The 243,793-nt window shown below is 38.8% G+C and overlaps 1 long non-coding RNA gene across 1 annotated transcript; it reads right to left on the reverse strand.

The window, feature by feature from the left end:
- Window positions 1-80,762: 80,762 nt before the first annotated feature.
- On the reverse strand, window positions 80,763-219,967 carry LOC110344036 (uncharacterized). Its single transcript, XR_002386310.2, has 5 exons — window positions 219,766-219,967; window positions 216,478-216,538; window positions 158,477-158,600; window positions 82,165-82,365; window positions 80,763-81,471 (listed from the first exon to the last, which is right to left on the reverse strand). It is a non-coding gene; the product is annotated as an uncharacterized LOC110344036 (long non-coding RNA).
- Window positions 219,968-243,793: the final 23,826 nt, after the last annotated feature.

The raw sequence follows: 243,793 nt of genomic DNA on the forward strand, positions 1-243,793 counted from the left end.
CTTCTGTTCCAGCTGGTTCAGTGTTTCTGTTTTTATATTTAGATCTTTAATCCATTTTGATTTTAGATTAGTGCATGGTGAGAGATATAGTTGTAGTTTTAGTCTTTGGCAAGTTGAAACCCAATTTCTCCACCAGCATTTATTAAAGAGACTATCTTTCCTCCAGCAAGGGTGTTTGGCTCCTTTGTAGAAAATGAAGCGGCTGAGTGCGTCTGGAATTGTTTCTGCATCTTCCAATCTGTTCCACTGGTCTTCAGGTCTGTTTCTTTGTCAGTACCATGCTGTTATTATCACAGTACCTTTGCAGTATAGTTTCAAGTTGGAAGTTGCCATAGCCCCTGCCATGTCTCTGTTACCTAGAATTGCTTTTGCTACTCTGGGTGTCTTCTTGTTCCAAATGAATATTTGGATTGTTTTCTCAAGGTCCATGAAGTATGCTGCTGGGACTTCAACTGGGATTGCATTGAATATATCTAGCAATTTTGGAAGTGAAGCCATTTTCACTATGTTGATCCTTCCTACCCAGGAACAAGGGATGTTTTTCCATTTCCTGATATCCCCTTCAATATTTTTTTCCAAGTGCTATAATTTTCAGAGAAGAGGTCTTTGATTTTTTTTGTTAGGTTGTTTCCTAGGTATTTCAGTTTTTTGGATGCTATTGTGAAAGGAATTATTTTCCCTATTTATCTCTCAGTGACTCTGTTGTTTGTGTAGAGAAAAGGTATTGATTTTTGTGTGTTGACCTTGTATCCAGCTACTTTGCTGAATTTGGTTATTAAGTCTAGAAGACTTTTGGTGGAGTTCTTGGGGTCTTCTATGTAGAGTATCATGTCATCTGCAAATAGTGACAATTAGATTTCTTCATTTCCTATCTTTATTCCTTTTATTTCTTTCTCTTGTCAAATTGCTGTGGCTAATGTTACCAAAATTACATTGAAGAGGAGTGGTGATAGTGGACATCCTTGTCTTGTTCCTGATTTTAGTGTGAAGGATTTCAGTTTTTGACCATTTAGTATGATATTGGCTGTTGGTTTTTCATAGATGACCTTGTCAGATTGAGATGGAGACCATCTATTCCATTTTTGTAGGGTTTTTATCATAAATGCATGTTGGATTTTTGTCAAATGCTTTTTCTGCATCTATTGAGATGATCATATGGTTTTTGTCCTGGTTCTATTGATATAGTGTATTACACTGATTGATTTGCATATGTTGAACCATCCATGCATCCCAGGGATGAATCCCACCTGGTCAGGGTGTATGATCTTCTTGATGATCTTCTGCATTCTGTTTGCCAGCCTCTTACTGAGGATTTTTGCATGTATGTTCATTAGTGAGATTGGCCTATAGTTCTCCTTTTTGGATTGGGCCTTTCTCTGCTTTGGGGATCAAGGTGATGCTTGCTTCCAGGAATGAATTCAGGAGTATTGCTTCCCTTTCAATTTCATTGAAGGGTTTAAACATTAGTGGCAGTAGTTCCTCTCTAAATGTCCTGTAGAATTCAGCAGTGAAGCCATCAGGATCTGAGCTTTTCTTGGTTGGTAAGTTTTTTATTATGTTTTCAATTTCATTGATTGATATTGGGTTGTTTAGATTATTTAGGTCTTCTTCGTTCAACTTTGGAAGATCATACGTGTCTAAGAATCTGTCCATTTCTTCAGGGATTTCCATCTTATTGGAATATATGTTCTTGAAGTAGGTATTGATGATTCTCTGGATTTCTGCTGGGGCTGTTGTAATTTCACCCTTTTCATTCCTAATTGCATGGATTTGGGCCTTTTCTTTCCTTTTTCTGATAAGGTTGGCTAAGGGTTTGTCAATTTTGTTTATTCTTTTGAAGAACCAACTCTTGTTTTCATTGATTTTTTGTATTGTTTTCTTAATCTCCATTGCATTGATTTCTGCCCTGATCTTTATAATTTCCTCCCTTGTATGAGCTTTGGGTTTGTCCTGCTCTTCTCTTTCTAGAAGCTTGAGGTTCAGAATCAGCTCTTTTAATTGAGCTTGCCCTGTTATCCTAATATGAGTATTCACTGCTAAGAATTACCCTCATAAGACCACTTTCATTGCATCCCATACATTCCAATATGTTGTATTGTCATTGTCATTTAATTGAAGGAACTGTCTGATTTCTTCTTTAATTTCCTCTGTGACCCATTGGTTATTTACAAGTGTGTTGATCAATTTCCATGTGTTTATGAAGTTTTTGCAGTTTCTTTTGCTGTTGGTCTCCAATTTCATCTCACCATGGTCTGGTAATATACAGAGGATAACTTCTGTTCCTTTGCACTTACCTAAATATGTTCTATGAGCAAGTATGTGGTCTATTTTGGAGGATGCCCTGTGTGCAGCTGGAAAGAATGTGTATTCTGATTTTGTGGGGTGAGACACTCTGTAAACACCTGTTAAGTTCATATGTTCAAGGGTTTGATTGATTTCTAGTATTTCATTGCTTGTTTTTTGTCTAGTTACTCTATCTATTTGTTACAATGGGGCTTTGAGGTCCCTCACTACTATTGTATTAGTGCTTATATGGTTTTTCATCTCCGTTAGTATTAGTTTTAGATAGTTGGGTGCACTAGTGTTTGGTGCATAGATATTTATGATTGTCATCTCTTCCTCTTGGATTGTTCCCTTTACAAGGATAAAGTGTCCTTTGTCTCTCTTAATCAGTGTGCATTTGAAATCCACTTTGTCTGCAAAGAGGATAGCTACCCCTGCTTTTTGGGGGTTCCCATTACATGGAGTATTGTTTTCCACCCTTTAACTTTCAGTCTATGAGTTTCTTTTTGAATTAAGTGTGTTTCTTGTATGCAGCATATTGTTCAATCTTGCTTCTTGACCCATTCTGCCAGTCTATTTCTTTTGATTGGTGATTTGAGACCATTAAGATTGATGGTTATAACTTATACATATTGAGTTACCTTTGTCGTGACTTTTTCTTTTTGTTTGATCCTCCCCCTTCACTTTTAATTTCTTGTCATGCCCAGTGGACTCACTCTGCTGGGCTTCCTGGAGTTGTGATCCTCATTGTCTTTTCCTAGAATTTTGTCTAAAATTTTTTGGAGTACTGGTTTGGTATTCATGAAGTTCCTAAGGTGCTCTTTGTTAGTAAAGTATCTTATTTCATCATCAATTTTGTAAGATCATTTTGCAGGGTACATCAATCTGGGTTGGAGGTTGTTTTCCTTTAGGGCTTCAAACACATCACTCCAAGCTCTTCTTGCCTTCAGGGTTTGCACTGAGAAGTCTACTGTGATTGTGATGGGCTTTCCTTTGTATGTGATTTGTTTCTCTTCTGTAACTACTTGTAGAACTTTGCTCTTCTGTTGTGTTTCTGGAATCTTAGGAATGATAGGCGTATGTGTAGATTTTTTTGATCAAGGCTAGTTGGAGTCCTATATGCCTCACTTATCTGTATATCGAATTCTTTTCCTCTGTTTGGGAAGTTTTCTGCCATCACTTCTGTGAACAGTTTTTTTTATGTCATCAGCACTCTCTCCTGTTTCTTCATTGACTCCAATCAGTCTTATGTTATTCTTCTTTGCATCATCTAGCAGTTGCTGGATTGATTTCTTGTGGTCCCTTACAATTTTAAAGAATTTTTTCTTTTCCTAATCACTAATTGCAATCTTATCTTCTATATCTCAAATTCTGTCTTCACATTGGCTCATTCTGCTGCATAGACTTTCAATGGAGTTTTTAATCTCCTGGAAATCTGTTTGCATCTGTTTTATGGATTCAATTTGTTTCCTATGTTGACATTCCATCATATTCCTCAGCTCCTCTATTTTTTTTATCTGTATCCTCTCTAGATTATTAATCATGTCTCGGGCTGGGGATTTAGTTCAGTGGTTCTGGTGCCTGCCTTGCAAGCTCAATGTCTCAAGTTCAATCCCCAGTACCAAAAAAAAAAAAAAAATCACGTCTTGCACTATGGGAAAAATCTTTACTGTTATGTGAGAAATTATTTCTGATTTCATTTTTTCCAGAACCTCTTTCCTTTCTAGTTCAGGGAGTCCAGGTGGTTGAGTATCACAATGTTCCCTCTTGCTACCCTTTGGCGTTGCTGTAGGTGACCTGTAAGTCTGGTTCTGTGGCTTATTTACCTGTCTTCTCATTTTGACTCATGGGGGGGTGGGTAGGGTGGGTCTGTGTTCCTGGCGCCGCCCACATGTCTCACCTCCTCTGGGCTCAGAGCCGTAGCACGCCTACCCAGGAGCCTCCTGCTGGCTGGGAGCCATAGTGCACCAATCTGGAGGTCTCCTCGGGGCTAGGAGCCATGGCATGCCTACCTGGAAGCTTTCTCTATGCTGGAAGTCTAGCATCATTTATTAAAGAGGCTATCTTTCCTCCAGTGAGGGTGTTTGGCTCCCTTATCAAAGATGAGATGGCTGAGTGTGTCTGGAGTGTTTCTGCATCTTCTAATCTGTTCCACTGGTCCACAGATCTGTTTCTTTGCCAGTACCATGCTGTTTTTATCACAGTAGCTTTGTAGTATAGTTGCAAGTTGGGAATTGTGATGTCCTTTGCCATGTCTCTGTTACCTAGAATTGCTTTTGCTATTCTGGATCTCTTATTGCTCCAAGTGAATTTTTGGATTGCTTTCTCAAGATCCATAAGTATGCTGCTGGGATTTCAATTGGGATTGCATTGAATCTATATAGCAGTTTTGGAAGTATGGCCATTTTCACTATATTGATCCTTCCTACCCTGGAGCAGGGGATATCTTTCGATTTTCTGGTATCATCTTCAATCTCCCTTTACAGAGTGTTATAGTTTTCAGAGAAGAGGTCTTTGATTCCTTTCATTAGGTTGATTCCTAGGTATTTCAGTTTTTTGGATGCTATTGTGAAAGGAATTGTTTACCCTATTTCTCTCTTAGTGAGTCTGTTCTTCATGTAGAGGATTTTTGTGTGTTGACCTTGTATCCAGCTACTCTACTGAATTTGGTTATTAAGTCTAGAAGACTTTTGGTGGAGTTCTTGAGGTCTTCTATATACAGTATCATGTCATCTGCAAATAATGACCATTTGACTTCTTCATTTCCTATCTTTATTCCTTTTATTTCTTTCTCTTGTCTAATTGCCGTGGCTAATGTTTCCAAGACTATATTGAACAGGAGTGGTGATAGTGGACATCCTTGTCTTGTTCCTGATTTTAGTGTGAAGGATTTTAGTTTTTGAGCATTTAGTATAATTTTGGCTGTTGGTTTTTCATAGATGACTTTTATCAGATTGAGATATAGACCATCTATTCCAATTTTTTGTAGGGTTTTTATCATAAATGTGTGTTGGATTTTGTCAAATGCTTTTTCTGCATCTATGGAGATGATCATATGGTTTTTGTCCTGGTTCTATTGATATAGTGTATTACATTGATTGATTTGCATATGTTGAACTATCCCTGCATCCCTGGGATGAATCCCACTTGGTCATGGTGTATGATCTTCTTGATGATCTTCTGCATTCTATTTCCCAATATCTTATTGAGGATTTTTGCATGTATGTTCATTAGTGAGATTGGCCTATAGTTCTCCTTTTTGGTTGGGTTTTTCTCTACTTTGTGGATCAAGGTGATGCTTGCTTCCAGGAATGAATTCATGAGTATTGCTTCCCTTTCAATTTCATTGAAGATTTTAAACAGTACTGGCAGTAATTCCTCTCTAAATGTCTTGTAGAATTCAGCAGTGAAGCCATCAGGACCTGGGCTTTTCTTAGTTGGTAAGTTTTTAATTATGTTTTCAATTTCATTGATACTTGGTCATTTAGAATTTTTAGTTCTTCTTCGTTCAACTTTAGTAATTCATGCATGTCTAGGAATCTGTCCATTTCTTCTGCATTTTCCATCTTCTTTGTGTATAGGTTCTGGAAGTAGGTATTGATGATTCTCTGGATTTCTACTCTGTCTGTTGTAATTGCACCCTTTTCATTCCTAATTGCATGGATTTGGGCCTTTTCTTTCCTTTTTCTGACAAGGTTGGCTAAATCTTTGTCATTTTTGTTTATTCTTTCGAAGAACCAACTCTTGTTTTCATTTATTTTTTGTATCCTTCTCTTAGTCTCCATTGAATTGCTTTCTGTTCTGATCTTTATAATTTCCTCCCTTGTATGAGCTTTGAGTTTGTCCTGCTCTTCTTTTTCTAGAAGCTTGAGGCTCAGCATTTGGCTGTTTAATTGGGCTCGTCCTGTTTTCCTAATATGAGTATTCACTGCTATGAATTTCCCTCATAAGACTGCTTTCATTGTGTCCCATAGATTCTGATATGTTGTATTGTCATTGTCATTTAATTGAAGGAACTGTCTGATTTCTTCTTTAATTTCCTTTGCAACCCATTTGTTATTCATAAGTGTGTTGTTCAATTTCCATGTGTTTATGTAATTTCTGCAATTTCTTTTGCTGTTGGTCTCCAATTTCATCACACTATGGTCTGATAATATACAGGGGATAACTTTAATTCCTTTGCACTTACTTAAACATGTTCTATGTATGAGTATGTGGTCTATTTTGGAGAACAACCTGTTTGTCCTGCTGAAAAGAATGTGTATTCTGATTTTGTGGGGTGGAACACTCTGTAAACATCTGTTAAATTCATTTGTTCAAGAGTTCGATTAAGTTCTAGTATTTCATTACTTATTTTTTTTCTAGTTGATCTCTCTATTTGTGAGAGTGGGGTATTGAGGTTCCCCACTACTATTGTATTAGTGCATATATGACTTTTCATGTCCATTAGTATTTGTTTTATATAGTTGGGTGCACTAGTGTTTGGTACATAGATATTTATGATTGTCATCTCTTCTTGTTGGATTGTTCCCTTTACAAGGTTATAGTGTCCTTCTTTGTCTCTCTTAATCAGTGTTGGTTTGAAATCCACTTGGTCTGCAAAGAGGATAGCTACTTCTGCTTATTGTCAGGTTCCCATCACGTGGAGTACAATTTTATGGTTTTCCACCCTTTAACTTTCAATCTATGAGTTTCTTTTTGAATTGAGTGTGTTTTTGTATGAAGCATATTGTTAGATTTTGCTTCCTATCCCATTCTGCTAGTCTATTTCTTTTGATTGGTGAATTGAGACTATTAACATTGATGGTTATAACTGATACATATTGACTTATCATTGTCATGGCTTTTTCTTTTTTTTTTTTTTTGGATTCTCCCCTTTGCATTTAATTTCTTGCCATGCCTGATGGATTCATTCTGCTTGGCTTCCTGGCTTTGTGATCCTCATTGTCTGTACCTATGATATTATCTAAAATGTTTTGAAGTGCTGTTTTGGTATTCATGAAGTTCCTAAGGTGCTCTTTGTCATAAAAGTATCCTATTTTTCCATAAATTTTGGAAGATAGTTTTGCAGAGTACATCAATCTGGGTTGGAAGCTGTTTTCCTTTAGGGCTTGAAATACCTCACTCCAAGCTCTTCTTGCCTTGAGGGTTTGTCTCGAGAAGTCTGCTGTGATTCTGATGGGCTTTCCTTTCTATGTGATTTGTTTCTTTTCTCCTAACTGCTTGTAGAATTTTGTTCTTCTGTGGGTTTCTGGAATCTTAACAACTATATGTCTATTTGTAGATTTTTTTTTTTGATCAAGGCTATTTGCAGTCTTGTATGCCTCACTTATCTGCATGTCAAGTTCATTTCCTCTGCTTGGGAAGTTTTCTGCCATTACTTCTGTAACAGTTTTTTTATGTCATCTGCACTCTCTCCTGTTTCTTTGTTGACTCCAATCAGTCTTATGTTATTCTTCTTTGCATTGTCTAGCAGCTGCTGGATTGATTTCTCATTGTCCCTTACAATTTTGAAGCAATTTTTCTTTTCCTGGTCACTAATTGCAACCTTGTCTTCTATATCTGAAATTCTGTCCTCACAATGGCTCATTCTGCTGCATAGACTTTCAATGGAGTTTTTAATCTCCCAGAAATCTGTTTGTATCTGTTTTATGGATTCCATTTGTTTCCTATGTTGGCATTCCATCATGTTCCTCAGCTTCTCTATTTTTTTAATCTGCGTTCTCTCTAGATTTATTAATCATGTCTTGCACTGCTAGCACAATCTCTGCTGTTATCTGAAAAATTATTTCTGATTTCATTTTTTCCAGATCATCTTTTGTTGCCAGTTCAGGGAGTCCAGGTTGTTGAGTATCAGAGTGTTCCAGCCCATTTCCCTTTGGGGTTGCTGCATGTGATTTGGAAGTCTAGTTTTGAAACTTGTTTACCTGTCTTCTCATTTTGACAGCGGGGGGGGGGGGGATGCTATTGTCATGTGCAGCTCACCTCCTCTGGGCTGGGAGCAGTGGAAAGGTGCCCCGGAAGCCCCTTCCCCTGGGCTGGCAGTGGTGGAACAGCGGCCCAGAAGCCTCTTCCTCTCTAATCACTGTTTTTTACAAAAAGAGACACCAGAATGCCCCCCACCCCAATTCCATGGTTTAATATTTTGACACGTAAAACTAATTATCATAGTTTAATAGCCATAGTACTGAGGAAATGCTGTAAGAGAACACAGTGAGAATGTGGCTATCTCTAACCCATGAAGAAAATTCTCACCAGAAAAAGCATTTAAAGGCACATTGACCATGGGCTTCCCAGCCTCCTGAACAATGAGAATACAAATTTCTATTGTTTAAATCAACCAATCTATGGTATTTTTTATCACATCTCAATCAGACAAAGATACCCCATGTTCTTGTATTGGGGTTCTCAAGGAAAGGAGAACCAGTAAAATAGATGACAGAGATACATAGGTAAAAGATAGATAGATAGATAGATAGATAGATAGATGATAGATAGATAGAGGAATTCGATTAAACAATTATGGAGTCTGAGAAGACCCAAGATCTGAAGATAGCAAGCTGGAGTCCCTGAAAATCTCATAGTATAATCTTATCCTGAGGGCAGAACACTGATGTCCCAGTTACAGGTGGCCAGGCAGAGAAAGCAGTTTTTTTGTTCTATTAGACCATCAACTGATGGTAGGAGGCCCACCCAACAACAGGGAAGGAAATCTGCTTTGCTCAGTCTATGAGTTCAAATATTACTCTCATCCAGAAGCACCTCACAGGTGGACCTAGAATAATGTTTCACCAAATATCTGGGAATCCTATGACCCAGTCAAGTTAACACATATAGATTATTAAAGTTCTCTTCATGGTACAGTTGCTAAAATACATTATTTGCTGCACATCATTCTAGTTCAACAGAATGTCATTGTCTTATCATCTTTGTCCATGTTGTTTGCTCCTTCTGCCCTGAATGACTTTTCTCTGCATCCCTTCTCTGTTCACTTGGAAAACTCCCACCCTTTCTTTATACCCATGTTTTCATTTCAGCTCAAGTGCCCTCTTTTGATTTCTTCAAACAGAATTGACATTTTCCTCCACTCTCTCTTTACTCAACCAATGAAAAACCCTTATCATGCATCATTGCAATTTTTATTTATAAATATAAAGACATATTTCACTAGATTATGAGCTCCTCTTGCTCAAATGTCTTTTTTATGTTATTGAATATAGACTACATGCATCTATAAAAATACTGTAACAATTTCCCCATGATTCAAGTAATGTTTATTTGAAAAAAACACAAGGTTAGAAATCAAAAGACAGGAATTCAAGTCTGTGACAATACTGCCTTGAACATTCACTAGAGGCTTATTGCCAGGACTCCTGGTGGGAGAGCATAAGGAATGTTCCTTTGCCTTGCAAACATGAGCACTCTATCCAGTCCCTGTGACATTATCCCATCTCCCCCTCTGCTCCCATTCCCTCTATTTTGTCAGGTAATGAGTGGGCTCTCTCAGAAGCTATGTAGAAGCCCTCAACAACTTTAGCATCTGGACACTCCAGACAACTGGAGAATACATTTCTCCCAAATATCTCCACTTGTAAGGAGATGGAGTAGAAAGAAGAGCCTAATTGAGTCTACTAGTATCTAAAATGTCATTACTCAGGCAAAATAGGGCACAAAGCCCAGTGAGATTAAACAAGAAAGCCTGGTAGATGAGTCTGAAATCATCCAGGATGGGGGAGGATGATATGTAAGGAAACAGAAATAAAGGGATCTCTTCTGTCTGAAGCATTGTGCTCCTACACCCTTCCTGCTAGGCAGGAACACAGGTGCTGAGCACAATGGCATCAGAGCAATCTCACTCACAAAGCTGGAGAATCTCCCACGTCTCAGGTCTGAGAAACCCCTGGCAGGAAGCACAGTGCTAGATTTCAATTCAAAAACAGAAAAAGACAAGTAAAATGGGAACATGAGTGGGGTCCAGGCAATGCATTTGACAGAATTCCTTGGTAGAGAAGACAGGACTCCAGCCACTAGACTGAAAGTACCAAAGGGATAAGCAGACACTCACTGAAGACCGCTCCATGTGGTCTTCAATCTCCATGACCACCTTGATGTTCATATTGTGGATCACATAAATTCCCTGTCCTGAAATGCCCTTCATTACATGATAGCTATCAATGAGAGCTTTAGTCTGCTCAATTTTAATGTAGACCTTGACTTTCCACTGTTCCTGAGCCACTATGCCTGCATCTTGGAAGCATATATATGCCTTCTTTAATTTTTAGGGAAAGGAGAATTTGTCTCTCTTTCCTGATTAGAAAATATGCAGCCAGTTATTCTTTGGTGACTTTCTGGGCACTTGTATACAAATTGGCCTACGTGGTTACAGTAAGTATACTCATCCTAACTGGGTGGCAATACTATATTTCAGGTATCAAATGGCTTCAGTGGAAGACATAAATTACTTTCCTTCTCCTCTCAGTGCAGATATGTATGTTGGAATGGAGGAAGAAAACTTCCAGTGACAGCCAGAAGGAGAATAGAATCTACAACTCTATCCCTCCCCATGCTCAATTCACACACAATACAATATACCCTAGATGTTCAAAGGGCCAGAAAATAACCTTTATTAGTTCATCCTGAAGTGTTTGCTGGCCTGGTTCTTTCTACATATTATTTAGAGTGGTGGAATCTAGTGGCACTGGTCTGCTGTATGCTGGGCTTTTGGGTCAATAACTTCAGTGTAACAGATACAGCTCAGGAAATCCCATTACGACTCAATGCAACTGGTGTTGTGGTTGATGCAGTAGATTATCTAACTACCGGATTTTAAACAACTAGTGAGAAATAAGTCCTGTAACAACTTACATTTGCTAGTGGAGTGGGAGTTCTGTAAAACCAAAGAAAAGAGCATTTCCTCAGCTGCTGGCCCCTCTATTGTCTCTACCCTGAAGCTGAAGCAGAAGTAGCTGAAGGTGGAAGGAGTTCTGTCTGGAAAAAAGACAGTTATGGCAACATAAATTCTTGCTCTGACTGCTATCATCTGAGGTCTCAGTAGTCCCTGTCTGAAATTACCAATACTATTCAGGTTTGCAATTCCATTGATAACTATTTAACAATCATTTAAATCCCCATCCTTCACAGAAAGTCCAGCCTTTTATAGAACATTCATTCTCAATGAATTCTGGCAATTCTTAAGAAATGCTTGCCACCTGTCCCACTGTGACTTTTCAGCTCAGGCAAGCATCTATTTCAGAATACAACACTGTGTTCTCCCCTTTATCATCTCCTTTCAGACCATGACTGATTCTTGTAAATACATAACCACAGCTGCACTTTGTGGACATCACTTAAGGAGCAATGGAGCCTCCTTCAAACAGTGGCTAAGACCAGGCTGTTAGTTTAAATTTTCTTTTCAAAGATTACAAGAGATTATAGAAGAGATTTGTAATAGGGAAAGTCCTTGACACTGGTTATGAGATGAGAGAATTTCTGTACCTCCTATACAGCTATCCCCACAATAGAAGTACCTTGGACATTGCCCCCTATCTGAAGTACTGAGTCTTCTATGGCTTCTCTAGCATTATTGGACCTATTATTCCAGGTAATCCACAGATTGGGGGGAGTGGTTCTCATTCTCACCCTCACATTCATGCCCTAGTCTGCCTATTAGTCTACAAATGTTCAGCTCTATCCATGATGACACAGATTTATAACATGAAGCTGAACATATTATCTTCTCTGTTTTACCTACATATAATCCACAGATTCAGGAAAGTATTCCTTCCACTAAAAAATAACATCTGGTGACATTTTCTTTTACTGAGATATTACTATAACCATCCTAAGACCATTATATGTGTTAACAAACTTAATGTCCACAACAATTCTAATAACTGATTCTCATTTTCCTGGTTAAATGCTTTTCCAAAGCAAGAAATTGAAGTAGCAGCTAAATATCAAATGGAAACATCGAGTGAAACAGACCAAAAATTTGCTGCAGTTTTAGAACAGTCGCATCCCTTTCTCTTGTCATTCCGGTCCCTGACCCATCCAAGCTCTCCCTCTAGCTATAAAGTGTAAGTAATAACTGTATCTAGTCTTCGAGCCTCTGTAGAATCCTGAGAGTAATTTGCTAAATTCCTCCCTGCCACAGGAACACTGTCATTGGATAGTGAGTTGTCTTTTCCATGAACAAGGCATACTGTGCCTAGGCCTGATGCTCCTCACTGCCACCAGTGTTGTGCAGTTGGGTCTGAAGCCAGATAAGTTTATGGGTCCCTGCTGTAGACCACGAACTCTCCATCCTGGATTTCTCCACTCCATTTCTGATTCCTTTAGGCATGGGTGTCTTTGCACAACCAGAGTTCTTCAATATGAGGGAAAGACCAAAGAGAATCTCTTTCCAAATCTTTTTCCTAGATACAGTAAGCTGATTTAGGGTCAAATGCAATACCAAGGTGAAGGAGGCTTTCCCCCTTGACTCCTAATCCAGTTATAGTCACTACATTCTCAGGAGGTGAGCGTACCTCTGAATCTAAGAACTCCATGTAGTAACCTAAGATCCTTTCAGGACCAAAAGGAAAGGTTTGGGGGTCTAGATTCAGAGTGAGCACCTTAATAATCATCAGAAACTCTTTCTGGCATGATTACACAGCTGGACATGCAACATGAAGGGATCCCATTACTGGGATCTATTGACCAAGGGAAGGTAACTGGGTTTACAAGTCTCCAGTGTGCTGCATTACTCAACCCTAGGTACCTAACTGGGGGCTATGAACTTTAGGGAACATGAGTGTCTCGCTGGCCTAAAGCACATGATGGAATTGAGGGGAGATGTAAACTAAGGAAGCATCAAATAACGAGTAGGAATTCAAAAAGTGGTCTGTTGAATAACAGATCAAAAGCACAAGACCTTTGTATTGCCTAAAATTATTCTATTATAGAAATGTGCTGCATAGGTATGATTTTCCCAGTTGCTACACATTTGGAAATACCATTCCACATTAAAAAAACCAAGAGTAACATACTGATACAATTATGTGGAGGTTTCTCAAAACATTAGGATAAGTAAAAGAATCCAGAGACCAAAGACTACATCAATGATTATCTGGCTGAGGTTGGGGTGGGTATGGGATTTGATTGCAAAGATACAGGGGAGAGAGTTTTAGAGTGATAGAAATGTTCTGAATTTTGAAAGTGATCATGGTTTCATGCCTGCACACGTTTACTAAAATCCATCAAAATGTGAACTTAAAACAGATGAATGTTTAAAGTACAATCCTGGGTCACATGTCAGTGACGGATGACTGCATATACAAAGGTGTATAGTCTAGGTTTATCCCAGCCTCTTACATATAGTACACATCAAGTCCAAATCCAAATCCGAAAGAAAATTTTTAAGGAGGTATCTGAAATTGGAGAATGAATAAAGAGAGATTAAAGGCCAAATAAGAAAACAGAAAACTACAACTTGCAGGCTAAAGGGTACACAGAGTTCTCTCCTGGAAAGCAAAATGTAGCTCACAGTTCTGAAGTACAACTCAAATATGCAAAAACTGCTGGAAACTGACTAGAGCTCACTTGACAGCAAAACCAGCTCTGAAGCACCATTAGGCTACTTATATAGTATGAATATTCAGAAGTTTCAATTCAAAACATGACTGTTTATAGGTTTGTGTTCCAGATCCCACTGTATATACAGCCATCATCTTTCTGAAATCCAGCATGTCAGAAACCTTATCTAGCCCCAAGATTTTCAGGTAAAAGATTGTGGGCTTGTGTCACACAAGAAATATTTTGTAGTCTCAAAGGCTGCACTAGAAATTTCCTGACCTAAACAGATAAGAAATTGGGTTGTCATATGTCCACTCAATCTCTGAGCACCCCGTCTTGCTTAGACATCACACACACACACACACACACACACACACACACACACACAGTGACAAATCTTCAAAAAGTATAAAGTCATTTGATGAGAGTAAAAGGTCAAAGGAAGATGAAGATGAAAAGAAGAGCAATGGATGGAGTGAAAATTGTATGACAGCACACAGATAGAACTATTGTCAAACATCGCCATAGATTAAACTTAATACAGTCCCCTAAAGAACTATGATTGGCCCTTAAATTCTCTAAACAGTGATGACGTCAGATGAGAGAGAGAAAACACACTTTGATTCAGTCAGAATTCTGACTTAGTGTATAACAATTATGATGCCAATCATACACATTATTGAATATCTGTATTTATTATCTAGATCCCATGCCAGACTAAGTCTTCACAGTGATGAATAGAATCTAGCACTTCCAACCAACATAAACAAGATCTTCTCTGCAATACTCTCTGTCAGCACTGTCGCTTCAATGAAACAGATCTGATTGGAATAGGACAAATGGAAGTGATAGGTTCAATGGAAGAGACAGCATGGTAAAGATGAAATATACATGTATACCATACCTAAAATATTCTCTATCCAGTTAGAACCAGTATGTCCTTGGACTAGTCACAGTCTAACTCAAAGCTATAATTCTTTTGTCTCAAACTTTATTTGCAAATACATTGTATTATTGTGCAGCTGAAATCAAATAATAAAGGTAAAAATGTCACCAATATACCTATATACCAATTCTATCTACATCATTATTTTAATGGATTTTTATGGACGAACTAAACTTACTAAAATAATCCATAATTGTTAACCATGTTGTTTCCAGGTTTATATCTCATGAAAATAATGGGATAAATTTTCATATATATCATTATGTACTTATCTAATTACTTCCTTCAGAAAAATTATAAAATAGCATTAGTACAGTAAACCTCTTTTTAAAATATCATTTCTATTGAGATAAAATTATGTAATATAAGATGTTCATGTAATAAGTATACATTGTACACCGAGTTTTAACAAATATATGCATTCATGTAATCACCACGAAAATTAAGATATAGAATGGTTTAATTAATTTTCTCCTGCTGAGACAAAATATCCACACCTAAAGTTAAAAGAAAAAAGTTTTATTTGACTTACAGTTTGTAGAGGTTTCAGTCCATGTTCAGCTGGCTCCAAGGCAGCATGGCATGGCAGAGGGGCACCACAGAGGAGAAACAGTCCATAGAAAAGCATGGCAGGCAGAAGGCAGCAAGTAGCAAGCAAATTACAAGTGACAACACTATCCCTCTTTCTTTCCCTTATATTTTATATAGGCTGCAAATGGCATTCAGACCCAGGGTGGGGCACCCTCAATCCTACTAAGAACTGTGCCGGCCAATCAGTGGACTAATTTAGTATTCACACACTCTTGATCCCAGCGTGACACAGTTAATCCCAGCATCAAACACTCTAGAACCAGCCACCTCTGAAAAGCCCCGCCTATGACCACATGAGGCTTGTGGGGGACATCTAGATACAAGCAACAATAGAAGACAATGCTATAATCCATCCAGTTCTATAACCCTAAATTTCTTTGGGCTGGTATATATTTATATTAGGAAGATAATAAAGCAAAATTATGAAGTTAGATTGTAAATGTATAACTTTATAGAATGTAATTGCATTATTATCAAGAATAATTTATTACTTTACATATTTCACCACCAATTATGAGAGTTCCAGTTGCTACTCATCTTCACCAAAATTGGGAATTATCATAGTCTTTTAACGAATTAGACATTCAAGTGGATTTGTAGTGTTACACCACCATGGTACAAATTTTCATTTCCCTAAGTAGGGATATCAAGCATCATCTCATGTACTTACTGACAATTCATAGCTTCTTTTTTGTACTGTCTCTTCAAATTCTTCCCACATCAATAATCAGGTTGTTTATTTGTTTGTTTTGATTATTTGAGTTTTTCATATATCCTGGATAAAACGCTTTCTTAATATAAGAATTGTGACTTTCTTACCATACAGCTTGCTTTTTATACACTTAAAATTTCATTGAGAGAGCAGAATTTGGATCAATAGTTGATCAAAATAGATAAACTATGTAAAATAGCTGATCAAATTGATCAATTTAGATAAATGAAATACATTTTATCAAATTAATCTTTTCCAATTTTGTGATTGGTATATCTAATTTTTATTTCTGAGAGACATAAAAATTGTACATATTTATGGGATAGCATGTGATTTTATTGTTTGTTTGTTTTTGTTTTGTTTTGTTTTGTTTTTATGTATTGCAGATCAAACTCAGGACCCTGGACTTGTGAAGCAGGTGACCTCACCACTGAGCTAACCCTGGCCCAGCATGTGTTTTTTGTTACAAGTATATGTTGTTTAATGTTTAAATCAGGTTAAGTATATATTATTTATTTGTGGAAAAAAATTATTTAAAATCCTTATTCTAACTTTTTTGAAATAGACAATATATTATCATCAGTAGTTACCCCACTGTGCAGTAGAACAGCAGAACACACTTCACCTATTCTGTAACTGAGGATCCACTGGCTAACTTTTCCCCATGTCTCCTCCAGAGCCTTTTGCTTATCCCAGGCTAGCAACAATTTTCTCTGTATTTTTAAAGAAAATTTTATTTTGTCAATTTGGTTTATAATTTATTTAATGTATGTTCTATTTATTTTATGTTTCTATTAACACAAGCTATCATCCAAAAAGAGCCATAAAAATATTATTAGACATATATGGAATAAGAAGATTTGCTGCACAAAGTGTCATATGGAAAATAACTTGGGATAAAAAATTTAGATAACAGAAAAGACAAATATAGGTGAAACTAATATATACGCATACATATACAAACATATATATGCACTGTATATAATTCATATTGTATATATAATGTATACAGATTTTATATGATGTATAAATATATGGTATTTGTCACATATAAATATATATATGTATCAGATATTTTTATGTTGGGGTTTTGTTTTTAGTAGTAACTACAGCAAAGCAAAAGAAACAAATACAAGATTAATATATCCCTAGTACAATAGAATTAAAATCCTTTGATGATACAGATATCACTTTAAAAAGAAAGATAATTAAAATGACATAAAGAATTAGATAACTTGAAAAGCATAAAAAGATGATATATTGCAACATACTTTTCAATTATTGATAGAACAGGTATATAACAAAAATTTGAAAACTGCAAACAATATAACCTTGAACTACTGTGGTCATCTAGAACTTTGCAAGTCATAAGTGCACATTTCTCTGAAACACTAATCATTTTCAAAAGTATAATGTCCCAAAACAACAGTAAATCTCAATGAACTACAAAAACAGTCTAATTCCCATAGGTACATGGCTTTATACATTCATATTTTCCTCTTGGTGATCCTAGATCACACTCTTCCAAGTTCTAGTTAAAGGAATTGTTTTTTGCAATATGTGGAAGACAGAAAACCATGAGTATACATCAACAGTCCCTTTTGTCTTTTGTCATTCCACAGTTCCACCTAGTTACAATACGCAAATATCAAAGCCAACACTCTCTCTGTACATGTGTTCAATGTAGCCTCACATAAATTTCCATATGTGGCTATATTGGGGTATCTCTTAGTAGAGCAGTACTCTTTTATCTTAAAGCAACCAAAAAAGGTAGATGAAATACTAACAAATAATATTTGTGAAAACACATAGAAAAGCTTCTGAGGCAACAAAGACATTAGAGACCAAGAACAAATTTAGAGCTCCCAGCACAAAGGAGACCTCCAGGTCAGCATGCTATGGCTCCCAGCCCAGAGGAGACTTCCAGGTCGGCATGCCACAGCTTCCAGCAAGGAGGAGGATTCTGGGTAGGCATACCACGCCTCCCAGTGTAGAGGAGGCTTCCAGGTGGGCGAGCTGCAGCTCCCAGCCCAGAGGAGGCCTCTGGGTCGGCATGCCACAGCTACCAGCCCAAAGGACACTTCCAGGTTGTGGCTCCCAGCCCACAGGAGACGTCCAGGTCAGTGTGCCACGGCTGGCAACCCAGAAAAGACTTCCAGGTCGGGAAGCCACAGCTCACAGCCAGGAAGAGGATTCCAGGTAGGCATGCTGTGGCTCCCAGAAAAGAGGAGGCTTCCAGGTAGGTGTGCTGTGGCTCCCAGCACAGAGGAGGTGAGCCATGCGGGCCCAAGGAACACAACTCACCCCCATCAAAATGAGAAGACAGGTAAACAAGGCTCAGAACCAGACTTCCAGATCACCTATAGCAACCCCAAAGGGAAATGAGATGGAAGAATCTGATACTCAACCACCTGGACTCCCCGAACTAGCAATGAAAGAGGATATGGAAAAATTGAAATCAAAAATAATTTCTCACATAACAGTAAAGATTTTTCCCATAGTGCAAGACATGATTAATAAATCTACAGAGGATACAGATTAAAAAAATAGAGGAGCTGAGGAACATGATGGAAGGCCAAAGCAGGAAAAAAATGAAATCCATAAATCAGATGTAAACAGATTTCCAGGAGATTAAAAAAATCCATTGAAAGTCTATGCAGCAGAATGAGTAAATGTGAAGCAGAATTTCAGATATAGAAGATAAGATTGCAATTAGTGATTAGGAAAAGAAATAATTCTTTAAAATTGTAAGGGACCACAAGAAATCAATCCAGCAACTGCTAGACGAGGCAAAGAAGAATAACATAAGACTGATTGGAGTCAATGAAGAAACAGGAGAGAGTGCTGATGACATAAAAAAAACTGTTCACAGAAGTGATGGCAGAAAACTTCCCAAACAGAGGAAAAGAATTCGATATACAGATAAGTGAGGCATATAGGACTCCAACTAGCCTTGATCAAAAAAATCTACACATACGCCTATCATTCCTAAGATTCCAGAAACACAACAGAAGAACAAAGTTCTACAAGTAGTTACAGAAGAGAAACAAATCACATACAAAGGAAAGCCCATCACAATCACAGTAGACTTCTCAGTGCAAACCCTCAAGGCAAGAAGAGCTTGGAGTGATGTGTTTGAAGCCCTAAAGGAAAACAACTTCCAACCCAGATTGATGTACCCTGCAAAATGATCTTTCAAAATTGATGATGAAATAAGATACTTTACTAACAAAGAGCACCTTAGGAACTTCATGAATACCAAACCAGTACTCCAAAAAATTTTAGACAAAATTCTAGGAAAAGACAATGAGGATCACAACTCCAGGAAGCCCAGCAGAGTGAGTCCACTGGGCATGACAAGAAATTAAAAGTGAAGGGGGAGGATCAAACAAAAAGAAAAAGTCACGACAAAGGTAACTCAATATGTATAAGTTATAACCATCAATCTTAATGGTCTCAAATCACCAATCAAAAGAAATAGACTGGCAGAATGGGTCAAGAAGCAAGATTGAACAATATGCTGCATACAAGAAACACACTTAATTCAAAAAGAAACTCATAGACTGAAAGTTAAAGGGTGGAAAACAATACTCCATGTAATGGGAACCCCCAAAAAGCAGGGGTAGCTATCCTCTTTGCAGACAAAGTGGATTTCAAATGCACACTGATTAAGAGAGACAAAGGACACTTTATCCTTGTAAAGGGAACAATCCAAGAGGAAGAGATGACAATCATAAATATCTATGCACCAAACACTAGTGCACCCAACTATCTAAAACTAATACTAACGGAGATGAAAAACCATATAAGCACTAATACAATAGTAGTGAGGGACCTCAAAGCCCCATTGTAACAAATAGATAGAGTAACTAGACAAAAAACAAGCAATGAAATACTAGAAATCAATCAAACCCTTGAACATATGAACTTAACAGGTGTTTACAGAGTGTCTCACCCCACAAAATCAGAATACACATTCTTTCCAGCTGCACACAGGGCATCCTCCAAAATAGACCACATACTTGCTCATAGAACATATTTAGGTAAGTGCAAAGGAACAGAAGTTATCCTCTGTATATTACCAGACCATGGTGAGATGAAATTGGAGACCAACAGCAAAAGAAACTGCAAAAACTTCATAAACACATGGAAATTGATCAACACACTTGTAAATAACCAATGGGTCACAGAGGAAATTAAAGAAGAAATCAGACAGTTCCTTCAATTAAATGACAATGACAATACAACATATTGGAATGTATGGGATGCAATGAAAGTGGTCTTATGAGGGTAATTCTTAGCAGTGAATACTCATATTAGGATAACAGGGCAAGCTCAATTAAAAGAGCTGATTCTGAACCTCAAGCTTCTAGAAAGAGAAGAGCAGGACAAACCCAAAGCTCATACAAGGGAGGAAATTATAAAGATCAGGGCAGAAATCAATGCAATGGAGATTAAGAAAACAATACAAAAAATCAATGAAAACAAGAGTTGGTTCTTCAAAAGAATAAACAAAATTGACAAACCCTTAGCCAACCTTATCAGAAAAAGGAAAGAAAAGGCCCAAATCCATGCAATTAGGAATGAAAAGGGTGAAATTACAACAGCCCCAGCAGAAATCCAGAGAATCATCAATACCTACTTCAAGAACATATATTCCAATAAGATGGAAATCCCTGAAGAAATGGACAGATTCTTAGACACGTATGATCTTCCAAAGTTGAACGAAGAAGACCTAAATAATCTAAACAACCCAATATCAATCAATGAAATTGAAAACATAATAAAAAACTTACCAACCAAGAAAAGCTCAGATCCTGATGGCTTCACTGCTGAATTCTACAGGACATTTAGAGAGGAACTACTGCCACTAATGTTTAAACCCTTCAATGAAATTGAAAGGGAAGCAATACTCCTGAATTCATTCCTGGAAGCAAGCATCACCTTGATCCCCAAAGCAGAGAAAGGCCCAATCCAAAAAGGAGAACTATAGGCCAATCTCACTAATGAACATACATGCAAAAATCCTCAGTAAGAGGCTGGCAAACAGAATGCAGAAGATCATCAAGAAGATCATACACCCTGACCAGGTGGGATTCATCCCTGGGATGCATGGATGGTTCAACATATGCAAATCAATCAGTGTAATACACTATATCAATAGAACCAGGACAAAAACCATATGATCATCTCAATAGATGCAGAAAAAGCATTTGACAAAAATCCAACATGCATTTATGATAAAAACCCTACAAAAATGGAATAGATGGTCTCCATCTCAATCTGACAAGGTCATCTATGAAAAACCAACAGCCAATATCATACTAAATGGTCAAAAACTGAAATCCTTCACACTAAAATCAGGAACAAGACAAGGATGTCCACTATCGCCACTCCTGTTCAATATAATTTTGGAAACATTAGCCACAGCAATTTGACAAGAGAAAGAAATAAAAGGAATAAAGATAGGAAAGGAAGAAGTCAAATGGTCATTATTTGCAGATGACATGATGCTCTACAGAGAAAACCCAAAGAACTCCAGCAACAGTCTTCTAGACTTAATAACCAAATTCAGTAAAGTAGCTGGATACAAGGTCAACACACAAAAAAATCAATAGCTTTCCTCTACACAAACAACAGACTCACTGCAAGAGAAATAGGGCAAACAATTCCTTTCACAATAGCATCCAACAAACTGAAATTCCTAGGAATCAACCTAACAATAGAAAGCAAAGAACTCTTCTCTGAAAACTGTAGTACTTTGCAAAAAGATATTGAATGGGATATCAGAAAATGGAAAGACATCCCTTGCTCCTGGGTAGGAAGGATCAACATACTGAAAATGGCTATACTTCCAAAATTGCTATGTAGATTCAATGGAATCCCAATTGAAATCCCAGCAGTATACTTCATGGACTTTGAGAAAACAATCCAAAAATTCATTTGGAACAAGAAGAGACCCAGAATAGCAAAAGCAATTCTAGGTAACAGAGACATGGCAGGGGGTATAACAACCCCCAACTTGAAACTATACTACAAAGCTACTGTGATAAAACAGCATGGTACTGGCAAAAAAACAGACCTGAAGACCAGCGGAACAGATTAGAAGATACCAAAACAACTCTAGACACACTCAGCCACCTCATCTTTGACAAAGGAGCCAAATACCCTCACTGGAGGAAAGATAGTCTTTTTAATAAATGGTGCTGGAGAAACTGGGTTTCAACTTTCCAAAGACTAAAACTAGACCTATATCTCTCACCATGCACTAAACTAAAATCTAAATGGATTAAAGATCTGAATATGAAAACAGAAACACTGAATCGGCTGGAACAGAGGTTTGGTAGAAGTCTTGAAGACATTGGGGTGGGAAAAGACTTTATGAACAAAACCTCAGTTTCCCGTGAACTAGCACAAACAATTGACAAGTGGGATCTCTTTTTACTGAAAAGCTTGTGTACAGCAAAATAACCACCAGCAGTGTGAAGAGACAACCCACAATGTGGGAAAAAATTTTCACCAGTGGTCCTTCAGACAAAGGTCTACTATCTAGAATCTATAAAGAACTTGAAAAAATCAGACTTCCCAAATTTAAAGACCCAATCCAAAAATGGGCATCTGAAATGAACAGACATTTCCGCACAAAGAAGTAGAAATAGCAAATAAGCATATGAAAAAATGTTCAACATCACTGGTCATTTGAGAGATGCAAATGAAAACAACACTGAGATTCCACCTCACTCCAGAAAGAATGGCTGCTATCATGAAATCAACCAACAAAAAGTGGTTGCAGGGCTGTGGGGAAAGAGGAACCCTGCTCCACTGCTGGTGGGAGTATAGACTGGTGCAACCACTGTGGAAATCAGTAAGGAGATACCTCAAAGAACTAGGACTGGAAGTCCCATTTGACCCCACTATTCCTCTGCTGGGTATCTTCCCAAAAGAATTAAAAGTATCATAGCACAGTAATATATGTGCACCCATGTTCATAGCAGCACAATTTATAATAGCCAAAACTTGGAAACAGCCCAAATGCCCATCAACTGGAGACTGGATAAAGAAAATGGGTTTTTTTTAATAAAATGGAGTACCACTCAGCCATCAAAAATGAGAAATTAGAGACATTTATTGCTAAATGGATGCACATTGAGGCTATACTCTTAAGTGAAATAAATAGGACACACATGTGTAAACACCGAATACTTTCTCTAATGTGAGAAACTGAAAATATAAATAAGGACTAAAAGATATAATAGATAATGTGAAATAGGAAGAAAAGGGGCAAAGGGGAGGGGGAAGTTGGAGGGGTAGGGGAAAGGAAAGAAGGGAATGGAATTAATAGGAGAAAATTAAAAAATGGAAACAAAGACTTTGTAAATAGGGAGGGATGGAGGGGTTGAGGGGAGGGCAGGGGAAGGGGGAAAAATAAGAACTAAGAGAATATGTAAAGGTGCATATCTCCAATGATGAATGTCATTATATTGTACACCTAAAATGTACCAATAGAAGGATATAGAAAAATCAATAAATAAATAAAATAGAAAGGAAGTTCAAGGAATTTGCCAGATTCTAAACAATGCTGACTAAGGGTGTGGCGATTGAACCACGGTTTGTCTATAAGGGACAGAAAAGGCAGAAGAGATTTTTATCAACCCTTCAGAGCTAGAGAGGCCAAAGTTGGGCATGGGCTATGAAGGTAACTGGTCTTAGAGGGAGACTGATATCCTTAAAATGAATGAACACCAAGGAATTTAAAAGTTTGATGTATCACCCATTAGTCTCATGGTTCTGTGGAGGAAAGCTGGAATTGATAACCTTTCCAGAAACAGATTCCCTAATAAAAGTCCCAAGATCTCCATTTCAAAACCTGAAGAACTACAACTAGGTGTAAGGGACAACTAAGATATGTAGGAAGACCGACAAAGTATTGAAATCAGCTTTGAGTCAGCTCCCATGATGATTGGGTTGAGGTAGTATGTTCTCAAACTTACTGCCTGGTAAAGAATGAGATTCATCCTCTATGGAGGAATATGTTTTCCAGAGCCTCTGCAATTTTTTAATGAAAGAGTCCATCATCCAATCAAGAAATCTATCATTCCAAGAAAACAGACCAAGGGTAAAAGAGATAATAGTAACATATTCCCATTTTTTCCAGAAATAATAATATATCTCAGGTTACTCCAAATATTAGAGTTATCACATATGGACATTAAAATATTGATGACTGATATGCTCAAAAAATAAATGATAGAATGAAGCATTTCACCACAGAACTGAAAACTTTAAGAAAGAATCAAATGGACATTCTAGAATTGAAAATTACAGTGTCTGAAATTAAGAATTCAATAGAGGAGGTTAACAGCCATTGTGTTACTATTGCTGAGAGTGAAATGAAATGAATGACAGTTTAGTGGAAAATAATTGAAACAGAAAAGTAAGTTAATGAAAAGTATGAGAGAAAGAAAGACAGAGAGAGAGAGAGAGAAAGGGAGAGGGAGAGACAGAGAAATGTGTCATGGTAAAAAAAAATGTAATAAATGGATAATTAGGAGTTGTAATCAGTCAATATGATGAAAAAAATATTAAATAAAAAGAAAGGTGTTTATTACAGTAAAAGACATATTGACATTAGTTCCCCCCAAAATACTCCCTCTCACTTTACACAGAATTATCCCATCTATCTTGCCAGTTTCTGAAGTAGTTCTATAAGTCTTCTTTTGTGAATGTCTTTCAACCCTGTCTCAATGACCTGAATTGATTCAGAATATTTCTCTCAAATAAAAACATAATAGTGTGTCCTCGTCTACCTTATTCACAAGTTCTGGCTCTATGAGACTTCTGGCTCTTCCCCAAAGTCAAAATGACCATGAAAGGTAAACATTTTGAATCAATTCCCAACAGTGAGGCCACCAGGACAAAAGAGAACTCAAGAAAAGACTTCCAAAATTGATTTAGAAAGTGGAAAGAACAATGGGATAAGTGTATTTAAAGCAAGGGACCATATTTCAGGGGGGTTTATGGAAATGTGTCCTTTAATGTAATAAATTTTTTAATTTAAACATCTGCCATATGTTTGATCATGCCTTTATACATATATGTATAGAGAGAGAATTTCTAAGAATTTTCCAAAAACTATAAAAATTTTTAAATGACAGAATTAGTCTCCACAAATCCCCTAAGAAAGAAAATACACCTGCATATATTACAGCAAAACTTCTAAAACCCAAAGACCAAAAATGAAAACCTAAAAAGCAGTCAGAAAAACCTTTGAGTGAAAAACAGGAAGATGAACACTGACATCTCAGAACGCACAGAAACCAGAGAATAACATAATGATATCCTTGAAATGTCAAAAGAAAACACCTGCTAACATAAAACTAAACTGAATGAAAATGTCCTTCAAAAGTGAAAGTAAAATGTGTGAGGTCTAATCAAACAAAAACTGAGAGGACTGTTAATGAACACCTGCACTAAAAGATATACAATGTTAGGGAGAGTTCTGGAGAAGAAACTTTATCAAACATACTCAAAAAGAAAAGAAAAAAGTAGAAACAGAATAGAAAGTGGTAAATACATTAGTTAATATAAATGATCCCTACTCTTTCCCCATCTTTAAAATTTTTATTTTTATCATGTGATGCAAAAATTTTAGATGATTTCTAGGCTTTGCACTATTCTCATGAGTATCTCCAACCTATATTTGCAAATCTTGCTCTGAAAGTGCCAAATCTAAGCTGTATTATGTGATAAAAAAGTTCTACTTCACAAGTATAATCTTTGTATGAATGAGCTCCATGCTCAGTCATAATATTCCAATGGTTCCTATTTGGTGGGAAATCACATAAAAATCACATTTTTTAAATGAACTAATGGTAATCCATGACTTCAGGCTTTCCTGGCCCCTTCTCTTAGTCCCACGCTTACATGGGTGCAGTTCTCATCTTCACCACCTCACGTCATTAAATGTTATGAACACCAATATACTTCAGTTTGGTACATTTCTAAAAACCTGTTTGAAGAGAGTTCCCAGGACTTGCATTATGGACTTTCCATTCATTGCACCATAGTCATCTGAACCATACTTCATTTCACTCTGCTAAAGATGACCAGACCTGGAGAACTGACTATGAATTGCCACAAAATAAATCAGTTTATAGCTCAGATTATTGCTGATATTCCTGGCATGCTATCTATCCTTGAAAAAAGCGAAATCCCCTGGTACCTCGCATTCAGCTATTGGTAGGTCCAGTAGCTTTTCTTTGTATACCAATATCTTAAGATCAGGTAAAATCAGTTAAGATCAACATTTACCTTAAAGAGTTGAAATTTATTCTGATGTTTTCTCAAGCTATGTGAACTCTTCTGATATCTATCATAACCTATCCTGTAAGAACTTTGAATATATTGAAATACTGTATAACAGTACACTGTTCTCTTTCTTTAATGGCATCATTCTGACTGGTTTGTGTGGCCAAGAAGTAGCAATTACCTTAGAAGCATTACTAACATCTAGGTGTCCAAAAGGCTAGGAGATAAAAACCACCAAAACCTATTGATCTGACTCCTGGATGACATTACTAGGAATAAAGTGGAGTTTCCCCTTAAACAAGCTCTCACTTGAAAGTAAGCACAAAATACATGTTGATTCCTTTAGATCTTAGAGACAACATACATGGCATTTGAAGGTGCTGATCCCACCCACTTATTACCCAGCTAAAAGGCTGAGTTGTGAGTGAACACTGAAGCTGATCCATGTTATAGTGGACACTGCTGTCATGTAGGCTTTGAAATACAATGAAACACAGCATAACTGTGGCAAATAGAAATGCTAAATGAAGTCTGGAATTTACCAGTAAACAAATAATAATGCAATCCCTATCTGATTACAAGACAAAACTAGTAACCTGAATTGCATCATGAGACAGGTGTTTTCTTAACTCCTTAGTCATAAATTTAGGGATGTGCAGCAGCACTCCACCATCAAGTAGAAGTATTTTTATATCCTCTAAGAGATTTTATAAAGGTTTAAAGCATAAGGAAACTGCATGATCTGAAGACTTTGAATATCCTGGCTTTTCCACAGTTGCACTATCTCTCGCAACTCCTTTAACAAACTCCTATGGTCTTATGGTGTGATCCTAATGATCAGCTCACAAAGGAAGAAAGAAGTCTGAGCTAGTTTGTGAATAGTTCTATTGGATACACTGTCACCAGTCATAAGTGTTACTAGTCAACGCCAATCAAGACTGTCTAAAAATGATAGCAATGATAAGAAATCTCTCTATTGCCCCCAACCTTGGGGAGTATATCTAACTATTTTCTTTGCATGGATGGAAATATAGATATTTGTACTGTTAACTATCTGGCTTAAGGGTCAGGGATTTAGAAAGTAAACAGATCTGTGGATTAATTATGAGAAATTCCAGGAGAAAAGCATGGGATGACCCTTGCAGGTGAACATAGGAAAAGAGGATATATTTGTTCTATGTTACTCATCACAAAAGGATACTCAGAACAGAGGAAGCTTTCAAATATTAGGCAGACAATTTGACCATTCTTCAAGACATTAGCTAGCCTTTTCTCTTTCATACTGGTAGTTATGCAATGAAATCATATTCAAACTTCGACAGAAGTAAAAATGGAAAGTTATGTGTAAGTCAATCATAAGGTGTCACCTAAGTAAAGAAACTTGTTTTTATCACTGCTGAATATTTAACCTTCCAATAGGCCCAATGGGTCACCAGTTATCAAGGGGACCATCCTAGCCACCTAATGGCAATTTTATTGTATAAAACATTTACCTATAATTTTGGGAGGAGCCATATACCTGCAATATGGCATATATCCTGGTAAGGATTTTTCTTCCTCATTCCAAATTTTTTGAGTACTACCACCTATAAACCATCACCAGCTACAGAAGTATTCACCATGGTGCTATATCAAATAACACAGATTCCAATCAAGCAACTCATTTCTATGTAAAATGTAGCAATGTATTATTCCCATGACATTCACTTATCTTATGTCATATATCCCTTACCTCAGATTCACATAGCTGAAATAAAATGATAAAATGTCCAGTTGAAAACTTGCCTTCAGAATATACTATGTGCTTTCAACTTCTGACCAATCTGTGGTACTACTTCCTTCATAGTGTAATGCATATAAATGGAGTTCTTATACCTAAGAACTCACATAGTATTTTCTGGTCTAGAGTTCTTAGTTCCCTAAGTAGGAATGCTACCTGCAATAGTCATGACAAAGGTCCCTTTGAACTAGAAGTGGAGCTTGCTACCTGACCATTTTGGGTTTCTCTTAATATTAACTCAAAAGGTACAAAAGAGAATTATTGGGCAATGTGATTGTCAAAAGGAAATAGGATTGTTATAAAATAAAGGCAGGCAAGACAATGGCTGAAACACAGTGGGTTTCCTGGCATACTTCCAAGGTTTTAAATGTCATAAAAGACAAAAGCCACCCAGTAAAGACAAAGCCATTCCAAGGAAAAGCATTGAATCACCTCAAAAGGTAAAATACTCTAATGCTATACTCGATGAGGGCAAAGGAAACCTAGAATAAGTGAAAGAAAAGAGTTCTAAGTACCAACTATGGCCTTGATACAAGATACTGAGACAACAGCCACAGCAAGAATAGGGATAGTTTTCCTTCTCTATTGTTACTCACACACCAACACCCATACAAATATGTGACACTGCGGCCTCTTATTTTCCTCTATTATTTTATATAGAATATAGATGGTAGTTTCATTTTAAATTTGGTGTTTCAGTTACATAATAGCTTCATGGGCTTGTAACTGAGGGGAAAAATATCGAATTTCACTCAGGGCAGAGGCAGAGATTGATTGATAGAACTTGGTCTCTTCTAGTATCTTACCCAGTGAGACCACGAGCATTTTCCTATGTCCCAAGGAGAATTAGATTTTATTAAATGGAAGCATGATGTTAGCATGGCTGTGGTACAAGAAATGTATGAGTAGGAGATGAAAGGATGCTGAAAATCCTAAGTTACTGACCTAGACCTCTGCACTGCTCACCCCTGCTCTTTTTAATTCTGCTCAGTAATGCCAGGGCTGGAGTCTGTCTTTCCCTGTGGCTTCCTGTAGCCAGTAGGAGGTATTGGTAGGGTCAGAGACAGGAATAGGGGAGGAGCTATGCTTCTCAATCCCTAGAGGCATCATAGGAGGCATCTACCACCCTGGACGCAGCCATGATGTCCCTCTTCAAAGTTCTAGCACTAACGAGATGGCCTTTGCTCAGTACCTTTTGGCCCCAATAACAACATGTCCTCCCTTTCTTTCTACCAGTCCTATGAGTTGTAGCTATTACATTTATTAATTTCTGAGCCACCTCCTCATTCTCATTCATTGCCTCTTTGAAATAAGTAGAATGTGTTCAATTTTTCTTCCTGTCATTATCCCATTTTTGTCTATCCTACATGGACATTTAAATATCTCACTTCTTCTGAGTCAATGATTTTCACAGTTTCTTGAGGTCTTGAGAATTTCCAGAAGCCCCCTCAAGGTTTCGGCTGGGAAAAAGAAAAAGAAAAAGAAAGGAGATTTGAACTGTTTGGAAAATACTCCGTTCACATCAACTGTATTATTTCTGTTTCATCTCATTTGTTTACAGTTCTTAGAGGGATTTCATCAAAACAAAAGGCTTTTGCTTATAATAAAATGTTTGAAATCGTGGATCTTTGCCACTGATTAACATGTTGAATAGAACTTGGTCAAGGATAAAAATTTGGCAACTGCCTCAGTAGACTCTGCTTTGTTCTAACCAGGAGATGAGGGAAAGATTCCACCAGAAGCCAAGTTCCCTTCCTTTTGTCTCTTATCCTACTTCACTAATTACAATTTTATTCCATGGCCCTGACCCTTTGCCCTCTGTTTCTGGGGTATTCTCACCCTCAAAAGCCTGACTGAAAATTTCCCTGAACAGACTGTGTATCAAAAGACTGAGTGCACCCAGAGAACCTGCAATAAAAATAACCCAAATAAATGACAACTGCGTCACATGTCCTATTAGCAAAGTACTTGTGTGGGAACAAAATGTTGTTGTTGGTTTTGTTTTCATTTTTTTAATACAGTCAAGGCCCCAATGGGGCATGAATGTGGAATATCATCCAATTTTATAATATATGCACCATAATCTTCTTAAAATGAGTTTTCACTTCAAGAAACATAAGGACTTAAATATGAGCAGCCTGTTTTGAGCGCTTGTGTGTTTGGCATCTCATTACACTTCAGACCATTTTGTCTTCTTAGAACAATTGAATATCATTAGTGGAGGCATATTTTGTTGCCAGAACTTGCTTGGTTGTCATTGTGCTCGTTAAAATGTGTCCATTTGCCAGCTGATGGATGGGAATTCTGAAGGGTGCCCGGTGGGTGAGCATTTGAATATCAGAACTTTCATCTCTTTCTTCCAGGGGGAAAAAAATAGCTTTACTACCAACCAACTCGAAGCATGAATTGTCCTGGACTTCCCCTCCCTCCTTTTGTCTTCTATATGACACACAGTTTAGCTCACTGAGTTTCTATCAGGCACCCAGAACTGTTCATGATATAAAAACTTCAGTCAGGCAAATCGGGAAGCAAATGCCGGCACCTCTTTCTTTGCACTGTGACCTCCAATGAGTCACCTGACCTCTCTGGACTGCAGGGTTTCAATTTGCAAAACAGGTCTCCAAATGCTTTTTTTCAAGGTCACTACAAAGAGAATCCTAAACTCATTACACAGTAGATACTTAATGACCAGGAGCTGGCTGAATTGACCACCAAATAGATGCATCCAACAGTTACAGAGGAGCTCAAAAACAAATATAGTGCAGCAATAATTAAAAAAAAATTAGCACTAAAATATGAGGTAACTCAAAATAAATCCTTTTAGAGATAAGACTTAGAAAACAGCTGATTCTCATTACTCTCAGTACTGTAATGTCCAATAAACTCAACACCAGGAACACGGCATTAGCCTTGAATTAGCATAAACCACTGAACCATGTTCCTAGGGTAAAAATATGGTTTGGTTCCTGTGAGCTTCTAGTCACAACATCCAATCAATACATACCTTTGATGTGTGTTTCTATTTAAGGACAGCTTGCTTAATATATATAATTGACCATTAACATTAAAGTCACAGGCAATAGCAGTATAATTTATGCTTAAACGAGGTTTACCTAATGGACCTATTTTCTCCATAAGGTATATCACAGACTTCTTACTTATCTTGCTTAGCATCACTAGACAACAATTCAAGCAATATGTTTGGAAGGGATTTTAAGCAGTTAAAACACAAATGAAAAACATAACATGCACAAAAGTATCAAAAAGTCATAATAAAAAGATCATGAAAAGGACTTTGGTTTATAGTATGAGAGTTGAAATAATAAGACAGTGTGTCACCTTTTCTAACTTCAACTAGGAGTACACACATATGGTGATTTGAAATTTTCTATGTGTTGTATATGCACATGTCCATAAATTACCATAAAATGCTGTGAATATTACTTTAGGGGTTGCAAATAATAAGTAAGGTGTGTTAGTTAATCTTTTTGTATTCATCGTTTATTGGTATATTTTAGGTATACAATATGATGGCATTCATCATTGGAAATTTGTACCTGTACGTGATATACCTTGGTTATTTTTCCCCATTCCCCTGCCCTCCCTGCAACCCCTCTATCCCTCCCTATTTACAAAGACTTTGCTTCCATTCTTTCCTTTTCCCTACCCTCCCACTTCCCACTCCCCTTCCCCTTCACCTTACTCTTTACCCCTTTTCTTCCTATTTCACATTATCTACTATATCTTTTAGTTCTTATTTACATTTTCAGTTTCTCACATTAGAGAAAGTATTCGGTGTTTACACATGTGTGTCCTATTTATTTGTGCTGGTTAATCTTAACTGTCAATTTGACTAGATTAACAAACTTCTGGGAAAGTGGATGGATTGAGAAGGAGCTAACCTCATTAATGCCTTAGGGCAATGATGGTGAACCTATGACAGACATGCAGCAGCAGGATCTTTGTATCATTGAAAACTCAAAAAAGTTTGCCTTCACTGCCTTATGCACTGGTAAGTGCATAGCTGAATGGGCTATTAGGAGGTGAGGCCTACTTAGAGGAAGTGGATCATGAAGGCATGACCTTGGGGAATATATCTTGTCCCTGGACACATTCATTCGGGCACTTTTCCAACTTTCTCTGTTTTATGGCCACCATGAGTCAAGTAGCTTTTTTCCACCAGGCCCTTCTGCCATATCTCTATCTTGGAGTTAGTTGACCATAGATTAAAATTTGTGAAACTTAGTCATAATAAACCTCTCCTGATTTGCGGTGTAGATTTCAAGTATTTTGTTCCAGCAATGGAAAATTGACTAATACATGGGTAAACTTAAAAAACTAGAATCATAAATAATGAAGATCAACTTGTATTGTTTACTTCCAGGAAGGGCTTTTGGACAAAGGAAGAGGCAGCTCAAAATGAAAGAGAAGTGCGAGTCCAGTCAGAGAAAGCCTCATCAGCACAGGGATGAAGATACTTCACAGTGGGGAACAGTGCCTGGGAACAAGTCATATCTGCCAAGAACCCTCTTGGCCCAGTTCCTATGTGCCACAAACAGCTCACTTCCTTCAGATCTGACCAAATGTCCCTTATTTAGAGTGACCTTTTCTGGCTTCCCTATCCACAAAAGCATCAACCTCTAGTACTTTCCTCTTCAGTCCTTCCCATTCCTTATTCTCCAGAGAAGCACACTTCCATGACTTGCCATGTGTGGGTGCTTTTGTTTTTGCTTGTGGCAATTGCCTTCAGGTCAGAATGGAGACCTCTTGAAATTAGAGACTTCACTGTATTTGCTAGCCCTGACATTCACAGAGTCCTTGTGACATTGTGGCTGTCACTATCCATTGAATGAAAATATGAATTTAATGGTCTGAACCATTGTGCACATTAGGAAATACTCCTTTAAGAGAAATAAAGTCATTTGAGCAGTCTGATTAGATGTGGAAGATTTATAGTCTGATACTATATGCAAATGCAAGAAGAGAAAGTTGTTCCTACCCTCACATGGTAGGGAAGAGATGGGGCGGGGGAGACAGACAGAAAGCCACTGTGTAGAAAACAACTGTGCAGATCATTCTCAGTTTGCATCAGGCATTACAGCTAAATGTAACCATTTATGTAAGAAAAATTCTTTTGGTGAGACACAGGTTTTTGTGGTAGTAGAGCGAAAGAAAGGGAAATGTAGATTGTTCAAATTGTATACGCAAAGTGGCAACATCTACCTACCAAAACCAAATAGACACAAGTCTTTATCTTGAAGCTTTTCTGAATGTTTACACTCAAAAGCACCACAACCCCTAGACAAATCCCATTGTGTCTATTTCAGTTGTAATTGCAAACTCCATATGATTTTAAGAAATCTGGGACTTCATTATCAAGGATGCCTAAATTGAGAATATTGCAGAAACTTTGGGTTCAAAGGGTGTCTTAGTTACTTTTCCCCTGGCGGAGACAAAATACACAACATCCACAAATTAAGGGAGGAATGGTTTATTTAGCTCACAATTTATAGAAGTTTCAGTTCATAATCGGCTGGCCCCAAGGCAGGGTGGCATGGCAGACAGGCATTGAAGAGGAGAAACAGTTCATGGCGGACAGAAGGTAGCAAAGCAACAAGGGACAACCACAGCTCTATCTCTTATATTTTATCCAGGATACTTAGGGTAGATATCACTCACACCTTTAATCCTAGTGCCCTTGATCCTGACATTGCACCATGAATCAATTCCAGCATCACACACTCCAGATCCAGCCACTTCTGAAAAAGCCCCACCTATGATCACATGAGGCTTAGTGGGGGGAGCCATTTAAACACAGGCCATAACAAAGGACTTTCAAAAATTCCACGGTATCTGAATAACGAATTAAGCCATTGTCAGTCATTAATACTTTAGTGTAAATTAACTTATCTTGGAGTTTGAAGCAATAATCATGTAATTTCAAACTATAATCTTAGAGAATGAGAAAAGTGAGATCCATAATGGGAACCTAGTTTTATAGCTAAGTTAGTAATATGAGACAGAACAAAAACTAAGGTCTCCCAGCATTCAATTAACTATAGCATTCTGATCCAAAACCTTTCCAAATGTGACAGCTAGTTGGGGTGGTTATACCATGCCTTAATGAAATTTTCAATTAGTAAATCCTTGTGAGGAAAGGGTATAAGCCCCTCAATAAAAAGCAAATATCTTTACTGAAAAAAATGCAAATAACTTGGAAAGATATCAACTCAACCGGTTAATTGAATTAGCTGTTCTCACAAGTCAAGTTCCATCTAAGGCACAGTATACTCCTATAGAGGATAAATTGGGTTGAAATGTTTTTTGATGGGGGAATGATTCAAGAAAGGGTTGGAGAGCTGAATAGAATTATATCAATGCACCAAAAAGGCAAACTATGAGAAGAGGGGCAGAGAGAGAAGGTCACAGAACTAAATGTAAGAACCACCCAAAGCACATGAGCTTAACCATTCTTCAGTGCTCGACTGTGACATGTTCACAAGAGTCCAGGTCCCCACAAGTTGGCACATAGTTACAGGGTACCAATTCTTACGGAGTGCACACTGATTGCCTAAGAGAATCATAGAGAAGCAACTCAGAAAAGTAGGGACTGCAAATGCTCACGAAGAACCCTATTACATCGACCGAGAGGTGACAGAAGAGCTGATTCCTTAATAGATGCATTTGGATTTGTCTGAAATTGCTCTGGAAACAGCTCATTTCCATGCTGCCCATATCTTTAATACATTCTAGCATTGTTTTCACAGCCATATTCTCCACCGCACACATACACACTTGCACACACATGCATGCACACAGAGACAGAGACAGAAAGAGATAAAGACAGAGAGACAGAGACAGAGACTGCCAAATCTAAATATGAAATTTGTTTCTTCCCCCTATTCCACAACTCAATAAACCCTTGTCTCACAGAAAAGGATATTACAAACAATTAAACTTACCTATTATTGCTGGATGCTGCCTTGGAATAATCTGTAAAATTCTGTCTTCAACCTGTTTTTGCTTTCAATAATTATCGCTCATGTTCTCTGGAGAATCATCAAAATGAAATTTTCTCTTCTTACTCCATAATAGTAGGAATAACTATTCTCTTTTCTAATTTGAATAGAGTATCAGAAAACACATTTTTGCTATGAACTAAATTGGGCTTCTAAAGGTGAAATTTCTAACAGAAGATCAGTATGCAAATTCCTTAGGGAAACAGGTTCTTTTTCTAGTACCTTCCAAATGAAACTATATTTGCCATCACAGTTTTATGTGTCTCTCAACAACCTTTGATCACAGAGATTTTGAGGACCAATCATAACATCTGCAAAGTTGTAGGTGATTCAAAGAAACATTTGGCTTTCTATTTGAAGAGCTCCACTTTCCTTATTTCTCTTTAAAGTCTAGGCCATTGTCTTAGGGAGTATCATTGCTCTGAACCGTGGGTCAACATACCATGGCCCTTGGACCAAATCTGGTGAAACAACTGATCTATAAAGACTTGTTCTTGGTACACAGCTACCTTCATTTATTGACATATTGAGTATAACTCTGCTTGTGGTGGACAAGCAGAGACAAGAAGGAGCTATGGAGACCATAATGGCCCACAATATCAAATATATTTACTATTGGCCCTCAACACAAAAAATTTGCCAATTCTTTATCTAAATCAGTATATCAGGTTTTGGACATAGGTATTTATGTTTTTAATGAGGCTTCTAGGAAAGTTTGTTATCTACTGGTGTTTGAGAAATTCCACATTGAACTGTACATGTGTCAGGCTCCAGGGAGGACTACAGAATGATTGGAGAAGGGACACATTTAGAGACTTGTCCAATAGTCAGAATCTCAGGAAATCCTACACAATATCCTCCTCTTAACTTTTTGAATCTCATGTTTCCTCCAGCATCCTGATTTAGCCTCATATTTGATGATACAGATTTTGGTACTTTTCCATTTGGCTCTTGCATCTTCTTTTTAGGCAGCCAGTATTTATTCTTGGCATCACTCTTTAGTTCCACTCTTGCCACTCACATTGTGTATGTTTATCTGTTCTTGCTCCACTGCCGACTCCACACATCCAATTCCCATCTCAGTTTGAGTACAAGCAAAACAACAACAACAAACATTCTTCTCGGTTAAGAGATTTATCTCTCAGGAGGTCTCCAATTCTTAATGTCTGATGCCAAGACAAACATGATATTGAAACACCAAAACAATTATTTTACCCAGTTATCTCAAGGTCAATCTGAGCTCAAGAAATTGTGATATGGGATCATCCATGGGCACATAACTCAATGGCTCAGGAATAAACTCTGTCAGGTGTGGAATTATCTGGTATGCTGGTTAAATTCATAAACCATATCATTTTCAGATTAAAGGAAGAAACATTTCTCCCCAACTCTGTTTTTCCAAAGACTGAGAGAAGACTGTGCACTCAAGTGAGGAGAAGAATTGGCACTCAGGTTTGCCTTGTTGAGCGTAGAAAGTTAAATGAGATTAGATTCTCTACGGATAACCAACTCTACCTCCACACATCTCAATGGTCCAATCTTCTTTTGGTCATCATTAAGCTATCCTAAAATTTGCACTGATAATTGTACCATACTGAAAAATATAACATTAAACTAAAAGTATAGATCTCTAAAAATTTAAAGGCTCAGAATTGGGGACATATCTATTTTTATTAATCAATACAGGTAATAATATATGCATGTGTCAATCTATATTACGTATACTCCTATGTACATACAAATGCATATATGGTATTATAGTGAGTAGATATAGGTACACATTTGGCAGTAAAACTGCTGAAAATTGTTATCAGAAGCAAGAAAACATCATTTATAACATAACCAGGTGATCCTACTTACCTTAAAAACTCCCAATAATATCACTAAATTAAAAATATAAAGTAATGTATACTTATCATAATGACCTTGGAAACTGAATAATAATTTCAATTATGGTCAGTGTTTCCTCTTTAAGAGTTAAAACATTCATAAAAATTTTTGCAAACATATCTAAAATATTAAACTGTGAATTTCCTTATCAAGAGAACACTGCTCTACTTATGTGGCCTCAAATTGAGAAGGCTTCCAAAACCATTGTTCTCATGAATAACTATTTAGACAGAGGCTTGTTATGACCCTCTGAGGGCTCCATGAGATCTGATCTGTGTCACATTCGTCATTACATCATTGATGTGTGACAGCTGGGGAGCCCAACTCCTTCCAGAAAATTCCCTCAGCTTTGTCCTCTTTGGGGGGGGGGGCTGCAGTTTGCATCAGGTAGAATTATTCCCCATCTTCCATCACCAGGCCCAGGAAATCTAGGCTGTCCCTACTCAGGACCCTAAGGTCAACTCAACCTCTCTCAAGCCTGGTCTAACCTAACACTGGTTTTGTTCTCATCTGTGAATGTTTAGAGTACCTTGGAAATGTGCTTATTCAAGATATAATACCTTCTCTGTAAAATTTGCATCACCCAATTGTTACTGCCTCTGGGAAACTATGAGCCACTTCCAATAGTTCTTTCTAGGCCCCTGCAGTTCCTCTCAAGGAGATAATGAAGACATGTGTCAAAGTTAAGTGAGAGTAAACTCTAGGGAGTAAGAGCAAATGCAGCCATTGAGCAAGATAGAAACAACAAAGGCTCCAATATAAAGACAAGCTACTGACGGTACCTGATGATGTAGACGTATGCAGGATTGTGGAAGGGAAAAACTTGAGCCAGATTTCAGTCAAAAGAAAAATAATAGCAGAAGAAATAATGCAGCAAAATATGGTTACTGCCAAGAAAAAGTGGTGAGGGCTTTTTCCAACCACTGATGATGAGGGGGATACCCTGAGCCATCTGTTCATCTGAAGGGATGTCTGACAAGACAGAACACAGACTTCACTGCTAGTGACCTTACATAAAATGGGCAGGAAGGGCGCATGGACAGCAGGATAGTTGAAACTAAACTGACAGGAAAAGATCAAGGTTTGCATGAGATGGGGAAGAAGTAAATATTAAAAGAAATATATTTTAATTATTTTCATCGGGCAAGACTTGTTTTCTCACCTAGATTGCCAGTTTCTACCAGGCAGGGACAACTCTTTGTGAGTACTGGAAACACAACACATAAAAAAATCTTGTCCAAATTCATAAACTAGTCCAAATTTACATGGCTAGTAAATACCTGAACACATTGACACTAGGGTTCCTACCTAAATCAAATGTATTTTTACATGATAAACATTTTACATATGCTACATTCTTGGCTTGATTTTAAATCTCTTCTATTGTTTATTCTTCATTTCCTATTCTTAATGTCTTATATTGTTAGAGTTTATAAATCTCTATAACCCATCTGATGTTCTTTCAGGTACAAAATAATCAACTGAATCGAGGAAGAATATTATTTATAGGGTACAAATGTACATTATTATTGTTATTATTACTATTATTATTAAACTCTATGTGTTTCCCCCCAGATGAAATGATTTGCCCTTAACCTACCTTTTGATCTCTGGGAATCTTGAAGCAAAATTCTATCTTTTCACATTTCTTAATAAAAAAATTAATTAGGAATGCAAGTAAATGTTAAAACCCCCATTGAAATCTGGAATCTACCTTTAATGTAGCTCTCTTTCAAATCATCCGTCTTAGTTTCAAGGTTGTCCATTTCCTTGGTGGGTCTTTCCTGCCACCATTTCATCACAAACAAGTTCAAAGGACTCAAAATGAAGAAAAAGGGACCCTCAGGATTTTTAGCCCTACACATCTTGTATTTACTACATTTTCATTACTTCTTATTATTGAAAGGCATCTTGGCATATGGAAATAGAAATTTAGATTGAGTAATTTTCAGCAATGTCAAATGAGTAACAGAACAAAACTCTACAGTACCTTGGTTTTTCTTTTAATATGAGTTTCAAGGTCTCAGCACCACAAAATGACCTCTGAATTTAACAAAAGCCTACCAATAAAAAATAAATAAAAATAATAAAAGTGAGAAATTTAATATCATAAATGCATACAAATTCACCTCAAAGATTATTAATCAATCATTAAATAATTAAGGAGGGCACAATGTTTAGTTCAAATGATCCTAGGCACAGTTGTGAATGAACAAATGGTAAAATTTTAAACCACACATAATTGTTGAAAACAGAAAAAATGAAATGTTCACAAAAATGGAAAAGTAGGAAGAAAATTAAAAGTAAAAGTGCTAATAATGTACACAATAAATTTTATAGCAACTGTGGTCCCAGCAAAGTGTCCTTTGGTAGACTAAGATACAATCCAGATCAGAGTGCACTAAGGTTAAGCTCAAACAGGGTTTTCTTTTTGAAGTTCTCATATTCTGAGCCAGGCATGGTGGTGTATGAATGATGGTAATCCTAGCACTCTAGGAGGCTGAAGCAGAAAGATTGCAAGTTCTAGCCCAGCTTGGACAACTTAATAATTTAGCAAGACCCTGTCTCAAAATAAGAAATATACAGGGCTGCGAATGCAGTCCAGTGCAAAGGCCCCAGTACCTTAAAAAGAAGTGCTTAGAGTACACAATAGTATGAAAGATAGTATAAGCAGAAAACTACACTATTGGATTAGAATTCTTATAACATGTTACAACATTGCTTTTTGCAAGGAAGATGCACAGCACAGTGAGCAGGGCTCCATGATTTGAAGATGAAGAAAGACCCTGATGCATTTATGTGTCCCATGGAGCAAGTTAATATTTCCTTAGAAATATTATGACCTGAACAAAACAACAAAAGTAATATTACCATCTAAATCAGTGGTGGGGGGATTAAGTGAAATAAGGATTTAATAAAATGTAAATATTCTGATATTCATATTTAACTGGATCTGGGAGAATAGCAAAATGCTTGTCATTAATTTGGAAGAGATGTCACCACTCCCTGGAAAACTTCATTGTTAAAACTATCTTTAAAATGTTCACATGATCATACCAGGTAATTACCTCTTAGCTACAATCAAACCCTTATTCTTAAAAGTAAAATTACCCAAAAGTTAGTCATTGTGCAGAACTATGTGTTCAGCCTTCATGTTACTCCATCCTGCTGGGAGGAGAAATCTCTGTGGTTGGTTCTATCCAAGTCCGTCCTCTGTCCTGTGGAATGGGTCTTATTGTCTTCTTTCACATGTAGGTGAAAGTGAATTCTTCATCTGAAAAAGTCTGCAAGGTTTTTCTTCTTCTTTTCTTTTCTTTCTTTCTTTTTTTCTCTTTTTTCCTTCTTTTCCTGTCAAACTCTTTGAGGGCATTGGGCTGACAGTTCTGGGTTGGACTGCGTTTAATCTTTTCCTTTCAAATCAAATTATGGGGGAAAATGCCAGAGAAATGGCTCCCTAACAGCTGGCATTGTTAAGAAATCACTGAGCTTGGTGAATTTGTAAGATAAGTGTCTAAATTGTGGAGAAAGGCAGACAGCTTCTCCTCTTGGGCTGATATCTGAGGAACTAATGACTAAATGACTCCATTTTGCTCTTCACACAATGGCCTGCCCAGAAGACTGGGGAGGCTCTCAGGTTCAGAGGCCTCTCCAAAAATCAGCCTGCCTAAAAGCTGGCTTGTGCTCTCCTCCATGCTTCTGCTCCTTATTTAATAACCATATGACTTGTACAATTGGTGGGGCTAAAGGAAGATAGATTTGTGCTTTAATAAATATGAGATCCACAGAAACCTCCCTATCAAGAAGCTAAGAAAAGTGACAAAGGAAATAGAAAAAACTCAGGACAAAAGGCAAAAAGAAGAAACAACTTTTAAAACATTATTGGAGAGGCACCACGTTTGCATTAAATACTAAAATATTAAAATTGATTGAGGTTGTGAAATAAGTGAATTACTTAGTCTCCCATGCATTAAAATTAATTTTTCATCTTCTTCTCCAGGCCACATCCCACTGGCTTTTGCTGAGCCCTCTTAATATTTTATTTGCTGAAGGGAAAAGGTTCCTTTTTGACATATTGGCATTCCTGGGGTTGGTTGACTATCTCACTGCCAACTCCATGAGTGGATTTCTCAGTCCAAATAAAGCAATAACAAAGAGTAAGGATTTGCTACACATACTGAGCTGGACACATTTTTTGTAACCACATTCTCCTCTAAACTCTTCCATCTATGTATTCATTTTTTTATGCTTTTCAATGCAATCTTTCTATTTTCCCTCCAACCTCTCCAACCATTAGCATATCAGTAATGCATCCAGAAAAAAAAAAGGAAAAATAAACTTAAAGAGAAATTGAGGCCATTACATTTAAGCTATCAAAACCAGTTTGTATTTTTCTTTATTTTGGCCTCTTGGAAGGAAGCTTGCCTTTTCAGGGATTGAGATCAGACAAGGCATGATGGTCCCCAATCTCCGAACAAATATAGATGGTCTCCTGTAGTTAGGAGGTGAATTCTAAGCTGATAGGTGGTCAGAACAGATGCTAAAAGCAAAGTGGACAAATGACCCAATGAATCAAACAGTCACTTGAATCACTGGAAACAGGTTTTGGAGACTTACCAGAAAATTAAACATGAAAACTTTCACCTTTAGAGTCATATACTCATCGACTAATCCAGGATTTCTTGCTGTAAGAAAAGTCCACACTTGTGAGGAAGTAAGAAAAGAAATACTCAATGTCTCTTTGGAATAAAGTGGGGTTAAACTCTCCATCACTCCTTCCTGAGTCCCTTCTTCGTGATCACAAGAGTAGAGCAGAGATTTTGTTTATTGTTAGAATCATCAATGGTTGATTTAGAGGGGAATTTGACCAAGGTCTATTTCTACAATCCTCCTTCCAACTACAGTATCATGAAACAGTAGCAAAGAAAAGGGAATGGACTTGCCCCCCCGCCAAGTAAATGCAGAGTTAATGCCTGATTTCACACCAGAACCCTGCTTCCCTAGTTCCCTATTTTTGACCTTTGTACATGTAGAAGAAGAAAAAGCCATTTTCTCCCCAGTGTAGTGACTGGGGGCTAGCAAATTAACCAGATGAAATACAGAGTTACAGAACAAAAGTCATTTTTATTATTAGTATTTTTATATCCATGAGGATTTCACAGAAAAGTGAAAGCCCATAGGTATTTATACTATTTTTAAAAGGCTGATAAATTTCGTATATGGTCCTGGATGAAGGGAAAATAGTTGGGGTTCTTAGAGATTGAAAACTGTATAAGGTGTACTATATTGTAGACAATGGTTGTTTAGCACAATTTGTTATGAAGACTTGAGTCTCTGGTCCAGAGAATGGTACTCCTCTTCCTAATATGGAAGATGAAAATGCCTTTATAAAGGGAGATTTATGCCCTGCTTTTAGGCAGAAAGAAGAGACCAGAGAGCACCTCTTATATGTGCTGCTTCACAATGGCTTCAGCTCAAAATAATCCATATGCAAAAGTAGCAGATTTGAAGGTAGCATAATCCTGACTCCCTTCACAAAGGTCATTTTTAGGATGACTGATAACCATGCTATCTTCTTACTTTGTTTGTATGGTACTGGAGACTTAAGACAGGGGCTTCAAACTGAGCTATACCTTCAACTCATTCTCTTTCTTTCTTTACTTTCCTTCCTTCCTTCCTTCCTTCCTTTCTTTCTTTCTTTTTATCTTGAGACAGGGTCTTACTAAGTCTTCAAGTTGCCTAGGCTGAGTTTGAATTTAAAATTTTCCTGACTCTGCCTCCCAGAGTGCTAGGATTACCAGTTTAGGCCACCATCCATAGTTTGTCTTCTTGTTTTTAAAATGTATTTTTTTAAAAAATCAGAATCACTTAAGATTAGAGGTCAATGCTGAAGCCATGTTATTTCAGGTCACTCAAGTCCAGAGACTATGATACAAAGAAATTATCTCATTATAATATTACTCCTGACCTGGGTCAGTATTCAAATTAAATCTCAGTATACAAAACCAGTAACCATCCTTATATATATCAAACCACCAGTATGGTAGCTCAACCCATTCCTGTGGTCCTCTTAGAAGTCAAAAGTCATCAGCCCCTTTCAGCCTATAAGAAAATGTTATTCCAGCTACTTTATTCACTCAGAGTCATGTTACTGGTCAGTTCTAAGGGTCAGAGCTCAGCTGCCCAATTGCTCCTTCTAGGCTCTGTCCACTGTCCCCAAATGAAAGGAAAGGAAACACAACAGTATTTATTTAGTGAAGGGCTTTGCTTAGGTGGAAGATTCCCAAAGCGTCAACAAAAAAGAACACTAATAACAACAGTGGTTATAGGAATCAAGGGAAATTCTATAACAATTTGCTTGGAAAACTAAGCTAAATAAAATTAACACATTTTTGTGCAAAAGAGTCTTTCATATCTTTTTGAGCTTTGCAAATACTTAAGAGCCACAAATATTAAGCCTACTGCAAGCACATAAGACCCTAGAGCCATCCATTAAGAATTTCAAGAACCAAGAGAGACTATGTAAAGGTGCAAATTTCCAATGATGAATGTCATTATATTGTGTACCTAAAATGTACCAATTATTAGAATGAATAATCGATAATGTAAAATAGGAATAAAAGGTCCAAAGGGGTAGGGGTAGTGGGAGGCACAGGGGAAAGGAAAGAAGGGAAAGGAAAAAATCATGAGAAATGGAAAAAATGGAAATAAAGTCTTTGTAAATAGGGAAGGGTGGAGGGCATGAAGGGAGGGCTAGGAATGGGGAAAAAATAAGAACCAAGATGCATTATATAAAGGTACAATTCCCAATGAGAAATGTAATTGTGTTGTATACCTACAATGTACCAGTAAAAGAATTAAATACAAAAAAAAGAATTTCAATTGATTGCTGATACCTGGTATACACTTTTAAAGTCCCGGGTTACTTCCTGTGACATCACACTATTCAGGTTTGCAGGAAGGATGGAGAGGAACAGGGATCCAAAAGATTAGTCCTCTCTAACTCCAGTTGCTTTTCCTAGTCTGTACTGAATATTCTTCAGCACTTCAACAGCTACTTCACTGTGAATGTGTTAAAATCACAATATACAATTTTTCTGATCAGACCATAGCTTTCACTTCAAGTCTAACCCTCTTGATCTGTTCAGCTTAGTTGCACTATTTTTACATTAATTGCAACCAAACTCTTTGATCTTATCACACTCATCCATTTTCTGTTCCCATAATGACCATGAATCTTTTAAGCTCTTGTCTTTGCTTATATTATTCTTCTTATCTGTAATGAATTGTTTCCTCTTTTCTCTCACATTAGCACAGTCCTCACTGAGGTGTTCTTACCTCCTGTCTCCAGCCTATGCCATCAGTGTTCCCAATGTAGAAGTGAATTTCTTCTACTATAAATATCCATGGTATCATCACTTTCTACCTACTTCTACTAGTTATATTTCACAGATTTTTGCTTTGTCTGATATTTAGGTTACAGAGTCTTTTGCCTAACTTTGATTCTCTATCAGCACAGAGCCTGATGTCTGGTATATAAAACATTTCAAGTAATTGATCATTTAAGTTAAATGAAACATGGGAGTTGATGTTGTATCAATAGGCTGAGCTCAGACTACAGAGGGTTTTGAAAGCCACACTGAGGACTTAGAAATTATGATAGGTATTTGGAGATGTCCTGGATTTCTTCTTTTAAAAAGTGGTAAAACAAAAGGCACCATGCCTCACTGGACAAGCAGTGTACTTGCTATTCCATAGGCAACTGTTCTGAATTATACCTCTTAAATCTGACTCCAGGATCTGTTTTAGCTACCTATGTGACCTTGGGAAAGTCACTAAATCTCTCTGACTCTCAATTTCCTCATTTGTAAAATTAGAGTGGTTTTATTACTGGGGTCATTATGAGGTTTGGATGAGGAAATTCACATAAGTCCCTTAGAGCAATGCCTGCTACCCAGTAAGACCTCAAGAAACATTAGCTGGCATTAAAATTAACCACATGGATAAGTGAAAAGGACATTGATCTGCACATCAGGGGACCTAGGCTCTCCTGAAATTTGGAGAAAAGGTACAAAGTGAGGTCAAGTATCACCAGTTTAAGAGCTTGGCTGGCAACCAAGAAAAGAAGACATATGGTTGGTAAATTCCACTATTCTCTGTACTTCAGACTTGTAGAATAACAAATACATTAATCAAGCTTGCAGAGACAATCTATACAACACAGGAGCCCAATTCATTAATTTACAATGAGAAATATAACTATTAAGTAGACAAGATGTCAGTATTTATGGATAAGTATGGGCTTTCCTTTTGGATTAGTATATCTAGGAGACATTATAATGTAAGCATTGTTTGAAAAGGAGAGAAAGGTTTCTTAGTTACTTTCTCATCACTGGAACAAAAATACCTGATGCCTACAACTTAAAAGAAATCAGGTTAAGTTTGGCTCACAGGTTTTAGACAATTAAGTTCATAGTCTGTTGTCTCCAGGACGGAAGGTCATGGTAGAAGGATCTGGTGGAGAAAACACAGCTCATATCATGGTGACCAGGAACCAGAGAGAGAAAAGAGGAGCCAGGGAGAAAGATACATTCTTCCAGTCAAGCAGCCAGTAAGCCAGGTCTTCCAACCAGACCCGTACTCCTAACAGCAAGTTAGCTACAGTGTTCCCACGATCCAGTTACTTTCCAAATGGCCCACCTCTGAGTACATGAGGCTTTTGGAGACAGTCTAGATTTAGACCATAACAGTGAGTAGTCTCAATCATATGATCAAGCTGACAGCCAGGTTTACGCACTCTGCTGCAGGCACATACCCACCACTGAAGGCATGCCAAGACATACTCTGTACCCTACTCCTCCAGTGAGGGACGGTACTTTCTTCTCTTTGCTTCTGAGAGTCCCTTCTCTAGCTATCGAGTATACCCTTGTTGTCTGGTTGAAAGAAAGTCATTTGGATAGATGATGCCTAAATACAATGAAAAGTTACCTGGAGTTTTACCTGAATGCTACGATTGAATTCTTGATGTTCACAGGTCAATTGTTAGGACACCTTTAAGACAATCTTCTCTCTTAAACTCTTGGTAGGCCTCTAGCACCCCTGAGAGACTCAGAAGAAGAAATTTCTGTATCCATTCCATTTGAGCCTTCTTACATTTATCCTTAAATAACATTATCAGCTCATGTTGTATAGTAAATGATCCCAAAACCTATTATCTAAAAGTGCTCATTTTAAGCCCCTTTGTTTGTTAAAGGTTCCAGGGAGCAGCAATTGGGGCTGATCTCACTGAGCATACCTCTCACTCTTTCCATGATATGTCAGCTGCTGTCACACAAGTCTGGACTCAGTAGCAGCCCTAGTGACTGGGGCTCTCTCCATGTGTCTCCCATCCATCCTGTTCTATTAGGCCATGTCATGAGCTAAGTCAGATTCCACCTCCATGGAGAAAAGCTACAAAAAAAAAAAAAAGAGAAAGAAAAAAAAGAAAGAAATCAGTAACCTGATTTCCTAAAACCTACTGTGAGTAGGAATAAATTACAACTGATCAAGTTAACAAATAAATGAATGTGTCTTCTGAGACTCAATTCCTGTCAGGTACTCTAGGTAGTTGAGTTGGCAGCTCTGAAACCCATGAGTCCAGGAAGCCTACTCCTCCAGGCCACAGCAAAAAGAATTTCAGCCTCCAAAAGAAGTTCAGAGGAGGCAAAATGCATTATTCCTCCTGACACTAAAAGTTTATGATCCTTGGAATGTAATCAGCAGGGGAGGTGGAAGCCCCTAAATGGAGGCTGACATCAAGTGACCCTTCCTTAGGAAGCTGACACTGACCACTCCTGCCCAGTGATCGGATTTGATGGGTTTCATCATCTTCCTCCTGTGTCTGCTTCAGCTGTATCGATTGCATCACTTTCAATATCTCTTTTGTGGTTAAAGGCTGCTCCTGAGACTGCCCTATCTGAGTTGCCTAGTTTTGTCAATTCCAATTCAGCCAGACATTCTTTTACCCTTTCGTAGACAACAAAGCTTTCTGGTCGATGTTTAAAAGAAAAAGAAAAAAACAGGAAAGAAAACTTGTAGAAGACTTAGAAGTCTCAGAAAGTCATACTAAATCCTCCCTTCCTGAGGACCAATTCCCCTGCCTGGGTTAAGGAGAATAGTTCTCTTTCTCCAACCATAGCACATGGTCATCTCCTCTTGCAGCTTTGATATTTTAGATACAATCTCCTGTTCTATTTTTCCCTTTCTTTCTGAAAATTAAAAAAATGTTTTATTGAACATAAATATAATCTGGACATTTGAACTCTGTACATTTTATTTACTTTATTTTCTTGATCAGAAAAATATGAACTTTCTGTTTTATGCTTTACTCCTACACGTCCCATTAACATAGGCAAGCCCAACTCATGGTCCACAGCCTACATGTGCCCTAAGGCAGCTAATAATCTGGCCCCACAAGATCATAAACTTGTAAGATTTTTATGTAGGTTTTAGAAATATTTTTCATGACTGGATTATGTGGTACTCAAAGTGTGGACTGTTTAGGAGATAATAAAACACTGAGTGAGTAAGGGTACCATGCAGCACAAATTGTGCTTCCTTCACTCACCACATAGTCAAATTGAAACTAGCTTGTATCAGATATAAAATGCAGTTGTGCTACTTAGCAAATAAAACACAGAGATTACCTATAATAGTACTTCCACCTACCTATACCCTTGTACCTGTGACAATAGGTATTTATTGTTATCAAGCAGACATGTAAGTTTTCTTGCTTAATTATTAAATTTAGACTTGTTGGGTTATTTTAATGTTTTAATAAAAATATTCAAAGCAAGTTATGTTACTTGTATGCATTAATTATTCTATATATTCTGTATGCTGCCCAAGACAATTCTTCTTCACTCAATGCAGCCTAGGCGAGGCAAAAATCAGACACTAAGGCTTTAGGATGTTGCAGAATGAAGTCTTCAAGATGGGCTCCAACTTACACCCTTAGGAAAATGTGACCATTATCAAGGGTCTCTCATGGTGTTCTGTTTGTAACTTCATGGTAGATGTGAGTTACATTTTCAAAAGCTAGCGCTAGATAGAGGTCCTTAACTGTAGAGTAAAATTCAATTACCTTACCATAAAAATAAAAATAATTTAAAAACTAAGATCTTATCCCTGCTGACTTGTTCAGGTTAAGCGTGGGCCACCCCATCTGTCCACTGTGTACAGGAGCAACATTAGGCCACTCCATCAAAACTCTCCACCATCCACCTCTGTGAGCCTGAAACTGCCGGTTTTCTCCCTAGAATTTTCTCCCTACTCATTTTCTCAGAAACTCCCTTCTCACATTTTACTCCACACTTCTGGCAATCTTTTCTTAACCTACCTATGGAGTTGTGCTCTTCCTCATTTATAACAGCACTATGTGTAGTTTACTTCCATTGACCTCATTGTACTGAACATGTTGTACTCATCTATAGAGGTTTTACACTCTTGTCTTAGCATTTTAAACACACCACTATGTTATGATCTTAATTTTAAATGTCCTCTAAAGGCCACGTGTTGAAGGCTTAGTTTCCATCCTGAGGCATTAGTGGAGGTGGTGGAGCCTTTGGGAGGTGGGGATTAATGGGAAGAAGTTAGGTTGTTGGACTGTAGCCTTGAAGGGGACAAGATAATGGGAAGCCAGTTCCTCCCTTTCTGTCTCTTTTTTTTGCTTCCCAGCCCCATGAGGTGATCATCTCTGCTCTGTCACGTGCCCCTCACCATGATCTTCTGTCTTGCTAGAGTCGAATGCAATGGACCCAGTGACAGGGACTGAAGCTATTGAATCCATGAGCCTAAACACATTTTCTCCTTTAAGTTGTTTATCTTAGGTGTTTTATTACAGTGACCCTGTACTGTCTCAAAAGAACTTCTTTATAATATACTGTTGTTTTTGTAGCACATTCTTTCTACCATCTCACTACATCTTATGTTCTCTTCATTTTCCAATATCCCCCTCCATTAGCATGGTAGCTGCACACTATAAACATTATCTAATCTTGATGCTAAAGTCTTCTTTTTCTCTCCTTGCTCCTCCACTAAACTCTCTATCATTCTCCTTTAGCTGGCTACCTAGCTCCTTAAAAGACTAGCTGGCACCTTCTGTCTAGAGTCTCCTTAAATCTTTGTCCTCACAAAGACCATAAATTATTTATTTGCAAAGAACATAAATATCCTTACTCATCCATAGGTACCATAAGTATTCAATTTTAAACTACTCTTACTATTCTTAATCTTTCAGCAGCACCCTCTTCTCAGCCATTGAGACCTCAGCCTTGATGACCTTGTACTCATCTCATTCTGGCTAAAAGCAGTAAGACGCAGTACAGTAAATGACATTCACTTCATACTTAGAAATAATTGGTGTTTTCTTTTATGCCCAAGTCATATTAGATGCATTTGCCTGGGAATGAATTCTCTGATTTTCTGTGTACTTCTGCTCCCAGTCACAAATTTCATATTCACTGAGTCAGTCATGATTATAACCAAACATATTTTTGCCATTTGGACTTATTATAATGACACATTTTAATTGAATAATATATCAACCAATAAAATATGAATGTAAAGAAATATAATCATTTCTTTCATCCTAAATTGAAAAGATTTGATGAAGGCAATTTTAAAACAGCAAAACAAAACAAGCCCTGTTAAATTAGGATGAGACATTAGTTGTAAGGGGAAGAAAAATTATAAAACTCCTAAGTGTCATCCTCCATAACATTTAACATCACTTTAAAGAAACCAAAATGGAAAATCCAAGATAAGACTGTTTGGCTATGGTTTATGCAGCCAAAGAATAGCATGTTTTTTGGCTGAATGTAAAATGCTGGCAAAGAGGAAAATTGGAAGATGTTAGAATTTAAAGATGCGTTACTTCTGGAAAAGGAATTTAAGTGTTTTGATAAACCTACAATAACCAGTCCCTATCTCGCTGCGTAAGAGAGCTTCCAGGACAAGGTTAGTGCTTAGTACCTTATACAAACAAACGTGGTATTAAATCTAGCTTGGCCACTTAGTATTTGTGTGCACCTGGGCAAATTACTTACCCTCTCCGAGCTCCAATTACCTTACATGAATAAAAAAAAAATAATAGTTTACCTACATTGCTGTTCCGAGTTGCAGCATAAAATGGCCAATCACACAAAAGATATTTAACTTCATAAGTATGTAAAGTTTGTTACACAGTTTCTGTTCAATAAATGATCATCACTCATGAATGTCACCCACTGTTTTCTCCCTTATGTACATCTTCACTGTGGCCATATGGCCTGTACTCAGTCCTTATTCCTTTTCATGATAAAATGCTTCTTTAGTAGGAGGACCTATCACCATGGCATCAAGGTGCTGCCCTACCTGTCACCCCTCTGTTTGTAAAGGTCTGGATTACATGTCTATTATGTGCAAGACCCTGAGAGTGCAGTGCAAAACTGACAGTGACCTGAAGAGGTTCTTCTCCAGGACTGGCTAGCTCAGGCCAGAGTTACTTCTTGCAGCTCTGGAAGTACTGTCAATACCTCTCACATACAAGCCTGATGACATTGTGCATTGATTTGTAACAAAGCTCTTTTAGGGTGCAGATATTTGTATGATCTACCTTTTTTGGGTTTTAAATTATTTACTTGCTAAGAAAAACTACACACACACACACACACACACACACACACACACACACACACACTGAAACATTCGGTCTAATACCAAGAGTACTTAGCCTTAACTTCATGTTTAAATTCTTGTCTCCTCCTGATTCTCACTTTTGTTTGAATTAGGCTTTATGCTCTTTGGAGCTATCCTTTAATAGGCAACAGTACTGGCATATCAACCTTGACAATTCCAGAAGCTCTGAAGCAAATGTGAACCTATTTCCACCCAAGAACGAGACAAGACTACAATCATATTTGTAGGTTCACACCCACCAGTGATTGTAGTCTCTTGGTGTGCTACCAAATAGTGTTCTCTAAATATCCATGTACTCTTTATCTGCCTCCTTATTCCTTTCTGCTCTGTTTATTCAATCTAGTATCTACCCCTTGACTTGGGTTTCCAGTCATTCATAGTTCCCAGGACCCTGGAAACATCAGGAACTTGTCTGGAATTTCCACACATTGTGTTCTGTCACGCACTGGCTCTTACTGCCCTTTGAACACCTCATCCCATCATGTAGTTCTTTACTGTTAGATATGTTCATGTGAAATGTCTCCAAGAGCAAATACTTTAAATTGATGAAATATACCCAAAATTTCTTACTAATGAGTCCTTTTTAGCAGAATGAGGCCTTAGTATATAAGTTCTGGCCCAAAAATAGAATAAGGTCACTACAGCCTTTTGGAAACCAGATGGAGTATAGCCTACTGCATTTTTAATCTGTCTAGGTTGGTACTCTGCATGACGGTCTACACCATCTCAGTTTTTTCTGATTCTGCTATCCCTTATTGCTGCTGAGAATACAGCATGTCTAGTGCCTTTCTTAACCCATGTTATAGTAGTTAGCAGCTGTTAAATTATTGATAATAAATCGGTTGATCCCATTTAACAAGCCCCAAGGGCAGCTAATACATGGAACATTCACATTGAACACCAGGGAGAGAGGAAAAGCAGGGGTTTCTGTTAGCTTGAAATTGCATCAAATAGAAGGCTCAAGAGAAGTCATGCTCTGGATTAGCTCATGGTGACTTTGAGGGCCAAGAAGTAGGGAAGGGTAAGATCCTCAAGGGATAGTAGCTATAAAAGAGAAAGAATCAGTGTCAGCAAAATCAACCATCCCTACAACTCTAGGGCAAGGGAGTGTTAACATTCCCTGTTAATAAGAAGGCAAAGAAGAAAGGATGAACATATGGAAAAATCAGCAGGGAAAACTTAGTGATTCTTTGCTCACAAGGAGCTGAATAATTAATGGTAGGAGGCGGGTGCACTGTTAATGAACAAAATAAGAAAAAACATTTTTATGGAAAGTGTCAGTGAGGTCAGTGATAGGAGATGAAGGAACTTTATAATCAACCCAGATTCTTATGGACATCGAAGTCAGGAATAAGAGTTTAGGAACCACACAGAGTGCAATTATGTGTGATACTAATGGAAAGGGAAAAAGCAATCTTTTGGGGGTGATTCACACAGTGAGTAATTGACTCTGGGTTTGGATTGTAATTGCAGAAATGGCACCTCTGGACAAAATGATGAGGCTGCAGGGGTTGCAATCAGGCAGGTCCTAGATCCGGCAGCTTCCTGGGGGATCAAGTGGAGCTTAGAAGGGAGAAACCATGTCCTGTCCTTATTTGTCCTCCTGAACCTGGAGCCCGAAAGCCAAACTCGCTGACACAGCCTCCCAAAGTCAGGTCAAAACACCAATGGGCAGAGGTTGCTTCCTCACAGTGCAGATGGAAACAGTCATCTCTGGCTGGTTGAGGGGTGGATGAGCTCAAGCAGGAATGGGTCCCAGAGATACTCATAAGCTCTGCTTCCAGATGGACATGTTCCTTGCTTCCTTCTGAAAGCCCCTTAGTATTTCGGCTCCCACTATTCATCACAGCATAAAATGCACTCCCTTCTCCCAGTTTCCCTCTTCCAAGGATAAACAGAAATGTTACTCCTTCAGTAAGCCTTTTCCAGCTTCTCCACCCTACAGACTCTCTCTTTTCCCTGGCTTTTCAGTCCTTGTGGTCTAGTAAACAGTGGTAATGTTATTGATTACAGTTTGAGTCTTATCACTCTAAAAGATCATATAAGCTTTTTAAAATCCAGAGCTGTATCCCCAACAATATCCACAATAGACTTGAGGCATTAATTGCCTAGTGAATACATATTGATCAATTGATTATTTAACTCACTTAACACTTTCACATTACTTGGCTTAGGTATCTGATGATTACAAAAAATTCAGTGGAAGTCAAACTGATTTAATTCTAATTAATGAAGAGTAGAGATGTGACAAATGGCTTCTTTGGAACAATAAAAATAAACTTGAAAAGTGAAATGAACAATCACATAAAAAGGTATTTAACCCCACTAGTAACCAGAAAAAAATACATTTTAAAGCAATAATGAAAGGTCATTTTTCTCACATTTGTTTTGCGAACAACAAAGAATACTGGTGTGGGTAGATGGGCACTAATACATACTATATAATGTGGTGAAATATAAACAGAATCTTCATGGAACTTAATCAGTTGTCTTATTTTCAAAATTAAAAGTCCTAATTGTATGATACTGTCCTAAAGATAAATATATGCAGGTCTCAAATTGTAAGCACCAAGAAGCAAACCCTTTTGCCATAGGAAGAAATTGGAAACAATTTAACTGCCCAGAATTATGTTGCATAAATAAATCTGAAGGCTTTCTTATTACTGGACATCAAAAGAATGAAGGCAACTGACAAGGAAGGGTCTTTAAGGTATATATTTAAGCAAGAAATTAACCAATTCATTAGAATCATATACAGATGCTCCTTAAGCTACAATGGAGTTTTATCACCCCAAAAGTCAAAAATATCCTAAATTGAAAATACATTTAATACACCTAACCTACCAAGCATCATACCTGAGCAACACAGTACACTGTAGAGTAATGATTGTTTATCCTCATAATCCCATGGTTGACTGGAAACTGCAGCTTGCTGGTTTTGGACAGCATATCAAGAGACTATTAGGCCACGTAGAGCACAGATCAAAATTCAAAATAGAGTTCCTACTAAATGCATATCACTTTTGCACCATAAAAATCCTAAGTCAAACCATAGTAAGTCAGAGAACATCTGTAAATGTAAAAGATCCCATTTAGGATTACACTGTGTATGAATGTATATACACAAATATATATCTATATCCCCTACATATAGAAATGCATACAAAGATAGCTGGAAGGGCAGTCAACAAAATGTCCACAACTGTTTGTACCTTTCAGAGAAATGAAATTAAATAGAAGGAGAAATGAAGAAGTATTTCTTGTGTTTCTATACAGAGTATGGAATTAAAATAGAAGACTAAATCCAGGAGAGTTCTGCCCTGCCCTCAAGAAATCTGTGGTAGGGCCAGGGATTAAGCTCAGTGGTTCCGGCACCTGCCTTGCAAGTGCAAGGTCCTGAGTTCGATCCCCGGTACCAGCACAGCACCCAGGTGAGACCACCAAAGAACTGAGCTTTGGCATCATATGGAAGACAGCCTTCCTTCCCACTTTCCCCTCACTATGCCTGCCATGCCACGCTCAAAGCTGTGCTTCTTTCAAGGCCCTTTGTGTTGCCTCAATCTCTATTGATCTCATTCTCACAGAACTCCTATGGCATCTGTCTATAGTAATCAATTGATAATTAATTATGAATGATTTTGTCACTTTGGAGGAGGTAACTTTCAAACGAGCTACTAAGCAATTCCTCTATTGTCATGTTTACAGTTTTATTTGCCTCTTTAGCAAGTGGCAGAATTACACAAGCCAATTCTCTCCCATTTTCCTCTTTGTATTCCCTTTTCGCTCAATTCCCCTGTCCCTCCTCCTGCTCCCATTCTGGGGATGTTCCACTCAAAATGAAAATACAAAGTACTCATTTGGGAAGAGAGTGAGGATGTTCTCTCTCCCAGCTTGCCAAATCTCAGTTTCCCCCAAGGTACAAGGGTAATATGGCACTTTAATTAACACAAAGGCCTCTTCCTCTGATGGACCTCGTGGCAACAGAGAAACTAAACACCTTCCTGTGGTAAAATGACCCTGGCGAATTAGAGAGCCTAAAATCTCATAGGTGAGCTCAGCTAGAGTTATATAACCATATGAAAAACAAACACTGTAACAACAAGAGTCCCATTCCAAGTGTTGATTCTAGGTATTGTGACTCTGAGTTTTAAAAGCTGAGAAAATAGTTCTTAAATGCTAGTCAATCAGTTTGCATCCATTACTTAGCCTCCATTCTAAGGAGGTCAGACCATGTAGGATTGCAATTGGTCCCAGAGTGGCCTCTGCCCAGTTCAACCAGTCCCCATGGATTCTGATTGCTGTGTTTGTGGAAAGGAAGGGAGGCTCTTAAAGATTCACCAACTCCTCAGGGTCTCCTTTGTTTTCCTAGCTTCTCCTTTTTTACTCAACTGTCGTTGCCCCGCAATTTCCCTAACTCCTAGAATTTCATAATAGATGCACAATACATTTTTAATGAATTAAATTAACATTTTTAGCAACATCACAGAAATAAAATCTCTGCCTCAGGCTGAATGTGAAGTAAAAAGTTGCTGCCTAAAATTTAAGTGTTATAGGAGAAAGAGAGAGAAATGTTTGATTTGAATTCAGGGAGTCTGTATTTGAGAAGATAGAAGATAGTAAAAAGGTAGACATGAGGAAAATCATGGAAGTTTATGCATATCCTTAAAAACTTGGTTCTATCATACAGAAGACCAGTGAAGGCTTTTAAATAAGAAAAATCATATGAAAAATGTTTAGGTTTAGGTAGCTCCCTCTGTAGTAGTGTCAATGACAGACAGATAACTAAAAACTTCAGCAAAAGGTCTAGCAAAGAGCCCATAGCAGTGACCCAAGCAAGAGAACGTGTTCTAACACAAGGCCCAAGGGTTACAGGTAAGGCTTGATCTGAGAGATGGTGATAAACTTGTGGGGGCCTGGAACACAAGGTGACAGAGTGACAGAAAACCTCACATATAGTACTTTGATGATGACAGTGTCATGAACACAGACAGGAAGTGCAAGTGTTGTTTAGATGGGAAATTGTTGCATTCTGCTTGGGCACTGCAATTTTGACGTGTGCAGTGTGAGAAGTACAGGGAGACATAAGAAGTGGACAGGAGAGATGTTGAATCCATAAGCCCAGAGCTCACATGAGTGGACTTAGAGATGTGAGTCACAGGTGAAGAAATGGGTCTGAAGCCCAGAGAGTCACGTGTCACCCAACCACAGAGTCAAGGAAGAAAAGATTGAGGGTGCATCTACTAATAACACTCAATTTTAAAGATCACAGAAAATCAAGAATCCCTCTTGGCTTCATCTTTCACAACCCTTGTTTAATGGAAGTTTAATTAATGTTCTGCATTTTTCACATCTGAGATGAGTCACATCCCTTTTCAAGGCTCTGTGTCACCCTTGAGAGGTGCACTTCTCAGTCCTAATTCTTTTTTTTTTTGATTGAACTCAGGACCTTGAGCTTTTGAGGCAGGTGCCAGAACCACTGAGCTAAATCCCTGGCCCCCTAATTCTGTTCATTCTTCCCCAGACACACCTTGAGACACCTTTTTCTTTATGCCTCCTCTGGCTTTCTATGAAGTTACTCCAAATGTTTCTCATTTCCTTGAAGGATCTGAATGCAGATGGTATAGAGATGAGGGATATTTGAGGTTGAGGAGGCTAAAACAGAAAGTGGACCCAATTTCTTAGAAATTAGCTTCAAAAATGAAAGAGCTTTCTATGTGAATTCTCCTTGATGATATTTTAGAATCTATTGCCAATATTTTTTCAATTATATAGGTGCTATTATATGTACATCAAAGGATCCTCAGCCCTGAAGCAGTATTTCCAGCCTCAAGTGTTTCCAGCACAGTGAGAGCTTTTAACATAATTTCAACACATACTGTAGATATACTGATGCCAATTCATCTCAATCTATAATACTAAAAATAGAGTCACTAATGAAATAAGGCAACATAAAATTTCAGTATGACATTTGTAATGTTTTTATCATATCTTTTGAAGACACTTAGAAATGTACACAAATCAATGATTTTCCCCCACCAAAATATGTTTGCTGCAGCCCAAGACTTGAGTATTCTATCAAATCCAACCTTGTGGAGTTCCAGGAAAATAGCTGTAAACATTCTGTCTGGCATTCTGGATGTTTTTTTGCCTCCCAGCCATCAGGAGGCAACTGGTATATAAATGTACTATCAGGAAAAACTTTATCCTCAGGTGGGCTGAGAAGGTTTGAGGGGTGGGAAGCTGCAGCTAGAGCCAGGATTGGAGGTGTTTGACTGGAGCAGAAGAGAAGATGAGGACAAAAGAAATGAAGACCACCAGAATACCTGCAAACCTTATCTGAGAGGGCATTTTAAAATGGTTTGGGATTGTGTAACAGTGGACCAGAAATGTATTTTCCAGTGAATAGATATGAAAATTTAAAGAAAAAAAGGACGAGACTGTGAGCATGAAAAGATGTTAAATACAGGCAAGTGGTTGGAAAGTGTAAAGGGTTGTGGGAAAGCAGGAAGAAGGAAAGAGGAAGTCTATTTAGGGTGGAGTGACTCAGGGCCTCTGGGAGCAGCCCCGAGCCCTGACCGAGCCTTCCAGGGCTTGCCCTTCTCCAGTCACTTAATTCCCCTTTGCAGCGACCTGTCAATCATGCCCCTGAGGGAGCCCAATGGTGTGAGTATGTTCTTCCCAAGGCACTCTTTCCATTATCCTCGCTAAACCTGCCTCCGCCGTAGGGATGCACGCAGATTGCTCACATTAAGAAGCAAATTGATTATGAACTGAGTTTTGTCTACCAACAATTTTTAATATGTAATCTTGTCATGAGTGAACGAAAGTCATTAATAATACAGTAAGCAAAATGTGCTACAGTTAACCTTAAATTATAACTTACAAAGAGCATTCTTGCAGTTTCTTCTTTGATTTATGAGCTCAGTTTATTCTATGCAAATTCATGCACAGTTTCTAATAAGAGGGAGGAGGAAAGATAAAGGAGCTCTGAATATTTTATAAGCTTTTTCCACTTACCTTAATTTAGAATTATGAGGCTGAATATGTAAGTAGAGAATAATTACCTATTACTAGTCTCCCACATAGTTTATCTATTTCAGCCCTGAACATCCTGAGCAATGCAAAGCATAACTGTTTTAGTACCTGTACCCCGGTGAATATGATAATTAGGCCTCCTTCATCGTTACTTGTTGCTGACACATGAGAAGATAGACGCTGTAATATAACCAGACAGTCCTCACTGTTGTTTAATACCCCCTTTTAAAATAATATACTGGTTGTTCAATATTTCATTCAATGCACATAGTTAAAGTGAACTTTTTAACGAGGTTTGGGCCCTGAAAAATTCCCTTGCCTTTCTTCTCCCATTGCTGCACTCTACAAGCTCCACAAATGCAGAATTAAGAACATGAAGTTCTACCGAAAAAGGTAAGACAAGTAGCTTTTCCAGGAGCAGGAGAGCAGCTCTGCTTTTCTCCTACATCCCCACCCCAGGCACCCCATTTCATACAGCAATGGTCTATCTCCAAGGTCTCAGCTTTAGACCACATCAACAGCCAGGTGAAGTGGATGAAGAGAAACAGGAAAAAACTCAAGGTTTAGGAGACTTGGGAAGAAAGAGCTGAAATGGATGAAGTTAATAATGCCTCTAGGTAGAAAAAAGTTGTTCAACTGTTAACAGACCACAAAAGGAAGGAAATACCTTTCGGTGTTACCAGAATTTGACTAGGTCAGGAGAAGAACTTAGTGACTAGCTGATGCCTCCACAGGAAGATGATGCCTCAGGGGAGCAGAATTTCTTAGCTAAGGGCTCCAGAGCACTCTTTTGGAGTAGGTACCTGCCTGGGCCAGGTAACTCCCACAAGTTTCCAGACTTCAGTATTCACACACTCTCCCAGGGAAGTTACTAGTAATGGTGGCTTTGTTTTTTTAAGAAATCTGGGCCTGGGGAGAATATTGAAACTGACCAGCCCATTTAATTTAGGAAATGGAATAGATTGGATGGCCAGGTCTTCAGTGCTGTACACACAAATGGATTCAGAGCCCACAGAAGAAATAATGCCCTGGTCCCAGCCCACTCATCAACACACTCAGCCAAAGTTCCTGTTTGAAAGGGTATCTCACATTTGTTTTGTCTTCTTAGATTACCAACAGAAACTCTTAAGCACACAGTGATGTGCTGAATTATCTGAAAAATAACATGGATTGAGAGTGAACTGTCCTTTGCATAAGTTAGGGCTCAAAGGCAACATAGAGCTGTGGTCTCTTCTATCACAGCAAATGCTGATCAAATTTAACAGAGAGCAGGCAGCTTCCAATAAAGAGAGAGAAGAAGGTTTTTCTCTCCCAGGAAATTGTATCATTGGATTTTGTGATAATTAGCACTTCATATTGCGTTATAGTGATGGTGTCAGAACAACAGCCAAAGAGAACTAATGACTTAAATATCTGTCGGTGGGGTGCTTTGAGTCTGATTAAGGCCACTGCAGGTGTGTATATTTCTCTCTTTTTTTTTCCTTGTCGTCAGTATATTGAATTGTCAAGACTATTATTCTATTAACATCAATTATCAATGAGTCAAGAAAGTTATCCATTCTCTTGATCACGGGAAGAAAATTTTGGAGGATAATAATTGATACAACAAGAAAGAAAGATGCACTAAAATGAAATTTTATAACCTCCTCCTTAGTGCCTGATTTGAGGAAACCAAGGAATGAAGTATGCCTTAAATCATTCATTCTTGTCCAATTGCTGCTTCAAACTCTGTGACATACAAGTTTTGGGTAGTGAGCTAATCCTGGGAAATAGGAGTTTACAAAGTTTCCCCAAGAATCAGGCTCTTTATTTTGTACTTTAAATGTATTGTTTATTTAATCCTGATATCAGCTCTATGATGATATTTTGTTACAGTATTTTGTTTCTGGCAAGGAACTGCAACATCATTTAAACAACTAATATTTATTAAACACTTTCTCCACATCTAATTGCATGCTGAGCACAGATTAAGGAAGAATATAACAGAAGAGGGAAATACCACCCTGGCCATAAAGGATGTTTGAGTGACATTAGAGTTATACAGTGAAACATGAAGAAAAAATGGATAAAAAACTAAAAACAGAAGAGGGAAATAACGATATGGCACAATGTAATATCAGAGCTGTCAGTATGCATTATATAGTGGGTTGTCAAATGAGTGGCAGAGATAGAAACTGCTATTAGTTTAGAAAAGAAAGAGAAAATTATGGTCTAAAGTGGTCTGAGAAGATTGAAGGAGTAGAAGAGAGCTGACCTTGGTCCTGAAGGATGAGTAGACTTCAGATATAAGGCCAGCAAGACACAATGCAGTGTTTCAGATGGCTTATAGGAAAGAAATGCCTGAGGTAATTAAGCACAAGCTCTATTTTGGAGGTAAAGAGTTGTTCAATCAGCTAAGAGAAGAGAGCTCAGACAAATAGATAATGCAATGTAAGGTGGAAGACATTACTCAGTAGGACCTTGAGGAGGAGAAAGAAAAATTTGGATTATATTCTTGTAGAAAAATTTAATCATCTCAATTTTAATCAAATCTATTGTTAGTACCTGCTTGCAGTTAATTGCCCTAACTGATCAATTTGGTCAGTAGTCTTATACTTTGCCTCTCAGATAGCGTTCTCTATCATATCAAATACTTTCATTATAGATTTTGAGCTTCAAATTGAGCTCACTTCCAACAGTATTTGATCATCTCTGTCCCTCTGTTTTATATATATATATATTTATATATAAATATATACTGTATTATATATATATATATATACTGTATTCATTTCTGATATCTATGTAGGGGCAACAAGCTCAATTTTCAAATACACACATATTCACATACATACTATAAATTAATACACCATATTTATCATAAAATATACATTAAAATATAAATTTAAGAAACATTAACAGAATAACAAAAATTGATATTTTAGTTTATTATCAGACTAATTTAATATCAGACTTTCTGCTGCAATTTCACATTATTCGTAATAATATTTTCAGTGAAAGCAATGAGACCAAATGTGCCTCACATTTCACAAAGCTTTGGTTTAACACCTTGAGATAGAATAATTTTACAATCTCGCACTGATTGCAGTTTGTTTGGGTCCTGGGTTTTTTGGCTTCTTCAACTGTAAAAGTTACCTCATGAAGATAATGCCCAGAGAAGAAGGGGTAATTGACTCAGGCAACTTGTCATGAACACACTTTTCAATATTATAAATCTATTGGGCCAAGATATTTGTCAGAATTTTGCTAGTCAATTTCCTGTTTACTTAATGTCAAGTAGGTTAGAACATTTTGTCTTGATATTTTCAATGCATTAGGATTGAAATTTTCATCACCTTTTTTTGGTAAAATGATCATGCCAGGATGGAAACCTCCTTTCTAATCATCCATTATCAAAATGGACTTTCCTTTCCTGCTCTTTGACTTCCCCTCTTTAGATCTAATTAGATAGCTTTTATTTTACCTGGCATGGGGCTGAGGAAGAGAAATTTTGACTCCACTGTGCCTTGACAAGTCAATTCTCCTGGACTTCCACTGTGGGCACTATCTCAGTCCACAGTTTCCTTCACAAATCTACTTACCTGGGTATATATAAATTAAAAGGGAATCAAAGAGCTTTGGCGCCCCACCAAACCCTCTATGCTATGGAATCCTCAGCCTTCAGACATCTTGAGTCCACTCTGAGTCATATGACTGTCTAACTGAAGGACTCAGGGAGCTCCCGTGACAAATAAAAAATTCAGTGTTAGAAATGTAATTCTTTTACTAGTACAATTTCTTGTTTTCTCTTGCCATATCTCCACAGTACTTATCTTTTGATTATATCACTCTGAAAACAATTGTTCTGCACTTGTTTTGGGTGTGTGGCATGTGAAGGGAAAGGAATTTGGTTTTGGATCCAAGAACCACAACCATATTGTGCTAATGCGCACACTAGAAACACATTTCTACACACAGCACTATGCCCACCAGGGGGTCATTGTATGCCAGGATTTCACAAGAAGGATACACAGATAATACAGAATCCCAACTGAAGTTTCTGTTTTATTTTTGTAATATCTTCCTCATTCCCTGACCACTTCCTCCCTACCTTACAGACTAACTTGGTCAACAATTTACCCTAGTATGCATTCAATAGATATTTTAGATTTAAATTGAATCTAAAGCATTTTCATAGAGTAATGAATGGTTAACTCAAATACATGTTCACAAGCACATACACAAATCATTGTGCAGATGATAGTTTTTCCTGTGACAGAAATGTCATCTAAGGGGACCCTAGCCCAAATATATCTCCTAAAGGCCTGACACAATGTCAGAAATGTCTTCTATCAAAGTTATTCTTAGTAAGTTCTTTTCATTATTCTCTCCTACTTAGGATATAAGCTTTGTGTACTTGAAGCAATAGTGCATAACACATGCCATGTTAAAATCATGTTATTAATACCAATAGCTGAGTTTAAAATTCAGAGTTTAATTATGAAGCTTAAGTTTTAAATGTCATAGGAATTAGAAAAAGAAGAGATGAAAATGAGTTGCAGAAGCAGGGGATATTTTTCTGGAGAAGGGTCAAATTAATCTGGATTTTGAGAGCTGAGTGGGACTTGCAGAGTTGACACAGGGACAGCAGCTCCAGGCAGCAGAAGAGCACTGTGACAGGATTTGTCTGCAGGGTGGGGCCCATCCGAGACTCAAAGGCCCAGGATCAGAGCCCTAGAGTCCAGTGTGCTGTGTGCTCTCCTGGGCCTTTTTTCCTAGCGACAAATTTCTTGCCTATTTCAGAAGAAAATACCCTCCTAGAAGTGTCAACTCTGTCGACTGAATTTTCATATCTCCCCATTAAATAATCAGGATGTGATTGGGATGTTACATTTATGAGGCAGATTCTGAAACCTTTTTGAAGATAATTGTCAGTTACTGCAGTGAAAAATGTGCCCTTCGTGTGACTCCCCCTAAAGTTCTCCAACTTCACAATCTGATGAGTGTGAAATTCTTGGTTGTATTTTTGCTTCCCATAAAGACTAAAATAGAGGGTGATTTTGAGGGACTGAAGGGTTGGTGAAGAAAATAAAAACATGATGCTCCAGTTAAAATCATTGTATTTGGAGGAATGAGGTAAATGGTGCACCTCAACATATATGCAACCCACCTCATTCTGAATACTACTCTGGCTTCTTTGATTATTCTCTGAAGGAATGTAGCATCCTCTGGAGACTAACAGCCTTTCAGAAGTCACTTTTCTTACCTTGTAGCTAAGGCATAACTGTTGTATATACAGAACTAATCCTACATTTTCTTCAGCTATTTAGCATTTGCCTTTCCCCCGGCATGCCTATGGACATGGCTTAACACATTTGTTTACCAGATAATCACCATGTTCTATATCTTACACCATCAAAAAAACAAACATAGGGCTGGGGATTTAGCTTGGTGGCACAGCACCTACCTCACAAGAGCAAGTCCCTGAGTTTGATCGCCAGTACCAAAAGGAAAAAGCAAACATAACGGATATGGGCTGGGAAAATACGGCCACTGCATTTAAGGGAACTGATTCCAATGTGCTCAGGGAAATGAATGTATTTTACCATAACATATACTCATAACCAGACCAACATATTCTTGACCATGATAAGTTTTCTGCTTCTTCTTGCAGTGCATACATGATGGATGACCTTGAATCATTATATACAATGCTTTCCTCTTTGATTAATTCCTAAAGAATCAGTGCAAGCTTTCTTGGACACTTCAAAATATTCAGGTTTTTCACTTTGCTCTTTCCCTTGAGGTTTTCCTGTTTTCCATTCACCTTCACTCTTTTTTGTTGTTGTTAAATTCTTTTATTGGTACATTGTAGGTGTACAACACAATTACATTTCTCATTGGGAATTTTACCTTTACATAATGCATCTTGCTTCTTATTTTTTCCCCATTCCTAGCCCTCCCTTCACCTCCTCCACCCTTCCCTATTTACAAAGACTTTATTTCCATTTTTTCCATTTCTCATCATTTTTCCTTTCCCTTCTTTCCTTTTCTCTGCCCCTCCCACTACCCTTACCCCTTTGGACCTTTTCTTCCTATTTTGCATTATAGATTATTCATTCTAATCATTGGTACATTTTAGGTATACAATATAATGACATTCATCATTGGAAATTTGCACCTTTACATAATCTCTCTTGGTTCTTATTAAGAACCTTCACTCTCAATTAAGGTCTGTAAGTTGTTGTTTCGTGTATACATTTCTGCCTCTACTGCATGCAATCTGAGAGCATAGGGTAGTACTTCATCTTTTTAATTCTTAATTCTCTAAATCAAAGATACACCTGAAATGATGTATCCAAGGACACCTACAGGCATCTATACATAATGAAGATCACAGTACTATGGACTTACACCCGCATTCCACAATTAAATGAAACTTTTGTGATCTTAGAAGGGTGAATTTATTTTTCATGTGAAAAAGATGTGAGTTTTTAGGGTCAGAGAGTACACTGTGCTAGGCTGTTATGAATCATGTGTCTCTGGATTCCTGCTTTTATATTTTCTCCTATGTTGATTTTTTGATTCAGCATGTGATTTTCCTTAGCCAGTGGGGCATTCACTGACCAAAAATAGAGGTTTGAGAAGCCTGAGAAATGAAGCGGACTTTCTGAGAATGCTCTCAATACCACTTTAAATATCCTAAGACCATTTGTTCAATAAACATATCCCAACTGACAGTAAGAAATTTTGACAAGATGTGAGAGGCCATCTATGACCATCCAGTATGCATTAGCTGTCAGATTATCAGATGACTATAACCATGGAATGAGATAAGAAGAAAAACCATTTAGTTGAGCCCAACCCAAGTTCCTGACCAAAAACCTAAATGGTTGTTATTTTAAGCCACTTGTTTGGAGGATGTTTTATTTCTCAGCAAAGAATAACTAACATATTTTAAGCTGAATGGTAGCATGATCTAATTAAAGTTATAAAGGTATCTCTCGGGCTATTATATGCAGAATATGTTAAAGAGAAGTAATAGTGGAAGCATGGAGGTTCTAGCTAATAGGATTAAAATAAACATGATGTAGAGGCTCAAAAATGCTTTAGCATGATTGATTACTCCCTTAAAGAGCTGTTTCCAACATATAAGGAGATTGATTCTTCTGTCAGAGACATGTGGCCTAGAATATATCCAAAGCCAAGGAGCATACATGTGAGGTATCTCAAATCATCCAACCTGAGACAAATTATCATATTACTATAGCCATAATGGGGACCCCAGGCTAAACCTATATGATAAATATTCACTTGAGCTCATCTGAAATTCCTGACCCACAATACCAAAAATAAATGAAATCACTATCATTTTAAGTTAGTATCCTTTATGGTGTTTTACTACAGAGGAACAGTTAACTGAAAGAGAAATTGATACCAGGAGTGAGGTACTAATGTAATAGATAGTAAAATATGTACCACTGGTTTGGGAACTGGGCAGAAGATTGCATTTGAAAATAAAGACAAACCTGTGATACACAGTGACAGAATTAACAAAATATAAAATACTGTTTGTAAAGGCTTAATGATTTTGTGGTTCTGACTAAAATAGAGTCTGAATATAATGTTTAAAATATCAGCTTGATGTTTCTAACTTTGGATAATAATATATGTCAAGACAAGAATATATTAAATAGAGACTTATTTGTCAGCAAATTTGAAAGACATATGGAAGGAGACATATGTCAGAAAGGGAAATAAAACTATTTTTCTTCCCTAGTCTCTGAAGCCAGCCAAAGATTGTCAAAGAATAAAGTGGCCTCTTTATATATAACAATTTAAGGATGTGGTTATTATATTGTTTGTTAAAAGCTCAGAAGACTACAAGTGGCACCTTCTCCACCAAAACATATATCTTTAGGAATCTAAAAGTTTTGTTCATCACCAGCCTAATATATCCCAAATAGAGAGACTGATCTTAAACCAAAATGTGGGTGTGGCTTTTTCATATCTATCAGCATGAGATCAATTTTATAGTTAAGAAACTTACAAGGTCTATAAAGAAATGATTAATGATTAGAGAATTAAGTGAATATTAAATGAGTTAATATGAGGAAAGCACAAAGTTCAGTGCCAGAAGCACAGAAGCACCATATATGTGAATACTGTTATCATTATCATCATGACTTTAATTTCTGTAGTGTAAAGCTTAATTACAATTATGATAAAAAATGTAGGGAACCGAGGATGTCTAGAAACGGTTTCCTAGAAGAGATAGTCCTGGGTGCTTGGGGAAGATCCAGTCACAAAGGCAACTGCTCCAGGCTGAGGTACCACCTTGCACAGTGGCACAGGAGGAAAAGGATCTCAAGAGCAGGAAAGCATGTTAATGACCAGTGGTGACCTAATGGGCTGACATTACACTTACTTGGTTTTAAAGGAATCTCAGGGTATATGGAGATCTTGGAGGAAAGATCAAGAGAGCATTTCTTAATATAAATTGAAATAAATCAGATACATAAGCTTAAACATCTCATGGTTTCTCTTATATGAGAAATCCTAAACATAAAGAGCAAAATGTACATGTACCTACTCCATACAAGAAAGGCAAATATTATGTACTGAAAACATGTATGGGAATAAAAGGAAAGGGATCAAGAGGTGGGAAGAAGGGAAGAGAAATGGGGTGAAAAAATGAAGGAAGATGTGTTATGTACATATACCAATTTCCCACAAGGTGTATAAACATTATGTACTACAAACATGCACTAATACAAAAAATTTTAAAGACAGAGAATGCCCTCGGTGGAGGAGTGATAAGGTGAAAAAAAATCTACTTTCTGATTATTAGTTCATTATCTCAAAAGAGCTCCCCCTAGGTAAGAAGGGCCCTCCCTACTGGATAGTGCAGGGAGTGTGAAGCTAGGTGAGATCCAATCCACAATTTCAGGAAGCACATCCTGGTGAGGGAGCTGAAGCATGAATGCAAAGACCTGCAGTGGAAGGCAGCTGTGCTGAACATCCTTGGGTTTAACAGGATTCTGAGCTTCCTTTCTGCTGAGGTGGCTGGGGAGAACATTTTATATTAGCGGTGCTAGCCTTGTGGCCTTGAGCCTTACAGGGCAAGTAGATTTCTTACGCAAAGACCTGAGTGAAGATAGATCCAGGGAGAAGAGTGGTCACAAATGTACATGTGATATTTAGCAGGGGAATGAAAATAGGCTTGAAGAACAAGGTTTAAAAGCAAAAGAAGTATTTCTGAAATACATTCCCAGAAACACTAGTTTTCCAAGATGGTAAGTGGAAAAAATGATTTTTTAGTGTGTGTATTTGCACATGAGTGCATAAGTAGGCAAATACATTCATGTTTGGGCATGTGTGTATACATGTGTGTTAAGTAAACATTAAATGCATCAGAAAACTAAAATAAAAGATAAGTGGTACAGATATGGCTAGAAAGGTAAGTTGAGAACAGATTGTGGAAGTCCTTGGAAAGACTGAGCAGAGAGGTGACATGAAAATAGCAGCACGCAAAGATCCACCTGGAAAAGAGATGAAAGAAAGAATAAAGCAACAGATATGAAGCAACAAGGGTTTATTTTCATAAATAAGTCCTACCAGAAGGCTAAGGCAGTGTTTTGTGTATGTTTTAACTCATTTTTAAGCCCAATCTCCATTCTTTTTCCTCTTATAAAATAAATGTATAACATGGAATAGAAGAGCATTTTAAATTCTCATTGCCTAGATGACAGCCATTCTGAGAGCTCAGGTTTTTGTAAGGATGGAGGCAATAAGATGCCCTCTAGAGATCCTGGGAGCAAGAAGAGAGATTGTTGCCTTCTGTTTTGGTGCTGCAAGCTCAAGACTCAGAGTAGCTCAAAAGATGCGCAGCGCCAGGACCCAAGCCTAACAGAACATCTTATTCTTTTGACTTCTCATTCTCAGCTGGTTCTCAAGATTATCTCATTTTCCTCTCCCAGAGCCATTAATGCTATCATCCTGAATTCCGGGTAAAGGGCATCCCTTGCATGGCTTGGCATGGTTCCCAGATATGTATTTCATCCAAAATATAGAGACCAAATTACCAATAAAGAAATTATGAGTGACTGTCGCTGCTCTGTCTCTGTCATCCTCCTCCACAGTTGAATACTCTTCATTGTTAGGGACTCATTTTTTCTTGCAATTCAGCTTAAATTTTCCCTCACTTGGCTTCCTCCCATCACTCCTAATTATAGATTAATAAAGCCTTTGGATTACTGTGAGCAATTTTCATCCCGCCTTTCTCCCACCTCAGCTTTTCTCCAGAGGTTTCCTGGGCCCAGCACTGGATTGTACAAAATGGTGACCAAACTGTGCACACTTATTCCACAGAATTAGGATCTGGGGTGTGAGGCTTTATGCTCAAGAGTTGCTCTCTATTTTCAATCATTCTTGCTCCTAGTTTAAGAAAACTATTCATTATAAAGTTATCTTGGCTGAACATTTCCTGAAACAAGGTGGAAATCATAGAAATGGATCAGTGGAAGGGGCTTGTAGGGCAAATCTCAGTGAAGGGGAACATATTTGAATTGCTGAACTCAGGCCCGCCGCTTCAACATTGCCTGTCTACTTGCACCTACTGGAAGGTTTTGATTTTTCTAGTCACAAAAAAAAGGTGTACAATTCACACTGTATTCCCAAGCTGGCCCCTAACCCACTCCAACTTGCGTCCTTAGTGAAGTTTCTTCCCTGTCAAGATCAAAGAACCTCACAGAATAAAACATTGAGGGAGAGTTTAGGAGCAACCATGGATTTCTAATTGTATGATCTTTGGAAAGTTACTGGACCATTATTTTGAAGTTTCAAGGAAATATTTTATAAAGACTCATCAAAGTGAAATATGAGGAAAGATATGATTATTGTTAAGCCAAGAGCTAGTAACACTCACTGGGAGAGAAGTTCAAAAGAGGAAAGCTAGAGGGCCGAGGATTTAGCTCAGTGGTTCTGGCGCCTGCCGTGCAAGCACAAGGTCCCAAGTTTGATCCCTGGTACCAAAAAAAAAAAAAAAAGAACCCTAAAGACTAGAATATTAAAGGAGAGCTTTTTGAGAAGAGAAGGTATTCAGGACAGAACTCCAAGGAGAACTAGAATTTAGTAACTAGAAATCCTGAAGTTGGGCATCTCAACCAGGTAAGCACTATAAACAAAGCTTAGTGTTTCCTAAAACTAAGGCCTTAAATCACATTACCCTTCCCCCTTATCTTATGTATGTACTCAAAATTATAAAATGTGAATCTAATCCGAAACCTCACAGGGTTCTGTGGATCACTCCAAATAATTTTGGACTAACATTCTTCTATTACCTTCCCTATTTATACTTTTATTTTTAGGAGCATTCAGTCTAAACCTCCCAACCCTGTTAGTGCCACAATCATTACCTACCACTCTTCTCTACTTATCTTACTCCTCCATAAATCATAAAGACTTGCTTAAATTGCACTTTGTAGAATGAATAACGAGAGATAAATAAAGTTGGTTTTATTAATGACCCTAGATGGGGGGCAATGACACGGGCTTTCCAGTGCCATGGGAATCAATCAGGATGGCCTGACTCTGGGGACATTTCGACTGGCTTGCAGACACCTCTGATGACAGGGGAGGTGAGGAGAAAGCCTTCCCATTGGCTTCCTCTGGCCTAGAAATCAAACATCATTTATCTACATTAGTGGGCTTCATCTTTGTCTTATTATCCCAGCCACATCTTGCGACCCAGGCCGACTCTCCTGCCTTTTAATAAACAGATTTAATAGGACTGATAGTTTGGTAATTTGTAGAGTAAATTAGATTTAATTTGGCCTGAATGCCACTGATTTCTCATATTGTTCAAAACAATCTTAACAGGGATGCATGTCATCCCAACACATTCTCTTCTGATGCAGCGGAAAATAGCTGACTGACAGACTTGGCTAAGTGGATGTTCTCCAAAAAGGCTGTGGCTCTCTTCCTTGTTATTTCTGACTTAATTCACTTAGAAATAAGGCCCAGGAGATTGGGTATAGTAACCATGATAACAATAAAGTCATTGATAATTCCATTGTATATCCACTATTTGATGCTTTTGCAAAATAGAGAACTGAATAGTGTCTTTTTACATATAAAACATCAATATTTGGGGGATTTGTCGCAGAAATAATTACACAATTCAATGCAAAAGTCCAAGCATTCTTAAAGAATGCACTGAGCACAATTTTACTTTTGCTTGGTGACTGGAAACTGGTTTCATCATCATGTGCCCTACAAAGCAGCAAGTAACCAAGGCTAGTGTGGTTGAGCACCTACTCTTACACTAAATGGCCCCACTCTTATAGCTCATATTCTGGTCTTTCCTTTGTCTTTTCCCTCACAGGCAGCTGGTATTCTTCGGGGTTATTGGGCAGCCTAACAGTTACAGCCTTCCTCACCTCTGGTGTACTCATTGGCTCTGATCACCAAAGTATTCTGGCTCTGGTACCTTTAAATTATCTCAGCTCTTTCATGTTGAGAGCATGTGGCCCAGGCCTGTCAAGTTCATCAGAAATAAAAGCACCTTTGATTTTTTTCTCTGCCCTTATGACTGGGATCATTCTACAGGTATGTGTTTTGTCACCATGGACTCAGAAACAAAGTCCCCTAGTTTACCAACAATAATAATGGAAAGAAATGTTGTATTAAACTATCAGGATCCTGTGGCTGTTTGTTAATGAAGTACATCCTATCCTATCCTGGGAGATTTACTTCTCCACTATGTACTTTAACACTCTAACATAGGATAAACCTTTCTCTTTTTTGTCTAATTTTACATAAAATTGACATAAGTAACCTTTCATTGGGCTCTTATACACAGGTAAAATGCATTAAATGTGTCAAATTTATGGTTTTTGTTTTTAATTGTTAGAATTTTTCAGCCTGTGTATCATTCAGTGAAGAATCCATATAGAGATTGTGTTTTCCAGTAAAAACAATGAACTTCCCCTTCTCTAATGGAAGCAGGCCAATGTAATCAACAAGCCTCCAGGTAGCTGGCTGGCCACCCTGGGGAATGGTGCCATATCAGTGTTGGTCTCTGTGGCTGGCAGATTGGGCACTCAGCAGTGACTCTAGCCAGGTCATCTTTGTGAGTGGGAGTAGACATTGCTGAATCTATGTATATGCACCATCCCTGTCACCATGGCCATCTTATTGATGAACATATTATGCAATGACAGGAGAGGCCAAAGAAAAAGATTAATACCTACAGAATGGGTCATCCTAACCACATGATTATTAAAATCCTACCCTGTTAGGAGCACTGTTTGCTGATCATTCACACAAGGCACAAAGTACCTCTCCAGCTGAGTCTTCCTACATACCTCTTACCATACCTTCTTGTCACCAATTTTCCATTCATACTCTTTATACATCCCTGACTGTTCAGCTAAACCATTCATAGTGCATGCATTGGTATAGAAATGTAATTCCTGGCATTTCTCCTTCTGGGCACTACCCAATATTCCATTACTGGGCAGGCTTCCCTTTCTTGTGATCTTTCAAGACCATCTGGAATGAGGAGGATATAACAGCCTTGTAGTTTAAATGATGTCTGTGTATCATGAAGAACCATCTGTAAAACACGTGGCCAAGATTTTCTTCTTCATTTACCTGGTCCTAGAGAATTCCTTATGAGGCCATATATTTAAGAAAAAAGAGTATAACATGAGTAAGAGCCATGAATATTTGGGGTACTTCTTCATGCAACTTGTAATGTCTGAGATGCTTCAGCCTTACCTCTTATATATCATTTCTCTTTGAAGTCTGCACGTGCAACTTCATGGCCTTCTGGATCAGAAATACCAGTTTGTGATGGGGAGCTTAGATTGCATGGTATCTCAGTGGCCCATGGTCAAATATTCATCTGTGAAGGCCGAGTAGCAAGTCAAAATCTGTATCTCAACATAATTATAGATATGTGAAGAGTAAATATGGTTTTGTTCCAAAATCCTAAGGTCTGTTCTGTGATTCACCTATAAAGTCTTGCTATGGACTACATACAACATTCTAATCTGCCATGGACACAACAAGGATCCATTGTTCTGCTGGATCATATGGTCTAAATAGCAAAGCAGTTTATGTGGCAGATCTATTATAGATCTTATTCAGAGCCCCACCCCCAAATCAGCAGCTTTTTATGTCCCTCAGTAAATGATCAGAGAAGAATAACCAAAGAATGCTGTCACCAAATTCCAAAGAGTCCCATAGGCATTATGCCTCCTGCTTAGTGATAGAAGGAATCAGATGCATCAACTTCTCCACGTTGAAAGGAATATTTTGACATGCTTCAGACCACTGGACACTTAGAAATTTAACCGTGTCAACCTTCTCTTGATTTTGTAGGATTCATTTCTCATCCTTTACTATTCAAGAGTCTTAATAATGTGTATAGAGAAGGGGCTACTTGCTGACTGCTTGCTACACTGGACAGGTCCAAGGAGTGCTTTCAAAGAGGAGGTGGATATCTTAACACAGACCATTGTGTAGGTTTTTTACTATAATCACTAAAGGAATTTTAAGATATGACAGTGAGAAGCATAGAAATGTTTTATTAGGAAGAATTAAAGAGACAGGCAGGTCTGCGGAGGCAGTCCCAAGGTCACCAGTCTCACTGAAAACACCGAATCAGCCCCTGCCCAGGCAGCAATCCACTGAACCCCCCCTCCCCCTGCTCCTTTGGCCTCTTCTCTGTACAGCCACCTGGTTACACACTGCAAAGACGCAGAGGACACCAGACCACCAGACCACTGTACTGAAGTTAATCAAGTCCTCAGCATTTAGAGAATTCCTGCCCAGAGATAGGGGACTCGGAGCCCCTGTCCCACTGCTCCTGGTCCAGAGGAAGGGGCTTCTGGGCCGCCAAACATCCCACTGCTCAAAGCCCAGAGGAAGGCGCTTTCAGGCCACCATCCCTACTGCTGCTCCAGGCCCCTGGCCCACCTCTCCCACCTCAGAAGAGGTGAGCTGCAAGGCTGCCAACAGCACCCACCTGACCCCCCCGTCGAAAAGAGAAAACAAATAAATAAGTCTCAAAACCACACTTACAGATCACCTACAGCAACCCCAAAGGGAAATGAGATGGAACACTCTGATACTCAACCACTTGGACCCACTGAACTGGCAACAAAAGGGGATCTGGAAACAACGAAATCAGAAATAATTTCTCAGATAACAGGAGAAATTGTGCTCCTAGTGCAAGACATGATTAATAAATCTAGAGAGGAGCTGAGGAACATGATGGAATCCCAACATAGAAAACAAATGGAATCCATAAAACAGATGCAAGTAGATTTCCAAGAGATGAAAAACTCCATTGAAAGTCTACACAGAAGAATGAGTCAGTGTGAGGACAGAATTTCGGATATAGAAGAGAAGATTGCAATTAATGACCAGGAAAAGAAAAATTGTTTCAAAATTATGAGGGAACATGAGAAATCAATCCAGCAGCTGCTAGACGATGCAAAGAAGAATGACATAAGACTGATTAGAGTCAATGAAGAAACAGGAGAGAGTGCACATGACATAAAAAAGACTCTTCACAGAAATAATGGCAGAAAACTTCCCAAGCAGGGGAAGAGAGATTGACATACAGGTAAGTGAGGTATATAGGACTCCAAATAGCCTTGATCAAAAAAAATCTACACATAGGCATATAATTGTTAAGATTCCAGAAACTCAACAGAAGAACAAAGTTCTACAAGCAGTTAGAGAAAAGAAACAAATCACATACAAAGGAAAGCCCATCAGAATCACAGCAGACTTCTCAACACAAACCATCAAGGCAAGAAGAGCTTGGAGTGACACATTCTAAGCCCTAAAAGAAAATAGCCTCCAACCCAGATTGATGTACCCTACAAAACTCTCTTTCAAAATTGATGGAGAAATAAGATACTTTCATGACAAAGAGCACCTTAGGAACTTCATGAATACCAAACCAGCACTCCAAAGAATTTTACACAATATCCTAGGAACAGACATTGAGGATCACAACCCCAGGAAGCAAAGCAGAATGAACCCATCTGGTATGACAGGAAGTTAAATGTAAAGAGAGATAACCCAACAAAAAGAAAAAGTCAAGGGAATGATAAGTCAATATGTTTCAGTTATAATCATCAATGTTAACGTCTCAATTCACCAATCAAAAGAAATAGACTAGCAGAATGGGTCAAGAAGCAAAATCCAACAATATGCTGCATACAAGAAACACACTTAATTCAAAAGGAAACTCATAGACTGAAAGTTAAAGGATGGAAAACAATGCTCCATGTGACAGGAACCCAAGAAAAAGCAGGAGTAGCTATCCTCTTTGCAGATCAAGTAAATTTCAACACTGATTCAGAGAGATGAAGAAGGACACTACATCCTTGTAAAGAGAACAATCCAAAAGGAAGAGATGACAGTCATAAATATCTATGCACCAAACACTAGTGCACCCAACTATATAAAACAAATACTAATGGACATGAAAAGTCATATATGCACTAATGCAATTGTAGTGGGGGACCTCAACACCCCACTGTCACGAATAGATAGATCAACTAGACAAAAAATAAGTAATGAAATACTAGAACTCAATCAAACTCTTGAACAAATGAACTTCAAATATGTTTACAGAGTCTTCCATCCACACAACATCAGAATATACATTCTTCTCAGCTGCACATGGGTCATTCTCCAAAACAGACAACATACTCACATTAACAACAGGTTTAAGTAAGTGCAAAGGAATTGAACTTATCCCCTGTACATTATCAGACCATAGTGTGATGAAATTGGAGATCCATACCAAAAGAAACATGAAAAATTTCATAAACATATGGAAATTGAACAACACACTTCTGAATAACCAATGGGTCACAAAAGAAATTAAAGAAGAAATCAGACAGTTCCTTCAATTAAATGAAAATGACAATACAACATATCAGAATCTATGGAACACAATGAAAGCAGTCTTGTGAGTGAAATTCATAGCAGGGAATATGCGTATGAGGAAAACAGAATGAGCCCAATTAAACAACCTGATGCTGCACCTCAAGCTTCTAGAAAAAGAAGAGCAGGACAACCCCAAAGCTCATACAAGGGAGGAAATTATAAAGATCAGAGGAGAAATCAATACAATGGAGACTAAGAGAACGATACAAAAAATCAATGAAGTCAAGAGTTGGTTCTTTGAAAGAATAAACAAAATTGAAAAACCCTTAGCCAACCTTATCCGAAAAAGGAAAGAAAAGGCCCAAATACATGCAATTAGGAATGAAAAAGGTGAAATTGCAACAGACCCAGCAGAAATCCAGAGGATCATCAATACCTACTTCCAGAACCTATACACCAATAAGATGGACAACACAGAAGAAATGGACAGATTCCTAGATACATATGAATGACCAAAGATGATTGAAGAAGACCTAAAAATACTAAACAACCCAATATCAACCAATGAAATGAAAATGTAATTAAAAACTTACCAAATAAGAAAAGCCCGGGCCCTGATGGTTTCACTGCTGAATTCTACAAGACATTTAGAGAGGAACTACCACCACTACTATTTAAACTCTTCATCAAAATTGAAAGGGAAGCAATACTCCCAAATTCATTCCTGGAAGCAAGCATCACCTTGATCCCCAAAGCAGAGAAAGACCCAACCGAAAAGAAGAACTATAGGCCAATCTCACTAATGAACATAGATGCAAAAATCCTTAGTAAGATACTGACAAATAGAATGTAGAAGATCATCAAGATCATACACCTTGATCAAGTGGAATTCATCCCAGGGATGCAGGGATGGTTCAACATATGAAAATCAATCAGTGTAATACACTATATCAATAGAAGGACAAAAACCATACGATTACCTCCATAGACACAGAAAAAGCATTTGAGAAAATCCAACATGCATTTATGATAAAAACCCTACAAAGAATTGGAATAGATGGTCTCTACCTCAAACTGATAAAAGCTATCTATGGAAAACCAACAGTCAATATCATACTAAATGGTCAAAAACTGAAATCCTTCACACTAAAATCAAGAACAAGACAAAGATGTCCACTATCACCACTCTTCTTCAATATAGTTCTGGAAACATAAACCATGGCAATTAGACAAGAGAAAGAAATAAAAGGAATAAAGATAGGAAATGAAGAAGTCAAATTGTCATTATTTGCAGATGACATGATACTCTATATAGAAGACCCCAAGAACTCCACCAAAAGTCTTCTAGACTTAATAACCAAATTTAGTCAAGTAGCTGGTTACAAGGTCAACACACAGGAATCAGTAGCTTTCCTCTACACGAGTGACAGACTCACTGAGAGAGAAATAGGGCAAACAATCTCTTTCACAGTAGCATCCAAAAAACTAAAATACCTAGCAATCAACCTAACAAAAGAAATCAAAGACCTCTTCTCTGAAAACGATGGCACTCTGAAAAGAGAGATTGAAGATGATATCAGAAAATGGACAGACATCCCTTGCTCTTGGGTAGGAAGGATTAATATAGTAAAAATGGCCATACTTCCAAAACTGCTATATAGATTCAATGCAATTCCAATTGAGATCCCAGCAGCATACTTCATGGACCTTGAGAAAACAATCCAAAAATTCATTTGGAGCAAGAAGAGACCCAGAATAGCAAAAGCAATTCTAGGTAACAGAGACATGGCAGGAGGTATCACAATCCCCAACCTGCAACTCTACTACAAAGCTACTGTGACAAAAACAGCATGGTACTGGCCAAAAAACAGACCTGAGGACCAGGGAAACAGATTAGAAGATGCAGAAACAATGCCAGACACACTCAGCCATCTCATCTTTGACAAAGGAGCCAAACACCCTCACTGGAGGAAAGATAGCCTCTTTAATAAATGGTACTGGAAAAATTGGGTTTCAACTTGTCAAAGATGAAAACTAGACCTATATCTCTTGTTATGCACTAAACTAAAATTGAAAGGGATTAAAGATCTAAATATTAAAATAGAAACTCTGAACCAGTTGGAACAGAGGATAGGTAGAACTCTTGAAGACATTGGTGTAGGAAAAGATTTTATGAACAAAACCTCAGTTGCCCGTGAACTAGCACAAACAATCAACAAGTGGAATCTCTTCTTATTAAAAAGCTTCTGCACAGCAAGAAAAACCACCAGCAATGTGAAGAGACAACCCACAATGTGGGAAAAAAATCTTCACCTGCTCTTCCTCAAACAAAAGTCTACTATCTCCAATCTATGAAGAACTTAAAAAGATCAGACCTCCCAAATTTAAAGACCCAATCCAAAAATGGGCATCTGAAATGAACAGCCATTTCTCAAACACAGAAGTAGAAATAGCAAATAAATACATGAAAAGATGTTCAACATCACTGGTCATTCAAGAGATGCAAGTGAAAACAATGTTGGGATTCCACTTCACTCCAGAAAGAATGGCTGCTATCATGAAATTAACCAATAACAAATTCTGGTGGGTCTGTGGGGAAAGAGGAACCCTGCTCCACTGCTGGTGGGAGTGTAGACTGATGCAAGCACTGTGGAAATCAGTATGGAGATACCTCAAAGAACTAGGACTGGAAGTCCCATTTGAACCCGCTATTCCACTGCTGGGGATCTTCCCCAAAGAATTAAGCTACTCCACTGCTGGGGATCTTCCCCAAAGAGTTAGAAGAATCATACCGCAGTGATATATGTGCACCCATGTTCATAGCAGCACAGTTTGTGATAGCTAAAACTTGGAAACAGCCCAAATGCCCATCAACTCGAGACTGGATGAAGAAAATGTGGTTTTTTAATAAGATGGAGTACTACTCAGCCATAAAAAATGAGAAATTAGAGACATTTATAGCTAAATGGATGCACATTGAGGTGATACTCTTAAGTGAAATGAATAGGACACACATGTATAAATACCAAATAGTTTCTCTGGTGTGAGAGACTGAAAATGTAAATAAGGACTAAAATGTATAATAAGTAATATGAAATAGGAAGAAAAGGGGCAAAGGGGAAGGAAGTGGGAGGGGTAGGGGAAAGGAAAGAAGGGAATGGAATTAATATGGGAAAATGGAAAAATAGGAACAAAATCTTTGTAAATAGGGAGGACTGGAGGGGTTGAAGGGAGGGCAGGGCAAGGGTGAAAAATAACCAAGAGAGATTATGTAAAGGTGCAAATTTCCAATGATGAATGTCATTATATTGTATACCTAAAATGTACCAATGATTAGAATGAATAATCTATAATGCAAAATAGGAAGAAAAGGTCGAAAGGGGTAGGGGTAGTGGGAGGGACAGGGGAAAGGAAAGAAGGGAAAGGAAAAATGATGAGAAATGGAAAAAATGGAAATAAAGTCTTTGTAAATAGGGAAGGGTGGAGGGGGTGAAGGGAGGGCTAGGAACGGGGAAAAAATAAGAACCAAGATGCATCATGTAAAGGTAAAATTCCCAATGAGAAATGTAATTGTGTTGTATACCTACAATGTACCAATAAAAGAATTTTAAAAAATAGAAAAATTATGTCTTCCTCTGTTTAACTGATTAGTAAATAATATTTCAGTGGAAAAAAAAAGAATTAAAAAGTTCACACTTGAGAGAGGCACACTGTGATCTGGGGTTGGGGATATATTTGTGTTCTTAAAAATGTCCTTTAAAATGGATGATCAAAGATGTTTTGCCAAATAACATTCTTTGAACCCTTTGAAATCTGGTTCTCTCTCTTAAAGTCAAGTATCTTCCCTTAAGCTTCTCAACTAAGCCAATTCACAGACTATATATCTTTAAGGAATGTTGGGTATGATGGACCTGGAACAAGAAATAAACAAGACTAGGGAGCATGAACAAGTTTTGGGAATCCATACACAGAATACATATATGAATAGCATTCAGAAATTTTGATTACAACCTGAAGTTGCAGTTTTATTCAGAGTATGAATTTTCTTTGTCTCCTCTTTACCTGTCTTTATTTCTTCTATCCTACTTCACATTTAGCACAATGTTATTCACGTAATGAGCCAGTGTGATATTTTGTGGAAAACAAAGAAAATCAAGATTCCTGTGGGCTGGACTATAACATAGGGTTGGAGAGCAACAAAAAGTTGAAGTGCACAAGCATGAGCTGCAGTCTATGAGGACAGAGTGACATTTATGTGAGTTCTTATTGCCTCTAGCCTTAGAAGCGTCCTGCAGAGAGAAGGGTTCTTTGTCTCAGAACTAGGCGGAGCAACTACACCTGTCTCCCAACAAGGGGAGTTAGGAGCAGTTGACAATGTGTGTGAGATACTAAATGACTGCCACTTCTTTTCACCCTTCCTAATATCCCTTAAAGTCTCTTTTGTGGCTTACCCTAACCAAAAACATACAGGAAATGGAATCCAGCCTAGCTGAGTTAACACATTATAAAACCAACATAGACTATAATCAGATACTCTGGTTGTACGCTTCTTTTTTATATGAGTTCAGCAAAAAGGGATGTATAATGAGAAGTAGATCCATCCTTTCCAAGGAAAACACCATCATTCCATGATGTAAACATGTCCTCCTTTATAATCACAAGAGGCACTCTCCTTGTCATATTTTGGATTGACAACTGACCATTTGGACCATACAGTGACCAATTAATTTTCCACCATTCATCTAGGACTGCGTAACCTGATACTGCCAGCAGATGGCTATGAGGAAATAAATAGTTCGTGGAATTCTGGATATATAGGGTTCAAGGTAAGAGCAATATCGCAGTAGAATTTATGCCCCTAGTAAGCTGTTAACTGTTTGAATGTCTCCAGAAAGAAAGGGAAAAAAGGAAGGAAGGAAAGAAGGAAGGAAGGGAGAAAGGAAGGAAGGAAGTCAAAGAGAGGCATAAAGAGAAAGAAAAGATAAAATTGGTTTAATATGTGATTCTGGTCTGGCCTGGCACCTTTGAGTTACTCAAGCAGGAGCAGAATATTGGGTTACTATAAAAAGTGATTTAAAAATATTTATTAGCCCACACTAAAGAATTTCTCCTGATTGAAAAATATAAAATATGATGGAGTCCTCTAAGGCACCTATTTTTTTCTTGAAGGATATGCCTGAAACTTCTAGAACTTGGGACACCTTATATGAAAGTAATGTCCTTCTCCTTCCTGCCCAATGACACAATCCGATACCAAAGAGAGTGAAAAGAGAGTCCCAGCAGGCTCATAGGTGGAATCCAAACCTCTCTTGCACCTGGAGTGCTTGTGTGAGGTATCCCTGTTCTACCAATGTTCTGGTCTGGCATGGTATCCCTGGGCCATCTACAGAAGTCCAAAGTGGTTCCTTTACCCTCACTTTTCTAAAGAGAAAAAAGAAAATGAGAACATAATTTTAAGTATGAGAAAAAGATCCAAGACAATATATTTAATTTTTTTAAATTTAGAATAAAATTCGTATTTTTAACAAGAATTCAGCTATCTGTGATATTTAGCTCTGAAGAATCCCTCAGCTCTCAAGATCCCTAAGTGTGGAGCTTTCAGAGAGTAAAATAGAACAACCTTCCTTTGTCATTCCTTTTAGATGACTCACCATTATTTGAAATTCCAATTGCTGTCTTGTGCACTGAAGCTGTGTTATCTGTGAGGACTGAGGCCAGCCACCTAATATGGGCTAAGGGAGACCCTAGGCTCATGTAAAGTGGACCCTCAGTGTGCAGCTGCAGAGCTGAAACCACACAGGTGAGGCAGCTCTCCCAAGACCATCCAGGTAGGTCTATAGCCCCTGAGCCAGGCTCAGGGGCTACCTAGTTGGTGGCACTCTTGCTATATCTCTAGACACTCCGGTCACTTTTGACAAACCCCAGCTTTGCAATGCATTGTCTTCCTGTTTGCCACTGTAGGACCGAGGGCCTTACCAAACGCTCCGAGGAGCTGACTGCAGCGACGAACACCCGGGAAGGAACACACCGGACAAGTTGGAAAATAAAACAGACCTTTATTAGTCTGGCCAGACGGCACTCCCAAAGCAAAGTAGCTAAGAGAGGCAACTGGCTCAGAGTTCGAGGCTGTTTTATAGGGGGTTGAGGGGGAGGTTAACATGTAGATTTACGATAAAAAAGGAACAAAGGTTAGTGGTCGACTGTCACATACTGATGATCTGCAGACACACACACTAATGGTCACGACCGTCACGTACTGATGGTCAGCAGACACATTGATGGATTGTTGTACAGGTAGTGGGCCCGGGAACATTCGTTCTCCGGACAAACAAGGGGTTGAGCAATTTTACATAGGAACTCTGTTTCGTTACAGATTCTATTATCCCAGAACTAACAAGCACATTTTAACCATTAATTTACAAGTACAATAGAGGCTAGGGGAATAATTGATTTTGGAATCATGCAGTCCCACACCACCACTGGGAAAATTAAAGGGACCCCAGATGGCTCTACATCAGGAAGGGGCTTCGGGAGTAGTCCCATAAGCCCTATGAAGGCAATAAAAAGGAGGACATCTACTCTTAAGGAACTCAGGGCTTCTGCTTCATCGTCATTACTGTACTTTGATCACACCACAAAGTTATGGTATTTTTCTACTTCCAGACAGTGGCCTGTTAAGGACATCCCTGATGACTTTCCCCGGAGTTTAAGCCTTCAGGCACATAGCTTGAGAAGACTGATTCATCTAAATGAGAGAAGGTGTGGGAGGGAAGAAACATAGGGAGTGATTAAAACAGTATCTTCATTTCTCTCTCCCTCTCCCATCCTTCCCTCCCTTCTTCTCTCCTGTGTCCCTATAGAGAATCAAGACATAAAACTGACATCCCCAGGAGGAGCTCCAATCCATGAAACATACAGCAACATATGACCTCAACCACTTGACTGCCAAAACATGTAGTCCAGGTAACACATGGCAGAGGACAGGGAGAATCAATTTGTCCTGGAATTCTTGAGGTGTCCCTTGAGCTAAAATGCCAACCAGGAAACAAAGGAGAGAGAAGCACTAGGGTGGTGTGTAGCCCAGCAGCTACTGATGCTAAGGCTTACTGGAAAGAGTTCATCTAATTTGCAGAGTGACTCTCAGGGCTGTGTTATTGCTAGGATCCCCACTTTACGCATAAGGAACCTGAGGCCCAAGCCTATATCAATCGCCACAAAGTTACACCATTCATATTTAAGGCATCAAAGTGCAGGGCTTGAGCAATTTGATCCTGTTTCTTACACTCTGCACAAGGTTGATGGCTGAGGGCTTAGTGAGGACAAAGTGAAGTCCCATATAGGACATCAGAATGAAAGCAGCTACGGTCAAATTTCCACAGCTCTCAAGGAAGCCTACCCTGTCCTGGTTGGCTGCTTAGCCCAAGCCTGATCCACTCACTCTGTAGATGGCTTGGCTCCATCCGGCTGTTAGCACTGGGGAGCAGATGCTCACTTAATCCTTGGGATTAGTGCCAGATCGTGGCGAACAATCAGCAGTCGGCCAAGGCGCAATGCAGGTGGCACCTCGCACGCACACACTTTTAGATCCAGTTTCCCAAATCCAAAGCTGGCATTGCAAGTTCTTCCTTTAAATTCTTTTCTGGAATGCATAGAGGAAACATGAAGCTCAGGCAAGACTCACCAAAATTCTGGCCATCTTACCTGACAAAGAAGATCAGATGTCTTCTTGTTTGGACAATGTTTTGAAATCCCTAAGAGAATAATAATGTGTATGTCTGTGTGTGAGAAGGACAGAAACTGATTGAAACAGAATGAGTTGGAAGAAAGGAGGAAACATACCCAAAGATAATACCACTATGTTCTTAAAGTATAATCATTCTATTTTTGATATATTAAATATGTCATATCCATGAGTGTGGAAATACCTATCTTTCTTATGAACCAAATATGGAGAGAAATATCCTGAAACCAACAGATGCCAGGGACCCCAAAAGAGCTGCATGACCCAGAGCAAGGGACCCCCAAGACTTAGCCTCACCCTCATCTCAAAGACAAGCAGAGCAGCATTTGACCTTCCTGTAGTCTAAGCTCATGGTGAAAGGATCTATACGTAAGTACTTTAGAAAGTAGAAAATGCCAAATAAATGAAAGGGGTAATTATCAGTAATCACCACCACCATCATCATGATTTAATCCTGAGGATGACAGGCATAGTTGAAGAGAAACAGACTCCATTATAATTATCTGGACAACACAGCCAAAAGCACATTTAAGCCATATTTCCCACCTACTACATTGCTTACTTCTGTACTTTCTGTTATGAATCCCAGAGATTCATTTGGGAGAATTGCTGATTTGATACAGTAAGGCAATAGCTGGCATAAAATTCACAAATTAAGAAGGAGCCCTCCCTGTATTCAACTATCTGTTTCTTGAGAAAGGTGTACATTTATACAAAAAAAAAAAAATTCCATGTGGCTTACTCTTTTCAGAACATGTATGCCTCCCTGGTACAGGGTCCAATTCCATCTCAGGCCTCCCATCAGCATTCATGTCCTTTTGGAAGGCTCTTAGTAACCCTGAGCTCCTCCCAGTACAGCTTCTTTGGTCTGGGAATTGACTGGTGCTCATCAAATTGGGAAGCCAAGAAAACAAGCAAACTTTTAAACCCCCAAGCCTGCAGGGAAAGGTAACTCCCCTACTTCTTAAAAACTCTATGGCCTGTGGTCTAAGTAACACAGAAAGGGAGAGTGGCTGCTCACCCTCTGACTGATTCCTCTCCCTTTGGAATATCTCCCACTCTAAAGCCTACTCTTACAGTCTTTATTCAGGATCAGGTCTCTGCATGACCTTGGGGAAATTTTGTTAAAGAAGGTGCGACCCCTTTCTTGTGGGATTTGAGATTATCTTTTTATTTCTTCTACATTATTTTTCTTTATTTTCCAAGTGTTTTATGTGGAACATGAATTGTTTTCAAAGAAAAAATACAATAAAGTCTCTCTCTTTTTCCCTTCCTTTGACAAACATCTTAGATATTTACTGTCCTGTTTCATTTCCTTTAGAGGTAAGCTGACTTCAAAAGATTCTACTAGAGCAGTTTTCTCTGCTTCCTCACATTATTTTAATCCCTTTTAAAGTAATGTTTTCACATCTGATAAACCCTCTTTGACCATTACATAATACTTTTTACTTTAATTATGCATAGAATATTAATATTTCCAATACTAATTTCCTTTCTTTCCCATCTCCTATTTTGTCTTTATCCCTGTCTTTTATTTCTTTGCCATCTTGCTTAGGTGATTTTTTTCCCCTTAAATTTAGTAGTTACTCAATAGGAAAGGCATCAAATTTAATCTTGGATGTTAAGGCATTTTTAATTATTGGAGTAACGTATATCTTGCCCTACTTATTTCATGTAACTGTTTCAGGATTCTTCTTACTGCTTTGGTTTTTTTGGTTTTTAGTCTATAGATATAAACTAATTGCCTATGAGATCTTTGGTCATTTGTAAATAAAAATTAACAGTTTTTGTTTCTAGTTATTGATGAAATACATAATTAAATTTCTCTGATTATTAAAATCAAGATAAAATCAATGCATTTTGAGCTATTTTCCACCATTCCTATGTTAGCTCCCCTTCCTTTTTCAAGAATTATTTTCTGGCTTTTGCAACTTGAGTTTCTGTACATTCTTATGTCTACTACGTATTTTCTTATTTCTGTTAGCTCCTTAGTTCCTGATATCCCCTACTCCAATTGCATGGATGCCCGATTCTTTGATGTCTATAACAACACACGTTTCCTGCTGTCAGAATAAGCAGCAAACTGAAAACATTTCTGTTTAACTTGAGAAGAAACAGATATTTTAAGAGAGCAAGGTCTGAATGTGGGGCAGGTGGAAAAATAGCTTCTGTTCCCATCAAACTCCAGGGCAGGTCCCTAGTCATCTCAGCAGAAGAAACTGGGTAGGTGCAAATGCAGCTATGCAGTTTCTCAGCAATATCTGGGTGAGGCTCTGCTTCTAACTCACCTGTTTTGAGGTCTTTAGGATGGAGAACTTGGAGAGGATGTTCATTCCTCTAGGTAGAGTCATTTTCAGATCTGTTTCTCTGCAGCATAAAGCCCAGCAAAGTCCAGACACTGCTCCCTGAACCCAGCCAGGGTGTCCACAGTGGGTGAGAACTTAGGCGTGGACATACCAGTGAGCATCACAGCAGGGCAGGTGAATGGGGAAAGAGCCATGTGGTGCTTCCGGGGAGATAGACAGCTCCACTAGTCATGAGTTACTCTACTGAGAGTCTCAAAAATAATGTTTGCAGTGCTGTCTAAGGTACTGCTACATATGTAGGAAAGGTTATTGAGCTCCTCCTGTGGGCAAGTTCTAAAATACATATCTCTTGACTAATAAGTTGGATGGATGTCTTCCAGGCTAGTAGTTGTTTTCATGTTTAAACAATTTTTATAGCTATGCTACTCCTTTAGTATTCAAGGCACTCTTTGTTGTACAATTATCAGACACAAACACACACACACACACACCTGTATCTGGTAGCCTACATGTTGTTCCATGCTCTATTAGTTGATTGCCCATGTAGGCTTTTTCTGATCATCTATGTTGTGATTTGTAATTCCTGAGTACACTGTGGTCATTTTCCCTCTGTTCCCTTTCTCCTGATGCTGCTTCCAGCTGGAATGGCTCTTCCACACTTATTTACTAGCATCTCAGAGCTATTTGCCTTATGTAGCCTTTCTGGTCCATCTTCCAAGAAATGCAGTTCTTCCTCCTTGTGTTCTTGCTTGACCCTATGCAAACCTCTATGACAGTGTCACAGACATTGTTTTTAGTGGTTTTGGGTTATGTCTGTCTTCCCCTTCTGCGTGAAAAGACATTTGAGAACTGAGGCTTCTGTTATTCTTATTTATATCTCCAGAACTCATGACAAGGACTAGAAGATGGTGTGAATGCCTGCTTATGGAATGAGTGGAGAAATGAATGAATGAATGGTGGACAAGAATGGTGGAGATAGAGTGGGCAAGCTAATAGCAGAAGAAATGGAAGGTGGGCTATGAATGAGGTTTTCTGTCTGTTAACAGTAGGGAGCTCCTGAAAACTCCTGTCAGATCTTGAGTTCTGAGTACTCTGAGTAAAACACCAATAAAAGGAGATCTACTGGGCTCCTGTGTGCCCTGACCTCAAGTGAACACAGAGCATGGAAATGGTACCATGGAAAACAAGCATTTAGGTAACATCCTTTCTCAGCAGTCTCTAAGAAATTATGCCAGTTAGAGGGATAGAAACAAAGTGGAAATCATACACTCATGGGCCATGGGGGCCTTTCTCTGCTATAATCACGGAGGACACGATCTCAGGAGTTGTGTCTAACTGAAGAGAAAATTCAAAATAGAATACTGGATCCAGAGTAAAAATTTTAAAAACCCCTTATTTCCAGTCCGTTTTTCCTATAATTACCAATAACCCACTATTAGACTTCAAGAGCAAAAATAACTCTTAAAGCCCCAGACAGAGGTACAAACTAGTTTTTTTCACCCTGGAAGCATTTGGGGAAGATGATTTCTTCAGGCCTTGAGAGTCTGTAATTGTCAGCATCCTCCAGCCATGCAAGTAGGGGGTCTCCATGCTGTGATTATGCCTTGTCTTAGAGCTACAGTCTGACACCTCTGGGGCTGTCAGTTCTGGACAGTGTTTGCCCAGGAAGAAGAAATGGGAAGGAGAGGAATGCCAGAGCCCTCTACCAGGGAAGAGACAAGCTGCGGACCACACAGAGGAAACCCGCAGAGTACAATGCCAGGAAAGAGAAGGCAGAACAACCCTAGCAGGGAGGAGTCCAATCTGCCTCCACCTCAAGGACCTGAAGAAGCACCATGCAATTGTAAACTGTCCAAGTCTGAATTTCAGTCACTGCTGGGGGGAGAGGAGTTGTGTGTGGGAGTTGCTGACAGCTCCTCCACCATCATCAGATGGAAACTCACTCTCTTGGCCTTGCTATTTTCACTTTTTCCCTCAATGCATTTTTTTCCCCACTCAACAAAGGAGTCACCAGAAGCAGGGCATGGTGGCACATGCCTGTAATCCCAGCTTTTGGGAGGCTGACGTAGTAAGATCGCTACAAGCTTGAGGCCAGCCTAAATACACAGTGAGTTCAAGCCCAGCCTGAACTACAAAGTGAGACTCTCTTCAAACAAATGTCACCAGAGGCAAGCAGACTTGAAAAGCAGTGATCATAATCCAGGGCACATTAGAGCTGGGGCCACCTTAGAATATTCAAATCCCTGGGCAAGGCCAGGACAGCTGCAGGGAGAACTGCTGTTAGTAGAATGTCTCCCTGTCATTGATGCACTGGTGGAGATGTGGGAAAATAGCCCTTGGCTGCTGCTTTTGGAATCTAGAGAACTCTCTGGTCTGAGATCTAGCATGCAGAAGACTCTGCTGCTAGTGTCTTCTTGTAGGGTCTGAACCTAGATCTCAGCCATGGCACTTTATTTTTTTATTAATTATATTGGTACATTTAAGGTATACAATATAATGACCTTCATCATTGGAAATCTGCACCTTTACATAATCCATCTTGGTTCTTATTTTTCCCCATTTCCCTGCCCTCCCTTCAACCCCTCCACCACTCCCTATCTACAAAGACTTTGTTTCCATTTTTTTCTTTTTGTCATAGTAATTTCATTCCCTTCTTTCTTTTCCCCTACACCTCCCATTTCCCCTTTCCCTTTTCACCTTTTCTTCCTATTTCACATTTCAGTTTCTCACACTAGAGAAACTATTCGGTATTTACACATGTGGGTCCTGTTTCTTTCACTTAAGAGTATCTCTTCAGGAATCAGCCTGCTGCAGACAGGCAGGTTTGTGCATGCCCTACCGAGGTCGCCAGTCGGTGGGAACAGGCCCAATCAGCCAGCACCCAGGCAACAATCCACTGGACACCACCCCCTCCTCTGTACAGCCACCTGGTTTCACACTACAAAGATGCAGAGGACACGGGACCAACAGACCACAGTACTGAGTCCCGCCACTCCAGGCCCAGAGGTAGGGGCTTCTGAGCCACCGTCCCACTGCTCCTGGTCCAGAGGAAGGGGCTTCCTGGCCACCATCCGTCCTGCTGCTCCCAGCCCAGAGGAAAGGGCTTTGGGGCCACCTTCTGTCCCTCTGCTCCTGGCTGAGAGGAAAGGGCTTCCAGGCAACCATCCCTCCTGCTGCTCCCAGCCTAGAGGAAGGGGTTTCTGAGCTGCTGTCCCACTGCTCCTGATCCAGAGGAAGAGGCTTCTGGGCCACCATCCCACCTGCTGCTGCCAGCCCAGAGGAAAGGGCTTTTGGACCACCATCCCTACCTCTGCTCCTGGCCCCTGTCCCACCTCTCCCAGCTCAGAGGAGGCAATCCGTGCAGGCGCCAGCAGCCCACCCGCCAGTTGAAATGAGAAAACAAATAAATAAGTCTCAAAACCACACTTACAGATCACCTACAGGAACCCCAAAGGGAAATGAGATGGAACACTCTGATACTCAACCACCTGGACCCACTGAACTGGCAACAAAAGGGGATCTGGAAACAATGAAATCAGAAATAATTTCTCAGATAACAGGAGAAATTGTGCTCCTAGTGCAAGACATGATTAATAAATCTAGAGAGGAGCTGAGGAACATGATGGAATCCCAACATAGAAAACAAATGGAATCCATAAAACAGATGCAAATAGATTTAAAGGACATGCAAAACTCCATTGAAAGTCTACACAGAAGAATGAGCCAATGTGAGGACAGAATTTCAGATATAGAAGATAAGACTGCAATTAATGACCAGGAAAAGAAAAATTGTTTCAAAATTATAAGGGAACACGAGAAATCAATCCAGCAGCTGCTAGATGATGCAAAGAAGAATAACAGAAGACTGATTGGAGTCAATGAAGAAACAGGAGAGAGTGCACATGACATAAAAAAACTCTTCACAGAAATAATGGCAGAAAACTTCCCAAGCAGGGGAAGAGAGCTTGACATACAGGTAAGTGAGGCATATAGGACTCCAAATAGCCTTGATCAAAAAAAATCTACACATAGGCATATAATTGTTAAGATTCCAGAAACTCAACAGAAGAACAAAGTTCTACAAGCAGTTAGAGAAAAGAAACAAATCACATACAAAGGAAAGCCCATCAGAATCACAGCAGACTTCTCAACACAAACCATCAAGGCAAGAAGAGCTTGGAGTGACACATTCTAAGCCCTAAAAGAAAATAGCCTCCAACCCAGATTGATGTACCCTGCAAAACTCTCTTTCAAAATTGATGGAGAAATAAGATACTTTCATGACAAAGAGCACCTTAGGAACTTCATGAATACCAAACCAGCACTCCAAAGAATTTTACACAATATCCTAGGAACAGACATTGAGGATCACAACCCCAGGAAGCAAAGCAGAATGAACCCATCTGGTATGACAGGAAGTTAAATGTAAAGAGAGATAACCCAACAAAAAGAAAAAGTCAAGGGAATGATAAGTCAATATGTTTCAGTTATAATCATCAATGTTAACGTCTCAATTCACCAATCAAAAGAAATAGACTAGCAGAATGGGTCAAGAAGCAAAATCCAACAATATGCTGCATACAAGAAACACACTTAATTCAAAAGGAAACTCATAGACTGAAAGTTAAAGGGTGGAAAACAATGCTCCATGTGACAGGAACCCAAGAAAAAGCAGGAGTAGCTATCCTCTTTGCAGATCAAGTAAATTTCAACACTGATTCAGAGAGATGAAGAAGGACACTACATCCTTGTAAAGAGAACAATCCAAGAGGAAGAGATGACAATCATAAATATCTATGCACCAAACACTAGTGCACCCAACTATATAAAACAAATACTAATGGACATGAAAAGTCATATATGCACTAATGCAATTGTAGTGGGGGACCTCAACACCCCACTGTCACGAATAGATAGATCAACTAGACAAAAAATAAGTAATGAAATACTAGAACTCAATCAAACTCTTGAACAAATGAACTTCAAAGATGTTTACAGAGTCTTCCATCCACACAACATCAGAATATACATTCTTCTCAGCTGCACATGGGTCATTCTCCAAAACAGACAACATACTCACATTAACAACAGGTTTAAGTAAGTGCAAAGGAATTGAACTTATCCCCTGTATATTATCAGACCATAGTGTGATGAAATTGGAGATCCATAGCAAAAGAAACTCAAAAAATTTCATAAACATATGGAAATTGAACAACACACTTCTGAATAACCAATGGGTCACAGAAGAAATTAAAGAAGAAATCAGACAGTTCCTTCAATTAAATGACAATGACAATACAACATATCAGAATCTATGGGACACAATGAAAGCAGTCTTACGAGGGAAATTCATAGCAGTGAATACACAAATTAGGAAAACAGAATGACCCCAATTAAACAACCTGATGCTGCACCTCAAGCTTCTAGAAAAAGAAGAGCAGGACAACCCCAAAGCTCATACAAGGGAGGAAATTATAAAGACCAGAGGAGAAATCAATGCAATGGAGACTAGGAGAATGATACAAAAAAATCAATGAAGTCAAGAGTTGGTTCTTCAAAAGAATCAACAAAATTGACAAACCCTTAGCCAACCTTGTCAGAAAAAGGAAAGAAAAGGCCCAAATCCATGCAATTAGGAATGAAAAAGGTGAAATTGCAACAGACCCAGCAGAAAGCCAGAGGATCATCAATACCTACTTCCAGAACCTATACGCCAATAAGATGGACAACACAGAAGAAATGGACAGATTCCTAGATACATATGAATTACCAAAGTTGAACGAAGAAGACCTAAAAATTCTAAACAACCCAATATCAACCAATGAAATTGAAAATGTAATTAAAAACTTATCAACTAAGAAAAGCCCAGGCCCTGATGGCTTCACTGCTGAATTCTATAAGATATTTAGAGAGGAACTCCTCCCACTACTGTTTAAACTCTTCATCGAAATTGAAAGGGAAGCAATACTCCCAAATTCATTCCTGGAAGCAAACATCACCTTGATCCCTAAAGCAGAGAAAGACCCAACCAAAAAGAAGAAATATAGGCCAATCTCACTAATGAACATAGATGCAAAAATCCTTAATAAGATACTGGCAAACAGAATGCAGAAGATCATCAAGAAGATCATACACCCTGATCAAGTGGGATTCATCCCAGGGATGCAGGGATAGTTCAACGTACGAAAATCAATCAGTGTAATACACTATATCAACAGAAGGACAAAAACCATACGATTACCTCCGTAGACACAGAAAAAGCATTTGACAAAAATCCAACATGCATTTATGATAAAAACCCTATAAAAAATTGGAATAGATGGTCTCTACCTCAAACTGATAAAAACTATCTATGGAAAACCAACAGTCAATATCATACTAAATGGTCAAAAGCTGAAATCCTTCACACTAAAATCAGGAACAAGACAAAGATGTCCACTATCACCACTCTTCTTCAATATAGTTCTGGAAACATTAGCCACGGCAATTAGACAAGAGAAAGAAATAAAAGGAATAGAGATAGGAAATGAAGAGATCTAATTGTCACTATTTGCAGATGACATGATACTCTATATAGAAGACCCCAAGAACTCCACCAAAAGTCTTCTAGACTTAATAACCAAATTTAGTCAAGTAGCTGGTTACAAGGTCAACACACAGGAATCAGTAGCTTTCCTCTACACGAGTGACAGACTCACTGAGAGAGAAATAGGGCAAACAATTCCTTTCACAGTAGCATCCAAAAAACTAAAATACCTAGGAATCAACCTAACAAAAGAAATCAAAGACCTCTTCTCTGAAAACTATGGCACTCTGAAAAGAGAGATTGAAGATGATATCAGAAAATGGACAGACATCCCTTGCTCTTGGGTAGGATGGATTAAAATAGTGAAAATGGCCATAATTCCAAAACTGCTATACAGATTCAATGCAATTCCAACTCAGATCCCAGCAGCATACTTCAAGGACCTTGAGAAAAGAATCCAAAAATTCATTTGGAACAAGAAGAGACCCAGAATAGCAAAAGCAATTTTAGGTAACAGAGACATGGCAGGAGGTATCACAATCCCCAACCTGCAACTCTACTACAAAGCTACTGTGATAAAAACAGCATGGTACTTGGAAAAAAACAGACCTGAGGACCAGGGTAACAGATTAGAAGATGCAGAAACAACGCCAGACACAAGCAGCCATCTCATCTTCGACAAAGGAGCCAAACACCCTCACTGGAGGAAAGATAGCCTCTTTAATAAATGGTGCTGGAAAAATTGGGTTTCAACTTGCCAAAGATTAACACTAGACCTGTATCTCTCGTCATGCACTAAACTAAAATTGAAATGGATTAAAGATCTAAATATTAAAATAGAAACTCTGAACCAGTTGGAACAGGGGTTAGGTAGAACTCTTGAAGACATTGGTGTAGGAAAGATTTTATGAACAAAACCTCAGTTGCCCGTGAACTAGCACAAACAATCAACAAGTGGGATCTCTTCTTATTAAAAAGCTTCTGCACAGCAAGCGAAACCACAATCAGTGTGCAAAGATAACCCACAATGTGGGAAAAAAATTTTCACCTGCAGTTCCTCAGACAAATGTCTACTACCTAGAATCTATAAAGAATTTGAAAAAAAATCAGACCTCCCAAATTTGAAGACCCAATCCAAAAATGTGCATCTGAAATGAACAGCCATTTCTCAAACACAGAAGTAGAAATAGCAAATAAATACATGAAAAAATATTCAACATCACTGGTCATTCGAGAGATGCAAATAAAAATAACGCTGAGATTCCACCTCACTCCAGAAAGAATGGCTGCTATCATGAAATCAACCAATAACAAATGCTGGTGGGGCTGTGGGAAAGAGGAACCTTGCTCCACTGCTGGCGGGAGTGTAGACTGGTGCAACCACTGTGGAAATCAGTATGGAGATACCTCAAAGAACTAGGTCTGGAAGTCCCAGTTGACCCTGCAATTCCACTTCTGGGGATCTTCCCCAAAGAATTAAAAGAAACATACTACAGTGATATATGTGCACCCATGTTCATAGCAGCACAGTTTGTGATAGCTAAAACTTGGAAACAGCCCAAATGCCCATCAACTAGAGACTGGATAAAGAAAATATGGGTTTTTTATAAAATGGAGTACTACTCAGCCATGAAAAATGAGAAACTAGAGACATTTATAGCTAAGTGGATGTATATTGAGGTGATACTCTTAAGTGAAATAAATAGGACACACATGTATAAATACTGAATAGTTTCTCTGGTGTGAGAAACTGAAAGTGTAAATAAGGACTCAAATGTACAATAGGTAATGTGAAATAGGAAGAAAAGGGGCAAAGGGGAAGGAAGTGGGAGGGCTAGGGGAAAGGATAGAAGGGAATGGGATTAATATGAGAAAATGGAAAAATAGGAACAAAATCTTTGTAAATAGGGAGGGATGGAGGGGTTGAAGCGAGGGCTGGGCAAGGGCAAAAAATAAGAACCAAGAGAGATTATGTAAAGGTGCAAATTTCCAATGATGAATGACATTATATTGTATATCTAAAATGTACCAATGATTAGAATGAATAATCGATAATGCAAAATAGGAAGAAAAGGCCCAAAGTGGTAGGGGTAGTAGGAGGGGCAGAGGAAAGGAAAGAAGGGAAAGGAAAAATTATAAGAAATGGAAAAAATGGAAATAAAGTCTTTGTAAATAGGGAAGGGTGGAGGGGTGAAGGGAGGGCTAGGAATGGGGAAAAAATAAGAATCAAGATGCTTTATGTAAAGGTACAATTCCCAATGAGAAATGTAATTGTGTTGTATACCTATAATGTACCAATAAAAGAATTTAACAACAAAAAAAGAGTATCACTTCAATGTCCATCCATTTAGCTATAAAGGTCTCTAATTTCTCATTTTTTATGGCTGAGTAGTACTCCATTTTATTTTCAAAAACCACATTTTCTTTATCTAGTCTCCAGTTGATTGGCAATTGGGCTGCTGCCAAGTTTTAGCTATTACAAACTGTGCTGCTATGAACATGGGTGCACATATAACACCGTGGTATGATTCTTTTAATTCTTTGGGGAAAATACCCAGCAAGGGAATAGCTGGATCAAATTGGACTTCCAGTCCTGGTTCTTTGTGGTATCTCCATACTGATTTCCATAGTGGTTGCACCAGTCTACACTCCCACCAGCAGTGGAGCAGGGTTCCTCTTTCCCCACAGCCCAGCCAGCATTTGTCATTGGTTGACTTCTTGATAGCAGCCATTCTTTCTGTGGGTAGATGGAATCTCAGCATTGTTTTCATTTGCATCTTCCGAATAACCGGTGATGTTGAACATTTTTTCATATATTTCTTTGCTATTTCTACTTCTTTGTGCAAGAAATGTCTGTTCATTTCAGATGCCCATTTTTGATTGGGTCTTTAAATTTGGGAAGTCTGATTTTTTAAACTTCTTTATAGATTCGAGATAGTAGACCTTTATCTGAGGGACAGCAGGTGAAAATTTTTTCCCACATTGTGGGTTGTCTCTTCACAGTGTTTGTGGTTTCTCTTACTGTGCAGAAATTTTTTAATAAGAAGAGATCCCACTTGTTGATTGTTTGTGCTAGTTCACGGGCAACTGAGGTTTTGTTCATAAAATCTTTTCCTACACCATTGTTTTCAAGAGTTCTACCTAACCTCTGTTCGAGCTGGTTCAACATTTCTGTTTTACTATTTAGATCTTTAATCCATTTCAATTTTAGTTTAGTGCATGGTGAGAGATATAGGTCTGGAATGAATCTTTGGCAAATTGAAACTCAATTTTTCTAGCACCACTTATTAAACAGACTGTCTTTCCTCCAATGAGGGTATTTGGCTCCTTTGTCAAATATGAGGTGGCTGAGTGTGTCTTGAGTTGTTTTGGTATCTTCTAATCTGTTCCACTGGTCCTCCGGTGTGCTTCTTTGCCAGTACTGTGCTGTTTTTATCACAGTAGCTTTGTAGTATATTTTCAAGTTGGGGACTGTGATAACTCCTGTCATGTCTCTGTTGCCTGGAATTGCTTTTGCTATTCTGGGTCTCTTCTTGTTCCAAATGAATTTTTGGATTGTTTTCTCAAGGTCTGTGAAGTATGCTGCTGGGATTTCAACTGGGATTGCACTGAATCTATATAGCAGTTTTGGAAGTATGGTAATTTTCACTATGTTGATTCTTCCTACCCAGGAGCAAGGGATGTCTCTCCATTTTCTGATATCCTCTTTAATCTCTTTTTTCAGTTACACTTAATCAGTAAGACTTCAGTGTGGCCTCTCTTTCCCCATCTGACACACTTAACCTTTTCCTGGCCAATCGGATGTGGTAGAAGCACAGCCTTGGCAGGAGTCACAGGACCAAGAGCAAATATAAATTCATTTTCTTTCATGAGAATAAACTCAATCAAGCCCTGAACTGTGGGGAGGCAGAGAACAAGAAGAAAGGGAAACACAGAACTCCTAAGTCTCTTCCAGGAGTAAGATGGAGATAGGAGTAAAGCCACCTGGAATTCCCACCCAAACATATCAAGGAACAAAAGAATCTTGCCCACAAGAATTTCCCCCTGTATATTAATTTTTTCTCTATGCACAGCAGAGCTCCCCTTTCAGACATGATTGGCAAGAATTAGTTCATCCTTTTATCATTCCTCCCTCCCTTCCTCCCTTCCTTATTCCTTCCTTCCTTCCTTTCTTCCTTCCTTGCTTCCTTCCATCTTCCCTTCCTTCATACTCATCATAAATTTATAGTGGTAGATAGTGGAGTAATAGAGACAGGTAAAAGGAAGTTGTGCAATGGAGGATGGGTATTCAAGCTATTTGCCATCTACCCAGCCCTCCATACAACAGGGAAACATCTGGCAGCAAGACCTCATGTCTACTCAGTGAACTGCAACTCTTCACATCTGAAGGACATGGGGTACTGCCACAATGAGATGGAATTTGACTAAGTAAAACATCTCCAAGACATGAATAGGAAATGTGCACATGCCAAGAATTAGGCAAAATGAAAATTTTGATGGAGAACCATGGTAGGGAATATGGCCAAAGAGTCACATTGCTAATATGGGAAAGTTAGAAGCTGCATCTCAAAGTAAAGGAGAAAATGCCTCTGAGTAGAAGAAAAGCCAACATGGCGATTTTAATAGTAAAGTGATGTAAACAGATTAAGTCAACAAGCATCTCCTGAGCATCCACCGTGAATTAGATATTATACAGAATATGTAACCCTGGAGACAAACCAGATTCAACCCTAGTCCATAAGAACTATCTAGTAAAGGATATCTGTGAATAATCAGCAAAATATAATACAGGAGCAAATCAACTATGGAAGTTCAGGGTTCTTCAGTAAATTTTAAACTCACTTTTAAATTCTTCTTCAAAGAGGATCCTCTAGTTATAGAAGCTTCAGAACTACACAAAATGTAGATTTTGCTGAGTATAGAGGACCAGTGTAATTGTAAAGTACAGGCAGGCAACATTGATTTAGGTTGTTGAAGAAGCTGGCTTAATTAAACCACGCTACATTGTTGATTAGAAAAAAAGCTCAAAGTAAAGCTGGAGGTATAGCTCAATGATAGAGTGCTTACTTAACATGCACAGAGCTTGGGGTTGATTCCCCAAACTGAAGAAAAAGGAAAAAGTCCAGAGAATCAATGCATGAAAGGAAGTAAAAAAAAAAAAAAAGTCTTTGAGCTCAGAGTGTATAAAAGAAATCACAGCGCCATGGATTGGGGGTTCTCAAAAGTGGAGTTCTAGATCAGCACTCCTGGAGAATCTGATTGAAATATTAGTTCGTGGGCACTAAGTCTCATTGAACTGGGATTTCTAGGAATAGGCCCAGGAATCCTTTAGATAATTTGGATGCATGGTGTATTACAAAGTAATACAAAGTTTAGTAGTAAACTGCAATCCAGACCAGGTAAGAAAGGAAGAATTCAGTCACAGAGAAAAAGCTATTTCATATGATAAAGAAAGGAGGGAGGAATCTACATTCAGGATTGTGGTAGATTTTGCAGGGGGGGGGGCAGGATGCATTAGTATCTTCTGTCAAGACCAAACTTCTCACTGTTTGATCACACCTCATTTGCATTTTTAATAGCCCCCATTAGACAGCCTCTGAGCTAATTAGGCAGGCGTCTATAATAGAAGACTTCTGTTTCCTGTTTTCAGCACTCAGAAACTAATGGCTGAAGCACTGCTAAAACAATTAAGTAATAAGAAAAATACTGTGTAAGACTGGCAAAAGCACAGCTGCCATAAATCATTACAAATGACTCGCTGCTCAAAATGTTTAATTAGGGAAGAAAAGTAACCTATCACATTTTGGGGTGGCAGGGGAAAGTAGAGGAAGAGAGACCTAAGAACAGAGTTTATTTGCCATCTGCAAAGTTGGGATGGGGTGGGGGATTTGAGAGTCTAAGGTTTCTACTACTGACCACATATTCCCAGGCCTTAAGGGATGCTCAGAGACATCTTTTACTATACCTGAGTCTAACAGTAAATGAGAACTGTAGCAAAACACTGAAATAAGTACTATCAAAGACTCAGGCTAACTGGAAACAAAATGTGGGTTACTCACCAGGGGAAGAACCCTCGAAAATTGAGATTCTGTCTGACAGCAAAGAAACACACCGTGGATGGGAGTAAATTAAGGAAATTATAAATACCAAATATAGACACATGATAACTTTTAAAATTGAGAACAATAGCTGTATATATTTCCTTCTTTTCTATGCACATATTTATATTTATTTTTCAGTACATTACTTTCTCTTTTCCCTATATTTTTTGGTATAACAAGCAATGGTGATGAGTAACTTTATGATTTAGTCTTCAGATTATAGAAGGTCCTGACAGAATTCTACTAAACTAACTTAACACTACCAAAGCACAGACACAGTGATTGAGATGATTTTATGCCTGCACTTTGTGAGGAAGAATGAGCAAATCTTTGTTAGTATGAGAGTTAGCTGCAGTTTCTTGGGTGGAGTCAGGAAGCTTTTGATATCTTTATATGGAAACTCAACTATGGGCAGAAAGGTAGTACATGGAGGCTAAAGGGTCAAGTGTAGATTTGTCACTTGCTCAACGTTTAATTTGCGTATACTCTCCTCCCCATTGTGATTGTAGAGAGCTTGCAAAACACATTTCAACCTTGCTTCTCTATGTTTGAAATACTTACAATGGTTTCTGTTTTTCCTGACATGACATTGAACGATATATAGGACTTGATTAATTAGAATATAATATGAATGTAGATCCATTTTATTTGCTAGTGTCACTGTAAATAGGCTCACCTACATTCTAAGTCCTGTTAATTTGCATTGTTTAAGTGTGAACTCCTGTAATTTGTATTGATTAACTTACAAGTTTAGCACAATTTTGGGACATGTGTTACACAATCATTAAAGAACTAATTTCCTTACATTCAGAATGAACTCCAATTTGTATTTGTTCTTTCAAGCATTGCATTAAATATTTATAGACCATAGGCCATGAATTCAGCACTGTACTAGGCACTGAGTAAAGTAAGGAAATAAAACATATTTCTTAATCTCAATATAAAAATATGTCATAATGCAATAATATTGAATGAAGATAAGAAACCACACAATTAGTACATATTTGAGGAATTATGTTTTCTTAGGAAAGATAGCAGCATGTTGGAGAAAAGTGAAAAACTGAACTGAATTTTGCAAGATTCTAGAAATTAGAAAAATGGAGAAAAGAAGTTAGTCAAGACAAGGTTAATTTTTAAAAACAAATGCTCACCTGGCTCATTTTTCTATTATTTCACAGTCACTTAACATAAAGGTAAAAAATTTTGACATGGGTCAAATCTGAAACACTGGCCTGTATATATGTGTGTGTGTGTGTGTGTGTGTATGTGTGTGTGTGTGTGTGTGTGTATTTATATATGAGCCAAGGAAAAAATTAAAAGAAGAAGAAGAATATTTCATGGTACATACATAGAAATTATTCTAGTTTCAATGTTCATAGGTAAATTGTATAGGAATACAACTGTATTGTTTTAGGAGGATGATAGGATGTTGAGTAGGTATAAGGGAATAATCATTATGGAATATCTGTAGCTTGTGGACAGTAATAATAAAATGAACATTGATAGACTCTCCATCTACGTGAAGAAACAACACTATCGTGATTTCCAGAGCTCTCTAGACACCATGCACGCTTTTTACACCTTAGATTCCCAAGTCTCACCTCCTCAGTGAATCCCTCCCAGATAACTTTAGTGAATGCTGCCGGATGGTACATATGACTTATTATCAGAATCACACACTATGGTGCTAGTTTGGAAATTTAGCATTAGAAATTAGGATAGAAATTCAATATATAATTTCAAATGCATTTAAAACATTCCTAGAAATGTATACAATCTCATATGTAATTCTTTGTCTGTAATATTCTGTATCCCAAATATATTCATCCATATTCTTGGGCCCTTTTTCAACTAAGAAATACAATTTCAATTTGCCTGCTATGGAGCTCATCTTTCACATTTACTGGATCTTTATAGACACTTGGAAGAGACATGCTCTGGGTTCAAAAGTTCTACCATCTAATGGTGATTAAAATCCACTATAGCATGTGAAAAGCAGACTAGTTGAACCTCAGAATTTTATCTAAGTTCTAAGATGACTCTCAATTAAACTATCTAAATTAATGAAAAGGGAAACTAAATACTTTCTTCCTTACCCAAAGTGATAAATTTGAATTTCATATAAATATGATGGTACTTAATCTCAAAGAAAATAGTGCACACACACAAAAATACCTGGCTAACAGCTAGCAGCATCAATGTTTATTTTCAATGATATTGTGAATTTATGTGACCCATGCCACTAAACAACTACCTCCTTGTTCTCTGATTCTTCGTGCATAATTTCCAAGATAGCTTCTGCCTGTCATTCTCTGAGTTCATGGATCATGGCCAACATCAACATGTCAAAAAGCCAAAGCTTTTCCCTACTCCTGGTACTCCTTCCTCTCTTCTGAGCTTCTGCCTCATCAACACCACAGCCTTCTGAGTGTCAAATAATGTTAACCAAGGAACTTCTTCCTGGCATTCAACCAGAATCAGAACTTAGCCCTAGAAATTGAATATGTCCCTCCATTATCCAGCTGGTCTTCTGAATCAGAAGATGCTAAGGAGGAGGAAGAGGAGGAGGAGGAAGTGAGGGAAAGAGAAGAAGATGACTTCTATGAATCAGCACGACAGTAACTTCAGCAGCAGTGGCCATTAGAGGAAAATGGGAGCTGATTTTGCTATTGTCCAAAAGAAACTGGCACCTCCAGTGCCAATTTCAGCTGTTCACTTGGAACAAAAGAAGCTTCTTAGAAGAACTGTAAGATTTCTTTATTAGCTACTTTTCCCATTTCTGGAATACATTACCCAACACCCACAACCTAACGCACAAGTGGTTTATCTGTTAATGGATTCAGGGATTCAGTCCATGGTCAGCTATCTTCAAGGCAGGAACATCACGGTGGAGGGTGTGTGGCATCATAAAGCTGCTTAATTCATGGAATCTGGGAAGCAGAACAGAAGAACAGCATCATAGAGGAAAGGGACCATGGACCAGATATAGACCCCAAGATCAAAGTTTCATGACCCACCCAAACACACTCAAAACAGGCCTGTTGCACAAAAAAGTGACAATTGATGGCTTCTCTTAAAGGGGACATAAAACAGAAAGAGCAGTGTTAAGAAGGAGATTTTTATCCTTCCCCAAATCTCTGTCACTATTTTCTAGTCCTCTAACAAAGGATAGTTAGGAATTTATTTTGTTTTGCTTTATTTTGTTTTGTTTCCATTTTCTAGGCCCAGACATTTGGGTGGGTAATAAGAATTTTATCTCTGTTACTTCAATGTGCTTCTTCTGTAAAGATTTTGATTCAGGAAAAGAAAAATACAAAGGATCCTACTTAAACTAAAGCCTGAATATCAGACCCCAAATATCTCTACTAGAGTTAGCAAAACCTAGTGTTCTATAACCACTGTTTTCTTTCTCTGAAGTTAGTAACTTTAGTCACCACATTGAGGGGAGTTGGGACTCATGGAAATCATTTTCTAGCATGTATTTTTGGTTATTACATCATCTAATGCACTTAACTCCCCACATTGGCCATCTCCAAATGGGGCTACCGAAATTTCTCCACTCCCTATAAAGCATGTCTCTTCAGAGGAATTCAGAGGACTGGCAGCATCTGCTTCCTCCATCTAGGAATCTGGCCATGAGGCTGTAAGGAAGTAAAAAGGGAAAAGAGGCTCTGAAGAGCGATAGACCATTGTAGACAACCCAGACACAGCCAAGTTCTCAGTGAAATATACCTACATGAATGATCTCCATTGACATTACATGATATTAAAAATCTGACCAATTGAGCTCTCCCTGAATTCCTAACCTATGTGATTTGGAAAAATAATAAATTGGGCTTTTTAAGCTACTAAATTGGGTAGTTAATTTTCCACAATAAATACCTAAAATCCTCCCCTTCACTCCCAACTAAAATCTTAGAGTCGAGCAGTTTAGGTCCTCCTTGAGGTAGGCAAACAGTGAGAAACTGTTACAGAAGAGTGTGCTGTTATTAATAATAATGATCTTAAGCCATCATGGTGGCTTAAATGCTACTTAACCAAATAGTAATACTCTGCTGAACCTGGCATGATACATTTTAAAATATAATTACATTTAAATTTGTTAAAATTGTGAATATTAGTATAGCATCTTTAAGGATAAGTATCAGAAATCTGAAACATTGGCTTATTCCCTGAGAAAGTTAGACAAATGATTTGTTGTTAGAAAAATTACCCTTGCCTTGAGATGAAAGAGCCTGGAAAGAAGATGAGTAAGAGGTCTGCAGGCAGAAGGTGACTAAATTTAGGCTAACAGACAATTAAAGAGCAAAGTTTGAAAGTCAGAGGACAGAAAACTAACAGCCTCCTGCATGTCCAGAACTAACCACTGAGCAATGTGCTTTTAGAATAGAGTACCTCAAAGAGGAGGTCTGGATCCTCTCCATGCCACAACCATTTATTTACTGTAGGATGTGGGCAAAATTACTTAACCTCTCCTGAACCCTAGTTATGTCTGAATCCTACTCAGTCTCCTTTCATATAGACGCTAGGGATTTCTGCCTAAGTAAAGGACATTATTCTCTTTGGGAATGTTGCTGCTGAGACTGAGAGCAGGGGTATATGTCCATACTGTACAGAATCCCCTAAAGCTTTCCTAGGTCTGCTGTAACAAAATAACACAAATTGGGGAGCATAAGGAACAGAAATGTACTGTCTCACAGTCTGGAAGCCAGATACCTTGAAATGTTGGCAGGGTGGATTCCTTTTGAGACCTTGAGGGGGAATCTGTTCCATGCCACTTCCTTAGCAGCTAGTGGTTTGTTGACAATCGTTGACCCTCCAAGATTTACAGATACAGCACCCTATCTCTGCCTCTAGCTCAGGCTACTCTCTTCCTGTACTAAAAATTTCCTTTCTAATAATGGCACCAGTCCTATATGTTTAAAGCCCACCCCAAAGGCTTGATTTTAACTTGGTCATTTCTTTACAGACTATCCCCAAACTAGGTCACATTATGAAATACTGGGGGTCATGGCTTTAGGGACATGATTCAAAGCATAATATCTGAGTCAGTTAGAGTATGTTATTCTAGCCTGCAGAGCTGTAGAATCTGAATATTATTGGTGACAGAAAATTTTACAGTTACATTGCTTGATGTCACTCAGTTGGCTCAGGTTTCTCATTCCATCTTAGCTTATACCTTCCAGGGTAAAAGTCCCACCAATTATCTACACCACCTTTTCCAGGCTGGACTTGCTATGCATCACATCTGCTGCCAGAAACCTACTCTACACACCACACTTGTCCCCCACTCAACGGACAATCATCTCCTCAGCCTGACTCCCCTGGGTATCTACTAGACACCAGTCCTCTCCAGAGTTCCTTTCACCAGTGAAACCCAGACATTGAACAAAAGAGACTTCATTTTTCTTTAATTTTTTCTTTTGAAAGCAGGAAAAGACACAATATCTGAATGACAAATGTATCTAACCCTCACTTAGAAACATTAGAGGAAAAAATATTTTTAAAAATCCTCATAACTCAGACAGGAATAGCCACTTAATGATTCCGGGACTGTCTTGGTGCACACGCCTCCCTCCTAGTTAATTCTTTTACACTAACAACTACACTGGGCACCACAAATTATATACCTGTTTTGACTAAAAGGAGTTGCATGATGAGCGGTAGGGCTTATCAAAATTGAGTCAACATTGCCGTGCTGTCAGTATGATAGACAGAAAGGCAAAGTGTAATCCCAATGACTCCCTGGTGAAACATATACAGAGGCTTAACCTAATCCCTGAAGGAAAGACAGGGAAAATAAGGTGAAAACCCAACTAGCTTCTTTCCATAAAATCCAAAATCATTGGTTTTCTATTTTCATTTTTTTCTCCACCCTGATTCACCAGGTAACATCCAGGAGATGACAAAAGCCAGGGAATGCTTTCTCAGCAGAGCCATTCTATACATTTTGGTGGAACAGCTATCTGATTTTTACTAGACTAAAAAATTTGTCATATCGACCCACAAACTTTCATTTCTTATAGTTGTAAAAGACTGCATACTTATGCTTATGTTTTTGTAAATGGAGAAAAGTAGGTATGTGAGGAAAAGAGGTATACCATCAACCACCATCCATCTCTTGCTGCGTGTCTGCTTTATGTTCATCTCTTGTCAGGTGTTGTGGAACATACAAGGAAAGAGAAGCCATATTCTATGGCCTCTCAGGGTTCAGGGTCTATAGGGGACTGAATAGAAACATTTCTGCTGTAGGAAAAGGAAGTCATAATGATGCTACTGTTTTCATATGTAATGAAATTGCCTCTACCCTTTTAGCAGGACAAGTACTACCTTGGGGTTTTATCCAGCTCTGAGCACTGTACACTCATCTATCTGTACTTTTTCATTTAGCATCAGTAGTAGCCAATGGGATACAGTTGAAGTAAAACAAAGCCAGGTTAGAGTAGTGTTTGTAGTGATATTTAGCAGCTAAAACCACAAATAAGTAACTACATGGCTTACAGTGCTGAGATTCTGTGTCCATCATGAAGAGTTGACTAAAGGTTCACTGGAAAAACATTATGACCCAGATGCAGTGATTAGTTAGTAGTCTAGGAAAAAAAATGTGTTCCACTTAATAGTGTCAGTGTTTTCAGTACTCAAATGTACCCTGTGGCCTCAACAGCCATTCATCTCAACTGAGTTCTCCATCTAACTTGCCATGAGAGGGTTAATAAAGCCACAAAAGGTGTTTCATTGCTGGGACATGGATCAGTCACTCAAGCACCTCAGCATCCAGACAATCTAAGGCATTCCCAAAAGATGGACCAAACACATTTAGGAGAAGCAACCCATGTTAATCACTGTGACTTTTTCTCTTTCATTTTCTCTGCCCACATACGCCACGTTCCCCACAATCAACTTCAATTAAATTTAGCTCAACAAAGATTAATAATAATTATCATTACTCTAGAAAAATAACAAATTCTTTTCTCTCCCCATACTGCTTTTTATTTTTGGCTTAATTATTATAATACACATTAGTTAATTCCATCAACCAAGTCAGGTGGCTCTTGCTCTGATTGCTTCTGAAAGTCGTTATGGGGAAACCAGAGGAGAAAATGGAACTGTGTTATCTTGCCCATTCTGAACCTCCCATCATCACTTCATCAGAGTCCATGGCTGGGCTGCTTTCAGCCCCTCAGGTTATATGCCTGCTATTCTTCCTTTCTTGATAGTTCTAGTGTCTTTGTTTCTGGGCCTAATCTCATCCTACCCTACCTGCTTCTTCCTAATTTCTTCACAACTTCCACAGATTTTTTTTTTTTATGTTGCATTTTGGCTCATGGTTGGGTTTGCAACTCCTCCCAATTTAGCAACATCTGAAAATTTAATTAGCGAGTGGTTGTCTCCCGCTTCCACATAATTAATGAAGATGTTAAAATAAAACTGGATTAAAAATTTATTACACTATAATTTTCAGATCATTGCTACAGTTACTAGATAAGCTCTAACAAGACAGGAGGGAACAACTTGAGTAGGGCAGAGGTGGCTTAGCCATCATGGTCTTTACTCTGAGCTGAAGACAGAATGACACAGAGGAAAGAGCTCAGGCTGAGGGCTGGAAGCCAGGGTGCTGGCTGGGAATCTGTCACTAATTAGTAGAAACTCCCTTATGACAATCCACCCTTGAATCCCAATGTGTATGCTAAAAATAAACACCAAGTAAATCTCAGCTCAAGTCACTAAGGAGGCAAGGAGATGCCCCTGTGAGAATGGAATAATGCAGTGATCCACTGAAAAGGGAAGGAATGGAGAAAGAAGAGGAGTCACACACGTTTTACTGAATAGTGTAATAATAGTAAGAACAAGCCATTCTTGAAATGGAACAAAAAAGTCTTAGGTCAAATCACATGATCCTAGGAAATACTTCTTCCCAAATATCTATCCTTGGCTCATAAAAACACCCAACTGTAGACAAAAATAGTCAATCATAAGGAAGGAGAACTTCTAGCATTTAGAAACAATGGTGTTTTAACTCAGAATATTCCCAACAAATCCCACCATCTCTTTTGCCCTCTACTGACTTTAGTCTTATTCTTGTTCCAATAGTTTCTACTATTGGACCTGTCCCCTCTATGATGAATCTTTATCTTGATTTTTCTTTACTCTTTCATGACCTCTCATCTCTCTGCCTGTCCTCCTCTAGCTTGGCTCCCTGGGGCTACTGTCCTTCTAGCAATAACCTCATAAGGCCCCTCACCTGCTCCAACAGAGGCCAGCCCACCCCAGATCCTGAGACATGCTGGGGCAGGTAGCTCAGCTCTATGTTTCTTCTTGAAACTGACATGTTCTCCCTGCCAGTCATGTCCACCCAGCAGGGAGCAGGTCTAGGAACAGGATTAAGCACTTATGGTGGACAGACACAGAATAGGTTATTAAAGGGGTTAATAGCGTCTTTAGTACAATGACCTTAGCTTCACAGGGCAAATATTAAAAGGTAGTTGTGCCTGTGGAAACTTTTCAAGAAAAATAAATGTTAAAGAATATAATTCATGAATCTGATCTGACTCCAAAGTCCCTTTGTTATGTCCAATACATGATTTGGCAAATCATGCATGACTTGAATGCCTTGCTGTATCAATATTGCAAATTACAGGTCAAATTTGGTACCAGACACATTAGTTTCAATATTTGAGCCCTGAGAGTTCTTTACTCCAATGTATTGGGAAAGGAAACTTGTTTTGTTAAAAAAAAAGAAAAAAGAAATAAAAGACAAAGTAGTGATTCACGCAAGGGAATACCTTGAAACAGATATAATTTATAAAACAAAATACCCTTAATATGACAGCAGTCAATTTAGCCTGATATAAAAGAGGGTCTGTGTTTTCTTTCATTTATATTTTTATGATACGTAATGTCTTTATAATTTCACCACTCCACATCAAAGCCGCCAACCGCTGAGCGCCTAAATAAGTAGCATGTGAAGAAAATGAATGAATTGCTAAATGTCCCATTACGTCCACAGAGAATATCCTTCTATTTGGAGTCGGAAATCTTAAATTGATATGGCAAATGAATGGTTTTCACTCCAATAAAGGGAGAGTTTTGGCAACTTTATTATGTTCACCATTTGGATTGGAATAAGGGAAAATACATAGAGAAATGATGTTTTAAAAAATAATAAGTGTTTTGGATGTGTGGGTTCTGGCTCTGAATGTCAGTTCCTCTGTAAGACAGAGTGATGGGGACAGTAGGGGGCATAGCACATGCATAAAAGCTCCAAGGAGATCCAAGAGCGAAGGCCTGTCACTGGTGTAATTTCTCCAACACAAAGAAGCTATTTGGAGAATCTTAACAAGTTCCAACCTGTTTGGCCCAACACATTAGGGCTGACATCAAAAATTGAAAAGCAAAGAATGTGTCGAGCTAGTTAAAGGAAATCACAATAATCAGCAGCTCTTAGGGCACTTAGCCACAGACACTCAGGGAGCCACCAGACAAGAGATAAAAATGTGGAGGTGGAGGGGTGGCTGCAGCACAATCCAGAGCTTGGGGACCTGAAAAATCTACCCAACACTCCTTGGAGGAGAGCAGGATGAACACTTCGGGAAAGAAAATACAAATATTGCAACAAAAGACAGAGACTTCCACTTTCATAGGCCTTAAGTATACCTTTAAAGCCTAATATTTAAAACTTCTATGTTTCATGTTCTGATCTGGTTTATCCAATCTCATTTCTTCTCACTATCTCAAATCCCCACAGACCTTCTCTCAGCATGACATTTTGTGGCACTCTTGATAACAGAGGAGAAATCACTTATTGATGTGCGGTGGTGGCTTCTATATCAGGGCTATGGTTTTCTGGGTGAGACATTTAAATTCCTGGTCATGAATTAACTGGCCAAGAGTGCATAACCCAAATAGGTCAGAAGTACTTAACCTCAAGTGTTAAGATCACAGCCCACGGGTGAACAGTTAATAGCCAAGTCAATTGTTTTGGTCCTTGAATGAGGTTGACTTGAACATGAGTAGAAATATGAGATCATATGAGTTGTGTAACATACATACAGTCAGAGCATAATGGGAAGAACTTTAGGGTCTATATTTTAAATAAAAATCTTCAAACTCTTTTTTAAAAACTAGAAAATTGTAAGGTTTATTTTTCCTGCTAAATGGAGGGTAGGATTTTATTTCTTTATCTGGGAAAAAATATTCTCTATATATAGCCAAAATGGCACTAAATTGCAACATAATGTATGTAATTCAGAACATAAGCTAGAAAACTGTTCTTTTAATAATCAATGACAGGCTGCTTCCTCTCTGGAATGTTTTCTAATTATAGGAATAAGGGAATTAGATTGGACTAGATATTTTAAATTCTTAGTCTCAAATAATACAGTCTTTAAAAATATAAATGACAATGTCAGAACTACCAAATAAGACATATTACTACCAACTTCCTTGTCAACAACAATTTGCTAAATGCTTAGAGGCACCAGATAATGTGCTAAGTGTTCTATGTACTTTACCTACCTGAATCCATACAATAACTTAATGAATAAAGAATTACTAGTTCTATTTTTTGAGTGAAGATGAACAATCTTTTCAGTATTACAGTTTGTGGGTGGCAGTATCAGAATTCAAACTTATATATAATCCAAAAACCCCATTCTTAATTTAAAAACACATTATTGAGCATTCTAAATTTACTAGCATAGTAAGAGAGGAAGTCTAGCTATGAGCCTGAGAAGCAGAAATGTTTTCAATAAGTGTTTACAATATTATCAAAAAGAGCCACATGGGAAAGAGATAGCCATACAGTGTGGTATGTGGGGAAGTGCCAGACAGAATAGATCAGTCAGTATGAACTATAGGATTTAGAGAAGGGAAAATTATTATCGATTAGATACTAGCAACAAGCCTGGTTGGAGGGCTTCATTGTGTCATTAGATTTTCAAAGGAAACAAGGCAGTCAGGAGACCAAGGGGAGGCTTTTCTGGAGGGAGGTGGTACATTAGCACAAGCAAACACTAGAATTATTCTGTCATGAACAAGAAACAATGTAGAGTTGTATTTATATTTTCCTAGTTTGAAGGAAGTTTATAAAGTTTAATATATGGCAACAACTTTTAAAAGGTTGGTATATATTTTCCTTATAAAGAGAAGAATTCAGAGGCAACAAATTCATTGGAACTAATTCTTAGTGGATTTATTTTTGGAAAACATAATCAGCATTTCTGGGCATACAATATTATGTCAAGTTAGTCCTTTCGGGCATAAGATCAGTGAACAACATGGGTTAGGGTCAATCAAAAAATGCAGGTAAGTGATTCTCACCACAGACCTACAAATCGGTATATCTGAAAATAAACCCATTAATTTTTACACCCACATCCTTCTCAAATTGTTGCTAACAAACTTCATGATGTAGATTTCATACAATAAAATGTATAATTTTTAAGTATTTAGTATAATAACTTTGATAAACACATACACCTATATAACCTTTATCCCAACCAAGATACATATTTCTATCAGGCCAGAAAGTTTTGTGTGGGCCTTTCCAGTCAATTTCTCCACTGTTCTGGGTAAACACTAAAGTATTTTCCAATTACTATAGGTTAGTTTCCTAAAGCTTCATATAAGTGGAATGTTTGGATTTAGATTTAAAATGCCTTTCAGATGTCTCATATGTGTGGAAGGTTGCTGGGTCATGCGGACATCATAGCAGACCTGGTAGTAGGAGGTAGGGCTTTGTTGGAGCTGGGTCACTGGTTAGGTGACCTGGAAGGGTGGATTCTTGTCCTTGGCTCCTTCCTTTTCTTTCTCTCTGCTTCCTGGTTGCCATGGATTGAACAGCTTTCCTCTGCCAAGCCCTTTCATCATGCCATTCCTGCCTTCGAGCCAGCCAGTCATGGGCTGAAATAGCAAGCCAAAGTAAACTTCTCTTCAAGTTGTGGGTCAGGTATTTATCCCAGTGATGCAAAAGTGGCTAATGTGGGCATCAAACATATACTTTTTTTGTGACTAACTTCTTGGCAACCCAATGTATATGAGGGTCACTCCTATTGTAAGCATCAGCGGTTTGTTCATTTTAATTGCTGAATAGTATTCTATTATGTAAATATATCATGATTTGTTTACCTGCGGTCTTATTAATAGATATGTGGGTGACTTACAGGTTTTTATTGTTGTTAGTAAAACCATTATAAACATAATTATATAAGTCACTATATAGACAAAGGGTTTATTTTTCTTGTTACTACTTCATGTTTTTTTCATAAATGGTTGTACTGTCTTATAACTCCATCAGCAATGCATAAAAGTTCCAGTTGCTCAAAATTCTCATTTGATATTGTCCAGTTTTTTATTTAATTTCAACCACTCAAGGCCAATTTTTTATAGTTAGTACTTTTATATCCACAGTGTACAAAGATTTTTGGTACTGTCATAATTTATTCAAAATATTTCCTCTTACAGTTTCTTCTCTGATGCATGATATATTTAAAAATATATTCTTTAATTTCTAAATATTTGAATATTCTTTTACATAGCTTCTTACTGATTTCCAATTTAATTAAATTATGGTTAGAAAAAAATACTTCATAAGATTTCAGTTTCTTGAAATTTATGAGATGCAACGTAGGATTTCTTGGTAAATGTTCTACATACACATTTCTTTATGGGTTTTTAAGCTATAATTTCTTTTATTATTTTTTCTTGTTACTCTAGGAATTACAAAATGTATTCTTAATTTATCAGAACATCTTTAGAAGTAATACTTCAGCAGTTCACACTTCATACTTCACACTGCCAAGTTTGCAAATCTATTATTATCTTATATTTTTATCTCTGCATATGTATATGTTTTAATTCCACTTTACAGTGTGATTTTTCTGCTTTGAGTTATTTGTCCTTTAAAGAAATTAAGAAAATAAGAACTAAAAGTTGGTCTCATATTTATTCATAAATTTAGCACATTTCTTACTTTTCATCCCTTTTTTTAAGAAGAATTCTTCCATCTGACATCATTATCCTTCAGTTTGATAAATTACCCTTAGTATTTCTTATACTGCATGTTTGCCAGAAAGAAATTCTGTTTCATTTGTGTTCAAATGTCTTTATATTCTCCTTACTTTTAAGGATATTTTCAGTATATGCAGATTCTTGGTTATCAGGTGCTTCTGGTTTTTTCTTTCTGCATTTTGACCAGGGTCATTCCATTGTCTTCTGGCCCTCATTGTTTCTCACGAGAAATCAACCATCTTCCATACTGTTGTTCTGCTAAAGGTAACATGTTTTTTCCTAGCAGCTTTTAATATGACCCTTTTATCTTTAGGTTTTAGAAGCTTAACTATGATATGCTAGGTATGGTACTCCATATGGTACTCTTTGTGTTTACATTCATGCAGGCTTTTATTATAAATGCTGACAGATTACTTGTTCTTACCCTAGACACTCTATATTAGAGCAGTAGTATAACATGGTATCAAATTTCAAAACACTCCCTAAAGATTATTTTTATGGACATGTAAGATTAGAAAATCAGTAAGCTATAGCAATCAAACTAGTCCGTGTACAAGAGAAATTTAAGATATTTAAGAAAGCTAGTATATGTATAATAACTGGGGATGGGGATGTAGCTCAGTGGTACAGAGCTCACCTAGCATGCCTGAGGCCCTTGGTTCTATCCCCCAGCACCACACATGCATACCAAATCTATAATATTTTAGAATATAAAGATATTTCCCTAACAGTAGACATGATTTACGATGATAGTTTAGAAAGATAGAAAAAAAAATTAAATGGCAATAAGAAAAAACTTACTGGAAAACATAATATTTAAGTAAAATATTAAAAGGTGACATATTTTCACTCAGTAGGGGGGAATAGTTCCAACTGAAGAGATCATCTCTAAATTCTATTATGAAGACTAATTTTACTACTACAAACAAATCTTGGAACCTCTACAAAAAGTAAAATATGAGGGCTGGGGATTTAGCTCAGTGGTTCCATCGCCTGCCTCACAACCACAAGGATCCGAGTTCGATCCCCAGTACCAAAAAATAAAAAATAAAATATGGAGTTGAGAGGACAAATTAAATGAATATATCTGACAGATTTCAATTGCAGGTCTCTAACCTTTCAACCTTTATAACACAAATGTGCCCCCTACTTTTTCCAGCACACGTAACATGAGATAATCTTATTGAGCAGAAAACAAGTGCTGGAATGCTTTCCAATCCATTAACAAAATGCAGTAGCTTCTTATTTTTTTAATGCAACATAACCTGGATGTCAGGTTGCATTAAGATGCCTTAGGTTACGATGACATAAATAGTTCAACATAATGAAACATGACACTAAGAAATATGGGCATCGATCTGTGCTACTAATTTAAAGATGCATTGGGTTTTGCTTTGGTCTGTTTTTATGTCCTCAATGAGAAAATGACACAAGGATAATGGGTATTGTCTGCTTTGTTGTTCCCAGGACGGGCTACACAGCAGAGTTTTTCCACTATTGACACATCCTGGGTATTGACAAAAGGGTTATCATATTCTCTTTCTCATAGACTCTTGTCAAATGGTCATAACTTACATAAATGAGAATGAAATCATCTTAAAGACAGTCTTCAGGAAAATGGATTCCAACTACATCTTCCTCACACTTTAGTCTGCAATAGAGATGAAATTTAATCTTAATTTATTCATGCAATCAATAAACGATGGGCAAGCTACTGCATTGGGGATATGGATATAAAGATGACTAAGACCCTAACTTCATAGTCTGTCTGGCATTTAGTAAAATACATATTTCAAAGATGTTATTATGCACAGCCCTAAATGCTCTGTTTTAGGAACACAGAATTAATACAGCAAGGATTTGGGATTAATTGAAGACTGAACAGATGTGAAACTTCCTGCCCCCTACTAACACTGGAACAGTACAAGCACAGCCGTCCCAGTATGAGAACTGAAACTGAGATATTAAACCTGAGATTTGTCAAGCACTTTCTTATCCATAAAGTGAGGACTGAAAAATACCACCCATCAGCATAGGTAAAAAATAAGAGTCATATTCCTTTCCTGAAGCTATGGATGTGATCATTCAAAAGATGTTAGACATTCAAGCATGCATAAAGTATAGATGTAAGTTTCCAATGTACATTGGAATACAGATCACAAAATTGGGACTAAATATAAAATACATCCATAACTAGTGAAGCTGCAAAGTGGCAAGAGAATGCTCTGTTATTAAAAGATTTTTCCACAGTCCAGAAAATGTTGAGTTCCAACAGAAAATAGATTCTATGGATAATAATTATTATAAACTACAAGCTATCTTAGGAAATAAATCTTCATGAAAAATGATGACCACATATAAAAAAATAATAAAAAGAGAGATTATTTAAAACTCATAAGGAGATATTAAAATAAGTATATTCAGGTGGCTTCATCAATCAAATTTATCAATATTGTCCTCAATCCAGGCACTTTCTAGGCTATATTTACCAAATGTTTGCCTATTTCAAGGTCATTAATTTATTTTCTCATGTTTTCTTCTAAAAACTTACTGTTTTAACTTTCATATTGAGAAAAAAGAATAAATATTTGCAATGCATACACTAATGAAACACTCCTACCCACAATATATTTATCTTGCAAATCAATAAAAGAAAAAATGTGATAAACTAATAGACAAAAGATATGAATAAGTACTTTACCAAAAAGGATATTGAAATGATGTATTTATATGTTCATATACTTCAATGAGCATTAATATCATTAGTTATTATAAGAATGATCATTAAAACTTCTGTGGGATATTACTGCACACCCAGAGAAATATCTAAAATTATAAAGGTTGTCAATATAAAGGAATTTAAAGGAATCTGTATTCTTATTTATTAGTGAATAAGAATTTTTAACACTATAATCACTTTGAAAAATAGTTTGACACTGTCTATTAAAACTGAACACATGTATAACTTATGATTCAGCCATATAATTTATGGATGTATACTCAAATAAAAAATTCATTTCTACCTAAAATATAGAAGAATGATTATCACAGCTTTATTATTGCTAACCAAACTAGAAAAAAACAAAATATCTGTTAACTATAAAATGGATAAAGAGATCCTGGTATATCCACACAATAAAATACTGCATAGCAATGAATTTTAAATCTCACTGCCTCACATAGCAACATGCTCGAAGTTAGAGATGTTATGTTAACCAAAAGAAGCCAGGCAGCCCCCAATATGATACATAGAAAAAAGTACATGATCTCTGATGTATTTTATTCATTGTCTTTGTATATAACAAATTTTCCCAGTCTGAGCAACTTAAACAAGAAGAATTTAGGGCAGTGGCGCCAAGCCTGCCTTGCAAGCACAAGGTCTTGAGTTCGATCCCCAGTACCGTGGGGGAAAAAAACAAGAGAATTTATCATCTCAAGCTTGTGTGGATCACAAGTCCTATTGTGTCTTATCTGGGTACTGTGCAAAGTTGTAATCCAGGTATTGGCAAGGGACCGACTTTCATACAGAGACCCACCTGGTAATGGATCTGCTTTGAAGCTCACTCAGGTTGATGACAAAATCTATTTCCTTGCAGCTCTAAAACTGAAGTCCCCAGTTCCTTGTTGGCTATTGGCTACAGGACATTCAGCTCCTTGAGATCTTCTTAGAGGCTACCTGCAGCTCCTTGTCACATAGCAACTCTTTGTAGGCCCTTTTAAAACATGGCAACTTCTTTAAAGCCAGCAGGAAAAAAGGAGAGTGAGTCTCCAAGAAATATTAGGAAAAGCAACAGTATTGAGAAGATGAAATGTAGATCTCATCTTGAAGAAAAAGAAATGATAAACAATGGCAAATACTACTCATAGGTCAAAGAAAATGAAGACTACGTCATTCTATTAGATTAGGCAACAGAGGTCATGGCCAGACTTTTATAAGAGCAGACACAGGAAAATGAGAGAAACAAAGGTCTAGGAAGGAGTCAAGAGATTCAGAAAGGAGAAAAAGTGAACAGAGTGGGACTCTCTAGCATTCTTGAGTACATAATGTCAGTTACATAAACACTGAGTTTATTACCCATAGACTCTCATTAACCTTAGTACCCACTTCAGCTACAAGAACACATACGCAAAGTTAAGACTCATAATGATGAGCATAGAAATGGACTTTTTAAATGAGTAAATTTAATTAGCTATGGATTATAAACAAATTTAACCTTTACTTTAAAAACTAAAAATAATTTTTTAAACTAATAGGAAAGGGGAGGACTGTTCAATAAGGAAATATGTCATGCTAAAACTGACAGAATTTTCAGAACAAATGACTAATATATAATTATAGAGGAAATTTCAAAACAGATCTGTCATGGATTGACATATTGAAATGATAATAAATTTTTATCAAGGTGAGAGTTTTAAAGAGCAAAATAAAAATATTTCGTAGACATTTGAAGGATTCTGTTTTGGAAAAATAAATAAAGATATGGTGTTTTCAAGTACATAAAAATGTTTTTTAATGAAATCAGAAAGCAAGACTCAGGAATTTCAAATACTCAGTATCAGAAAGGCCATATTCACTGACAACAATGGTATTGAATTAAAAATTAACAGGAGCAAATCAGTGAAAAATATTGGACTGTTTTAGTGGTTACTAAATAACCTGAGTTAAGGAAAAAAATCATAATGGAAATTATAAAATGTTTAAAAAATAGCATTTAAGCTATAAAATATTAATTAAAAGTTATGATTGAAAATAAATGAATTCAACTTCAACTCAAAAGCCTGATAAGGAAAAGAATAAACATAAAAAGTAGGAAATAAAAATGATAAGATCAGAAATTAATTAATCAATTAGTTGCTCTGTTATAATGTTTATAATTAAATAAGAAACAAAGAAGCAATAACAAGGATCAACAAAATAAAAAAAGATGTGCCTTTGGAAAAAATTAGTAAGATAAATGAACTAACTGGTACAAGCAAAAAATAAAGATTAAAAGGCAAAAATAAACAATATCAGTAATTAATAAGAAACTCAACCAACAGATATGTGGATAAAAAATAATAAAAAAAACCTTATAAAAATATTTGGAACAATGAAGAGTACATAAATTAAAATGCAAATATTCTTTTTTAACCATGAAAGAATACTGCTTTAAAACAATATAATAATGAAAATATAAATTGTAAACTACAGAAGAGTATTCTAGTTAAGACAAAATACAGGTGACAGGAAAGAAATGATCTATAATACAAGTTATTTCAAAGAAGGGAAACAATAGCAGAACCTAAATTTTTTATTATACTAGCATAACTTTGACACCTAAATTGAGCAAGGCCATTTTTAAAAAGTAGTATATTAATCTTATTGTGCAGACACAAACACCTAAATAAATCATCAAAAATTGAAGTTTTTGCATGTTTAAAAGATTACATCATTACCAGATTATATTAATAATCATTAAAGATTATATCATTGCAAGATTATTTTAACATCAGAAACATGAATTTAAATTTACTGACAGATTGAAGAAGAAAATGTTATGACCATTTCAGTTGACAAAGGACATCCACAGTTCATTCATAATTTTTTTAAAGAGTCTCAGATACGGCTCTCTTTAACTTGATAATGGGTATCTATCAAAATAACACAGCAAATGTACAACCCAATTGAAAAGTTTAGAATCATTTCCCTGGAAGGTAGAGGAAACAAATGAAGAAATACATTTTCATGTTTCCATTCAACAGTGTACAAGAACCCATGCCAATTCACTATGACAAGAACAAATGTAAGAGTGTAAGACAGGGCAAAAGCAAAACTGAACTTCTTGCAGATGCATTTTTCTTATACATTTGGCAAATAAGGATGCTTTCATTTTTTAAAGTTTATTATTATAAACTTCAGGCACATGTGTGTTTCCCTGAATTCTCTATGTAAACAATTATAAAACTGATAGATAATGTATTTGTTTCCTATCCTAATCTCTATTTTGTTCTCCCTTTTTCTTTTATTATTATTTTAGTTAGAATTTGGAGATGATAGCGTGTTCCTGAATTTAATGAAAATGGTTTAAAATTTCTCCTGCAATAATGATTTTTGCTATAGGTGTTAATAAACTCTCATCATAGAAGATTATGAAGTTTTTTCCATTGACATTGTTCTGTTGACATTCATATATACTTAAAATTAAAATTACAAACAAGTTTTTATTTTATTCCCTATTTCCTTTAATCTATTGATTTGATCATATGGATATTTTCATATAAGTAATCATATGGAGAATTGCATTAGTAAATATTCTGTGTTTGAACCTTCTGTACTTATTGAAATGAAGACTATTTGGTGGTTATCGCTGGTGTTGTTGCTACAAATGTTTCTTCTGCTGACTTTCATTTCCTAATATTTTACTTGTAATATTTACATGTATTTTAAGATCTATACATTTACTTTCTCATATTATCTTTATTCGTCTCATAGCATCTTTATTTGTCTCATAGCTACATTTATACCAGCCTCCTGAATTAAAGGTTATATCTCCTTTTTTAAAATTCTATTCCTGAAAAGATTTTTGAAAAATTAAGTGTTAGGTATTTTGGTAAAACACAAAGTTTGTCCTTTTTTTCTAGGTAGACAGAATGTGTTTTTTTGTTTTTTGTTGGTTTTTTTTTAGTACTGGGGATCGAACTCGGGACCTTGTGCTTGCGATGCAGGCAGCGGCACCACGGAGCTAAATCCCCAGCCCCATGGAATGTTAATTCTTTATGTGAAATGTTCCTTATTAAAAATTTTCTGAACTACATTTATCTATAGAAAATTGGTTTTTGTTTAATTTCCCGTGCAAATTTTCAAATCAATTGAAACAATGTACTGGCATTTTGTATATATGATACATATTCCATATGTTCTTATATTCATTTTATTTTCGTATATTTGTTATTTCTTCATCAATATTATGAGAAAGGACTATATTTTTTTCAAAGAACCAAGTTGAATTTGATTCTCTCCTTTTTATATTTTGTATTTCATTACTTTCTAATCTAACCTCTATTTTCTCATTTGTTTTAATTTTTTAAAAATTTGAACACCTAGGGCCAGGGATTCAGCTCAGTGGCACTACCCCTGCCTCGCAAACACAAGGTCCTGAGTTTGTTCTCCATACCAAAAAAAAAAAATGTGAACACATGAAACGTTGATATTACTTCTTCTTATGATATATGCATATCAGATTATAGAGCTCAGATTTCTTCCTGAAAGATATTTTACCTGAATCTAGAGTTATGAGGCCTCAATATGAGAACATACTCCTAAGTGAAATAAATAGGACACACGTGTAAATACTGAATAGTTTCTCTAGCGTGAGAAACTGAAAGTGTAAATAAGGATTAAAACAATTAAAATGAATAATTGATAATTTGAAATAGGAAGAAAAGGTTCAAACGGGTAGGGGAAGTGGGAGGGGAAAGGGAAAGAAAAAATTATGAGAAAAGAAAAAAATGGAAACAAAGTCTATGTAAATAGGGAAGGGTGGAGGGGGTGAAGGGTGCACAGGCAATGGGGAAAAAATAAGAACTAAGACACATCATGTTCAGGTACAAACACCCAACGATAAATGTAAATGTATTGTATACCTAAAATGTATCAATAAAAGAATTTAAGAAAAAAAAAAAAAGAAAAGAAAAGAAAGAAAGAAAGGGAGGCTTGGTTAAAAAAATGTATCTTTTTGTTTCTGAAATAAAAGAATTTATTGGAGATTTTTTTCTATTAATATCTAATTTCATTACACTCCATAAGGGAATGTGATCTATATAAACCTAGTTTTCAGGTCTTTGTTGAGAATTAGTTTCAGATTTGTAAATATATACATTTGTAAACATTCCATGTGAGTTTGAAAGAAATGTGTGTGTTTAAAAATTACTAAGAAGAATAAGTGAAGATTACTCATTGTGTTTTTTAATCATACATCCTTATGTGACTTTCAACATTTTATTATGAAAATTTTCAAACACTAAGCTAAAAAATTGAGAGCATTTTTATAGTTAACTATAAAATTTACCATAATTTATCATAACTTATCTAGGATTCTTTTCTTTATCTATTCATTAATCTTTCTTTATCTATTCATTAATCTACCTTATATACTGATGCACATTAAAATAAATAGCAGTCCTCAGTACAATTTTCCCACTTTTTATCTTTTTGTTTGAGTCTCACTTTAGAATTTATTTCAATTTATATACTGGTTAGTTATGTCTCTGTCCATTATTTTTAATTATTGATTTAGAATTGAAATACATATCTTCAAATTTTACAATCTGCATAGAGCTCATATTGTATCACTTTACCCAAAATGTTGAAACTTAGCTACAATCCTAGACCATTTACCATGCACAAAGTTATAACTTTCCTATAGAGTTGTCTTAGTTACTTTTCTCTCATTGCTAAGACAAAATACCTGACACCCAAAGTAAAAGGAAAGAAAGGTTTATTTGGCTCACAGTTCATAGAGGTTTCAGTCCATGATTGGCTGGCTCCAAGGCATAGTGGCACCTGGCAGACAGAAGACAGCAAAAGCAAGCAAGGGTCCTTGCCAGTGTCTTTCTACCCCTATTATATTCTAGGCTACTGAGATTAGGGTGATGCCAAACCAATCAGTGGACTGATTTAGTAACCAAACACTCTTAATCCCATCATCACATGCTCTAGATTCAGCCACCTCTGAAAAGGCCCCATCTAAGACTGCATGAGGCTTTGGGGAGACATCTAGACACAAAATATACAGATGTTATAGATATTTTAAAGAATTTAAAGAAAGGAAAAAGTAGTATCTCATGTTTTCACTGATAAATATCATTTTCAATATACTTCATTATTTTCTGAAGGTGCGGCTTCATTGTTATGCTTTCCTTTCAGTTCACAGACAGAATAATTCAATTCAAGATTATTAAAATATCCACACATAGCTCAAATTTACGCATACAAAAATCTCTGTAATTACCAAGAAATATAACTAAGAAGAAAATCATTCTTAGGCACATCCTAGATTATAGCACATCAAACAGAATGTCATGAATTCAATTAGACAAAAAAGTCACTTTTTATAAAGGAAAACTATAATTTGAAAAAATCCCTGATCTTTTATCAGAAACTACACAGAATGGAAAACAGAAGAGCCAAAGGTTAAAAGCTCTTTTAAAAAATTACTTCATTATTAGAGAATATGATTGATGAATTTAGAAAAACATACTGCAAAATATCTCTTAACAATAAAAACAAATTAAATTTTAATCTAAGTGAATTTTTCACCCAAGTTTTCTAGAAGAAATGATAAATTTACTCAGACTGACCAATATCCCAATACCATTTATTAAGAAGACTACTATTTCTCCATTGAATATCTTTTGTACTTTTTTGAAGATCAAATAGTCATATTTTTGTGTCTATTTTCTCACTTTTCAGTCTTTACCATTGATAGGCACATTTATCAGATCACTAAAGAATTTCAAATTACTAGACTTTTACATTAAATCTTAAAATATACTAGTATAATTCCTCTATTATCATTCAAACTCTTTTAACTATCCTAGTTCCATTACATGACTATATAAACTTTAGAATGATTTTGACAATATATTTTATAAAACACACTGATAGTTTGATTAAAATTAGGCATCTTTAGCCATACAATATTGCGTCTTTCAGCCTATGATCAAGGTATACCTTTCCATTTAACTGATCTTCTTTGCTACATTTCATCAGCATTTTGCAGTGGTCAGTGTGCAGAGCCTGCATGAGTATATATTTTGTTAGATTTACACCCAAGAATGTCTTATACTGATTGCTTTAAGTGCTATTTTTAAAACTTCTATTATCCATTAATACATAGCTAGTGTAAAATATTGGAATTTAATTTCTTGTGTTAAAAATTATATTTTGTAAACTTGGTAAGCTTATCTTTAAAATTTTTAAGAATTGTACAACTTTTTCTTGGGATTTTGTATAAGGAAACTCATGTCAGCTGCAAATAAGGACAATTTCCTTTCCTTCTCTGCAATTAGTCTCTCTCCCCCATCTACCCTCCCCTCTCTCTCCTCTCCCCTCACCTGTTCTGTTCTTTTCTTTACTCTTCACTTCTTTCTCTCCTCCTCCCCTGCCTCCTTTCCTCTTTCCCCTCCTCCTCTTCTTCTTCCTCTCTCTCTCTCTCTCTCTCTCTCTCTCTCTCTCTCTCTCTCTCCCCCCCCCTCCCCCATGTCTCTGTCTCTGTCTGTCTCTCATTTTCTCATTTTCCTGGCTAAACCTTCTAGGACAATGCTGAATATGAGTGTAGAATTGGTAAAAATGGATGAAAATATGGTTGCTTGCTCCCAGTCTTAAAGGGAAATCATTCAGTCTTTCATCATTAAGTGAGCTATAGTTACCTTCTCAGGGAGAAGTATTCTTCTATTTCTTGCACACTGAGAATTTTTCTCAAAGCAGGTAAGTGTTTTATGCTTTTTCTGTATCAATTGTAGCAGTAACATGTTTTTTCCTTTTTTGACTATTAATATGGTAAATAACATTGATTCACTGCAAATGAAAACCAGCCTTGCATTCCTGCTGTAAAATTCAATTGCTTATACTGATACTTTTGTTTCAGTAATCTGACAACCTGGTAAGGTCACAAGTTCCAATCTTCCTTCTAGGCATTTTGGGTTTAAGATCAGTTAATTTTCAAAGATTTGGCAATGTTATTCTTCCTTCCTTGCACATTTTGGAATTTCTCCCATATGAATTCCTGAGTCCCAATTTCTTCCTGAAATATGTGCCTTTTCTTTCCTTACTGGCTCTCATTCTTGCCCCAATTATTGTTTACATTAGGGTCTCAGGTCATGTAACAAATGTAAATAGATACAAAGTGTGATAGAAAAATACAATGAATGTTTAATTGTTTCATTATTGCAGTAAAGGACACATTGCCATTAATACTCTTGGCTCCAAACATATTTATGACTTCATTTTTGCCACAGTCTGAAGCATTTCTGGAATTCTGTTTCATAAGTATCTTTACAAGTTATGACCAAAAATACAAATACAGTGAATGCTGCTACCAAGTACCATCCAAGGAAAATGCAGCCTCACAAAAACATTACAGGGCATCTTTACCCACTTTATTAGCCAGATCCAGCGCTGTGCAACATCTGGTTTTTCCCCATAGTCAAAATGACCATGAAAGGTAAACATTTTGAATCAACTCAGGACATTGAGGCACCCAAAACAGCAGAATTTAAAATAAGAAAAGGGACTCACAGAACTGCTTCAGAAAATGGCAAGAATGATTCATGTGTTCAAAGCTAGAGTGAGCATTTGAGGAGAATTCAAGGAAATGGCTTTTATTGTAATTATTTTTTTAAATTATAACATTTATTATTTTTCAAATACAACTCATATGTTGCTTTGAAATACCTAGTACACATGCTGCATGAGATATATCCAGAAATACATGCTCCAGTATTATTTCAAATACTGAAAAATTAATATTACTCAGAATGACCATTAATAAACAAATCCTTACATTTTTATATGATCCTGCAAATATATCAGATAGGTAAATATGTAGGTAGGTAGGGAAATCAGACAACTATATTGTTAACTTTATAAAAAGCTATTAAATAAGTATAATATGTAACAAATTGCTCTTCTACAAATAACAATGAACCGTAGTATGTTTTATAGATTCGTACTTATGTAAGTATATTGAAAAAGAAAACATGGATTAATATAGTAATATATACTACATACACATCAAATTTGTGATAGAAAGTAAAGCTAGAAGAAAGAATAGGTATAGGATGGAGCAAACCAGCTTTCACCCCATGTATTACTTTGTGGTTCTAATTCAAAACTTTGAAATAAAATTACAAATTATAAGTAGTAATTCAAAGTGGTAAAGATGGTGTTATTATTTTTGTGTCTTGTTTGTGCTTTTAAACTTCTCAAAAACATAAAAGCAATTAAGCAAGCTACTTTACTGTGGTCACATATTATATGACAAACAATTACAATATAATATTTCTTTTCTGTGGAACATCTGGTAGAAGAAGTAGAATACGAATCTAGTCTTGAACAGAAGGAAAATTACAGCAATGTGGGCAAAGTCACATCATCGTTTTTCTTTCTACCTTTCTAGGCTTACATTTCAACTACATTATGAAGTAGATTAACTTAGCCTTCCACTAGGAAACCTATATACAAAGCAGATATTATGCCTCAAGCACAAGTGAATAGAGTGTTCTTGTGGAGCTCAGGACCTAAAGCTCTTTGCATCTACAGTTCTTCTTTCCCTGTTCAGTGGAAATAACAAAACTTGTCCTCATGGCTTCGTTGTGAGAATCCAGTGTGACATAGAAATGCTTGGAAAGTTTAAATATCTAAACCACTGGTTTTCAACAGTCCCTATTCTCCCTACACACACACACACACACACAAACACACACACACACACACACGCTTGTTAGAGGACATTGGTAATATCTGGATCTTCCTCTTAATTGTCAATACTGTGAGGTCACATCACTCGAATCTTGAGGGTAGATGCCAAGGGTGCTGCTAAGCAACCTATGATTCTCAGAGGAGCCTTCCATAGTACAAAATTCCCTGATCCAATAGTGCTGAAATTGAAAATTCCTGATCACTTTGTTTTTCATTGAGAAAGACATAATACCCAATACCTGTAAATTAAAGGATGAAAAGCTTATTTTGGCTCATAGTTTGCAGAGGTTTCAATCCATATTCCATGGACTCCAAGGCTAGGCTGCATGGCAGAGGCACATGTTGGAGGACATTTGCTTGTGGCATGGTGGGAAATCAGAGAGAGAGAGAGAGATCAAGGAGGAGCCAGAAAGGGAAATAGAGCCTTCTAGGCAATTCCAACAGTGGCCTGCCTCTTCTGACAAGACCCCACCTGCCAACAGCAAGTCAGCTATAATCCTCCATAATCCAGTCACCTTCTAAAAGCCCTGCCTGTGAGTGCATGAGGCTGTTGGGGGACATCAACACATAAACCATAATAATGTGATCAAAAATACAGTGAATGTATAATTTTTTAAATGATTATAGCAAAAGACACAATGCCATGAGTCTCCCTCAAAATACTCTCCCATGTTTTGAACACATTTATCCTATCATTTTTGTCACTTTCTAATGCAGTTCTGAAAGTTCTCTTTCATAACTGTCTTTAGTTGTACTGTCATGGTGGCTACCTTGATGTTTTGAATCAATTTGAAACATTTACTTTTCATGGTCATTTTGTCCTTGGAGATGAACCAGACATCCCATGGTTCCAGGTCTGGTGAATAAAGTGAGTGAAAACACAGTGTAATTTTTTTATGAGCCTGTTTTCCTAGTAGATGGCAGTCAGCAGTAGCATTTGCTATGTTTTTTGATCCTACCTCAGAAGGACACTAATGAAAGAAAATTTCCAGAACGGCTTCATAAAGTGCCAAATATGATGAGATAAGTGCGTTTGAAGTGAGGTGGGGTACTTTGAAGAGTATTAATGGAAATATGTCTTTCACTGTAATAAATTTTTAAAATTTTAAACATTAGCTGTATATTTTGATCATACTTCATAAGTGTAAGGCACTACTATCATAACATAATCTAGCCTATTATCTTTGGATAAAGCTCAAGCTTAACACACCAGTGGATCAATCCTTTGAAAAAATGTATACCAAATAACAATCACAGAATTGTGAAAAACATTGACTCCTAGGTTTCCCACCAAGGAATTTCCGCCACCGTCACCACCTGAATGTCACTGAATGTCACATAGCACTGCTCAGCTCCCTAGTGAAAGAAACTCACTAGCCCTGAAATCTCTTATTTTCCAGTGAAATTGACTGATGTTCTTCTAGAGAAAGCATAATTCTATTTTCCTTCCTGAAGCTTGAATCATACTGATACTCTTGAACAACCACATGTTGCTTTGGACCTAAAAGAGACAAAGGTATGAGAAAATGCTCATTCAACTATTTAAGAGGCAATTGAAGGCCACAAGAGAGAACATTGCCTGAAAGTAACAGAAAACCTTCATCTATGAAGCTTCAGTTTAAAAGTCAACAACTCAGGCTACCTCAGAACATGGTAACTTTTCAGTAGAAAATGAACAAGTGAAGTGATTTGGGTTAAATGAGCAGTATTGGCTCATTGATTGTGTGGGGTAAACAAATCTTGTTTGGGGCGAGAGAATAGAAGACACACTATGATTCTAAATTCTAATTTTATTCTTGTATCTTATTCATCTGTCCTCTGGGAAGCCCACAGCTGAGACAGTTTCTATGAAATTACCATGTTTAGTAAATTGGGTTATGCCATGGTGAATCCAGGTACTCCAAAGTTCATGACACCATGGTCATATGCTAGATGACCCCTTCCCCTAAAGTTGACCATTGTCACTGTTGGTAGCAGACAGGTATATAAAATGGCTGCTTATGGTGGTACGTGGCTATAATCTCAGCAATCTGCATGTCTGAGGCAAGAGGATTGCAAGTTCAAGTTTAGCCTGGGTGACTCAGTAAGACCCTGTCTCAAAGTAAAAAAAAAAAATTTTAAAGAACTAGAAGGTATCTCAGTGCTATGACTATGGTTTCAATCTGTTGTACCACTCCTCTCAAAAAGGGCTACTTAATACATCTCAGACAGACATTAAAATTAGAGGATATATATATTTGTATATATTTGTGGCACTGGAGATTGAACTAGGGCCTTTATACTGAGCTACGTCCTCATCCCTGGGCCTTTCTTTTATTTATTTATTTATTTTTTAATTTAGAGACAGAGTCTCTCTAAGCTGCTGAGACTGGGCTCAAACTTGCCATCCTCCTGCCTCAACTTCCCATAGAGCTAGGATTACAGGCATGCACTACCATGCATAGCTGATAAATATTCATTATGTAAATTCATAATTCAAATGTGGTCATTTAAAAAGTCATGTATATTATTGAACTGCAATTGCTTGAAAATAACCCCCTTTATAAATGTCTGTTGGATTATTTCAAATTTGTTCAGAATATTTCTCTTGAAAAATTTAGATGTGAAGAAATGCTCCACATTATGGTCATAGTATATTTTAAGTGAATCTTATATTGCACACTTTTCTGAAAGCAGGAAGATTACATTGCACCACTTTGGTGACAGCTGAACACGTTTTGCTTTTAAAATACCAATCATTCCACTTTGGACTTAGACAAAAGGGAGATAATTTCAGCAATTTCTATGTAAAAAGTTTTAAAATTATGTTTTTTGTACAACAGCTTTCCTTGATAAACTTGAAGATGTTTGACAAAGCATTTCCCTAATTCTACCAGGCAGTAAGGACTTAGAAGTTGAAAGAATTTTTTAGGAGACAAGCAAGTGTATATTCTTATATTTTAGGCAAAGAAGCTAGAAACATATTTGGTGTAGATAGAAGGAATGAAAAATTAATCCCAAAAAATGTGGGTGGAAAATGAAAGAAAAATTCTTTAGATTTCTTTATCTCTGGGTTGTGAAAATACAGACCTGGAAGAACCCTGAGAAACCTCACATTCAGAGCTTCGCAGAGCACTCCCATCTTGCAATTCAAGATCCTGTACTAAATAATGGTCCTGTAGAGCATGTGTGAAATCGACAATTTTTGAAATGCAGCTGCTTGAAACTAACCCCTTTATGAATATCTGCTGGATTATTCCTCTTATCTAATCCTTAATTTTTCTTCAAAAGCCTGCCATGGCTCTATCATGAAAGAAAACTTTCCTATTTGAGAAATGGCTTTCATCAGTTTATATCTAAATATTAAAGGCAGGGCTTTCTGCTGCTGTTTATCTTACCTCCACCAAGATGCAAAGAAAACTTTTTTATGATTGTCTGAGTCACCTTCCTGGTTGCTGAGACAACATACCCAACACCCATAACTTAAAGCAGGAGAGTTTCTTATGCCTGGTTGGCTCCAAGACAGAGCCCACAAGGTTAGAAAAGCAGACAGAGGAAAGCTGCTCACCTCACAGCAGCCAGGAAGCAGAGAGGAAAGGAAGGAACCAGGAGGGAGATTTACGGTTCCAGTCATGACCCCAGTGACCCACCTCTTCCCACAAGACCCCACTCTTAAGAGCAAGACAGCTATAGGTCCCCCCCTCCCGCCGCCATGATCCAGTCACCTCCCAAAAGCTCCAACTCTGACCACATAAGAGTTTGGGAGATCATTCTTCATCTAAAACATCACAATAATCATATTTGAACAAACTGTGAGGAAGTCCATGCTTCTTCCAATTCTTAAATGATTAGTCTTATCTTAATCCTGGATACAGCCCATATACACTTGTTCATTGCTTATTACAAACACCATAATAGAATCAAAATACAAAATAGAATGCAAAATGCCCCCGGTGTCATATGGTTTGAGGAGTACTAGAGAAAATAGACCCATAAACAGACAATACTAATGCGGGCTCACATTATCATCACAGGCCAGTGTGCTCTGGGAGCACAGTTTTGGGTTGCTTAATTTTAAAGGGAGTCAGAGGTGATATTGGAGGACTTTATTGAAGACTGATTGTCAGCAAGACCAATGAAACCACCATAGCTCAGGAAGGGAATGAAGAGAGACTATACTAATGCAATAGCCACGTTTATGTAGAAGTGACATAGTTGTGAGAGAAATTTAATGGGTCTTGGAAGTACTTGAAATTACAAGGAGTTGATGATAACTCTTTAGTTTTCTAGGACTAAAGGAATACAAGAAGAAACATACTACACTGCTGCTAGTTAGTTTTGTTACTTTGAGTAAGTTAACAGCCTTACCATATAAGTTTTCAATAAATGACAGACCCCCTCCTTGGGCACATAGGTCTTCAGGATGTTCAAAGTAGAAATGAGGTTCAGAAGCTATTTTTAGTATCTCAAAAAGCTAGATGAGAAACAGACACTTTCTTCATTGTGATATTGTTTGGGCTGATATTTGGGGGGGGGCTAGAATTATAAGATCATTGCATAATAAATTTGATTATTTCATTTTGAGTCCAAGTTCTGATGGCAGGCAGGTATATCCATTATGAATTAATAGGAAAACATGAATTACTAAATAAGTGTAATCTTATTGGTAACTCTTCCAGACAGAATTCATAGGGCAAATTGTAAAAACCAAGTTATTGGACATGAGGACAATGGCCAAAGCTACACTTACACAGGTTCTGTGTGGTCTCTGAATCCTTATAAAAATATGCTATTCTATCAAAATATTTACTCTACTTTTCTCATCTATGAGCAAACTATTTTTCAAAGGTGTTTCTGAAAACTTAAGGTCAAGGGTTAATTAGATGGCTGAGTGATCTCAAAGCATGAAAAAGAGAATAATAGTATCTGCCTAACATGTTAGAAAATGAAGAAATGTTTCTCTTTGACAGCACCAAAATGAAAACATACTTTCTCCTCTTGAGTCATATAACTTCAAAGCATAAGAGACCTTAACAATCCTCTCATATTGCCTCTTCTGTATGTTTCAAGACTCATTGAAGAAAGAGACATCCATGGAAGTTACACTGTCCTATATATTAAAATCAGATCATGTGAGGGCAGTGACAACAGTAAACTAGACTGAGAGATATTCCATAAACTTTCTTCCTTCCTGCTTCTGCAATATTAAGAAAGAAATATTTATAAAAGAGGAAGCAGGAAAACAGAAAAGTTTTTCTCTTATAGTCTATGACTTGGTATGACAGTTTAGGTGGATGTATTGGGTATTTTGTCCCAGCTATCGGATAGCTGACTAATACAATGGATTGAATGAGAGAATAACATTGAAGGTCAAATTTACAACAATCCTAATGGAGTGTACAAATACAGAGTCCCCCCCAAAAATGTACACACACTTCATGAAAAGAAAAATTTGTATAAATATTTTAACACTAAATTTATTGAGCCATCATGAGATTAATACAAGACACCTTTGGCTCCTACAATTACAAGAGGTGCTGAAAGTGGTGGCCATTAGCTTCCAGACATTTATTAGTACAGTGAACTACTGCTTGGGTAACCTTTGTCATTGAGATTGCTGCCCATGCATTTTCACAGGCCAGAAGTGTAGTGGGTTTTCTATCCAACACAATATCCTTTAGGGTCCTTTATTCAAGGGTCACACCATCTGTTGGAAAAACATACTATTTTTCCTTTCCTGAAGTGTGTACACATTTTTTGGAGGACTCCATATTTTGTTCCCAATGATGAATGCCATCATACTGTATACCTAAAATGCACAATAAACTTTATGAATTAAAAACATTACAATAGCTTAAAAGCAGATACTGGGGGTGAAATTTAAAAAATAATAAAAAATTTAAAAAATTTAAAAACCAAATACTGGGATTCTGAAATGAGATAAGGAAATTGAAATTTCTTTCTTTTTTAAAAAATTCTTTTATTGGTACATTTTAGGTATACAATACATTCACTTTTATCATTGGGTACTTGTACCTGTACATGATGTATCTTGGTTCTTATTTTTTTCCCCATTACCTATGCACCCTTCACCTCCTCCACCCTTCCCTATTTACATAGATTTTGTTTCCAGTTTTTTCTTTTCTCATAATTTTTCCTTTCCCGTCTTCCCTTTCCCCTTCGCCTCCCACCACCCCTACACCTTTGGACCTTTTCCTGTTTCAAATTATCAATTATTCATTTTAATCATTTTAATCCTTATTTACACTTTCAGTTTCTCACACTAGAGAAACTATTCGGTATTTACACGTGTGTCCTATTTATTTCACTTAAGAGTATGGCCTCAATATGCATCCATTTAGCTATAAATGGAAATTTCTTTTTAAGAGATAAATACTAGAATTTGTTATAACAGTATGCAATTATATCTTGAGCTTATTCTTGGTTAAATGTTACTTTTAAAGACCATGCTTAAATAACTTTCCATTTTGTGTTATTTAATCTATTTAATATAGTTTTTAATAATAATATACAAAAATATCTCTATTGTTACCTGGATCTTTGATAAATCACCCCAAACTTATATGACTGAGGCAAATTTTGTTACCCAACGCATTTTTATTCATTTATTTTACTTTGTTTTATTTTTTTTTGGTACCAGGGATTGAACTCGGCTCCTTGCACTTGCAAGGCAGGCAGCAGAACCACTGAGCTAAATCCCTGGCCCTAATGCATTTTTAAAATAAATTTTATTTTATCCCATTCCGCCCTTCAAGCCCCCTCCTATCCCTGTGTACTAAATGGAAACAAAGCCAATGCATTTATACATAAATTATGAGCTTAACTTTTCATTCTATTTTTACAGCAGTGACAATAAGCAGCTTTTGCAAGTTCAGTTTACCAATCTAAAGGTAAAAGTCAACGACAAATGCAGGAATTTTTAAATAAATAGATATTGTTTACTTAGTCCATTTGTTCATTAGTTTAATCAGTTATAATTTGCATTCTTTGAAACACTAATACTTCAAAAGTATCAGTTCTTCACTGCCTACCCACACGATCCCTCTCACCCTCCCACTAGACTGTACCTTTATAATAAAGCCAGAGTTCTCTTGCCTACATTAGCAAAACTTAAAAAAATAAAGTTGGTCAGCATCTCTTTGTCTGCAAGAAGCCAGGAATTCTAACATTTAATTAGCTTTTGTCTTTCAATATAATAAGTACAGAGAGCAATAAAACCATTTTCTTAACTTCGAGACAATAGCCTGTGTCGCTCAAGCTGGCAGTGTCAATCCTGCAGAATGAATCTCCATGGAAGATAAATGGAAAGTCACTCTCATTGTCGTCGTATCCTGGAAGGGTTTGTAAAAGCAATAATGATCATGGTCTAAGCTATTGCCCCTGGGATTAATGAGAGTCCGGGAGGAGTTGATGGTCCAAGACGCACAGAAGAGTCATTAAAGCCCAGATAACTATTAAGTCCCTGGTAATTCACTGTGGCTAAAGACTGTGGATGGTGTGGCAAGAATACCATAGAGATGGGCCTGGGAGGGACAGCAAAAGATGGGTGGATTTAGTGAAAAAGTAAATTTTCCAGAGCCCATGATGATGATTGCTTTGTATAGTTAAATACTTAAAGGCTAATGCTACTCCTCAGCTCCATATCAGAGATTTAAAACCAAATAATTTTACCTTTGTAATATTCAATACAACCACTCCTATCTGCATGGAATTGGCATGAATTTCTCTTTATTCCTCTTCATTCCTTCCATTGCCTTTGAAAGCCTATTTTATTTACTTTCATCCTGCAAATACTCATTAATAGCATGTGCTTGAACACAAGCACATTATAAGGACAAACCAGGAAAAAACAATGAAAATGTGTAATATTGTATCTGTGGCAAGATATTTGCCAATTGAACTAAAATAGACGTGTGTAAAAAACATATGTTGTACTCTGGAGTTCAGGGAAAATACAAAAAGTCTATTCACCTCAAAAGAGTATGTTCTAGGGCTGGGGATTTAGCTCAGTGGTGCTGCTGCCTGCCTAGCAAGCACAAGGTTCTGAGTTCGATCCCCAGTACCAAAAAAAAAAAAAAAAGACATATGCTGACACACAAGTACTAATGACAAGTGTGAGCAGACCAGTGCCACTAAAACTGAGATTAGAATCTCATCACAATCATTTGTTTTTGATTCTGCCCTGTGTTCATTCAATATGATTTCAAATTATTCACTGGCAGCCTATTATGTACACAGAAGATGGTAAATAAAAAAGCTGATTGCTACTTTGGATCAGTTTCTCACAACAGATGATAAATTCTCCATAAATATTAGCCATTAATTGTTATTATTACTATTACCATCATTATTATTTCCTAGACAAGAAAGTTGAGATCTTATAGTCCCACTATGCTTTCAATGTAGGTGCCACTCTTAGAATTATGAGATACTTTGTTCCCACATCAAATATTCCATGTCAGGGTAGTTTAAAAATAATTAGGGTAAACTCTAATTTTATTACTTCAGAAATATATTAAAAATGTAGATCTTTTATAATTCCTTCAATTAACAGTAGACACTTCTTGATTACTTTCTAATTAAATCATTTCACTCTAAGACTTGGTAATTACAACAAGAAGTTATTAAAATTAGAAAACATTTGCTAACTCAGTACTTTTGATTATTAAGCCTTTGTCATTTAATATTGCCAAACAGTCTATGAAGATATATGAGCAAAGAAACTGATTTTAATGTCTTTGGCTGTAATAATTAACTACAGGTGTCCCAAACAATGCAGGTCTCTCTCTTATCACATGCTTTCCTGTGAAAAGTATTGTTATCATCAGTTGGCTTTTGTTTTCTTTGGCCTATTACACTATGCTCTCCCCCTATGTTGCTGTTCTTCTAGTAGCAGAGAATTATGTGCTTGAATCTCATCTACTTAGAAATTTTATCTTCCTTTGGTGTTCTGATGAAAATCCATCCAGAGCTTATTATAAGAATCAGAATTATTCTGCTTTTGATGGTTTTATCTCACCAATCACCACATTCCAATCTATAGGATAATAAACTTTCCAAATCAGATACTTTCTTAGAAAGAAAAACAAGCATATTGCTCGGATCTGGGAAGTGTATTGTACAATTTGTACATTTCAATATGTCAATGGGGTGACAATTTACTTCCATCAGATTTCTTAGAAGGTGTGGTACCTTTTATCTTCAATTGCTGGCTCTTATTGGAGAGGGGAGAATTGGAGGGAGAAACTGTTCTTTCTTTTAGCTAAGACTTGGAAAATCAAAGGACTCATTTCTATCCTGCTCTTTGCAAATCAGTATGAGCAAGGGGTGCACACATCATCGCTGATAGGAAATGGCTTTTGAAACATAAGATTGGATCCATAGAACCAAATGATCCCTGCAAGCTGTGATCAGTCAAAGTAAATTCCCCCAAATGTGATTCTGAAGCATAGGGTGAGGTGCTAATGGCTGTCTATTGGAATATCGGTTTGACAAAATGCACCTAGAAAAGATATTGACAGGCTCTTCAGTGTTCTAGCAGCAAAGAGATTCTTGAAATCAAGCCCATTGCTCCTCTGCCTGCCTTCTGCTGAGAAACCAAAGGACAGATTGAGCAAATTCATCACCCTTTAACCTTAACAAAGCAGTAAGTGAAAGCTGATGAGTTTCTGCACCTGATGGAAAGGTAGTAGCCTGTTCATGGTGAACAGCAGCTCCTTATACTCTACACTGATCAGAGAACATCCAGGGAATCATGTTCTATTTGGGGCACAATGTTCAAGGACAATGAGAAATATCCAAAGAAGGGGAAACACAGTGTGAAGAATGAACGGGAGAATAGAATAGGAAAGCTGAGCCTGGTAATGGAAGTCTGGCACAGCAGGGACACTGTGGTTGTCTTCGAATATGTAAGCGGTTTCATGGGGTAGGTGGTAGCACTACACAAAGCAGCAAAGGACAAACTAGGACAGAGGAGTAGGAATCACAGGGAATCTAATTTAAGCTCAAAATCAGAAAACAACATTCTTATGGCAGAATTGGCTATTTCAGTCAGTGGGGGACTCCATTTATTGGACACGTTCAAGGTGAGACCAGGTAAGATATTGGAAAAGGGAGGAAAGCTGGATAAATGCCAGCTTGATATGAGAGACAGAGCACTAAAAGCCCCTGCTCCAGGCATGACTCAAAATACCAGGAAGAAGGGAAATCTATATTTGGCCTGGGTTTACTCTGTGCTTTTGGATAAGTTACAGGGATGGGGATTGGAGGCATTAGATATGTCAGCTCCTCGACAGAGTCAGGGGGAAGTCTGTGGATGATCTTTAACATGCTGCGTGAGTCCTAAAAAGGCACTGTTAATCGATGGGTGTATGTTTTAGATGTACAAAAAAAACTACAGAAGATATTTATTTTTATAGTGTGCCTCAATGATATAAAAGCTTACACTGTTACAATGTGTATATCCTGTGGAATTTTGGGAGGAAACAAAACAAAAAATAATAATGATTAAACAAGGGGCAGCTAAGTCATTCGTCTTTCAAAATTTTTAATTACTTAGGTGGCTTTGAGCAACTTTTCACTGGAGCTTTGTATTCTTCTCTGTAAAAAGAGGAAACAGATGAGAGTATTACTGAGTTCTGTGTTTTTAATATATATTAGAATCCATGATCGCGAATAGGTATACATGTATGTCAGTGCATCAGCTACGTTATGAAACATAATGCCACACATCATGCACATTGTAAGACCACTAGCTTTGCCAATAGGCACCACATTTTTCATCCCTGGGAACCTAGAAAGTGAGTGTTGAAGAACCTTGATAAATGCTTTGATCCACTAAGGAGATTCACAGCATAAGCCTGAGTTTCCTGAGTTTTAACCATCCTGAGATAAGCCCAATATCTCAATGTCTGCATTATAGTTATAAAGAAAGCAGTGTGAATCTTCCCAAATAGCTTATTTACATGCCTTTGAGATTTTGGCTTATAGAATTAAAACGGCAAGGGGACTTGGAGGCCATCTAATCCCATTCGCCTCCCTTTAACAATGCGGACACTGAAACCCAAAATACTAAGTGACTTAAACAAAGACACAGGATTACTTTGGGCCAAGGCTAGGGACAGTTATCAAGAATTCTAACTCCTCATCAAATTATAATCTTTTATTTAAATATGTCATTTGCCCCTTCACATAAATGAGCTTTTCTTCCTTTTATATCTTTACTATGGTTATTGATACTTATTATCAAATTCACATCAGGTAGAAATGTTATGCTTTTAGGAATAATCATGTTTAATTTTGCCTAGTTTATATTCTACCACCTCCACATCAATGGACAGAATGAGCCTTGAACCAGAGCCTTCTGTGCCTTCAGGGGAAACTCCTCAAAGATGCAGGAATTTGCAGGTCTACTAGGGGAAAACACTTGTACACCCTTAACACCAAATGGGTCTGTGGCAAGAAGGGATAAGCAGTCTTGGCTAGAGAGTGGAAACACATGCCAGCTCCCCAACACTGGTGTGTTGTGTGGTGATGGCTTGTTTGCCCAAGCCCCCACCAGGTTAGACAAATTAGGAGAAAAATCAGAATTACCTATCTGGATAAAGCTTATAGCTCCATCCAAATAAGAAGTTTCACACAACACTTAAAGAAAATCTGTGGAAAATCTAGATAGCTCTCTTACATTACAAAAATCAAATGAAATGTAATTTGAAACCAGTGCTCTTTTTAAACCTCTTTTTGAATTTGGTCCAAATTTGATTTCTAATATTATTCTTACTCTTCAAGATAGCTAAGAAGTAAGAAGCTGGCTTATCTGGGTAAACTAGTCAGGTATAATAACCAAAATCATTGCTAGTAGGTAGAAAAAACTGGAAGATGGTTTGCCCACATTCAAGCACCATGCTTGATGCGCATCATTTCAGAGAGATTTTGTGCCTGTTGGTTGGAGTTGACCTCAAGTGGTTGGGAAATGATATGGGGCTTGGATCAATATAGACATAAATCAGTTTTTCAGTATTTCTAACAACTTCTGACCCTCCATCTGGGTTGAGAATATACAGAATGATTGTGGAAACAGAACAGTTCTCTGTCTGGCCTGACCTGGTGACCCTCTGGAAGTTCTCCCATAACTAACTCTACTCTCACAGGTAAAGGAAAGGAAGGACAATAAATAAAATCATGTTTGTAAGTAGACCCCTGGCTGGTACGAGCACCTCCCTCATGTTGCTAAAACTCCAACACTGCCAGAGTGAGAGTGAGTCCCTGAAATGAATTCTCTTGCAATTTATTGTATGTCTCCAGCTGAGTCTCAGCAGATATACCACTCCTAGCCTGGGGATTGAGGCTTCCTTGTTAATGTGCCCAAAGTATGATACAGTTGCCCCTAGTCACTCATCAATCCAAATTATTTGATGTGGTTTTAATTAGTCTAAACAAGGGACCCAGTAGCTATTATAACTTCACTGTAGAAAGAGGAAAAATCAACTCTTTGTTTACTTCTGGTGCTCTGGACGCATGAAGACGCACCAAAATAACTGCTATTTATTTTACAAGATGGAAAAAATATTGACTGCCCTCTGGTCATAGAAAGCATTTTCTTTTGGGATTACAAGTGCAGAGATGAATTAGGTACACTTAGGATCAATATCTGTTTCTCTTCTTGGCTCAAGATGGGATTTGTCAAAATTCAAGAGCAGCTTCTATTGAGTGTCAGCTACAAATCCTTCCACTACTGAGTCATACACCTATTCAGGCTAAAATATAAAAGGCAAAGGGCTTTCTCAGGTACAATATCTGGGGTCATGATGCCGAATCACTTCTCTGCCTTTTCCTTCAATGAGCTTTGGTTTGATGAAGTGACCTTACCAGCAGAGAATGGAGGGAGTGAGAGTCTGTGCCAGCAAAGGACAGCGACTCCTGGGGAAGGAGGGAAATGGAGACAGGAGCACTCACTATAGTCAGGGAGAGAGAAAGAAGACCAAGCAGAAGAAACCGGATGAAACTACCATGGATAAAGATGCGGTGGGATGGATAAAGTAGTGAGGCTATAAGGCGGCTAATTTTCTTTACCTCTCCCTAATTTTTAGGACTACATCAATTAATCAAGGCAATGTTCAACATATATACTATTATTGAGGACTTCAGAACTTGAAGGACAAAGGCTTTCTGGGGGGAGGTCAGACAGAAGGTTACCAGTTGAGGTCTGAGGGGAGCTGGCAAAGGAGTAGAGAAAAAACACTCACAACAATTTCATACATTCTTGAAACAGGATTTTGGAGGTGTGTGTTTCACAGGTGAGGACACAGCTGGGATTCAGCAAGTCAAAAAAGAAAAAAGAAAAGAAAAACAAGAGCACAAGAGATTGCTTAGTATTTGTCACTGGACATTCAAAATATTCAAGAATTTACCAGAAGCCAATATGTGTCTCACATGGAATTCGGAAACAGAACAAAGAACAGAAAGAGTCTCTGACAATAAGACTTTTCAAAAGAAGGATAAATAAATAAAGGAAGAAAAAAATCAAGCACAATGATGTATCAAATAAGACATGATAAGTACCAACAACTTATAGGAAGCAATCACTAAAAATTCAGAGTTGCCGTAAGTGCTGTGGAAATAAGGCAGACAGAAGAGCCAGGCTATGAATGGGTGGTGAGAAGTGTCCTGTGAGGAAGTGGAGCTTGAGCTAGACCTCCCAGTAGAGAAAAGATTTGGCAATGTGGAGAGAGAGAGAGAGAGGCTCTGAGCTAAGTAAATAAATGGGTAAAAAGGGTTAAAGACAGAAACAATCATGGTAAAATGGAAAGCAGTAATGATGTAACCCTAGTGGCACACAGCAAATGGGCTGGGGAAAGGTGGACACAAGCACTCAAGCTGTACCTATACCAGCCAACCTCGTCTTTATTCATTCTCCTACCTTAACTTTCTCTGCTCCAAAATACAGACAGCACCCACTGTTTAGAAATGTGGAGGGACTAAAGGGATGATATATGTAAACCATTGGCCTCAGCTAGTAGCTCAATACATTGAATTTCTCTTCCCTGAAGCTCCCCTCAGCTCAGACAAGGAAGCTGAATCTAATTCCAATTTTTTTATGTCTTGTGGTCACCTCTAATGAAAATCAGTGGCTGTTTCACTGGCACATGGTGTTATCGGAGGGCTTCCTGATACATAAAGTGTTTTTATTTCCTATCCTAGTTGATCTCAGACTGTTGTACCCTTTGAAAATCTTATATCTGATTTTTTAAATTTTTCTTTTCCCTTCCCTCTGCCAGACTGTCAGCTGCCAGTTTGTGATACTGCCATATCAGTCTATGTTGCTGCTAATCTTCTATGGACCAGGAAACCATTGTGAGAATATACTAAAGTCATGAAGCCCTGAATATAAAAATTACAGATGAAGAAGTAAATCACTACCCAGAAGTCTCCATCCAACCTCCACATTTGTCCTACATAAATTTTGATATGTAACTAATTTTAAAAAATATTTTCTTCCGAGTAATAACACAAAGAGCTTTAGACTCAGTGTTGCCTAATCCTTTAAAATAATAAAATTGCATATAATAACAATCAAAATTGAATTTCTGCAAACATGAAGGTGGCAAAGTTGTTATATCCCTCTTTCTCATTGGTTACACAGCAATCTAATGATTTAAGCTTCTTTCTCCAAAAGCAGTTCTCAGACCTCTGATCCTTATTTAAGGGTAAACGAATGACGTTAATTAAGTAGAATAGGACCCTACTCAAATTGTTTGCATGTTAGCAGAGACTTCTCAAGTTCACACACATTCGTTCCAATAGGGAATCTTAGACCTTTGAATGTAGTGCATGAGATTTTTGAGGGAAAGAATTAGGACTTTATTAAATCTCATAGGTAGGTGGCTTCCCACCTTTCTCATGCTTTCCTAATTCCCAGAAAGGGGGCTAAATCATTGCAATGCATGCCACAAAGTTGCTACTTAGTAATACACTTGGCTGTCAGGTATTCTACGGGGATCTAATCTTTTACTTGTCTTGGACTCAGATCCCCCAGATGGACACCAGGATAATTCCCTTCTTCCTGTCAAGGGTGTGTCCTAGAAATAAGTCCTTTATTTTCAGAACAGGATTTAAAATCCTTCAGAGAATAATACCATCTGAGGTGAATGTGGCTGCCTAGTCTCTCAGGCTGCCTCTTCTTTGTATTATACAGTGAAATTGACTAGGGCATTTCCAACAGAGAAAGAAATGTATTTGGGTTAGATTGAACCATACAGGAAAATTAATACAAAGCAGTGATGGTTCACAGGCCAGCTCACTCCTCCTTGAAATTTCAGCGACTGGAAAAATTAGTCTCCTGTTTCCTTTCCATTCCCTTTTTTTAATTATAACTTGCCTAGGCACTGGCTAATACCCTTTAATCTCTTTTAATAACTATCCTACCCTCGATTTCTCTAAGAATCCTTCTCAAGGCATCCACAAATCCAAGAATGCTCTTAAGATTGACTGACTGACTGATCTCTCAGCTTTGTTGATTTACTGTCACAAGGTTTATTCCTCTATCCCAGCTCTGTGAGAATGAAAGAAAAATCAAGGCTATGAATTCTTTCCACACCCGGGAGGAGGCAGGTAGCAAGAAATTTGGAAAGGTGACCAAATGTACTTTAGCCAATCCAACCCCACATTTCCTTAACATTTTTTCTTTCTCAGAGCTCCCTTCTCTCCACCCTCACGTCTTCCAACGGCCTACTCATTCACTTCTAGAGTGTGGGAGTAATGACACTCACTTCTTTTGGGGGAGATTTTACTTGTTCAAAGAAGACTGAGGCAAGTGAGAAATTACAAGAATAGGGTTAGATTCACAGAGGACAATTTGTAGCAGCTAGACCAGCCAAACGGCCACAATTCACATTGAGTCAGAAGCCAGTGAGTCTTTCCTCTTTAACACTTAAATACATTTTAGGGGAATGATGTCATGCTTAAAGATGAGCCCCCAAACTCAGAAGGCATGGTTCTTGGCCTCAAGCTGCTTATCATCACTACTTTGCCTATAAAGGGTACACATACAATAAGAGGACAAAGCAAGGCAGAGCAAAACAATAATGCAAGCAATCCAGTATTCACTAAAGCATCTACTCCATTTGGCCCAGTGAGGAATCAGTTAAGACTCGGAGAACAAGACTTCCACATGTGACACAAGAGAAGAACAATGGGCAATGCGTGTGATCAAAGATACAGTTCAAAAGTCGGTACTCAGGAAGGTGAATGAAGGGAGATTAAAGAACATCCCTGTATCAGGAAAAGCTTGTGAGCCTTGAATAGTGCTGAGTGTCTAGAAACAAGTGAGACATGGGAGGGAGGGAGAAAGAGAGCAGCAAACACAGAATGGGAGCAGTAGAGAAGCAGAGCAATTTAGAAATAGGGTTCGGAAAAGAATATGGAACCCTTAGAAAGATGTTTCTCTTTGAAGTCAAATAGGTGATTTGAAAAGAAAGTGCCAAGTCATGCATATGTAGGATGATGCATACTTATTTCACCAGGAGAGACCCCGCTCAGAAGCCACTGCAAGCAGGTTCAGCCCAAGGGAGGCTAGAACCCAGGCACAGTGTACTTCAGCACCCAGCCATTAATCCTGCATGCAGCTGTCCCATGACTGGGCCCTCACTGAACTGAACTTTTAGGGCAGCACTGTCCAATATAAATACTACAAAAGCTACAAAGGTAACCCGTATATGTAATTTTAAAATTTCTAGCAGCCACATTATTATTAAAAAGTACAAAAAAAGGTAAAATTAATTGTAATACACTTCAATGCAGTATATCAAAAATGCTATCATTTCAACATATAACAATATGAAGCAATTATTAAAAGTTGCACTCATTTTCTCATACTAACTTCTACAAATCCAGTGTATTTTTCACACTTAAACACGAACTCAGATTAGCCACATTTGGAGTGTTCAATAGCTCCATATGGCTAATGCTACCATGTTGGACTGCACAATTCAAGCACTTCCGTGTCTGCACCTTGAGCCTAGAAGGTTATTGCCTCCTTTACATCCTGGTCCAGTAAACTGCTTCAACTTCAAGCACAAACAGTTGGCATCGTTTGCTGTATCAGCCTTCCTAAATAACATTGTCTCAGGGTTGTCCACATCCCAGTGTATATTGTCTTCTAGGAGACTCCAACAGCAGGGTGAGTTTGTCTGACATTCCACCCAGACCCAGAGTGTGGAAGTCTGCATGTGAAATTCCCATTACCCTTTGGAATTTTCCCAATTCCACCAGCCCTGACACAAGTTGCTCTCTGTCTACAGTTTTGGAGGGTCTGAACAAATTTCTGTGTGCTAAGAGGATCCTTTTGGGAAGGGTACACCTGCTCTGGGCTCTAAAATGATCCAGAAGCATCCAAGAGGCCCAGTGTCACCCCTATGTGTTCATCCTTAAAGGATCTGGAGCCCAGGTCTGAAATCAACAAACTCTTTGCTAAGCCAGGGAAGTAGAAGCCCACTATGCAGAAGCAGGTGCTGAAAATGCTGCCTGGGGCTGCCATGGAAAAGAGAAGGTGGCCTGATTGTAGGCCTGGACAATAGTAGGCAGAACACTCAACAAGGAGCACAGCTGGGGTTCTGGAGGCAGTGCTTTAAAAAAAATGTTGGAAAACATGAGAGTGTTGTAGAGAAGACCCATTGGCCCTAGGCAGAGTCTTTAAAGGCAGACTGTGTATAGAGAGCTGTGCCTGCTTGAATTTGATCCCCTGCTGGCTGACCTTGGGTGAATTACTCAGCTTCCTGAGTCTTGGTTCCTCAAGGTAACCTGGGGTTATAAAAGCAACCTCAGAGGATTGTTATCCAGATGCACTTAACTGGATGCCTGACATACAGTGTTTTCAAAAGATGTGGCTATTCAATTCAAAAAAAAAGACAGGAGAGAGAGTAGTAACCCAGCAGAAAAGAAAGAGAACAGAGGAGCTGGTAGCAGAGGATAAAAATACACAAAGCGCTTATGTATGTACACACATGCTTACACACATACATGCATGCACATACATGCACTTACATGCACATGCAGAGTCATGCATATGCACATACAATCACCATACGAGCACATGAACCCACACCATAGGCATGCACACATACAAGCGCATGCACATATCCCCAACCTTCTTTTGACATTCTGAACCCTTGAAAGTTAGTTTGGGTCTCTAGGCCCTGCTCCTGTAACCAACAGTTTCCTGCTTCAATACACCCCTTCCTCATTACCTCATCGAGTTCTGCCATTTCCCTTATGCCCTGTCTCACCCTCTGCAAGAGGAAAAATAAAACTCTGACCTTACTGGGAAAGGAAAACCCTTGCCCTTCCTCCACTCAGTGTGGCAGACATCTGACTCGCCCTCTACATGATCTCATAGGAATGGATTATGCTGCTTGTATGTAAAATAGCATATTTTCACCATAGCAAACATCAGGAGCACTTAGTAGAGACAGTAAATTATTATTGGTTGAAAGGCCCTGATGGCCTAGAGTAATCAAATTCTTCTGCCTCTCTCACTTCAGATGCTGTGTGAACCATGTATAATAATGGTATGACTAGATTTGTTGCTACAGTTTATTCCCAAAAAATGTGGGGGTGTAGGAAAGGGTCTGTATCAAGCTGACAGAGTAGGAGGTGGGGCAATCCGCTACAATGTGTAGGAAGAGCCAAGAGAAGCAATTTAACAATAGCTTGCTAGGCCTGGAGAGTTGAAATCCGCAAGAAAAAATGTCATGGTGGTGACCTCTAGGAGATTAAATGTCCAACCTGTGTAAATACAAAAGGAAGCTAGTAATCTGATACTGCTCCCAGTCGTCTGAGCCATGTTGAGTCCCTACCAAGTACCTGGGTTTATGTTGAGGGTTTTGGCATATTACACAATTGAATTCCTAAAATAAGTCCAGTTAAATTCTATTAGGCCTAATTACAGGTGGAAAAACTGAGAATTAGAGGACTAACTCACTTGTCCCAGGTCACAAAGTTGATGGAAACACACCACTGCTCATGATGGATTGAGAACCAGTGTATTTGGCCTACAGAGACAGAGGGTAGAATTTCACCCAGGCATGTACCCTGCTGCCTTCTCTTTATACAAATCCAATTGATCCTTTCCAAGACAGATCATTCTTTGCCTCCATCATGAAGCTCCTACAATCAACTATCTCTAACGTCCTGTTTAAAATGTTCTTGTCTAACATGTCTACGTCTCTTTTGCATAACTGAACTGTAAGTTATCTACACATTATGTGAGAGAGGGGTTAATAGTAACTGCTACCAACAATAACTAGATAACAGAGGAATTCTGTATTGTTCCTTAAAGTAGGCCCTGTGTTTATACAGTGTTTGGCATAAGGCATGCTAAATAAAGGCATTTGATGGCCAAGATATATATGAAAGGTAGGTGTGAAAAGGATGAAGGTGGGCAGAGGTATGAAAAAATATGAATCAAATACTCCAATGGCCCTCAAGGAACCAACATTAAATGTAAATATATGTCATTCCCTCAATAAATGTCATCTATAATGCAAACTGTAAAGTAATAAGAGCAGAAACAGAAGAGACTTGGAAAAGGGAAGAGTATACAAACAGATCAACACCAGAACTTGAAACATGTTACTTAATTTAATTCATGTATAATAACCAAATCCTTGGCTTTGGAAATTTGTTATTTTGGTTAAAAATGTACATGTTGATATGTACAACTCATTTGATCTTGAATCTATAGTCAATAAGGAAAGGAGGAAGGGTAAATATTATGATTTGACTTTAATATGATCTGTTTATGATTCCATATCCATTTTATTTCTGAAGTCAAGCCACATCTCCTTCATTATTACCATAACTGTCCCAGTCCTACCTGTAATAATGTGAGTAAATCATAAATGTGCCTTGAATGTTCCCTGGGGCCAGTTACTGGCCAGTTCTCAGGTGTGTCATTGCACTACATATTGCCTTTAAAGCAACAGAACTACCATGTCCCCTTCCAGAGGGAAATCTTGGCTCTGCTCTATCTCCATGTATTCCCAATAGGATGCAGGAATTGGTCATTTCTCACATTGTGTATGATTGTTAACCCATCTTTTGCCTATTACTCTTGAACATGGTGTAGCCACCTGCTTCTCTGGCTGTGTGGCTCCCCACAGTGTGCAGCTGGCTTCACACCCACCTTCAGTGTTCAACTCTTGGGTTATCATCACTACTGCGACTTCCACTAGCAAGGGACTAAATATATGGGTGCCTAACTCTGAAACTCATATTTTATGACCAATTCTTTTATGACCAATTCTTTCAGAAGATGCCCTACAGCAGTGCAGTGTTGTTCCCAGCATTGTCCCAGTGGGCATCAATCCTCCAGAAGCACTAAGCCACCTTTCACATGACCAACCCAACCTGACAAATGTCCTTCTTCCTTGTCATTGGCTTTTGTCAGGCAATATTGACCAGCCACAAGTTATATCTGTACATTTCTGATACCAAGATTGTGTGGCCAAGAGAAACCCAATATGCTATGACATTTAGAATGACCTTCTCTGTTAGCACAGAGAGGACCTCCACAGGTACAAGGTGTTGCTCCATGCAACAAGCCTTCCTATCTAACTGCCAGAGTCCTATGCTGATGAGTCACTCACACAAGCCCAAAGAGGAGAGAAATTTCTGACCTGATTGAATTGCATGGCCATTTCCTCTTCCTGCTATTAATTTTGTGTCTAAATGCATAAAATAACAAAAGGGTTCACACACCCCCACCACCAACAATAAACAGCAAAGTAAAAAGACACCTGGCTGTCAGAGTGTGTGATTGATGGAAATCTGACATAGACCCTGGGTAGCTGCTTTCTTGAAATGAAAAAAGCAAAGCCCTCACTAAAGTATTGAGAAATAATCATAATTATCAATTTATTTTCAATACTTACAAAAATAACAAGGTTATTAATTACTTTCTATATGAGTGCTTCCTGGATAAACTATTAGTGTTTTTAATATAAAATCTTGAATAGTTTTGTGTGGTTAAGTTAGCCTGGGAACCACTGTTGCATAAGATTAGGCTCTTTCTCTTGAAGAAGGAGTGATGGACAGAGATTTAAGGAGGAATCAGGGTCATGGGGTCAAGATCAGAAGGAAGTAGGTCAGAAAGGACCACCGATACAGACAGGAAGCTACAAAACTTAACTTACTCAGAGAGAAAGAGCCAGAGAAGATACTGTATATGATAAATTCTATTTGGCCGGGATTTTCATTGCTTTAGGGCTTAGTAAGGAATGGGTTTAGAGGACATCAACCACAACTACTGACAATAGTATAATATTCTTCATGAAAGATTATCAAGATGTTGTTTCATAAACAATAATCTCTCAGGAATCTTTCTAAAAATGTAATTTCCCAGTTCTTTCCCCATTACTCACTGAAGCATAATCTCTAATACTACATTACATGAATCTGTACTGTTCAAGAAATTGTCCAAACAAACCTAACCTGCAACTAGGTATGGGACCTGACATTTTAGCCCCTTCAGTAAACTTGGCCCACAGTGTCACTTGTCTAAGTACAGGAAAATAAGAATCGAAGGCAAAACATTGCATCTTTGGATGTGCTTTGATCTATCATGTAATGAGCAAAAATGTACCACTTCACAATGACCCTTGCCATATTTGCCTCTACTCTTTGGAAATCTCACCCACCCAGACTGTGTTCTAATCCCCTAAACAGCATCTCTGGCCTTCTTCCATGACCTTAGGTGAGCTTTGAATGCCATTTCAGAAATCTTCTGAACTGTTGGAGAAGGTGCAGCTATTATTTTAAAACCATATTCATGTTCCAGCTCCTTGACCCAGAGGCTGATCTACACACTGAGCCTGCTTCTACCAGCTTTTATTTGTACTGTGGTTTTCCTTCATCCCTCCTACATCCCTCAAGTTTCCCTTCCTAAGCTTCCCTGGAGCACAACTCTAGAGATTGGCACATCAATAAAGGAGCCAGAAGAGATATTCTTTCTGCTAATCCCTCCTCCTGCTACAGATAAAACAAGAGGACCTAGCATCTCTTTAGATAACTCTTCTTAGCTTTCGCTCCTCCACAGAAAGCAAAACCACAGGGTAGTAGACATGGGCTAGCTCTGTGCCCCTCGTTACAGCATCCTATTCCTTCCCCCTAATACACACTTTGGCCTTGGGGAGAAACTGTGTTTAAATAGCATATGAAATTAAGTGCCCCAAGTTACGTGGTCCAATATAGCAAAGATATATGATTTACAATATTAAGTACAAGAGCATAAACTAAATAAATAAATCAGTTGTTATACTGAAAGTGTCTCATGCCACAATTTTCCTTATGGACAGTGAAAGGGTGAGGAAGTTATTGGCTTAGGTCACTTATCCTAAACCATCAAATTCCACAAAGTCACAGCCAAATTGTGCAGCAAATGCATGCGTTTGCTTTGCCATGGTGTTCCAACTTCACATGACTCTTCAAATTCACGGAAGCCAAATTGGAAGTATTTAGGTAATTGGTACTTATTGAAAGGCACTTCTTAGTGTTTCAGCGAACATACATCATTGGAGTCATATGTACTCATCCTACATAGCTCTTTTTTGATACAATGAGAATAAATCACTTGAGTAGATAAGACACCCACCATGTTCCAGGGAATCTGGATAATGTGACCTCAAGCAGAATTTACATTCACACTCCTGACAGCAACCTATGCTGCTTTCATCTGAAAACTTCCACCTTCTTGGCTTGGTTTTCCCCTACAAAGACTGCATGCTAGTTTCCCACTGGCCCAGTATTACCTGAGTGCAAATGTCTCCTTGGTTCTTCTGCCACAAGTTACCCTTCACCTTGTACACAGACCTGCTGAAAAGGTTTCTGACTTTCACACTATGGCTTCCTGTTCTTCTCCTCTGAATCTCCAAATCCAGCCTGTCACAGGGTACCTACCAATTCTTGACCTGCCTCATTCTGCCTGCAATGAAGAATTCAGGAAAAGAGAAAGCATGCATACGCACAGGTGAGGTCTTAGACTTTGATGCACCAAAGAGGACCCAGATACACCTGGGTTCAGACTATGTCTCTGGAAAAGAGTGGTCATGCAGTTTCAACCTCATGGAACCACAGTAGTAACAATGTCATGGAGTGGCTGTGGAAATTAAATGGTATAATATTTTTAAGATGAATGGTAATTGGGACCCTAATAAATATTAATTCCTTTCTCCATCTCTTTCTCTTACCCTTCTTGTGCATTTGACTTGAGAAATGAAAGCTTATCTTTTCCTAATGTAGCTAAATGACTATACTTTGCATTTGTATAATACTTTGTAAAATACTGTACAAAACACACTCAGAGATCTTTCACCCTCAAAGACATTCTGTAAGTAGGTGGAGTTGATGTCATTATTCTCATCTTTCAGGTGAGGAAATGGGATCTAATGGGGTTAAGTGATTTGCCCAAAGTCCTGTACTATGGTGTCCTGAGTAGAGACAATATATCTTCTCAAGAGGTTGTTAAGCAACCAGAATATCTGCTACAGGAGCCAATGCTAGTCACTCCATGCGTCTATCAGGCTTGACATCTATTCCTAAGCAAACTATTCTTTCCAAATTCAGCTTGTCTGAGGACATACAGCAATCTAACAAATGAATTGAAATGAAGTTTCCAGGAACTGACAATGGCTTAATATACTAATATTCCACCAGGATTGACATTTTAACAAGGAAAAGCTCTGAAAAATACCTTAATGCAGGGAAAGCAAGTAGGTTTCTTCTGAATGCTAGCTCTGATCAATTAGTAGTAGATTCCAAGCATTGCTTTGTTTGAGCGCAGAGGAAATCCTATTGATACAGTCACCCGTAGGTGTGGGTCAGCCAGGAGAGACAGGCTTGTTATACTCCCTCGTATTTCCCAACTCTGATTTCAGATCTCCCAGAGAGTGCCTGGAGAGCACCCTCCCCTCTACCCAGTTCCCCCCAATCCTTCAAGGTGGGCACTGCCTGCTAAAGATGGCAAAACAGGGGTAGGACAGGGTCCCTGCATTAGTCCTAGGTTTTGTGGTCTAGGATTTCTCACAGTGGACCCTAAATGAGACACTAGAAGCAAAAGCACTTTGAAATTATAAACACCATTAGGAGAACATGTGCAAATGCTGTTAGTCCAAGCACCACAGACAGTTAAGGAATGAAGAGTCTTCCCCCATTCTCAAATGACTCCTGGACATAGAGTGTAACTTATTCCATCAGAATAAAGAACAAGGTTTGGTTTTCTGGGGTCACCTTCTTCTTTGTATGGCTCTTCCCCCCTCCTCTTGACCCTCCCGGAGATGAGCTAAACAAGCTGCCCCAGCAGCATTTCCTCCTCTCTTCTGAGCTGGGTATTGGCATCATTATCTGAATATCAGCAATAACAGATAGGAGCAGCAGATACCAATGTTTCATTACCTTTGGCGCCTCTGGGGATTGCTGCCCGGATATTTGGATTCATGTGGCTTTCTCTCTCCAAGACTGACTTTGATGAAAGGGTATTTGCTTCAATACGTTAACCACTGCAGGCCTGGGGAACAGAGCCTCCACTGGGCTTTGTATTGCTCTGGATCCCATCCTGGGCCAAGCCTGGTGACACCTGGTTCTGTCCATAGCAGTACCAGACTCGTATTCCGAGTCACTTCATTGCTTACATCAGTGAGAATACAGTTGTCAACCTGACATAAAAGGCCCTGAATCTACTTTACCTACCTTTCCAAAGTACCACATCATTTCCATTTCCCTCACATTTTGCTTCCAGAAAATTGAACTAGTCATGGGTCCCCACAAAACCCAGGTACACACTTATCTCCACACAGCTCGCCAGGGTATCTGCTAACCCTGAAATGCCCACCCTCAAATCCCCACCTACTAAATGCCACTCTCTGTTCAGGGTCCACTCCATGTGTTGCCTTCACAGGGTCCATTATTATCTCATTTCACTTGTGGGTCATCTTCCCTTCACTTTAAAGATTTAGTAATAGCTATAAAATATATACATGGGCCGCACACTATGCTTAACTTCATATCAACAATCTCAGTGAATTCCCACAATAGCCCTGTGACTAGACACTACTATTAATCCAATTTTACAGATGATGAAACAGAAGGCAAAGAAATCAAGGGATTTCCCCTCAGTTAGACTGCTGGTAAGCAATGGAGCTGAATATCCGACTCCAGGACACATCCCCACTCCACCCCCAGGGTTTATTGAGCACTTCTGAGCCCCAGAAGCATCTCTTCTATTGACCAAAATAGTGTTCATTCTGTAGAATGTGGAGGTTCATTGTGATCTTTATCCCCTGCCTTCAGTATAAACTCTTGTATAATCAGAAACAGGCCATGTCTTCCTCAACTTTGTCTCCCCAGCTCAGAAAGTGCTGAGTAACCCTCCAGATTTAATTAACCATCTCTGATACCAGTCTATTACTGTATACCAAATCCTGAAGCTACATTTTCATGGCCTAATCTGCTTCAGTGTTTCACTGAGCCACATCTCCCTGCAGCATTTTCAAACACCATGTTGTTCCCCTTGCATCTTCTTCATTAATGCTGTACCATTTGCACCCACCAACCTAAATCATCTGTCTTTCTAAATTTTCTCCAAATTTCAAAACTCTTCTCTGAGAATCCACCGTCTCAGGGATTCCTTCCTAACCATTCTAGTCCACATTGATCTCTCCCCCTCCGCTGAACTAGTAACAGATAATATAGATCACTCACCAGCTCCGTCACTAATTGATAATAGGTGCTATAAGTACCAAAAAAATATATGGCACATAGATAGTCCCTTCCTTCCTAGGATCAAACATGGAGGAGACAAGAGTTGTTCATATGAAAAGCCAATGAAAATGCCCAGTTATTTGCAAAGATCAGGTGGGCTGTTCAGACAAACATATATGTTAAGTAGTTCAGATCAGGGTAAGAACACTGTGGGCAAGGTGGAAGCTTCCTAGAGGAAGAAGAACTTGGACAGCAAGTAGAAAGGAAAGGACAATTGTTCCAGAAGGGGCAATAATACAGTCATGTGACGAGACTAAGAAACAAGATGGACTTATGAAACAGGTGATAAGAAGACAGGTTAGTCAAGTGAGAACAGGGTAGGGAAAAATTATGTGGAAACCTAGATTTCATGTGGAACTTCTTATCAAATTCTTACTCACAGAATTCATGGAATCCAAAGATAATGATGGAGGTAGAGAATGGCAAAATTGAAATAAATCTAGATTCCCTGAATTTCAGTTATATGCAACAAACAAGAAAATATTTTGAAAATAGGGCAATCCCATAACACCTTGAACTAGATCACTGACACTCATCTCTATCTGAGAAATAGTTCATCCTAGTGTTGTGACAACAGGACTTAAGGTCAAGTAGTCCCTGCCAACAACCTGGGAGCTGCTCCTGTCGGGTACCTTTAACTTATTGGAGTTTGAATTTCTTTATCTACTGGGGAAGAAAAGGAGACAAGAATGCTTAAAGTTAGAGCCTAATTCCAGGATCCTAGTAGAATGTAATGAAATGATGGTGCTTTTCTAGGGTTTAGCATAATATCTAAGTGCAAGAAAATCTCAACATAAATTACCTTTCATATGAAACATGGGGTTGATAATGCTTTTTCCCAAATGCATATGCAGTCTATGTAATTAAATAACAAGGAAACCAAAACCAAGAATTCCAGGGAGCAGGAGTTTATTCCAACTCAAATCTATGGTGGTGCCAGCATAGCACCTGCCTGCCAGCCTCAAATGTGTAACTTCTGCTTTATCTAGCCCAGGGCATAATCCATCACAGATATTTAATAAAGGTTTCTGGACTGAATGGATTTAAATTGGATCAAATTTAATTGGATCCTTTGTTTAAAATTTTATAGTCTGCTTCTGAGAAGTGGCTGAATAGAACTCTTCTTGATTTTGTAGATTGTTAATTCCAGTGATCAGGCTTGACCTATCATTCGTTTATATTGATAATTCTCAACAGAATGCCCTTACTGTGTTTGCCCTTCTCCACTGCTCAGAGAGTTGATTGAACATGAAATCTACAGCTGTGCTTGGGGTTTCCTGGGAGTCCTCGCCAGTGATTACCGTGATTACCTCCATGAGACGCAAGCCATCCCATCCACCTTGTAGCGGAAATAATCAGCCACAGGATTTCAGGAGGTCCATTTTCCACCCACGTTAATTCTTAAATTTCCCCTCTCAAAAGTGTGTTTTTACAAGTTGATATCAGTAATCCATAGCCGCATACCATCATGCATTCTGTAAGTACATTTTACATCCAATGATGGGTACAGTTGTATATTGGTATATAACCCTTTTCACATACTCAAGCACTCATAAGAGTACATGCTTAAATATATGAACGTGCGTAATGTACACATGACTCAGTCAACAGTTTAATGAATTATTTACCATCTTGAGGAATTGCTGTGATTAGAGATTAGCTAGAGTTGTACAAAGTGTAGCCCAAATTCCCTTCATCCAGATGTCACAGCATAAAGAAATTCCATATACTGGAAAGTGCTAAGATATCACTGAGCTCTGTTTCCATATCTTAACATAAAGGAAGAAAGCTCAGAAAAGTGAAGTGACTTGCCTAATGTGGTCTAGCCAGTTAGGCACAGAAACACAACCTCAAATTCTTAGGTCCTTAATCACTATTCCAATGACCCTGTCCCAACTTGTGACATCTAAATTCCTCAACTCTGCTGGAGGACAAGATTATATTCTCCGAAGCATTTTTTTGTATGCTTCCAATGTGCCAGCCAGTGTGAGCTGATGCTCAGATTCATTTCCATTCGGCTTTGCTATCCTCTCAAGTGCTGAAAGCTCTGCAACCCTATCACACTGGCCAGCTCCTCTATCATCTTTGGCCAGATCCTACTGAGAGGTTCTCATAGGAGACTGACTGGAAGGCAGAAGACTGGGGAAGCCATGCTCCTCCCGGCTCTGCCAACAACCACAGGGAATTGGGAGCAACTGAAGACTGCGATATCTTCACTTGGGAATGTGAACCTGTGGATTTCTGCTGACAACAGAAGACAGTAACTTAGTGGCAGGAGCATCTGCCTTCTGTGGAGAGCTCCAGCCACATCAACAAAAGTGCATTCTTTTGCACACTATCATTATTTTACCATGCTATCATTTTTTCTCCTTCAATCATTCCAACATATGTGAGGCCAAATGCCTATATTATCTTATCTAGTAGAGATACCTGGAGTTTTCTGTGTTTTCATCAATGGACACTGATACACCGCAGAAAATCTTCTCTCAGTTGCTATGTTATAAATTATAAAAATGAATTTTTATTAAGCTATTAATGAGCAATAAAAAGTTTGGCATTTCTAAGAATAAATACTTTATTAGACTGAAGGGAAAATGTCTCTGAAGGGAGAATTTCTTTCAAAACACTTGTGGAGATCCTTCCCACATTAGGAACAACTAGCTCAGAAGCAGCCTTCTGTGCAAACAACGTGAATGTCCAGCAGGGAGACAAACGGCCAGAAGAAAAGAGGAACCATGAGCAGCTGCCACATAAGTGCAGAACAAGAGATATCAGAAGGCAAGGAAGCTTCTCCAGCCCACTTTGGCATCCCTCAGTCAGCCCAGGGAATGGTGTGCCTTAGCCCTAGCAGGACTCTGAGGCAAGGAGTAGCCACAGAGAGGTAGGGTGGGACCCTGTGCCTCTTCCATAGCTAACCCTGAGGAACACCAGCCCCAATTCGAAGTACAGTGTCCAGATAGCTACTGTGCCAGCCTCTACCTGGGCAAAGCAGGTCCTCAGCACCCACTGGAGGTGCCGCTGAGGTAAAACTGCAGAGGTTATCAAGATCAGAGCTTTGAAATGATGTATGCCTTAAAGTTACTGGCTTTTGTGCCTTTTTTGTGTGTTTAGAGGTTAAAAATAACAACGGCAACAAAAAAATCCAAACCTTTAAGAAATCTAATTACATGTTTGAGTTATAGACTGGTTTTTAACAACAACAAAAAAAATTAACAAAAAAAAGGGCCTCATTAAGAGTCTTTTGTCTCCAAAACAAGTGTGTTTTCCTAAGCCATAGAGCAAGCAAATTCTAATTGCTGGCTTCATTATACAGAAAAGTCTAAGTGTAACAATCAGAAGCCTTATTACACATACATAATTGAGTTTCATTGCAACTTATGAAAACATAAACTCTCTTAAACACACTTGCAGAAAATGTCGCATCATCAAATCAACACTTTTATTATACAAAAGTAATTGTGTTTAAAGACACCAAACATATGTTACTTATACAAAAAAAATGAGTTGTACTATGATTCAGAATCTAAATCTTGAATCTGAGAGCAATGTTTTGTTTGCAAATGCAGGGCAAAAAAGGCAAATTACAAACTTAACTAATGAGATGTTAGGAAACTTGCCCTGGAAATATTCTACTTTGGAAATTCTGAATTCTTAAATTTTGTCTTCTGATCAACTCTTCCATGAGCCTTCTTTATTTCTTGGCCTGGCTCCTTCTAAATCTGTTTTTCATCCTGTATCTTCACATTTTTTCCTACTGATTTGAATTCTCTTCCCATCCAGCCTAATCTGCAATTATTTGAATTTCTCTTTGGTTCCCTTATGTTTTTTCCTTATAGTTCTTTTGCCACGGTGAAGTTCTACCATTCTCACCTTGTTACTTTCATCCTTATCCTTGCCTAAATAAATCCCACTCTCTATTTCCTATATTCTTCCTACGGGCTGATGGGGCCTCCTGGAGAATCCAGTCCTGTCCTATCCTCAGCAATGTATCAACTTAATTCTAGCAGATGCTGAAAGTCCCTCTGCAGCCCTGCTGCTTCTCCAGTTGAGTCTCCTTCTCAGGGAAGGCTACAGAATTTGTAGAGCCTAACACAAAAAAAATGCATGATTTACTGTTCAAGAAGCTAAGGGAAAGCCTTTTTCTTTTCTCCGTGTTTTTCTATTTCCTATTCAATATCTTGCTCCCTCAAACACAGGGACTTCAACATTTGGATGCAGCAAGAAAAGACATGGACTGGACAAACATGACAGAAGAGAGCTTTCTTAGGATAAGACATGAGTATTTCCCTTCAGTGACAGAAGAGATGGAGGTATATGTTCTTAGTCCTTACCTAACAGTAGCATAAGAAAGAAAAATGGGGTTTATAGGAGATGAGTATAAGAAGGTAAGAATGGTGGAAATTTATGGGAACAAAGAAACTACTGGGGCTAGCCAAACAAAAATTCAAATAACTGGTCATTAGACTCAGAGAAAAAATTTACACAAAGATCAAAAGAATCAAGGCTAAAAAATATCACAGAGATATCATGCTGTGGCCTGACATAGTTCAAATGTCCACCTTTCTTCCCTTTTCTGTCATGTTTCTTGAGAGCATAGTGGGCATGTTCCCTGCCATTGCTTTCTTTCTCTCGTGAAGATGTCTGTTCCTGGCTCTAGGGATTTCTCACTGGTGGATTCTGCCTTGTTTGTCCACATTTGGTGGGAGACAAATCATGCAGTAACAAAAGAATGAAGTGGATTATTTGGCTTGTTGGAATAATTTCATGGGTTGGCCATTCAGTTGAGGACCTGGTGAAGAACAGGTGATCCTGCTTATAAGAGAATTAGCTGGACAGGAGCCTTTCCCTTTGAGTGATGCCATGTCTAGTGAGAGCAAGGGAATTCAAGGTTAGGCCTTTGGGACTCTGTGGAGCTGAAATGTAAAGGAAGACTGTAATACTGCACATTAATTTCAGGCCTTGAATTACAATGTGGAAGCAAAAGAAATATTCAGGTCTAAGACTGGAGGAGGAAGGAGATGATACAAATTAGAGATGGATTGCATCTTGGGAATAGCATTCAAGTAAAGGGTTATCATTGATACAAGATGCAGAATATGACTACAAAACTTAGTCTGGTAGCAACACAGATGATGACTTGGCCACAATTCCTGGTTTAGATGGATGAGCTCATTCTAAAGTACCTTGGATAGATACCTCAGGGAGACTACAAATATATTCCCTGACTTAGACTAAAATTTCCTGGAAAACTGAGCAAAGCTGAGCTGCCATCAGGGTAAATATGTAGACCCGACCAAGTGGCTGACATAGGGCTGCCGATGAATGCACTCATATCACCAGTTCTTCCCCATTTCCTGAATAATAAAATATGAGCTCCCCAGTCTTTTGGTGAATGCCCATACAAACCAATTCCATTTACTTATCCTTAGCTTTTCTTTCTTTCCTACAAGAACCATCCCTGTCAAATCCCACCTTCTTCAACAAAGCTTTCCAAAATAACTAGGCTCACAGTGATGCTTATGGCAATTTCCAGCTGTATCCAGCTGTAGATACCAAATAAATGCTAATACCATCCTGGGAGTTGAGGATACAAACAGATACAAAGAGAGATCTTGGCTTCATAGGGATATGGATCAAACTGAGGAGCAGGACACTTTCATAATTAAATCAGGACAATGCAAGATTGGACCAAGTAATGCATGGTGAAGGGTAAGAAGTAGAAAGGCAGAGAGGTAACTATACTGATGTATTTGTAATATAATTGGAGGTAGAGCAAAAGGAGCTATGATTTGTCTGCTCTGCCTCATTATATATCGTATAAAAGCAAAAATACCACCATCTGCTTTTCTATAGCCAGGTGGGGCCTAACATTGTTCCTTAGATTTCTGAGTGAATGACTGCACAATTATCTGATATGTTGATGTTTGCTTGGCCCTTTGGAGTCTTTCAAATATGCCTATTTCTGTTCTCTCATATCAGTAAATTTCAAATTAATTCATCTTAAAGGGTTTTATCACCCTTGGGAAATTTAGTATCACTAACCTAATATCCTACCTTCTCATGCTGGGAGGCAGGTATTATTACTGCCATAATTAAGACCATATTAATTAGATTTTTTTCAATCACGTGTATTTCATCAGACTTGAACACTAGGAGTTGGGTCATTCTCTATGTTGTGAGATAGAAAAGGCATAGGAAAAAGCCTCACTGACCCCTAAATATTGCACACAGCTGACTCCTATAGTACCTAACGTTGGAAACTGATCTAGTCTGATAATACAACAACTCTTGTCCATGCAGGAATTTTTTTGAATGTGAGTCCCTCTGGTATAGAAGTACATTGACACCGAGGACCACATGAGACTTTGGGGAGACATTCTGATATAAACCATAACATTCTGCCTCTGGTCCCCAAAAACTCATGTACATCCCTCTATGCAAAAGAGTTGTCAGATTCCTAACACTTTCAGCATTGCTAAAAAAGTACAAGTCCAAAGTCTCCTCTGAGACTTAAGGCAAACGCTTAGCTCTGAGCCTCTGTAGAAACTAAAAGAAAGTTAAATACTGTTGATATACAATGGCACAGAGGTAATGTTTTGTTTATGATGTATTAAAAGAGTTTTTCCTATGTACAGATGTTATACTGGGCATCATGGAGTTAACAATACTAATTATTCTCAGTCTCATCTTATAAGTACATCACTATCTGACTAGTTGGAGCATATCTGCAGTTACCTGGCTGTTCAGTGGATATTTACAGACTAACAGCACACAACTGACACTTATAAGTAATTGTGGAAAAAATATTTGGTTAGAAAGAGCTGGGATCCAGCCTAGATTTTGTCACTAAGTTGCTGTCTGACTTTGAGTACTACTTGTTCCCCAAGATTTTCCCTGGATCTGGTGTTCTCTGCTTGCCTTGGTGAACTCTAGCTGTAGGAAACATTCAGAATGCCAGCAATGACATCAAGGGACACCATGTCAGAACCTAGCACAGTGGCCAACACACAGTCATTGTCACCATACTGACTCCCAACTCTGTTCAAGGCTCAGAATTTGAGATGACTGTCTCCTAGAGCAGAGTGGGCAGAGCAGCAGAGGAGAACTGAAGAACTTCAAAGAGAAGGGGAAGTATAGATGAACTTAAAGAGAGACAGGATTTGGAGGAGTAAGATGGGAAGGACATGACAGGTGAGGAAATAACTATAAGAAAGGTTCAAATTAACACTGATTTGAGTGGTTTATATCAGACATAGTCCTTCGTATATGCTGGTATTAGATTCCTATTGAGAATATAAACCTGGGTGTGATGGCATGCACCTGTGATCTAGCACTCTGGGAGGCTGAGGCAGGAACATCACAAGTTAGAACCCAACCTGAGCAACTTAGGGACTTAACAATACCCTATCACAATACAACAACAAAAAAAGGCCTGTGAAAGCCCAGGATTCAATCACCAGTGTCCAAAAGAGGGAGAAGGAGGGAATGTCAGCAATCATGTTTTTAGGAATGATGACTTAGAGGTAAAGCTGGCATCATCACAGATATGCTCTCCTTCCCATGATTGCATTCCCATTTGCCATCCTAGGAAGAAAGGTGGAAGACTTGTTATGGAAGTACAGCAAGTTATTGAAAGCCTAGGATATTGGTCTTATGTTCCTGATAGCCCACTGGGTCCTTCTACTGTATGAGACAGGTCTGCTCAAATTCGAGGCATCTCTTGGGACTCAGATCACAGACTCAGAGGAAAAACTAACTATTCTCTTTTCACACTGTACTCTGGCCTTTGTTGTTCACTTATCTGTTTCATTTTTTTCAGACAGAGATTATGCCATATAGCAAGATGTTCTGTGAGCAAGACCTCTATTTTATATCCTACTCATGGTACCTCATCTAATCCTTCCTGGAACCCTGAGAAGTAAGCATTGGGCTATTTTTACAGATCAGGAAAAATGAGGCTCTATGAAGTTAAATGACCTACCCAAGTCCCCAGATCAGAAGTAGCTAGGCCTGGATTTGAACTCTGTAAACAGAGGCAGGACTAGGTGAGGCAAATGAAGCATGCAAAGCGCAAAGGTACAGCAGGTCCTGAAGCTGAGAGCTGAGGTGCTGATTTTGACCTGAATGAACCTGAGAGTCCTTTGCTTCACCATAGTTATTTCCCCACTCACAAGGCTGTCTGGCTTCAAAATTCAAACTATATGTTTCTCTCTCTCTCTCTCTCTCTCTCTCTCTCTCTCTCTCTCTCTCTCTCTCTCTCTCTCACACACACACACACACACACACACACACACACACACACACACACACACACACCCCTCCAGCTCATACCAACCCCTTGGGATCCCACAAGCAGAAACAATTCCTAGGCAAACCCAGCACTAGGAATCCTAGCTTCCAAGTGCCTGCTAACCAAAGTCCCAGATGATTCTCTGACAAGACAGAGCCAGGAAATAAAGGATAAATCATTGTCAGCCAGAATCGCTTGTGGAGGCACACATAACACTCCCATGTCAAGAGGCCCTTGGGTGTGATGCAACCCTTGCTGGACTGACATGATGATGCAGAAGCAGTAGCTCTGAATATAACAACTTTTAAAGCATCTGAACGTGGCAAGAGTAGTTGTGCTCCCTAGTGGCCTATAGGCACCTCAGTTCCTTTAGCTTGTAGATAAAATGTGACACCCTAGTTTCTTTGGCTGCAACAGCTTTCCCAGGGAAAAGGACCCTGTTGGGTTGGAAAGTTGTTAAAAATCTCAGAGCATAATGGTCACTGAACCTCAGTCCAGAGCTACTGCAGAGACAGGTCTTTCCCATTCTTCTAGTATTTGAGACAAAGAAAGATTCATGTGCCAAACAACAAGCTGTGGATATGAGGTCAGACAGGAGGGCCATAAAGCCAACAAAGATCAGTTGCATTAAAGAGGCAGTGCAAATCTCTCAGGAGGAGCTGTGAGTCTCTGTCAACACTGGCATCAGGTTGCATGAAACACATGAGCATTCAAAATACTGGCTGCAGTTATATTTATATTCCCTGGGGGAAGAAAGCATACAAGAGTAAAGACACTAAGAAATGCTTTTGTCCTTTGATTACACATGTTTACTTTCTCTCAACCCAGTTCCTTTCCACACTATTCTTCTTTCAGGTTCTCCTGATTCTGTTTCATTTCAAATGAAATCATCTTATCTTACCTTAACTAGTCTTATTCTAATTTGATTTGTCTCACCTCACTCTATATCCTGTACCCTACTTTGATTAGAACTCTTTTGCTCCATCTTATCCCAAATTTCACAATTTCATTTAGGCTACAACCCATATACCATTCTGGCTAGACCATCATGTGCCATAATCATTTCACAACCTTCCTTGGGTAGTATTCCTACAGAAAAAGGCACATAAACATGGATAAATTGGTAATATAGTACTTGGAGAATGGATGTGGATGGGCTCCAAATCCACCATATTCAAAGCCCCCAAGTGCAGTATAATTGAATAAGATCACTGTGGGAGAGATTTCCAGTGGTTTCTCAGTTGGACACTTTTACTATGTATGAGTTAGAGACAAAGAAAGGGGTTAGGAATGGGACAAAGATTTGCTGAGTACAATATGTCCTTTTCTGCTGCAAGCTAAGACTTGTGTTGTGCACACCATGCTATTTTAATCTCACCACCACCTTAAAAGGTATTTATATACCCATTTTTTTTACAAATAAATGAAACTCAAGCCTAAGAAATCTTGGTTAAATTGCACAACTAAGTGATTTTAGATCTAATCAGAGTGGCTGCAAGGGGACCATACCTTCTTCATCATTCTGTCTTGTGGGCTGATGATACCATTGCACACCATTGCACAATGCTGGCAGTAGGAGAGGTGATAGCTTCAGCACTGGTCCTAGTTGCCATAATCATCACACCAAACTTTCCTAAAGAATGAAGCAAATATGGAGAGTGAGCTATAGAGCATAGGAAATAGCACCCACATTATAGGAAAAGCTGTTTCATCCAGCTCTGCCTTTCCCATGAGTTTATTTAATCCATGCATTACTTGTTTATGTGTGTATTATCTCTCTATATATAACTTAAATATAAACTTCAAGAAGGAAAGCACTTTGTTTTGTTTATTACTGTATGCCCAGTCCTTAAAAGATTGCCTAGGTATTTGGCAGTGCAAAGATGCTACTTAGACATTATGTTAAATGAATGAATGAATGAATGAATGATATGATATATTTGTAGAAGTTCTTAGTATTTGAACTATAAGAAAAAGATGAGATCTAATGGGTAAATTGTTCTACACAAATACAAGATGGGAAATATATGACTGCATTCCACTTAAGTGGCTAGAGCATAAATATGCTGAAACATGAAGAGACATCCCCACTATCATGCTGGTCAGAGCTCACTAGTATTCTAAGGGACACGAAAAGACTGGATGATGTTTAGGGAGAGTGCTTGAGATAGAAAGAAGACCCAGAACACTTTCCTGTGGGTATAAATTAAAGACCTGACATGGGAAGAGTCCCAGACATACTAGGTACAATTCTAAAGGCCTCTGGATGAAAGTCATATGGAGGAATATAGTCAAATAAAGGGTTAAGAAGTCTACCATTCTGAATTGTTCAAAACCAAATTGGTTAAATCTCCCTGAAAGCTCATTCATATTCATTCAGCTGGAGCTGAGGCTGGACCATCACTACACATCCATTGTCCTGATGTGATTCAGGCATTAGAGGAAGATTGTACTAAACTTTAAGATGCCTGTCAACTCTTAAACATGATAGTTCTGTTTCTCCTGATCATGCTTATCTGAGAATTCTCAGAAGTATCCAGCAGAGTTCTCAGTAAAGCCCAGGTCTGACATCAAAGTCTACCAGTCTTAGCCACGTTCTCAGAACATCCTGCCTCCCGCTCCTGCTATGGACTCCGGGAGGACCCTGTTAAACCTTTCCACTGCCCTGCTGCAGACTCTGGCCATGGACAGCCTTCTCCTTCATCTCCTTTGCCTCCTCCCATTTTCATCCCAGCCTCTGTGCATGTCTTGAGACTGGGTCCCCAGAATCTGCTCACACTGCATGCCCACTAATTATTTATAAGGGAAATCAATCCCCATTCATGTGTCAGTGAATATAGACAGAATGCCTCACTCCAGTGCAAATGCACAAATCTCTTGAAGGACATTTATTACAAAATAAATCCCAAAGAATCTCAGGATATTATCAAAGTAAAAGTAAGTAAACATAACAAAGGGTAACAGAAGCTTTAGTAAGGGTTCAGTATTGCAACCAGTTAGAAGGGGCTACTAGAGGATCCTGTCTTAAAGTTCCAATTGCCATGCAAGAATACTGTATCCACCTACAATTTCTATCAACTGGTGTTAAGTTTAGGTTCAGTTTAGGGAAATAATAGAAGGCCCTAGGTCTCCAAGCCCAATGTTGGTTTTGCAACTGATTTGGGAGAGGGGAAAACAGATGCCCTTCAGTTCTTACGATATTCTAAAAAATGATAAGGGTATCCGAGGCGAAATATATGCTAGGAAGAAAATGCTAATTATGGACACTGAGCAGATAGAGCATAGGAGTACACTGAGTTGTGCAATAGAAAGAACAACCAGAACACCTCTTCTCCCACAGAAAATACCCCTTTCAAAAGCACAGGTAACAGGAGTAAAGCTTATGAGTAGTGGTCTTTCGGAATTGGACATTGATGGGTTGACTCAGCAAATAAGACTCCAAAAATAGTGCTTCAGCAGTGAGATAATAATAATAGTTTTATTAAGGCTGTGGGAATTATTTTTGTAATTATTTTTAGCTAACTTGAATATCTCTAAGTTGGAGTTAAAATGGAAGCATTTTCTTTGGACCCAGTGGGGAACTGGCTGTGCCTTATAAATTGTGCTTCTAATTCACAGGACACGTGAGCTGGAGGAGGCCAGGAAGGCAGCTCCCGGGCCTAGTGACACAACCACTCATCCCATGGCTCAGAAGGCTGTGTAGGCACACAAGCATGCAGGCATTCACACCATGTGAGGGAGCTCCCTTTGCAATTTAATGCAAAAGTGCAGACGTCCTCATAGGCCAGAGAGAAAGGGAACAATGAACCATGCTGTCTCATGCTCACCCCTGAACTCACAGCTGCACAAGTCCTGAGAGAGGAGCTGGGGAAGATGAGGAAAGGCAAAAGCACATGATAAGAAGCCTCTTCTCTAAAGCCACAGCTCTCTCCTAATGCTCCCTAGGCTCAGACCCCTTTCAAGCTTCTGTGGGAAGTGATTCATGCTCTCCTCCTCCTCCCATTATTTGTCAAAATACTTTACCTAGGCTCTACATCTACAAGGCTGCTCTCATCAATGACAAACTATTGACAAAGAAATATTTATGGTGTGTTAATGGATGACAGTAGGCCAGTTCCTGATTTGGCAGACATTTATTGAGAAGGCCTCATGGACCAACACAGGCTTTCAAAGTAAATAGTCCCTGTTAATTTGATATCAGAATAGCAAGTAAAAGTAAGTTCTTTTCTCAAAATATATTTCTGGTAAACTCAGAACACTTACTGGTGAAGCATACAACTAAAGAACAAGCAAGGTATCTGCAGTGTTTGGTGTGGGGAAGTGTCAGTTAGCTTTAGACATCACCCCTATCTGCTGCCATTATGTCCATTCACTTGCTCATATTAATAGATGCAGTGTGATCAAGAGCTACAGTGAATATTTAAATTATTTTTTAAAATTATTACAGTAAAACATACATTGCCATTAATCCCCCAAAAACTACTCCTCCTTACTTCAACATATTTATCTCAGCACTCTTGCTACTTCTGAAGCAGTTCTGGATGAACACTTTCATGAGTGCCTTTAGTGGGGCTGTTGTGGCTACCTCGATGTCCTGAATCGATTGAACACATTTATCTTTCATGGACATTTTTATGTTGGGGAAGATCCAGAAGTCAACTGGTACCAGTCTGGTGAGTAAGGAGGATGAGGATACACTGTAATGTTTCTATTTGACAGAAATTGCCATAAATAATTTTTAATCAATTCAGGACATGGTGGCAGCCACAAAAGACAGTCACAAAAGAGGACTTCCAGAACCGTTTCAGGAAATAGTGAGAACAATGAGACAAGTGTGTTCGAAGTGAGAGAGCATTTTGAGGGGGAGTGATGTGTTTTTTACTGTAAAACAGTTTTAAAATGTAAACATTCACCATATATTTCAATCACACTTTGTGTGTGCTTCTTTCCATAGAAAACGCACTATTCATTTCTGTTTTATGCCTGGCAGTGGTGAGGGTTGAAGAGCTGAGACAAGCATGTCAGTCTGGCCCTGAGCCCTGAGCCCTTATTAACCAATCTTAGCTCCTTGTTTCTTTGATATGAAGCCTAATGAACCAGTTTTTAAACTTTCCTAGCTGGACTGATCTCCTCCTAAAATGGAACTGCCCTTCCTCCCAGCTCAGGGGCTTTCAGCTCTACTGACTGAATTGCATAATTTGATTTAATAAATCAGGAGAATTTGCAGTGGGTTTTGGGTACTTCCATTAGGGAAGATATATGTGGTATGGCTGCTGTTTGGTCGTGTGTTTAATTAAATTAATGAATTAGTGTCTTTGCTAGTGAAGATTCCAGGCACATATACCCCTTATTCTTTAGCCCCCAGGCTTTACTCAGTAAGATTCCTAAGTTTTAGCACAAATAGATTTTGAGGAAAGAGTTGGGACTTACTTGCTCTTCTCCCACCAAGAGGCCCAGTTATCCCAATGTCAAAGGGTTTCATTCATTTCTACTTCTGAAGCTAACCTTGCACAGCCCACCCACACCATGTGCTCATTCTGGCCCACGGTGCTCTCTCTTCTTCCTCCTCATTCTCCTCCTTACATCAGGACATCACGACACTTGCTTTCATATCCTGAGGAGACCACACATGACATCTTAACAAAGGAGTCCTCCTGGTAAGGGGGGAGCATTTCAACAAGGACTTAATTCAATGTATAAACACAGTGGTCTCTCTGTATCCATGGGAGATTTAATCAGGACCCCCAAGGATACCAGAAATCTGTAGATGTTCAAGTCCCTTATATGAAATGGTAAATGGTATAATATTTGCATACAACTTACACATATTCTTCTATATACATTAAATCATCTCTAGATTGCTTATAATCCCTAATATAATGTAAATAATAAATAATTGTTATGGTGTATTGCTTAGCAATTAATGACAAGGAAAAACAGTGTATGTGTGTTCTATACAGGTGCATTTTTTTTCAAATATTTTCAATCTGCAGTTGATTGAATCCACAGATGTGGAAACTGGACACTCTACTTCAAAACATCATGTTATGCAGAGTAAAAACATACAACTTGATCTGTCCACTGAAAATACATTTTTAAAAACTAAGGGATGAAACACTAAAATTAGTGTTTCATGCCCCATGCGGCAGGAAGGAAAGATGTTCTGCATGGGAACAGCATCCCTGAAGTCACTGGGGAGGTCCCTTTACCGGGGGGAATGCTGCCCAATGAAAGGAGAAGTGCTAGCCCTTGAATGGCCTGCCACACAGCCGCACTGCCACCACCACCACCTGTTGGACTCCATTACTCATATTTTCTGTGGCTGTAACTGGCTTCTAGAGTTTTGCATAAAGCAAATGAAGCTGTAATCAAGGTCTTTGTCACTGTCCCACATTTGCATGGAGGAAGTGCTGCAGTTTGGGGACAGCTCATCAGTCCTCAGTTTGCTTAGAAAGAGGTTTACTTTTTTTAAGGAATAAAAGGAAAATAACTTTAAAAGGACCCTATGCATTTTAAGACTATGATTTTGGTGATTTTGGAGACATGGCAGACAAAAATATTCTAATTTCTCCGCAGCTTACTTTACATAATATATTGGTCCAAACAAGCCAAGGACTGGACTCAGAAGCAGAGAGAGGGCAACACTGAAGCAGCCTGCAATGCCACTAGGCTGCTTCATGGCTGGATCAGGGAGGAGCAGCCCACTGAACAGTACACACAGCTCCACAGGCAAGGAGAGGATCCTGAAATCCACTCCCAAGTGTGGCCATTCATGAGCCAGAAGGTGTAGACCAAAATGAGAAGGAGACACTGGGCCACATAGTATGCAGTCAGGTATTCATTTAATCTATAAGGTCTGGTTTCAGATCCTGGAAATAAGGTTGTCCTATCTATATTATTAGATCCATTCATAGTTTTCACTTGTTTTTTTCCAAAGAAAACATTACAAAGAAGCTCTACATATGAGTCAGATATAGACGAAACAAAGGCAGGATCCAGGGCCTTGCTTATTCTGAGCAAAGCCCTTTTTAATAGCATTATCTGGAAACAACCCTAGGGAACTTGTATTAATTTAGCATTGCTAAAATAAAACACCTGAGACAGCTAACATTATAAACAGAAAAGGTCTATTTATCTCACTGTTTTGGAGATTCAAAAGCATGGCATCTGCATTAGCCCAATTCTCATGAAGCCCCTCCCAGCTAGTCACATCATGAGAGTTGGGTTTGCAAGAACTTACATTGTCAAACAGCAAGTCAGGGAGAGTTATTGGGGTCCCATAATCCCTTCTGAGGGCACATCCCCAAAGATCTACACTCTTCCCACCAGGCCCCACCTCCCAAAGTTTCCACCACGTCCCAAGAGCATCATACTGGGGACCAAGCCTTCAATCAAAATGGAGTCTTGAAAGACACAATAACACAATTAAACCAGATTCAAACCATAGCTGTACTTCTCCAGGGTACTCTCAGGGTCATTGCTCAAGTTCCTGAATTAGCTGGAAAGTAAGGTTCCCTCCAATCAAAACAAACTAATTCTGAGCTACTAAGTCAGCCTTTACTGAATTTATAAAACTTTCTGGATAACCCTAAGTAAAAAAAAGAGGAGGAAGGAATATTGATGGTGAATGGTAGAAAAGGTAAATATTATAAAATGACTGTCAACTTTTTCGTCTTCCTGGAAAAATGATTCTGTATCTCTCAATTGTGTTGATCATTGGTGATATATGCTAAGTATTTCTAGCTCTGTCCCTGCTGGACACATGGCAGGATTGCCCTTTCTGCCCCTCCCTTATGATTAGATGGGGTCATGAAACCAGTCCTGGACAATGAACTGTGGTGAGTGAGCATTTGATTACTGATGCCAGACCCAGTGATGCTCTCTTTTCTCTCAGTGTTTGAGACAGCAGCTTCCTGGGTTCAGGATGAGTTAAAATAAGCCCTACTCCATCTCAGTGACCCACAGTGAAGATGAGAAAAGGGAACATTTTGTTCTTTTAAGTCACTGAGTTTCAAAGATTATTTGTTACTGGTGCATAATCTAACCAATCCTGAGTAATACATCCCCTCATGACATCCACACAATTTCATAAGACAAAGGTCAAATTGATTGGATTCATATCAGTAAAGCAACCGGGCAGTTCATTAACTAGTATTTATAAGCCTAATAATTGTCCTATCTCATGCTAGTCACACATGAAAAGAACAAGTAGGTCTCTGCTCTCAGAGGATCACTATTTTCACTGGAAATACACAATTCATTCAGGAAGACATTGGAAAGCATTTCAATACTAAAATCTGAAGATGTTTGCTATAAGTGTTGGGAAGTTCTGCACTAGAAGGTGTTATGGGCTGAATATAGGTACCCCCTGTTCCAAATTTATATACTGAGGCCTTAACCCCAATTGTGGCTGTGTTTGGAGAAAGGAACTAACTAAAGTGAAATGAAGTCATAAGGATGGAGCCCTGATCTGATAGGATTACTGTCTTTATGAAAAGAGACAGCAGAAATCTCACTCTTTCTCTTCTTGGAAGCAAACAGTAAAAATATTGTGCAAAGACACAGTGACAAGGTGGCTAAATGTAACTCAGGACGAGAACACCCACCAGAAACCAACCCCACTGTATCTTATTGTCCAGCCTCCAGAACTTTGAGAAAATAAATATCTAGTGTTTAAGGTATCCAGCATGTGGTATGTTGTTATGGTGGTCCAAGCAGAAGACACAGGTGGAGAAATAGAATTCTAGGGTAAACTTCCAGGAAGGTCCTCAGAAGGAGGTAATACTTCTGCCTTGAAAAGGGGAACTGAGAGTAACTACTATTGCCATTTCTTTTACATATATTGTCTCTTTTCTTTTTTTTAATTTTTTATTTATATAATGATTGACACATAATACTTGTAATGTACAATGTTATAATCATGAAGAGCAAGTTCTAGGTTCTATGGCATAGTAGGATGTACCTAGTTAAAAATGCATTCTATATTTCAATGTGGCTAGAAGAGAGGCTTTTGAATGTAGTCACCACAAAGAAATGACATTTTTAAGTGATAGATATGCTAATTGCCCTGATTTATTATTATTATCATAAACCAATGTATGCATGAATCAGAACAGCATATTAGTTTGGTGTTGTTTTTGTTTTATTTTATTTTGTTTTGTTATTTGTGTTTTGGAACCCAGGGTTTTCATATTGAGATACATCCCAAGTCTTTTTTTATTTTTTATTTTGAGACAGGGTCTCACTAAGTCAATCAATTGCCTAGGCTGGACTAGAACTTGTGATTCTCCTACCTCAGCCTCTCACAGTTCTGGGATTACAGACACCCGTCACTGTGCCAGCTGTCTTTTTATTTTTAATAACTTGAAGAGATAAGAGCTATCACCACCAATTGTGAATGAGGCTTGAGGAGTTAGAGAGTAGAAGTCACACCAGATGCACACATTGCTCTGCCCTTTTCTACCTGACAGTGAGGATGGATGGCTGTTGCTCCAAAGAAGGGCAAGAGAGCTCTCGCTGCCTGGGGGATGGCCTTTACTGAGGCAAAATAGGGAAACAGACCTGAAGGGGAATAAGAGAGTCTGCCCAGAAGTAGGTGGAGGTAAAGTAGATTAGGAAGGCTGCTCTGAGATTGCTTTATACTAGTGCACTAGATTCCTCATTCCACTTTAGGAAAAGGTGAAGGGAGTTCCTACAGCAACAGTTAAAATATGAAAATATAAAAAATGTAATCTTAAAATTGTTTCTGGGCATCCATAGACTCTGTGATCGGATTTTCTTTTTCTGGCCATCATAAAAATTGATCCATGTCACAAGTGAAGTTATCCCAAAAATCTCTTTCCACTGTTTTTCAATTTGATTTATTTCATCATCTTGACACAGCCTTGGGACATAAGTCTCATCCATGAAAACTGGACTTTAAGTTGACTGCTTTCAGATTGCCAACCTTAAAGGAGGGAGAGTGTGTGAGTCATAAAACATGGCCAAGCCTCCTATTGTCCCAAATTTCATACTCCAAAACAAGAAAACTTTATTAGTCTTGACTGAGAGTTCTCCAGAGCTTGGGTATGCTGGAGAAAACAATGGATTGATTCTCTGCCCAGCAGCTGGCTCAGCCTTCTCTCCTGCTGCTTTAACAGCCTTTTAGGTAATAACCTTTTTTATTAAGACAAAGCCCCAAACCCTTTAAGCCCCAGCAGGCACAAGCTTAAAAATAAGGCACTCCAGGTGGGCATGGTGAACCACTGAAACTTCTATGTACCATTGTCCTGAGTTTCGCCCTTCTCTAGGATAGACAGATATTCCTGACCTGCAAAACGCAGAGTAATTTCAGTGTCCATTAGCTCTTGAAGTTTCATGCAAAATATTAGACAAATTGCATTTTTTCCCACAAAGAAGGTCTGTGGTTTAAACATCACATCCTATAGGGGTCTGGGCCTTCGAAAACAGTCACAATTTATGGGGCCAAGGAGGTCTTTCCCTCAAGAAAGACAAAGTAGGTCAGAATGTGAAGACATGCAGAAACAGGTTCAGGGCTTGTCTTCATTAAGGTAATCTGTGGCCTTAGGCAAAACACTGCAAACTCAGTTTGTTCTAGTTACCCTCACACCCCTTGCCTTCCCCTATAGAGGTGTGGTAGAAATCCTAGGTAAAATCTACAGCAGGCAGTCAGTAAAACTGTTCCTACTTCAACACTTGCATCCAATTTGAGATGAAATAACATTATTTACTCAAAAGGGGATCTTCATGCAACTCTGCAAAAATCATTCAGTATTCAATTCAATAAACTCTGTGGTGTACACTGGTGGAAGTGGAGACCACTAGTCAATGGAAGGTCTCATAGGTACCCATAATCCAGGAAGGAAAATAAATGGAAGGAGCAATTCAGTGATCGGTTTCTGGAGCCACAGGTAGGCAAAGATCCACCATTATGTCCTCCAGATGTGCTGAGAAGATTAATTTAACAGAAGACCTCACACCCAGGTTCTAGTGTGAGCTCCACACCTCATCTTTTTGAGAATTCTCTTGACGAATAACTTTATCTCTTCAGTTAAATGAGAAAAGTAATACCTAATTCACTGCTTACATAGATGAGAATGAAGACAAAAGAGAATCTTGGATATGAAACACAATGAGCATAAAACAACTCTGAGACATGTCAAGGGCTGAAAATGTAAGAAATGATCAACAGAAGCCACACTGTGAGCTCTGTGATCAATCCACAGAGATGTCTTTATTTGGAGGAATAAGGAAACTGTGTTAGAGATCAAAAGGCTTGTGCTGCCCATATTAGTAAAATGATCTGGCCTCAGACAGTAGGAGGTGAGCCATCTGTCCCCTTTTTCCTTTTTATTTTACCCAAGACGTGTAAGAAAATGTCATACAATTCTATCTGTGGGCTCTCATCTCTTTGATGACCAGTCTGTGCTAATTACCTTATTTTATATATTCATAAAATGACGCCCATTAACAAGCTCCTTATGTCATCCCAACAATGAAAGCCTCTTCCTTGGTATTCTCCTTCTGCTCTCCTCTCCCCCACCAACACATGCATTTCCAGCTTTCTTTGTCTGTCCTTGCTTTTCCACCTCTTCCTGTCCACGGTGATATCTGAGCACTTCCATGTAATTAGACCATGCTCATCCTCCAAGATACAGCACAAAGGCCACCTTAAAGAGCCTACTCTATCCCTCCTCCCATCACAGCCCATGCTGGCCTCTGGCCTCTGCACTCTGCTAACTCACAGAACCAAGTAGTGCTGACTGTGTCATTTGTCGTGCAAACTGGAAAAATCTTAAGAACCAAAGGGGTAACTATCATTGTTACCTACTGGGACAACAATGTAAGTACAGTCTGTCCTGGGAGAACCAGAATGCACTGACATACTAAGTCTCATCTACAAATGATGTTCCTTTGCCCAAGGAGTTCCTGATATTATTGTTTTACTGCTCTTTGTAAGAGTCTGCTCTCTCCAGCTAGACTCCACCAGGAGAAGACTCACTTTGTTGCTGTATGACCCCACCACCACCACTTTCATCAAGGAAATTGTCTAAAATCTAGCTCCATGGGGAAAGATTCTGCAATGGTGATTTGTAAAAAGACCAAAAAGTTTATCGGTACATGTGATCTCAAGAATATACCCCTGGAAGGAAAGCAGGAGGAGGCAGAGTTAAACTTTGATATAATTGAAGCTTCAAACCATCCTACAGTTAGCTAAAATGTTGGGACAGCCCTTCAGAGTTGTCCCAAATTGAGTCAAGGGGCAACTGCATTTCTGTATCAGTCATTAGATGCAGGCATTTCTCAAGTAGGGGGTATGAATTAGCCAAAGCAGCTTCCTCTAGGCCATGGTGATTTCTAGAGAAAGACATGGTTCTGAGCACTCCAGGCAGCTGGAAGAATGAATGACACGGAACTTATATTGATTTTTTATTGATGTATAAAAATGTTTTTGTGCACAAACTGAGATACGTAAAAAATTCATACTTACTAGCTCACAGTTCAGTGGTTCAGAAGTCTTGTTGGGCTTGGCTGAGTTCTCTTCTTAGAGTTTCACAAGGCTGAAGTCAAGGTGTCAGCTGGGCTGCATTTTTATCTGAAAGCCCCTGGAAAGCTCTCCTTTCAAGCTCACTCAGGTTGTTGGCAGAACTCAAGTTCTTGCAGTTAAATGTCTAAGGTCCTTACATCCTCTTGTTAGCCAGGCACAGCTATCACCTCCTGAGGGCTGCTGCATTCCTCATCACATGACCCCCTGAAGCAACCAGAACTCTTCCTTCATCTGAATCCCCCACCTTTTCAATTTTTTATTTCTCTGCCAGTGATCTTTAGACCCAGATTGAAGGGCTCCTACAATTGGGCTAGACCCATTCAGCTAATCTCCATATACTAAGGTCCATGCATGTAAAATCCAATTAAATCTGCAAAACCTGCTCATAGAAATACTGAGACTGACATTTGATTGAATAACTGGAGAAGTTGTGAGTACAACAGGGAATCTTTTAGATTGTCTTAAAACTCTGCTTACTGCAGATCTCAAGGTGTAATGTTTGTGAACTGTTAAATACACTAAAACAGACTACATTCAATCTTTGTCAATTATTTGCCTCTATCAGAGAGTATCACAGACTGGGTAAATTATAAACAATAGAAGTATATTTGGGTGTTATCTCTAGAGGTTGGGAAGTCTCTAGAGATCTCTAGAGGTTGATGGACTACTTCTGTTGAGGGTTTGCTTGCTGCATCACAGCATGGCAGGAGAAGGAAGCCAGTGCACTTAGAAAATTGGGCCAACTCATCCTTTTCTTCAAGAACTCACTCTCATGGTAACCAACCCATTCCTGTGATAATGGCCTGAATCCATGAACTAATCACCTCTTGCAGTCCCACTTTTTAATACTATTACAATGAAGCACTTGCTGGGCAGCCCTTACTTGCTCTTTCCTTATAGATATCTGTGGCCAGCCCTGTCTTCAATCCCCTTCTCCCTTATCGCTGTGTCTTCCAAAAGCACATGCCTTGAACATCAAAACTGCTGTCCTAGTCACCTTGGGCTAGTATAACAATGTATTATAGACTAAAGAAAAATTCTCTTCTCACAGTTCTGGAGGCTGGAAGTCTGAGACCAGTGTGCAGGATGGTTATGTTCTGGTAAGGAACACTCTTTCCAGATGGCAGATTTCTAACTTCTTATTGTATTCTCATATAACAGAGAATGAGTTCTTGGGGTCCCTTTCATAAGTATACTAATCTTGAAGTCCCCAGCTCCAATATCACCAAACCAGGAGTTTGGTTATGTTTAGGATTTCAGCATATGAACTTTGAAATACACATTTACAACCAACAAGGATGCTTAAATATCCTTGAAAACAAACACAGGATAGTCTCCAAAGCCACTCTTCTGTTTCAAGACTGAGCCTTCAACAGCTTCAAAGTAGCAGAAAAGGTAGGTCAGGGTGAACTCACAGCCACTATAGGTTGACTGAGAATGTCACAGCCAAGGAGCAAGAACTGACTGGAAGATGGAAGAGGGGCCCAAAACAAGAGCCCCTGAATACTGGCCCCACAGATTCCTATATGGAGAGGATGACCCCACTTTGCCCAAAGCACAAGTTCATGACAAGACCAAAGGTCATTTTATAACGCACCAAGGCAGCTAGTGCCCTTATTAAGCAGGAAATCATACAGTTCCATTGGATAAGCAGTCTATCCATTAAGGCAAAAATAGGTTTTTTGAGAAAATGAAAACCATTAATTTATCCTGAAATTTTACTGTTACATTAGAATACAGATGGGAGTAAAAGATGCTGGAGCACTCCATTCTTCCCTTTATTAATGAAGTAGAATGCATAAAAGGCCCATTAAAATTACATAGAAGCTTCATAAGCATCTTTCATATCTTACTCAGTCACTTTCATGTCTTGAGAGCAGCATTTCTGTGACAAGGTGTTAGCCACTCATACACACACATGCTCACAGGCTGGCTATTCATCCACTTATTTATTCACTCATTAATTAAACAGGTAGATCTTGATTACTGAGGGTGGGCCAAGTATTGTCCTAGTTACTCAGACTGTAATCATGGATAAATTAAGTTCCCTGCTCTGAAGTACTGACAGTTAAATGGGGGAAACGAAGGAGAAATAGGCAATTAGGAGCCAGAAGTTCTCGGGCCCTGGAAATTTAGAAAAGGAACATTTAACTCAGATGTAGGGCAAAGAATCATGCAAAGTTTCTAGATTGAGTCCTGAAGTAAAAGTAGGACTTAAATAGTAAAGAAGGAAAAGAGAATGACAGAAACAGAGACTGAATGAGAAGGATGCTGCAGCCCCAGGAAGGAATATCCTCAAGTGGCTTGTGGAAAGCTGCTGGTAGTTCACTAAGACTGAAGCAAAGGGAACAGAAGGAAGGGAGAGGAGGAGGGAAAGATTCCAGGGAAACAATGGCAAGAAATGAGATTGGAAAAAGTAAGAGAAATTTCAAGGCTAATTGAGGAAGTCTTCCTGGAGGTGATGAATTTTGATCCAGGAGTTGAAAATTGTGTTTATGCAGGACCAATGCTAGGGTGTGGTGCAGGTAGCTACAGAACTAGTAAGGTGCATTCATATCAAATCACTTTTGTTACTGAGTCCTGCACTTCATTTATTCATCCATCCATCCATCTATTCATCAAGTTTTAATTAACCTTCTAGTATGCAACAGTACTATGTTAGGCCTAGTAGAGATCTAGGTAAAATCAGACATGAATCTATCTCCTTTGAGTTATACTTAAACCCAAATTCAACCTTTGTGGTTTATTAAAAGTTTTGAAAATTGCACTGTGATTGGAGGGCAGGGGTGGGGATAGAGGGTGCTAAGATTGCAGAGAGTACTCAGAAGCTTGATGGGTTATAAATTCCTCTCTCTGGTATAAGAAACCATCACCTTGAAAAGAAAGAAGTGAATGGGCTTGGTGTCACACTCCTGTAATCCCAGGTACTTAGGAGGCTGGGAAGCAGAGTCAGGAGAACTGCAAGTTCCAGGTCAATTTGGGCAATTTAGCAAGACTCTGTCTCAAAATTTAAAAAGAAGGGAGGAACTAAGGCTGTAACTTGGCAGTAGAACCCTTGCTTAGCATGTGCAAGGCCCTTTTTTCCATTCCTAGTACCAGAAGTAAGAAAGGGAGGGGGGAGGATGGAAGAGAGGGGCAAGGAAAAGAAAAAGAGAGTCACTCACACTTTGGAAAACCAATCTGTCCCATGACCACATAGATAACTCTGTAAAAACTAGGACTGACTGAGCCATTGGCCCAGTTTCCCTCTTGACCTTGGAGATTTTGCCTAGTCACAAGTTCCTGCTCACTAGCAGAGAGCATATTCCTCGCATTCCTGTTGGCACTGAGGGTTTGGCATTGGAATTTCCTCTGTAACACTCATTGGCTGTCACACTTTGATGGGTAACTTAACCATGCTGAGCCTTTATTTTGGTTTCAAAATGAGACAGGTAATATCCATCTTGAAAAGTTGTTATAATAAAACACAATCAATAATGCCCATCTGTAACAGTTGACTTTTTTTTTCCTGGTACCAGGGATTGAATTTAGGACCTTGTGCTTGCAAGGCAGGCACAGTGTCACTGAGCTAAATCCCCAGCCCAACAATTAACTTTTTTAAGAAAAATAAAAGTTGTGCAGTCCATATACACCGAAATTTCCATGTAAATTCTGCTGCAGTGGGTAAGAGGGATCAAAGTCCAGGGAGAGTTTTAGGAAATTACTGTTCTTAGCTGAACCTTCAAAATTATCAGAAGGGTCCATGAGTCAATTGAGGGATAATTTATAGGGAATGGAATCTTTCTAGGCATTAATTCATTTATTTATAAAATAAATAAGTCTCACCCTTGTGTTTGCTTCTGCTGATTCCATTGCATAGAATATTTGTCTCACATATTATCCTCAGTGTTTTTGCCTTCAATCCAACCCATCTTCCAGCAGCAGACACACCCTTTGACCCCCAAGGTCATCACTTGCCCACCTATTTATCCATCTCTGTAGTGTGAACACACTGCCGTAGTCATAGATTTCATATGATCACTGAGAGCATTTCTTTTTGCATATCTGACTGTCTAAAAAGCAGTCTCATTGACAGCAGGGATCATGTCTGTTTTTTCATATCTCCAGCAACAGTGGAGGCTTAAAAATGTTTGTTGAACCAAGTATGTGTGGTGCTTTATGGTTTAAAAAATGCTCTGTGTTTATCATCTCAAAAATTTGAGGTGCTCTTCAGAAAATTCTTAGAGTCAGAATGTTGAAGCAAAATGAAATGTGTGTGAATTTTGGTTGCTTCATAAAAGGAAGGATTCCTAAATCTACACTGTGGGCAGGTTGCTGACCTTACACACTGGTACAGCTGAGGGAGATAAAACAAGGGGAAAATGCATATTTTCTAAGAAATACAAAAATCTTCCAGAGGGGCTTTAGCATGAACTTAAGGAAAAAGAAAAGGAATAAAGGTTTGGATTAAAAAAATATTGAGATTCTAACTCTCTTTCTGCCATGTTCCAGGTCAGTGATGTGAGACAGAAAGAGAACTCAACTACTTGTCTCTGTTCACCTGCCAGGGGAGGACCTAAATACCTTGTGGATCACCATGAAAATAAAGTACAGAATGTATATCATGCAAATAACCAATTGACAGTAGCTTATCTTCCTCCAACCTTCCCTTGGAGTTTTTGAAGTGCAGTAGCATCACACTGGAAGAAAATCATCATAAGCAGCTTCGTGCAGTGAGCGCCAATGTAAACTGAAATTCCATTGCTGTTCCATCAATGGAGGGAATAAGAAGTATTTCAGGACAGAATAACCCCAGAAAAGCTGAGAAAACTATTAATTATAAAGTGTGTGGTTCAAGAACTACTGACGTTAGAGCGAATTGTTGTCTATAGTGTATATGTGCCTGGACGCCTGCTCATATGTGTGTTTTTATATAGGTTTATTTGTGTGCATATATATGTCCTTATACAATGTATATGTGCCTGTGTGTGTAAAGCAGAAACATGGAAAATGAAGTTAGAAACATAGGGTGAGACGAGGGAAGCCCCAGCCTTGATACGAGAGCCAGGGATCACTTAGTAGCACTGGGGAAGTGTCATGGGGCAAACTGTTAGACAGGGTACACTGGAGGGCAAGATCAGAGCTGGGAAAAAAGAGGCAGCAATGCCCCACTAAATGGAGTTGGGAAGGAAAGGACAGTCATTGAAAGACTCAAACTGAAATCACTTTGGGGCGGCTAGTTAATGGGCAGAGGAGGAGTTAACACTGATTCCAAGATGTGAGGCAGAGTCACCGGGGGAATGTGGTGTCACCAAGGGGCTTATAGATCAAAGGGTTATGGAAAGAGCCAGGGCCAAGTAGTCAGCCAGACCTTTTGGTTTGGGGGAAAGGGGAGGAACTCCTTTTAAAACTATATATTGAAGTTCAAACCCTCATTTAAAAAAGACTCCCTTCCTGAGTATTCTATCATTAGAAATTTATTCCAAAAGGTCTTCAAGTCTCCTTACTTCCTCAGAGAACTTTCGTTTGAAGACAAATATCCGGGAAAGGTACCACCTTCTCCTCAGTTAACCAATGGCCCAGGGAGGAGGTAATCCTCATTAGTCATCAGGCCAGAAAGCTCTCAGAGGAGAAAAGGGCCCCACAGAGAGGGATTTGTGTGAAAGCTATCAAAGAGACGCAAGCAAAATGCTACAGTGCTCTGGGGGCGGCACAGGACTGATCGCTGCCACGGGGCAATCACAGCCATCCCCATGAGGTCTGAGCATTTAATCTGGGGCAGTGGACGGCTAGAAGAGCAGGAAGGGAAGGGGTAAGCATGATAGATTTTGCCAAGGACCAACCTGAGTGCATCAGCGACCAACACAAGGGCAATTTCCTTAATCTTCAGCACATTCTGCAGAGAGATTATAATATTGTTATGGCTTTAGGCTCAGGTTGAGGTAGAGGTGCATTATCTTGTCTGCCCAGAGTAAGCTAGGCATGAGGCCCCTGAGTCTTCTCTGTCTCTTGCTCTCTCCCATCCTCCCAGACCATAAACATCAATTTCACAGCCACACTTTCCCTAGTGGATAAACAAATCTATGATTCTTTTCTGTCTGTCTACATAAGAAGAAAGCTGATAGTCACAGCACCAGGTTCCATGACCTTAACTCTGGGTAAACCTCACTAAACTGTCGGCTGAGAGCCCTATAAACCTCAGCACCCAAGAACCCTGCACTGAGCCCCTACACTGATTTCTCCCAAAGGCATTGTTTTCTTCCTTACAAAACATGTGTGATTGTGGGCCACTGGGACCCAGAGAAACCTCTCCAGGTATAAGGCAAACTGTATGTGACCTACAATGGCACAACATTATGACTGGGGCTCAGCCAATTTTACATTGTCACAACAAAGGTACATTCCAACTCTTCCAATAGGAGTGAATAACCCCAAAGTCATTTATTCTGTGCTCTCAAATAATTACATGATTTTACTGAAAGATTACTTATTTTGCAATTTTATGCTGAACAATATCAATTCATCTAACTGAAATTTTACTAAACACTTATTATAAGCCAATATGAATTTTTAACTGTTATGGTAGGCTCATTTTAGTACTGGGCACAACTCTAAAAGAAATAAAAGATGTACTAACAATACATAGAATGGCAAATTGAGAAAGCTAGGAAGGACTTAAAATTCTAGAATTTCAACCTTGCCTCTGGAATGTTAGTACACTGTGTATAGCTCCTTCAAATCTCAGTTCAGCAACCCAGGACAAAGAACATGTTCTTTCAGAGACAGCCCAAGCGGCTTTCAGATAGCTAAGCTCTTCCATGGCCCCTTAGAACTCCCCTCACTGAGGTACTCTGGATTTTCCATTACAAGAGGAAACATTATAAAAATAATATTTTTCAAAGATCTTCTCTTTCTTCTCTTCCATATGATGGCAGGTAGTATTTGCTATAGCTTTTATAGCCGCCATAGTTTATTTTTTCTATTTCAAGTTTTATAGCTCCCTATCCTTCAGCTTTACCATTGGTAGAAATACATATAAAAAAGACAGGAATAAACCCAAGACTAAAGCTGTACAAAACCGGTAGTAACAAACCATGGATACTAATCACAGCGAAACCACCAGGATCTACTACATATAAGTGGCCTTGAGTTAACAAAGAGATTCATGACGCCCAGGAGATCCAGCAGCCTCCTCCAACTCTCCATCTTTAATTCTTGTGCATACTTGACCATTACTTGGGTGTGTATAGAGCTGGACAACTATACAATAATGAATGTCTTTCTTGGGTTTTTGTTGTTTCACTTTTTATTTTAATTATATATCATGTCCCTCTCCCTGCTATATGAGGCAATATCAATAAAAAAGCAAGGCTAGGCTGGTGCATGTCTTAGTCAATTCAAGGTGCTGTAATAAAGTACCTTAGCCAGGATGGCTTATAAACAACAGAATTTTCTCACAGTCCTGCAGGTTAGAAATCTAGGATCAGGGTTCCAGCATAGTTGGATTCTGATGAAATTTCTCTTCTGGGCTGCAGACTGCAGAGATGTCTCCTTGGTCCTCCCAGGATAGGAAGGGAATCAGGGTTCTCTGGGGATCCTTTCATAAGGGTACTAATCCCATTCATGAAGGCTCCATGTAAATGACTAAATTACCTCTCAAAGGTTAATTACCATCTGCTAATACCATCACTTCGGAGATTAGGAATTTCACATATGATTTTGGAGGAGGCAGACATTCTGTCCATAAGAGTCTCATACTGCATTCATTTGCAGGACTCACCCATCATCGTTCTGTGACATAAACATTGCTTTACAATCAAACTTCACACATGCTACCTACCTTTCATTGCCTGATTTCTCACATCAATATATAACTCATTTTAATTATGTTTTAATCATTTTCTGTTGAAGAGTTTTATGTTCGCTGATTAGTAGCAACAATTTCATAATTATTATACCAAAGAATATCAAGTCATTGTGATAGAATTACATTTTGTATGGAACCTTTTGAAGACTTTTCAGAACAAGTGGCACTATGATTTTGGCAGAATGTTAAACATCAGATTAATCAGAATTGGCCATATTCTGGAGAAAGTAGAGTATGGGAATACAGTAGAAAATAAAGAATCCAAGAGGAGAAATGTGAACATAGTGTATAAGGAGTATATAACTTGGAGAAAATCATCAGGATGTGTCTGCTTAAGGTGGAGGCCTTGAGGGAAAAAGATTGAAAACTTTCATCAACATGTAGACATACCATGATCAGGCCCCATCAGAACAGGAAAAGGAGAGACTTGGAAGAATCTAGAGCCCAACCCTGTATGGAGTTTAAGAAGAGATGGCAGTTAAAGACAATCCAGATGGCACAGGCCTGGATGGCTGGGAGCACGGTGAACTGATGTAATTATGCTTCCATTTGCTGAGGTCACAGAAGTCATATACAGAAAGAGGGCATTCAGAGGCATGCTGGGAAACAAAGGCCATAAATTGTCCATATTTGAATAAGCTATTCATTTGTTCAAACAGGATCCATTTTCTACTCTATCACACTGTATTAGTGCAAACAGAAATTAAATAAATAAAACAGTATGCAGCATTATTCTCACCACATTGTAGGCATAGAATAGGATATTTACAGATGCCTACAAAACCAGGTGGTGTATAGTAGATGGACACCTTAATGGAAACTTCCCCTGAAGCTACTAAAGCCCAGGAGCAAATAACTCTGATCTAGAGACTACATGGCCCTGCTAGCCATAACCCATTACCATAATACCAGTATGATGGGAATGCTATCATGGAATGAATGGAAACAGAGTCACTTGAGGAAATAAAGGAAGCATTAAGGTTAGGTCAGTAGGGTGAGCAGGGATATAATTAGCCCTGTCTGCACTCTCACAAGAGATAAAAAAGGGAAGCCAGGGCATGGCCAGGGTCAGGCTGCCTAGCAAGTCCATCAGACTTCTTGTTGAGGAAGAGCTCAAGAGCCATATAGGGATCTGAAGTTTAAACTCTGGAGCCTGCCCACCAGGTTCTATATCCCAGTTGCTTTCTCAGTATCCACTTAATGACTGGCTTAGTTTTCTTCCTTTTTGGAGTGGAAGGAACTAGTGAGGCTGGCAGGATCAACCTGAAGTGGGAAAAAAATGGGAGGATGAAGGTCTTCTCTCCTTCAAGCTAAGCATTCTTGAAGGACTGAGAAAATCTTGGCTCTCTAAAGTTTTGAAAAGCCTCACCACTTATCCTAAGCTAGCAAAGAGTTTCAGCTATACTCTTAAGTCATTGTTCCTTTTTGGTTTTAAAATTTGGGGCAAATGTGTTATTTCCCCCAGCTAAATCAGAAGTTCCATGGCGGTAGAATTGAATTCCTATTTTTCCTCACACTCCCTTCTCTGTGTTATTTGGTGTCAGACACACCCAGTAAGTAGTAAATGGGAGACTTCACTACCTCATTGGACTTCTAAGCACGCAACCTGAAGAGAATGGAGGGTCCACAGACAGAGTGAGTTTAGGAAGAGATAGTTCAAAAAGGGAAAAGATGTTCTATCTGTTCTATCTCTTTAGGAAGAGATAAAGGAGTTGAAAACCAGGGCATCTGGAGAAGTTGAAGAGATTGGTGGTGATTAGAAAGTCTTTTCCTCTGGTGCTAATTCCCTTTGGTTTGTCCAGCCATTCTCCAGTGTAGGAGGGAAGGTAGGAGCTAAATACTTAAGCTCTGCCTAAAACAGAAGGGAGGAACTGGTTGTGTGGTGGAGAGCTTCTTTCTGCCTATTTCTTGGGGGCACTGAGCCTAACTTAGCAAAATAACATGATGGGGGGGGCTGCTATGCTGGGAATCAAACCCAGGGGCTCATGCTTGCTAGGCAAGGGCTCTTCCACTGAGTTATATCCCCAGCTCAACGTGAAAACTTTTAAGGTTCAGATCTGTGACTTCAGTCTACATTAGAATTTAGTAAAATGAGATGGAATGAGCAAAACAGGACTGCAGGATGAAGAAATGAATAGACCGGACTCAGACCAATTCAAAAGGGACTTTCAGCCAGACTTTCAGATGGGTTTTGGCCAAATTGGAACTGTAGATACTTTGAATTTATTAACAACTTCTTTATTCATGGAGGGCGTGTGAAGGTATGTGACCTCTACATAAACCATCTAGGGTCCCAGGAGGCAGCTACAGTGCATGTGTTAACTCCCCCACCACATGCTGTTCTGAGTTTTATGTCTGAGCTTTGTGAGAAAGACATACAGCTGTGTGGAAGAAATACAAATGATTTTCTTCTATTTTGGGGGCTCCTTGAGGGGAGGAGGATATTCAGGAAGGGAGGGATGATGGTAAGGCCAGGGAAAACACAGAGCAGCCCAATGGCTCCATCATGGCCACAGGGTGGGGCTGTAGGCTTCAGGCCCAGGGAGAGGGAAATGGAGAAAGCAGAAAGGAAGCAACTAAGTGCTAGAGAAGGGGCTGCAAGAAAAGGGGCGGGGCCAGGAGATGAATGAAGAGCGCTGATGATTTCAAGTCTAGGAACACATTTGACCTTCCCATCGGACCAGGCTGTGATTGCAGAGGGTTGAGCTAATGAGGCATGGAAGACCTTTTCAGCTTAGGTTCACATCTTTCCTCCATAATCATGTCCAAGGAAAACATTAACTTAGAGATGGCTAAATGGCTGGGAAAGAGATCATTGGTTCAGAGAGGGTAGAGTCTCAGCAAATGGGCTGAATTTATCCAGAACCTCTCACCATCAGACGATCCAAATGCCCGGCGTGCACTTCTCCTAGTGCCGGGTGCTAGGTCGGGTCACTGAGGGAAAAAAAAAAAAAAAGGTGGCAACCGGAAATATCTGCCTTGGGTCTCATTTGGAAAAGGCCCCCTTCTAGAACACAGGCAAAATGAAGCTACTTATGAAAAAAAGCATGACACTCACCCACAGCATGGTTGGGAGAAACACATCTCCCTATAAGGACATCATGATAGTTTGAAGGCCAGAATTGGAGGGTCCTTCTGCTTCTAGGTTCAGAAAAACATGAAGGTCAGTGTAGCTTTGAGCATTAGGGGCAAGTTCCTTGGAATAGCTAGGACTTCTGTGCCTTGGAGACAAAAAAGGAAGGCATAAAGCTGAGCCTTCCAGGTAATGTCATGGCAGAAAAACAAAGGCTCAGAGCTGAAGTGAACAGACCCAGGGAGTACTGAGTGCACAGTCCTCTGAACACAGCCATCTTTTGAGGCTCCCACATTCCCTTGTCCTCATCGAGGTTTCCCTCATTAGACACATGAGCAGCATCTTCTGTCTTTTCTAAACTATAACTTTTTGCTGTCATATCTTTCAAGCTGTCCTTCATGCAGTGCCTTGTGGTGAGGTATTTTGTTGCCCTGACTTAAATTCCTTACTAGACTTTAAGGTGCATCCTGCCCCTAATATTAACTTCTACCATACTAGAAATTTATTATAGATTACTTTGATTGATTGATTGATTGACAAGTGATAGAGGTATGTTTGAACTGTCTAGTAGGTGGTCTGACTACCCCTTGGCAAGTCTGACCTTGAAAAGCCAGCAATGTAAAGAAAGCCCAGGGCCAGCCACCAAAGCACCTGTCTACTCCATGTACTCTCCTATAAATTGAGTTTCTTCACTTTCACTGTGTCTTTTGTAGGCTGAGCAGGGATCCCTCACCAACCTTCTTACTGATGTCACAGAAATTCTCTATTTTCAAGCTTCTTCTAACACACACACAACACAAACAAAGAGAGGATGAAGTTATAAGAACTGAGGTCGTGGCCTGGCAGTAGCTTAAACATGAGTCTCTGTTTCAATATAAGAGATTTGAAATAATAGAGGACAGAAACTTTGCAAATGTCAATATAAAAGAAATCATCCAGGTAAAATGCATGACATATTTTCATTTCCTTCATTTCCATATTTTCTTGACCTCAGGTGGCCTCAGCTGGACATCCTCCAACTGTACCCCCAACTCCTCTCTGTACTCTGGGTTGTCAAAGCTGACTTCCATGGACTAGATCACCAAGGCTTTCCATCCTCAGGCTTCCTGAGACCCTGGCAAGAGATTGAGGCCAAGAAGAAAGAGTAGTCAAGGCCTAGTTCCCTCAGCTCCCTCTTGGTAGCTGAATGGCTTGACTTCTCATCCACAATGACATAGCAAGTCACTTTGGATCCAACAACCACTTTGTCCTTTCAGGCCTTAATCTGGGAACATCTCCTGCTCTTGCCCACAGTGATGAATTTTGACACCCTTTGTTGGTGTCACGTTGTCACCTACCCCTCTACCCATCCTTGTTCCTACAAAGACCTGGAGAGACACAATGTCCTATTGACCAAAGAAATGCCCAAGAAAAAGAGGAAAATGGCTTTTCTATTTCTGTTTCCATAGCCAAGATCATCGTAATCTTAGAAACAGCTCCAAGCTACACTAGGATATTTGATCATGGGGCTAGTTGGAGACTAGCTCCTATAGGTTCGTTCAGAATCCTAAAACTCTATCTTGTGCAATTAAATACACTTGTAAAATGCTTCATTAACAAATTTATAATGAGTGGTGGAAAATCTCAGAGGATAGCAAATCCATGGGCCCTGCACTTTGGCACACTGTCCAAGGAGGTTTCTTCTATGCTCACAGCTCTGGTCCATGTTCTGACCTTGGAAAAAATAGGAATTTCAGAAACAGTGGTTTATTCTGAGCCCTTGAGAGCTTTTTCTTTCATATTCTTCTTCTAATATTTTGAAGTAGGAAAAGAAAATGGGCATAGAAAAGGTAATTCTGGGCTATATCATCAAGTCTCCTATTTTCATAGTGGAAATTTCAGACTATAGATACAATTAGGCACTGTTATCAGGGAAGTGATTTTGCTAATTATAACCAGATAGTTCTTTTATGAAAGTTCAAGGTCAAAGAGACTGCTGACCTATTGCTCCTTAAGGGAAGAGCTGACCTAGTGTGCACAACTCAACAGATAGTTGCAACCTCCTGTTTCCGGATTTGTGGAATAATCTCTAAGGCCCCCATTACCCTCACCACTCCGAGCACTCCTCTCCTCAGACAAAACTCTCTCCTCCAGTGTCCCTCACATCCCTACTGTGCAAGCTCATTCTTCGGTGTCTGATTTCATGTGCACAGTATTCAAAGTCTGCCCAGCTGTCAAAATGGCTTGTAGAATTTTTCCTGTTATTACATGTCACAGCCTACAGACCCCCAGAGGGAGGTACTTGCCCTTTTCTGTCACTTTTTACAAAGCCCAGAGGGGTCAGAGGTGTTAGCAGATCTCTGTTTAAATGCACTATGGAAATTTAGATTATTAATACCATCATTATTAATAGAAGATATCAATGATGGTATTGGCAAAGAAGATGATTATAATAATCCTTCAGAAAACACATCTTCCCATTAGAATGTACAGGCGGTCCCTCTCTGTTGTTGCCTGCATACTCTACACCTATGGACTCCTGGGTAAAAGCCTGCTGGACTTCCCTGAGATTCTGGAAAAGTACATGAAAGGAGTATGCGGGTGGATGGGAGTGAGTGTGCATGTGCATGCATTCAAACATGCAGACTGATTGCCTTATGTCACCAACAGGAAGTGACTCCAGGGTAAAGCACAGGGGGAGGCTTTGCCAGCTACAAGCTCCTGGGGTACAGCCATAACCATAAGGGCTGAGAGTTTGGGGGAAATCGTTTGCAGTGTGGGAGATGTTCCTGTATTTGAGGGGAGCATTTCTTCAGGCCATTGTGGACCAATAAACAGTTCAATTTTTTCATTGTTCTAATTAATTTAATTAAGTTAACTTCCAAGGTGTGTTAAGAAGCAATGCCTTGGGTGATTAACTGTTCCCATATCAAGGTGTTTTCACAAACACATTTACCCTGATTAGTGTACACATTATTATGTAATTAAATACCTCACACAGAGGAATTTATTAGTGCCTCCTTGTCTCCTAACAAATAAAACAGCCCTCAGAATCTCTTGGCAAAGACATTCCAGTTGCTAGGAGAGAGGGACAGACAGATGTGGAGATATGGTGAGATCTAGACTAGAAGAAAGTCCCTGCATTCCCATGCCAGCCTTGGTCAGGACCCTCCTGTCCTCCCAGGGCAAGGTGGCCTCCCAAGGCTTTGCAGCCTGGAACCCTCCTGGGACCAATGTCCTTCTTCTCTTTCCCTTTTTAGTCCCAGCAAGTCTTTATGACCTAGCAGAAAGACCCCTTTTACAAGGAGAGATAAAGAGGAGGTCTTTTAGAAGGAATGGGGATTCTTGATCTGTGCTTGTGTCTCCAGGCTTGCCTTCAGAAAACTTGTAGTTCACAAAGTTATATTTCTGTTCCCTCCTCTGCAAGCCTCAGCTTGGTAAGCCAATTTTTATAGGGGAACTCCCTATTGCATGGGCAGGGAAGGGCTCATATTTTGAGCTATGGAAGTGAGTGGATGTTGTTCAGATATTGGGTTCTGAGATAAATTAGACTATTTTTTTCATAACCACCAAATTCATTATCTGTATTGTCAACCGTACAAAGCCTAAGTATGTCTTGAGAATAGCATTGTGCCTATAAGCACGTTGCCCATGTACCATTGTGCTAAGCACTTATGCCCCTCACATAATTTAATCCTATAACTCCACAAGACAGATCTTTTACTACCTCTGTTTAACACACGAAGACACTGAGGCACCAAGTATTCAGGTACCATATTCATTATCTCACAGCTCAGAAGTAGTAAAATCATGGAAACATATAAGGCCTTGAAAGCCCCAGGCCCTGGCCTCTGCTCACAGCCCCCACCACCACCACCACAACCCGCCTCAGTCTCTTTGCTGAGTGTGGGAAGCAGAGCTCAGCAGAGGCCTGTTTCCGAGTCTAGGGCCCCTGAGGCCTGTGCTTTTGATGTGAGAAGCCAGACTCGTTTCTTTGCTTGCCTGCTCCACTTGATGCAGTGAGGCTCAGGCAACTTAGCCACCTCAGAGAGGATAAATTAAGTGACATTTCTAGGGAATGTAGAAAATACTACTGAAGGCCAAGTGAATCAATGCTGAACGCAGAACAAAACAGTTCCCACCACTGGGATCAGACTGTTCAGGTTGGTGGCAGGGAGAGAGAATTATGTGAGCCGGGGGCTAGCTCCTGAGGGAGTGGAGATTGATTCTGTATGATTGATGACTCGGGGACAGAATGCCAAGTCATCAATTTCCTCAGCTCATGCCACAGATGGCATCAAGATCACTTTTCCCTCGTGCCCAGCCTGAAAGATTTCTCTTCTGTTTGTTTGTTTGGCCTGGGGCAGTCGCCTGCCAGGCTCAGCTGTGTAACCTTACTGAGGCCTTCTGAGAAAAGACAGGTGACAATGTCTGGCAGGAAGGCACAGAACTTGAAGGAGAAGTAGTAAGATTGGGATCAGGGTAGAGGATGTGCATGTCGGGGGGGCTGTAAAACAGAGAGAGTGAGATAGATAGAGAGAGAGAGAGAGAGGCAATAGTTCACGCTGAGAATCTTGAATCGTACTTCCACATGTGCCATGTGCAATATTTGACCAACTGAAATATTTTCTCTGACTGAGTTGCTTCATATAAGAATACCAGAATAATTGAAGCTGGGACTGCCATCTCACCAGTTGTTAAAAATAGACACAACATTTTCCACAATTTGTTTTTGTTAGCCTTGGAGTTTAATGTTTCTTTCCTTTTTCTTTTGCATAATTTCTTGGGAAAACTTATGTTTTGTGATCTAAAAGTATGGTGAATGTTTACATTTTTAATATTACAGTTAAAAACACATTGCCATTAATTCTTCTCTAAGTTACTTTTCTTGTTGCTGAGACATAATCCCCAACACCCAAATCTTAAAGGAGGAGAGGTTTATTTTGGCTCACAGTTTTAAGTTTTCAGCCCATAGTCAGCTGGCTCAAAAACAGAAAGAGAATGGTGAAAGGGCCTTGGCAGAGGAAAGCTGCTCATATCATGGTGGCCAAGAAGCAGAGAGAAAAAGGAATAGCATGGGAGGGAGATCTACCCTTCCATATCACACCCCCAGGAACACACTTCTTCTCACTGGGCCTGACCTACTATAGCACATTCAACTACAGCATCCCCATGATCCAATCACATTTCAAAAGCCCTACCTTAGAGCATGTGAGAGTTTGAGGAGTCATTCTTTACCTAAACTATAACAATCCTCCTCAAAATACCCGCCCCCTTGCTTCACCAGTCATTCCTGCCACTTTCTGAAGCAGTTCTGAAAGTCTTCATTTGTATCTTTAGTTGTTCCACTGTGGCTGCCTCTGTGTCCTGAACTGAGTCAAAAGGTTCACCTTTCATTGTCATTTTGAGGTTGGGGAAAAGCCAGAAGTCACATGGTGCCAGATCTGTGGACTAAAGTGGTGAGGACATACCACAGTGCTTTTCTGTTGGATGCCACTCAGAAGCAGCAGGACCTTAGTTTTATCACACCTTGTAGAGGACTTCCAGAACTGCTTCTGAGTGGTGAGAATAATATGATAAGTTTGGTGAGGGATAGGGGAAATATTTGGAGGGCGAATAATGGAAATCTCTCTTTTACTATAATGATTTTTTTAAAACATTTTTAACATTCACCATATTTTTTGATCACCCCTGTTTATACTGTTGAGTTCTGTTGGTTCTGTTCCTTTAGACAATGCTAACCAATGCAGTAAATACGCACATATATATTTATATATTGCATACTTATGCATATATAGACAAAATTTTTCACAAAAACAGCAAAGATGATTTTTGAAGACCTCAGGGAGGTATGAGCCTATGAGCTTTTGAAAATATCAGGTTAAGGGACATAGTGAGGAAAGCAGTCTTTTACTTTCTGTTTCTTCTGACAATATTAAAAAAGTAGTTTGACAGATAAACTAATAAGATTAAGAGGGCACTACAGACCAACATAAATGAAAGTGGTAGAAAAGCATGTATTCATATTTCTTAAATCCCCATCTCTGACAATAACACAAGTAATTCATACACCTAATAAAATAATTGGGAGAAAAGAGAAAGACTGATGAAAATAATAATTATCCACAAACCACAGTTCAGTGCTGAACATTATTTAATACTTGATGTATCTTCCCTATCATTCCATCAGTCCATGTACCTGTGTATACATGTGCATTTAATTAGAATTTTAGTATGTAGTTTCTTTAAATTATTTTAAGTCTTTGGGCTTAGGCTAAAATTCTGCTCCTGGGCAGAGAAAGCAATTGGAAGCCTTCATATCACAAAGTGATCATAGAGATCCCATGGGATCAACCCCCCCAAAAAAATTTAATGTAAAAATCATCTCATTTTCTTCTTAGAAAAATATGTATCTTAGATTTTGTAAATGATTTAACAAAATAGGTCATGATATGAAAGTAAAGAGAAATAAGGGACCATATAGTCCAGGGATGTGGGAAGAAGATTCATGGCTGAATGTCTCCACCTTCATAGAGTCCTGAAGGTGCCCATAACCAGTCTCCTCAACCTATTCTTTATTCACTCACCTGTTCACCCCTTCCGCAGTTACTCATGGGAAGCCTACCCTGCCCACACACAGCCTTGGAGTATTGGGGCTCAGGGTACAGCAACTAGAGTGAATTCACACAAAGTAACCTCCTCTTGTGTCTGCCTAAATAATTCCAGAGGGATGCAGCAGGATGAGTGACAGAATCCTAAACTGAAGGCACTAACAAGGTCAACACTACTGAGATGAGTGGGAGAAGAATAGAGAACTCCATTTAGTTTTAAAACCAACTCCTTGGGAACACTGTTGGAGAAAAGTGATTCAAGAGCCATTCACATTAAGAAAGACTGAGGCACATGCTAAGCACAACCCTAGCAACAGGATGGATGCAGGTACTACAGACACAAACATAGTCCTAGTCCGAGGACAGCATGGTGTAACTATGCTATACTTACCAGCAGTGGAGTAATCCAGATGTGTGTGCACTCGGTGGCATTATGCTCTGTTCTAGGCTGAGGATTTTAGAAGGGATCCTAACAAACCAAAATGAATACATCCTGATGTGAGAACAGAGAACTGAGAGACTTAGAAGTCTCATCATGAGAGAAAAATAGAATGAAACTAAAATGTTCAACTAGAGTAGAAAAGCTACATGGTGATGAGGGATTACAACAGATGGGAACAGGACAGATATTTCCCTTTCAACCCTTTGGGAGAGTGTTTTGTGGAGTGACAGATTAATCTTACATAGTTCTCAGGATAACAGGTGGAAACTACTGAGATGCTCAAAGTTTTAAGTAATCAGAAGGAAAAACTTACTACTTAAAGTAGGATGTCCCCCACACAGACTAGTCGAGTGTGAAAATGTGAATTCTCTTTTCCAATAAAAATTTATGAGAAACCCTTGATTTGGACTGAGCTCCTGCCCTTGGCACAAACAGGCCCTACAAAAGCAAAAAGGAGTCATTAGTGCTAAGTGCCACATCATTAAACTGAACTTTAAAATGGCCAAATTTTTTTAAACAGGCAATACAAAAGAACAAGCTCTTTCAGCAACTAATCACAAGGGACATTTACTTGAATAGGCATGATAAAGAAGGTTGTTTTCATCCTATGAGGAAGCCACTATGAAAAGACTCTTCCTTATTTCTTCTGTCTTTTGCTGCCTATAAAGCCAGTCTCCACTGCTCAGCTCATAGGATCCCCTATTCTGTATAATGATCCCTCTTTGCATAACGAGATGTTGCCCTGATTCACAAGGCACTAATAAAAGCCACATCTTTAAACTAAATTTGTTGAAGATCTGCCTTTTGACACCTTATATCAAAAATGTATGCGCCCATGCCCCAGCAACAATACACTGGACATCACCATTCCCTCTCATTTGTACACCCACCGGGTTCCACACTACAAAGACGCAGAGGACATCGGACCACCAGACCATGGTACTGAGTCCTGCCACTCCTAGCCCAGAGGTAGGGGCTTCTGAACCGCTGTCCCACTGATCCTGGTCCAGAGGAAGGGGCTTTCCAGCCACCATCCCTCCTGCTGCTCCCAGCCCAGAGGAAAGGGCTTCTGGGCCACCATTCCTCCCACCACTCCCAGCCCAGAGGTAGGGGCTTCTGAACTGCCGTCCCACTGCTCCTGGTCCAGAGGAAGGGGCTTCCAGGCAACCATCCCTCCCTCCCAATGCTCCTAGCCCAGAGGAAAGGGCTTTTGGGCCACTATACCTACCACTGCTCCCGGCCCCTGTCTCACTTCTCCCAGCTCAGAGGAGGTAATCCGTGCAGGTGCCAACAGCACACACACACCCCAGTAGAAATGAGAAAACACATAAATAAGTCTCAAAACCACACTTACAGATCACCTACAGCAACCCCAAAGGGAAATGAGATGGAACACTCTGATACTCAACCACCTGGACCCACTGAACTGGCAACAAAAAGGGATCTGGAAACAATGAAATCAGTAATAATTTCTCAGATAACAGGAGAAATTGTGCTCCTAGTGCAAGACATGATTAATAAATCTAGAGAGGAGCTGAGGAACATGATGGAATCCCAACATAGGAAACAAATGGAATCCATAAAACAGATGCAAATAGATTTCCAGGACATGAAAATCTCCATTGAAAGTCTACACAGCAGAATGAGCCAATGTGAGGACAGAATTTCAGATATAGAAGATAAGATTGCATTTAGTGACCAGGAAAAGAAAAATTCCTTCAAAATTATACGGGAACATGAGAAATCAATCCGGCAGCTGCTAGATGATGCAAAGAAGAATAACATAAGACTGATCGGAGTCAATGAAAAAAGAGGAGAGAGTGCAGATGACATAAAAAAAACTCTTCACAGAAGTAATGGCAGAAAACTTCCCAAGCAGAGGAAAAGAGCTTGACATACAGATAAGTGAGGCATATAGGACTCCAAATAGCCTTGATCAAAAAAAATCTACACATAGGCATATAATTACTAAGATTCCAGAAACTCAACAGAAGAACAAAGTTCTACAAGCAGTTAGAGAAAAGAAACAAATTACATACAAAGAAAAGCCCATCAGAATCACAGCAGACTTCTGAACACAAACCATCAAGGCATGAAGAGCTTGGAGTGACATATTCCAAGCCCTAAGAGAAAGCAGCCACCAACCCAGATTGATGTACCCTGCAAAACTATCTTTCAAAATCGATGGAGAAATAAGATACTTTCATGACAAAGAGCACCTTAGGAAATTTGTAAATACCAAACCAGCACTCCAAAGAATTTTACACAATATCCTAGGAACAGACATTGAGGATCACAACCCCAGGAAGCAAAGCAGAATGAACCCATCTGGCATGACAGGAAATTAAATGTAAAGAGAGATAACCCAACAAAAAGAAAAAGTCATGACAATGATAAGTCAATACATTTCAGTTATAACCATCAACGTTATTGGTCTCAATTCACCAATCAAAAGAAACAGACTGGCAGAATGGGTCAAGAAGCGGGGTCCAACAATATGCTGCATACAAGAAACACACTTAATTCAAAAGGAAACTCAGAGACTGAAAGTTAAAGGGTGGAAAACAATATTCGATGCGATGGGAACCCCCCAAAAAAGCAGGAGTAGCTGTCCTCTTTGCAGATCAAGTAGATTTCAAACCAACACTGATTAAGAGAGATGAAGAAGGAAACTACATCCTTGTAAAGAGAACAATCCAAGAGGAAGAGATGACAATTATAAATATCTATGCAGCAAACACCAGTGCACCCAACTATATAAAACAAATACTAATGGACATGAAAAGCCATACATGCACTATTGCAATTGTAGTGGGGGACCTCAACACCCCACTGTCACAAATAGATAGATCAACTAGACAAAAAATAAGTAATGAAATACTAGAATTCAATCGAACTCTTGAACAAATGAAGTTAACAGATGTTTACAGAGTCTTCCATCCACACAAAATCAGAGTACACATTCTTCTCAGCTGCACATGGGTCCTTCTCCAAAATAGACCACATGCTCACACATAGAACATGTTTAAGTAATTGCAAAGGAATTGAAGTTATCCCCTGTATATTATCAGACCATAGTGTGATGAAATTGGAGATCCATAGCAAAAGAAACTCAAAAAATTTCATAAACATGTGGAAATTGAACGACACACTTCTGAATAACCAATGGGTCAAAGAGGAAATTAAAGAAGAAATCAGACAGTTCCTTCAATTAAATGACAATGACAATGCAACATATCAGAATCTATGGGACACAATGAAAGCAGTCTTACGAGGGAAATTCATAGCAGTGAATACACAAATTAGGAAAACAGAATGACCCCAATTAAACAACCTGACGCTGCACCTCAAGCTTCTAGAAAAAGAAGAGCAGGACAAACCCAAAGCTCATACAAGGGAGGAAATTATAAAGATCAGAGGAGAAATCAATGCAATGGAGACTGAGAGAATGATACAAAAAAAATCAATGAAACCAAGAGTTGGTTCTTTGAAAGAATCAACAAAATTGACAAACCCTTAGCCAACCTTATCAGAAAAAGGAAAGAAAGGCCCCAAATCCATGCAATTAGGAATGAAAAGGGTGAAATTACAACAGACCCAGCAGAAATCCAGAGAATCATCAATACCTACTTCCAGAATCTATACGCCAATAAGATGAAAAACACAGAAGAAGTGGACAGATTCCTAGATACATATGAATTACCAAAGTTGAACAAAGAAGACCTAAAAATTCTGAACAACCCAATATCAACCAATGAAAGTGAAAATGTACTTAAAAACTTATCAACTGAGAAAAGCCCGGGCCCTGATGGCTTCACTGCTGAATTCTGCAAGACATTTGGAGAGGAACTGTTGCCACTACTGTTTAAACTCTTCAGTGAAATTGAAAGGGAAGCAATACTCCCAGATTCATTCCTGGAAGCAAGCATCACCTTGATCCCCAAAGCAGAGAAAGACCCAACCAAAAAGGAGAACTATAGGCCAATCTCACTAATGAACATGGATGCGGAGATCCTTAATAATAAGATACTGGCAAATAGAATGCAGAAGATCATCAAGAAGATCATACACCTTGATCAAGTGGAATTCATCCCAGGGATGCAGGAATGGTTTAATATATGCAAATCAATCAATGTAATACACTATATCAATAGAGCCAAGGACAAGAACCATATGATTATCTCCATGGATGCAGAAAAAGCACTTGACAAAGTCCAACATGCATTTATGATAAAAACCCTACAGAAAATTAGAGTAGATGGTCTCCACCTCAAACTGATAAAAGCCATCTATGAAAAAACAACAGGAAATATCATACTGAATGGTCAGAAACTGAAGTCCTTCACACTGGAATCAGGAATGCGACAAGGATGTCCACTATCACCACTCTTCTTCAGTGTGGTTCTGGAAACATTAGCGAAGGCAGTTAGACAGGAGAAGGAAATAAAAGGAATAGAGATAGGAAATGAAGAGGTCAAATTGTCATTATTTGCAGATGACATGATGCTCTATATGGAAGACCCCAAGAACTCCACCAAGGGTCTTCTAGACTTAATAACCAAATTCAGTCAAGTAGCTGGTTACAAGGTCAACACACAGGAATCAGTAGCTTTCCTCTACACAAATGACACACTCACTGAGAGAGAAATAAGGCAGATAATTCCTTTCACAATAGCATCCAAAAAACTGAAATACCTAGGAATCAACCTAACAAAAGAAATCAAAGATCTCTTCTCTGAAAGCTATGGCACTCTGAAAGGAGAGACTGAAGATGATACCAGAAAATGGACAGACATCCCTTGCTCCTGGGTAGGAAGGATCAACATAGTGAAAATGGCCATACTTCCAAAACTGCTATATAGATTTAATGCAATTCCAATTGAGACCCCAGCAGCATACTTCATGGACCTTGAGAAAACAATCCAAAAATTCATTTGGAACAAGAAGAGACCCAGAATAGCAAAAGCAATTCTAGGTAACAGAGACATGGCAGGGGGTATCACAATCCCCAACCTGCAACTCTACTACAAAGCTACTGTGATAAAAACAGCATGCTCCTGGCAAAGAAACAGACCTGAGGACCAGTGGAACAGATTGGAAGATGCAGAAACAACACCAGACACACTCAGACATCTCGTCTTCTATAAAGGAGCCAAACACCCTCACTGGAGGGAGGAAAGATAGCCTCTTTAATGAATGGTGCTGGAAAAATTGGGCTTCAACTTGCCAAGGATTAAAACCACACCTATATCTCTCACCATGCACTGAACTAGAATCAAAATGGATTTAAGATCTAAATATTAAAATAGAAACTCTGAACCAGTTGGAACAGAGGTTAGGTAGAACTCTTGAAGACATCAGTGTAAGAAAAGATTTTATGAACAAAACCTCAGTTGCCCGTGAACTAGGACAAACAATCAACAAGTGGGATCTCTTCTTATTAAAAAGCTTCTGCACAGCAAGAGAAGCCACCACCAGTGTGAAGAGATAACCCACAATGTGGGAAAAAAATCTTCACCTGCTCTTCCTCAGACAAAGGTCTACTATCTCAAATCTATAAAGAACTTTAAAAGATCAGCCCTCCCAAATTTAAAGACCCAATCCAAAAATGGGCATCTGAAATGGACATTTCTCAGACAAAGAAGTAGAAATAGCAAATAAATACATGAAAAAATGTTCAACATCACTGGTCACTCAAAAGATGCAAATGAAAACAACACTGAGATTCCACTTCACTCCAGAAAGAATGGCTGCTATCATGAAATCAACCAATAACAAATGCTGGTGGGGCTGTGGAGAAAGAGGAACCCTGCTCCACTGCTGGTGGGAGTGTAGACTGGTGCAACCACTATGGAAATCAGTATGGAGATACCTCAAAGAACTAGGACTGGAAGTCCCGTTTGACCCCGCTATTCCCCTGCTGGGGATCTTCCCCAAAGAATTTAAAAAATCATACCACAGTGATATATGTGCACTCATGTTCATAGCAGCACAGTTTGTGATAGCTAAAACTTGGAACAGCCCAAATGCCCATCAACTGGAGACTGCATAAAGAAAATATGGGTTTTTTTATAAAATGGAGTACTACTCAGCCATAAAAAATGAGAAATTAGAGACATTTATAGCTAAGTGGATGCACATTGAGGTGATACTCTTAAGTGAAATAAATAGGACACACATGTATAAATACCAAATAGTTTCTCTGGTGTGAGAAACTGAAAGTGTAAATAAGGACTAAATGTATAATAGGTGATGTGAAATAGGAAGAAAAGGGGCAAAGGGGAAGGAAGTGGGAGGGCTAGGGGAAAGGATAGAAAGGAATGGGATTAATATGAGAAAATGGAAAAATAGGAACAAAATCTTTGTAGATAGGGAGGAATGGAGGGGTTGAAGGGAGGTCTGGGGAAGGGTGACAAATAAGAACCAAGAGAGATTATGGAAAGGTGCAAATTTCCAGTGATGAATGTCATTATATTGTATACCTAAAATGTACCATTGATTAGAATGAATAATCGATAATGCAAAATAGGAAGAAAAGGTCCAAAGGGGTAGGGGTAGTGGGAGGGGCAGAGGAAAGGAAAGAAGGGAAAGGAAAAATGATGAGAAATGGAAAAAATGGAAATAAAGTCTTCATAAATAGGGAAGGGTAGAGGGGGTGAAGGGAGGGCTAGGAATGGGGAAAAAATAAGAAGCAAGATGCATTATATAGAGGCACAGTTCCCAATGAGTAATGTAATTGTGTTGTATACCTAAAATGTACCAATAAAAGAATTTAACAACAACAAAAAAAAATGTATGCAAAACGTGGATCATTGTGTGTGAGGATAGTAAAGAAAAACATTATGCTGATCAGTGGCTGGAGTCTATACCTCTCTTGGAGAGTCTTTGATTCTCCGATAGCTACAGTTTGGCAGTAGAGCAGGCACAATGAAAGTTCTTGCATATTTCTTGCAGTTCTCTCCCAAACCCCATGATATTCTCTTAGCTCAAGCACCCCTAAAAGACCCTGTTCTCAGTTATCCAGGAAGTGAAAGCTTGTGTGTGTGTGTGTGTGTGTGTGTGTGTGTGTGTGTGTCTGTGCACTTTCTACAGGGCTACTAATTCTTCCAGTGGGAGGAAAGCCTAAATCTACAGTCCCAGCTCCCACTGGTGGAATGCTATTCATAAGACATGGATGAATGGGGTGATTTACATCCGAGGACAGTGAGGACTATCTAAAATCCCATGCACAGTGCTCCCCAGGCTACACTTGTGGTTAAGCTGGCCATGGCAGAAACACAATTTGTGTTCTCACAGCACTTCTGCCCATGACATCTCCCCCTCTTCCATCATCTTTCCAGGGTTGCTCTGAACCCTGAGGCTCCCTCCCTTTTCTGAAGCCCGTCAGGTAGTTCCTCCACCAAACTGAACTTCAGTGAGGAGTCCTGTTAAGGACAAAATAATATCTCTTTCAGAGCAGTTGCAGAGCCAACATGGCAGAGATACCCAGCCTGAAAAACCTAGAGCCACAAGTGTTACAATGGAAGAGACAAATTGGCAAAACCTTTTTTAAATGAAATTTTGTCAGAATGTATAATTCTAACAAACTGACAGAAGCAGCTTGTCCCTGTTCTTCAGGAGACCTCTAAGAAGGTTCTGCAGAACTTAGTTTGAAAACCACTGAGAGTCACCTTATAAGCAGGGAAACTGAGGCAAAGAGCCCAGAAAAGAAAAGCCACTTGCCCAAGTTGACAGCTAATTAGAAATGTACAGTCTGTCACGTGACCATCATAGTGGTCTTACACTACCTATGATGACATGGTTACACTAAGAGGATCAGAAAGTCATGCCAACAACCAAAAGTGATCCATCATGTGTTTTCTTAATACATCTTTTATTAAGTGAATCTGAAATTAGTTCCAACTCTTTCCCACACATACCGTGGTACATTGTGGTTAAAATGGAAATAAAGAGCTGAGGAATGAGGTAAAAAAATCTGCTTTGGCCAACACAAATGCATATATTTTGCAAATTTGCTGCTAGGCTTGATTTTGGCTTTTTTTTCCTATGGTATGTCAGCATTTTTAGTCTGAAGAACAGCTTTCTCAGCAAAATAATAGTTTTCGGTCCATAAAAGTTGCTTTTTTAATTTTTTAAATTTTATTTTACTTTTTTTGTTCAAAACAGAAGTTTGAAATTCAATGAAAACTGGTGCATCAGTACTATCTCCCTCTCTCCTGCCCTGGGATTCATTATCCTACATTGGCTTCTTGCCTGGCTTTGGAAAGCAGGAGACTGCAACCAGAGACACAGATAAGGGAGGCAGAAAAGGATTTCTTCTGCAAAACCAAGTGGCTCAACCCAGTAGGTGATGACCTGTGTATTTGGTGTGACCCACAGAGTTCGGATATCAAGTGAGAGACCTTGGGGCATGTGGGCCAGCCTCCTCCCACCACACCTTGCTTAGCAGTTACCCCACCCAAGAGACCATTGCTTGGTGTCCCAGTGTATGTAGGTAGTACCTGATCTCTTACTTGAAACTTACCCCCATTTGTTTTATTTTGTGATCTGTCTTCACAGTAGATTTTCAGTTCCCTAAACTAGGAAAAGTTCTGACATATGATCATATGATCTAGCACAAGGCTAAGCACACAGCACATGGAGATCAAGACATATTTTAAAATAATTGAAAATTTAATCAAATTCAAGGCCATCATGCTGCCAGGAACATACTTCCTCATTCTTTTCTCTTTCTCCTCCAAAGCATGAGCCATCTTGGGCATGCTGTCCTCCTTGAGCCTTCATTTGTCCAAACACACACCCAAAAATATATATTTTCATCACAGACTCCTCGTAAAATTAAGTACGTTAATACAGAAGTGTGGTGAAAACAATTCCTACATGTTCATTTTCTTCCTCCTTCAGCTTTTTCCTTCATCTTTCTGGGAACTTTTTAGTACAAATGCTTATAAATGCTGAACTTGTCTGGTTAAGTGAATAAATTCTTGTCTTCCCAGGTGCCCTAACAACAGTGATGTCCACTTGGCCCTTGCTGTGATTTCCCAGAGGTGTTGGTTGACGAAACATTCAACAGTCAAGCTCCGGGCTAGACCTGAGGGTTAGGTGGGGAGACATATGGGCCAGATATTCCCTCAGAGTGTGGAATCCAGGGGTCATTTGGAGCTATTGCTTGAGAGGAGCAGGTAAGGAGTTGGAATCCACCAAATAATGCACTGAAAGCAATAGAGGTCAGGAAAGAGGTGCATCAGCAACACCCCTCCCAAAATGCTAAATGTACAGCTACCAGAGGAAAGAGTGATTCTGGTGGTAGCGGAGCCCTGAATGTCCTTTAACCAAGGAAGCATACACAGCCAAAGAGGAGAAAACCTGAGTCTGCCCACCACCTTCAGGAACAAGTCTTAGCCCCCTGACACTCTATGGGGCACCTTTAATCAGACTCCACCCGTCAGCCCGTCTTGTTTGATGTTGAGTTGAAAATATCTTTTACTTTGAGCCCAGCAAAGTGCTAAATGCTTTGCAAGGATCATCCTGATAAGCTTATGAGAGATACTCTATTATTAGAATTATTCACTTATGTAAACCATTTCAAGGTCTCACAGCTCATGCTCGACATGCACTCTAAGCCAGGATGACCCAAGTTCTTTTCTGGAATTTTTCCAGACTTGATAAGGAAAAAAAAATTGTGTGGACTTCATGTCCAATGCAGATGGTACCATTTGAGACCATTTGCACCTTTCTCTTCTTTTTCTGATAGTGAGGCTGGCAGGATATAAATCAGGATCTGTCTCCAGCTGTAGGTCTGGCCTTAGGAGAGGGCTGCTTGGGACATCACCCAAATAACAGAGAATAGATGAGGAGCGCTAATGGGCTCTGAACCCATGTGCAGCCATTCCTGAAGTTGGATCTGTTCCAGGCTTTGTGATGTGAGCTAAACATCTTCAAGTGTGTGCGTGTGTGTGTGTGTGTGTGTGGGTGTGTGTGTTACTGATGGCCTATACTAGATCAGTTTGCTTTTTTGTCTCTTGCAACAAAAGAGTCCTGATGTACTCAGGATTTCAGAGCTTCCAGTCTCTAACTCATCTGTTTTTAGACCTTCACCTCGTGACACATGCTCCTGAAGGAAAATAACCTAGAGGCCTATACACCTGGCACCTGGAAATACTAAACTTGGTGATGTCACAGGGCCTGGGAGAGACTTCCTGTCACAGTAACCATGTAAGGTGGCTCTGACTACCATGAGGAGAGCAGAGAACCAGAGTGGAGCCTTTCTGCGTGGCCTCATTCATTTTGACAGACCCTTCCCTCACACAGGCTGACCCATACCAGTCATTGTCCTTACAGTGCCCTGGAAAACCATGTCCCCAGCCACAAGCACATTCACATCCAGAACACCCACCAGTATGTCTGCTCAAAAACCCACAGCACTTTAAATTTGATTGAATTTAAAGTTCTAGGTTGTCTAAAACAAGCTCCCTCTCTGGACTCAGGGACAAAGGTCATTTAGGACCTCCCCACACCCCTCAGGACAGCAAGCCCATTCATTTGTGCAAAAGCATTAACAAGAACTGTCTAAGGGCAGGGGATTTAGCTCAGTGGTGCCGCCGCCTGCCTCCCAAGCGCAAGGACCCAAGTTCGATCTCCGGTGCCAAAAAAAAAAAAAAAAGAACTCTCTGCCTATTAAATGCTTCTCACTGCTCTTCACTGTTTTTCCTTTTAAAAATTTCTATAATTTATTCACTTACCACATCTCTATCCAAATTGTAATATAATTTGAGACAAAAATTTCATTCATATTCTTCACCATCCAGATCTAGGTAGTAATATTTTGACATGTGTGCCTCAACTAATTCTTTTTCTGAGAAAATAAATGATTGCAGATACAGCTCAAATTTCTTTAATTTTTCTCTCCAATCCCATTCCCCTGAATGTATCTCTAGATATATAGTCTGGGTCTTTTCTTTTGCTACCATGTATAGCCATAAAAACATATGCATTATTTACACACTTTCCATATCTATGTATCACATCCTTTATACAATATTAAGGTTTGCAAATGGTCTTTGGATGTGCAAGCCACCTACTCCATTGGTTGTACTGGCTGTAGAGTTGCATTCAGTTAACATACAATTCATAATACGGAATTTATTTTCCAGTCTCATATTGATAGCCATGCATCTTGCTTCTGCTTTGCTACCCCAAACCATACCAAAGAAGATATCCTTTATAGATAGCTACTTCTGCGCCTAAGTCTGAGTGTTCCTATAGTATGCATGAAATATTAGAGTTGCAAGATCATACAGTTGTATCACTCTCAATTTTAATGCACATTGCTAAATTGCTTTCCAAATCTTTGTCATCTATTTATTCCCTATCAAGAGTGTATAGAAGTTCAGGGCTGGGGATTTAGCTCAGTGGTTCCGCCACCTGCCTCACAAGCATAAGGACCCGAGTTCAATCCCAGATATTAAAAAAAAAAAAAAGATTTTAGATTATTAAACTTTTTAGATGTAAAAAATTTATTTCAAAATGTTTTTTGTTGCTCACAGCTACATGTGAACTTTTATTCATGTATACTGGCAATCTGATCTCCCTTTTTATTTTTTTTTAATTAACTATTAGCTCATTTTCTTTGCCTCATTTTCTTAGCTTATTTTTCCATTAATTTATTCAGGTTTCTTCTTGGTTTGTAGAATTTTATACATTCTGGTTACTGTAACTCTATTGATTAAAACTACTGCAAACATCTCCTCTCTGTCAGTGGTTTGTCTTTGATATTTGTATATGAGTCTCTTCCATCAAAAAGATTTATGATTCAAAGTGAGAAAAAGGTAAGTTTTTTGTAATTTCTATTTTATATGTTGTTTGAGGAATTTCATTTCCTAATATTTTGTCAACAACTTTTTATATCTATATTCATTAAGAATATTTTTCTCTAGTCTTTCAGGAGACCAAGGCAGGAGATCACAAGTTAGAAGCCATCAATGGACAATTTAGTGAGACCTTGCCTTAAAATAAAAAAGAGCTTGGGATGACTCTCAGTGATAGAGAGCCCCTGGGTTTAATCCCCACTACCATCAAAAGTAAAGGATGATCAGTCTGTATTTTTTGTTTTTCATAACAACCTTGATTTTTTTAATGCAGAGTTACATTGGTCTCATGAAATGCAGTTAGGGAGAATTTTTTTCTCTTCTATTTTCTGAAAAATATTTGTAAAATATACTTAAAGTATGAGACAGATGACTAGAAAATTCACTAAGCCCAGAATTTTATTCGTGTTTTATTTGTTACATTTTAAATAAACTTTATTTTTAGAATAGTTTTTGGTGTACAGAAAATTTGAAAGAAAGGTACAGAGATTTTCTATATTCCCTGCCCCTGCACATTCATAGCCTGCCTCATTATCAACATCCTCCACTAGAGTGGTACATTTGTTACAATTGATGAACCCACACTGACACATCATTAGAATCCAAAGTCCATAGGGTTCATTCTTGATGTTTTAAATTATATGGGTTTGGATAAATGTATAATGACATATATCCACCATTATATTATCATACAGAATACTTCCATTGCTTTACAAATCCTCTGTGTTCCATGAATTTATCCCTGCCTTCTCCTTAAATCCTGGCAACTGCAGAACTTTTTACTGTCTCCATTTCACCATTTACAGAATGTGTAGCCTTTTCAGATGGACTTCTTTCTCTTAGTAATATGCATTTAGATTTCCTCATGGTCTGATAACTCATTTCATTTTAATGCTCAGTAATATTCTACTGTCTGATGTGACAGTTTATCCATTCACCCACTAAAGGAAATCTTGGTTGCTTCCAAGTTTGGGCAATTATGAATAAAGTTGCTATAAATGTCCATGTGCAGATATTTTACTGTATTTACACTGACTAAATGCCAAGGGGCACAATTACTGGATCATAAGATAGAAGCATATTTACTTTTTGTTTTTTAAGTGACTCTATGATTATTGATATATATAGTATGTGTATATATATATATATACACAGTATGATTTGATGTCTCAGCACATGTATATATTGCATATTGCTTGAATTAAAGTAGTCAACATATCTATCATCTCGTAGATCCTTATGCGTTTGCCCTTTCTCTATGGAGAAAACATCCAAAAACCTCTCTTCTACATATTTTGAAACATACAATAATACCCTATTGTTAACTATAGTTGCCCTACTGACTGTGCATGCTTAATGTTGTAAGAAACTGGCAAACTATCATCCAAAGTAGCCATATTATTTAGCATTCCCATCAGGAGTGAATGAGGATTCCTGTTACTCCAAGTCCTCACCAGCATTGGGTGCTGTTGTTGTCAGTGTTCTAGATCATGGTCATTCTAAAAAGAGTGCAATGGTCGCTTTCTCTTTCTCTTGACATGGGAATGCTATATATATATATATATATATATATATATATATAAAATCTCTAATGAAAATAGAATTGTTCAGATTTTTAAGTTCTTGGTCAGTTTTGAAAATTGTGGTTCTCAACAAATTTAAGTTGTAAAATATTTGGAATACTAGAGTTCAAAGTATGACTTTCATATTTTTAGTATCTGTAGGACTTATAATATTTCTACTTTATTCCAAATATTGGTGATTTGTATTTTCTATTTTTCTTGAAAGTCTTACTTCTGATTTATAAAGTTTATTAATTCTTTTATGGAACCATGTTCATTTTTATCTATTATTTGTTCATGTTTAACTTTTTTAATATTCACTCATATTTATTTTCTTTCTTCTATTAACTCAGTAATTTGCTACTTTTTCTAAGTTCTGGATGTGAGAAGCTAAGTAACTGCTCTTTATATAATTATCTTCTCTAATATAGGCATCTAAATGTGTACATTTTTGTTAATACTGTTCTAGCTGAATCCCACACATTTTGACATACTGAATTTCTGTTATCATTAAGTTTTAAATATTTTTTAAATTTTTTAGATTTATTTTTTGATCTACAGATTATTTACAACTGTGTTGTTTAACTTTTGGATATTTGTATATCTTGATATCTTTATATTAATGATTTATGATTTAATGTGTGGCCTTCAGGAAACATATGCTGCATGATTTCAAGTCTTTGAAATTTACTGAGACTTGTTTAATTACCTAACATATGATCATTCTTGGTATATGATTCATGTGTGATTGAAAAGAATGTATAATCTATTATTATTGGGTTTAAGGTTCTATAAAATGTAAATTAGGCCAAGTATTCATCAGTGATATCCAAATTCTTTTATTAGTGTTTTCTTTTTATTTATTTGCTTTGTTGTTTATAATAATTGTGAATTTGTCTACTTCTCAATTTAATTCTGTCCATTTTTACCTCATATATTTGATGTTGGATGTTTATAAATATAAAATGGTTAGCTCCCTGATAAACTGATATTTTTTTAAATTATGAAATGTCTCTCTGTATTGGTGATATAATACTCTTCATCTGGAAGGATATTTGTGGATAAAGCCTTAAGTAAGTGTGTGTCTTCAACTTTAATAGTATTATGATGGCCATATTAGATTTTTTATTAATATTTTATAGTTTACATATAATCTTCCATCCTTTTACTTTCAACCTATCTATGACTGATTTATGATTAAAATGTGATTATTAAAACATATAACTAGGTCTTTTTAATTATCAGTATGACAATCTTCACATTTTTTACTAAAAGATTAGACCATTTACATTTAATGTAATTATTGTATCTCAATTTAATTCTATTATCTTTATGCTTCTTTTCTATTTGCGCCACTTGATCTTCAACTCCTCCTTTGATTTTTCCTTTGGGGTTAATTAAGTGTATTTTAGAATTTCATTTTAATTCTTCTAATGATGCTTTACCTATGCCTCTTTGTGTTTGTGTCTGTATATTTTAGTAGTTGCTCTAAAGATTTATTATTAACATTTTTATTAATCAGTTTCTAACATCACTTCACTACTTTATAAAAAAATAAGAATGAAGTAATATTTTTGATTACCATTTGTCTGTTCTCCTGGGTTTGCTGACATATATTTTATTTGTACATCTCTTCTCTTCAGTGGTTTTCCATCATTTCTCCTTTCTCTCTTTTGAAACATGACTTTTCATTTTTGTAAGGTCATTTCCATTATGACACAAACATACTATTAATTCTCCATCTTAAAAATGCTTTTTACCTTACGTCTACTTACAAGATTACCTTATTTTTCTGCTCACTTTTAAAATAATACTTCTTGATAACTTTCTGTCCTGAATTCTTCGCACTCATATTTTAAGTACACACTAAGATGGCATTCATACTATTCTTATAAAAAAGTTCTTCGGGATACCAGTGATATCTACTTTGTTATATACAATGAGTGAACAGGTTATTTTCTTAGTTTATCCAGCAACAGTACTATGCAAAAGTGATCACTCTCACCTCCTTGAACCATCTTTTTCTAATGGATTTCTTATAGATTTCCTTCTATCCAGTGGCTTCTCTTTCTCAGTCTCTTTTCCTAGTTTCTTCTCAGCTCTAATATGCTCTAGATTTCACACCTTTAGCTTCTTCCTCATTTGTTTATAATCATTGTCTTGGACCTTATCAATTCCCATGACACAATTTCTAATTTATGTATGAATCTCAAGGTCTTTATTGAATTCCAGTCTCATACACCCAACTACCTGCTTGACATCTTCACTGTAATACTAAAACAGTATTTCAAAATTAAAAGTACAGAACAACTACTAATAATTCCCCAGTCCCTTAAAATGTGTTTCCCTTACTTTTCTTTCATCTCAGGGAAGTAAAAACTAACTTTTCATTGTTCAAATCAGAAATCTTACAATCATCTTAGTTTCTTCTCTTTCGTTTACACCCCACATAATCAGAGAATACTGTTGTTTCTACCTTCAAACTCGATCCAGACTCTTCTCACCATCTTCACTGCTACAATCTTAGTTAGAACTATTATCAACTCTCACCACAATTACAGTATCCAAACCATTCTATCTAATTCTATTCTTTTTGCCCTCCAGTCTATTCTCAATCATGAAAATCAAATGATCCTGTTAAGATAATATTAGATTATATCATTCACTGCTCAAAGTCCAATAGTTTCCTGCTATACTCAAGGTAAAATCCAAAGTCCTTATAAGAACCTATGAGGTCCTGCATGATCTGGTATCCTGTTGATTCCATGAGCCCCATCCTCTATTACTCTTCCATTTACTTATTCCACTTTATATGTCTTGGCTTCTTCAGTGTTTCCTCAAAGCACCAAGAATGTTCTTCTCTCTGAATCTTTACACTTGCTCTTGTCTCCATCAGAATTGCTCTTTCTCCAGATATCGTCTTGACTCATTCCTTCACTTTCTTCAGGTATTTCCTCAAAAGATCCCTTCTCAGTGAGGTTTTCCCTGGATACACTACCTAAAATTGTAACTCCTACTCCCATATTTTTCCTCCTCTTTATATCTTTTTCTTCCTGTATTAATCAGGGTTCTTCAGGGAAACAGAACCAATAAAATGAGAGAGAGAAAGAGAGAGAGAGAGAGGGAGAGAGAGAAGCTTTTTCTTATTATGAGGTCTGGGTCATGTGAATAGGGTGGTTGAGATGACTCATGATATGTTGTCCATAAGCCAGACAACTAGGGTGCTTGATAGCATAGCTCAGTTCTATTCTGAGGGCTTAAGAACCAAAAAAAGTCAATGGAATTACTAATAGTTCAAAGCTGAAGGCCTGAGAAACTTGGAACACACTGGTGCAAGTCCTAGAATTCAAAGATGAAAGAGCCTAAGGTTTGGTGTCTAAGGCTAGGAGAAGAAGTGTGTCCCAAAACCAGAAGAGGGTGAATTTACTTTCCCTGTCCTTTTGTTCTCTTCAAACCCTCACTTGATTAAATGGTGCCAACTCCCATTGGATGAGCTTGGATCTTATTTAATCAGTTCACTGATTCAAATGTCAATCTCTTTTGGAAAGGCCCAGCTGTCTGAATATCCTTTATTGAAGTCAAATTGACACCTAAAATTAGCCATCATATTATTTCCTCTCAACATTCACTGTGTATTGTGAGCTCTCTTTTCCTAGGAGGTAAATGTCAGGAAATCAATAACAGTTGCCTAATTGGTTTTAGTGATAAGTCCCCAGGGCCCAGAGTGTACCTGATATAGGGTGGACACTGTCCCCACCTAATCCCTTTGCATACTTTGCCTTGTCAGTTTGGCATCAAGTTAGATGTTTAAATATGTATATCTTTTCTCTCTTTAGTGGCTAATGCATCATCTCTACGTAATTGGCATTCCAGGAAAAAATAGTATGTTTATGCAACAAGTATTCAAGTGTCTACTGTGTATCAGATATTGTACTAGATGAATAAGGCACAATAGCTGGCAAGTTGTGCTAAAGGAGCGGTCCCAAGTCTGATGCCACTATGAAAAGGTGGAATGTTGAGTGGTGGGACTTTATAGGAAGTCCTTGTGTCACTGATGCATACTCCTAAAAGGATCTGTGAGATCCTGACCCTTTTCTCTATCTTTTGCTTCATGATCAGGAGGTGAACAGTTTTTCATGTCATGCACTCCTGCTATGATGTACTGCCTTACCATAAGGCAAGAAAACAGGGTCAATGGACCACAAGCTGCAACCTCTGAAACAGTGATCCAAAATAAACCTTTTCTCTTTATAATTTAATTGTTGTATGCACTTTATTATAGTGACAGAAAACTGGCTAACGCAGAAGATGTAGACACTTTACACTCATTACACTTTGAGTCATTTACTCCTTGCTGCTAACATAAGAAAGCATTTATAGCCTCATTTCACAATGAGTAGCCAAGTATTAGTACATAGTCCTTTCACAATTAGCAATTAAATACTCAAATACTTGATGGTCATATTCTAAACCCCTTGCCTTCAATAATCTTTTAAAAACCTCTTGTCACAAATTTTCCAGTCTTCATATATCCTTTCTCAGAGCTAATCAGTCAAGACAGCTACAAGTCCTAAGGACTTAGAACTCAGCACAAATCTTAAATCTGGAAATTTGTTTCTTTTCCCTCTCCTCTTTCCTACCCCTAGCCAATCTCTGACCATCCTCCTTCTCCTCCCCTATCAATATCTATTCCCTAAGGTCTTTCTGAAATACAAGTAATTGACAACAACTGAAAATCCAAAGTTTCCTAAGAGGAGGTTCATTTGACTTCCTTTAGAATCTTAATCTAAGGGCAAGCATTTTAATGATGAAATTTCACTTGTTTTTCCCAGCTGCATGAGAAATGTTTGTGCACCTAAACTTTCCCAGTGGTTCTTCACACTATTCCTCAGGAAAGTTTGCCACTGGGATGGGCTCTTAGAAGTTCTTAGAAGGCTGTCTAGCTGCAGATCCAAGATGAGAAGCCTTGTTTGGGGCAGAGTGTCCAGCTTTTCTCCCTGAAGATCCCAGTGACACCACTTAAATGTGGCTGGAAAGATGCAAGAGTCACTGGCCTTCTGGTCATAGATGCTGTAGTCAGTATTGCCCACGTCTGAAGTCCTCAGCTGAGTCACTGTGAGAATTTAGAGGTGATTTTTATAAAGTGCTGACATACAGTAGGTATTATATAAATGTCAGCGTGCTTCGGGGTTTTTCCACCATCATCTTGCCCTGGGTTTTATGTCCACTGGTTTTTTCTCAAACCTTCTTAACAAAATGAAGGACTCCTTTGAATAAAAATAAGTGATGGAGTGTATTGTCTAATGAACTGTGTTGGTAATTAAACTGCAACAGAAACAGCCTATATGCACTTAACAAGACATCTACTATAGCTTAATAAGGTAACAATTGTATGATGAATATGTACTACTTGATTACAAGGAATAGATGCTCTGAGCATTAGCAAATATTGGTGACAGGCTAAAACTATTAAAAAGTTTGTAGTGTCTCTTTCATTAAGAAAGAAGCACATTCATTCCTTCAGCCACTTCTGCACTTTATTTCATAACAAAAATATTCCATTAATTAGAAAAATGATGAAATAATCTAGTTAATGCACTTTTCCCATAGTTCATCTCTGTTCCTAGTCAAGGAGTCAAGATGCCACCTGGAGGGGTTACATAACTGACCTGGGAGAGCCCTTAGAGGCCAACCCGTTCTTTCCTTCATGACAAACCCAAGAACCACAGAAGAAACATGATGTACTCAAAGTCATACAGGTCACAGACTCAGGGAAAGAAAAAAACCTACCCACATAACTTCTTCTTACATCGTTTTTCTCCCCACAACATGGACAAGTTCTTTTATGTCAGTCTTTCCATCTTTCATGGAATATCTTCTCTACCTGCTCATTCACAGTAAAACACCTGCTTTTCTTCCACACTAGCAAGGGGGAAATGAGAGACAGGAATTCATATCAAGATGTAAAACGTCTGATATACAATCTTGTTCCAATAATAAGTTTTGACAAAATGGCAGGAGACACTGATGGCACTAAACCAAGAGTGTGCTGCAGCCAGTTCCTACTGGATGCATTTGCAAGAGGTGAGCTTGCATACCCTTCCTCAGTTCATGGAGACTTCAAGTGGGAGGCCTGAAATCAGCCCTAGTGTGGTCGTTTACTGTGTGGAAAATAGCAAATACTGTAAGTTGAAATTTTTCTATAATATCTAATTTAGCAGGTAAATCACTGGTTAGGGCTTCAGGAGTCTGAAGGGAGTAGGTAACAAGGAATGAGGAGTAACAAGGAACAAGTGTATAGGAATTTAAGTTAGGTTGTGTCTGATGAACCCCAATAGGGACTATTTGCCAACTTTGCCAAGAGTTGTTCCTGGCACAGCTTCCATCTCCACAATATTTCTGATCCAAATCCATATGCACAGACTCTTTTTTAATTTAAAGGAACTGAACACAGAAAGGAGATAAATAGAACTAGAGAAGAAGATGATTCAAAACATATTCCTGATTAGTTAATACTTGTAAACATTTAAAAAAATCTGAAGGAGAACCTCCATTGGTTGGCTATGAAACATAGTGTTTATCAAAAAGCATTATAGATTTTTTTTTAAGCTTTGTAAGACTAAGCCATAAAATGCCAAAAGTCTTGGCTCTCATAATCACCTGTCAATTAAAATCCAATAATGGTGTTACTATATCAAAGAAAATCCTTCCTGGATGCAACAATAGACAAAAGAATCTGAACTTAATATTTTTATTGGAATTATGCCATTGGTTCTTTGTTATACTAGACGATAAAAGAACATAATAATGGTATTATCCTAATCATGTGAGCCAGCATTGCAGGGTAGAATTGATAGTTAAAGGAATATTGTATCAAGCGAAAAATCCTATGTTTGAGTCAATTACTTACCTACTTATAACTAACACACATTAAAGCCAAGGAGATTTAGAGTGCAGTCAGCACTGTTTTTACTTCATATTATTTTCAGGCTGTTTTAAGGTGTGGTCCTAGGAGACCGAAGCAGCCTCTCTGCCTCCTCAGGTTCTACAATGAGATTTACTCCTATGGCAGCAGAGACCATGAGGTCTCAGGCTGAAGAGGTGACGGCCAGTGAATCCTAGAGCCCTAGATGATGAATTTCATATGATAAGAAGTTGGATGGGAAATTCCTCAGCTGAGTTCAAAATCTCTAGGTGACTTTAGTGGGTAACCAAGGCTGAGAGCCAATGCTTTTGCCTCATATCAGTCTCACGCTGCTTGCCCTCTGAACCAGAGCGTGTCTCTCCTGGTTATTATCAAAGAACAGAGAACAGCACAGCTGTCCCCTGCCTTTCTTCCTATGACATTCACTTCTTGAGACCAATGCTCTTTACTGTATGTTACATTATTGTCTCATTCCTAAAACTCATTCTGCCAGGTAGGTATTATTATTATTCTTTTATGATCAAGAAGGTATAAACTACTTATATTCACAAGAATTCTGGCCAAATATATGGGTCCTTCCCCACTAAACAATTCTCCAGACACCAATTGTGTGTCCCATAATTTGATTCAAATCTGACACTAATTTCTTGGAGTTAGTACAGATCCTACAAGTGAAGGGCTCAGTCCCACAAGATTATCCTACTTCAGACACCAGTTGCAAGTCCCAACTTGCTATCTGTTCTTCTGAGCCACTGGCTATAAATTTCTGGATTGTACAAGTCTGTTTATGTTTCTGAGGAACCTCCATACTGATTTATATAGTAGTTGCAACATTTTATATTCCCACCTGAAAAGCACAAAAGACTCAATTTCCTGTCATATTTGATGATTTACCAAACAACTAACAGAAAGCACTTTACTTACCATTACTGGTTTATTAGAAAGTGTACAACTCAGAAACACTAAAGTGGAATAGTTACATAAGGCAAGGTATGAGAGACAGGGTATAGAGCTTCCAGCACCTCAACCTCACAGCACCTGAATGTGTTTACCAACTTGTAAACTCATCATTTTCTGGTTTTTTTAACTCTTTTTTAAAATCATGACACCAGTCTGACAGATTAGATTTCTGGCCAATAGTGATTGAACTTAATCTCCCACTCTCCTCCCCTCAAAGCTCCCATTTCCAACCCTTTAATGGCACGATTGATTCCACTGGCATCCAGTCTTATCCTGAAGTCATCTAAGGACCATTCAGGAGCTACCCTTTGGCATAAATTTAGCTATGGTTGAAGTGAGGTTCTTGTGAATTACATGAAAATTCTTATCATCCTTGTCATTAAGGAAATCCCAAGAGATTGAGGAGATTTGTGTCAAAAGCCTGGTCATTCCAATGAGCGCATCAAAGATGCCCAACATCACAAGTCACTAGGGAAATGCAACTCAAAGCCACAATGAGACACAGCTTTACATTGCTGAGACAGCTATTCTTTTGTGGTACCAGGGATCAGATTCAGGACCTTAGGCTTGCCAGGTAGGTATGGCATCACTGAGCTACATCTCAGGACCAAGATAGCTATTCTTGAATAACAAGAGAATGTGAAGAAATTGGAACCCTTCTGTATAATTGGTGGAAATATAAAATGGTTCAAGGATCATATAGAAGTTTCTTCAAAAAGAATTAACATAGTAGTATATAATCTAGATATCCCACTTTTGTACATACCCAAGAGAACTGAAAGCAGAGACTCAAAAACTATCTGTATACCTATATTCATAGCAGCATTATTTATGAGCCAAAAGATATAAATAATCCAAGCATCCTTTGACAAGTAGATAAACAAAACATGGTATATACCTAGGATGGCATATTTTTCAGAGTTAAAAGTTAAATTCTGACACATGCTACAACATAGATGAACTTTGGAGACATTATATTGTCAAGTCAGACCATCACACAAGCAAATACAGTATAATTCTACCTATATGATGTACCCACCTGGTCAAATTCAAAGAGTGAGAAAAAAGAATGGTATTTGCCAGGGTATGAGAAAAGGAGGGCAGTATAGAGCTTTAACACATATCAAGTTTCACTTGGAGAAACTAAAAAAGTTCTTGAGAAGGGTTATAGTGGTGATGATTACAGAACAATGGGAACATGCTTAATGCTGCTGAATTGTTTACTTAAAATGAATAAAATAGTAAATATATAAAAATATATATATTATATATTTAAAATGATTAAAATAGTAAATATATATTATGTATTATATGTTATATAATTATATATGTATATGCCAGTGAAAAATTCCAAGGAAAAACAACCAAAAACCTCTTGATTATCATTCCAAAACCTGGGTGTTTAGAAATATCTTGGGGAGACACAGCTAAATGCAGATGCTACAGATCCACCTCCAGGATCTGAGCTCAGCAGGAAGCTGCATTTAAACATACAAACTCAAGTCGATTAAAATTCCTGTCATAGTCTGTTTGATGTATTTATAACCAAATACCCAAGATCGGGTAATTTATAAGGAACAAAAACTATTTTTCTCCTGGTTTTGAAGCCTGGAAAGATGAAAACCAAGGCACTCATGGGTTTGGTGCCTGCGGAGGTTCTGTACTCTGCCTCCAACATGGTTTCTTCATTGCTGTGTCCTCTAGAGAGAGGAAAAACTGCTGAGTCCTAATGTGATGGATGTCAGAAGGGCAAAAAGGAATGAACTCCTGCTATCAAATCCTTTTATAATGGCACCTAGTCCTATTCATGATCTTCCACAGAAAAGCCCCATCTTATACTACTGTTGCCTTGGTATCACCTGAGTTTTGGATGGGACACATTCAAACCATAGCAATGGCTATTGCACCAGGAACCCTTTCTGACAAACTATTTTTGGAGGTACAATGGGTCAAGAAGAAAGGTAAGTGTAGATTGGAATTGTCAGACAGGGTTCACAGAAGTAGCAGATGTGAACTAGGCCTTACAACATGGATAAGAAAACCCTCCCATCACCTATTTCCCTCACCTTCCACCTGCTGCTTAATCTTCCAGTTGAAAGTGCGCACAAGCATTCCTATGGACCCTGGTTCCACTCACTAGAGCTCACCACCAGGGACCCACCTATCTGAAGCACCTTTAAATCTGTTTGCAAAATGAAACAAACCCTGTTGCTCAACCTCAAGGAGCAGTACTTACTTCATTTAGAAACCCCATCAAGCCCTGAGCCAGGAAAGGCAGAGCTATGGGGCTAAGTCCCACCTGCACATAGCCCACATCAATGGTGATGAACCTTTTAGAGTTTTCAGTGATACAAAACAGCCCCCTTCACCACAAGTGCCACATGTTTGCCACCACTGCCCTACATGATGGCTACTCTAAAACCATATAGCAAAGGATGGAACTCAGGCAACCTGAGTCCTCCCAAGATATGACACCAAAGGAGTCCTTTTCACCCCAGCCTAGGGATAAATGTAAGATCATCAGGCCTAAGCCAGCTCCAAAAGAATTTCATGTTGCCTCCTTATTTGGTGTGTCAGCATAGGTCAGATACTGTGGACCCTTGATTACAAATTGGGACATGTGCTCTGTTCCTAAAATCTGACATGATCCAAGACAGAGAGCTTTTTCCTGCTGAGAATGCTGGCAATTACTTTTCACTTGTGAATTCCTAGTATTTTAGAAGTTAGGAATTAGTCTAAATTCAGTCATTTGGAGATTTCAATTGATTGGTCAGGGTTTTTACAAATCAGAATGTACTCTCCTTCCGGTACTGTCGCAGGGTCCCACACAGCAGCACTGTCAAACTGGCAGCATCTCCACTCCTCTTGGCAGGAAACTCTGTCTAAGATCCCTGACCTACCTACCCTCTGCCTTGAGCAGCACATGCCAGAATTCAGAAGAGCCCACTGTGTCCTTTAACCAGGAAAGAGGCAAACCAGACAAACTCATGGAAATCCCTCCCTTGAAGCCTTTCCTTTCCAAATGTAAGGAGTACATGAAAGTTAAAGACCTCATACGCCCAAGACAGTTCCCTACAGGCCTTGTTTCTTCATAATTCAGAGGACCTTCAACCTAGGAAACTCTCTAGGCTGAGAAGGAAAGATAAAGACTCAGTGAATTTCTCTAGAATTTTCCTCAAGAGACACTTTAAAAATTACACTGCAATTCCCAGCTGCAGAAGAGTGAAATTCAAGAACCCTTGACTGTGGCCTTTTCTCTCCAGTCTGGGCAGCTCTGATCAAGTTCTACTGCCGCCCTGGGCCTCAGTTTCCCTTCAGACAAATCAAGATTATAAACTCCTCCTCTGTCCCAAAAGACAGTAGGTCAATATGTTATGAAACAAATGCATTTTATGAAAGTACTTGGAAAAAGTCTAATAAACTCTACAAACATAAAGTGTTTTCACATTTACAGTGTTTGTGTCGCCTAATCTGTCCTGGGGGTGGGGAAGGGAAGAGTGGCTTGTGGCATTTGGCAACAATTTACACCACTGATAAATACACCCACCTTGACATTTTCAAAGCCTGTCTCAGAAGACAAAGTCCCTTTTTTCTGAAGCATTAAGAGAAAATGTGCATGATTATCATCTGTCTAAAAAAAATGGGGAAGGAAAGAGGGAGGGAACCGGAATACAGCTGAACTGACACCGAGAAACTCACCATTTTATTCTGCACAATTGAACTTCATTAATCATAGAAAATCAGAGATGGAAAAGACCTATTAGGTCACCCCATCTATCCCTCTGAAAGCATTAAAAGCTTTCAAATGAGACAGAAATCGGAGGTCCTGATTGCTGATGGTCATTAAAGATGGTTTTTGTGAAGAAAAATGTTAACCTTCGCGTCCCTGACAAATTACACTCTGGGTGGTTACGGCTGCCTTTGCCAGAGCGCCTCAGTTCTGGGGTTGGAGGTCACCACCCCTTAGCTTGAGTGCCGCTAAGTGGCTTCATCAGGAGCCCCTGTTCGGTAACCACCATTTGCTTGTGGAGGGGGCCTTGCAGGAGTGGAGCTTGCCCTAATTCTCTGCTCTTCTTCTGTTCTTCCTGTGGAAAAGAAGAATGAGGTTTCCCCTCCAAAAATGCCTTGCTTTCAAGCCCGTTTCTCCAGGGAGCCTTCCCGCTTTTGGTCCCCCCACACACACACACCCCTCACACACACTATGACTCCCTTGGCTCAGCCGTACACCCATACATTCTGTGTCTCACAGGGCACCTCTGGCCCACTCAGAGTTTGCTGTTTCAAAAAGTTCCACATCTTTTTGCCCTTTCTTCTGAAACAGCCCTTACTTCTATTCCACTTATTATAGGGAGCTGTCTTTTTCCATTTCTTGTTGCTCTAGTTCATAAAGGTCACATATCCCAGGTCTGTCCATCATAGTAGCTAAAGCTCTGATTGGCCAGCAATGAGCACATGAGCCAAACCAGTCGAACCTAGGTCTTTGTCTGGAATTTTCTACACCCACACTAGGAAAGACGAGGCTTCATTTTCCTCATTTGTCTCAAAGACAGTATGATACAAACCTGAAGCTGCCTCATCTAATCAGAATAGAATGAGGACAATTATTCCTGGTTTTCTCAGTTGTGCAGCCAGCCAGTGCATAAAGTTTCTTCACTTAGGCTACTGTGAGCCTGGTTTCTCTCCCTGGGAACACATGGAGTCCGGACTATGAAATGCTATAAGTTTCCATCAGTCTATGCTGGTTACATGTGAGTCTTAGCTCCCCTTCAGTATGGCAGCTCCCAGAGGGCAGAAATCAAGCTTTCACCTTCTCTTCAAGGCTACAACCACAGCTGGCCACCAAATAGCAATTCAGTGGACTATATCCAAGTACATTAGGCAATGGGATCTTGCCTTTACTTCTCCTTCCTGCAAGGATTGCTTGTCGCCAAGAATCATTATAGTCATTTCCCCCAACACACTGGTGGAAGGGCACCCAAGACATGAATCCTCCTGCGAGAATGTGGCCATCCTGGCTGGGCAGACTGGGGTATCCCTATTCCTATGTGCTGGGGCTTTTTGCCGAGGGCTCTGCATTTTGTGTATTATGTGTGACTTTACTCATGCCAACCAGACACAGATCCAGCCATGTTTTCTTGCCATTGTGGTTACCAAGCAGGCCTAGTCTGGAAATGTGAGCTTTTGGACCAAGAACAGAATATAGAGGGGGAAACTTTTAATAAAAACAAAGGAGACAACTGGCATCAGCAACACTTCAGCCCCAAGGTAAAAGGTGACAGATAAGAAGTAACTGAAAACCTTAAACAAAATCACAAAACTTGCATGCCTTCTCCCTTGCCAACAGCGTCTCTCCCTCCCTAGTCTACACCTTTCTCTAGCACCCCACCTCCAAGGTCACCTCTTCCTCTGTTTCCCAAGGACTCCCAAAACCATCATGTGGCCAACCTCAGATAAGCATCAAGAGATTGCCTAATAAAAGCCACTGTTTATTAATCATCTCCAGACTGAGCTGTACGTTGTTTAACAACACATACTTACAAGGCACCTGTTGGGGCCCGAGGCACTGTTCTGTTTTACAAAGATCAACCCATTTCATCTTTGCTAAGGCCTTAGAGAGTGACCTACTATAATTACTAGTGAGCTTAGGTTTTTTGCTTATAGCCTCCTGGCTGATAAAAGAGAGTACTGAAGTGGTTTTTTTTTACAATCTATCGTCAACACACATTTTAAATGAGGGACAAATTGGGTTGTCAGCAGTTTGTGACTAAGCTGGATAGGAGAAATAGGAAATGAAAGTTGGAAAGACAACTCACAATGGGAAGGTGGTTGGGGCTCATCTTGTCAAAGCAAGCAACCATGGAGAATTCAGACAGGAATTTAAAGATTGAGAAGGCAGGAGGCGAACAGTACCAGCCTCATAACATCCAGCAAGTCAGCTGACAGAAGTCAGCAGGTATTTCCCTGGAAGTGGCTTACAAGTGTCAGATGCTCTTCCCAGATGTCATGGCCCTGGGCAGCCACTGGAATGACTGATTCCAGTGAGAAGCAATGAGACAAGGGAATAGACACACTAACCAAGGCTCCAACAGTTAGAACTCTTCTGGACTGCTACTTTGACTCTGGAGAGAAAAATACTCTGAGTTTCAAATAATAATGCATACAATAGGTAGCATATGGGAACTCCATATATTATAATAATAAATTATTTTGATAATCTTAATTATCCTTAGCAAAAAGTGATTTATATTTAATTGCTTCACTATAATGAAATAAAGTGATTATAACTCTAATTGTTACATATAATATAGAATTCATGCTATAAACTAAAACAGTTCTATTGTAATAAACAAATGCATGATTTAGTTAACAATAGTACATCACAGATGTTTGACCTGAAGGATTTTTTTTCCTCCCTCCAGGTTGATGCGAAGGTTTCTCAGATGAAAGTCTATTTGTAAAATTCTGTACTCCACTGCCACATCAGGATGTGTGTATCCCTCACATGGATGGCAGATAGTCCATCAGGAGAAAACAACCTCCTGATCCTTGACAGGTCAACCTCAAAGGAGGAAACACATCCATTTTTCAAAAAACTTTACTAAGTTTGAGAGTAAAATTTACATTTTGACAAAATTGTGTATCTACATAAACATCATCACTACCAAAACGAATATGAATAAATCCAAACAAAAATAGTCCAGACCATGAAGGTTCCTAATGATAAAGCATAGGATAAAGAAACTCCAACCAAGTCAACACAGAACTGTTGATAATAGCCCAAAAGTACATAGTGCACTGACTGGTGCATGTGGCTCAATATAAAGAACAGTGTAAGTCATCAACTATCCAAGAAGAGACAGAGGAACATATCAGAAAGGACTCTAGGAATAGAAAACCAAAAAAACTTTAATATGTTCATTGACTTGAAAGTCTTTCTCCAAGTAATTCTGAGAGTCAATTTGTTGGAATAAACCAAGTGTAGGATTGCATCACTTGCAATCATTCCTTATGAGTCATATCTTCCCCAAGAGTTCAAGACATCATGCTACACTGATGCATGCATACCAATGTTTATATCAGCACAATTTGTAATAGCTAAATCCTGGAAGCAACTTGTATATCTTATCAACAGATGAATGGATAAAGAAAATGTGGTATCTATAGATAATGGAATACTACTTAGTTATAAAGAAGGATAAATTTGAAACATTTGTAGGAAAATGGATGTACCTAAAAAAAATTATGTTGACTAAAATAAGCCAGACACACAGGCTTAAATACAGTAGACTATCTCTCATTTGAGTAAGGCAAAGTACACACCAAGAGAAAAATAAAGGAAGGATAGAAGGAGACAGGGGGATGGGCCTCTACCAGATAGGAAGGGGTAAAGGGGACCAAGGTGAGGGGTGAGAGAGAGAGGATGGGGAAATAGGTAGAGTGAAGATACACCATGGACGAGATCCTAATAATCTCAATCAATGTGGACATTGTACGCCATAAACATAAACCAAGATTAATAATAACAACAAAAAGAAAAGGGGGGAAAGGAGAAGTAGAAAAAGAGGAAGGGAGGGGGAAAGGGGACTAAGAAAGAAACAAGCTGCCTTATGTACAGGTACAAACCCCCAAGATGATTGTAAAATGCGTATACTGCAAACATGTACTAATAAACCACAAAAGAAGGTTTGGCTCACTCACCCTACATGTGACCACTCTTCATCACTGGCTGAGACCTCTCCAAAATGGCAGCATCCCATCGCTGTAACAAAATACCTGAGATAAACAATTTATAACAAGAAAACATTTGTTTTGTCTCACAGTTTTGAAGGTTTCAGTCCATGGTCACTTGGCCCTGTTACTTTGGTAGTGGTAGCACAGTTCATGACAGCCCAGAAGCAAGACTAGAGATAGGAAGGGAGCTGGGTCCAAATATCTCCTTCAAGGGCATAAACTAACTTCCTTCAACCAGGCCCACTTTCTAAACGTTCTGTAGCATCACAAGCTGCCAACCAAGCTTTTATTTATTTTTATTGAATCATTTTATTAGAGACTAGTATGCATAAATATGTCAAACATTTGTCTATATAATCATTGCCCTCCTAAATTTATATTTTATTTTTCTTTTTATTGGATCTTCCCTTTCTTTTTTGTATAAATCATTTTAATTATTAACAAAGTATCTGACACTTGATACTATTTTTAACAATTTTCTTCCTATTTCACAATATCTATTATAGGGCCAGGGATTTAGCTCAGTGGTTCTGCTGCTTGCCTTGCAAGCACAAGGACCCGAGTTTGATCCCTGGTACCAAAAAAAACCACAATATCTATTATACATTTTGGTCCTTATTTACACTTTCAATTTTTCACATCAGAGAGACGATGTGATATTTACACATGTATATCCAATTTATTTCACTTAGAGTATAGTCTCAAGGTACAACCATTCACCTAAAAATGTCTCAAGTTTATCCTTCTTTATGGTTGAGTGCTACTCCATTATATATTTAAAAAAACAACTTTTTTATCCATTCATCAGCTGATGGGCATTTGAGTCATTTTCAAGTTTTAGCTATTACAAACTGTACTGCTATAAACATGGGTGCACATATATCACCGTGGTATGATGTTTTTAATTCTTTTGGGGAGATACCCAGCAGAGGAATAGCTGGATCAAATGAGACCTCTGATCCTAATTTTTTGAGGAATCTCTACACTGATTTTCCCAGCAGTTGCACCAGTCTACACTCCCACTAACAGTGGAGAAGTGTTCCTTTTTCCCTCAACCCCACCAGCAATTGTTGTGGGTTGATTTCTTGTAATAGCCATTCTTCCTGGAGTGAGATGTATTGTTTTAATTTGCATCTCTTGAATGACCAGTGATGTTGAACATTTTTTCATGTATTTATTTGCAGTTTGTACTTCTTCAACTAAGAAGTATATATTCATCTTACATGCCCATTATTGGATTGGGTCTTTAAATTTGAGGGATCTGGGGGTTTTTTTAATTCTTTATATGCAACAGATATTAGTCCTTTGTCTGAGGAACATTGAGCTAAAATTTTTTCCCATTCTATGGGTTGTCTCTTCACTCTGTTGGTGATTTTGCTGTGCCAAAGCTTTTTTCTTGGTACCAGGGATAGAACTCAGGTCCTTGAGCTTGTGAAGCAGGCAGCGAAACCACTGAGCTAAATCCCCAGCCCTCAAAGCTTTTTTAATATGATGAGATCCCCATTGTTGATTCCTTATAATATTTCCCGTGTGATTGGGGCTTTGTTCATGATGTCTTTGCCTACATCTATGTCCTCAAGAGTTTTACCTATTCTCTCTTCCAGCAGACTGTTTCTGTTTTAATATTTAGATCTTTGATCCATTTCAATTTTAGTTTAGTGTACGATGAGAAACATGGGTCTAATTTTAGTCTTCGGCATGTAGAAAGCCAATTTTTCCAGCACCATTTATTAAAGACTAACCGAACTTTTAACACGTGGGCGTTTGGGGGTCATTCTGGATTCAAACTATAGCACTGCCTGACCCCTCAACACCCTATCATGAGAGCCTAGATCCTCAGAGGTTAAGCGTTCACTGCCATCATCAATGTGACTACAAAAGAAACCCAAATTGTTGACTACAGTGGGATTAAATGTCTATTAGCCCTTATGCATTCAATTCTTTCCCTCAGTACTCTTCAATTAGGGCAAAATCTTAACCCCATGGTTAAGGTTATTTTGGGAGCCAAGGACACTTCCTGCCAAAGACCAAGAATGATATGTACCCTTATTATTCAACAGTTGAGTGCAGCTGTTTTCTGAGACTGTGTTTCGTATAAGATAAAAAGGCAAGCTGCCTCCCTCAAAAGGCTGAGTCCAAAGAGCACAGGGCAGCTTGGACAATGAGCTGAGATTCTGGAATCTCAGGTCCACTTAAGCCAGTTGAGATGCTCTCAGGGCCTGAAGAACGGTGAGACCACCTCACCTTTAGTCAAGTGAACTCTGAACAGCTCCATTCTGAGTCTTCAACCCAAGTTTGATTTTGTCATTCTCAAAAGGCTGAGACTATCCTAAACAAATACACTGAAATGCATTTATTGAATTTTTTTGGTCCATTATGTGCTAGCACTCTGGTCTTAAGAAACTGGCATCTTATTTGGAGAAACAAGATATATGATAATAAAAACATAGACAATAAGCCCAACCAGGACTGAAGGAATTCCAAGGTAGGTAATATTATGAGAATGAGAAATGCTTTTCTTTTTAATGATGGATCTAGGCAGGAGTTTAGAGTATAATTTCTCAATCTTACAGAAAAGAGAAATTTAAATTTTTTATACCCAACCCAAATTTCTCATGCTTTAATTTTCTTTCAGGGGGGATTCTATGGAAATGGAAAACAGTTGTTCAATAACCAACTCATCAAATTCATAAATTTCTAGGAGTGAGTTTTCCTTCAGAAAAAGACAGATAAAAATATGCTTTTCAAATGTTCCTTCCCTGGCTTCCTCACTGGTTCTTTTTTAAAGTCTTCTTTGTATCCTTAGTCCCTAAACACAGATTTCTTTCAGGTTTTCACCTTGTTGTTCTCTATACTCTTTGCATACTCTCCTGGGACTCTCAAACACTGAGAATGTTGTAATGATGAAAGTGCTTGCAATTCTCTGAACATTACGTGAATCCATACTGTATTGTGACATCAAACTGAGACCTAGGCAGAAACCTGTCTTTCTTAGATCATACTACACCTTAATACAATTTCTTTGGTAGTTTCTAATTTGTAAGTTTTAAGAATAGTGCTCCTTCTGGCTTCTAGGTAGAAAACTTGACAGACCATCACTCCTACTCTTAAAAAAAAGTGCTGTGTAATCCACAAATTCATAACTTTACTTGGATCAATCAGAGATCTGAGCTTGCATAACAACAACAAAAAACTAATCTGAAATCTATGCACATGCAAATTCTGCAAAGAGAAAGAACATGAGCATTTGGTTACCTGGGATAGATGCTGCCAGACCCTGGTTAAGAAGTCAGCAAAAACTGTTGGGGCCAAGAGATGGATCTCAGGAGAATAGAGGACTCCTGAGGGTGCAGATGCAGTAGAAACTTGAATCTACTTGTAGCTCTTCTCCATACACTTCACCAGTGATCACAACAGAAGATTTAAGAGAGTCTTGAAAACAGGAAGCCTTGGATTGCAAGCCTGGAGGAAGAGAACAGCAGCTGAGGCAGGAAAGGCATTATACTCTACCCTGGTTCTCCTTGCCTACTCTTCTTCATAATAAATGCCTTATACCGCAGGAAAGAAGGCCCACAAGCACCTTCAACCACAGAGTAGTGGTGAAATTCTACTGTATCTTGGGAAGAGAATGAGAAAAATAGGGGGATCTCTACTGTAGAGGAAGGGAAAGAATACAAACGGGGTCCAGAATTAGCCCCAGGAGTTCTTCAGGAGCACTGAGATCACATCCCTGAAGCCCTGCTAAGTGTTTGTATAAAGCTGCAGCTCAATGAGAAGAGCAGAGAATATACCTGACCCCTACGACATGGCACTGAGTGAGAAGTGACAGCTAATAGAGAAACAAAAGTGTGAGAAAACACAGTACATAACAGCATAAAGGAACCGCCTGAAGCTGAAGGTGGATTAGATGTTGATAAAAAGGAAACTCCATCTTAAAGACAAGAAGTGCTTGAGAAATTTCTAACAAGTGATTCATTGTTGGTAACCATAGCAACAATGAATCATAAACTAAAATCAGCACCTAAGTAGATTGATGCAACTCCTCAAAGTAGGAAAGGAAAAGCATGCCTATCCTCAAGCCTGCACCTCCACCTCAAATAATGTATGTCTTTCAATAAAAACTTGCAAAGTATACCCAAAAATAAGCAGGAGAAGGGATAGAAGAATATCAGCCAAGAGACGATGCCGTCAACAGAAGCAGATACATGTGTGACATGCATTCTGGGACTACCAGACTGGGAATTTAAACTAACTCTAATTAACTTTTGAAAGGTGCTAATGCAAGGATGGACACCACATAATATCAGAAGATTAATTTCAGCAAATTAATAGAAACTAAAAAAGAATCAAATGGAAATGCTAGAAATGAAAATAGTAACTGACTTATAAGTGCAGCCTTTTGTGGTCTCAACAGAAGACTCTAAACAGTTGAGGAAAGAAGCAACGTGCTTTACAATTAGTTCAGAGAAATGATTCAAATGAAACGAAAGAAAGAAAATAGAAGGAAGAAAAGCAATGAAAGAACAGAGCACATGAGAAGTATAGAATACAATAAAAAAGAGCAAACGTATTTACAGAACACTCAGAAGGTGAAAAGTTTTTTAAAAATGGGACAGAAGAAATATTTGGAAAAATATGGATCAAGAATGCTTTTGAAGAAAGATCATTACAACACCAAGCAGGGAATAAAATAAAATAAAAAACTAGGTATATGAAAAAAAAGAAAACACTAAGTATATCATATTAAAATGACTTAAAACCAAAAACAAAGAAAAATCTTAAGGTGTCAGACAAAAATGAAATTTACCTATAGAGACTTAATGATAAGATTTATAATAAACATGTAGTTTGAAACCATGCAAAGGAGAAGAAAATGAAATAACATGTAAGCTATTAAAAGAACTGGGCTTAGAGGTCCCATTCGACCCAGCTATCCCCTTGCTGGGTATCTTCACAAAAGAATTAAAAGAATCTTACCACAGCGATATATGTGCATCCATGTTTATAGTGGCACAGTTCATAACAGCGAAAGCTTGGAAACAGCCCAAGTGCCCATCAACTGGAAACTTGATAAACTGAATAAACTGGGTTTTTTTTATAAAATGGAGTACTACTCAGCCATAAAGAACAACAAACTAGAGACATTTATAGCTAAATGGATGCATATTGAGGCCATCCTCTTAAGTGAAATAAATAGGACACACATGTAAATACCGAATAGTTTCTCTAGTGTAAGAAACTGAAAGTGTAATTAAGGATACACAAGGATGAAATGGCCTAATAACATATTTCTCAGATTGTGTTTCCATCGCGTGTCATATGACTGTATCGAAATTTAAATCAGAGAGAAGTTTGGCTTATGTGGAGTCTGCTAGCTAACTGGAGTTTTTTTCCAGATCATTATTTCTTCAATGTTGGTTTTGGAGACCTTTCTGAAACAAATTACATCCTCTGGTGTCTTATTGCTGCTTGAGATGCTTTTTTAAGTTATATGGAAAAATGTTTAAGTGCTTTTCAGTTTTGTTTTGGTTGAGTTCTACTGTATTTGAATATTATTATAGTTTTTTTCCCCTTGCATTGTTCTTCTCTGAATGTTTCTAAATTTTTTGTATGTGTGTGTGTGTGTTTGATAATAAAGTTATTTTAAAAACCTGTCAACTGTGAATTTTATAATCAACAACAAGAAGAAAAGATATTTTTAAAATATTTTTATCAGATAAAGAAAAACTAAGAGAATTAAGTGCTGGAAGACCTCTACTCCAAGAAATATTAAAGAAAGGTTAAGGCAGAAAGAATTTGACACCAGGCAGACTATACATGGACTGGATCTACAGAAAATAAAATGGAGAAGGAAGAAAACAGCATTAATGAAGATAAAATAGCATACTTCCTTTTTTTTTATTTGTAAGAGTTGTAGAAGATAACTGTCCAAAGCAAAGATAGTTTTAATGTATTGTGTTTATAACATATGTAAAGGTAAAATGTGTGATAAAGTAATATAGAGGATATAAAAGAGATTTGGGGAATGATGCTTATGTGAATAAGCAGTATCTGTTAGATCTACAAAAATCTTTAACTCCATACTTTTCAGTACCCCTCATGTATATGGAATTGGTAGAGAGACCAGAAGTCGGCTGGAAGTGAAAACAAGGCAGGCAGACTCCCTGTCCATATAGGTGCCATAAGAGACAAGGTGAAAATCCAATCAACCTCCAGGAGTAAAGAGCCACATAATTAATTCCCCATAGACCAACTCCAAGCTAAAAAGGAAGCTCAGCTATTTTTATGTATTCCTACTGCATGGTTTTCTTTAGGTCCTGGCAGATTTTTCAGACACTTGGAGAAAGAGCCTATCTATACTTTATCTCTGGGTTATATTTCAGCTATTGCTCTATTTTATTCTATTCTGCCCCAGATCTTGGGACAAAAAGTCTCTTCTGTAGCAATGGAAGTCTTCAGGCCATGTTTACACTAGAAAGAACAGTTTCCTTATAACTTCCCCATCACCCCTTCTTGCTCTCTCTTCTGCCATACCGAAGGAGACCACTTAGAAGCAAATTTACAACAGAAGTTGAAAATCCAATCTCTCAGGCAAGAAAAAGCTGGATTTTATAATAACTCAGAAAGGTAGGATTTGAGAAAGGATTCGCTGCAGCCTTGATGGTGTGTCAAATCCGCAACGGCTGAGCGAACTCTGGTAGCTGCCTGTGCTGCCCAGCTCTAGGGCTCTGAGCTGAGCTAAAGAGGTTGGCAGGTGGTGATGGAGACAAAGCAGGACTAGTGAAGGCAGAGGCTGATGAGGAGCAAGGGGCAGGGCTGGGATCTGACACAGACCCAGTTCTATGTCCAGTGCTGCCTGCACCATTCTATCATGATCCAATAACATGTGAAACTGCCAGAGGCACTATTTGTAAGCAACAAGCAGCCACTGATGGAAGATACAAGCCTAAAACACACAGCGAGACTCAGCCTTCTAGAAGGAACCACTTGGGTTGAAAAGAGAAAAGTAATTACCTTGGTGGAATTGCTCTGGTCATGCCTGCTTTGTATGGAAAGCTTGAAAAACTGCAAAGGATGAGTAGTCCACATGCAGAGCTCCAAATATGCCACCAATGTGCTTCTGAGGTGGCCCTTATGCTACCTCCCAGGGTCTGGGAGATGGTTTTAGCCCAGTAACACAGATGAAGTGGGCTCCAGAGCATCACTCCTGCTTCCTCCTCCATGTCCTAAGACTAAATTGTGTCTTTGTCCCCAAGAGGCAAAGCTTCCAAGCCCAGAGCCGCAGGGCAGTGTCATTGCAACAAGCAAGCTTTGGGAACCTTTTACTACCAGCTCAGTAGATGAGAACCCCCAAGACCACTAAGAACTCCAACACAATGGCTAATGTCTCTGCATCCATTTTAAGATTATAAGACTAGAGAGTAATCTCTGCAAACGCAAACCTAGTCATTCTTCAAAGTTGATGTTTTTCTCCACCACAAAGCCTTCTCTGACCATTTCCAACAAAACTTATTTCCCTAAAGAAATTTATCAGATACTTAGATATGTTTTTCATCTATTGAATACACAAAGATAAAAATACCCCATTGTGGCAGAATTGAAGGGAAATAAGGCATTGGTACATGAGCTTAGTGGTATATTCACTGGTACAGTCTCTGAAGGTCAGGCCCGCAATGTGCATAAAGTAGAGGCTGGATGTCCCTTCTAAAATTTTTTCAGCGAGATCTTGTATGGACATGGGTTCCCATGAAAGCCAATTCAACAGAATGAATATGGGGACAGGTTTCCTAGCTCTGGTTGCTGACCCTACCACTTAGAAGCTCCAAAGCTTTGAGAACTTCAGGGTTTTGGGGGGGGGGGGTTATCCCATTAAGTTTATTGGTACATTTTAGGTATAAAATACAGTTACATTCATCATTGGGATCTTGTACCATTACATGAGTATTTGGTTCTTTTTTTTTTCCCCCATTCCCCTGCTCTCCCTTCACCCCCCCGACCCTTCCCTATTTGCAAAGACTTTGTTTCCATTTTTTTCCTTTTCTCATATTTTTTCTTTTCCCTTCTTGCCTTTCCCCTACCCCTCCCACTTCCCCTGCTCCTTTAGACCTTTTCTTCCTATTACACAATATCAATTATACATTTTTTAAATTACAATATCAAGATCTAGGAGACATTACCACAGATTTTACAGAATTTAAAAGGATATAGAAAGCATGTTACAAAAATCTTTTTTGAAAGAAATTTGACACTTCTAAGAAGTACCTTGGAAGACAAATTAATGAAACTAGCTCTGGAGTAAATATAAAATTTGAATAGCACCTATTAAAGAAAGTAAATTCCTAGCTTGAAAACCTACATATATGTCAACAGCAGGCTCATATACATTTTAGCTGATAAGTTATATCAAACAATTAAAGCAGAAAAAAGAAGGAACACTTCTCCCCTCATTTTAGGAACTCAACATTGTGCTTATTCTAAAACTGGATAAAGATAATAGAAGAAAAAAGTATGAATATAGATAGAAATTTCTTTAACAAAACAAACTATTAGAAGTCAGATCTGGCAGGATGTAGAAAGTGGTTTTGTTATAGGGATGGCAGTGTTGGTTCAGCATTGGAAGATCCACCCCCAAGAGTCATCATTTTAACAGAGGAAAGGAAAAAGCCATATGATCCTGTCACTAGTTGGAGAAAAAGTATTGGACTAAATTCTACAGGTGTTCATGGTAAAAGCTGTCAGGAGACTAGAAATAGAACAGAACCTTCTCAACAGATTAAAGACATGTACTCCATACTTCCAGTGAGAATGCCTTATATGAACGGAGAAGATACAATGCTTTCTCCTTAAGGTGGGAACAAGGGCAGATATGCTTACTCTTTATCTGTTCATTAAACTTTGAAACCAAGGCCCAACCAAAATAGTCTGGCAATAAAATGACACAATTAAGATAGGATTGGCAAGGTAGAAGTAAAACCTTTGTATGTAGACGAAATGATCATCTACAGAGAAAATACTAAGAAATCTCTAGGAGCCCCTAGAACTTGTATTTGAATTTAGCAGGATTAGAAAACACAAGGTATATATAAAAATTCAGGTCTGTGTATACTTGCTATAAATGAAGAATTGGATATCGAAATTTAAAAGTTATGTAGGAGTACAAAGGACCTAGAAAAGTTAAAAAAAAAAAGACAAAAAACAGTGTTGGAAGATGTTTAGTTACTTAATTTTAAGACTTCTTCTAAAGCTACAGTAATCAAGGCAGTGTTGGTGCAAGGAAAGACATATAGATCATTTGAATAAAACAGAGAATTTAGAAATAGAACCACACATATATGGCCCACTGAGTTTTGAAAGATTATTTAACATTAGCATTTTATAGAATATAAACTCAATTCAAGAGCCAAGGAAGAGATAGTGTTTTCAGCAAACGGCACTAGAACACCTGGTATCCGTATAAAAAAATTAACCTCAACCCTTTATTTCCATACATGAAAATAACTTGAAGGGATCTATGAACCTAAATATGAAAGCCTCAAAGTATAAAACTTTAAGAAGAAATTATAAGGGAAAATATTTATGAATTTAGGGTAGGCAAGAACTACCTAGGATACAAAAAACATGATGTATAAAAGAAAAAAATTGATGAATGAGATTCCATCAAAATTTAAAACTTTAAATGACATCCTTAAAATGAAAAGTAGTCCTTAAACAGACCATATTTACAATGCATATAACCTATGACCAGAATATATAAAGAACTCTTACAGCTCATTAATAGACAACCCAATTAAAAAGTAGACATAAGAAGAGGATAAATAGCCAGTATAGCACAAGGAAAGGTGTGCAACTCTAGAATCAGAAAAATACTAATCAGTACAATAACAAGATTGAATTATACACTCATTAGGGAGATGAAGTTAAAAGTTTTAAAAGCCTTGTCATGACTTTTTCTTTTTGTTGGAATCTCCCCCTTTGAGTTTAATTTGTCACGCCCAATGGATTCATTCTGCTGGCTTTCCTGGGGTTGTGATCCTCATTGTCTTTTCCTAGGGTATTGTCTAAAATTTTTTGGAGTGCTGGTTTGGTAGTCACGAAGTTCCTGAGGTGCTCTTTATCATGAAAGTATCTTATTTCTCCATCAATTTTGAAAGATAGTTTTGCAGGGTACATCAACCTGGGTTGGAGGCTGTTTTCCTTTAGGGCTTGAAATACATCACCCCAAGCTCTTCTTGCCTTGAGGGTTTGCATTGAGAAGTGTGCTGTGATTCTGATGGGCTTGCCTTTGCATGTGATTTCTTTTCTCTCACTGCTTATAGAATTTTGTTCTTCTCTTGGATTTCTGGAATCCTAACTATTATATGCCTATGTGTGGATTTTTTTTTTTTATCAAGGCTAGCTAGAGTCCTATATGACTCACTTATCTGTATGTCAAATTCTTTTCCCCTCTTTGGGAAGTTTTCTGCCATCACTTCTGTGAACAGTTTTTTTATGTCATCTGCACTCTCTCCTATTTCTTCATTGACTCCAATAAGTCTTATGTTATTCTTTTTTCCATCATCTAGCAGCTGCTGGATTGATTTCTCATGGTCCCTTACAATTTTAAAGCAATTTTTCTTTTCCTGGTCACTAATTGCAATCTTATCTTCTATATCTGAAATTCTACCCTCACATTGATTCATTCTGCTGCACAGACTTTCAATGGAATTTTTAATCTCCTGGAAATCTGTTTGCATCTGTTTTATGGATTCCATTTGATTCCTATTTTGGGATTCCATCATGTTCCTCAGATCCTCTATTTTGTTAATCTGTGTCCTCTCTAAATTTATTAATCATGTCTTGCACCATGAGCACAATCTTTGCTGTTATCTGAGTAATTATTTCTGATTTCATTTTTCCCAGATCCTCTTTTGTTGCCAGTTCAGAGAGTCCAGGTGGTTGAGTATCAGATTGTTCCATCTCATTTCCCTTTGGGGTTGCTGTAGGTAATCAGGAAGTCTGTTTTTGAGGCTTGTTTACATGCCTTCTCATTTCCATGGGGGTGGGGGGTGCTTCTGGCACCCACACGGCTCAGCTTCTCTGCCCTAGGAGTGTGGCATGGCAGCGGGGGAGCTTCCTTCCAGGTGCTAGGACTGGCTCAGCTTCTCTGCCCTACGAGCATGTGATGGCGGCGGGGGAGCTTCCTTCTGGGTGCCTGGACAGGCTCACCTTCTCTCGAGAACTTCAGTTTTTACATTTGCAAAATGAGATTACATGCAGAGTTCTTGTGAAGGTTAGAAGATAAAGTGCATGTGACATGGAACATAATGAAACTTAACAACTTTCTGTTTTCCTTATTTGACTGTAATTCAAAAATTTTAAATAAGTTTACATAACCAGCAGTAGGATTTTAATAGATACATTATGTAACAGAATACTATACAAGTTTTTAAAATAATAAAAATTCTATAAAAACATTCAATCAAAGCAAATAGATGTCAGGAAAGCTTATGTCTGTGTCTCTGTGTATACTTGTAGGTGTGGGTATGGGTGTATACTGTCTGGTATGTGTATATGTGATATGTGTGATTATCCTGTGTGTAAATCTATTATGTTTACATATTTTTGTGTCTGCAGTTGTAGGCATATGTGTCAGCTCCATGCATATGACTTCAGTATGTCTATCTGTGGTGTGTGCATATGTGTAAGGCATATGTGTATGTCTGAGTGTATCTTTCAGTTCTTTGTCTGTGAGATGTGTGTGCCTACAGGATATTGTTATAATTTGTATTTAAAATGTTCCTTAAAATTCATATGGTAAACACTTTCTTGTAAGCTGATGGATGGGTTTTAGGGGAAGGGATTTTACCACAAGGACTCCAAGCTCATCAAGTGGATTAATACATTAATGACATCATAATTTGATGGCATGATTGGGAAGGGAGGGAAAGAAGAGGTGGGGCCTTGAAGAGAGTACATCATGGGAACATGCACTTAGGGAGTATATCCTCTTTCCAGCTCCTTCCTCTCTGGGTTTGGTTCTCTCTTGTTGTGCTTCCTGGTTGCCATGAAATGAGCAGCTTTCCTCTGCCATACCTTCCACCACAACATTCTGCCTCACCACAGGCCCAAAGCGATGGATCTAGTCAACCATGGACTGAAACCTCTGAAACTATAAGCCAAAATAAATACTTCCTTCTTTCAATTGATATTCTCAGGTTCTTGGTCACAGCGATGAAAGCTAGCAAAGGTATTCATGTGAGTTCTGTGTTTGTGGTATATTTGTTATGAGTTCTATGTCTCAGAATGTGTGTGCCTTTGTATGTAGGCTGTATCAGAAGATGAGTAGAACTTGGGCTCCAAATGAGAGAAGGCTGAGTTGGCTTCACCCAGGTGAGTGGTAAAGTCATCATTGTGCTTTAAGTGTCCTTTATAATGTTCTATATAGCTTGCATATATATATATATATTAAAATCCAATATACATTCTTTACAACCAAACAAAAACCTGAGACTGGCATCCACAGTATAGATAAGACACCCCTCAAACTTCCACCCCAAGTAGCTCTATTTGCAGAATGCATTTCCTTCTTCTCCCCTAAAAAGCCCATCCTCACTCCCAGCACTTAAGGATTCAAAGTTGAGACTGTGATGCTATGACCTAGAAGCTAAGCTTTAAATTCCTGTGACACCCGGGGTGGGCCAGTTGTTGGGGCCACTTTCCATCTTAATTTCACTGGAATTGATTTCTTCTATCAGATTAACTTGTTGTCACTTTGGAAGGCGTGGCAGTAAAGGGCAGCTGAGTGTCAGTCACTGTCAGACAGTGAGGAGGGGGAGCTGGGTGCAATGCGAGCAAGTCCTCAGCTAAGGGTACTTCAGAGGCATGCAACTGACACCCCAGGATCGGAGCTTAAGCATGAGTGGAGCCAGGTGGCACGAGGAGACCAAAGGAAAAACACACTTTCCATGTATTTTGGCTCAGGTCAGGTTTTCCTACAGATATGGGACTCCCATTCAGCAAGTCAGATCCCACCGCCACAGCCCCCCAAAAAATCTCTTCCCTAAGAAATGCTGACAAAGAAGGGAAGCAGGGCCTGGGCATTACTTCTCAGGTGAGAATTGGACTAACTATTGTGAGACAACGAGGAAAGTCCTTGGGATTAAAATCCTATCCTGAAAAGCAAAGTACTCCTCCACTTGCCTAGCTGTGTGGCTTCAGGTTACTTACTCTACCTCTCTGGGCTCATCATGCCAGTGAAATAAGAGTGCTGTTCCAGAACAAAATGCTGATGAGGTTTGGGCTTTTTCTGAGTGAAGACAGAAGCGGATTGATGGGAAGCCAATGCACATTTTCCCCCTTCCTGAGAAGAGACCTAGTGCTCTGACGGTTGTCTGGCCAGTTCTGCCTCCTAAGCTTCTGCCAATGCACCTGGTCCTGGAGCGGCAGGCCGCCTGCGAGTGTGCTCCACTGCCCCCTGGTGGTCGCATCCAGGAAGGTGAGCTGCATCTCCTTTGCTATTTGACTTCATTTCTGGGCCTGAGCAAAGGTGCAGCCAGCTGCCAGGACAAACAGGAAGAAAGGGATAAGCCTCGTGGATGATTTCTGAGGTTACACCATGTGCTTGCTGGGGCTGGGGCCATCGCCCTGGAGCAAGACCCTGCCACTCAAAGGTTTCACCAGCCTCCTCTGGACAGGTTCCTGGGAGCAGAGTGATGAGCAGCTGCTTTTGGAGCTTGAAGAGATGAGTTTGACCCATGAGGTAACCATACATGTGGGTGAGGTCATGCAGAAACAGCCCTAAGGGGGCCAAAAGGCCATCCAGGACAGAGTGCACTGCAGGCTCCTTGCAACTGATTTCCCAGCTTCAGCATGAGGAGGGGTCTGGAGGCTGCATCAGAGCCCACCTGACCTGCAGGTGGCCCCAGCAAATGTCTGCACCTCAGGGTCTGCACAGCAGTGCTGCTGTCTGCAGAGCTGGCACTCCCCAAAGATACACATCAATAAAAACAGACATGAGTCCCACACCCCACATCCCCAGAGCTCTACCTGACTTCTTGACCTCTCCTTTCTAGCCTTAGGCTGCCCCACTCCAGAAGCCATGCCCACCACCAGCTCTCTTCCCTGCTCCCCACAATGAAGCACCCTAGCCCTTTCCTTGGCCCCCAAGGCTACCCCAACCTGTGCCTTCTCAAGGCAGAGCCCAACTTTGGCCATCAGATATCCTGGTGAGCCTACTAGTGTCAAGTGGAGACCAGAGGACTTGAGGGTGGGCTTGTGGAAGGGACATGGAGGGATGGCCACCATCCGCTAACCAAAGACACATGGTCTGGATGTAGTCTGGCCACAAGAAGCAGATGTGGTGGGGTGTTCATCACAGCATTGCATCCCTGCATCCCAGCATGGGCTCTGTGGATTGAAGACCACCCTGTGCACAGGCCATGGTCACCCACCCGAATGACACAAAGGCAGAGGCCAGAGCCAGGCTCCCAGAGCTCTGCACCAGTTCCTCAGAGGGACAGAGAGACTGTGGCTCCAGGGCCATCCTCTGAGCCTGGGAGAGTCACTAATGTCTGCTACAAAAGCTGTCCCAGCATGGTCTCTGCCTTTATTTGCACAAGTAGGCTGCCTGGAGGGCACACTAGGTGCTGATCTTCAGTGATGTGGTACACGGGTGCCCACTGACAGCCATGCAGCTATTTACAAACATGAAGCTCATTTTTGTTGTCCTCTCTGTCCTTGTGCTGGAGGCAATCATCTTGGAGTTGCAGTCACCTTCCTTGTTCTGCTCAGAAATTCTCTAAACCCCCACAGATAAAAGTCTACCTCTTCTGCCCCACTCCTTGTTTTCTCTTTTTCTTTCTTCATTCTTCCTTTCTGTCTTTTTTGAGAAAATAAGCTCCATGTCCTTTTTGATTTAAATAGAAAAGGCTCACAAAATTACAAAGATGAAAGTGAAGAAATTGTATTTCTTAATGAACTACGTCTCCATAAATTGTTTTTAGCGTAACTCATCCTATTTTCTTCCTAGAGAGAGGGCAGGAATAAATCTAGTTTTAGAGGCAAAGGGACCAAGACCCAGAAAGGCCAAGTCAGAAGTGGCAGAAGTTACATTTGATCCTGTTTCTGGCCTAAGTTCTCCTTACTTTACACAAAGGACCCGATCAGCTCACGTCTTCCGTTGTTCCTTCTGGGGTTACTTTGCCTCCCCAGACGGCCTGATGCCATTTCCGCTCTGCTCCTTCAGTCTGGAGGGCTGCATGTACAGACAAGTGCAGCGGGATCTCATCATTCCACACTAGTGGCCCATGAAGTAAAGTGTCACCTCAGCTTATCCAAGCGGCCTGGCCTGTGTCGCACCTGGAGCATGTGCAGGTACGTGTTCCAGCCTCCCTTCTGCCCCACACCCGCTTCCATATGAACACTGCTTGTGACCCAGCAGTGCCTGTCCTCACAGAGTTGACATTTCTCTGCTTCTCTCCTGTCCCACTAAATTCTTCTCTGAGTCACTGTCTCATTGGAAACATCCTGAATGGGCTATGACAGATGCTGAAGGTATCTTCCACACCTTCCCTTTGCCTCCATCCTCCCTCTCTGGCTGTTCCTTGCCAGTCTTCTCTTCTTATGCTGCTCCTTCTAACCTGCAGGCTGTGTGGGCCCAGGGCTCTGCCTTGCTTTCTTCTCTTTCCTGTCCATTCTCATACTCTCCAAGATCTCATCCAGCCCTGGGGATTTCAACGCCATGTACACTCCCTGAAAACTCCTGTCCTAACTACATATGACATCTCCACTCCATGTCAACTAAGCTCATCAAAGGTAACAGGATAAAACCAGACTCATTTCTTCTCATGCTTGGTTTCCTGACCATTTCCTGGCTCTGCCAAAGGAGCCTCTCTGTCTTTCTCTCACACCCTCCATCCAATCTGCCAGGAAATGCTCTGGCTCCACAGCCACTATACTTCTGAAATGCACCTGCAACCCCCACCTCGACTACCCCTTCATCTCCCACCTTGGTGATTGCAAACACTGCCTGACTTGCCTTTCTGCTTCTGCTCTTGCAAAAGGCAGCAGCTCAGTGATCCCATGCAAACCTAGGTCAAGTTGCATCTTCCCTCCAACTAGAACCTCCAGGGCCTCTCACTCACTGGCAGTGGGAACCAGTGCCCCCCACCGGTCCTCACAGAGATAGCTATGCACTCAATCTGCCACTGGCCAGAGTGTTTCTACCCAGCCTAGTGCAATCACAGGCAGCAGCTCCTTCTAGCAAAGGTCTCGACTGTATGTTGAATCTTCCCCACCGTCATGCACTTGCCTGATCTGGTACTTTTCCCTCTGTCCCCTCCAGGCTATTTCTCTCTCCTCTTTGGCCACACTGTACTCCCCACCACCACCAGCAGTGTCATCAGCCTCTATCTGGAACACTTTACCCAGAGATAGCCCATGTCTCCTTACTTGTTTCCTTCAGATGCTCAGTTTCACCTGTCTGTTCAGGAAACCATGCCTCCTATACCCCCTCAGAGGACTGTTCGATTTCCACCTGACCCTGCTGATCCTTCCTCCCAGCAGGGCCACAGCAGGTGTCTCACCTAGAGGTTACACCTTCCGTGTCTTACTCTCCTCCCTGCAATGGAAGTGTCTTAAGCCTAAGACCCTTGTCTTTGTGCCCAGGGCACCAACTCCAGGGACTAGAACAGTCCCTCCTAAGTGGGAGGTGGGTCCTAAGTATTTGTCAGAAGAACAAATGAGTGAGTGTCCAAATGGCTGGATTCAAAACAAGTCACAAAATGTGGAGCCTTTCTCTTCCTGTGGGAACCATGGAAACCTGTTACATCTAGTTACAATGCACAAGGAGGGCAGCTTGGATCAATGGAAACTAAATAAATGTTAGGACTCTTTGTCAGTTACTCACATGCTGGTTGGATGTGCAGAAGACGTGGCATTTGGTTTGGACTGCATCACCTCAGCAAGTCTCGGGACTCCCCTGAGCCTCAATTTCTTTGTTGTTAGAATACAAAACACATGTCAGATCCCACAAAGGTGACAGCACAAAAGAGCAAACTAGGCAAATTGAATCCTCTGGAAAGTGAGTACTTTGCTGCAGTCCTGACATCCCAGGGCCCCTAGTGTCACCTGAGATCTCACAGACTTGCCAAACTGGAAGCTCTGGAGCCTGGACAGACTAATGGACAAGGATGTGTCCATGTCCCATAGAGTGCTGTCCTCTCAGAGGGTACCAACCTTGAAATATTAAGGGGCAAGTACCTTAGTTGTAAACAACATGCATCAGCCCAGTTATGGTCATTAGCCCCTCACTAACCAACTACAATCCCTTCTAACTGTAGCAGTAGAATCAAGAAACTCAGAAGAAATGAATTTGAAGGAACAGGGAACACAAAGTACCGATCTTAGAGTCATCTGTAGGCTCCATGAGAGCAGGAGGAGACCTGAAGCTCCTTTCTGCCCCCACTGCCTACCTCCCACGTTGAGAGGCATCTTCCATAGGAACAGTGTTTGCATGGATGAAAGGACCAGGCCATAGACCTAGGTGGGAATTCAAAAGTTCAGCTCACAGTATCGGCTAGTACTCATTTCTTCACAGTCCTTGAAAAAGGATCTCTGTGCTCAAGGTGGCCTTTATTCTCAGGACCCACAGTACTAGTGTCTAGACTATGCTGAGCAAATTAAGACATGAGCAAATAAATAAATGAAATATATATTTATTCTGATATGTTTGGTATCCTGGGAACCAGGCTTTATCTTGGTTTACTGACTGTGGGTTCATTTTCTTCCTGGAGACTTTGGCTCTGCATGTTGCCAGGTTATGGAAACAAACATGGGGTCAGGGTTCTGTCCCAAAATTACCTCCAGATAGGGTCCCTCACCCTCAGTCAGCAACACAATCTGTCTCTAAGCTCTGGTTCCCTGCATTCCATATATACTGAGTTTGTAATCAGAATCTAGAAGAATCTATTTTAAATATATGAAGACTACAGTACATATGAATATGCTAATCAACTAAGCTTAATAGTTCTCGTTTGTATTAATGCAAATTAGGCAGCTGCATTTCCCACCAAATATTTTCCTTGGTATTTACTGATGAAATCAAGGTCCTTCTAATAAGTTCTAATATTTAATCTAAAAGCTCTAAAGAAGGTGCTTTAGTTGAGTATAATCTAATTTCACTGAACAAAATTGCATCTAAAAGCAATATAAAGTTACAATTTGTTCCTTGTCAAATAGTAAAAATGGCCTTTAAATTTTACATGGTTTTGACCTTTGGTTTTTGCATTTCAATTAAACTTCCCTCAGAGCCCAGAGGATCAAATGTTCCCTGAGTGTGAATTAGGTCCCTGAGAGCAGTGGTTACTGGCCTTCAGTTTCTTTCTTTTTCAAACTGATGTCTGCCCCCCTTTTAACATAGAACAGAAATTTTCTCTCTCAGTAGCTGGTGCAGAGTAAAAAGAAATATTAGGTCCAACCAATGTCTTATCTTTAGGCAGTTGTGATTTCTATGGTCAATCTTCAAAGTCCATTCCTAGACGGACATGCCATTGTGCCAGATTCCCTCCAACAGGTCTGAGAATGACCCAGCCTATTCTCTAAGCCACTATCGAGCAAGGGTTTGAAGCCTTTGCAATACCTGTTGGCACCTTTCATTTTGTTCATCCCAAGAAAAACCCAGGGGACACAGAGGTGAGCTCATCCTTTGACTTCTGATGGAATCAAGTACTCAGGTCTGAGAGGCTGTGACATAACTCAAATTCCATTCTCCCCTCCTTTCTTGGTACTATAGTTCTATTTTTATTCAAGACAAGAATGCTCCTAGCTAAACCCTATGTTGACCATCCTCCTTTGCAACTAGTGAAATAAAAAATAGAAAAAGTTCTGGATTCCTGATAACACTGTATAATCATCATACTAGCCCTGACTACCACCTCCGGGAATCTTTATAAAGAAATCAGATGTGCTTTCCTGTCATATGCCCCTGAATCTAATCTTAACTCTTGAAAAATTAAAGCATGTAGCACAGTTTCTGGCGCGTAAGTGCAACATACACTATAGCAATTACTTAAACATCAGACCGATGATTGATCCAGATGACAGACAGATTATTAAAACCAAGAAAATATAGAGATAAAGACAGAGACAGAGAGTTAGAGAAAGAAAGAGACAGAGAAAAAAACCTAAATATCTTCAAAGATAAAGTGTTAGTTTAGAACTATATGTATCACTGCCTCAATCAATTTTGTGTTACTATAAGAAAATCCCTACTTTATAAGGGAAAAAGGAACTAATTTAATTCACAGTTTGGGAAGCTGAAAAGTCCAAACAGGGGCCACATGTGGTGTTAGTCTCTTGCTGGGTCATGGCAGATCTATCACATGGCAGGAGCTTGTATCAGAGGCCAATTGGGACTTACAGAAGAGGGCACTCTGTGATGACCCAACCTGGAGGTATCTAATTTGATTCTATGAGACCAAACCCATGTCCACTAGACGGGCATTAATCTTCCTAGGAATGCTGCTCCTGACACCTAATTATCTCCCACAAGTCTTCACCTCTTTAAGATTCACCTCTCAACATGGTTACATTGGGGACTATCCTTCTGGTGCACAAACCTTTTCAGGAACAAACCATAACTAAACCATGGCAATCAATAAGAAAAAGAATAGTAAATATTTACTGAGTTTATCAGCACCACACATTATTCTGAATATTTTACACATGTTGACTCCTCTATGCTCCCAATAACTTAACAAAGCACAAGGAAAGTTGTGAGTCCTCAAAAATGTCTGTAGAATAAACAAATAGGAAAGTGAACTTGCTTATCTGGACCTAAATCTGACCTGCTAACTACCCTCAGCATCCAGTGGTGGTGAACCTATGGCACATGTATCATAGCAGGCTGACTGAATCATTGAATGGTCTAAAAGGTTCACTACCATTGATCAGGGCCAAGTGACATACTAACAGTTTAAGGCCCATAGACTACACATCTCTATGACCACAGCTCCCCCAAGGTCAGTATGAAATTATCTCCAGCTTACCAGGGAATCTTTGTGTGCAAGGATTATACGTCTGTGCCCTCAAAGAAGAAATTTTATCAGTGCATCTTCTTCCTTGCAAATTTATTGCACTCTGAATATGTTTACCTCTCCCCTATTTGAGTGGTAGCAGAATAAAGACTTTGGCAGGACACCACATCAAAGGTAAAAGGGTCCTCAGTGGCCATCCACCACATCTTAGGGACAGAACCAAGAAGAGATTTCTGGAGCTTTCCTAGTAACCCACTAAGAACTTGAAATTTGTACAGTTCACACTATTTCATACAAAATACAGTAAGGACCAGAGAAATTGTTACTTTTTCCATTCATTCAAATGTATTAAACACCTACTATGTACTAGGTAGGCATTAACGTATGGAGATAAAATGAAAGATTCAGCATATGAACTTAAGAAAATTAAGAATCCAGGAAGTGTGATAAACACAAAAATAAGTAAAAATCATACTGTGACTGATGAAATGAAAGTATCAGATGTTGGAACTAATCGCAGGAAAGCTGTGATTATTACCCCTAAGGGATAGATAGCAAAGGAGAGACACTCAAGGAAAAGAACAGTTACAGCCAGGATGCTAAGAAAGAAAACTGCAGTTGGTGGAGCTGGAGCATAAATGTGATGGCTTCATGTGTTGAACTGGTAGGCCAAACTACGTTTCCCATAGTTTCCTTTCTTGTGTTCTTGGAAAGAAGGTTCCCAAAGAAGATTCTTGGAAGAATTTGAGATATAGGAAAGCAGAAATGAAGCAACAACCATTTTACAGTTCACTCATGTTGTTTTTGATCTGCTGACTCACCTCAATAGCATGAAGCAGCCACTGGGTAATTTCTGTCCCTTCCCTTAGTCCCCTTTTAGCTCCGACAGCTCTTGGGCCAGATGTGTGTGTTTAGCTCCATGATGGAGGGGCCTAGCTTCTACAGGATACTCTATCACCAAGATCAAAGGTAACAAGTGTGAACACAGGTGGCAGCTTGGCTCGTGGAGTTTCAATTTACACTACGAGTTGCAGCCTACTAATGATCTTCCCTTCTCAGCTTTGGAACTCAATCTCTAGCAATAGAAGAGGAAACTATAGCCTTACACATTCTGCTTTACCAGTTCCCACAATTGTCTAGCCTCATAATATGCAGTCATATACATGTTTCACTAGTTGTCCTTCTCTGGCTAAACCTTACCAATGCAACAGAAGTTTGTGCTACCTACAACAGAAGTTTGTGGTGCTGTAACCAACATTTGAAGTGTAGGAGTGTCCTTGGGAGCAGGCAGTGGGTAGAGTGGAAGAACTTTGAAGAGAGCAGTAGAGAAAGTCTAAATTACCCTAATGAGACTGTTAGCAAAAATGTGGACCAGGAGGATGTTGTCCAAAAGGATTCAAAAGTAAGGAGCATATTCCTGGAAACTGAAGCACGGGATGGTTCTTTGTTATGTTACCAACCTTTTCAACTGCTGTGAGGGGAAAGTGGGGCTTGTAAGGTCTGAATCTGGATATCCAGCATCAGTGATTTCCAAACTGTTGAAAGCACCCCCAGGTGCTGGTTATAGTAAAATGTGAGTGAAGAAAGATAAATTGGGAGAGAAACTGTTAAATAAAAAAGAACCAAGACTTGACGGTTTTGAAAATTCTCAGCCTCTCTAGGTGGCAAAAGATATTGAAACAAAGAAATGACCTTTGAGCACTGTCTAGGAAAATGTGTAATAAAGATGAAGCCACCCCCTTCTCAGAGCTTCTTCAATCACCTCCTGACCAACTACACCTTTCAGCATCCCATTCCCAGGGAGCTTACCAAAAGCGCTTCCTTATTTTTGCCTAGGTTCCATGGGTTTAAAGCCTCAACATATCTCTCCTCAGAGACCAGACCTCTGCTGTGGCGACAAGGCCATCCCACAGAATCTAGGCCTCCATCATAGAACCCAATCATCCATCCCAATAACCAGAAAAGTTGAAAGAAGATGCCAGGGAGGGTGTAGAAGTCACTCCAACACCTCAACTTCACCCTGTTCTTGGCTTAGTCACTATGAAGTCTTTGTCTTACATCTATCATACAAATACCAGTGTTGTCTAGGATTTCGTATTCTATTCATCTCTACTAGGAAATTTTATTCTATTTCATGTCTTGTAAGTGACACCTTACACCCTTGTAAGTCAAGCCTAGTCCTTCTGCTTAAACTGCAGACTTTCTATGAACTATCCAACCTCCTATTGAAAGTCTACACTACAGGGTTTCAAAGACAACTCATGGACACAGATCTCTCTACTTGCTCTTCTCTCTCTTTCTCCCCTCTCTGCTCTCCTCTCTCCTTTTGCCTCCCTCCTTTTTCCTCTCTCCTCTTCTCCCTCTCCTGTCTCTCTCTCCCTCTTGTACACACACATCACAGATATCTTTTCTAAGTTACACACCCATCTGTGAAACTAAACCACTTGGACTTGAGCTCTGACTATGCCTGTGATACCTTAGACAAGTGGGGTTTTTTTAACATTCCTATGTCTCAACTTCTTCACTTACAAATAAGTTTATTAATAACTTTTACTTCACTGAGTTATTGAGCCTTAAATTCTAATGTAATTTGCCCTGTTGGGTTTTGGACTTGCTCAGGATCTATTACTCCTTTTTTTCCTCCTAGTTCTCCTTTTTGGAATGGGATTATCTGTTTTATGCCTACCCTACCATTGTATTTTGGACATATACTTGATTTCACATGTTTGTAGCTGAAGAAGAAATTTGCCTCGGATTAACTTGTACCTTAAGTCTGTAACATACCTGCTTTAGATGATATTTTGACAAGATTTTTGACTTTAGGTTTTTGAGTTAATAACATAAATTATAAATAGGATTATGTTATTAATAATTATTATGAGTACATAAATTCAGGAAGGCCAGTGTGGAATACTTTAGATTGCACATGTATGTCTCTTCTAATTTTCTGTTGAGACTCTAACCCCAGTGTGATAGTATTTGGGGATAAAGCCTTTAGGAGGTGTTAAAACTAAGATGTAAAGGGTCCCCCAAAAGTCTCATATGTTTGGAAAATGACTGGATCTTGGGGCACTATAGTCATCAGAGGATTAGTCCATGGATGAGTTCATACCTAATTGTACTGTTCAGAGGTAGAGACTGGTAGGAAGATGTGGGTGACTGGGGCCTGACTTGGAAGGATACATTCTTGTCCCAGGCTCTTCCCCTCTCTGCCATAAATTGTGCAGCTTTCCTTCACCACACTTTCTACCATGCTGTTTCTGCCTTGGAGCCAGCTGTGGACTAAACTGTGAGTCAAAACAAATCTCTTGTCCTTTAATTTGCTGGTGTTGGGTAATTTTGCCCCATTGATGGGAAAATGATTAATACAGAATACTGGTACTATAAGTACTATATAATACTATATCTGACCCAGCAGGAGGTGATCAATGACCTGGGCATAGCAAAGTGGCCTTAGAGAGATCCTCATCCTTCCACCATGTGTGGTCATAGTGAATCAGGAAGCAGCTCCTTGCCTGATATGGGGTCTCCAGCACCTTGATCTTGAACTTTCCAGTCTCTAGAACTGTGAGAAATAAATTTCTGCCTTTAAAATCTACCCAGTCTACAGTACTTTGCTATAGCAGCCTGAATGGACTAAGACAACCCCTATACTCCTAAATGTTCTAAACTTGCCAACAGGTGAAGGAGGAGATACTTGTGGTTAACATCCAAGCTGAGAGGGGTGGATTGGAGACCAGACAAAGCAGCAAGCAGTCCACAGTAGTCCTGGGCTCTCAGGCGGACTTCAGAGGACAGCTCCTGACTGTGACCCCACCCTCTCCTTTTGTTATAGTTTGAGTTTCCTTTTTTTTAACCTTCTCCCCTACCTCCAAAAAAAAAGTAGTCAAGAGGCTGTCAGGCAGTTCAGTATCTCCATTAGAATTCAGAGTATTCCACGGTAATTACAAAACAGCTGTAATGGAAAATTGGTAGTCAAACCCATTTTCCAGCGACTAGAACGGTGAATGGGCTCCATTATGTTCCTAATTCTCATTAACTTAATTTGCATAGGAAACAATGAAGGAATACATAATGAGGTACAGTGGGCCAGCAGCCCAGGCTTCACCCCCACAGGGCTGGGTTCAATTCACAAGGACTCACCCCAAGGGAGGAGAAGCTGAGAGCTCCCTCTGGGCTGGACCCCACCCAGATGACCTGAGCTAACAGCCTGAAATGGTCCAGACTCCACCACAGTGGAGGAGGACTGCTTGCCTGTCCCTTGACCGGGGTTGCCTTACCTCCGTACACACAATGTAAGTCCCATTTCTTCTCCCACCCCCACCTCTGCTGAGGAACTGGTAAGGCTGAGGAACTGGAGCAGAAAGAGGAGGAACTTGTTTTCCGGTAAGCAATTCCAGCCTTGGCTGTGCGTGCACACGTGTCTCTTCCTATGGATCTGCCTTTAATTATAATTGGCCCTGGCAAAAGGATGAGATCAGCAGCTGGAAGCTGGGTGAGGTTGGGGTGCAGAACTGAGCCTAAGCTAAACCCCTGTTTCACTTTGGAAAGTTGGGTGAACAAGGCCTAGCCCCAGTTTTGACACTCCAAGCAGTGGCATTCATATCAGACTGGTAGAACAAATGGAACTGTAGAGGAATATCAGGGGCATATCACAGGCAAACTCAAAGGCCATACTCAACAACTAAGTTAGCTTCTCCTGATTCTGACTACCAAGCTGTGGGAACAATGAGAATACAGAAATTGCTATTATTCTCAGCTTTAACAAATAAAATTTCAACATTCCTCTCCAAAAAGTGGTACATTCAACATACAGAGCATCTGTAATATTTTAGACACTGGACTGGGCTGTCTCAATGAATCTTTATGGCAAAACTGGAAGGTAAGAATTATATCACTTCAGCTAATAAGGACACTGAAGCTCAAATAACTTGGTATGCTAAGGCAAAGCTAAGACTGCAACTATGTCTCACAAAACAGCTAATTTAGTTAGGCCAATGCTTCCTGTCAGGTAAAAGGGCCGAAGACCAAGACCAGACCAGGCCACAACAAGCCTTTATTAGGGGAATAGATCTGCCGGGCTGTCTCTGAACAAAGGAGAGACAAAAGCAATATGGCTGGGGCAGGGAGAGTCTTTTATAGAGACTGGGGTGGGGCTTGTAGGGGCTGAGGTGGGGTTGAGTGAGGTAGTGACTAGGGAATGGAGGAGCTGGTGATGTCACTAGGTGGTAGGAGGTGAGCGAGTATTAGGTTACTCTCTAGGTGGGAACAGGGGCATGCTGGGAAGAAGGGTTTGTTCTTTGGTAGGAGCAACCATCTTGGCATGATGTCACACAGGGGAGGGGGCAAGGCACCATAGGAAGAGGGCAGCTACTATACATAATAGCTGCTGAGGTGGTGGGAGACCTATCACTTCCCAAACTTGCCTCCTTCATGGCTCACACAAAAAATAATATTTATATCCTAATCAGAATGAAGGAGAGGAAACTTGGAACCTGGAGAAGCTGTTCCAAATCCCAGTTGAGAGAGAAGAATCAGTATTTTAAGCCACATTGATTGAAAAGCCCAAATTTAATCCATAGGAAAAATGATGGCCCCATTTGTAGGATAACCCAAGAGCTACCAGGAAGGTGTATCCAACAGTATCTCATTTGACAAGACAGAAATGCCTGAAATGCCCCTATTAGTTGGGTTAATCATTGCCTTCTCCTATATTGTTCTTCTCAAATGTATACCTCTGTGAATGATATATAACATTCATCCCATAAAGAAATGCAATGTAGGGAGCATTTAACTTGAAGTAATACCTGGGTTTGATTTCTAAATTCTCCCTTTAATAGTACAAAGACCTTGTGCAATTTACTTCAAGTGAGCTGGACCAGATAATCTTCATTCTTTTAAAACTCTGCAGATGTATCCATCCACCTCTTGAGGTAGGAATGGACCAGTGACACACACCATCCTAAAGGGAAGAAGAAGGTACCAAGGTGAATGAAAATAACCTTTCCTAATAGCTTACTACTCTATACCAACTCTACCACCAACCCCACCTTCTCCAACAACAATTTTCTGAGAATTTGCTAAGTTCTGGGAATCACACATATATGTTCATAATTCCTGGAACAACACTGTGATATGGGTTTTCTCATCATCTAACAGTAAACAACAGAGAGGTATAATAAGCAGTTAAAGACATATGTTTGTGCTGTATGCATGACCTATGTGTCAAGCTCTGTCTCACCTTCCAGGCTGGGCTCTATTTTTTACAACTTGCTACCTCTCCTTTAGCCAAACTCACTCTGTACCTATAACGGGTGGCATGCTCTTCAACATTTCAGTTCATTCTCAATCTCACCTTCTCCTCAAACTCATCCTCAGAGATGCTGCCTATTCAGGAGAACTGGAGACAGTCTAAGCAAACCTCTTCACTGATTTAACTGATTTGGCTGACTCTTCAAGTGCTGTGCCCATGTAGCCAGACAGAAACAACCCTGAGGACCAGCACAGTGGTCTCCTGTGTGTGAGACCAGGGGAGACAGCCAGTGTGCACCCATGTAGACAGAGCTCTTGCCTTTCTGTTTGTGCCAACCAGAAATTAGTCCATACAATGCTCAGTGTTTGTTAACTAGTGGGTTAACTTAGAGCCTTTACTAGTACCCTACATACACTCTTTGCTAAACAACATGTGTAATCATTACACAGGGAGTTGCAGAGAATTTTACATTTCTCCACTTTGTAACACACAATCAAATTTTCTAACCAAGTTTTTGTATTATCCCTCAGAATTGCTTGGGTGTGGCTCCCCAGTTGGAGAAATTCATCAGTCTGGTTGTTAATATCATGGCTGAGGAGTATGTTGTAGGATATGGAAAGAAAGGAAATAAAGAGACCCACTCAAATGTTCTAATATTGTCTCACTTTACCCCTGACTTAAAGATAAATACCATCTGGCCTACTTAACCAAGCATCAGTTCCAAAGCAATTCCCTTTCTCAATTTAGATTAGTTTTCCTGTAGGTTCTCCAAGCACATAGTCCCTCATTTCTGCATAGGACAGAGAAAAGCTGAAGATGTGTGAAGAAGATTCAGAGCTGGCTTGTTTGTTCCTGTCCTGGGTTCACTCAATGGTACTTACACACTGACAAAAACCTACTTGTGGCTGAAGTTTCTCACGCAGAGTTGCAGGCACTCTGCGTTCCCTAGGTAAAGTGCCTCTCCCTGTATTCCTGGGAGCCAGCACCACACCGAACAGCTCTGCCAAGTGCATCACTT

The sequence above is a fragment of the Heterocephalus glaber genome, unplaced genomic scaffold, assembly GCF_053883595.1.
Source record: "Heterocephalus glaber isolate CG9 unplaced genomic scaffold, H.glaber_assembly_v1.0 deba00000331, whole genome shotgun sequence".
Lineage (NCBI taxonomy): Eukaryota > Metazoa > Chordata > Mammalia > Rodentia > Bathyergidae > Heterocephalus > Heterocephalus glaber.